This window comes from Meriones unguiculatus, chromosome 16 (assembly GCF_030254825.1).
Source record: "Meriones unguiculatus strain TT.TT164.6M chromosome 16, Bangor_MerUng_6.1, whole genome shotgun sequence".
In the NCBI taxonomy this organism is placed as follows: domain Eukaryota; kingdom Metazoa; phylum Chordata; class Mammalia; order Rodentia; family Muridae; genus Meriones; species Meriones unguiculatus.
This window is the reverse complement of record NC_083363.1, coordinates 27085256-27373613: the sequence shown is the minus strand read 5'-3', so window position 1 is coordinate 27373613 and position 288358 is coordinate 27085256. Positions and strand designations below refer to the sequence as shown.

Below are 288358 nucleotides of genomic sequence, written 5' to 3'. Positions count from 1 at the left end.
TTGGCTACAACTCTGGACCACATGCCTAAAGTTAGCATCCATAACAGATAGCATTTGGATATGCCAAAACTAACCCTGAATCATAAAGTAACCCAATGACAGTCTGTGTGATGTGATATAAGGGAGAATGGTTGTAGCATGAAAATCCCAGGATGAATACTTGGCATCAGGCTGAATGAGCAGAGAGCTACACAATTGAAACAACTGATTCTTTTACACAGTGCCTTTAGATTGACATTCTTTTCTAAAAGCACCACTATTGGTTACTATATTTGACCTTAGTCTCTTTTATTAAATAAACTACAAAAACAGAAGAAGTCGGCAATGTAATAAAACCCTGCAAAGATGAACCAAGTTTCATAATTTTAGAACACAGTTCAGAATAAAAATTTTTTGAGCGGGGTGTCTCACAATGTTTTCCAGGCTGACCTGAAATTAACTAAGTATACCAGGATGACCTCAAACTCACCTCCAACCTTACCATTCCCAGTGTTGGGGGTTGTAGGCATGTACCGTCACACCCAGCACGGAATAACATGGAATAACTCTTTGTTGTTGTTGTTTGTTCTGAAGTTTGTTTGAGACGAAGTCTCACTACACACTCAGACTGGTCTTGAACTTAAAAACATTCTGCCTCAGCCTCCCGAGTGATATGATGACAGGCATCACTCCTGGCTTGGACTGATATCAGTCCCTTTCTCTCGAATACACTAATTTCTACAATAGTTGTCAACCTATAGGTCTTGACCCTTTTGGAGGGCAGATTCACAAGGGTCACCACAGACCATCAGAAAACATAGATATTTACATGATGTTCCATAACACTGGTAGAGTTTCACTTATGAAGAAGCAAGGAAAATAATGTTATTGTTGGGGGTGGGGCTCACCACAACATGAGGAACTGTATTAAGGGTCGCAGCATTAGGAAGGTTGAGAACCACTATACAAGGAATGAGCTCATATGGAGGGTAGGTTGAGTGTTGTGAAAGGAAGGAGACCTGAAGTTCCAATATTTTCTTAGAAGACTTCCTAGTTGTATGTTACTATGAGATGCTCAATTCTTTCGGCTCCTTTTAAAATTTGCAGGAAAAGTTAATTTAAAAAATCAAAGTAAGGATATCTATATGTAGAAAAAAGAAAATAGATTCATATTTATCACCCTGCACAAAACTAAAGTCCAAGTGGATCAAAGACCTCAGCATAAAACCAGACACATTAAATCGATTAGAAGAAAAAGTAGGGAAGACCCTAGAACTCATAGGCACAGGAGACAACTTCCTGAACAGAACACCAACAGCACAGGCTCTAAGATCAACAATAAATAAATGGGACCTCATGAAACCGAAAAGCTTCTGTAAAGCAAAAGACACTGTCATCAAAACAAAACGACTGCCTAGAGATTGGGAAAGGATCTTCACCAACCCTACACCTGACAGAGGGCTAATATTCAGTATATATAAAGAACTCAAGAAGTTAAAAAGCAACAAATCAAGTAATCCAGTTAAAAAATGGGGCACGGAGTTAAACATAGAACTCTCTGTAGAGGATTGTAGAATGGCAGAGAAACACTTAAAGAAATGCTCAACGTCCTTAGCCATCAGTGAGATGCAAATCAAAACGACCCTGAGATTTCACCTTACAACCATCAAAATGGCTAAGATAAAAAACTCAAGTGACAACACATGCTGGAGAAGTTGTGGAGAAAGGGGAACCATCCTCCACTGCTGGTGGAAATGCAAATCAATCTGGCGCTTTCTTAGAAAATTAGGAATAGCGCTACCTCAAGATCCAGCTATACCACTTCTAGGCATATATCCAACAGATGCTCAAGTACACAACAAGGACATTTGCTCAACCATGTTTGCAGCAGCTTTATTCGTAATAGCCAGAACCTGGAAACAACCAGATATCCCTCAGTTGAGGAATGGATACAGAAATTGTGGTACTTTTACACAATGGAATACTACTCAGCAATGTAAAATGAGGAAATCATGAAATTTGCAGGCAAATGGCGGGACCTAGAAACAATCATCCTGAGTGAGATATCCCAAAAACAAAAAGACACACATGGTATATACTCACTTATATAGACCTATAAGATAGGATAAATATACTGAAATCTATACACCTAAAGAAGATAAACAAGAAAGAGGACCCGGGGTAAGATGATCAATCCTCACTTAGAAAGACAAATGGAATGGACATTGGATGTAGGAGAAAACAAGTAACAGGACAGGAGCCTACCACAGAGGGCCTCTGAAAGACTCTACCTAGCAGTGTATCAAAGCAGATATTAAGACTCATAACCAAACCTTTGGCAGATTGCAGGGAATCATATGAAAGAAGGGGGAGTTAGTAAGGCCTGAAGAGGACAGGAGCTCCACAAGGACCTAATATATCAGGGCACAGGGGTCTTTCATGAGACTGTTTCTCCAACCAAGGACCATGTATGTATATAACCTAGAACCCATGCTCTTTATAGCCCATGGTAGCTCAGTATCCAAGTGGGTTCTCTAGTAAGGGGAACAGGGACTATTCCTGACATGAACTCAATGGCGAGCTCTTCAACAACCCCTCCACCCCCAGGGAGGAGCAGCCTTGCTAGGCCACAGAAGAGGACATTGCAGCCAGTCCTGAAGAGACCTGATAAGCTAGGGTCAGATGGAAGGGGAGGAGGTCCTCCCCTATCAGTGGACTTGGAAAGGGGCAGGGAGGAGATGAGGGAGGAAGGGTGGGAATGGGAGGGAACAAAGGAGGGGGCTATGGCTGGGATACAAAATAAATAACCTGTGATTAATATAAAATATAAAAAAATCAAGTAAACATTGTTTATATAATTTTACACGAAGTTAAAAAATGTATTACTTGTTCTAATAATAGTCTTTAAAGTTTGACTAAAATTGCTTTCTTGGCCAAACAATGGAGTAAATATTCTGGGTCAATTCTTAGGCCCTAGCCCAGAACAGTTAGATGATTGACTTCTCCAAGTGAAACTCAAAAGAGCTTTATTTCCTAACAAGTGGAAACCTGGAACAGAGGAATTGTGCTCAATCCAACAGCTGTGTGCTACAACCCCCCCCCATTAGGAATTCACGGCATTGCTGGAACAACTTCATTCACAATCACCTCTTGCCCATCTATATTTATCCCAACAGTTTTTCATGTATTTATCCATGCTGCACACTTCCCCTTCTCTCTCACTCCTCTGTGCCCTTTTACTCCATTCACCATGAATTTTAGCTTTTTGGGTCTTTCTTTCTTTCTCTCTCTCTCTTTCTCTCTCTCTCTCTCTCTCTCTCTCTCTTTCTCTTTCTTTCTTTCTTTCTTTCCTTTCTTTCAACTTTGCCAAACCTGGGAATGGGCCAAAAGTGTTCTTTCTCTTTCTCTCTTTTACACTTTGGTAAATCTTACTGGAATTGCCTTTCCTCTGTTTTCCCACAGATGGAAATTAAATGTTTATCCTGCAATACTGAGATTTAGTCCTGGGCATTTAAAAAAAAAAAAAAGAACCAGATTAGGTCAGGCAACACACAGCTGGAATCAGATATCTAGGGAAGCTGGGGGCAGGAAGACTACTGTGAACATCAGGCTGCATTGCTAGATGTTTGGAGGAAAGACAAAAAAATGGGGGAAAAAAGACACACTTTAAAAAAATGTGCAAATTGGAAATTAGAGACACTGCTAAAAGTTTCAAACCTGTATTCCAAAATACATCCTCTCATATCTATGAAAATTAAATCACCGATGCCCCTAAGTTAGGCTACATAATTGGAGGAGCTACCAACTAAACCAGGTTCTTATCATGTAGTTCCTGCTCTAAACAATTGTCAGTTATTTTCTCCCAGGATAAAAAGCACAATAAAACCTTCCCACAGAGGCAAAAGATAACAGAAATTGGTTGGTCAAGTTTACTAAGATCAGAGTGCAGGAGCTCATCGGAAAGGAATCCTCGAACCTAAGAAAGATTCGTAGTCATTCACATACCAGGGGACACGCCGATCATTGTACAGCAGCGCTTCTCAACCTTCCTAGTACTGCCACCCTTCAATACAGTTCCTCAAGTTTTGGTGGCCCCAACCATAAAATCACTTTCTTCTTCTTCTTTTTTTTAATTTATTTATTTATTATGTATACAATATCTGCATGCACACCTTCACATCAGAAGAGAGCACCAGATCCCATTATAGATGGTTGTGAGCCACCATGTGATTGCTGGGAATTGAACTCAGGACCTCTGGGAGAGCAGCCAGTGCTCTTAACCTCTGAGCCATCTCTCCAGCCCCCATAAAATCACCTTCATTGATACTTTATAACTGTAATTTTGCTACTGTTATAAATCATAATGAATATTTTTGAAGATAGAGGTTTGTCAAAAAGGATGGATGCAAAGCACAGGATGAAAACTGCTGTTCCAGGAAGTAATATATTTATATAGAAGAACACACATACTTTGTAAAAAGTTGAAGTTAACCTCAGTGTCTTCCAATAAAGACTCAGTCAAGTAAATTAGACATTAATTTATCAACAAAATAGTATTCAACCACTTACAAAAGCAACTATCCATTAGTCAGGCATGGAAGCACACACCTGTATTCCAGCGCTTGGGAGACTAAGGCAGAAGGACCACAAGCTTAGGACCAGACTGGTCCTAATTAGTGAAAAAAATTATCTCAAAAAATAAATAAGTATGTTGCCATGTTTCTATAATCCAGCATTGGGAAAGCTCAGGCAAGAGGAGTGCCAAGATTAAAACCAACCTGAGCTACATTGACAAGACCCTATTTCCCCTAATTCAAAGGGAAAAAAAAATAACAACAGTGAAATAAATTATCCTATGAATACTTTCACACTTTAATATATTTAGTCTTTATCAAAAGTGAGCTGGGCAGCTGGGTACAGTGGCACACACCTGTAATACCAACACTCTTGGAGGCAGAGGCAGGCGGATCTCTATGAGTTAGAGACCAGTCTGGTCTACAAAGTTAATCCAGAACAGCCAGGGCTACACAGAGAAACCCTGTCTCAAAATAAATAAATAAATAAATAAACAAGCTGGGCATAGTGCCACATACCTATAATCTCAGTGCTTGTGAATTAGAAACACAATAATCTGGAGTTCAAGATTATCCTCAGGTACCCAAAGTTCAGGGCCAGCCTAGGCTGTATGTGACCCTGTCTCAGAAAAAAAGAAAAAAGAAAAAATAAAAATGTAGTACTTCTCAGCCTTTTGCTTGGCTGAAGTCATGTATAGGATATAAATAACATCTACAATATGGAAGCCAGTGAGTTGGCTCAGCAGACAGGAGGGACTTGCTATGCCAGCCTGACAACCTGAGTTTGGTCTGGAACCCAGAAAAGGTGGAAAGAGAACAAAGTCTCAAAAGTTATAGTGTAACCTCCAACCATGCCCTGTGCCATGCACACATGCACACACAAATAATAATAACAATGAATATGCAAAAACAAATTTAACAACATATAGGGATGAGCATGGTGGCACATGCCTTTAATCCCAGGACTTGAGAAGCAGAAGGATCTCTGTGAGTTCAAGGCCAGCCTGGTCTACAAAGTAAGTCCAGGACAGCCAAGGCTACACAGAGAAATCCTGTCTTGAAAAAAAAAAAAAAGAAAAGAAAAGAAAAAAGAAAAAAATTATATCTAATATACATTATAACATGTATATCATATTATATAATTTAGGCAGTGATGGTAAAGGAATAAACCTGAAAGCACATTGCCTTGGGGAAGTTTTAAGGGACACCTGCTCTTTTGAGTAATTTAAATGGAGGGACACCTGCATATTAATTTTATAATTTAAAACTATGGCCATTAAACATCCACAGTTGCACAACTGTTTCTTTGCCAATCCTTAAAAATAAATTGTCTTTTTTTTTTAAGCTAAAACCGATCAAAGCATTTTTTTTTTTTTTTTTTTTGAGCATGAAACGTTAAGCGGTTTCCCTACTAGAAATGTATGCTGAAGTCAGCTCCCAGCTATGACTCAACTCAATGGAATATTTGCCTAAGGGTTCCAGAACTGGTAGGGTGGACAGGTGCACACACACTAACTAGAGAAAAGCACGAAAGGAATCTCCTCAGACGTTTGGGGGCTGTGTTTCCTGGTTCTCTGATAATGTGAGTTATTATTCGAGTGGTATGAGCAATTCTGAGTGAACAGGAAAGAGCACACGAAAAAGAACAAAAGGAAAAGGTGTGGCCTTCAGATATTAGTGGGAAGCCACAGCCCAGCCCTATTCTCTCTCTCTCTCTTGCTTCATTCTCTCAGAACATCATCATTCCCATTTAGTTCTCTCACCTACCCCCATTAGAAGTAAATTCTCCATCGCTGTAACCAAGTTCCTACAACTTCCTCCTTCACGTGCTCGTTGTTCTTTCTCTGGCACACAGTCTGCACAGTAAATATTTCTCATCAGTGTAGTTGAAGAGGCTTAACTACTCTTAAATCCTTTTTCTGTATATGCATATGTATCTTTTCCTCTATATATCAATTTTCACTTCATTATACACATAAACATACTCATGTTCTCTTTGTTTTTTCTCTCTTTCCTTCAATACTCCCACTTGTCCCAACTCTTAACACAGACCCACACCAAGTCAGAAATATATCTACATATCCCTTCAAAAATGTTTGTTAGCAGGAGGCTCATGTCTTGATTTCCAAAGGATGTCTGACTCCATACCTTATAGCTCAATGACACTGTGGTCTAATCTTAGTTTCTGTCAGGAACATGCACTCTACAGTCTTTTCTCTCATGCACAGAACCCCAAGAAAACCCGGAGCTGAGAAGGGCAGTACTTGATCAGGTAGGACTGTCTTTGTTCATGTTTCTCTTGATCCGAGAGGCAGGCAGCGAATTTTAAAGCTGTCTTTTTGTGTTGTGTTGGCTCATGGCCTCTTGCAGTCTTTGATACTTACTAGAGCTAGGAAGCCTTTTGTCTCTCTCTAGAGTGATCAAAGTTATTAATTTTGTACTCAAATATAGCACGCCTCCTAAGTACATAGGAATTCAGCTCACACGATTATGAAACCTGGCACCAGCCAGAGTAATAAAAGGCCCAGCTGACATGTAGTGGAATTTCAGACAGAGAAGTGGCTCCTTGCTTAGTCCCTTCCCCACAGATCTGTTTCCCATGCCTGAACTCCTCAAAACTACCATCCCCAGCTTTTTGCTTCTGCTGTTCCCAAAGCCATCTGGGTTTCGGGGGGGGAGGGAATTGAATATAATTTTAAGTACACCCCTCTCTCTCAGTAAAAATCTAGGTAAAACTTAAGTCTTCTCGCAAGCTCCTATAATTTGCTGGTGACTTTGCTTCCCAGTTGCTTGGTACCAGATCTGAGACAGTGTCTGAGACGTGGTCTAAAGTAGCTCAGGATAACCACACATTTGCTAGCATTACTGACAGGAGCTGGTATACCCAATTCTCATTAGAGCTCTTTGCCTCAGTCAGTGTCTCCTCACAATTCTAAGTGTATCCTGTAACAGAATTCCTTATGTCACTGCCTTTGTCCTACAGTACTCTTCCAGGTTAGGAGCTGCCAATCTGGCAAGTTAACTAAAGCTAAATCTAGACAATGTCAGTTGTTCCTTCAGTTGTCTGTTCTTTACAACACTGGAATTCATAGGCATCTCCAATAGCAATACCTAAAAGAATTCACAAGACAGAAAACAGTCTAAAGGAGCCTTCTTGGGCTGGCTCCTGGCCACAGGAATCTGCCTACTTCAAGGTGAGATGCAGCTTTAATATTATGATGAGTGTGGCCCAAATTTCACCTTCTTCGAATCTAAACTAAGTAACTATCAAAACTACTGTATTTTTTCTTGGTTTTAATAGAATGTATATGATCATTATCAATACTGACGACCAAGGGGAAGCGTGAAGGTTCTGGGCCATGGGCTGCAGTTGGTGGGAAGCAGGGGGTGGAGGAAGCTCTGTGTGGGAGCCTGGGCATTGCCAATTAACAACAGGTGCAAGGGCTGCTCTTTAAATTTAGCTACTGCACTTGGTATCTTGTCTCCCAGCCGTCACTTACGGCAACCACCGCTGATTTGGAAAGGATCAAAGGACAGATAACAGAAGGGATCGTCTTTATTAAATGACAAAAGGGAGGAAATAACTTAAAAAAAAAAAAAGAACTAGCCTAAGGAATGAAAACATTGACCTTTGGAAAATATATACAGTTAAAAGGAAGAAAAAGGGAAGGAAGTTATTTAAAGGGATAATAATCATTAACAAATCGTTCTTAATTAAGCACTTTAAAAGTCATTCTTAGCTGCCAGAATTTGGGAGGACAATCACCTAAAATTTGGATGTTGTCTCAGAAAATAATTTCCAGTAATTCAGAGTTTAGATGAGAGATGGGGAAATGACTTGGATAGGTGCAATGGATTCCTCATTCCCTAAGCCAGTCAATCGATTGAGGATTCACAGATAGGAGAGATAGGCAAGACACAATACACAAAAATTCCCAAAATTCTCCTTCCTTATCCTACGTGTTTCTTTTTCTGAGATATTCATTTAACTCTCCTAACCTTGACCTTGAGATGGAATTAGTTTTCCACCTAACATTTACCCATCATTGAAAAGAATGAAAAATCTCACTCTTTTCTTCCTTGGCAGCTTGGGGACCACAGCCACCTTGAGCAACATAGTAATGATCCATACCGGGAAGTTCATGACTGACCATCTGTTTCAGAGGAAATGAATGGTTCTTGATGTCCTTCACCGTGGGAAGGCAACAGTACAAAAGACAGAAATTCGAGAAAGGCTAGCCAAAATGTATAAAACCACACCAGATGTCACCTTTGTTTTCAGATTCAGAAACCTCTTTGGAGTGGCAACACAACTGGCTTCAGCATGATCTATGATTTTTCGTATTATGCAAAACAGAATGAGCTTAAACATGGGCTTGCAAGACATGGCCTTTATAGAATGAAAATGAGGATGTGAGTGTTAAAAGTTTCTGTTGAGGAGAAGGCTTTTATTGTAGATATGAAGGGGGAGTTCAGCCAGAAGCATCTGGAATGGTCCGGACTGAACAGGGCCTTGGGGGGAAGGGAGGAGAGAAGAGGTGAGAAGACAAAAGAGGGTCCAGAAGCCAAGAGCAGAGGTCCAAAGAGAGAAGAACAAGAGGCCAGAAAAGGCTGGATTATATAGGAATGAGAAACTGAGGGAGGGGAAACCCAGTTCCTGGGCTGGAGAGGTTTAGGGTAGGGGTAAGGTGAGAAGTGCTGGGAGGAGCCACAGGTACTGTGTGAGACTTGCCCTAGGTTTCTTTGGGACTTGACATTTATGTGAAGACAGATCTCCAGAAAATAGAAAGGAATGCAAGGACAAAATGAAGAAGATCCAGGGAACTGCAAAGGATAGCATTTGTGCTGGCAAAAAAGTGAGTGGGGATTGGCTGCAGCAAAAGGAGGGAAGATTCAAGGAATGACTTGATCTGCTTCGATGGTGCCAATTTCTAAGGGTGAGGCTAATAAACTAAAAGTTTGCATGTGTCAAAAAATAAAAGACTGGAAAACTTCTAGAATTATCTTTGAGCACTAACACAGTATAAATTTAAAACATACTACTAATGTAGTAATCACCCAGCAAACATTACTCAAGACATTAAGACATTAAAGGGTTGTTTTCTTTGCTGGGCCCCATTACTGTTGTTTTGTTTTGCTGTTAGTTTTGTGCTGCAGAGTATAATATATTTAAACAACTTTAACTATTTTACCATTCAAAGGACAAACTAAACTCCAGACTCAGAAGATGATAAGAAGATATAATGGCTGGATGTGATAGCACCTACCTAGAGTCCCTGCATTTGAGAGTTCAGAACCTGCCTGGCTCCTGGTAATTTTCAGGCCAGCCTGAACTATAGAGAGAGACTCGGTCCCACAAACTTACAAACCTCAATGAAAGGCACCATGTTACTTTCTTCATGCCTTTCTTTCTTAAAATGTCTTCCTTAAGTTGAACCAGGGGCCTTTGGTGAATCCAGGGTCTGAGTTAGATAGCTCTGTGGGTAGAGAGCACTTTACAGGCAAGCATTAGGGACTCAGTTTGATATCCAGAACCCACAGTTTTAGAAATATGAGCATGGAGGTGCACAGTTATAATTCCAGCTCTGAGGGGTAGGGTGGAGAGACGCAGAGATGAGAGCACTCTAGGGCTGGCTGGTTAGCCTAACTGAATCATCAAATTCAAAACTCTTATCTCGAAAACTAAGGTGAATGGTGTCCTGAGGAGCAACACCCGAGGTTGACCTCTGGCCTAGACACACACACACACACACACACACACACACTCCCAAGCTCTCACAAAAGGGAAAACAGGAATATAATAAACTGGTTTTTTGTTTGTTGAGGCATTGCAATGAGTTCAACATGATAATTCTGTTCCTGGGGCCATTTACTCAAAAGAAGTACATTTTGAACAATCAAGGATGCTTCAGCATCATCAAGAACACTGGGATGATGGATTCTAAAGTGCTGCTGGCCAAAATACACTAAGAATTCTTGCAAACCAGGAAAAAAAATGAGCAAGAGACTTTTCAAAAGAGGACTTCTAAACACCCAGAAACAGTAAGAGTGGGGCTTAATTTCATTACCAACCAATTAGATATAAATAAAAGCCACGGTGCAATAACACTTCAAGGCCACCAAAATGGTTAAAATGAGAGAGATGCAGAAGATGCTAAGTTTTCACAAGAATCCGGAACAATCTGATGCTCAGGTACTAACAGGAGTATGCACTGGTACAGCCACTGTCACCAGAAAACAGAACATGGTAATCAGTTGAACAGAATGACAAGATATAAGGAATTAATGAAGGCCCCTTTTCTAAGTTTTAATAATTCCAACAAATACCCTTTGTTTGCTCAGCCTTAGGGTTCATAACTGTTTCTAGCAGTTGTTATGTCACTATTCCTAAGTTTTCTTTCTATATTTTCAATGACTTTAGATATTTCTAGCCAGGCTGGGGTGTAGCTCAGCTGGTAGGGGCTTGCTTAGCATGTTTGAGGCCTTGGGTACAATGCCCAGTGCTGTATAAACTGACTGGGGATGCCAGGCTCATGTTACTGAAAGTGGACAGTACTGAGTGTGGCAGTAAGGATTTTGAGATTAAAGCTATACAACTGTTTTCATGTTTTTGTTAATATTTTGAAAATTTCATATACTATATTTTAATCTACTTTCCCTCCCCCAACTCCGAGTTCTTCCACCACCTTCCAAAGTCAGGCTCTTTTTCTTGCTGCATGCCTTTAATCCTAGCCCTTGGGAGGAAAAGAGGTAGGAAGTAACAGGAATGGACTGTGGCAGTGAGGATTTTGAGATTAAAACTATACAACTTTTTCAAATGTTTTTATTCATTTTGAAATTTTTATACAATATATTTTGATAATATTCTCTTCTCCAAACTCCTCTGTCACCTCCCTATCCACCCACCTTGTTCTTTCTCTTAAAAAACAAATAAATACACATACACACACAGAACAAGAAAAAAGAACCAAAAACATAAAGTCTGATTTGTGTACACAAAATACTCTTGAACATGACCTGTACAACTTCACATCTTGTCTTTTTTTTTAATTCTTTATTAATTACACTTTATTCACTTTGTATCCCCCCCTGTGGTTCCCTCCCTCTTCCTCTTCCAATTCCTGCCTTCCTCCACCCTCTGCATGCATGCCCCTCCCCAAGTCCACTGATACGGGAGGTTTTCTTTTCCTTCCTTCTGATCCTAGTCAATTAGGTCTCATTAGGAGTGGCTGCATTGTCTTCTTCTGTGGCCTGGTAAGGCTGCTTCCCCCGCAGGGGGAGGTAATTAAAGAGCAGGCCAATCAGTTCATGTCAGAGACAGTCCCTGTTCCTATTACAATGAAACCCACTTGGATATTAAACTGCCATGGGCTACAGCTATGCAGGGGTCTTAGGTTATCTCCATGCATAGTCCTTGGTTGGAGTATCAGTCTCAGGAAAGACCCCTGTGCTCAGATTTTTTGGTTCTGTTGCTTTCTTTGTGGAGTGCCTGTCCTCTCCAGATCTTACTGTTCTACACAATGGAATATTACTCAGCAATAAAAAACAAGGAAATCGTGAAATCATTGCAGGTAAATGGTGGGATCTGGAAAAGATCATCCTGAGTGAGCTATCCCAGAAGCAGAAAGACACCCACGGTATGTACTCACTCATATAGATATATAATATAGGATAAACCTACTAAAATCTGTACATCTAAAGAAACTAATCAAGAGGGAGGACTCTTGCTAAAATGCTCAATTCCTATCCAGAAAGGCAAAGAGGCTGGACATCAGAAGAAGGGGAAAAGAAGGAACAAGTCAGGAGCCTGACACAGAGGACCTCTGAAAGGCTCTGCCCTGCAAACTATCAATGCAGATGCTGAGGTTTATGGGCAACCTTTGGGCAGAGTGCAGAGAATCTTAGGAAAGAAGTGGGAAACACATCTTGTCTTTTAAAAACAAATACGATTAAAAAGTTCCTTGTAAACAATGTAATACTGTTATTTGATTGGCTCTCCTCAACTGCCAAAATTAAAGATACCCTCTGACACCAATGTTTTCTCCAGAAACAAGCATTGACTTAGTAGGAAAACTAGACTTGCTGGACTCGGGCCCTGCTTGTGGTGTTTTTATACAGCTTGGCTCATTCATGCTCTGATCAGCATTTTATACAGGTGTTCCTCTTTCCATATGGTGAAATTGATATTAAGTCATTTGTCCAAATCCAGTACTCAAACTCAAGGGCCCTAGCTTCTACATCAGCAACACAGTCTGTATGTGCCGAAACCACACTCCAGGAAACAGTCCAATGTAATTCTCTTAATACTACAGTGCAGCGCAGTCTTTTCTTTTCAGTGCCTGGGATTGGACCAAGTGCTTTACATGCTAAGCACACACTCCACCACTGAACTACATCCACAGCCCTGGCAAGGCCTGTTTTCTCTTCAGGACATTCAGTTTACAGTGGAGGGAAAGTCAACACAGAAGATTTGAGATGAAAAATAACTCAGTTTCTCTAATTCAGGCTCTCTGGCCACAGAGAACTCATTGAAGTCTAAGCATGTAACTTCCTTTCTGTGGGCCACAAGGCTACTTAATGGAAGAGGGCAGGACTGAAAGCCAAGGTTCCTGACTGAGGGCACTTCTCTTTCCCTGCCCTTCTCACACCCTCACCTTTGAGGTTAGTACTTGCTAGTATAGGGTCCAAAGTTCTTGTTGACTCTAAACAGAGTGGCCCGGGTGATAAGTAAAGGAGGCGTCATTTGGGCAATAAATGCTTACAGCTTCCTCTTCCTGATCTGGTCCAATTGCACACAGTCAAGTGCTATGCACTGGGCTGGAAAGTCTCCTCTGTTTTCAACCCTCTTCTCCATCATCTGTGTCCTCACACCACAAACCCTAACATAGTTTGCTCCTTTAGGCTGGAACACTGTAAAAATGTTAGCAACTGCCTGTTTAAATGAAATCCTGTCAATATTTTGCTGGTTTTTCTTTATGGAATCAGCATTTGTCTGGTGGAAAAGTCCCTAAGGAGTGTCTCTATTGAGACGGTATTGGGATCAAAGGGTGTGGGACAGCGAGGTGGATAAAGAAGGAACTGCAGTGAAGGATCATGGTTATATGAAGTCATGGAATACCTGGGGAAGGTAGAAAAGAATAGACAGGAAAAAGAGTGGGAAACAGGTACACTTTGCAGAATGGAACATAAATAAAATTTCTACTTCTTCTGTCTCCTGTGCCAGAGGACCATATTGATGGACTGCCACTTTGCTACTTTTTTTTTTTTTCACTTGTGTCAGAGTCTCACTATGTAGCTCTGGCTGGCCTCAAACTCACAGAGATCTACCTGCCTCTGCCTACTGAGAGCTGGAATTAAAGGTATGCTTCAGTGACAGAGAGTTAGCTCAGTGATTAAGAGCACTTGTTTTTCTTGTAGAGGACCCAGGTTCCATTCCCAGCACCCACATGGTGGTTCACAACTATCTGTAACTGATATTGTCTTTTGACCTTGGTAGGCACCAGGCACATATGTGGTATACAAACATACATGAGGCAAAATACTCATACACATAAAATAATAAAACTTTAAAAATAAAATAAAGGCCTAAGCCTTACCCAGGGTCGCTCTTCTTTTCCCAGGACAGTCAAAGAGGAAGAGAAGGGATTAAATGCTCCGTCCTCAGCTGTAGCCTGCAGCTTATCGATACCCACTCTGTGCAGTTTCTGTTATCACAGAATCTCAGTACATGAGAGATCACCATTCCAATGGTACAAGTGAGAAAAATCAGGGCCAAAGAGCTTCAATTCTTTCCCTGGTGCACATGCCTAAGAGCTCACTCCAAAGGCTAAGTGCTGAGTGAGTACAGACCAAATCAGACAAGGTCTTCTGACCCATGTTTGCACATTCTAACATACCTGTTTCATGGAAAAAGTGTTTCCTAGAATCTGTGTTCTCTCTCTCTCTCTCTCTCTCTCTCTCTCTCTCTTTTCTCCTTCCCTCTCTCTTTGTAGTTCCATGTTCTTATTTATGGCAACCCCTGTTCTTTACTATGTGATGTTGACCATCAGTGGTCGTCTAATTTATCATAGGTAAGGTTGGTATTTCATTTGTAAGTGGGCCATCTGGCAGCAGCATATGAAAATAGATCCTTTGACAAGGTCATAAGAACATTAAGTCTGTAATTTAAAGACGTTTTCTAAGCTGAGGAAGTACATGTAGTAGAGCACTAACTCAGTATGTGTAAGGCCCTGGGTTTGATCTCCAACATCACAAATTAGCAAGTGGTTTTCCTGAAATCTGAAAGAAATGCTGTCAATGACACTATTGAGGGCCAGCGGTTAGCTGCCATGTGAATATTACAGTATATCTTGCTTAATTCTCACAATTTCCCTGCGAGAAAAAACACTCTACTAGACTCCATATTTTTACTGATAAGAAAAATAAAACATGGGGGAGTAATTTGCTAGAGGCTGGCTGGCTGTTGAGTAACAAAGCCAATTTGTGAATGCGGATGGACACCAGAGCACACATGGCAAACCTAGAGTTCATCCTGTACACGCTACAGTGTAGAGCCTTATACCATTAGCTCAGAAGTAATCACCATGAACCCACACAAGGCTCTAGAGAAATGAACAAGTAAAAATTATTTCTTTGGGGTTTGAGTGTTGGCTGATGGCTTAAGAATGAGTACTGTACTTACAGAGGACCCAAGTTTGGTTCTCAGAACCCACACTGGAATGACTGACCTCCACGTATGCATTGTGGCATATGTGTACACTAATAATAATCATCATCATCATGTAGTGAAAGCAATAGGTTGTGCTGACATAAAAAGTTGTTGCTTGGAGCTGGAGAGATGGCTCAGCAGTTAGGAATACTTACTGTTCTTGCAAAAGACCTGGTTTGGGTTCCCAGCACCCTCTTCATTTTGAAGGAAGCCAGTGCCCTTTTCTAGCCTCTGAGAGCACCAGACACAGCTGTGGTGCATATACATACATGTAGGTAAGCACTCATACACATTAAAAATTAAAAAATACTAAATAAATCTTTTTAAAATTGTAGTTCAATGTATTCACATGCAACTTGTTGGGAAGTATAGGATTTTACTTATTTAAAGCATGGTAGGCTCACAGTGCTAATGTTAGGGTTTTGCTGACAACCATTATGTGCAACTTATTGTTGAACTGCAAACAAAGAAGAATACAGTATCCAGACACTTGAAGAGATGTGCCTGAACTTTACTGCCATCAGAAAACTAATAACCTCCTAATAACCTATATATTGCTGAAGAAATATGTGAGGAAAATAGATATGCAAAAAAGCATTCTTTTCTTTAAAAGGCATTAAGAGGAGAGATGGCTCAGAGGTTAAGAGCACTGGCTGTTCTCCCAAAGGTCCTGAGTTCAATTCCCAGCAACCGCATGGTGGCTCACAACCATCTATAATGAGAACTTGTGTCCTCTTCTGGCCTGCAGGTGTACGTACAGACAGAGCATTGTATTCATAACACATAAAAAATAAATAAATCTTTAAAAAATAAGAAATCTAAGCCCAATGTGGTAGCTCCTGCCTGTGATTTAAGAGGCTGAGGCAGACGGATTGCTATAAATTCAATTAGCTTTAGCTAATTGGGAGTTCCAGGCCAGCCCCACTATAGAATGAAACTTTTGTCCTGAACAAACAAGCAAACAAATAAAGAAAAAGCAACAACAAAAAGAATTCTAAAGTGTATCTAGAAACTTCTCTCAAAGTAAAAAATCAGGCCAGGCTTGGTGGCACAAACCTCTAATCCCGGCATTCAGGAAGCAGAGGTGGGAGGATCTCTGTGAGTTTGAGGCCAGACTGCTCTACAAAGAGAGTCCAGGACAGACAAGGCTCTGTTACACAGAGGGACTCTGCCTTGAAGAATCAACCAACCAACCAACCAAACAAACAAACAAATAAATAAATGACTTAAAAAGGAAAAAAAAAAAAAAAAACAATAGCACCGCAGCCTCCTGTGTTATTTCACAAAGCATGTTGGAAGTGGTTTTAGAGACCCAGAACCTGAGCCTAGATACAGGCTATGCAGTCTATGAGATCTCAGCTTCACAATCAGTGAAAAAAAAATCTTAGGTCACTCAATATATAAAAGAGAAATTCAAACCTCGAGGTATCACTTTACTACAGTTCCTCATGTTGTGGTGACTACAGCCATAAACTTATTTTCATTGCTACTTCATAACTGTAATTTTGCTGTTATGAATTGTAATATAAATATCTAATATGTAGGATATCTGATTTGTGAACCCTGTCACAAATGTCATGACTCACAGGGTGGAAACCACTGTTGTAAAGGAAGAGAACAAAGAGGGAGAGGAAGAACATAAAACTATGTGGCATCCTAAAATATATTAGTTTAATTAAAAACAAGGATGTTATATTAAAACGTTTCTTTTGTTGGTGAATGTGTTGTCAGTAAAAAAAAAATACATAGAAATGATTTCCTTCTTCTTTTTTTTTTTTTTTTTTTTTTTGTTGTTGTTGTTTTTTTGAGACAGGGTTTCTGTGTGTAGCCTTGGCTGTCTTGGACTCACTTTGTAGACCAGGTTGGCTTCAAACTCACAAAGATCCTCCTGCCTCTGCCTCCCAGAGTGCTGGGATTACAGGTGTGTGCCATTGCACCTGGCTTAGAAATTAAGTCTTTATTCATTTGGGGCCTAATTTTTTGAGGCAGGATCTCATTTTTTAGCCCAGGCTAACCTGGAACTCACTATGCAGCTTAGGAAGGTCTCAAACTCATTGTAATCCTCCTGCCTCTGTTTATCAGATGCTGGGATTACAAGTTTGAGGTACCATGATTTTTATGATTAAGAAATTTTTATGATTATAAATTTTTATAATTTTTTAATGATTTTTATGATTAAGAAAGTCTAAATGAGCCTATGTCCCTTCTAGGCAGGGCAAAATGCTCACACCTTTGAAGCTGCATGCATGCGGATAGGGGACCATGCATTAACACACAGAGTGAGAACTTCTGTCTGCGTTGCATCTGTTAGGATTTTTCTCTTGCTGAAAAGCCCCTTGGAGTCTGAATTTTGACTGGTCTCATACATTGACACTTGCAGGGTTGGCCACAGGTGTCTTAATGTAAAACAATAAATGTCCACACCCCATTCTCTTCTATTTTTTCCTCTTCCCCTGGCCTATTTTAAGAACTTGGAATAGACCGTATTACCTCTGAGACTAGCAATGGGGCTAGTCAGCCCACTGAAGCACTGAGCTTTCCAGCTTGCTGATTCACACCCTCTAGGCAGAAAGGTGACTGCTGCTAACTTTCCATGTCCTTTCTTCCTTTAACTTCTAATGAGCTTCAGCTAACCAAGATCCTTTTTGTATTACATACATATATATTGAATTGGACAAAATGACAATGTTAAAAAAAATTCAATTTGAGATTTTTTTTTTAAGAAAGCCAAAAACCTGAATTATTCTGCCTGCCTGTAAGGAATCATTAATGTTGAGTATATTACTATAGTATAGCATTAGGCTGACAATGTCTTTATGAAGTTCAGTAATTTCACCCTGCAGCCCAGATCAATAGGCAAGGGGAGGCTTGGACTCTGCCTTCAGGTCTAACTCTGTCTGGCTCATGGTCTCCAGCATCTTGCCTCATCATCTTCCGTTACTTCACAGACTCTCAGTTTTGCTAGTAATACAGAATGATTCCATAAAAACAGTGAGCCAATAAATAAGAGGATAAAGTGGTTATTGTGGCAATTAATATACCCTGTTGTCTCTAATGTAACATTGACTAATAATGGGGCATTCCAAGAGAGATATAGCTATAAAGAAAACATGGTAGAGTCTTTGCATGAGAGGGAAGTGTAGCAGCATGTGTGAGACCTGAGTTTCATCCCCAGTACCGTAAAACAAGTATTTGATTCTGTTTCCCCTCAATTGCCTCACAGCTACAAAGTGATGATCAGAGATATTGTATCCACTCTATAATAGAGTTTAAAAATCCCTCTAAAATGTTGTTATTATTATCTCTACTGGCATTTTTAGATACATAGTGGCCTCCAAGTTTTGGATAAATAAATTCTATTTGGAAACTGAAAATTCTTCTCATTACATCATCGTTCCTAATCAAGAGGCAGCTTATTACAGTGTTGTTTAGATAGCAAATACCTCCGTTAACAGCTGAGGATACTACTCAGTTGATCCTAGCTATGCCAAGATTTCTGCAAAGTGCTAAAGAAAGATGTGTAGGTAGCCAGGGATCTTGTTACCTAACAACAGCTGACAGACAGCCTCTAATCTGTTTAATCTTGTGTGTGTGTGTCAAACCTGAATTTTGTAGAGATTTTCATTTATCTTATATAGATAACAGAAGGCTTGACAGCTAATTCATTCCCCATCCAATCACTGAAAGAACTGTATCCTTAAACAATTCCAACTAAAAAATAAAAAAAAAAAAGAAGTACCTCATTATGTTATCCAGGCTGACCTCAAACTGGACTTGAGCATTCTTCCTGCATTGGCCTCCCAAGTAGCTTTGACTACAGGCTTACCCCATCACATATATTAAGTTTTGGGTTGTTTATCTTGAGACTGGATCTTACTGGGGTAGCCTAGACTAACCTTGAACTTGCTATGTAGCACAGGCTAACCTTGAATTTGTGATTCATCTGCCTCTGCCTGCCAAGTGCTAGAATTAAAAGCCACATATGTATTTTTATCACACTTGGCTTTCATTTTAATTTTTTGAGATGGTAATGGCAATGTATTTTGTTATATAATCTATTACAATAGAGTATTATATCTATAGCTCAAGCTCAGGGATATTGCTCAGTGATAGAACTTAACATGTATAAGGGGCCCTGGAGTTTTCCTAATATCAACAAATTAATTAAAGTAGAATAAAAAAAGAAGCCAGTTGGTGGTTCATACCTGTAATTCTAGCACTTGGAAAGCTGATGCAAGGGAATCATGACCAGAAGGCCTGCCTAGTCTATATAACAATATTCTTATCTCTCTCTCTCTCTCTCTCTCTCTCTCTCTCTCTCTCTCTCAAAAGTAAAAGGATTCAAATCTCAGTTGCAGACACAAAATGATGTTCCTGAAAAGTAACCTAAGCAACAAAAAAGCCAGCCAAGTAAGACCCAAGATCCACGGCTGGGCTGGGAACTGACAGGGTCTTTGTAAGCATGTCAGAACTGTGGGTGCCTGGCAACAATGTTAGGGGTTAGTAACCAGAAGACCAGAGTCCAAAACCAGGAAATGTAGTTACGTTGGTTACAAATGTACCATGATCAACCTTCGAACTCTTTGATGACATATTTTTATTTCTTCATTTAAAAGATATATTAAGCACCTAATATACCAGAGAGTATCCTACACACTGAAGTATATATACACTGAGTATCTTATACACTTATATGTCAGGCCCCTGAACCACTTGGAGGGTTCTGGCTCTCACTTGAGTGAGGTACGAGACTCAGAAAATACTGAGCAGAAAGAAAGCACAAATTACGTCTTGAATAGTACGAAGGCTTTATGTAGTTTATATTCTAGCTGGAGTGGGGGTGGGAGGAGACAATAAACAGGTAAAACACACACAGTACATTAATAGAAATAAGTATGTAGAAAACTCAAGTGGAGAATTCTGTGGGTAATAAGTGGAAGAGCAATTTTTATTTAGTTAGTTTGTTTATTTGTTTTGAGATAGGGTCTCACTGTGTAGCCCTGGCTGTCTTGGACTTATTCTGTAGACCTAGCTGGCCTCAAACTCAGAGATTTGCCTGCCTCTGCCTCCTGAGTGCTGAAGTTAAAGGTGCATGCCACCACTGCCCGGCCACTTTTAAACAATGTACTGAGGAAAATCTTCTCTGGGAGGATGATAACGAAGAGACGGGGAGAGCTGGCTGACTCGGTGGTAGGATGCTGGAGAGCAGGTGAAATGCCTTACATTCCATCCTTAAAGTTGCAGAAAACAAGAAAATAAATGCAAGCCAAGCATGAGGGATATAGTCATGACGTTCTTGGAAGACTTGCTAGACTACAGCGGCTCAGACTTTGCGGAAGTACCCCCGATCACAGAAGAATGCACATGGTTGAGTGGCATGAGCATCAGGTAATGATAGAAAAGTAAGGTGACTTGTCAGCTATGTCAGGCCCCTGAACCACTTGGAGGGTTCTGGCTCTCACTTGAGTGAGGTACGAGACTTAGAAAATACTGAGCAGAAAGAAAGCACAAATTACGTCTTGAAAGGACCCTACTGCCTTTTGAGTTGTATGCTCAGGGTGCAAGGGTGAAACCTAGATCATGTTGACTGCAGTGTTCTCGGGAGGAGAGCATAATAGTGAGCACAGGCTGGTCATGATGAAGGAACAGAGATGATGGGAACCTGGATGTGGTTGGAAACGTCCAGGATATGCCAACAGTCTCAAAACATCAAATGACATGAGAGGGTGAGTTAGCTAAATATGGCACAAAAGTTCTGGCTTGAAAACCTAGGCGAAAAAAAAGATGCTTTTTATTTAAATGGGGAAGAAAGTGGGAAGATGCTTAATTTGCTTGTGGCATAATAGTCTGGCACAGTATCAGACACATTGCAGTCTTCGTGTTTGCTGATAACCTAATCCAAATCAGTGTCTGTGTATTTGGGTCAAGAGTTGCTTTAGATAAAAGAATGACTACTTAGCTTCCAAACTAAGGTTTTGTTCCAGACTCTGCAGTAAATTTAAAACGAGAAGTGTGCTACAGATGGCTGCTCAAGAGCCAGGATAGTGGAAGTTATTAAACACACTAAATATTCCTTGGAATTAAGTCATATGGATTTACAGGTGGGAGAGTGTATTAAAAACAGAGGTGGACATACTTAAAACTCACTATTTCCTACAATTCACTATTGTCTGGGCTTTTGAAGCAACGTTCATGTATGTGCCCGTATGGTAGATTACTCACTACAATAACGGGTTCTTCTCCCTCCAACAATGTGTTGACTTCTAAAACAATAAAAATAATGCTTAGCTGGGCATGGTGGTGCCTGCCTGTAACCCAGCATTCAGGGAGGCTGAGGGAGGCAGATCTCTGTGAGTTTGAGGCTAGTCTGGTCTACAAAGCTAGTCCAGGACACCCAAGGCTACACAGAGAAACCCTGTCTTGAAAAAACCAAAAAGTAAAACATAATGTTTAAACAAAATAATTATGCGCACTGTGAAGTTTGACTTAACTAAAAGAAGACTGAAGCTTTAAAACTGAAAGCCAATGAAAAATGATAGAAGATGTCAGGACCTTTAAGTTAGCAGGGAGGTAAGTACTTATGACATAGAAATCGACAAAAGCTAAAAAACACATGTATAACCTACAAGCATGGTAATTAAAACAAAGAAAAGTTGAAAATGACAAAAGAGGCAATGAAAAATACATTGATATCCATTTTTCTCAAACTTTTTCCATTTTAATGTTTCTAAAAACTATACCTTTCCCATCTCACTTGAATATATTCATTCTCTGTCTTCCATCCTTGCTCACTGGCTTTTGGTTTTGAAGCTTCAATGTTTTTCACTTTTCCTGTGACTAAAGATGCAAAGCTCTCAGTTGCCCCTCCAGCACCAGGCATGGCACCATGCTCTCCTTCGTGATGATAATGGACTAAACATCTGAAACGGTAAGCAAGCCCCTACTTGAATGTTTTCAGCTAGAACAGTGACTAAGACATGTCCAAAGGCATTTCTTTTTGCCATATTTATGATACAAGTTGAGTATGTACAAAGTGTTCCTGTCCATTATATTTACCTTTGGAACAAATATTCATGACCTAGAGCACAGCGTGACAAGAAATAATTTCTCCTTCAACTCTAACCTTAATTGAGACCATTCAGGATTATGCTTGCCTCTAAAGTAAGGTTGTTTAGGTTCCCAACATTTGTTTGAGGGGAGCATTGCTTTAGAAATGTCTTCTTTGCTCTCCTTATCTGCTGCAGGCACCACATCTTCCTCTACACCTTTATTTGATGACCATGCTTGATTTTGACTTTGTATTCACCAAGATTTCATGAATCTATTGTGATCACTCATAGTTGCATATTGATTTGATCTTATTACAAAAAATTTCTTTTGTTTTCCTTTGAAGTTTTTTGCTTTATTTTATTTGCTTCTAAGTATAAAAAAATAATCACTTTCAAGAGGCTTATTGTGAATTCAATTCTATTTTCTTTTTATTTTTTCTGTTATTTAATACCTATTTTTTAATTCAGCCAAGATCTATAGTAAGAAGAGATGATTTAAGATATATATTTTATTATATATATTATTAATTTATATTAATATATTTTTATTATTTTTTATTTTTACAAATGAAAAACATTTTGCTTTGCTTTGCTTTTGAGATAGGGTGCTATACCCTAGTCTGGTATGGAACTTCCTGTGTAGCCCAGGTTATCCTTGAACTCAGCATCCTTCTACTTCAGCCTCCTGAGAACTGGAGTTGTGCATATACCTGGCCTACACTGATAAGATTTTTGGAATGGTTTTTCCTTTCCTTATTGTACTATGCATGGCATTTGTATATATAATAGTACTATTTCTGCTCTAGGCTAGTTTTTCAATTGTACTTTTGTTGTAATAGTTTTAGTAGACTATTAAATTCAGTTAGTTTAGTTCTTCTTTGTAATTAAAAAGATCTTTTGAGCCAGTGAGTGGTTTTTCAGGTAAAGATATTTACTGCTAAGCCTGATGACCTGAGTTCAATCCCCAGATCCCACATGGTGAAAAGAAAGAAGCAACTGCTAAAAATTGTCCTGTGACCTTTGCAAGTACCTGCGGCATAGACAAGCACCACATGCAATAAAGAAAGAAATGGAAAACAGTTTCTTCCATTATTTGTGTCTTATTCTCACATATCGATTTTTAGAATTATTGCACTTAATTCACAGATCTTGACACTAATCACAGTCCTTTTTCTTTGACAGAACCAAGCCTAATCTGCCAGTGTTGCCACTTACAGTAACAATTACTAATAGGTTAACAATAAGGGAAAGGTACATAAGGTTGATTCATGCCCCTGAATTCTGCAGTGTTGTCTGAAACACTGTCAGCATTTCTGAGTCCAATGGAGAAGGATTTGTTTTTTTTTTAAGACTTAAAGTAACAAAACATCCATATAAAGTTCTCCCTGGGAAGCTGTTTGATGATTTGGAAGAAAAAAGATTTCTCTTTGAAGCAAATAAATACAAAGAATGTGAAACCAAAGTGATTGAAAATATAAATTTAATGTGCCCTTGAGTGTGTTATATATCTTGCAATAAGCCTGTCAGAATGTTCTCAAAATGTAAGACATGCACTGTCGACAGTGTGACAATCTAGTCCCTTGTGCTTTTTGTCCCTCTGAAGTAATCTTTCCACATACACTAATTTGCCTAAGAATCACCTTGAAGGAAAAGAAGAAAACAAGGACAAGATTTATTTCTTTAAAAATCATTTTAAAAATTGAAAACTTCTCTATTGAAATTGAAAACTCAGAAGTTTTTTTTACCAGAGTAATATTTTTTTGTAGAAAGCAAAACTCTCTGTTTTGTAGCATACACAAAAACTCAGAAGCTTTCACACTTTCGGGGGAGGGTGTGCACACCGCTACTGTCCTCTCTAGCACACGAGCATGTCTCAGATGAAAAGTAGACATTTTCCTTTCCTTGTTATATTTTGTCAGTTCTAGGCATGCAAAAAATGGAAAATTTTGATTTCAAGTATTTTTCAAGGATCCAATGGCAAAGGTGTGGAATCTCACTCATAATTGTGCTTGACAGTGTTGAAGGCTCTTTATTATGGAGCAGAGGCTCTAGTGGGCCACACTAAGGTCACCCAGCTACAACAGGGCAATGATCTATACATGGAAGCACAGGGGGTGAGTGGAAACTTAAATGTCACTTTCAGATACTCGCTTTAGCTCACGGCCGTAGAGGTCCCAGCCGTGAACTTTCCTCAGGCTAGCATGCAACTCACTATGTAGTCTGAGAGACTCTCCAATTCACAGCAATCATTCTGCCTCAGCCTCCCAAGGCCCAAGACTGCAAGCATGAGTCACCAAGCTAGGATTCCCACATTTATTTTCAAAATTATTGTGATGGCTAGTTTTATGTAAAGCTGACACAAGTTAGAGTTATCTGGAAGGAGGGAACTTCAATTGAGAAAATGCCTCCTTATGAGCTGGCTGCAGGACATTTTCTTAATTAATGATTGATGTGGGAGGGCCCCCTGCCCATTGTGGGTGGTGCTATTCCTAGGGTGTTGGTCCTGGGTTCTACAAGAAAGCAGACTGAGCAAGCTATGATAGCAAGCTAGTAAGCAGCATCTCTCCCCTCCGTGGCTTCATGGCCCCTGCATCATTTCCTGCCTCCAGGCTCCTGCCCTCATTGTTTTTGATTACAAACTGTTTGTTATATGAAACTGTGAGTGAAATAAACCTTTTCCTCCCCACATTCCATTTGGTCATGGTGTTTCATCACAGCAATGGTAACCCTAAGACAATGACATTTCATTCCTAAGACAAAGATATTTCATCACAGAATCTTCAAGTCTTCTGAGATATGAATTCCATTTTTCTCTCTTGCTTTTTATAATCACTCTCTTGCTGGTAAAGCATTATATTCCACTTTTAGATTGTCGTGTTTGCTCAAGCTGAATACATTTCTAGATCTCTTTATAACTTGATTTCCTGTTGCTTTGCCTTGTTGTCTTAGTGGAGCATCAGTGGTGACTTGGGTGGAAGTGTGTTTACTTGTGTGACTGGGTAGCCACACCCAGTAATTAGAGACTTGGTTGCTGTTCAAATCTAGTACAGTCATAACTAAAACATTACAGTATGGATTATTAAGCTGCACTGATCTTAGTGAGTTTGGAAATTACTGTAAAACTTCACCAAACATGAAGAGTCTGTGAAATTATTCTATAATTTCAAAATTTTATAAGAAAAAAAAATCACAGTTCTGAGTTTTCTCTTCTTTCATTAGCTTATAAAAGCCTTCCTTCTCTTTCCTCAGTCCAACTGATGACCTGCAAAGGTTTAAAGGCTCAAAAATGTGCCAGGAAGATTTGGAGTTAGTAATTCTTGGAGGAAAGTGTTAAGAAGTCAGTCAATGCTAAGATTTACTGACTTGTCAGAAAACAATCAAGAGCATTTAAGAGCCGTTGGGAACACTGGGGTTGTAAATGAGTGTACACACACTGTATTCTCTGATCACTGACACGTGTTTGTAGACGATCAACTCACAAGGAGATATTCACCTTGTCAGTCCCCAGGTCCCAGTGGTTTGTGGCCTGTAGTAAACGGCATAGATGGAGCACGTGGGAGAGCAGAACCAGCCACTTTCTTGTTGCCTAGTGACAGACAAGTAGCTTTGAGGGCACACACTGTATGTCCTCCAGCTCTCCTCAGAGGCCCCACATACAGGCTCCATGACACCCCAGCAGTGCCACAGGAAGCACTATCCAAACATAGCTGCATGGAAAGATATTTTAAAAGGGGAGGAGAACTACAAAAAGGATTCTTACTTTTTTTTGAAGTAAAGGAGAATAAATAGATAAACAATATGCACTGTGTGTGCATTGGTGAGTATTCGAAATGATAGTGTCTGGGTGCTGAGTTCAAGACAACCTTTGTATGTTCTGACATTTTTTTTAAATGAATGCTTATTACTTTCACAATCATACAAAAGAAGAATGGCATTTCTAATAAAAAATAATAAATGAGGTATCAGCAAAATGGCAGAACAGGTAAAAGCATTTACTATTGAGCTTGGCAACCTGAGTTTGAGCGTTAGAACAAAGTAAAAAGAACTGACTCCTGAGAGCTGTCCTCTAACCTCCAGGCACTGCCACAGTGTTTGCCTAGTCACACATATCCACCGAGATACCCTCCCCAGAAACAATACATGTAAAATTGTTTAAAAAAATAAATGAGTTGGATGAGAAATTTTCTCTCTCCTTCTCCTTCTCTCTCTCCCTCCCTGTCCCTCTCCTCCCCCTTTCTCTCCTTTTCTCTCTCTCCCTGTCCCTCTTCCCCCCTCTTTTTCTCCTTCTCCATCTCCCTCTTACAAAAAGTAAGAATCCTTTTTGTAGTTTTAAATTCTGCTTCCTTCTAATAGTCTTGTTACTAAATACAGATTCTAGCCTCGATATAGAAAAATTGACAACACCTGGCTCCAGACTCTAATAAAACCATACTCTAGCACATAGAGGCAATCTTCTTTATTAGTGCCAGCAGGAAAGCCACAGAGTAGATTGTCTTCAATCAGGAATCCATAATGCTGTTAGAAGTGAGTAGGGTCCAGCAGAGAATGGAATTTTCTGCTGGGACAGGTCTTGGTCACTGTGACATTGAGAAGAAAGAATCTAATGAATTGGTTCCTGCTATAGTTTAGACCTTGAATGTTACCCAAAGGCCCATGTGTTCCAGGCTTGGTCCACAGAATGGGGTAGCACTGAGAGACAGTGAAACCTGTAGTTGGGATTTGTGGAGATCTTAATCTTGGGCATGCCCTTAAAGGAAACTGAGAGAGTCTGCTCTCTCTCTCTCTCTCTCTCTCTCTCTCTCTCTCTCTCTCTTTCTCTCAAGCAATTTTGCCCAACTACCTGCTCCAGCCACAATGTGTGACTAGGTCACATGATCATTATTAGAATAAACATTGAACAACTCTGCCAGACCCTGATCAATGCCCTATGCTGAAACTCCAGCCCCTTCCCTGTCACTGCTGAGCTACACACTATCACCCTTTTCCTGATAGCTGGGGCAAGGCAGTTTCTAAAGATAAAATGACCTTGGACAAACAACTCTAGGAGAGAGAAATTGTGGGCTTGCACATAGCTCCCTGAAGTTGCATTATCTTCCCCTTATCCAAACTCCCTATATAAACTCCAGGTACCCCCTTTTCCCTTTTGGCAGACCCTTTCCTGCTGTGTCTGCCTCTTGTTATTTGAAATATAAACAATCTGTCTGCTAAACTCAACCTGGTCTCTATCTGCCCTTTGTGTCTTTCAACTGCCCTGGAAATCTAATATTACACCACTTCAGAAATCTAACAATCATACGCCTGGAATCTCCAAACTGTGAGTCCAAATAAACCTTTCTAACACATGATTTCATTCTATCAGGTATTTTGCTATAATGAAAAAAAATGCTAATGCATTATCATGTGATGAAGAGAGAAAGTGATGCCAAAACCACTGAAATAACAGGTAAACAATATTCACTATGGTGTCTCAGAGGAAGGTTAATAAATTTTAAAAGGTATTCACACTGGGTCTTTCAATATTTTGGAACTAGAAGCCACCATTCAATTTCTAAAGTACAAAACGTGTTCATTCAACAAATATTTCCCAGGTGTCTCTTATGAGTCTACATCCTGTTGCGTTCAGAAGCAAACACAATAACCTCATGCTTGTGAATCTCACATGTCCGAACATCAGAAACAGATCTGCGAGATGAATCTAAAATTGTCCTCAGACTAGAAATTTTGTCCAAGGGTTAGGGACATGGCTCAGTGTGTAAAGTACTTGCTGAGTATGCTTGGGACCCTGAGATAGGATCCCCAGCACCCATATAAAAAGCAGCATGAAGTCCAGCGCCTGTCACCCAAGCTTTAGACAGGCCAATCCAGGGCCTTTGCCAAAATGGGTGAGCTACAGAGTCAGGAAGAGACCCTATTTTAAAAACTAAGGTAGAGAAAAGTCAAGGTCAAGATGTCTGAGCCCATCTATGGCCTCTGTGGTCACATGCGCAGGTGCGCATACCATCCCCCCCACACACACACACTGTGAAAGAAATACAAGAGGAGACATCTGGAGATGAAATTCAACAGCTTGAGTTTGACCCCTGGAACCCACATAAAGCTGGACCAGATGGAAGGAGAGAGCTGGCTTCATAGAGCTGGCTCAAACCTGTGCAAGCCTCCACTCCCCACACGCAATAATAGTAACAAATAGGTTTTTTTTTAATGCAACTTAGTGTTTATGTTATTGGTCTCACTTGCCTGTGAGCACACTATTAAGACACTATTCATGAAGAGAACGAATGAGTCATACACTTAACAGGCATGGAAAGAGCACAAGCTTGTGTTCTGTGGAAAGCTGCATTATCAAGACACACCCCAAGGCATTCTGCAGCATCCTTGAGCTCTAACCTGTGTTCTTTAACCTGCCCTTTCAGTGACAGAAGGAAATCTAATCTTCTGGTATATATTTAATTTCAAGGGAAGGGGGGATATGTGCTGACTCAGCACTAAATAAGCCTTTCACGCTGGTGGGTGAAGCTCTGTAGAGCAGACCAAGACTCTCACTTGCATCTTGGTGGTGTTTATACTTGGCATAGCAAACAGTTAATGTGGAGATTAAAATCTTAGAAAGAAGCTCAAAAGCATACATTGGTTAATGGATCTTTATGCTATTTTTAATCACTAAGAGCATAAGGCTGAGAAGATTTAGGATGTAGTTCAATAAAAAGCTTGCCTGCCATGTGCAAGGCAGCATGGGGTGGGGTTTGGGGAAGGAAACTACACATGGTGGAGTAGCCTATAATATAAACATTTGGGAGTCTGAGACAGGAGGACCACAAACTTGATACCAGCCTGAGCTCAAAAAACATAGCAAGCTGTTGGAGAGAAGGCTGGGTGGTTAAGAATAGAAGACCCAAGGGCAGTTCTCAATTCCCAGGCTAATGGTTCACAACTGCCAGTGCCAGGAGATCCAATTTTCTCTTCTGGACTCTGTATGCACACACTTATGTGTGCACATACACACATTTAATGAAAAACAAAATACATCTTTTAAAGACCATATATGGTGATTCTCCGTTGGCTACAGAGAAGAATTACAGTAAAACAAAGCTAAATGCCTGGGATGGGAGTACAGGATGTTGTGTTTTGAATGAAAACCAGGCTATAGACTCATATGTTTGAATACTTGATCATGGTTGGTGGAATTGTTTGGGAAGGATTAGGTGATGTGGTCTTGCTGAAGGTGTGTCACTGAGGGCAGGTTTGAGGTTTCAAAAGACTCAGGCCATTTCCAGTGACTGATTCTTTCTGTCTCTGTTCTCTCTCTCTCTCTCTCTCTCTCTCTCTCTCTCTCTCTCTCTCTCTCTGTCTCCCTCTAACTTGTGGATCAAGATGTGAGCTCTCAGGTGTTCCTGCCATCATGCCTTTGCTCTGCCATCATGAACTCTAACTATCTGAAGATGTAATCCCTAAACCAAATGCTTCCTTTTCTAAGTTACCTTGTTTGTGGCGTCTTGTCACAGCAATAGAAAAATAATTGAGAGATGGGGATTGGTCATTGCTATAATTTTAAAAAGCATTGTACAGCATCTGCTTTGATACTCTGCTGGATAGAATCTTTCAGAGGCCCTCTGTGGTAGGATCCTGTCTTGTTACTTGTTTTCTCCTACTTCCAATGTCCATCCCATTTGTCTTTCTAAGTGAGGATTGATCATCTTATCCCAGGTCCTCTTTCTTTTTTATCTTCTTTAGGTGTATGAATTTTAGTATGTTTATCCTATCTTACAGGTCTAGTACCCACTTATAAGTGAGTATAGACTATGTATGTCTTTCTGCTTCTGGGATACCTCATTCAGGATGATCTTTTCTAGTTCCCACCATTTGCATGCAAATTTCATGATTTCTTTGTTTTTAATTGCTGAGTAGTGTTCCATTGTGTAAATGTACCACAATTTCTGTATCAATCCCTCCGTTGAGGGGCATCTGGGTTGTTTCCAGGTTCTGGCTATTACGAATAAAGCTGCTGCAAACATGGTTGAGCAAATGTCCTTGTGTACTTGAGCAGCTTTTGGATAAATGCCTAGGAGTGGTATAGCTGGATCTTGAGGAAACGCTATTCCTAATTGTCTGAGAAAGCACCAGATTGATTTCCAAAGTGGTTGTACAAGTTTACATTCCTACCAGCAATGGAAGAGGGTTCCCCTTTCTCGACATCCTCTCCAGCATCTATTGTCACAGAGTGCAGAAAATCTTATGAAAGAAAGGGGAGATAATAAGACCTGGAGAGGACAGGAGCTCCACAAGGAGAGCAACAGAACCAAAATATCTGGGCAAAGGGGTCTCTCTTGAGACTGATATTCCAACCAAGGACCATTCATGGATATAACCTAGAACCCCTGCTCAGATGTAGCCCATGGCAGCTCAGTATCCAAGTGGGTTCCCTAGTAATGGGAACAGGGACTGTCTCTGACATGGACTCAGTGGCTGGCCCTTTGATCACCTCCCCCTGAGGGGGGGGGGGAGCAGCCTTGCCAGGCCACAGAGGAGGATAACACAGCCAGGCCTGATGAGACCTGATAGGCTAGGGTCAGATGGAAGGGGAGGAGGACCTTCCCTAAAAGTGGACTTGGAGAGGGGCATGGGAGGAGATGAGGAAGGGAGAGTGGGATAGGGAGGGAATGAGGGAGGGGGCTACAGCTGGAATAAAAAGTGAATAGACTGTAATTAATATAAAAATAAAAATTTAATAAAAGAAAAAGAGAGCATTGTACAGAGGATGGGTGCAACTCAGGGTACCTGCTTAGCATGCACTCACCACAGGTCAATGCCTCAGCTCACATACAATAAATACTTAGTGTGGTGATTTTAACTCGTGGCTAGATTTAATAACTGCTTTAAAAAATACAAGCAGCCTTTTCCACGCTGCCGGGGAAGGGTCCATACGGCATTGTTCTTGATTCCCTGCGTAACTTAAAGGGGAAACTTACACAATGTCCGGAGCCCTTGATGTCCTGTAGATGAAGGAGAAGGATGTCCTCAAATTCCTCGCTGCAGGAACCCACATAGGCAGCACCAACCTTGACTTTCAGATGGAGCAATACATCTATAAAAGAGTGATGGTATCTACAACATAAATCTGAAGAGGACCTGGGAGAAGCTGTTGCTTGCTGCGCAGGCTATTGTTACCATTGAGAACCCTGCTGATGTCAGCATCATCTCCTCCAGGAACACTGGCCAGTGAGCTGTGTTGATGTTTGCCCATGCCACTGGAGCCACTCCAATTGCTGGCCGCTTTACACCTGGGACCTTCACTAACCAGATCCAAGCTGCCTTTAGGGAGCCACGGCTTTTGGTGGTGACTGACCCTAGGGCTGACCACCAGACCCTCAGGGAGGACTCTTACATCAACCTGTCCACCATCGCTCAGTGCAACACAGATCCCCCTCTGTTCTATGTGGACATTGCAACAACAAGGGTGCTCACTCAGTGGGTCTGATGTGGTGGAGGCAGGCTCCTGAAGTATGCTCCATGCATGGCACTATCTCCCGTGAGCACCCCTGGGAGGTTATGCCTGATCTTTACTTCTACAGAAGACCCAGAGGAGATTGAGAAGGAGGAGCAGGCTGCTGCTAGAAGGCCTCGACCAAGGAGGAATTCCAGGGCAAATGGACTGCGTCAGCTCCTGAGTTCATGGTCGCTCAGCCTGAGATGGCAGAGTGGTCTGAGGGTATGCAGGTGCCCTCTGTACCCATCCAGCAATTCTCTACTGAAGACTGGAGTGCCCAGGCAGCCACTGAGGACTAGTCAGCAGCTCCCAAGGCGCAGGCTACCAAGTGGATTGGAGCAATCACTGAGTGGCCCTGAGCTCTGCAGACACCTGAGCAAAGGGAAAAAAGGTCGAAGGAAAATAAAGTTCCTAAAAACTAAAACAAACAAAAAACACACAACAACAACAACAATAACAAAACACAAGCAGGGTTGGAGAAAGTGGGAGACTTTGAGTCTGGAGGTCATTCTACATTGACCTGAAATTCTTTAGCAAATCACTTTAACTCTTATCATTTATCTGTTTTTAAAAGAGAAGTAGATTTTAGTTTGTTTACCCTAATCAGGAAGGAGGACTCTGGCTAAGATGCTCAATCTCCATTTAGAAAGGTAAAGAGGATGGACATCAGAGGAGGGAGAAAACAGGGAACAAGACCGATGTTGAGACTCATAGGCAAACTTTGGGCAGAGTACAGGGAATCTTATGAAAGAAGTGGAGATAGTAAGACCTGGAGAGGACAGGAGCTCCACAAGGACAGTGAGAGATCCTAAAAGTCTGGGCACAGGGGTCTTTTCTGAAACTGATACTCCAGCCAAGGACCACTCATAGAGATGGCCTGGAACCCCTGCACAGAGGTAGCCTATGGAAGTTCAGTATCCAAGTGGCCTCCATAGTAATGGGGACAGGGGCTGTCTCTGACAGAGACTGATTGGCCTGCTCTTGGATCACCTCCCCCTGAGGGGGGAGCAGCCTTACCAGGCCACAGAAGAAGACAAAGCAGCCACTCCTGATGAGACCTGATAGACTAGGGTCAGAGGGAAGGGGAGGAGGACCTCACTTATCAATGGACTGGGAAAGGGACACAGGTGGGGAAGAGGGAGGGAAGGATTGGGAGGGGAGAAGGAAAGGAGGTACAGGGGGGATACAAAGTGAATAAACTGTAATTAATAAGAATAAAAATAATTAAATAAAAAATAAATAAAAGAGAAGTAGAGTTGGGCATGGTGCTATGTGCCTGTATTCTCAGTACTCAGGAAGCTGACTTCAAGGCCAGCCTCAGCTACATACTGAGTTTTAGACAGGTGGGCTACAGGAGACCCCCATCTCAAAACAAACAATTAAACACATCTATTTTCTTTCTATAATTTTCTCTTTTTCATCCATTAATTCAATCATTATTTCATTAACTTATTTGATGAGAATATCATGCTAAATTGATACTTTGAGCATTACAGTTTTAGGAAGATAACATATCTAATAGCACATATAAATTTGCCATCCTGAGATTCCCAAGTAAAGTTGAATTAATAAAATTCTTTTGAAACTCTACAAAAAGTACACAGTCACCCTGTATTGGACTTACTGTATAAAAAGTTGTGTTGAAGCTTGAGTTGTTTCAAGCAACAACGTTCCTGACCTCACTTGCTTTTATGAGTCACACTGTAGGCTATAGAGTCTGTTACTATGCAATTGTCTATCTCATGTTGAATGAAAAAAACATAAATTCCCACAATTCATCAGGTCCCACATAAGAAAAGACTCTGAAATACCATTAACTTTAGGAGCTGTCCTAGTTTAAGGCTCTCCGGTTGTCTTTGGAGAACATTATGATGTTCTATCACTTTGAATTTATCAAATCTTTCCCAAAGAGTGCAGCAATGTAGCTTGATATAGATTCTGTCTGATCCCCACATCAGGTTATTGTCTAGGCAAAGGAAGAAGCCTGCTTTATTTAATGGTAAACACTTTCCTCTGGTTCACGGCTGAGAATCAACTCAGCGCAGACTAAGCCTAGGTGAGGCCTTGGGTAACCCCGCATACGCACCACAGTGACTTTAAATCCACTTCATGGGCAGGGGATGTTGCCCAGCGATCGAGGTCACACTTAGCTTGTGTGGGGCCCTGGATTCAATCCTTGACACCACAAACAAATAAACAAACAACAGCAACAAAACCCTCAAACACTTGTATTTGAGGACTGTAGCTTCCTCCTGGAGACCTAGACAACATCATACTAAAGAATCAGTCACAAACATGTCCATTGTGGTGACATACACATTAAGTGCCAGTACTTAGGAGCCAAAGGCAGGTTTGTGAGTTCAAAGCAGCCAGGACTACACAGCAAATTCCAGGACAGCCTGAACTGCATGGCTAGGCCCTATCTTACAATGACTAAACAAGTGGGCTAAAGAGACAACAGTTCAGTGCTTAAGAGTATGCACTGCTCTTGAACAGGACCTGAGTTTGGTTCCCAGAACCCCACCAAGCAACTCACTCCAGATAATAGGACTCTTTCTTCTGGACTCTGTAGGTACCTGGATTCACATACACACACTCCACCACACATGCATATAGCTTTTAAAAACACTAAAAGATCCAAGAACAAGTGAAGACTTTCTTGTTTTTGCCACACAGGCATCACAGTGGTATAGTGACATACTCACTTCAAACAGAGAGCAAGAGAAATACTTTAAAACCAACCTCAGAAGGAAACAGTAGACAGGTATAGAAAGAGACACATCTTTTTGCAAAGAACAAAACATAAAGTTCCCTGTAACCAAGCATTTTTATTGTAAGTATCATATAATTATTATAAAGTGTGTTTGCTCACAAAAACCAAAATACAACCAAGGATGATGAAAGAGAGCCAATATGTAGAGAACCAAGTAAGTTGAAGGTTGAAGTTTGGGGGTGCTATGTCTGAATCTTTTATCTCCCTTGAAAAGTCATATGGGCTGGGAGCAGAAGAGAGAAGCAAAGGGAAACCAAGCATAATGACACAAATGCCTAAAGATGCCATAGTGGAGTCTGTTTGTGTATGAACTTTAGAAAACTAAGAGTGGAGATTCTTTATTATACGGAAAAAGGAACTTCAGATATTGAAAAGTATCTTCTGGTGTGCTACTATTTGAAAGAAATTAAGAATAGATGGGTGTCAAGGCTCTGAATGGGGTTAGTATCATAAGAATCAGGGCTGACCTAGTATGCAGATATTCTTGAATCCAAGAATATCTAGAATACACAAAACCTGAAATATGGCAAAACTGTAATCCCAACACTCCGAAGGCTGAGGCAGGAGGATTGCTGTGAGTTAGTCCAGCTTGAGCTACACAGTGAGTTCCAGTCTAGCCAAGGCTACAAAATTATACATACTCTCTCTCAAAGATCAAACCTAGGGATTAAAGTCCTCTAGTTGAGTACTGAAAGTAAAATTTATTCACATGGACTGTGGTAACTAAGAAAAACTATTGTCAAGACTAGTCATTCCTCTTTACAAATGAAAAAAAAAAAACAAGTCATGACTTATAAAAAGCCATTCTTTCAGGGCTGAAGAATTGACTCAGTGGTTAAGAGGTTGCTCTTCCAAAGGTGCTGAGTTCAATTCTCAGCAACCCCACGGTGGCTCACAACCATCTGTAGTGGAATCTGATGCCGTCTTCTGTCATGCAGGTGTACATGCAAGTAGAACAGTCATATTCATAAAATATACAAATAGCCAGGTAGTCGTGGCACACGCCTTTAACCTCAGCACTTAGGAAGCAGGGGCAGGAGGATCTGTGTGAGTTTGAGGCCAGGCACCCTTTTTCTTTATAAAATGAAAAGCAACACATATCCACATGCAGGCTGTCTTGGACTTTGTTAATATGAAGAGGACAGTCTGTGTGGTGCTCTGAAATAGCCTGCACTGGGGGAGGTTATATTAGTCATGTGACAGGCAAGTCACTGAGTTTCAGGAAACTTAAAAACTGGTTTTGGTTTGTGTGTGTGTGTGTGTGTGTGTGTGTGTGTGTGTGCGTGTGTGTGTGTGCGCGTACACACGTGCATGTGTGGGGTATGCATGCAGATGTAAAAATTTGTGTGTGCCTTGAGTTTTAGGGAATTTTTTAGAAATGAAGTTTCTTTGGTAATAGCCACTAATTTATGTTACACCAAACAGGATGAGTTAATATACATATATACATACATAAAACATACACATCTTACACATATAATATATTAAAATATGTATGTATTAGGTCTCTCCATCCAACCTCTGAATTTTTAAAACCTTTTCCTAGTTTAAATTTCACCAGTCATAATCTTAGCTTGAACATCTTTACTTCTACAATGCATTATTTCCTCACACATGCTACAAAGTTTCGTTTTGTTTTTAATCATTAAATCTTCAGGGAAAGTTGGGACTTAAGCTTCAGAAGAAGAAAATATACAGCTGTGCAACTTGTGGTAGTTTCTGGAAGGAGACATAGAGGCATTCCTAATGCATACGGGTAGTTTTGTTTTATTTTGGCTTTGGTTGTATTTGTTTGTTGTTTTGTTTTTCAAAACAGGGGTTCTCTGTGTAGCCCTGGCTCTGTAGACCATGCTGGCCTTAAACTCACAAAAATCTGCCTGCCTCTGCCTCCCGAGGGCTGGGATTAAAGGTGTGCGCTATGAAGGCTGGGTAACTATGGGAGTTCCATCCTGAATGGGATGTATTTCCTGTGGTAATCATGGTTTTGGGTAACCCAGAGCTACACCTCCAGAGATGATTCTATTGCTAGATACCCCAGCATGTAGTGGGCCATGGTGTGTGAAGCCAACTTCGCAGTTTAACAGCCCCTGGTAACAGCAAGTGACCCCAAATGGAGTGTCTGAGCCTTCGTAACAGTTTAAGAACCACTGGGAGAGATTGTCAGGGCACATTCCCCTCACAGACGCACATTACAGTGATGTTTGGAAACATAAGTTTCTGACTAGCTCTTAAGTGAGACGGAAACTGCAACTCGAGGACCACATTCTGAGGTAAGATGGTCTAAAAATTCAAGGTTCACGGTTAGTTTTTAATCACATTACTGTTTGTGTATATCCCGTAGCTGTTGAAGGTACACTCTGGAAAAAGTAAAAATTATCAAAAGGAGTATAGCCATTGGCTGAATTCTTAGAGGGAGGCAAACTCCTCCTTTATAAGCATGGCATTGCCATGAGGAACCCACTGCTGTGATAAGAAGACTGTTAAAAGTCTGACTTTTGATGGGTGTTACAGTGAGGCATATAAATTCTGCAGAACCCATTTAGGCCATATAAGGTGATGCATACTGAAATTGAATGGCATAGTTGCTAGACTTATGGGTTTAGACATAAATAAGAAAAGTACTGGGAGGCAGAGGCAGGTGGATCTTTATGAGTTCAAGGCCGGCATGGTCTATAGAGCAAGTCTAGGACAGCCAAGGCTACACAGAGAAACCCTGTCTCAAAAAACAAAACAAAATAAAAGGAAAGAAAGAAAAGCAATTCTTCTTGAAGCAAGTACTTGACTCCAGTCACAGCATGGATGTAATGAGATGTCACTAGACCAACATCAACTTCACCAGGGAAGTAACAGGAACTGAAACCCTTGGGTACCTATACTGCATTAAAATTCTAGATATAAGCTTTCCAGTCTATTGTAATGCATGATAACTTCTGAAATAACTGACAGTCCACAGTGCTCAGGACCACCACAGCCTGGTAGCATTTGTTTGCAAGACAAATACCTGTCTCTCAGTGTCAGCCTAAGTTTTCAGTGTTTAGGGAAATTCCAATGTGAGCAACATTTTAAGAAATACTGTTCTAGGCCAGAAGCTTTCAAAAATTTAGACCTGGATTCATATGTTACATCATGGCTGACAAAATAAAAGCATATTTATAGCTAATACAAGGGTTTCACAATGCGCTTATTCTTACACATGCAATGAATTCTGATGCTCTCTGTTCTTTGGTATTTAAATACAGCTGTACCACTACACTGCTCTCACGACCCAGGCTAATGGGTTGCAACTCCTATGCGTTTGCAGAATCTAATTCAGTGAGACAGAGTAAGATGGGGCCTGAGGGTCTGTAGTTCTAATAAGGCTCCAAGTGCTGCTGCTGCTGATGCTGGTGGTGGTTACCCATTCATTGCCCTTCTAAGGAGTGCAAGGATAAAAGCAAACTTGATGCCAGTTTACCACAGGAGTTTGCCTCTGTTTGTGGCATTAAGCTTTAAAAGAACTTGAAACCTAGCCAGCAGGTGGGGATGAGGAGACACACACCTCTGACCCTAGCACTTGGGAGGCAGAGACAGGCAAAGCTCTGTGGCTTAGAGACCAGTGTGGTCTATATTATATAGAGTCCCAGGCTATTTGGGGCTACACAGTGAAATGCTGTCGAAGAAGAAGAGGAGGAAAAGAGATGAAAGAAAGAACGAAAGAAACAAACAAACAAAGGAAAAGAAGAACAAATTACAAGTAGCAACTAGACCAGTAGACCAGTGGTATTATATTATTACACTCTGATATAGCGAACAGTGCCACTAAACCGGCATAATAGCACATGCCTTAAATCCCACCACTCCACCCAGAGGCAAGTGGATCACTGTGAGTTCAAGGCCAGCCTGATCAACAAAGTGAGTCCCAGGATGGCCAAAGCTATACAGTAAGACCCTGTCTCTAAAAGCCCAAACCAAAAAATAGTGGATACCTTAAGGTATCCATAAATCTCACAATTATATGGGTACAAGCAGTGGTTTTAGCAGGTGTCAAGCTAGCGCGTTTATGAAAACTTCATCAACTGTCTGAATTAATCCTACAGATTTTTGCCTGTTCTTGCTTATATACCAGAATTGGAACAACTTTCAAAAATCAGACCAGGACCTGAGAGAGGGCTCAGCATTTAAAGGCGTTTGTTGCTCTTGCAGAGGACCCACATTTGGTTCCCACTATCCACATGGTGGTTTGCCATCATCTCTACCTCCAGTTCCAAAAGGTCCAAAAAGTTCCAAAAGTCTTCTAACCTCTACAAGCACCAGACTACATGTGGTACACATATATACATACAGACAAAACACTCATAGAAAATTTAAAAAAAAATACACCTAATTTTTTTTAAGTCATTTCAATTTGTTCTAGAGCAGTGACGTATGTCTTGCATTACAATTACAATATCTCTTCACAAATGAAGAAATTCAAGCAGTGGTCTAGAGAGAGAGATCAGGCACTGGCAAATGACAGATGACTGACTTCTCCAGGTATGCCCACCTTAAGGAAGTCAGGCAGCCTTTCCTTCCTGCAGACTCAGAAGCCTGAAATGTCAGTCGTAAAGTGGTGCCTAGACTCTCAAGAGTGTCAGCTGACATTAACCTATATTACAGACACTGCTAACATAAAAATAAGAATACTGGCTAGGGATGTGGCCTACGATCCTAGTATTCAGGCAAGAAGATCAGGGCCGTTTAAAAGAAAAACAAACAAACAAAAGGAAATAAGATTTCTGGGTTGTTTGGCAATGGAAAATATACAGCTGCCAGGAGGATCTACACTCATACCCTGTATTTGTCCCTTACCTTCTTGTGAGAATTATAGAGGGGAAGGCAAGTTAAAATGATGAGGTGGCTGATGAGTATAGGATCAGTTTAATGGAATTGGTAAGTATCTTAAAGATTATTGGTCATCTTTCTAATATGGAATTTTTCTGCTAGACCACACCTTTCCAGCCTGCTGTGGTAACACATGCCGGTAATCCCTGTACTCCAGAGGTAGAAGCTGGAGGAGTGCCACAACTTCAAGACCAGCCTGCACTTCCTAGTGAGTAACAGGCCATCTAGTGCTGCATAGCAAGATCTTATCTTCTTGTCTTAAAATGAACAAACAGCAGACTATGCTAGGTGTGGTGGGACCCTCCTGCCGTCCCAGAACCCAGGAGATGGGAGGAGACATGAGGACCAGTTCAAGAACAGCCCAGGATGCATAGGGACTCTGACTCAAAGCAAGAAGACAGACAGAAAGGTGGACAGACAGTCGTATGGATGTACTGGTAAAAATAAATAAGTACAAGGTAATGTTTTTCTTGGTCAGCCTTGAGCTAGGCCTCAGCAGTCAGACTCAGCGCCTCTGCCTTTAGCAGATCTCTAGACCCACCATCCCCAGTGACTCTTCTAACTCATGAATACATTTAATCAGCACATTGTTTTCAGCTTGTATTTTAACACATCTCAGCTCTACCCTGTATTATGTATGATTTGTGGAGTCCCTTGGAAAGGAACACAATTTCTATACTTTTAAGAGACATTTTGTTAATTGCTGTAGTGATTAAGGAAATAGTCTCCCTCTACTTTAGTTTAGTTATTTTATTTTATTTTTTAATTTTTATTTTATTTTTATTAAGTACAGTTTCTTCACTTTGTATCCCAGCTGTAGCCCCCTTCCTCACCCCTCCCAATCCCACTCTCCCTTCCTCTTCTTCTCCTATGCCCCTCTCCTAGTCCAATGTTAGGGAAGGTCCTCCTCCCCTTCATCTGACCCTGTCTATCAGGTCTCATCAGGACTGGCTTCTTTGTCTTCCTCTGTGGCCTGGTAAGGTTGCTCCCCACTCAGGTAGAGGTGATCAAAGAGTCAGTCCATGAGTTCATGTCAGAGATGGTCCCTGTTGCTATTATTGGGGAACCCTCTTGGACACTACCCAGCAGGGTAGAGCCTTTCAGAGGCCCTCTGTGATAGGCTCTTGTCCTGTTCCCTGTTTTCTCCCTCTTCTGATGTCCATCTTGTTTGTCTTTCTGAATGAAGACCCAGATATCCCTCAGTTGAGGAATGGATACAGAAAGTGTGGTACATTTACACAATGGAATAGTACTCAGCAATTAAAAACAAAGAAATCATGAAATTTGCAGGCAAATGGTGGGATCTAGAAATGATCATCCTGAGTGAGGTATCCCAGAAGCAGAAAGACACACGTGGTATATACTCACTTATAAGTGATATTAGACATATAATATAAGATAAACATACTAAAATCTGTACACCTAAGGAAGCTAACAAGAAGGAGGACCCTGGTCAGATGCTCAATCAGCTTAGTTATTTTAATCAAAGTACTACACCATTCTTTCTTTCTTTCTTTCTTTCTTTCTTTCTTTCTTTCTTTCTTTCCTTCCTTCTTTCCTTCTTTCTTTCTTTCCTTCCTTCTTTCCTTCTTTCTTTCTTTCTTTCTTTCTTTCTTTTTTTTGAGAAAGAATCTCCTTGGGTAACCCTTGGGTAAGCACATGACCTTCCTTCTGTCTTAGTATGTGAGTGCTGGTATTATAAGTGTGAGCCACCAGCGCTGGTTTTACACAAATCTTTAAACACTAGACATGAAAAAAAAATATTCTGTAACAAAACCAGCACAACTGTCCTTCCACTCTCAACCCTTGCCCCAAAAGCAGCCACTCAGATGTATACATGTACAACACTGTGGGGTAGGGAGAGGTGTCTGTGCAAGCTCATGTGCATGTGTGTGAAAGTATGTGTGTGTCTGTGTATGAGGTAGCATTGGGGTGCATGCACCCATGACAGCAGGAGCGAGCCAGAGGGATGCTTTGAGAGCTCTTCCTTCGCTATGCTCTGCCTTATCCCTTGAGACAGGGTCTATCACTGAACCAGAAGTTCACCGTTTCTGTCAGGCTTTTTATACAGGTTCTGGGGATTTGAATCCAAGTCCTTGTGTTTGAACAGTAAGTATTCTTACCCACTGAGCCATTTTCCAGGCCCCATGATTAACTTTTTATTTATTTGCTCACTTATTTATCATGGTGGTAAGGAGAACATGTCATTGAACTTGTGCTGAGGGATGAGAACAACTTGCAGTAGTCATTTTGAGCCCTGGGCCGAACAGAGTTCTCTGTAACTCTATTCCCTGAAAGAACTTAGTTCTTTCCCTGGGTAGAGTGTATCCTTCCAGAGGCCCTGCAGGAAAAATACTAGGAGGTCATTTTTATATCTATCATCTTATCATTCTATTATAACAGTATTCTGTTATACCTGATTGATAATTTTAACAAGTTTGTTATAATATTTAATAAATTCTTCCCAGTGTTCTCATGGTCCCTCTTCAAAAAAAAAAAAAATCAGTAAAAGCCTTTTTATGTTCTGTGGTGATTGTTTATGAGCAACTGGACCTGTTCATCTTCTTCCTGTCTGTGTGTCAGCCTCCCCCTGCCTCCTGATGGGATATAAAATGGTGTTCAGAACAGAGCAACAGGCACCTGACACATATTCAGCCCCTATGTACGTTTTTCCTTGTAAAATATTTTGTTATATTAGGTTATATAATGCCATGTTAACACAAGTATAAAATATACTTAGAAAACATTCCCACCTGGTTACCTTTCCCCTTATCCCTCTTCCTCTCTCCGACTAGTCTTTTTGTTTTCCAGAGATTCATTCCTATTTTCATGTTCTCTCTGTGTGTGTCTGTGTGTATGTAGTTTTATATATCTATAAAGTCTATCATCCACAAATGAGAGAAAACATGCATTATTTGTCTTTCTGATGCTGACTTAATTAACTTAATATATTACATCTAGTTTTATTTCTTTTCTTACAAATGATATAACTTTATCCTTTATTGATGAAAATATCAATGTGTACACCACACTTTCTTCGTCCATCCTCTGCTGTTGGACACAGAGGCTAGTTCCAGAACTCAGCTATTGTGAACTGTGCTGTGATAAACATTGCTGTGCCAGTATATTTAGGTTCTTAATGAAAATTTGCCAAAGAATGAAGGTGAGGAATGAGAAAGCTGGAGCATCTAAAATGCTTCATGCTCCAAGAATTTCTTCAAGTTCTAATTACAGCAGTGTAGACAGACACATCTGCAGCCACACACGCCACATGTGTTCCTTTATTGTAACTGATGACCAGAAAGAGACACACTCAGACAGTTTGACAGGCCTGACCCCAAGATAACTGAAACTAGATAAAATGTGGTCCCCAGAAAGCAGGAATTGTGTCCTTGCTGACTGGGCTCAGCACTCGGACATAGTGGCTGCTTGTATTAGTCAGGGTTGCTGACGGGAAACAGATGGCACACTCAAAATAGGATAGCTTGAGGAGAGACCATTAGAAGCTGTAGGGGAACCACAAATGAAGTGAAGCGAGTCAGGGCTTAACACATGAAAAGCTGTTGCTGCTGCCCAGGACTAAAAGGAGAGGTTACATACATGATAGCCAGCCTTGAGAAGAACAATGACCACTTCTCACAGCCTCCTGACCATCGGCAGGGCTACCCCAGTGACAGCAGCCTCGGTGCAAATCATAGTGTTCAGTTTGAAATGGCTGTACTAGCGTGGGATCTAGTGTGGGGCTCAAGCATGGGACTCTCTGTGACAAGGCTGGCACACTCCCAAATCTAACCTCCACGGCATGCCTTTCTAAAAAAGCAGATTTATTTTTTCCTACTTTACCAGAAAAAAAAAATGCACAATGTGCTAAGGACTGACTGACTACTAACAAACAGCAGGGGGTTTGTTTATGTTTTGTTTTACAATTATTTAGTGTGTGTGTGTGTATGTGAGCATGTGCACATGTAGGTGTATGCATGTGTGTTACAAGCATGTGCGTGCCATACTGCACACGTGTTCATATGTGTGTATATGTGCATGCACCTATGTGTGTTTGCATGTATGCCACAGTGAGCACGTGTGTGCACATGCACATGTGCTACAGTATGCAATGTGCATGTGAATTTGTCCTTCTGATGCTGACTTAATTAACTGAATATATTACATCTAGTTTTATTTCTTTTCTTACAAATGATATAACTTTATCCTTTATTGATGAAAATATCAATGTGTACACCACACTTATATGCACACCACCATGTGCATATATGTTTATGTGTACGTGAACATGTGTGCCACAATATATGTAAGAGCATGTATGTGTGTGGACATACATGTATGCCCAGTGAGCATGTAGAGGTCAGAAAACAATTGTGGGCATCTGTTCCTTCCACCACACAGATTCTGGGATCAAACTCAAGCTGGCAGGCTTGGCGGCAGCGCCCTTCGTACCTGCTGAGCCATCATTGGCCTCCCACTTTTTTGGCTTTGTTTTGTTTTGTTTTTTTCAGTCTGGCCTGGAACTTGCTATGTAGTACAGCCTGGCCTTGAATTCTAAATCCTCCTGCTTTCACCTCCGAGGGTTGGCCTTCCTTTTAAAGATGTGCTTCCTTTTAAAGTTCTGTTACCTCACAGAAGACCTGTTTGTCAAACTGAGTCTATTAAATAAGAATAGTAGGAGTTTTCCAGGTTGTTTTGATTTAGTATGTTTGTTTCATTTTATGAGACAAGTTCTTGCCATTGTAGCTCAGCCCTCAAATTTCTAATTCTCCTGTCTCAGCCTCTTGAATGCTGAGATTACAGGCATGCATGACCACACCAGATTTTTGTTGTTTTGAAATTTTTTGAGATAGAGTTTCACTATCTCTATATTTGAGGCTGGCCTCAAACCTACACTCCTCCTGCCTTAACCTTCTGAGGCAAGTAAAGTCTGGTTTAGGTCCTGTTAAGAGGAAGTAAACCTCAACCATCTCTTGGGATTACAAAGATTGGATCATTTCCCAGGGAGAAAGGACTACTTGACTAAACAGTCTCTCCTTCCCCCAGACCCCAGGCTTGGGTTCAACCTAGGATCTGATCCTTAGGAAGGAGATGAGAATGCAAACCAGCAGTTAAGGTGAAATTTACAAGCTGGTCAACCAGTGAGAGTCAGGGGAGAGCACCTCATGAGCACACAGGATCTGTTTGCCAAAGAGACTGATCTTAGATGGGTGCTGATGAAAGAACATTTCTAGCATGCTATTGAAATAGCCCATGGTGTGGGTTGAACAAAGTATTTGGTGCTAGTTAGAGGATTGTAGCTACCTGCAGCTTAGCAGAGCAAGCCAGAGCAAGAAATAATAAGGTGCTTTTTTTTTTTTTCTTACTTTTCCATTACCTGTTTTCGTTTTGTTTTTTTGGCATTTATTTATTTATTTATTTATTTGACTTTTTTGTTTTTGTCTTTTTTTTTTTTTTTTTTTTTTTTTTTTTTTTGTTCAAGACAGCCTTGTAGCTGTGTAGCTCTGTATAGCTTTGGCAATAGAAGTTGTTCTGTAAACCAGGCTGAACTTGAATTCATAAAGAGCTGCTTCCCAAGTACTGGAATTAAAGGCGTGCTCCCCCACTGCTCGGCTTCTATTAACTTTTAAAATTAAACTATGCTAAAGCTTTTTGTTGTGTTTTTTTGAGGCAGACTCTCACTATGTAGTCAAGCCTGGCTTAAAACTCACTCCCTGTTCCAGCATCCCAAGTGCTGCAATTACACACAAGTGCTACCATGTTCAGCTAACTGTAAAGCTTTTACTCTAAGTACTTAACTAAAATAAGAAAGACACGGATCATAGTATCTTCCCTGTTTTCTTCAGCACCTCCTCTCTTATGCCTTAGGTATTTCTCCCATTATTCTACATAACAACTTTGTAAGTAGATGTAATTGAAGTTTAGTGTAACAAAGAAAACAGCATACAACTTTAGGATTTGATGCAGACTTTCTGAGACCTGCATTATTTCCGTTTGATACACCAGCTGGTTGAGGCTACTTGACAATGGTTTTAACCCACCTCAAGTGTTAACTTTCCTAGGGTCATCATAAATGATGAGGACAAGCAAGCTTAATATGTTAAGGTCATGAAAGGATGCATAGTCTCATAATTTATTTGTTTGGCTAAAAAGAGCAGGCTATTTTATTCATATTTACATTTTGTCAGTTGCTGGTTTTGCCACAGTTAAGTACTTTCTCTGAGAAGTCATTTTGCTCATGGCAGGGCAATCTATGCATTATACAGTGCAATTTCCCTCTCTCAGAATGCCCTGGTGCAGACATATAACCCAGGGACAAGCACCTGAAGTTGGTAACTTCCCCCAAAGCCTTGCATGACAAAAAAAATGGAAGCAACTGCCCCAGCTTTTTCACTCTAATGTTGAAACCAGCCAACAGAGATTTCAGACAGCAGAGTAGACATGAAACCAGGCTGAGTCAATGTTGGATCTGAAGCTTAAAGGAAATAAAGAGCCAGCACCTGGCATACCCTCCAGTGGGAAAATGCATTCGCAGCATGTGTGAGGCCCTGGGTTCATGCCTGGCACTACCTAAACAAATAATGAAACTACTTGGATTGATTCATTTTACTTCCTCATGGTACAAAAGGCACCATACAAGCATTGTAATTTTTATTTTCACTGTAATGTTCAATAAGTTACATGGACTATTCAATATTTTACTATAAAATAGGCTTTGTGGTAGATATTTCCATTTGAGGCTAGTGTGATTCTGAGTACATTTAAGGTAGACTAAGCTGTGATACTTGGCTCATTAGCAATGATAAAGCCATCTTTTAAATTTATGATACTTTCAAGTTACAATAGATTTATTAAGTTGGAAGCATCATCTAATGCAAGATCCTAAGAAAAAAACATAACGTGGAAATTGAGATAAATAGAATGGAATTAGTTACAAATATGTGGCTGAGTGTAGGAAGGAAATGAGGGTATGCAGAAAGCCTCCCTGGGCAGAAAGGAGACCACAACCACCAGACACATGAGGGGCTGAGGGAGTCTTCGCAAGGAAAGTTGTATGAGTGAGCCATCTTGAGAAGCCTTGCTTGAGGGACACAGCTACCTAAAGCGACCTTCTGGGGAGAGGGCTGAGGAGAATAAATACATTAACCTCAGTCTGCTGATAAGCTCCACACAGGCTGAGCTTCTAGGAAGAGGGAGCACCATGGAGAAGGGTGAAAAGTGCATCTGGTGGGGCATGCTGAAGATATTCTGGGCACAGCAAGATTTAAAAATAACTAAAACAGTCAGAAAAGGGGACAGAGCAGTTAAGGTGCAGAAAATGAAGGTCCTCTGTAGAGCATCTGCCTAAAAAAGATGGAAGGAAAGGTCTTCCTGGAGGTGCCTCCATATGGCTTTGAGGCTCTAGCCGGTTTCAGACTGGTATAACTTTATAACAGACTCTTCCTTTAAAGAACTCTGTTTAAGTAATCCTCTGCTTTCTTTTCATAAATCCAAATGCCTAGGAAAATGTAGGGGACGATGAGAAGAGTTTATTCCTCTTAGGAATTCTGCAGACAAAGGTGTCAGCCACTTACTGAAAGTGAATTATAACACTCACCTCAGCTTTGTATAAATTGTCCAAATTTAAAAATAAAAGTGCCAGAGTCATGAAAACCACTTACTGTCAAAATAGAGAAATCATAAAACTGACCTAATTAAGTGGGTTCTCAGGTTATAGAAAACATGGCCAGTTTTAAATTTTCTAAAGGAAATTAAGACCGTTGTACTTTTTTTTCTTTAATTGCATTCCCCCCTGAGCCATCTTTTCTCTCTCTTCCCCTTCTAGCCCTACCCTTCCTTTCTCTTTCTATGATGATAAGGATTAAAGCTTATTAAAGCCTTGTGCCTGCTAGCCCACCAAGCGCTCTAACATTAAGTATATCCCCAGCCTTTTAAATTGAGTTATTGATGCATCAGACTGCATATATTTAAAGTCTGTAAGCAAGTCAGGTTCCATGGTGCATGCCTATAATCCCAGGATTTAAGAAGAAGTGGCAGGCAGATCTCTGCAAGTTTGAGGCCAGCCTGGTCTAAAGAATCCAGGACAGCCAAGGCGATGCAAAGAAACCCTGTCTCAGAAACAAACAAACAGACACACACACACACACAAACACACACACACACACACACACACACAAAACAAAGACAAAACCAAAAACCCACCCAAAAAAAAAGTCTGTAAACTGATCACTTTTGATACAAGTATCCATGACTATAATTAGTCCCATCTATTCCAAAGGTTTCTTTGTACCACCCTTCATCACATCCGGAGCCAAGCAGTGTTCTCTTTTCAGTCCTTACAGATCAGGTTGCATTTTCTAGGTTTGTATGTAAATAGGCCAAATGGGATAGAGTATTTTCTTGCACTTTTGTTTTGTTTTGTTTTTGGAAACAAGGTCTCAGACTGCCGACCTTGAACTATATAGCTCAAGCAAGCTACAAAAAATAGTGTTAATTTTGAACTTGATAGAATCTAGAATCACCTAAAAGATGGGGTTCAAGGCATGCCTATGAGGAATTTTCTGATTTAGGTTAGTTGAGTTGGGAAGAGCCACCCACAGTGGGTGGTGTCATTTCCTAGCTGGGATCCTGAACTATGCAAATGAGAAAGAGGGCGGAGCTGTAAGGAAGCATTTATCACTCTGATTCTGATGGTGGTTGCAATGTACCAGCTGCTTCAAGCTCCTGTCTGACTTCCTGCTGTGACAGACTGTGAGCTGAAATAAACGCTTTGACCATTAAGTTGCTTTTTAAAGAGTATTTTATCATGAAAACTGGAAAAAAACCCAAGACATTGGCTTTTAACTCCTGACAGTCCACTTCTGCCTTGTTCTCTAGGATGCTTAGATACAGGTATGAGCTGCCATGCCTAATTCTCCTTGCCTGTTTTTGTTTTGTTTCCCACTCAGTATTATAATTTCTGAGATTATACTATACTGTTGCATATTTTATTGCTGAGTAACAATCTTTATACAAATTTGCCTTAATTTATTTGTTCATTCACATATGAACAGACTTTGTTTCCAGCTTGGGCTTCTACTCAGCTGTCAATTTTAAGATGCAGACAGGAATGATATATATATATATGTTTACTTTTTATTTATTATTATTATTATCATCATTATTATTATCATTTATTACAATTTAATCAATTTGTATCCTGGCTGTGGCCCCCCCTCCCTTGTCTCCTCCCAATCCCACCCTCCCTCCCTCCCTCTTCTCCCCCTATGCTCCTCCCCTAGACCACTAATAGGGAAGGACCTCCTCCCCTGCTATTTGACCCTAACCTATCAGATCTCATCAGGATTGGCTGCATTGTCTTCCTCTGTGGCCTGGCAAGGCTGCACCCCAAATGGGGAGGTGATCAGAGAGCCTGATATTGAAGCAGAGGCTGAGACTCATAGCCAAACTTTGGGCAGAGTGAAGGGAATCTTATGAAAGAAGGGAGAGATAGAAAGATCTGGAGGGGACAGGAACTCCAAAAGACCAACAGAGCCATAAAAACTGAGCCCTGGGGACCCTTAAGAGAATGATAGCCAACCAAAGACAATGCATGGAAAGGACCTAAAACCACAGCTCACACGTAGCCCATAGACTCCGTCTCTAAGTCCCTAGTAAAGGGAGAAGGGACTTTCTCTGGCAGGAATGATATTTTTATGGATGCCTAGATGTTAATAGTGATTGTTTCAGTAAAATGAAAGTAAAAGAGTCTGATTTTCCAAGATCTGAGTTGGCCATTGTGTTAGTTTGAATAAGAATGTCAGCCAGTCTTGATGAGACCTGATAGGCTAGGGTCAGATAGAAGAGGAGGACCTCCCCTATCAGTGGACTAGGGGAGGGGCATAGGGGGAGAAGAGGGAGGGAGGATGGGATGGGGAGGAGACAAAAGAGGGGGCCACAGCCAGGATACAAAGTGAATAAATTGCAATGAATAACAATAATAATAAAAAGTTAAAAAAAAAAAAAAAGAATGTCTCCCACAGGCTCAGATAGTTGACTATTTCACTTGGTCCCCATTTGGTGACACTGTTTGGATAGACTTAGGAGGTGTGGCCTGGCTGAAGTAACTATGTCACTGGTGGCAGTCTTTGAGGTTTTCAAAAGCACAAAGCTTTCCTAGTTCACTCTCTCTGCTTCCTGGTTGCAATTTAAGGTGTGAGCTCTCAGCTTGATGCTCCAGGTACCATGCCTGCCTGTTGGTATGCTTTCCCACCATAATTCCTCTGGAACCATAAGCCCAAATAAACCTTTGGTCAAGGTATTTTATCACTATAAAGAAAGGTAATTAATACGGTCATTTACTGGCTCTGGTACTCAAAGCCAATACACCAAACTTTCTGAACTTTGGTTCCTTCAACTATAAAAGAATATTAATGATATCTGCTTTTACATATTGCAGCACCATTTATAATAGTTAAGATATAAAACCAAGCAACCCTGAGTATAGTGAATGTAGTAATAGAGAATAAAGTAAAAGCATAAAAAATGAACTCTTGTCATTTTCATTCATTATTTAATTGTTTTATTACAGTGTGTTTCTCTCCTCTCTCTCTCTCTTTCTCTCTCTCTTTCTCTCTCTCTTTCTCTCTCTCTCTCTCTCTCTCTCTCTCTGTGTGTGTGTGTGTGTGTGTTTGGGGTGTTGGGGTGTTTATACATGCACTGAGTTTTAGGTCCTAGAGAATGAACTTATGTCATCAGTCTGTCTTAATGGCAAGTGCCTTTATCCACTGTGACATCTCACTGGCCAAACTTCCTGTAATTTTTAACAAAATGGACGGTACTAGAAGACATCACTTTAAGTCTTTAAGTGAACAAGTGGGCACAGAAAGCACATACTACAAATTCTCATCCATGGTGGAAGCTAGAAAACAAATCAACCTTATAGAAGAAGATAGTGAATAATGGCCATTGTAGACCAGGATATGTAATGCAATGTGGGGACAGAGAGAGATGAGTTAATGGGTATTGAAATACAGTAAGAGAAAGACGGCATAGTGGGGCACACCTGCAGTTCTCTCCCTTGGGTGAAGGCAGCATGATCAGAAGGAATTCAAGGTCATCCTCAGCTAAATAGCAAGCTTGACAGTAACTTGAATTATGAAACTTGGTCTCAAAATATAAGATAAAATAAATATTACAGTAAAAATACAGTAAGGTGGGCCTGAAGAGATGCTCAGGGGTTCAATTCCTAGCACTCATATGGCAGCTTACAGCTGTCTGTAACTCCAAGATCTGTCAACCTCACACAGACAAGCATGCAGGCCTAACATCAATACATATAAAAAAATGAAATACAGTAAGAGAAGTGGAATTAACTCTCATGTTCTAAAGCACAGCAGACTACAATCCATTACAATTTATGCTATAATAACTCTTTAACACAACTAGAAGAGTCTAAAGCTCACATAGGAATGATAAATACCTGAGGAGATGAAAATGCTAATTGCCCTGACTTGATGATCACACATTATAAACATGCATTAAATTATACTGTATCTCTTAAATTTTCATAAATATTTTGTTTCAGTTTAAAATGATAAAATACAGTTCCCAGGATGAATTATGAAGATTAAATACAAAACTCACACATTTAACTTTTCATTCAAATATGAACAAGCTTTTACAACTATGGAAGTAGAGTTAGTCTGCATTAGTTAGCTTAGATTACCGTATCAAATACTGTTGACTAGCTGGCTTTACCAACAGAATAATTTTTTCGTAGTTTTGGAAGCTTAGAAGTCCAGGAAATAGGTGTCAGCATTGTCAAGTTCTGGCAAGGACTTTCTTCCAGGCTTACAGATTGAAATTGTCTATGTCTTTATGGGGTAAGGAAAGGGAAAGCATGCTTGTTCTGTGATGACTCATTTTGTGAGGGTGTCAATCATGCCAGACCACCACCCTCTAGACCTCATTTAAATGGAATCACCTCCCAAAGGCTCCATCCCTGAATTCCTCCATATCGGATATTAAGAGTTTAACATGTAAGTTTAGTGGTGCTGGTTGGGGACAGCACCAGTAGCCTCTTTATTTTTATATGCCCGCTTTATATCACAGCCTAAATGATGCTGTCAAGTATGTCTTTGAGCAACAAGAGATTCTAGGTTGGGCTGGGTAGGTGGATCAGTGGTAGAGGACTTGTCTAACGTGTGAAGTTCTGGATTCCATCCTCAGCACCATTTTGTTTCCTTCTGCAACTAGCCAAGATTGCCACCCTGTGTGTCTGTTTTAAACTTTGGATCATATTTCTTACTTTCAAAACTATTGAGACCAAGGTGCCTTTAAAATAGAAAAGTTTATTGAGTTACCTCTCTTTGATTTGTTGGTTAGTATCTTATAGAACCTTAAAAATTATAGGATATTGCCAATACCCTTAGTTACTCTACAGAACATGGCAATAACACCATTTTGCTAAAACACCCCATACCTAAGTCACAGACCATGGAGAAAGAAATCTGGTACTCACTGGGAAATTTCATCCTTACTGGATGGCTTTCATAGTACTGGAAGATGCTATGCACTCTACCCAAAGAGAAAAGTGATAATCAGTCTCACCCTTAGATATGATCCCTAAAACATACAATAATGAAGATAGATACATAGATAGTAACCAACAACTTTTTAATTGGATCTAAGGCAAGCTCCATGAGATAAAAACCATATCTGGCACTGTTAATGGGGTCAAAAGCCTTTATCCTAGGTCCTTGGGGAGAAACTAATATTATTCTGTTAAATGGTCATGATGTTAAAATGACTCCTAATGACTGACTGCCATACTCATAGATAGGAGCATCTCTCAACCCTCATCAATAGCATTGGTCAATGTGTCATTTTACCATGGAAATGAAATGATAATGCAGCTTGAAGTCTATTAAAGGTCATTTGAACAGCTTTCTTATTATAGTGGTGCAATATGAAGAACTTCCAGGCAAACTGTATTTAGTTGTTTATTTAAGCTTTTAAAACAAGGTCTTGCACTATAAGCCAGCTGGCTTTGAACTCTTTCTGAGATAAATCTACCTCAGTCTCTTGTGTATGAGCTCCCATGCCCAGTTTCTCTTGTCTTTAAAGTTAGGTTAGGATAGAGCAGAGAATACAAAGAGAAGTAAGTAAGGCAGTCTCTTTAAAAATTGTATTGGGTGAGATACATCAAGGAAGGGCTCATGTTTTTGACAGATGGGTTGGAATCCAGAGGCTCAGCCAACTGGGATCTTGAGTTTATTTTAACATATCAGGAATGTGACTAGAATTCTGTTGGCTTAACTCTCCTTATTTTTCCTCTCCTTCATCCTCTGGCTCTTAAAACTAAACTTGGGAAATCTCAGAACTATTCTCTTATGACTATGATTTACATATACACACATACCTCACTACCATCACCACCGGTAGAAAGTTCTATTTGTTCTCTAGACATGGATTGTATTTGGGAGAAGAGAAACAGCTGATATGCCATATCTGTGTTTGTAAATGAGGTAATTTTCTCTTATATTTGTATCTGAAATTCTCTTTAATATTTGGCTCCCTCAAGCTACTTTCTTTAACTGCCTGGGTTACAGTTTCTTAGCTATAAAACTATTTTAGCACTTGCTATTACATCATGCAAACTATTTATTATAACAGCTTTTAAAAATCTGTAAGGACTACTTGCTAATGTCAGTCAAAAGCTTGTTGGTTCACATGACAATATTCAAATAGCCTTCTTTGAAAGGAGCTTACTAATTAGCCTTTCAAAAATATAGTTTGGAGCAGTCTACATACATGGCTCAAATTACTTAAAAGTAGACTATGTATACAACAAAAATCAGTTGTATTTACTGTGCAGGCATGAGGACCGGAGTTCAGATCTCCAGCATCTACATGTGTGTGGGTGACAGTTCATTGTGACTCCAGCAATGGAGGAGTAGAGACAGTCTGATCTTGGCATCCCGTGGCCAGCCAACCTAGCTACTCTGGGAGTTCTGAGTTTAAAGAGAGACACTGTCTCAAAACTAATGTGGAAGAGTGATTAAGGAAGACAACCTGATGTCAACCTCTGGGCTCTACATAGGTCAGATGCACCCATATCATGAATAATAACACACACACACACACACACACACACACACACACACAGTGAGTTTCTCTTATATTGCTCTCTTAATAGCCCAATCAAAAGATATGTAGTTTTACCGCCACACTAAGCAATTTTTGCAAGACAAAAAGTTAAATGTTGTGGTAGTTTGAATGAAAATTGCCCCATGGGCTCACAGGGACTGGCACTGTTGGGAAGTGTGGCTTTGTTGGAGTAGGTATGGCTTGTTGGAGGAAGTGCATCACTAGGAGGTGGGCTTTGAGGTCTCACATGCTCAAGCCATACGTAATCTTTTCCTGCTGCACCTGGATCAAGATATAGAACTCTGAGCTCCTCTCCTAGTACCATGCCTCTGTGGTATGATGATAATGGACTAAACCTTTGAACTATAAGCCAGCCTAGTTAAATATTTTCCTTTATAAGAGTTGTCATGGTCATGGTGTTCCTTCATAGCAATATAACCCTAAAGCAGAAGTTGGTACTAGGGACTGGGGTTATTGCTGTGATAGGCTGGACTGTTTCTCATTTGGAGGAATGTGGACTTTCGGTTAGTAAAGCAGTGGAATACTTCAAGTGGGGCTTTTTGGGCCATTCTAGTAGGAACATGGAAGACAATGATCCTGAGAGTGATTTAAACTGTGGGGGCCTGGCTCAAGAGGCTTCAGAGGAGAAGAATGTTAGTATGTGGCCTAGAAACTGATTCTGTGATATTTTGAAGAATGGGGCTACTTTGCCCTTGTCAAAAAAATATGCCTGAGGTTAAATTGAAGAGTTTTGAATTGGTTGCATTGGCAGAGAAGTTTTAAAACAGCCTAGTATTGACTGTTGTGTGGCTATTAGTACTCATTCTTATAAAGATCTTTAATGAAAAGGAGTAAACTGAGCAAGGAAAATATTAACTATATAGTTCAAGAAAGGGGACACCAGGAAGTGGGATGAAGCTAAATCCTGTATTCAAGAGATAAACAGATTAAAGAAAAGCCTGATGTTAAATAGAGTGGTGAACTCTGGGCAAGATCCCACCCAGCTAACATTCCAATGTGTGAAAAGGAATTAAAGGAAAGATCAGAGCTGGGTGTGGTGGCACATGCCTTTGATCTCAGCACTCCAGAAACAGAAGCAGGAAGATCTCTGAGTTCAGTCTCAAGGCCAGTCTAGTCTACAGAGTTTTAAGACAGCCGAGCTTTAGAAAGTGAAGCAAACCATCAAAAACAGAAAGCTAATGAAAATGTAATTAAATGAGGAGGTCATGTTCCTGTCCCAGCAAGCAGCAGAATTTGGCAACTTTGGCTACATAGTTCAGGCTTTAGAGTCAAGGATAGAAGAAAGGGGTTATGGAATCTCCTCCCATGACTAAAGAAGGCCTCTAAGACCAGGCATGTCTCAGGGATGTCCCTGCATGGAGGCCCAGAGAAGCCATTGTGTGGAGCTGTGAAAGTGAAGCTTGGACTGCCTTGGAGACTGCAAGATGTTAGAGATGCCAGAGCCACGGGCTACCTGCCAAGGAGAGCTGATAGCAGGAAATGGAACCAGCCCAAGAGAAAGAAATGTGTTGCAGTCAACAAAGCTGAAAAGAGTTGGAGATCTGAAGAATATTTTGACATAGAGATGCAGTTTGGTGATTGCCAAGCTAGTTTTTGGTCTCCAGTATTTCTTCATTGTGCTCTCTTTTGGAATGGTAATGCATAATGTACCATTATATGCTGAAAATATGTGATCTGCTTCTTTTCACTTTGATTTTACAAGGAAGTACAGTTAAGAGATTGCATGAGTCTTAGAAGAGACTTTGGACTTTGAAACAATGTTGAGACTAGTATAGACTATAAGGAATTTTTGAAAAATGTATTTTGTATCATGATATAGCTATAAGCCTATGGGGGGTCAGGGAGTATAATGTGGTAGTTTGAATGAAAATTGCTCAATGGACTCACAGGCATCGGCACTTTTGGAGGTGTGGTTTTGTTGGAGTAGGTGTGGCTTGTTGGAGGAAGTGTGTCATTAGGGGCAAGCTTTGAGGTCTCAGAGGCTCAAGCCACAACCAGTGTGGCAGTCTTTTCTTACTGCCTGCAGATCAAGATGTAGAACTCTCAGCTACTTCTCCAGCACCATGTCTGTTCATACACTGCCATGCTTCCCACCATGACAATGATAATGATGAGCCTGTGAACTGTAAGCCAGCCCCAACCAAATGTTTTCCATTACAAGTGTTGTTGTGGTCATGGTGTCTTTTCACAGCGATAAAACCCTAGCTAAGATACAAGTCCTCTAATTAATTCAGTCCAGATACTACCTGCTTAGAAATAGCAACGGATCCCACAGGTAAAAGGGCTCAATTCACCTTCACAAGCCACGTACAAGCCTTGAGCTGTTTTGTGTATGCATGTTTTTTAAGACATGGTCTCAACATCTGCTTTGATACCTTGCTGGGTAGAGTCTTTCAGAGGCCCTCTGTGGTAGACTCCTGTCTTGCTCCCTGTTTTCTCCCGCTTCCTATGTCTATCCCATGTACCTTTCTGAATGAGGATGAGCAACTTCCTTAGGGTCCTCCTTGTTGCTTAGCTTCTTTAGGTATATAGACTTTAGTATGTTTATCCTGTATTATATATCTAATATCCACTTATAAGTGAGTATATACTATGTTGCCTTTCTTCTTCTGGGTTCCCTCACTCAGGATAATCTTTTCTAGTTTTATCCATTTGCTTGCAAATTTTATGATTTCCTTGCTTTTAATTGCTGAGTAGAATAGCCAAACTTTGGGCAGAGTGCAAGGAATCTTACAAAAGAAGGGGAAGATAGAAAGACCTGGGGGGGACAGGAACTCCACAGGAGACCAACAGAACCAAAAATCTAGGACCAGGGGTCTTTGCAGAGAGTGATACTCCAACCAAGGACCATTCATGGAGATAACCTAGACCCCCTGCTCAGATGTAGCCCATGGCAGGTCAGTCTCCAAGTGGGTTCCCTAGTAAGGAGAGCAAAGGGTGTCTCTGACATGAACTCAGTAGCTGGCTGTTTATGCACCTCCCCTGTGGCTCTTACCAGGCCACAGAGGAAGACAATGCAGACAGTCCTGATGAGACCTGATAAGCTAGGGTCAGATGGAAGGGGAAGAGGATCTCCCCTATCAGTGGACTTGGAGAGGAGCATGGGAGGAGATGAGGGAGGAAGGGTGAGGTTGGGAGGGGATATGGGAGGGGGCTACACCTGGAATACAAACTGAAGAAATTATAATAAATAAAAAATATATTTAAAAAAAGACATGGTCTCATTTAGTTTGTTCCCGGCTTAAACTCTTAATATAGCTAAAGATGACTTTGAACTCCTTCCTAATCTTCCTGTCTTCACCTACCAAGTGCTGGGACTACAGACATCCACAACTATACCTGGCTTCTTACCTATGCTTTTGACTAATTAGGTGTAAATTAAGGCTCTCACACTACCTCCTTGGGCTTGTTTAAATTCTTGAGCATCTCACGGGACTCTGTAAGTCCTGAATTACATTTCTTGATTTCTCATAAAGAGTCTTTCAAATGATATAGAAGAGAGATTTATAGAGTGAGGTTAGAGTGGAGGGCAGGGAGCTTCCTGGATGTATCACCTTCAAGGAGCTGTTCCTTGAAGCTCTCCAAGCTTTCCTTTCAAGAGTCCATGGAAGCTTTACTATATAAACATGACGACTTAAATAATTAATGATTGGCAATCAATCTAGCCTTTAACCCTTCTCCTCTTTCTGGATTTTAACAGGGTGTGGTTAAAAGTCCCAACATTCTAATCAAGACAACGGCTTTCCTGTAACCAGAGTCCATCCTGAAATTGCCTAGGGCTTTCAGCTGTCTGACATCATAATAGCGGAAATACCTCAGTTGCCCTGGAGAGTCCAAGGGTTTTTAGCAACAATAAATCAGAAAAATGGAGCAAAAATCAAATCTTCATTGCACAATATCACAGATAAAGACTCATATTTTGACTGCCAATACAAGACATTATGTTTCTACTACTGTGAAAATAATTTAAAGTATAAACAAACAGGAATTTCTTATATTAGGATCATTAACACTGAGAACCATTAAAATCTATGCAAGATAACTTATATAAATATTTCAAACTAAGCAAAAAACAGAAAAATGGAAATTCTGTGTAGGATAATTCTAGTTAATAATTGCAGAAGAAATAAGAGTTATTAAAAGCATGATTTTCTAACTTCTCATGAAGTAATGGCCATAGGCAGTGACTACCAATAAATAGATGCTAAAAACCACTAGGAGAGATTTTGATGTAGAGCTTTATAATAGCCCATCTGCCTGAAAATACTTGAACCCGCTTGTTAAAATTAACACCATGCAAAGTGAGACAGTTGTAGTATTTTGGTGGGTACCTTGGAACAGAAAAAGACATTTGGCAAAATCAAAGAAAATCTGAAGAAAACATAAACTTTAATGAAAAATAATGTATCGGTTTTTAATTGTAACAAATATTCCACAGTAGTACTACATGTTAGTCATAGACCAGGGAAGTCCCGGTAATTCAGGAATTCTGTACTTTCTGCTCAATTTTTCTGAAAATCTAAAAAATAAAGTGTATTACTTTGGGTGTGCATGCTGGGGTAAACAGAGAGCCTTGTACACTTGCTACTTTCCCAGCTAAAATCAGTTGATAAGAGATGCTGCCAGATACTATTATATCCCCAAAGAAACCAAGTTGGAGTCACTTAAAAGGCATTCACAACGAAAGGGCTAAACTAGTTTATAGTTCAGTGTGCACAGTGTTCTATTCTTAGGACATGCAACCAAACCTGAATGTGGGAGTTTCACAAAAGACTTGGCTTCTTAAATACGAGACAGAGATGGGAAAGGAGGAATAATAGACAGACATCTACCAACCAACTAGACATATTGCTCTTATCCGAGAAATGATCGGATGTAAAAAGATATCTGGGGAAAATTTAACCTGGGTGAGTGATTAAGTAACAAAAAGAATGAGTGTTAATGTATTAAGTGTGAAAATGGCATTATGGTCTTAAAAAGTCTAACCTTCTACACAAACATCTCCCTGGAATATCTCAATTTAATGGGAAAAATATGGAATTTTTTTCTGTTTTTTTCCACATGTAAAAAAAAAAGATAAATCAGATCCCTAGTCAGAATATATAAAAATAAATCACAACTAGATTACAACTGCTTAAAAACTTCTGTCCTATATTGTTGTTGGAAATAAAAGGTGTTGGGCTAATAATGTTTATTATTTGCCCTATAATTATTAATGGCAGTATTATTTAACCTATCACAATTAATAAGACACAGACACCTGTTAAATTTTATATTTTACCTTGGGTTGGGCAGATATTTCTACGCTATCTCAGTAACCTCACCACCCACCTCCTCCCCATTCAATGACATCTGCCATAACCATTCTTATCTGGGCTACCTTCCATCCATAATCTTATAAATACTTGCTCATGTTCTTCATCTGGTCCTTTCCACGCCATTATTAGAGTCCTTCCTCCTTGACCACATGGTTTCTTCTCCATGCTAATCCATCCTGGTGTCCTTCTTCCTCCTCTCTTCCCATCTATCTTGTCTGCTTCCCAAGATTCTCCTGTTCCCAAAGCCTGGGACCCTTTGCCACGCCTACCCCATTCTGTCCTGCCTAGGCCTTTTAATCAACCAATCAGGAATAATGTCTTAGACAGGTTTACAAAAGGATATGGCAGTAACCAGTTCGTGAGGGCCAGTAATTAGCATCAAAATATAAGCATCAGACTAAACCCCAACACTATATAAAAAGATAAACTGCTTTTATTTTGCTATTCTAGAGAAAAGTGGGAATTGCATCATTTTTAAACATTAGAAACACCGACCTGTACCTGCTAAAAGAAAGCAGTCACTACCATTCATTTCATACAATAGAAATCTGTACAGCTCCAAATGTAATAAAGATTATCTATTTGTCTGTCTATCTACCTACCTACCTGTCTGTCTGTCTGTCTGTCTGTCTATCTATCTATTTTGCAATACTGATGACTGAAACCAGGGTTTCACTCATGTTAGGCAAGCATTCTACCCCTGAGCTATCAGCCCTTTGTTGTTGTTTTGAGACAGTTTAACCATGTAGCCCTAGCTGGCCTGGGATTTACTACTTACAGAAGACAGGCCTTGAACTTGTGGTAAGCTTCCTGACTCTTCCTCCCTAGCGCTGGGGTGATGGGCATGCACCACTACACCTGGCAAAATAAGTCTTTATAATGCCTGATTTTTTTTTTTTCAATGCAGTTTATTCAGGAATCTTGAACAATCCTCGGACCCCGGGGAAAGCCAGCCCACAGCTTAAATAGCCTCTGGGTAGCCAACCCAGGCGTGCCACGTGGGCAATGCAGATAGGTCCACATACATAGAAGCAAGCCAGATCCTCAGCCTTAGCCAAATGTGGAGTTGTTCGTGACAAAGAGCACTCACCATCGGGAAGGTGGAAGGCGGAAACCAGCTCCATCTTTAAGGCACGGCATTCCGCAGCTCTCTACAGTTCCCCCTTTTAGTTTTAGACGCATCAGGCAAGAGTAGAGGTCTGATCTCTGATATTAGAAATAAATTGGGACTTTGTACCGATGTTCGTTTAGGTGTCATCCACCCAAAGAGCATCAGACCCTTCTGATACCTTTTTCTCAGAGGCGGGACCTGGGGCATCAACCCGCATGCAACCAGACGTGCTCTTCTCTGGGTCCAAAGCGGCTGACCCTGAGTGCAGTGCTTAGCCTCGCATGCTGAGCGTAACATTTTAGCTTTTTATGGTATCCAACCATATAATGCCTGATTTTTAAAGTAAAAATTTAAATATGCAAATGCTTGGTGTTGGCAGTGGGGCAGGGATAGCTTAGTTAGTAAAGCCCTTGTCTTCCAAGCATGAAGACCTGAGTGTGAGCTCTGGAACCTCCATGAATTCCCTGAGGTGGATGGCATGCATCTGTAAGCCTGGAGCTAAGGAAGCAGAAGAAGGATCCCAGAGGCTTGCTGGTCAGCGTGGGAATCCAGGTCAATATGAGACTGTCTCAAAAAAGGTGGATGATACCTGAGGCTGTCCTCCAGCTTACGCACATGCACACACATGTGTACAGGCACCTGTGCATACACACATACACATATACACAAACATAAAAATGTACATTAGTATACTAGGTAAACACAGCTTAAAAACAAAAATACTGTGTTCTCAACTAATGTACCTGAATTAGAAGTTTAGAAATAAACAAGATAGAACATATATTATCTTTTTTTTTTTTAACATATACTATCTTTAAAAGGACAGCAATCACCAGGGGAGAAAGAGAAAAAAGATGGAGAATTAGGGTTTTCACTTATTGAGAACATTTTGTTTAGTATTTTAAAAAACAAATATGGTAAAGCCTGGGTGTTGAAATTACAAGATGTCAGTGATACCATTTTCTATATGTTTGCTGTATTTTATAGTGTAAAAAGATATTACAAAAATGTGAACTAAAAATTCAAAACACACTTCAAATAGTTTTATAAATATGTGATTGACAGAGTAGGATAAACCTAAAACTGCGGGGAACCATGCAGGAGGAATAGCAGAACAGCTCTAGAACTCATGGAATGTGGCTCACCAGTTAGCACAACCACGAGGAGTTTGTCTCAGGAAGCCATAACCCCGAAGACTCTGCATCCTGAGGACTTCCTGCTGCTACGGAGCAAAGCTCTGCTTATTGTCCTATGCTCACCACATCCCTCACATATATGAGCTATATGAAAACCTAACGGGGCTTCTAGTACCTCGCTGCATCACTGGAGCCTTCAATTTACAATGCTTGATCTCTTTCAGGCATGGTTGCTGGAGCAGATTCATGATTCAGCCACCACCCTTGAAATGAACCTACAGATGTAGATGTTAGCAATGACCACTACCCTTAGAAAGAATCTGGAAAAATAGATTATTTTTTTAACAAGGCTAGGTGAAGATGTTTTTGCTAGTGGCTCTGATGTGAAAAATCTTAGGGAAAAACAGCTTGTTTAGAAACATTAGATAAAGGTGTTTTTGCTACTGTCTCTGATGCAGAAAATCTTAGAGAACAATTTGAAATTAAAAAAAGTACAGCCTTAGTAGTTAAGCTAGGGACCTTTTAAGGCTGGAGAACAGGAACAGTAGCCCAGAGTAACTCTGGTTGATATGACACTCGCAAGCTGGTGACTGACATGAAAATTAATTTCCTTATACTTGGTTTTGTCCTCAGCTTCTCTATATGATTTAACAAAAAATATTAATGAGTATATGCACACCCTAAAGATTTAAAGTAGAGATGACTGTTTTTTTATAGAAACGTTTAGATTTGTGATCCTAAGATTTTTTTATGAGATTACTTTTTAAGGTAATTGAGTCTTTCTTTGTAACCACAAATTGCAGCCTTCAAGAAAAGAAAAGGCTGGTTGAAAAATGACCGTGTTTGCTCACACTTTGTTAACATATAAACCAGTTGCTTAGTTACAAATGTATATGGGTTCTTGGGAATAACTTGTTTTTCATATTTGTTTTTCACCCGTAATACATAAAACATTTTGTTTTTCTTATGTATTCTCATTGTAATTGTTTACTGAAAGAAAAATAGAATGTAACCACATTGTGATTTTTGTACTGCTTGAAATATTTTGCTGGAATATATAATCTGTGAGAAAAAGAATAAAAATGTGGTTTGGACGTGTTAGCTTGACCCAAGCAAGCACCTCCTGGGATACCATGGCCCTGAGTGGACAGAAGCCTCCCAATGCCATGAAGGTAGATCAGGTCAGACTAAGGTGGCAGAAGATGCGATAGTCGGTACATGTAAGAGCACAGAGGCTTGAGAAGAGAATGGGAGACCTTTTCCATATACTAAGGACGTTCTATACCCCAATCTAAAACGTTGTGTATTCAACATTTGTGGCTTTTATTCTGTATATGCATACTTTACCTCAAAACAATCGATGTAGCAGAAAATAAAGACAAACATCAATGGCAAAAAAAAAAAAATGTGGTTTGGAATTTGCTCTTCAGAGTTTGTTCCATCCACTAAGATGTGTGTGCATGTATATATGTATGTGTATAAGGTTGTTGGAATATTTTTTCATCCATCAGGGTGCATGTATGTGTATGTGTATATGTATGTGTGAAAGGTTAGATTGGAGCTCCATCTAATATGTGAACATGTATGTACGTATGTATGTATATGTTTATGTGCAAAGTAGAAGCCTGTAAGAGAAGCTAAATGAAGAGAGGTTAAAATAAAGAGTGGAAGCTTGTTGGGATCCACACTTCATCAAGTGTAAGTGTGTGTGTGTGTGTGTGTGTGTGTGTGTGTGTGTGGTCTTTTTCTCTCCCCAGTTTCTTTCTTTTTTAGACGCTTTGCCACTACCACTGGAAAGCCCCCACTAGAGCCAAAGCTGTAGTCCCGGCTTACTGAAATAGGTGTAAGCCCACATCAGGAGGATACAGCACTAACCCACCACCAGCAATTTAGTTCTGTTCCTTCAGTTTGCCTATCAGTAGAAGCCATGATCAGTGACTATCAGTTCCGGCCTGGAGAATTACCCTCAGAAAATGTCTGTTGGGTCACCAGCCAGCTATCTGCACCAAGCCTCAGTTTTCCCTTGTAAATATTAAAGTTCATCTTCAATATAAAACTGAGAATAGAGGTTCTAGAATAGAAACAACTATCACATGTAGTTAGTTGGTGAGGCTGAATCTTCACTCTCTCAATTTGGGTGCACAAAAAACCAATACATTCATTTTAAAATCAAATTAAATGTATAACTTCTTCTGAAGGCTGGTAAGCACTTTGGTCTTGTCTACAGATGTCCCTACCACATCTCCACACCTTTTAAAGTTGTCTTCCTTCCTTCTCTTATTCTCCATTTTCCTACTCGACCGCATTAGCTGTTGGCTTCTTGTCTGTATCAGAATTTGATAATCAGAGAATGCCCAAGGAGGACAGTTACGTGCTAGAGCATCCTCACTTCAGCTCAGCACAATTATTAAAAAATATAAGAGATGCTAAATCTGTGAGTTACACAAAATGCATAAAGAGCACATGCTGTTGCAGTGAAAACTCTTGATCACAGGGGGCCTGTACTGTGATATACCTTATGGATATGTCATACTTCGCTAAGCTTAAATTCCCACCCAGATGTTTGGAAAATCTGTTTACAGGATGCCCAAGATGCTAGCCAGACTACATCAAAGGGAAATTTTACACAAATAAAACAAACAGCACCTTAAATGTTAAAACACTCTTTTCTTCCACATAGCAAATGTCACAGTGTCTCCTCTAAACCCCACAACCTCATTTTTAAGGTTTTTTGTTTTTTATTTTTGCTTTTTTGAGACAGGGTCTTACTATGTAGTCCTGGCTGGCCTGGAACTCACTTTGTAGATCAGGTTGGCCTCAAACTTACAGAGATCTGCTGGCCTCTGCCCCTTGAGTACTGAGATTAAAGTATGACATATCCATAAGGTATATCACTCCACGGACCCCCGTGATCACTGCAAAAGCATGAGCATTCAGGCATGGGCCACCACGTCTAGCTAGGCTCCTTTCTTTTTAGGATTTATGTATTTCCTTGATGTGTGAGTGTTTTGCTTGCATGTCTGTAAGTGCACGTTCATGCCTGGTGCCCTCAGAGGCCAGAAGAGGGTGTCAGATCCTTTGGAAGTGAAGTCATAGATGATTGTGAGCCACCATGTGTGTGCTGGGAACTGAACCCAGGTCCTCTGCAAAAGCAGCCAGCAGCTGAGCCATAAATATCACTTTTCCAAGGGATGAATATTACTTGATAAAGTGCTGTCAAACCATCTCTATTATCTCTGTTACCATGCCAGAGGAAGAGTCCACTTATTTCAGCTTCATGGTGAAGAGTAACGAAGAGAGCTCCTCAGTCTAGCAAAGGCTTTCTTCTCAGTAGCGATTAAGGGGCAGCTATGTCCTCTGGAAAGTTGCGTTCCTTGAATAATTTAGGAATGGAGAATGGAAGCTCAAACTACATGCTTTAGCTAAGTCACATTAAACAAAACGAGGTTCAGGTCCAGTGAACCTTTTCTCAGTAGTTAAAAGTGCCAGCTTCGAAGTCTGATGAGTTGAGTTTGCTCCCTGGAACTCACATGGTAGGAGAGTGCCAACTAAAGAAATCCCCTAACCTTCACATCTGCACCATAGTGTGCACACACCACACACACACGCTCATTCGTCACTTAAATACTTCATTTGTTGGTTTTCAATAGAGCACAAGGATTGCCTATTACACAAAAGAAAACTTGGCACTTTTATGTTATTTCTTACTTTTCACACGTTAAGAAGTTTGGTACTCTGAAATTATTTCCCACTTTTTCTTATCTCCATTTACTCCAGGTTTTGCTGTTTTGTTCATCTTAAGGTCTCAATGATAGTTCAATACATTTTAAATGTTTCAAGGCTAAAGTACTATGGGATCATTATCAAATTCTAGAATAAGATGTATCTCATGCCTTTAAAAACACCACTGGGCTGAGGGTGTAAAGCAATGTTGGAATGCTTGCCTATTATGCATAAGGTCTTGGGTTTGACCACTAAAATTGAAAAACCAATAGATAAACAATAGGTAAATACTACAAGTAATTATTATGGAGTTAAACACTATTAATATTCTTTAATTAATAGAGCTTTTAGTTTTAAATTAAGTAAAGAATTAATGTTTGCTTTATAACATTTCTGGATTTTTTTAAAACCTAGTGTATTGCAAATCTTAACAAGGTCATACTCTGCAAGAAATATAAATTTCATCTATATGAAAAAGATTTAAAATACCAAAGTCCATATAATTTTTATAGCTATTTATTCATTTTATGCTTGCAGCACTGGGCATTCAATCTAGGGCCTTGTAGATGCTATACACAAACTCTTCCACTGAGCTATATCCATGTTTTGCTGTTTTTAACAATTCACATTGACCTGGGAAGGAGCCATTACAATCTAACTTTTTTTACATCCTTTAAACACAAGAAGTTTTTCTTACGTTTCCAAAACCAGAGTTCAATAGAAATAAGATCAACAGCTTTAACTATGAAGCACATAGTATAGCTGATCCCAAATCAGGGTTGAATGAAAGAAAGAAATAAGAAAGAAAGGACACGGCTGCTGCTAGGTATGAGCACATTTGCTGAGCCTCTGCCATATACTCATCTTAAAAAGGACAACTTAGATCTTACGAGATAACACCTAATTTAAGACCAAGCAATAGTAATAGGAATGGTTGAGAAGAATCGCCAATCATTTCTGTACTTTTATTTATAAGTAAGTTTTTTTTTCTCTCTCTCCGCAGAGAGAATCAAGGAAGGGAAAATTATTATAAATGAAAAATTTAAACCTAAATTTTCTACATAGATAAAAATACAAAACAGATGTTTTGTATGTTGCCAAATACCACACATTTGCTCAGGGTTTAAACTATTCTGAGTAAGACCAGAAAAGAGGGGAAAAAAGTGAGAACCAATCCTCAGACAATAGTCAGCACATTGTGGAAATCAGCAATACATGAGAAAAAAATTACTTGTTACTGACATGGAGTGTATATATTGTTTGAATTCGTTGCTAGAATTGACGTTAGAAACAAGGTTGTAATAGTTAGATGGATTCCAAATTTTGAAGATAAAGTGCTAATACTGTACCCTGAATACTTCAAATCCCCTGCGACTTTCTATAACGGCGTATATTGCAGTATAAACAGAAAAATGACACCGACTGTTTTAGTTCCCATAGAACTAGAGTTTGGCCTGTCATCCTGTGGAGATACCGTGTATTATTACCAACTGGGGGCTAAAGCAGACACCTGGATCCTGTCAGAGATAGTCGTAAGCCATGTGAATGGTGCCACCCACAGTGGGCAGGTCTTTCTACCTCATTAACCTAATCAAGATAAGACTGCTTACCTTTTTAGGTATGTCCTGAATACTAATCTATCCAGTATACACAACTGTTACCATTATATAGAGCTATCATAAAAGCATTTCGTTGAAAGGGCATCTAGAAAGTAAAAAGAAAATCTGGCTCCAGTGAGTTCTTTTAAATATGAGTTTTTAGGTGTGTCAGTATTGTAGACATCAAATCCCCACCATCTCAATCAAACTTCAGAATGATGCTGGGTTCTCACCTAATTAAGTTTAGTACCATCAATATTTTCTACCCATACAAAAAAGTTAACCAAGAACAAATATTAGGGGCTCAGATGCTGAAGGTTTGGTCCACAGCTGGTAGAGTCCATATCTTAAAAGTGAATGAATCATGAAAGGTCTGCCTTCATCAGTGGTTTAATCTCTCTCTTTTTAAAAAGACTTATTTATTAATTATTTATACAGCATTCTTCCTGCCCACCAGAACGGGGCATCAGATCTCACTATAGATGGTTGTAGGCCACCATGTGGTTGCTGGGAATTGAACTCAGGACCTTTGGAAGAGCAGCCAGTGCTGAGCCCTCTCTCCAACTTCTGGTTTAATCTCTTGATGGACTTATGTGAAGGGAGGTGGTGGAAGGTATGAGGTAGGGCCTAATTGAGAAAGTATGTCAATGGGGTGTGGCTCTAGAAATATATCCTTTGTTCCCAGCCCCTCCCCCCAGGTAACAGGAAGTGACCTGCTTTGTTCTGCTACAAACTCTCTACAGTGCTTTTCAATGTAGTTTTAGGCCCAAAGCAACAGAGCCAGCTGGGCATTGACAGAAACCACCCAATGTAAGTCCTTTCTCCTTTACACTTGGTCTGTCATGTAATTGTCACAGTGACAAATAACTGACATGGAGAATGACAGTTTCCAATGTTTATTCCCAGTGTCAAATCAGTTTGCCACAGGTGTTAGTTGAACAATTCAATTTGAAATGAGAAGAATGCCAAATTTGTTCATAAAGCTATTTTTTTTTCAAGCTGGTCAATCAAGCATGCACAGAGGCTGATTCTAAGCTATCTATCTATCTATCTATCTATCAATCATCTATCTATGTTTCATCTATCTATCTATCTATCTATCTATCTATCTATTTATCTATTTAGAGTTTTGTTATTTAAAACTTTGATACAGTGTCTAAATGTGTAGCTTTGACTGGCCCAGAACTTGATATGTAGAGTAGGCTGGCCTTAAACTCTGAGATCTGCTTCACTCTGCCTCTCAGCATGTGCCACCACACCAGACTTATTTTAATTTTTAAAACAACATTTTATATATACCAGGATGGCCTCAAACTATCCACTAGCCATTCTTGGCTAGTGACAATTACATCAAGAACCAATTAATGTTTTCCGAAAGATGTAGATCCTATTGATAAAAAACTAAGAAAAATATTTTAGGCTACGAAGTACTGTATCCTGTATCCTCAGTTTTTTGTTTTTTATTTTTATTTTTCATTTTATTTTTAAAATTCCTGTGGTCCTTCCTTCCTTTCCAGAAGATTAGAAGTGACATGGGGGTCAAATGATAACTTTTGAGAGTTGGTTCTCTTCTATCATGGGTGTTAGAAATTGAACTCAGGTCTTTGGGTTTGTAAAGCAAGTGATTTCAGCTGCTGAGCCATCTCAAAAAATCTAGAGAGTATTTTTATGCATTGGAGAATTTCCAGTTAAAATTAAACAATTGAAGGACATACTGCACTGGATAAAATCATAAAATAAAAAAGATCATCCAGTTGCATCATTACCGTTGTGCCTATCATACTGCATCCAAAATCAGAAAGGAATGAACGCATACTCATCTCACTTTTCCCTTTTTATACAGTCCAGGATCCCAACCCAGGGAATGGTGCCACCCACAGTGGGCAGGTCTTTCCACCTCATTAACCTTATCAAGCTATCATCCAAAGGCATTAGCAGAGACTGACCTACATAAACCTCACATGTATGCTCCTTGGTGATTCTAGATCCTGTCAAGTTAAAATGTAACACTCACCATCAAGGTGACTGTAGGCATTCCTGGCAAGAGACCACTGGGGCTCACAGCCTACAGCGACTTCTGCTGGCTGATTGCAGAAGTAGTTGGCAGAGGGTGCATGGCCTGGCATTGGAGAGCCTGCCCGGAGACCAACAACCAATGGCAGGCTCAGAGATGGTGTAGAGGGACCCATTTGGTCGCCCAGAGCTATATAACGTGCTCTCTCTTCCGGGAACAAACCACTCTGCATCTGCTCGCCCTCAGATTGCGTTCACCTGACTCGCGGTGGCTGTGTAGTGACTCTGGCCCTCAGCTTGGACCCCCTGTCCTCTCCATGGGCTGAACCCTTAGGAGGAGGACAAACAGGTGACCAAAACGTGATTGCTTTACTCATAAACAGAAAAATAGCATCAGGATTGTTGGGTTATCCTGGTGTACGAGATTTAAACACTCATTTAAGGAAATTCCTCCTCATGTTTTGTTTTGTAAGAAAGGAATTCCTGAGTGCTATATTCCTGAGTGCTATATAGTCTTCTCTGCTTAAAGAGGAGAATTAAAAAAAAAAAAAAAAAAAAAAAAAAAAGGATCTAAGACCTACAATATCCTGGTAATCCAAGAAATCAGAATCATCTTGGTTATAACTCTAGGGCAATCTTGGATAATATTTAATCATTCCAAAGACAGAGTTCCTTTTGTAGTAGACAATGCATGATATAAGTAATTGTAGTGCCTCTTGTAAATGTTCAAGGTTATCCTGAGAGCCCAAGTGTCTTTAAACTAGTTCTTGTAACATGTTTCAAGTTGGTTTCTGAATCTTTTTTTAGATGAAGAGCAAAGAAATAAATTGTCTACATACTGATCTAGGTAAACTCTTGTGAAAACTGGTTTTTAAATCTCTATGTATAATTTGTGAAAAAAATGAATGAGAGGGTTTCCCTGTGGTATTTTTATCTTTACACTGTTATTTTTTTTAAATAAAAGTAAACAAATACTGACACTGTTAACTACAAGAATTTTAAACATGATAGAACATGAAACCTACTAATGTCAATCCTTCAGATTCAGCTGGTACCCCTATACTGTCAAACAGTTTGGGTTTAATATACTTGGGATATTCATCTATATAAATGCTTATCTCTGGACATTGGTTTTGACAGGAAAGATACCATTATAAGAACTAATGCATGGAATATTAGTCCTTAGTCTGTTGGGTCTTATATTATTGAAGTGATTTCTTGGTTACTTTAGGGTCTTAAGAATGAGGACATTTAGAAAATGAGAAGGATCAAATTTAACTTAAACAGACTCTGTATTTTAATTTTTTTCTTACACATGTGAAAGAAGGTGCCTGGAAGATTTCAGAAATTTAGAGCAATCCATTTGGGCATGGAAGAGACAGATCTGCACTTTGCCTAAAGTTACTTCCTCAGAAGAGAACTGATGTCAGTCTCAATAGTAGACAGCAGATCCTCACCTGGTAGCTTTATAGGGCAGAATTGCATGACAAGAAGTGATGACTTTGAGGAGAAGTTATGAGCTCCAAAAAAGGAACTCTTTTAGCTTGTTTTGAAACTCCCACCATCAGAAAGTTACTATTCTTATGCTTTTAAGTTGATTTAAAGAAGCTGTGGAAGCTTAGCAGGCAATTCTTTGGAGCCCTGTCAGCACTGACAGCCGCTGAAGATTCCCAGCCTGCTCAGATTTCCTTGTATCACAAAGGGACAGGCTCCTATCCAGTGCCCTTCACATTTTCTTTCTTTTTAAAATTACATTGTATTAGGGGAGTGACACATGCATGCCATGGTGTGTGTGTGTGTGTATGTATGTATGTGTGTGTATGTATGTATGCATACATGCATGTGTGTGTATGTATATATGATGTATGAAAACAAGTTGTGGGAGTTGGTCATCCTTTCTGCTATGTGAGTCCAGTGATCCAACTCAGGTTGCCAAACGACAGCAGGAACCTTTACCCACTAAGCCATCTCTCTCACTCTTATTTTTATGGTAACAATAGGCATCTCTATCAACAGGGGCAAAATTGGAAGAAATGGTGTGTGTGTCTGTATGTCTGTCTGTGTGCATGTGTGTGTGGTGTGTCCTTGGGATTGAACTCAGCCATGTGAGTGCTATACCCCTTAGCTATAACCCTGTCTCCAGATTTCAAGTTGATGTCCCTGAAACTATTGCAATTAAAAGGCAATTAATTTGCTTGATGCATCTCTTTTTGGCCTAATGTCCTTTCAAAGTATTCTAATAGATGCTCTTATTCTGTTAGAAGAATTATCACCCATTCTTTCTTTAGTATTTCTGTATGCAGAGCTTTAACAAAATGGACCAATGAACCCACTCCATCATCTTCACTCTTAAGACAAGAGTGTAGTATGAAATCTTCTAGGCTGTCCACAGCAGATTTTTCCCTTTTGCGTTTAAGATTAGACTACTCCCAGATTGTTTGTGGGGACTATTTAAAAGGCTATACTGTGAGGCTGCCCATTCGTCTACTGATTAACAGTTCCTTTTTGGAGGCATGTTAAGTATGATCTTCAAGGTCTTGGAGTATCCCAGTATATTTGTTCAGCCATTTCCCCCTTCCCTTCACTATCATTAGAAGAAACAAAATGGTTTATAATGCAGAAAGCTGTAAGTTATAGGGCCTTACAGTACCCTGAGATTTTCTGCAACATGCTTAGTTCTTTGTAAAACTTCTTGGCAATAACTCAGAGTTATGAATAAGACACAGGTGTAGCAACACTGCACTTGAGGGCCCACTTTTTAGGACAAACTGTTATTGACGAGGCTCAGGCAAGAGGGGTAAGAGATCAGAAGCACTAGTAGGTTTAGAATAATTACAGCCCAGAGAGGAGAGAAAAAAGTCAGCCAAAAGGCTGTAGTAGAGTCAGAATTTTAGCCTTTCCTTTTTCATGAATGTTCTATAGAGTCCTTAAGAGAGGTTCCTACATTCCAGAAACTATATCATATTGTTTTTTAGATTTTCAAGATATTATAATTTTATTATTGCTCACCCTGGTCACCGCAACTCCAGGTTATCCTTTGTAAAGTTTGTCCAGGGAGTTAGACGTGGTGGCACACTCCTGTGATCCCAGTGGCAAGTGCATCTCTGTGAGTTTGAGGCCAGCCTGATCTATAGAGCAAGTCCAGGACAGCCGAGGCTACACAGAGAAACCCTGTCTCAAAAAAGCAAAAAACAAAAAATTTTCCCAAGGGCTGGGGCAGGAGATGAGTGGGGAATGTACTTGCCTAGTATATGTGAAGCTGGGGGCTTTGATTTTCAGCACAGGAAAAAGTGGAAGGAGGACTGGGACAGCCTTACAACAAGCAAAAAGACACAGCATTAGTCCATTTAATGTAAAAAACTACCCAGGTTTTCAAAGTGCCAGCAGACCCTTTGTAGTGAGAAATATATGTAAGAAGCACTTTTTTTTTTTTTTTAGTTTTTTATTTTTATTTTATGTGTGTGTATTGCCTAGATGTATGTCTGTGCCCCATGTGAGTGCTTGGTACCCATAGAACCAGAAGAGGACATTGAATCCCTGGAACTATTGTTATAGATGGTTATTAGCTGCCTTCTGGGTGAGCACTGAGCCATCTCTCTAGCCCCAGGAGTGTGAGTTTTGAGGAGGGGTGGAGAAAAGCTCTCAGAGCAGGTAGAACCCATCTTTGTGTTAGGTTCTCTATTTATAAAAGACCTGTAACTCCACTAACAGACCTGGGAGGCACAGATTTCCTCTTCATAGAAGAGGAAATAGAAGATGGCTTATGGAGAACACCAACACATAAGCATTCACAATAAAGTCAGAAAGCTTGAATCAAACAGATTGGGGCTTGGGTCCAAGGAAGGCATGCCTGGAACTCTGGTTCAGGACAAAGCAACTAGTCTAGGATTGGTGGGTGGGTAGCAGCCTCTGGATATTATTCAATGGCTTCAGGGCACAGGAAGAGTCTTGTGGGGTTCTTGATTCCAACACCATAACTGTCAACCAAATAGGTCCTATTTTAAAGAATTAAATGTCACTCTGCATTAAAAGAACAGTTTGTGACCTGGGAGAGTTCAAACTATGCTATGAGTTTGTCTCACAGTCACTGTGCAATTTCTAAAACATAAATGGGATTGTGGAGTGGTGGTGGTGCACACCTTTTAACCTAGCACTCAGGAAGCAGAGGGAGGCAGATTTGAGTTCAAGACCAGCCTGGTCTACAAAGTTACTTCCAGGACAGGCAGGGCTACACAGAGAAACCCTGTCTCAAGAAACCAAACCAACCAAACAAACAAAAATCAACAACAAAAATCCCACATAAGTGTAGAATTATATAAATCTCCCCTATGATAAGTTATTAAAGTTATTATAAATGTATATTCCTTTTTAAGGCAACTAGAGCTATGTAAGCTTATTAAGCTACAGCTGATTGGTTAAATCTTATCTAATTATGATGACAAAAATGAAAAGATAAAGTCCATTTATATTTAGAGCTGTTAGCTGTTATAGAAATAAGCATAGCTTAAGGGTCTGTTATCAGGAGAGAAAAAAACTGCACTTTTATCGTTGGTGCCACATACTCAGGCTGCTGAGACAGGATTGTGAACTCAGGGCAGCCTACATAGTGAGACCCTATTTCAAAATAAAACCAAACCAAAATATTGTTGATAGCATCAGAATGGTCCCAGGTTTCTTTGAGACCTAACAAAAACAACAATAAAATGTCTCTTGATAAAGATTGTTGTATGCTAGTAAATGTTGGAACATGTTGTGTTCCTTTTCTCTCTCTCTCTCTTTCTGATAATGGAGACTGAACCAAATCTCATAGGCCTCATGTATACTAGACAAGTGCTCATATATGTGAGTTAGGGTTCCTATTGCTGTAATAAAACACCATGACCAAAGAAACTTGGGAGGAAAAGGTTTATTCAGCTTATACTTCCACATCACCATTCATCATCAAAGGAAGTCAGGACAGGCACTCAAACAGGGCAGGGGCCTGGAGGCAGGAGCAGATTCCCAAGCCATGGTGTAGTGCTGCTTACTGGCTTGATTCCCATAGTTTGCTCCCAGGACCACCAGCCCAGGGATGGCACCACCTACTATGGGCTGGGTCCTCCCTCATCAATCACCAGCTTACCTATTTGTAGAGGCATTTTCTCAAATGAGGCTCCTTCCTCTGATGACTCTATCTTGTGTCAAGTTGACATAAAACTAGCCAGTACAGATACCATGCTGCTGAAAGCTTTTTTTTCTTTCAAAGAAATGCTACATTGAAGAAATTCTACAAAGAGAACAGAGGAAAGACAAGAAAAAATTACCAAAGAAATAAAGTTGTCTGTTGAAGGGTTAAAGGAAGACAGTTATGGAGAAAATAACCAAATAAAAGTGAGTCAAGAAGTAATTATTAACAGAAGAAAACAGAAAGTAGGATAAGGCAACTCCAGCTGTCTATCTGCTTCAGATGTGAATAACAGAGACAGAAAATATTAACAAAGCATTAGCTTGTACTGTATTTGAAGGAGTGTGGTAAAAGTATGCCTAACAGTAAGAGTTCCTACCATAGCACTTTTAAAATACTCAACACAAGGGGAGAATGCACTAAGGATAATAATCAGAGCATTCAGTGAAAAGAAAGACAAGTGGGCCTTAAGAATATATATATAAATATATATATATTTATATATATATATTTTAACTTTTTGAAGGAAGTTGAGCTTTATATATAAAGCTCAACTTCCTTCAAAAAGTTAAAAAAAAAAGTAAACTGCAATAAGACATTATATTTCACCTAATCAGACTGAAAAATACAGAAGTCTGATAACCCAGTATGTTGGGGAGGAATATGGGCAAACACACTTACTTGTTTGTGGAGTATAAGTTGGTGTGGTGATTTTCTATCAAACAAAAACAAGAACAAAAACCTTCAGATTTTTCTTTCAGAAAGATCTCATTGCCCCGGCTTTCGAGGAGTTTTGTTAGCATGCAGCCTTCAACTGTCAGCCTTTTCAAGTATGCCTCAGCTGCAGAGTGTGGCCTCTCTCAAGGACAAGTTTTTCTGGGGCAGCCCACAGCCTATGATTGACAAGAAGGACTTTTTATTTCCACCCAATGCATGAAGACTGATGAGTCATTTGAACTCCACAGCTTCCCTGTGGGGTTTTCTAAGGTCTATGGGTGCAGCAGGGGTCAGCCAACTTCTCCTTCTGCATAATCACTCTTCCTTTTTCTCCCTTTTGTAGTTTCAAAGGCACTTCAAAAAACACATTTCAAACTCTGACATTCGCACCTAAAAATCTGCTTCCCAGAGAAACCACTGTGTGTAAATTTTGACCCCAAAATTATAGTTCTGGGAGTTTATCATCCCATTGAGTCACACAGAAGTAAAATTAAGTATTCCCAGAACTATTTGCAGCAGATTATTTGTAAAAGCAAAAGTTGGTAACAACTTAAATGCCTGACCACCCAAATCAGGTGACTAAATAAATAAAGGTGGGAGGCAGAGCCTGGCTGACCCCAGAGCTCCAGGCCAGCCTGGGCTACACAGAGAAACCCTGTCTCAAAAATCAAACAAATAAACAAAAAAGGAGGAAGTCTTCAAAGTGCGTGTGTGCCTGTATATTTCATTTTTTATTTTCATTATTTGCCCTACTTTGCTCTCAGTTACTGAGATGAAACAATTTGGGAAGAAGAGGTTTATTTGGCTTACGTGTTCCCAATCATGTCATCATGAGAGGAGTCAGGGCAGGACCATGAAGGCAAGGACTGAAGCAGAGGATGTAGAGGAATGCTGCTTTCTGGGTTGTTCCTGTGGTTGCTCAGCTTGCTTTCTTACACCACGCAGGACCATGCTGGGATGACACCACCCACACTGGGCTAGAAAATGCACCACAGACTTGCCTCATAGGCCAGTGTTACAGAGGTATTGCCTTAGTTGAGGTTCCCTCTTTCTAGATGACTGTAGCTACATCAAACGCTACCCAGGACATTATTTGAAAACATTTTTTGTTTGTTTGGTGTTTATTATAATTATTGTGTGTGTGTGCACGCACATGATACTGTACAAATGTAGAAATCTGAACACAACTTTGAGTAGTTGGATCCCTCCTTTCACTTTTACAAGGGTCCAGGGATTAAATTCAGGTTGCCAGACCTTCCACACAAGGGCCGTCCATCCAGCTGAGCCATCCCATTGGTCCCATGTTGCTTTTTGTTTTAGATTTCTTTTTTCTGTTTTCTTTTCTTTTCTTCTTTTCTTTTTTATACAGGGTCTCATACAGCCCAGGCTAGCTTTGAATTATGTTGTCAAGAATGATCTTGAGTTTTGATCCTCCTGCCTCCACTTCCCTAAAGCTGGGATTACTAATCGTATATCACGACACCTGGCTTTTACATGTAATTTTATAAGAAAGAAAGATTCAAGAGTAGGAGGGAGAAAGGGGGGTATAGGAGTATATATGACCAAAGTAAATTGATATACATATATAGAAATGTCATAGTGAAACTTGTTATTTTGTATGCTTAAAAAATAATAAAACTTCAGAAAACTAATGGCATTTAAATTAAAGTCATTTATTTAAATTAAAATAAACCAAGTACATTTAAATGTCTTGGTTACAGAGATACAAGGGAAGTTTTTATACATCTTTTTATATTTTACAAGTTTAAATCCTATCCAGGCATAGTGGCACAGACCTTCAATCCCATCACTTCAGGGGCAGAGACAGGTGATTTCTGTTCAAGGCTAGCCTGGTGTACACAGTGAGTTCCAGGACCGAATAGCAAGACCTTGTCTCAAAAATAAATATGTAAATAAATAAACGTTTAAACCATGAATGGGGCTAGAGAAATAGCTCAGTAACTAAAAACATTGGCTGTTCTTCCAAATGATCTGGGTTCTTACATGGAGGGTCACAATCACACATAACTCTAGTTCCAGGGATGTGACACCCTCTTCTGGATTCCACAGACATCAGACACATGCTTAATGCACAGACATGCATATAGACACATGAAAATAAAATTAAAAAATAAATGATGCAAATGCATACTTTTGAATTGAAATCTCTGTGTCTGTGGGGCTGGAAAGATGGCTCAGTGTTTAAGAGCACTTGCTGTTCTTTCAGAGGACTCAGGTCCAGTTTTCAGCACCCAGGCTAGGTAGGCTCACAACCACCTATAACTCCAGCTCCAGTACATACTGTACCTCTCCATACACAGACACACATAAGCATACACATAAATAAACTATAAAACGAATCTTCTAAAAGAAAAAAAATCTTACTATGGGCGCCTGCAATATATTCAATATTGAAACTGAGTTCAGTTGAAGCACCTCAGCTTCCATTCCGCAAGCCTCTTCTGACTCTGCAGAAGTCCACTGAGTTGTAGGTCTTGGGTCTGTTTTGATATTGATGTGTGGTATTTCTATTGATTTGAAAGCTTTTTGTAATAAACTTTATAAAACTAAAAAAATGAACATAAATGAACAAAAAAATGTTATGTAACTATTAGAAAGAAATGTGGCCTTTGAAAATATGAAAACATATACCCATAGCTTTGACAAAATAAGATTAACAAATACATCTTAAATAATAAATGAAAACCCATATTGTATATAAGTGTTCGTACATTAAAATCTATGCATATATACAGATGTATATATATATACACATACACACACATACTGACAAGCATAGAAGAGTGTAAATATTGACTCATGTTATCATTATGGGTGCTTTATAATGGAAAGGAAGAATTTTCTTCTTTTTTTTTTCCCCCCTTTTTCTTTTTTACATGGGATCTCACTATGTAGCTCTGGCTGACCTGGAACTATATAGACCAGTCTGGCCTCGAAATTACAAAGATTCACTTCACTTGCTTCTGCCTCCTGAGAGCTGGGATTAAAGACCAGCACCACTATATCCAGTTCCAAACAATTCTTTTTAAAATTTTTTAAAAATTTTATTACAATTTATTCACATTGTATCCCAACTGTAGCCCCCTCCCTCATCCCCTCCCAACCCTACCCTCCTTTCCTCTTCTTCTCCCATGCCCCTCCCCCAGTCCACTGATAGGGGAGGTCCTCCTCCCCTTCCATCTGACTCTAGCCTATCAGGTTTCATCAGGATTATCTGCATTGTCTTCCTCTGTGGCCTGGTAAGGCTGCCTCCCCATCAGAGGGAGGTGATCAAAGAGCCAGCCACTGGGTTCATGTCAGAGACAGCCCCTGCTCCCCTTACTAGGGAACACACTTGGACACTGAGTTGTCATGGACTACATCTGTGCAGGGGTTCTAGGTTATCTCCATGAATGGTCCTTGGTTGGAGTATCAGTCTCAGAAAAGGTCCCTTTGCTCAGATTTTTTGGTTTTGTTGCTCTCTTGTGGAGCTCCTGTCCTCTCCAGGTCTTTCTATCTTCCCCTTCTTTCATAAGATTCCCTGCACTTTGCCCAAAGTTTAGCTATGACTCTCAGCATCTGCTTTAATACCCTACTGGGTGGAGTCTTTCAGAGGCCCTCTGTGGTAGTCTTGTTCCCTGATTTCTCCCTCTTCCGATGTCTCTTCCATTTGCCTTTCTGAATGAGGATTGAGCATCTTACCCTGGGTTTTTCTTCTTGCTCAGCTTCTTTAGTCTTACAAATTTTATTATGATTATCCTATATTATATTCTAGTATCCCTTTATAAGTGTGTATATACCATGTGTGCTTTTCAAACAATTATTAATAATTTGAATTTAAATATAAGTATTTTTTCTGATTTAAAATGTTTTCAAAATTATGAGATGATAAAATTTTAAGACAGGAGAAAACAAATAGTAGCAATTATTTTATAGAAAAAAATCAGATTCTTATAAAAAGGTTGAAAATCTAATCATTAGGGGTAAAACATACTGACCACCTTTGTTCTCTTGTTTAACCTTGATTCCAGAGGCACCAGGCTCAACTGTTAAATTTCTTAACACTGAATGAAAATGAGGACATTCACAGTATAGCCGTAACTCGGAATGAAAATGAGGATGTGGCCACTCACAGGTATGGTTGAGGAGGTTTTTATTGCAGATAGGAGAGTTCAGCCACAGGCATCTGGAAGGGTCTAGACTGAACTGGGCCATGATGGGAGGAAAAGGTATGAAGAACCAGAGAGGAATAGGAGAGAGAGAGAGAGAGAGAGAGAGAGAGAGAGAGAGAGAGAGAGAGAGAGAGAAGAGGAAAGAGGACAAGAGGATTGAGCAAGAGGACCAAGAGAGCGTGTGGTCAAAATGGCAGGTTCACAAATAGGAATGAGAAGCTGTGGGAGGGAAGTCCAGCCCATGGGCTGGAGAGGTTTTAGGTAGGGCTGGGGTGAGAAGTGCTGCAAGGAGCCACAGGTACTTAGCAAGACTTGTCCAAGGTTTCTCTGAGACCTGACAAACACATTAGAAGCAAATGTGAAAAGTTCTTGGAACTGGAATTAGAAGTATTTGGACACTGCAAGTAATTGGCAGTATATAATGGACTAAAACAACAAAAATAACAACAGAATATCCTATCACCCAACTGTAATAAAAAAACCAATCAAAGCAAAGCTGAGGAAGGAGACTCTGCAGTTAGAGGCTAGCCTGGGCTATGTAGTAAGACTGTTAATAAATAAACAAACAAACAAATGCTGATGATAAAGTTCTAGATAATTCTAGAACAAAATAAATAAATGAAGAAAATTAAGTTTTAAAAATATAATATAATAAGATAAAACAAAACTAACACATTAGAACTGTACAAAACAAATAAACAGGAGGAAAAGAGCTAAAGATAAGGCACAAGAAACAGAGACTCACTTGTTCCTACACCCAGGAATCCCTTAAAGACACTAAAATGAAAGCCATAATATATATTCAGAGGACCTGTTGGGTAAAAAGAGAAAATAAATTATATTTATGAAATAAAATTAAAAAGTCAAAAGTAAGATAAAAATTCTAAAGTGTGTGTGTGTGTGTGTGTGTCTACCAGATGTACCTTTCTTCTCCCACCCTGAATTCAGCCATTTCTCCATGAAGTCTTGGTTCCTTTTATTGGAAAAATGTATTTAGAAATCAAAGTAGAAGAAGTGATTCTTTAATTTTGTAGTTACTTTTAACCACAAAATAAAAAAAACATATTTAACTTTTTATTTATAGTTGATTTAGCTGGTCTTCTTTGCTTCCTTTGTGATAAAAGAAAGGAACATTTAAGGGTTTGAAAAGTTTTATTTATTTGATTATGATTATTTTTGGCCATAATTATTAGGAAAGAACACACACATACACTACAAAAGCAACTAAGAACTTACTGAAGATGATACTGAAATATAATAGCTCCTCAAAAAGAATTTGATTAATCCCCAGCACTACAGCAGAGAGGAAAGCTTTGGGGGTCTGCACGGATTGAAAAAGACTATAATTTATAAAACCCTGAAGATAAATTTTATAAAGGATGGGGAGTCTCTTTCAAAATCATTTGGAAGAAATTAAACCAAAGATTTGTGGAATTGCATTTCATCTACTCAGATGCCTGTTATAGGACATATTTTACTTTTCACAGCAGTGTAATAAATTGAGCCTGCTGTGGTAACACCTGGAATTGTTACCTTTATGTATGTGATAAAAATAGATACCTAGGAAATGCTTTAAAGTATGTCAATTTATCTGTTAGCTGAATGAAATAAAACATTCTGTCTCTTGATAACATGGAACTTTCAATGTAACGTAATTTTGCTATACTGAAGGCAGAATAGAGAGATGTTTTATGCTATGGCATGAAGGGAAAAACCAAATCCATTTCTTTTCCCATAAAATATTTGCATAGAAATCACATGGGACTATGAAAAACCAGATTTATGAGCACCATTCTAGTCCAATGAGTGTATCTTATGATCCAGGAATTTGTGTTATTTTAACATGAGCCAGGCATAGTGGTGCATATCTATAATCCCTGCACTTTGGAGGTGGAGATAGGAGATACCATGAGTATGAGAACACGGTAGGCACTGTGGCCTATATAGAAAGACCTTGTCTCAAAAAAAAAAAAAAAAAAAAAAAAAAAAAAGAAAAAAAGAAATCTCCCCAGATAACTGAGAGGCATTTGATCATCAAAGTGACTTTGTAAGTAACTAATGGCTTGGGAAGAAAAAAAACTGTCTTGGTGGAAGTCTATTTCTTCTCACATTTATTTACATATTATTATGTATGTGGGGGTGGCACATGTGTTATGGTGTGCATATAGATGGAGGTTAGAGAACGACTTGCTATGATCCTTCTGCCTCGTCTCGCCAGTGGTTATAGTCATATGCCATTGTGCCTAACTTAATCATTGCCTTGCTTATCTTGATGAATTTTTATGTGTTTGGTTTGGCTTTTCAGACATGGTCTTATATAGCCCAGACTGCCCTCAAACTAAGTAACTAAGTATAGCTTTGAACTCCTGATCCTCCTGCCTCCATCGCTCAGATGCTGCAATTTCACTTATATGTCACCACATCCGGCTAAATGTTTTTATTTAACACTTATATATTGATTTTTTCCTTGTTCAAATAAAGAGTTAATTTAGCTATACTTATGTCCTGTGAGCCTCCAGAGTGTTCTATGGCATTTATGACACAACTTGAAATTTCCAATTATCAGAGCTACAGACATGCTTCTAAAAGAAGGGCAACATACACCAAGCACCTATTAATATATAGGGAAGACTTTTCCTCCCTATCTGCCTCCCTTTTTTTTACAGTTCTCCTTTCACCATGTGTCCTGGGACTCAAATATGGGTTATCAGGCTTGTCCCCAAGAGCCCTTACCTGCTGAGTCCCTCTTTTTCATAATTTGAGAAGTTTTAAGTAACCCACACTGGACTCTAAGTTTCACCTGCTGGGAGACCAGTTGGGAAGTGTCTGGAAGGAGTGAGAAGGGAGAACTGAAGGTGGATAGGATTATATACTTACATGAAATTGTCAAAGAATAAATAAAGATGTTTTTTTAAAAAGTGTGAGCTTCTGGGCTCCTGGGAAGAATCTCGTTATCACTTTCTCACTTACCAGAGAGCAGGGTTTACGTAGAGGCATAGAGGAGGTGCGTTTTGACAACAAAGAAACAAAATCAGTAAGAAGAATACATGAAGGGTTCTGCAAATCCGCTGGCTTTCCCGCCTAAACAGCGAGGGGGTGGGGCTGACACGTAGGCGGAACCGGAGGGCAGGGCGGGCCCCAGGCAAGGGCGGAGTCTTGAGTTGGGGCAGGACCCAAAGCGTAGGTGGGTCCTAGGGCAGGGCGGGGTTGCTTCTCCGCCCCGCCCCATTCTTTTTTCCCTTCCTCGGTTCCCCCCCCCCCGCTATGTTTCGCCAAGATCCCGACAGTCCCAGCGGCTAAGGGAGTCACGTGAGAGTGGGCGGTGGACGCAGGAACGAGGCTTCTGCGTCTCTATGGTTGTCAGAGGCGGCTGGCATTTCCCGAGTTGCTGCTGAAGCTGGAGCGTGGACGGGTGAGTGCGAGGACTCTGATGGCTGTGCGGAGACAGCGGTTTAGGGGAGGGGAAACGGGTAGGGGAAAGGGACGAGCCTTTCACTGGCTCCGAGAACCGGACACTTTTCAGGTCCGCCGGGGAAAGCTGCCTTGGTGATGCTGGCGGTGGTTCGTTGAGGGGACTCGGTCCTCTGCTCCCTTCAGCCCATCCTTATCCCTGGCCGGAGAAATTGTAGTGCCGGGCTTCCAGCCTCAGAGTGCATCCTCTTCACCTGTGACCAGGACACAGACGTAGTCCTCACTGGAATTCATGGATGCGGTCCGAAGTGGATGGAGCAGTTTACAGCTGCTTTAGAAAGATAGATATATTTAGCACAGACTAGAGAAAAGGGGGAAATGTTTGGCTCCTTAAAGAAGCAAAACAAACCGCAGACTTCTGGGACTGTTTCGTTTTTAAACTCACCAGCGACTTTGCGTTCTCCTTCTCTGTCTTTGCGTCCGGTCCCATTCCGGGCTACCCACACAACGATTCGAGAATTATCCAGGTAGTACTGATTATACGTGAATGTTGGAAGACGAGTTTAAGACGGACTGTTTTATAATAATAAGTTGTCACCTTTATAAATCTTAGCGTTTGTCTTTTTATTTCATTTTTTACTGTCCCTTTCAGGTGCTTGAAGTGCAAATATTTGTACATGTAAAATAGAGTAAACATTTTATAACTAAGACTAAATAATTTTCTTCCAGCTATGCTTCGGAAAGACTTTTTTTTTAATGTTTGTTTATAAATAGATGTTTTGATCTCACCTTTGGAGTGGCTCCCTTGATAAACCTCTTTTTACCTTGAAGCAGCCAGCAAGGCCAGGTGTGGTGGTGATGTAGCAGCATTAGAAAGGAGTTTGTGCATGAGATCAAACAAGTCCAGAGTTGACAGCTGTTGGGGAGTTTGGGTTTACTGATTGTCAGCATCTTGAGACACGAACAAACAAACAAACAGCTTACATGACTATCTTGATTGTTTTCTGGTGTGGACAACGTGGGGCTTGTTTAGACATCCTAGAGTCTGGAATGCCACTTATCAGGGAAGGTGTTCTGGCCTCCAGCTTTGTTTTATTGGGTTGCTTTTGATTTTTCGAGACAGGGTTTTTCTATGTAGCTTTGGCTGTCCTACTCACGTTGTAGACCAGGCTATCCTCAAACTCACAAAGATCCTCCTGCTTCTGCCTCTGTGAGTGCTGGGAGTACAGGTGCACCCCCCCCCCCCCACCTGGTTTGTTTTTCTGAGACAGGATTTTTCTTCCCCTGTCACTCAGTTTGGCCTTAAAGTCTGAATTCTGCCTCAGCCTACTCAATAGTGAGTGCAGTTACAAGCCTGACCACCTTGCATGCCTTAATAGCTTCTGTTTCCACTTCTCAGAAATCTCTGATTCTCTGTTCCAAGATGTCATCCTAGCCGCCTACCAGGAAAGTGTCATCAACGCCTCAGTCTCTATATAGGAGGTCATAAAATTCAAAATAATAGCAGAAAATGAAGATTCAGGAATGGTTTATATGCCTGGAGAGAGCGATAGAAACTAATAAAGGCTGGCAAAAGCAAGAGAATCACTGACTTTATTGTTGTCTTCCTATAGTCTCGTGGAATAGTTACTATATTCAATCAGTCAGTCAGTCTCTCTGTCTGTCTGTCTGTCGAGACAGTGTTTCACTGTGTTGCCCAAGCTGGCCTTAAATCCCTGGACACAACCGACCCTGTCTCAGGCTCCTTCACAGTTGAAACAGCAGGTATGTGCCATGGTATTCAGCTTCATTCATTACGCTTTTTAGGCTTTTATATTCTCAAAAAGTCTATTCTAAGACTTGCTTTCTAATAATTAAGAACTAATTAAAAAAAGCGAATATACAGTTTCTCCCATAATTGAATAGCACATGAAATAATTATAGCTGTTATATTTAACTGAATTACTTCAGACCTTTTTTTATCATTTAAAAGACAAAAGTAATTAATGAAGCTCTGCTTTCCACCCTCACAGCCTGAAATGTAGTGGTAGTCTTCTGCCTTAGCCTCCTGAGTGCTGGGATTATACGCATGTGCCCCAAGCTGGCTAGTAAAGCCTTTCTTAGATGTAACTTTTTCACTTTTAAATATTGAAGTTTTAGCTCTTGAACAGTTTTTACAGTGTTGAAGGCGCAGGCTAAATATTATCCATTTTCCCTGAAAGAGTTATGTGATATACCTCCTTCTTTTATGTAAAAATCTTTCTTTTAAAGGATTACCACAGCATTCCCCCATCTCAGAGTAGGAATAGCTTCCTTCAGTGCAAAAAAAAAAAGAGGTGATTCTTTTCAGACAGATATTCAGTCTACTTTAGTAAATCATGAGAAAAATGTTAATTTTTATAAAAAAAAACACTAAATGTTACTATCTGGACATGTTTGAGAAGCCAAAGCATTATCTTTAAATGTTTTGTTTCTTATAAAAAATGTATTCTGTTAAAAAATGGAAATATTACGAAAAATGTAGCCTTGGGCTGAGTGTGGTAGTGCACGCCTTTTCTCTGAATACTCAAGAGGCAGAGACAAGCAGATGCCCTTTGAGTTTCACACCATTGTGGTCCACATAGTGAGTGCCTACATAGTGATACCAAGTCTCAAAGATGAAAGGAAGAAAAAGAAAAAAAATTGTTCACACACACACATATTCATAGTTATAATCAATCTGTTTCCTTGCCCACAGGTAATCATTTTCCTTTTGGGATGTAGTTGGGAATACTAATAGGAAAATAATTGAAACTTGGCCTCATGCTTCCTCGGAAAGCCTACCAGCAGGTTTCCACCCTGCAACCAACTTAGAAACCCCAGAAGAGATCTTTCTGTCCTCTCTATGCCCAGCACATTTCTGTACAGCGTCTCATTGGCCAGCAATGCCAGCTTGTGCCTTTGTCTGTCCTGGAGGCTCTCCCTGCTGCCAGGGTGATCGAAAGCTTCCTGTAGCCAGGCTCGGGCTTCTTTCTTACCATAGGCTAGGGGAAAGAAAAATGTGGTCTCACAACACAGAACGTAATGGTGGGGAATATTTAGTTCCTAAAGGAAAAATGATTGCAGTATTATGTCCTGCTAAAGGGAGAATGATTGTATGAAGGTAAAAGCAATAGCAAAATCCAAGTGTTTGTATTTTAACCTAAGAGGTCTTGTTTTCCTTTGAGGTATAAATTACTTGTATTTGTAGTTTGTGTGTTGATTTTTGCTTTTTAAAATATCTGTTATTAACTTGAAAATTTGAAGTTTGAGCCCTTCCTTTGCATATATGTGTAATGTTATTACATGCATAGTGTCTTTGTTCTGGAGTATTTGTTTCTTTTTTAATTTTATGTGTATGGGTATTTTGCCTCTATGTATTTCTGTGCACCATATATGTGCCTGGTGCCTGTAGAGGTCAAAAGAGGACATCAGATTCTCTGGAATTCAAGTTACGTATATCTGTGAGCCACCACATGGGTGCTGGGAACTGAACCCAGGTCCTTAACAAGAGCAATAAGTGCTCTTAACTAATGAGCCATCTTTCCAACCACCAAGTATTTGAGCCTTGTAACCTGTAATATATTGTAAACTTGGCTATTTGTCTGATATTTTTCTTCAGTACATGCTCTATTATTGAGCTCTAACTTATAGGCTGAGCTCAATAATTGTTGGTACATTTTGTATCGTAGGTTAACTTGAACTTTACTACAATTTATAAGTAGTGAATAAAGATGTTTTAAATGCTTGAAATCCATGATCAATAAGATTAAATTCTAGGTTCTCTTCATTATTCTGCTTAAAAGTCACTTGGTGTGAAGACTACTTCGAGTTGAGCATTGCATGAAAAATAAGCACTATAATTCACTATTTGCTGTCAACTTGATATTAACTTTAAAACTACTTAACAGTGTCTTGTTTTCTATCTTTTTATGTTTTTTTGTAATGATTCATTATATTTTAAGAGGGACTATAATTAAAACCATGTACTGTTTACTGTATTGTTTTCAGTTGAGAGAAATGTCAGCAGCTCAGTTCAGTGGGTGCTAGCTGCGTACTAGCTGCTGACACTGGTGGCAGATGTTCAGATGAGGTCCGGGCTAATGCCCGACTCCATCACCTCTTAATGGGGAGCTGGGTAATTCCTGTGAACCTGAGTTTGTCCTATTGCACATGGAAGTGATGATGCTCTTCCCTTGCATGGACAAGGTTAATTAGTACATAGCAAGTGCATGTGATGTGTAAAGTTCTAATCACATGTAAGTGTTAATAATAGCAGAAATAATGTCTTATGTGGTTTTATTTTTCTAATTCTAGAATTTTTGTCTCAATTGTGAGTCTGTTTAAAATATGTAGATGCCTAAGCAAATGAGATTGCCCTTTAGATTGTCTTCATTTTAAGGTGCTTGAATTTCATGTTACGTACATGTCAGCAAGCTGGAAGATTTGTTAAACCATACTTATGAAGGAAGTGCTCTGGTATATTTGAGGAATCCAAGAGTGATAACTGGTGTCCTAGTTTAAAGAGGGCTTTATGTTTTTAATTTATATTTATCTATATACGTGTGTATTTGTGGGCGTGCCCACCCATGCTCCTGTAAAGAAGTGATGCTTTCAGAACAGGATATCCTGGAAACTTTCAGGTAAAAGGGATAACAGTGTAAAACATAGCTTAAAAAACAAAAGTCAACAGTGGAATTGGAATTGGAGAACTATGAGATATGACTAACTTTAAATATAAATAGTCACCAGGCATTGGGAAGTTAAATCTTGTTACATATAGATGTATGCTAGTTCACTTTTTTTTTTTTTTTAACAAATTTAAGTATTTCCTGATCTAAAACTAGCAAGTTCAAAGTGAATTTTGCTATTTGAAATTGAAACTTGTAGGGCTCATGGGTTAAGAGTACTGGCTGCTCTTCCAGAGAACCCAGGTTCAGTTCCCATCACCTACATGGAGGTTTGCAGCTGACTCTATTTCCGGGGTCCAACATCTTCTGGCCTCCCTGGGTACCAGGCATACACAGACAGACATGCAGGGAAGACATCTGGTGCCCTCTTCTGGCATTCAGGTGTACATGCAGGCAGAACATTGTATACATAATAAATAAATAATAAAAAAAAGAAAATTCCCACAATTTTGTATTCTTACCAGTAGTGCCTCTGAGTTTTTTCTACATATATTTTGTTTGTCATTTTCTGATAGTCAAGTGGATATAGTATCTCATTGTAGTTCTGAGGTACATTTTCCTGACTCATGGTGAATATTTGTCTGTTCAAGTCTCTTGCCCATTTTTAACTGGATTGTTTGTTGCTGGACCAGACCCACACTCACACTACAAAAACATTTCTGTTGTAGCCCAGGCTAGCCTTAAACTCTGCATGTAAATGAGGATGGTATGAAACTCTGGATTCTCCTTTCTCTCCCTTCTAAGTGCAGGGATTACAGATGAGCACCACCACACATAGAAAGGAGACAGTCTGTAAGTCAAAACATACAGTTTCTTAGAGATGGAGTGATTCTCTGGGTTTACAGTGGAATTCATATTAGAAGAAAATCAACAAAGCAAAACCCTTTTATTTCCTGGATTCAACAGTATAAAGGAAAACTAAAGCTGTGACAAGAACTGTTTTCCTTTTCTGTGTCTCACATCTAGTTCACATCAGATACTTGATATGGATTTCTCCCCCAATACTGAACAAATCTCCAACAGTACCTATGTGTCTTACGATTTGGTTCAAGTCTGACACTGACTGGAGTAGGTGCAGAGGTCAAGGCTTTAGTCCCACTAAACTGGCCCCTTCAAAAGCAGTGAGCTCCCATGTTCCCCACGGCTTCCGTGTGGCGTGAGAATCTTATACCTCCTACTCAGATTTGATCATTTGCTTCAGGAATGTAGGAGGTTCTGGGAATATTCTACTTACTTACTATTTCATTATGTGTGTGCGTGCTCATGCGTGTGTGCGTATTCGCATGTGAGTGTGCACACATGCGTGTACACAGGTATTGTAGAACTCAGAGGACACCTTGAAAGAGTTTGTTCTCTTCTTCTACCATGTGGGTCCAGGGATTGAACTCAGGTCATTAGGCGTGGTAGGCAAAGTTCCTTAACTGGCTGAGCCATCTTGCCTTGGCCCTTGCTCTTTTATGTAAAGGACACAGCTTGGGAGCCGGCCAGGCAGAGGAGCTGCCTTAGAAAGGGCGCATTGCTCCCATGCTGCCTTAGCGTTTGTCCTTCTCTCAGCATCTCAGGTGTTCAGCAGCCCAGTGTCTTTGGGGGTTTCACTGAGGCATGGCTGATGAAATAGTTGGCAGTGATCAGCTCAGCCATCAGGGCATTTCCCTTCCCTGGGGATAGGAAGTAGGGCTGAAAGTGCCAACCTTCTGCCAAGCAGCTCCCATCTTGACGCTGCCCAGGATCATCGTTATGCCCCTAGTAGTCATCTCCTATGTTCATGTATTTACCTCCAAAGAATATGCTCTGAGAGTCCAACAGTTTAGGGGGCCATGTGTCAGAAATCAGCAAGGAGACCAAATAATCATACTCATTATGAGTTGCAGCATAGCAACGGTAGATAATAAATGTTTTTTAAAATCTAGTTTTACTCGAGGCCAGGACTGCCAGGGCTCTGTTATACAGAGAAACTCTGTCTTGAACACTCCTCCCCCCAAATCTTATCTTACTTTGCATTCTGGTTAAATTATTTGCAATATAAAGATAATATTTATTTAGGTTTATATATTTATGTCATATTTTTTGCATAAAACACAGATTTTTAATTAGCATCCTCAGCAGGTTTTTCTTCTTTTTGTTTGCTTGCTTGTTTGAGGTCAAGCCTTGATATGTAACCCAGATTGGAGCTGGAATTCACTATGTAGTTGAGGCTGTTCTTATATTCTCCATCCTCTTGCCTTTCTCATCTCTGGATTGTGGGGCTGTGTACCATGCCAGGCTAGCAGCATTGACCTAGGTTGCTTTACAAATAAACATTTATTTGTGATTTAGGTTGCTTTCCAAACAAACATTTATTTATAATTTATTTCATGTTACACATTGTGCTTGTGTGTATGTGTATGTGTGTGGGTGCATGTACGTGTATGAAGAAACCAGCATCCTGCTGGACCACTCTCTGTATTGGTCCCTTGAGACAGGGTATGTCACTGAACCTGGAGCTAGGCTGGCAGTCAGCAAGCTGTTGTGATTCTCCTGTCTGGTTTCCACCATTTGTCTGTGTTTTGGGGGGAGGTACACACAGGCACACACACTAGTAGCCATGCCAGGCTTCTTATGTGAGTGTTAAGGAAGGATTTGAACTCAGGTCCTCTGCTTTTGTAGGAGGTACTCTTACCTGCTCCACCATCTCTGTAGCCCTGGACATTTGTGGTAATCTATTATCCACATTTTCCTTTGTAAGCATATAATTGCCATCACTAATGAAACATAGTTGACTTACTGAAAAATTGTTGTCCATTAAGAGGTCAAGATGGTTAAGTCAGATATATAGAACTAAAGAATTATGTACAGTAGGCTATTTTAGGCCTCTGCTTATTAAAGCAAGATAGGATGAAACAAAGCATACAACAGTAACTCTGCTTTGTGTGTTCAGTTTCCCATTGTCTCATTCGCACTTAACTAAGTTTCAGAGTTTAGAATAGCACTTTAAATGAGGAGGAGAAATTCTTTGTAAGAAGTGCTTGGTCACGAGTTGTGTGGCCAGGAGTGCAGTGTGGCTGGAGCTGTGACCCCAGTGACTTAGGAGGCAGAAGTGGGTCAGTTGAACCCAACATTTTAGGAACAGCTTTTTTACACAGTAAGCCTCGCTGAACACCCTCCTCCTTTTTAAAAAAGAAAAAGTGCCCGAGAAACTAGATGTTGGAGTAATAGTTAAAGGATGGCGGGGTTGGGGGTAGGAGCAGGGTGAGTGGGTAGGAGTCTGTCCTGTGATCCCGAGGATTGTCAGTCTGGCGTGTTTTTAGAGAGGGACCATAAATATAGACAAATTATTGTAAGGGATCGTGTATAACGATCTTTACTTCTGTGAATACTAGAAAAAAGACACTGAAATGGTTATTTATATAGGTGAAGGCTTCATTTGGCAGACCTGCATACCTGATATACGCTTGTGACTGTCTATGAACACATTATCCTTACAGATTGGCCTGTACTACAAATACTTCTTCACTGCTGAATGCAACCATAAGTTATATGTCATTGATGCACACATTTATTCTGGCAAAATTGTTACTGTGTTTCCTGGATGTGTACCCTTTCCCCTTTCTGGAAATTGAGCCTACTACAAATGGCAGATGAGAACATATTCAGAGGAGCACGTAACAAGTTCAGTTCTCAGCATACGGAAGGAGACATTTTTAATTGGTACTGATCCCTTCATTCTGGGCCATTTCTATCCCATAGACGGAGTCTGAGCTTTTCATCTCAGGGGAAACTCATTCAGTGTTCTGACTCTGTGCTCCATAATGCATGTAGTTTGTCACTGTTGATCAGGGTTTTGCATTTTTCTTTTACTAAAAATTTACTGTGCCTGGGTCAATCTCAGCTTTATTTAAGTTTAGCTCTAGTCACCCAGTGATATTGCCATCTTTATTGACAAAACACATCGTATCCTCAACAGGTTGTCTCAGTGAGTGAATGAATTAGCACAAATGAAGATATGGCTGTAGGTTTACATGAACCATGTATGTAGTTAGATGTCATTAAAGTGCATGCATATATGTGTGTACATGTGTGTGCACACATGAGTGTATGTGTTTGTGCTTTGAGGCAGTGTTACTTTATAGCCCTCAGACTCACACAAATCCATCTGCCTGCCTCTCTACTGCTGGAATTAAAGGCATGTACCACCATGCTTGGTTTAAACATTTTTATATGACATATGTCATTGTGTAATTATTTGTGTACAAGGCTGTCCACCTTTCATCAGACTTAAGAAAAAACACGGACAGATTTATCTCTGTCTTCAAGTTTTCACTTCCTTTTAGTGCAGTGGTTCTCTACCTGTGGGCTGTGACCCCTTTGGGGATCGAATGACCCTTTCACAGGGGTTGCCTAAAACCATCCTGTATATCAGATATTTTTATTACAATTCATAACAGCAGCAAAATTATAGTTAGGAAGTAGCAACAAAAATAATTTTATAGTTGGGGTCAGCACAACTTGAGGGGCTATATTAAAGGCTGCAGCGTAAGGAAGGTTGAAAACCGCTGCTGTGGTGGCTCCTGTGTACATGAAAGTTATATTATGTCTCAGAATGGCTCAGTGATTAAAGCACTTGCCATACAAGCCTGCTGATCTGAGTTCTATCCTTGGAACTCGTGTAAAGGTGGAAGGAAAGAACTAGCTCCACAAACCTCTCTTCTGGCTTCCAGACATGCATACCCACATATATATTGTACTGGCTGATTTTGTGTGTCAGTTTGACTCAAGCTAGAGTCATCAGAGAGGAAGGGGCCTCAGTTGACGAAATGCCTCCATGGGATCCAGCTATAAGGCATTTTCTGTATTAATGATTGATGGAGGAAGACCCAGCCCGTTGTGGGTGGTTCCATCCCTGGGCTGGTGGTCCTGAGTTCTATAGGAAAGCAGGCTGAGCTAACCATGAGAAGCAAGCCAGTAAGCAGCACCCCTCCATGGCCTCTCCATCAGCTCCTGCCTCCAGGTTCCTGCCCAGCTTGAATTCCTGTCCTGACTTCTTCCAATGATGGACTGTGATCTGTAAGTATAGGCTAAATAAACCCTTTCCTTCCCAACTTGCTTTTTTGGTCCTGGTGTTTCCTCACAGCAATAGAAACCCTAACTAAGACACATCATACAAATAGTAATAATAATTTTCAAATTTAAATACATTTGTATACTATTTTAATAAACATGTCCTCTGTTATAGAGGTATTAATCATGAACCTAGGCTGAAAGAGAAGGTACTTTTCTTCACATACATATATACCATATAGAAATCCTTCAGCCAGATATGGTGGTTTTAGTTCAGCTACCTGGGAGGCAGAAACAGAAAGATATCTTGAATTCGGAGTAGTCTGGATAAAATTTCCTAAATGCTTTCTTTTAGAAAAAGAATCTCACTCTGTAGCTCAGCCTATCCTCAGACTCATTACTATCTTCTGCCTGAGACACACACACAGATTCTTTAAAAAATAATTGTAAATATACCTCATGTGCAACTGTCATCTAGGTTTGGGCTCAAAAACAAAATAAAACTGAACTAAACAAAAAGCCCTTGGGGGCTGGAGAGATGGTTAAGAAGAGCCCTTGCTGCTCTTCCAGAGTACCCAGCTTGGATTCTTGTGACACACATGTTGGCTTACAATGACTTAGGACTCCATTTCCAGGGATTCAGAGCTCCCTTTATCCATGGGCATCCACACACATTATGCACACATATGCATGCAGGGAAACACACATACAATAAAAATAAATAAATCTTTAAAAAATTTAAATTACTATATTCTTGACCCCAGAAGTATAATTTTCTTGTTAAGATTGCCCCTGTCTTTGTATATTTGGGATTTGACAACTGTAGTCATGTAATCAATACAGTAATAAATAATACAATAGCTTCCTTACCTTGGGAGAGTCACTTGTGTCCCTTTGAGGTCACCCTTTTCCCTCACTCTCTGACCCTTGATACCCATTGGTCTCTTTTCTGTTGCGTTTTCTAGAATGTAATATCAGTGAGCCCATACAGTATACACTGTGGCTTTTAAAAGCCTTCAGAGTTATTATACAGCAAAATGGATTTTTTTTCTCTTGTACAATTCTACATAATTTGTTACATGACTTTTAATAGTTCAGAATCATTTCATTGCCACCACAGGGTATACAAGACTTGTGTGCTCTCTATGTGTGATTAGAGCTTCTGTACCTCTGTTCCATGCCGTCACTGATATGTTCTCCAGCCCTGTAGTCCACTTTGTCTACATTTAAATATAGAGCATGAACCATTTGAGATTGGCTGCTGTCATTCAGTGTAATGCTTTTGAAATTCATCTAAATTGTTGCATGTATCACAATCTGTTCTTTTTTATTTTTACAAAATTTTTCTTTTTTATTGTTTTATGTGTATGGGTGTTTTTACCTGCATGTATGTCTGTGTACTAAATGCATGCCTGGTGCCTATGGAGGCTAGGAAAAAGCATTGGATGCCCTAGAACTGGAGGTACAGTTGGTTTTGTACTGTCATGTGGGTGCTGCAAATCAAACTCAGATTCTCTGGAAGAATAACACAAACTCTTAGCCACTGAGCCATCTCTCCAGCCCTTAGGAATTTATTCTTGATAATAGTTGTGTTCATTCTGTAGCTGTGCCACAGTTTATTCATTCAGTTGTTGAAAGACATGTGAAGTTTTAGTTTGGGCAACTTTAAAGGGAGCTTCTGCAAACATGCATGTTTTTACTGTAAACATGCTTCTTTTTACTATAAAGTCTTATTATGCCTTCAGCTGGATTGCTGAATCTTGTGGTAAGAGCATGTTTAACTGCAGAAAATATCAAATGTCTTCCAGAGTGGCTGTACATTTTACATCCCAGCAGGATGAACAAGAGCTCTATTTTGCATCCTCTCTGTACTGTTAGTTGTTTTTCTGTTAGGCATTCAGATAAGTGTACTAAGGTGTCTCATTGTGTTTTTAACATTTCACTAAAAAACCAGTGGTGCCGAATACTTTCTTATGTAGCTGTGTATGACTGGAACTGCTATCAACATTCATTTCTAGGTTTTCCTGTGGACATTTCTTTCTAGTAGAAATACCTAAAATTTAGATAAACTTTTCATTAATTGTGAAAAAGAATTAGGTAGAAATAGAGGAACCCTGAGTATAAGGAGAGTTGACGTAAGACTCTTGTCAGGGATCTCAGCCCGGGAACTCAACAGCAAGGTTTGGGGTATCACTGCAGACTGTGTAAGCATGCTGGAATATCATGTTGTACCCTGTAGAGGAAAGTGCTCAAAGAAACAGTGGGAGACCAAGAATGCTGTTCCTATTGAAAACTGAGGCTGTTCCAGGACTGCAGGAGCCCACCCACCCTCTCTCTACTAAATTAGTACACATTAAATAACAACCACACAGAGAAAAATGACTCAGTATCTATAGAAAAATGATGGGGTTCAGGACAGTGTGCCAACACATGACTAAATGTGTCAGGTCAAATGTGCCTTGGGACAGAAGGATTATTTCAAGCTGATTATTTTGAGAGACTATAGCTACAAAAGAAGGTCTGAATTTTGTAAGACATTTATATTTACAAAGGAAATCTCCATATAATGAGGTGTCTCTGGGAAGAGGGGCCTGGCTAAATTACTAGAGATTTATCAGTGGCGATAAATCTGCACTCATGATGGTACCTTTAACACTTTTTGTTTGCTTGGTAGTGGAGTTTGAACCCAAAGTATTTTAAGGTCTTGTATAAGTATATATTGCGTGTTGAACACATCCCATGCGTAATTCTGTCTTTCCTTCCTCCTCTCTACCCCTTTTCATTGTCTCCTGTATTCCTCTACCAAGAATGGCCAACCTATAGGCTTTGTACACCTCAGGATACCTATAAATCGGCCTAACGCAAAATCATTAGCTTTATACATTATGTAATTTGTTGGTGTGATTTGTTTTTGTAATTTAGTTTTTGATCAAAACTTTGTAGATGGCAGCATTTTTCCAGGTCAAAGGGGACAGTTTGGGGTCAGTTATGGTGGTGCATGCCTTTAATTTCAGCACCAGCACTCTGGAGGCAGAGGCAGGTGGATCTCTGTGAGTTGAGGAGAGCATGGTCTACAGAGTGAGTTCCAGGACAACCAGGGCTAAAGTGAAACCCTGTCTCAAAAGGTGGAGGCAAGGAGTTGCTTTTGCTTTTATATCATAGATACATATATAATTTTTGCATCTGCATAAGTCATAAAACTTGCAAATTACAGAAAGCATGTAGTACTTGTCTTTCTGAGGTTGGCTTAATTCACTTACTGTGATCATCTCCAGGTGCATTCATCTTCCTGCAAACAACAAAACTTTGTTCTTCTTTATGGCTGGGAAAATTCCATTGTATTTGTTGATCATATTTTCTTCATCCATTCTTCTGCAGTTGAACACATAGGTTATGAGCATAGGGGTTCACGATACACATGTCTTGACTGCTATGCTGTACTGCCAGCTCTGGACCTCTCCTTAAAGGGGCCACTTTGTTCCAGAGATGAAAGGGATTTTTGTCTGTCTGCAGTTTGAAACAAATATTTGAGATGTGTGATAGGAATCTTCTTGTTCTGTGTGTACATGGTATATGTGCTTTTGTGTTTTGTTTTGTCCCAGCCAAGAACTCATGAAGGGTGGAGGTGATAAGGATAAGAATTACATCAGTCTGGTCACGTTACTAGAGTTCCCAACCATAAAGCCTGGTTCTGGTCTGCTCACTCACATTAAGAGAAAACAACATAATATATACAGGCATGGAAAAGTGAATTTATTTACACTTTTGGCCTAAAAATAGAGGAAAACTCTCAATCTGTCATCTTGCCCACAGCAGAATTCTATTATAGAAAAGATAAAGCAAAGGCATGTGCAGATTTAAGTGTGTGTCCCAGTTACCAGGACTGGATAGTCCTCCTCCCGGGAGATGTGCCAGATCTCTTGGGATGGGCCAGTTTCGTTCCCAGCATGATAATTTCCTGCACTGATCACACCTGGGGCCCCTGATGCAGTCAGACATGATGAAAATCTATTTCTGTTGTTCTCTTCTTCCTGAATTTCCCTGTTTTCCACTTCTTTGGTTCTTCCATTTGAATAACGTCAATAGGTTGTGTATTGTGTTTTATTTTAAGAGCATGCCCATGGATAGATGATTCTAAATTACCATGCTTTCACATTGTAGGTATTACAACTATCATTTGAATAATAGGAAAAACGGTGAGCGTGTGTGTGTCAGTCTGTCTATCTGTGTGCACATGCTTTTAGAAAGCAGCTGACCTAGTTAGGTTCAGGCTGCAGATTTGTCTTTACCTTTTTTTTTTTTTAACATTTTTAAAATTCATTTATTTTTATTTCATGTGCATTGACGTTTAGTCTGCATGTTTGTGTGAGGGTGTTAGATCTTGGAGTTACAGACAGTTGTGAGCTGCCATGTGGGTGCTGGGAATTGAACCCTTGTGAGCTGCCACGTGGGTGCTGTGACTTGAACCCAGGTCCTCTGGAGAAGCAGTTAGTGCTCTTAACCTCTGAGCCATCTCTCCAGCCCTTTCCTTTACCTTTTAAGAGTTGTCAATCTGATATTTGGCATGGGGGTGAATTTTGTGGATTTATGTATTTTTTTAGAAAGCAGGGTTAAAGCATTTTCTGGTGGAGTCTGCCTGATAATTTAAGAAGGAAGAAACCAACAGTAGCTTTCTTTTGCTTCTGGGCTTGAATGACACAATGCTTGATTTTTAGAAATAAACAGAGTAAGGTGATGAAATTGGGATTTCTGTTTGAAACTAAACTAAGTTGGAGATGCCTGTCAAGTAGGGCCTTAAATCTGCTGTGTCGTTATGGAAAGTGTAGGCTAGAGGTGACTTTTTGAGAAGAATTTACATTTAAATGCAACTTAAAGATGGCTAGGATGAGAGGGTAGAAAAGGAAGGTTCTTCCTGGGAAAGTCTTTGACAGTTTTGATAAATACATGTGTCTTAATTAGGGTTTATATTGCTGTGATGAAACACCATGACCAAAAAGCAAGTTGGAGAGGAAAGGGTTTATTTTGCTTACATTTCCAAATCAGTTCATCATCAGAGTCAGTCAGGATAGGAACTCAAATAGGGCAGGAACCTGGAGGCAACAGCTGATGCAGAAGCCATGGAGGGGTGCTCAGCTTGCTTTTCTATAAAATTCAGGACCATCAGCTCAGGGATGGAACCACCCATGTTGGGCTGAGGCTTCCCCCATCAATCACCAGTTAAGAAAATGCCCTACAGCCTGATCTTATGGAGGCATATTCTCACTTGAGGCTTCCTCCTCTCAGATGACACTGTCTTCTGTCAAGTTGACATAAAACTAGCTAGCAGAGGAGTTATTAAGCAAAGAAAACCAGATGTAGTAAAGTGGAATACAGTAGAAAAAAGCAATTGTTAGACTTACTTAAAGCACTTATGCTTCCTATTGCCAAGCATGACTTCACTTGCTGCCTGGAGAGAATGACCTGGAGAAATAGCTAAAACAATGAGCCATAGCATTTAACAGCCTGACCACAAAAGCTTACACCTGTCAGCCATCACATAGCTTTAAAAGACTAAAGCTGACTGCCATGTATGCTTCTGTAAACTCTTGCTTGCTTGCTCACCCTACTGTGCTTTAGAGTGTAAAGATTGCAGTTGCTCCTGATCAAAGCCTTTCAGGAACTGTCATGGCTTTGGTCCACTGGTGACATCCCTTTTCCACCCTCATTGTTATCGGAGTTCTTGTTCTAGAAAGATTCCAATAATATTTTAAGTAGAATTAAGAAAATATGATATCATTCATCACATCCATGAGGATACATTCTGAAAAATGGGTCATTAGAAGACTCTGCTGATCCATGAGCACTATAGAGTTGTATTTACATAATCAAAGGCATCATTAGACCATATATATGCCTGTTTTGAGAGAGAGAGACAGGAGCAGAGAGATGGTCTCATTATGTAGCCCTGACTGGTCTGGAACTCACTCTGTAGACCAGGCTTACCTTGAACTCAGAGATCCACCTGCCTCTCCCTCCTAAGTGTTGGGATTAAACAGTCTGTGCAGCTGTTCATATATGCCATCAGACCATGCATGACTGTATTTGGAGGGTGAAGGAGTGATTATCTTTTCAAGTGCTACTTAAAATCAAGCAGGATCAGGACAGAAATTAGCAGAGTTTGGTAATATGAAAATTATTCTGCTAACAGTGTTAAAAGTGTAGTAAGAGCGTTACAATTTCTGTGGTAGCAATAAGAGTGGTCTTGGGTGGATCAGCAAGGCTGAAAACCTCATTGGAGTGTGCTAAACAGAGTATGGAATCCGGGGAGACCACTGCTACAAAACTCTTGAATGAGCTAGAGGGGTAGCAGCAGGGGAGAAGTGAGGCAGTAGCTGTAGGGGGAGATGGGGTCAGTCTTTTTAATTCTTTTTATTAAATCAGTTATGTGTGCAGACTAATGTTACATTGCACATACAGAGCTTAGATGACAACTTTTACGTGTTGGTTCTCTGTCCACCATGGGCTCTAAGGACTGGACTCAGGTTATCAGGTTTGCACAGCAGACACTTTACTTGATGTGCCATCTTGTCAGGCCAGGGAAGGATTTCTTATTTTTATGGCTGAAATATAACAGAATATTTTTAGATATCCACAAAAAAAGAAAGAAAGAAAGAAAGAAAATGTTTCTTTTCCCTTGCCTATAATTAATTCCTTTACAGTTTGCCTTTAGTAGCCATTCCGTGGAGGCATCTTCCTATTAACTAGGCTTTGCCTTCAAGCTGCTATGCTGGTCTGGTGACATAGGGACTACAGGTCCAGTTACTCAGGAAGCCTGGGCAACGAACGTAGTCAAGTCCCATCTCAGCACAGGACAGGCATTTTGTCAAACAAGGGTATTTCAACTCCTTTGGTAGACATGTGTACCTGGATTCAGATCAAGCTAAGTGGACTTGGATGCTTAATACTAAAAGTATAATGAGCTATAGATACATGCACCGTAATGTTTTCAGTTGACTACTTTTTAAGAAGTATGGGGAAGGAAAACTATTATTCCTTTACCTTCTCAGAGTTCTTAAATTGGATTCATTGGAAAATAAAATAGATTAATGGAACAATCAAATGGAAGGTTATTAACATGTATATCTCATATAAATGAGTGCATTTCAAAGAGGTAGCTTAGAATTTAAGGTTAAATGTGATCCTCTGCTGAAACCAAGGATTCTTCTGTCTGCATCTCCTGTCTTGAAGTAGTAGTGCTGGGATCACAGGAGCACGTCCCTGTATCTGACTTTCTTAATGTGGGTTCCGTCAGGCTTGCTTTGTAGGCTTCTACTTCTGAGCCATCTCACTGGCCCCCTTTTCATTCTTTATGGCTGTTTTTCTCAGGCTATGCTTTCTTATCACAAGAAGTTCTTTTGTTTGTTTGTTTTTAAAGAAAAAAGTATTTGTTTGACTGTGTGTTTGTGTGTGTCTTCAAGGTATGCTTTGGTCTTATAGCCCAGGCTAGTCTAGAACTTGCTAAGTGCCTGAGAATGACTATGAGCTCTTGATCCTGCTGCCTCTATCTCCCAAGTGCTGGAATTACAGCTGTGTTCCACACCTGGCTATATTTGTAATTTCAAATATGTGTATATTAGCACATTGCATTTCACACCTTGCTCTTTTAGATAACCTATCCTTGGAACCTTCTCTTCTATCCATACATAGGATTTTCTTCTTTTCCAGCAACAGCTACATAGTTTTGCCTATATGGATATGTCACAGTTTAACTAGTCCTCTGTAGCAATTTTTGAGGAATTCTTAGTCTTTTGTTACAAACCATGATACAGAGTTTTGTGTACACAGACTTTCACAGTGCATTATAGAGTATGTTATCAGAATTACTAGGTAGTTTGCAGTTTTTGTGGATGCTACCAAGTTGCCCTCCCTAGATTGTACCTACTTTTGGGGTGTTTTATTTTATTTTTGTTTTGTGACAGAGTTTCTCTGTGTAGCCCTGGCTGTCCTGGAATTCTCTCTGTAGACCATGCTGGCCTGAAAGTCAGAGCTCCACCTGCCTCTGCCTCAAGAGTGCTGGGATTAAAGTCATATGCCACCATCATTGGACTTGCACCTGCTTTTTATGACACAGTTTGTCTTTCTGTAGCTGGACTCTGATTTAGTTCTTTGTATGCTTATTTACTGAGGGCTGAACCTAGCACTTTATCACAGAGCTAGCAATACATCCCACTCCTCCCTCTGCTACCACAGTCGCCTCCCTGACTGACATAGCCTTGTCTCCAGCCCAGCTTGTTGGTTTGAGACATGGTGCTTCCCATGTTTTGTGATTACATTTCTAATATTTACATATATCACATCATTGTTTATCTTTCTGTAGTTGGACAATTTATTTACTTATACATGTGCATATTTACTGTGGTGCTGAGGACTGCATCTAGAACTTCTTGCATGCTAGGCAAGTACCCTGTCTCAGCTATACCTGCATGTGCTGATTCCTTTTAGAATGTGGCTCTTTAATATGCTGAGAACAGTTATCACAAAGCACATTCCTATTTAGAGTATTTTTCTGATAGTAAAAACAAACCCTGACATCTATTTAAGTAGCTCTGAGCAAGCTTGCCTCACCTTAGCTGAGGGAGGATTGCTCTAAGATTTTGTGTTTCTGTGACCTTTAGGGGTTTCTCCAAAGCAAAGCAGATTAGGCTCCACCCCAACCCCCCACTCCCTCCACCCCGTCTGAAAAGGAGCAGAGACACACCTTCGCTAGTTTCTAACAATCTTGTTGGACTCCATATTTCTTCTTGGAGAAGTGATGCTTTCTTTGGTTACAAATTTGCTTTTCTATTTCTATCCTGCACACTTTTTAGTCAGAAATGTTTTTAGTGTTTTGTTTCATTTTGTTTCAGGGGAAAGTTTGGAGGGAGAGGAACATAGGGAACTGGGTATTAAGAAAGAAAATGCTCTTGCTTTAATTTGGTTTAAACCTCATCAGTAAATCAAGTCCATCTTTTTTGCTGACTGAATGCCTCTGTTGGCCTTTTGAATTTCCCAGACTGCATGGGAAATATTTCTCCTCAAAACTAGGCACATATTCTTCCACCAGAGAGCTAAGGACTAAATTATAATGGGGCTGTTCTTTGTGGGGTTTCATTACTTGGCATCTAACCTATGTTGTCTCATGTAACCCAGCAGTAAAATGAGGCGTAGACACTAGCATTTATAATGTGTGTGTGTGGTAAAAATTCTCAGTTTGGCACTCAAAGATCTTCTCAATATTGTATGTGGCTTACTTTATTATTATCCCAATCCTATCAGATCAACTCTCCCAGCTCGTTCCAGACTGTGTTGGTTGTGTTCCTTTTTCTTCTTCTTCTTCTTCTTCTTCTTCTTCTTCTTCTTCTTCTTCTTCTTCTTCTTCTTCTTCTTCTTCTTCTTCTCCTCCTCCTCCTCCTCCTCCTCCTCCTCCTCCTCCTCCTCCTCCTCCTCCTCCCCCCCCCATTGAAAATCCCCCAGGGTCCTTTTTTCTGGTTGTTAGTGATGACCATAGTCTCTCCAGATGTATGTTATTTGTGCTCATATTTGCTGTTGCCAAAAGCAGTGCTATTTATATCTACACATGTATACATTTGGGAAATGTTAATTTAAAAATGAATCAGAAAAAAAAATGATTCAGAAGTTATCGGGTAGGAAGACAATATAAGGGGCAGCCTCTCTGTGTTGGATTTTGTTAGCACATATGCAGTGATGAGAGATACTTCTGGGGTTGGGGAGTGATGTTGGAATTGTATTGCTGACACTTAAGTCACAGAAAATAAATGTTTTCTCACTTTGTCCATAAAGATAGCAGTGTTAAAAAAAAAAAAAAAAGAAAAAAGATAGCAGTGTTGAGAGTAGACCTGGCTTGGATGAAGGCTGCTAGAGGCAAGATTTATTTCAGCCCCTGGATGTGTCAGTGATTGAACCTGATGTGAGCCCTAATAGCGAAATATGATTATTTTACTAAAATGGAGGTTGTTAATATATATAAATATTAGGAGCAAGGAATTGTATAATTCATACTGTACAGATTTTTTTCATGTGAAAATAAAATAGTTAAGTATTATTGGCCCTGTCTGTACCTCACTGTGTATTTACAAAGGGGGAAAACAAACAAACAAACAAAAACAGTTGAAGAAAATTTAGAACCAGGTACAGAAGTAGATGTATGAGTGAATATGTTGTCCTGGCTATTGCATGCCGAGTACAAGGTAATTTAAGTTATGAAGCAGTATGCTGTGCGTTGGGAAATGGGAACATGCAGGGGGGAGGGGGGAGAGACGGATGAAGTGCCTTACAAAGAGGTTAGCACTCTGTGTTCTACATCTGCATAAATGAGACACCAGCTGTGTCCTTGAGGCCATTGTTTACCAGGGACATCATTTTGCATTAATCCTCCTGATGGAAATGTCTAAAATGACCCAGGTTTGGGGGATGCCCCTGACATACCTGCTTTTTCATCAGAATTTTATAGTGATCTGGGGCTGAAAATGAAATAAAAGCAGACTTGCCTGCCTCCATCATTTATAATCTTTGTTGGTACGTTAGTGTTTATGCTTGTGGGGCCCAGAGGCCAACCTCAACCTTGGCCATGTTTTCAGGCATCATCTACCTTTTGGCTGTGGGGTGGTTGTTGTTGTTAGGGGTTTTGTTTGTTTGTTTGTTTGGTTGGTTGGTTGGTTTTTGGAGACAGGATCTCCCTGGCCTGGAGTTTGGCAAAGCTGCCCACTGATCTCCACCTGTTCTGGTCTCCTTAGGAGATTTGCTTTGGTTTTCTTAGGTTTTAGTTGTCGTTGTTTTGAGATAGGGCTTCACTGTGTATAGCCCTGAGTGGCCTGGAGCTCACTATCTAAACCAGGCTGACGTGGAACTCACAGAGTGCTAGGATTAAAAGTGTGCATCACTATGCTAGGGCTTAAAAATTATTAACATAGACTCTGGGAATGGACAAGATCCTTGTGTTTGCAAAGTACCGTGGAGGCCACCATTCCCATTTACAGTTTATTTGTACTTCTTTAGATGCCACTTTAGAACTATCATTTTTAGATGTTTCAGGGAGCCGGAGAGGAGGCTTCCCTGCTAACAGCCCCTGCCACCTAACAACTGGAGTTCAATTTCTGAGGTGGAAGAAGACTGATTGCTGCCAGTTGTCCTCTGGCCTCCACACATGCCATGGCATTTGTGCATTTATATGTACACATGCATGTATGCACATACACACACAGAAATAGACAAACACAAAACTTAAAAGAAAATTTCAAGTATGTCTTGCTTTCTTAGAATCTAAAGTAGATGGTGATCTTAGATCACAGACATGGCTGGGCATGCAGTATGAATTTAATAAGTTTGTTTGAATGTTGAGTTATTTCTTGCTGGGGCAATGAAGAACCCCAAACCTTTGTGGCTTTCACTCTCAAACATCATTTCTCAGCAGCATCTGTAGGTCTGCTGTGCTCAGCCAGTTCAGCCAGAGCTGACAGTGGTTTGCCTAAGCTGAGATCTTTTTCTTAATGAACCCAGGTAGAAGGGCAGTGTCTACTTTCAGAATGCTGTCTGGGTGAAGCAGAGGAAGACTAAAAGCAACATGTCCTAAAAGGACTTTGTAGAACTCATCCACATTCCATTGGTGGGATGAAGATCATGGTGAGATCCATACCCTAAATTAAAAAAGGAAAGTGGGATGCAGTGTGTGTGAATGGCTGTTGAGCAGAGTAATATGAGCAAATACAGATGTCTCTTATGATTAAAAAATAATCTATTTAGAATTAGTCAGTCGGACTCAGTTGGAAGCGTAGTCAGGAGCCAGTTGGACACTGGCCTCCTCTCCATCAGAACTCATCAGGGTGACATTAGCCATAGCATTGTCACAAGAGCTTCTTTACAGCTGTGTCAGGAGTTCTTGACATCTGTAGACACATGTGTGCTGTCTTTTGTGTTCCTTACTTAGGGGAAACTTGATGGTACGCCGTGCCCAGGCTTATGTCTCTTGAGGGCACCCTTCTGACAGCTGAATGGGCTGTTTTTGGTATCCTGGCTGCCTGAAAGGTGGGTGCCACTCATATCTGGTGTGCTCTGTGGCTTCCAGCACAGCTTTCTCAGACTTTAAAATCTTTGTTTTGGTGATAGATTTGGGAAGGGGAGGAACTTCACTTTTGGTACCATCTTGGTGAGGTCCCAGATGTCTCTGATGCAAAACAACACATTAAAGCAGTAGTTCTCAACCTGTGTGTAGAATCACATGTCAGATATCCTGCATATCACATATTTACATTTTGATTCATAACAGTAGCAAATTTATAGCTAAGGAGTAACAACAGAATGATTTTATGCTTGGGAGTCACCACAACACTAGGAACTGTATTAAATGTTGCAGCATTAGGAAAGTTGAGAACCACTGCATTAAAGGAATTTTTTTTTCTTTAGTGATCTTTTAAATATGACATAAAAAGAATCTGGTGGAGAAGAAAGTTTCCAAGGGCTGGGAGTGAGAAGACTTTAACATTCATGGAAGCATCTCTTAGCATTAATGCAGGAAATAGCAGCATCTTCCACCTTTAAGCTCTGGCTCTGCCTGCTTTCTAGCGTGGACTCTGCAGTGGGTCACATGTACACTTGTGAAATGAGTGCTTCAGTCGCCTGTGGCTTTTCATCACCAGCTCTGCTTTGCACCATCCTGGAACTTACTCCTTTACAGTCGCTGTTTCTGGTCAGGATAGGGGCACTGCAGGAGAAAGAATTCTTCTTCTGTGTGCGCTTTGTTTGTTGCTTCCGTGGCATCCCTTAGTAGCTTCCCCTGATCTGCAAAGGGGAAGATTCTGCCACCATGAGTTCACCATGGCTTTTCCTAGCTTCCCCTAAAATGGCTTTAGTACACTTTGCTGATATGATATGTTAGTAAAGTTCCCAAGCTTCCATAGCTTTGTTTTTTTCATAAGATCTAGGAGTCATTCCTGGTTGGGCTAGGCCTTGGTGCTCTCTGTCAGACCTGGGAGTCGTCGTGGCGGCTTCCTAGAACTACCATCTCTTTATATCTGAGTCATTACTCTTTTGTTAAAATTCATATTATTTTATATCAGGATTTCTCTGTTTAAGTTAGTGTGTGATTTCTGTCTTCTAATTTAACTTTGACTTATAAGTAGTAGTTTTGTTCTCATAAGTGGTTCTGAGGCCAATAGATACATGTAAAGTACTTAGTATGGGGTTTGATAGAGTATTTCATCATTGTTGGGTGATGTTGCTACTGTCATCATTATCAATCATTGCCACCAGCAGCATCTAAAAGTGATATTTCTATTGTTTGTCCACAGGATGTTTCGTCTTAACACCCTTTCTGCATTGGCAGAACTAGCTTTGGGCTCTCGATGGTACCATGGAGCATCACAGCCCACACAGAGCAAACGAAGACTCATGATGGTGGCTTTCCTGGGAGCATCTGCAGTGACTGCAAGTACTGGTCTCTTATGGAAAAAGTGAGTGTTGTTTCTGGCTTGATTTACGTCAGAATTTCTTTGCTGAATCATTTGTTATTGATGATGTTGATCTATGAAAGATTTTTCAAATTGTCGTGCTACCCTGTGGGTAGCTTCAAGCTCTGCCTCTCTTTCCCTGCAGCATTTTTTTCATAGTGATGGTGGGATGTCTTTAGAAAATGGATGTTTTCAGCTCGACCTGGTGGTGCATGCCTTTAATCCCAGCACTCAGGGAGGCAGAGTCAGGCAGTGAGTTTGAGGACAGCCTGGTCTAAAAGGACAGCCAAGGCTATACAGAGAAAACAAAACAATAACAACCAAAATGGAGAAAATGATACTTTGTGTCACCTGATTATTTTCTTACTAGTTATTGAACCTTCCCTAGGGAAGAAAGAAAATGTAGTGAGCCTGCAGGCTTTAGTTTTTTGACTCTGCCATCCTTTGTGTTTATCTTCCATCTCACTCACCCTGCCTTCAGGTTGCCATCATTATTCTTGTCTCTCCCAAATAGTAGATTTTAAAAATTTATTCTATTGAATAAGTATATAATAAAGTGAACCCATTTTAAACATACAGTCCCATGCTTATTAACAGTAATAATATAGTTGTGTAACCACCCCCAAATCAAGAAATAAAACATTTCTACCAACATGTAATGTCCCCCCCCATGCTTCTTCTATGTCAGCCTGACATTACCCACAATTCCAAGCAACTGCTATGCTGATTGATCTTACTATGGCTTTGTATTTTTGAAATTTGATGTAAGTGGAATCATAAAGAATTTATTTCTTAGAAGCAGGTGTGGTGGCATAGCCTCAAATCACAGCCCTGGGGACTCCAAAGACAGGAGTATTGACAGTTTGAGGGCAGCCTATCTTTAAAACAAATGTGGCAAAGTACTAACAGGATGCATATTTGGATGTGTCTTTACTTGGCCTAGAGTTTTTGAACTGTATCCATAGACATCAGAAGCTGGAGTTGTTTTGCAATCCAATTGTACTCTTTCACATGGCTGTCAACAGTTCATGCATTTAGCAATTGCTTGTATCTAGTTGTTTGTCCTCATTAATTTAAAAAATAATAACAACTTAAAATTCATATGTAAGTCTTCATTTCCTTTGGTTAAATACCTAGGAATGTGTTTGCTAGGAAAATGTAAACTTGATTCAAAACTACCAAACCAGGGCAGTGAAGTGGCTCAGAGGGTAAGGGCTTCTGCCACCAAACAAGGTGACCAAAATTGATCCCTGGGACCCACTTGGTGGGAGAAAGAAGTGGCTCTCGGGTCATCGTCTGACCTCCACACTCATGGTGTGCACCTCACCACACATAAATAAGGGTAATAAAATAAAAATTATTTGAAACAAAATAAAAGCTAAACTGTTTTCCACTGGGTCCTCGACAGTAAGCCTCTGTGGCTGAGCAGCGAAACTTTTCCTGCTCATTTTGTACTAACTGTCCTGGTCAGAGCGCACGGCATTTCACTGTTCTTTGCTTTGGTTTATGTTTCCGTAACAGCTGATGACATGAAGTTTCTTCCCCAAATCAGTAGTCATTTGGCCTTGTTTGTGAATTATCTATTCAGATTGCACAAAAATAAAATTATTTTAAAAAGATTTGTATTCATGTGTACATCTGTGTATGGGAATGTGCGCATGTGTGAGGGTGCCTGCAGAGACCAGAAGAGGGCATTGAATACCCTGGCACTGGAGTTACTTACGGATGCTTGTGAGCCCCACACATGAGTGCTGTTAACTGAATCTGGGAGCTTTACAAGGGCAGTGCATACTCTTAACCCCACCCCTCTCTCCAACTCCAAATTATATTTTGTTTTTTATTGAATCCTAAAAGCTCTTCCTGGACACAGACTTGGGCAGCCATATACTTAGTGTAAATATTGTCTCCTGGTGAGTGGTGCACATTCTACCTTTTTCATGGTGTGTCTTTTGAAGGAAAAAAACTTAATTTTGAGGAAGTCCAGTTTGTTTATGTTGTCTTATAGCTTAATGGGCTTTGATTTTGTTTTTTCCTTTGGTTTTTTGAGACAGGGTTTCTCTGTGTAGTCTTGGCTGTCCTGGACTCACTTTATATACAAGGTCAGGATCTGCCTGACTCTGCTTCCCCGAGTGCTGGACTGACAGTCATACTGCAGTTTTAGCTTTAGGGCCGCCTGTGGGTTAGTTTTTGTGATTGGGGGGACATAGATTTGGTTTGGTTTTATTGTGATGCTAGGGCTTGAACCTCGACTTTGTGCATGCTAGGCAAGCACTGGGTTGTCCTGTCAGTCCCTGTGCTTAGTTACGGCAACAGCTGTACTGTAGAAGCTCACCGCTTTCACTGCTTGACTTCTTTAGTCAGTGTCAGTTGTCAGGATGCGAATGCCTTTGCTTCCTTAACTGTTGGCTTTAAGTAGTCTGTGCCTTATCTTTTAGCTTTATTTATATCTCTATTTATTTTTATTCTGCATGAATGAGTGTTTACCTCATATGTATGCACCACATGTGTGTGATGCCCTTGGACTCCAGAAGAGAGGTTGAAACTCAAGCTTGATAGTAATGGTATATCATTAATTTGATTTTTTTAAAATCCTATATTCTAATACAGGAATTTAATACTGTCTTCCACACAGTATTTTAGCTGTGTCTCACATATTTTAATATCTTGTTTTCACTCAGTTCATACTATTTCTTAGTTCTTATTATTTAGTCCTTATTTCACTAATTAGTCATTTGGAAGTCTGTTGTTAACACTTAAAAATATTTAGTGATTTTTTTTTATGCTTTTATTTGTTTTGGGTTTGTCTATAGCTTAATCCACTGTGCTCCAGGAAATAATTGATAGGGTTTTATTTCAGTTTTGAAACAATCTTTCTATAGAGTAGAACTCGTAACCCAGACTGCCCTCCAGTTCAATTCCACCTACCTTAGCTTCCCCCTGATAGTCTGATTATAGGCATATACCTCTATGACCACACCCAGCCCCTCTTTCACTTCTTTTTATGGTTGATTTTTATCTCTGGCAACCACTTATAAGATACAGCTCTTTTTTTTCTCTCTCTCTCTCATTTCTTTCTCCCTTTCCCCTTTTTTCTCCTTCTCTCTCCCTCTCTCCCTCTTTCCCTCCTCTCTCTTTCCTCCTTTTTTTCTTTTTTCTTTCTTTCTTTTCTTTTCTTTTTTTTTTTTTTTTTTTGAGACAGGGCTTCTCCACGTAGCCCTGGCCATCCAGGAACTGGCTCTGTAGACCAGGCTGGCCTTGATCTCAGAGATCCTCTTGCCCCTGCCTCCCATCACCACCCAGCTATTTTCTCAGTTTTTTGTAACTGTAAGTATTCATGGTGTCCGTTATGGTATTTCCCTATATGCATACACTGTGTTTTGGTCTCTCCTTTAGGGGATGGTTCCAGACTTCAGGCCCAAGTCCACCTACATGCTAGGCAGATACCCTCTTCTGCCCTTTCTCTGTTTCTTCCTTTCTCCTTTTTCCTCCCCTCTTTGTGATTTTTCCAGAAGTAGGACTGAGAAGCGTTTTCCTAAGGGGTGGCTGGCTATGTAGCTGGAAGAGGTAATAAGCCTCATCTGCCATTGTAGCACACAAGCAGCAGTGGGCCACAGCTGAGTCTCTGTAAAACCTGGTGGCTATGGACATTTGAATTGCATAGTATTTTTGTATATCACAGATTATTATTGCTTTGCTTTCTTTCAACCATTTAAAAAATGTAGAAACCATTCTTAGGTCAAGGGCTTTACAAAAACAAATGGAAGGCTAGATTTGATTTATGGGTTCTAGTTTGCCAATCTCTCCTCTGGACCTTATGGCATGCATTTTGTGTTTGTCATAACCTACCTGTTACTTATATATGTGAGAACATATAACATATATGTTATATATGTGAGAAATCTACATACTTTTATTTCCCTTCACTATGAACTGTTGAAAGTGTTAAAGAAAGGGGCAGGACCAGGCATGGTGGCACATACCTTTAATCTCAGTACTTGGGAGGCAGAAGCAAGTGGATCTCTGTGAGTTTGAGGCCAGCCTGGTCTATGCGAATGAGTTCCAGGACAGCCAGCCAAGATATGTAGAGAGACCCTGTCAATAATAATAATAATAATAATAATAATAATGGCAGCCATTGTCTTCAGTTGTATACTTGGCTCTAAGTCCAAGACCATGCAGATGTCCCTGGTTAAACTCAGTAAGGCCCCAAAACAAAAAGATATGAATGTAGGAAAGGAACTTCCAGTAGGGAGTTGACAGTAGTGTGATGGGCATAAGAATTGATATATGTGTAGTGAAAATGCATGAAATGTATGAAACTGTCAGAGAACAGTGTGTGCATGCATGTGTACGTGTGTGTGTGTGTGTGTGTTGATCAGAAGACAGCTAACTAGAGCTGGTTCTTTTCTCCCAATTGCCAGGGATTGGACTGAAGTCATCAGGATTGGTGACATGTGCTGAGCCATGTTGCCAGCTTATGGAATTCTAAAGGAGAAAGATTTTTGCGCTTACCTACACAATTCCCATTTCTGGTGCTCTTCTTTCCTTTGTGTTGGCTACAGTTCTTTTTTTTTCTACTTAAATTTTTCTTTATTTGCAACTTAACTTTTTTGTGCAATGCCAACAATGCAAAAGTGATGGCTGGTGCTTTTATGTCTTCACTTGAACATGACTTTATTTAAAAGGAAAAAAAAAAGCTTGGAACTGGCAGAAGATTCACTGTGTTACAGGGATAGATATTCTCTGGTTTGTGCTTTAAATCAAGAGAAAACCACGGGATCACAAATAAGTCAAATTCTATAGTACAGTTAATAAAATAATATTATAGTAATATAATATAGTTAATAAAATAACATAATAATGTTTTAAAATATGCTTGTAGGAAACCAATTGAAACAAATCACACCTCTGCTCAGCCTGTGGGTCTCCCCTTGAGGCAGAGTCCCTGTCTCAAAAAACTAACCCAGAAGCTATCTCCAGTTGACAGCTGTCACAAAGGAGGAGCCCCCTCTCAGAGGGAGTCTCATTGAGAATACAAATCCCACTTAAGAGCAGACCCCATGCCTAGCAGTAGATGGCCAATACAAAATGAACTCAAAGCTATTTTTTTAATTTTTTTGGAGGGGGGGTATCATTGCTTTGTTTGGGCATTTTTTACCTTGCTGGTCTTTGCTTATATGATTTCTACTTTTGTGTTTTTATGGGTTATGTATATGTGTATATTTCTCTGCTTTTTCTTTGTTTTTTGCTTTGTTTTATTCTTGTATTATTTTTTCTATTTGCCTGTTTGTTTCCTAAAGAGAGAGATAGAAGGTGTAGAATTGGAAAGGTGGGGAGATGGAGGACCTGGGAGGAGACGAAGGAGGGAACCAATGTCAGAACAGTTTTGTTGACTTGGGTGTGGTGGTGTACACCTTTAGTCCCAGCACCTGGGTGGCAAAGGTAGGCTGATCTTTATGAGTTGGAGGCCATCTGGTCTAATGTAAGTTCTATGATAGCAGGAATCCTGCTATCATAGACAAACAAACAAAACAAACAAAAAAGGATATATAGTGTTTGGAGAAAATTATTTTCAATAAAGAAAATCTGAAAAACATACTCTTCATTACTCTAGCATACTAATAGCAGCACATTTTTCCTCTCCCTCCACCCATTGTGACACAGATGAGGACTAATAGCAGCACATTTCCTCTCCCTCCTCCCTCTGGGACATAGATGAGGACTCCTTGTTGTAGCAAATAAAAATGAGTGTCAGACTATAATGTTTATTATTGGACCTATAATTATTGTGACTGTATTATTTAACCAGCTATCACAAATAATAAGACACAGACAACTGTTCGATTTTATAATTGCCATATTACTTTGTGCCAGGCTACCTATGTTGTCTCAGTAACCTCACCATTCACCTCCCAGCCCCCATACAAATGCCACCTGGGCTACCTTCCATCCATAATCTTACAAATACTGCTTCTATTTTGATCTTGGTGTTTTCTCCATCCATGCCATCCTCAGAGTTCTTCCTCCTCACCCACATGGTTCCTTCTCCACGCTAATCCATCATGGTGTCCTTCCTTCTCTCTTCCCATCTATCTGTCTCCCATGATTCTCCTGTCCTCTAAAGCCTGGGAACCTTAGCCATGTCTACCTCCATTCTGCCATCCAGGTATAGGCCATTTAATCAGCCAATCAGGGTTTACATGACAAGGATAGTTGTACCCAGGCACTTACTAGATCTTGAGGGTCAGCCACTAGCATCAATATATAAGCATCAGACTGATCCCCAACAACTCCTGGTGGTGTTCCTTTATCAGTCACACACATTCTGTTTCTCATTATTAAAGGTACTGACAAACTTAAAAGACTACAAATACGGTGTTAGGGGGAAGTGTCTTTGAGGTGTTCTGATTTGGTTTTTTGAGACAGCATCTCACGGTGTAGCTCTGATTGCTCTGGAACTTGTCTTGCCACGTGGATCAGGCTGCTCTGAGAATTCTTGAGATCCTCCTTCCCCAGTGTTCCTGTGTATATGCCACCACATCTGGCAGATTTGACAGTGTGGGGTTTAAGAAAACAAGTATAAAATACATATCACTAACTAAAAGTATTCTTTATAGGCAAGTGGTTCTAGGGAGCTAGTCATGCCAGTGTAAAGACCGAGGTCTGAGTCCCAGAACTTACATAAAGCCAAAAGTGGAAGCACATTTACAATCCTGGAGCATCTATGGCAAAGTGAGAGACAGTCCAGAGACTCCTCAGAAGCACCAGCTAGCCGGGAGTGTGTTCAGAGCCACAAACAACAGAGAGCCCTTTTTAAACAGGTAGAAAGTGAAAATCATGCCTGAGGTCCTGCGTGCTTGCACTTCCACATTTACATGCACCTATCACACACACACACACACACACACACACACACACACACACACACACAGAGGGAGAGATTTTATTATTTGTTTTTAATGTTTTTATTCTACTCCTATTTTTATTGCTGTAAACGTACGTAACATTTCTCATACTCACCATTTAAAAACATATTTTAGTTATATTAAGTATATTCTCATTGTGAAATAGGGCTTCAGAACTTCATCTTGTAAGAATGAAGTGGTATACTTATTAAAAAGAATGAAATGGTATATCCACTGAAAAGTAAATGAAATGACTTCTCATTGAAAAGTAAAAATGAAATGGTGTACTCATAGAAAGCTAAAAATGAAATGATATAACCGCTGAAAAGTAAAAATGAAGTGCTATTCTCATTGGAGAGTAAAAATGAAATGATGTACTCATTAAAAGGTAAAAATAAAGTGATATATCCATTGAAAAGTAAGAAGGAAATAATATTCCTGGAGCTGGAGTGAAGGTGCAGAGTGTAAGAACACCACTGAAAAGTAAGAATGAAATTATATACCCTTTGAAAAGCAACTTTCTGTGCCCTCCACTGTCCATCTTCAGAACTTTGCTCACCGTTACAACCTGAAACTCCTGCCCATTAAATAATAATGTCACATTCCTCATCCTGTTCTATAACTAATTTTGGTAACTCATGGCAATGCAGTTATATAGTATTTGCCTTTTTGTTCCTAACTTACTTAAGCTGCTGCTTTTGCTTCAAGTGCATGTATGTAATATGTAACACAGTGGGTGTTGAAGGGTGTGCCGGGTATTTTTTTTAGGAAGTTCTTCATGTAGGAATCTTGACAAATGTGATTGCTGTTCTGCTAAGCTGTATATCTGAGTGTTTGTTAATGTGACAAAGCTTTGTGTTGGCTTTTCTTTTGCATCACCAGGGCTCATGCAGAATCTCCACCTTGTGTCAATGGCAAAAAGACTGACACTGATGATAAAGGGAAGAATAAAGATGAAGGGGAAGTCTGCAACCATGAAGGAAGGTCTGCAGATGCTGAGGCCGAGCTTAATCCAGAAGAGAAGAAGAAGAAGCGCTCTGGATTTAGAGACAGAAAAGTATGGAACAGAGTTTTGCTAGTGAATCAGAACCATGTCTCCTGGTCTGCCTTTCAGATAGGTCACAGTCACTCCTGAGTTCAACTCTTTACTAAGATTGTAAGCCAAAGGTACACTGGTAGTGTGAAATGTTATGTGACAGAGTTTTCCTGGGATTCGCAACATACACAAATACATACACACACATACCTACTCGGAGATGTGTCTCTACTCAGAGACAGAGAGCCCACAACAGACCAAAATACAGACATCCGCAAAAGCTCACTTAATGAACTAGTGTGTTTTATTAGGGTTATTTATAGGACCATGAGTGAGACGTTGCATACAAGAGTAAAAATGACTCAAACACAGATACATCACCGCAGCCCACCCAGCACAGGTGACCTTTCACACAGCTGGGAACCTGGAGCACATTGCATAGCCTACAGGCAACTCAGTCGTTTCCAGGTGCCTCAGATGGCCTAAACCTCTGCCAGGCAGCTCACCTAGGTTCTTTTTCTAACAGGCTGGTTTGCTGGTCTCTGCTTCTTTGTAGCTTCAGTGGCTGGTCTGAGAGTAACTCTCAGAAGTCTTTACTGAAGTCTTTACTATGTACTCTTGGGGTGGAGGGGCCTAGTGAACCTGGTCAGTTTCTGGAACTTCCTAGAGCTATTTTGAGTTTCTTACCTTCTGTCTTCAGGAGCTTCTTGCAGGGTAGAGTGTTTTTCCATCTCAACTACTATACAAGGTGAAGCCAGAGCAGTGTCTGGGGTTGGTCTTCAAGATGAATATGCTCTTTTTTCTTTCTGGGTCTTCCTTTTTTTTTTTTTTTTTTTGGCTTTTTGAGACAGGGATTCTCTATGTAACCTTGGCTGTCCTGGAACTCACTCTGTAGTTCAGTCTGGTCTCGAACTAATAGAGATACACCTAACTGCCTCCCAAGTGCTGGGATTAAAGGCATATGCCGCCACCACCGGACTCTGGGTCTTCTTGTGCTTCACCTTATCATAGCTAAACTGAGTTTGTGATATTTCTGGTTTGCTATGTCAAATTATGAAGGGAGAATAATATTTTAAGGGGAGCGTACAATTCCCAGAAATCCAAGTGGTTGTTGACAGTGTGATCTGTGACAACAGTCTCGTGTACTGCATCTTTACCTTAGAAAAGTTTCAATTCCGCTGTGATAATGCCTGTGCCTTCAAAAACCTGAGTTCCTCAGGCATGAGCAATAAACACTCTGAAGGGTTATTTCTCTAGGCAGCTTGCTTGTTCAGATTAAAATTCTCACTTTCAGCTGCAAAAATACAAATGCTACAGCAGGTCAAGTTATTTCCCATGTGCTGTCATGTGTGTCTGTAAGAATCACTGCTTTGAGAAGTACTACGACTTTTAGATGAAATTATACACATATCTTGTCAACTTCTAAACCCAACTGTGACTGGGGTGAATTTGAACAAAAGTTGTGTATCACAGTTCCTCAGGTATCCACTGAGTTCTGCAAATTCACAGTTCAGTGCTGCCTCATGCTGCCAGTTTCATTTACACACTTCCCCTTTAGAAACAGTCAAAAGGCTCAAGTCAACATTTATTAACCTGCTTCCATGATAGCCTTCCACTTCTTCCCTAGCAGATGACCGGGCCTCCTGCTTTGCAGTGACACTAAGGCTATCAGTGCAGTTTATGAATGTTAACTCCTGGAGCTATAAAACCTAAGTGATCTAAGTCAGGGACAATTCTTGCTTCTTCCCTAGGCTCAGAGAAGAGCGGTCTCCTCACCTCTGCTGAAGGGTAGCCGCTGTGCATGTCATTTCCCAGCATTCCTTCCCATCACTAACTCATGGCTCTGTTTTTTTTAGATTTTTCTCAGTCACTATTTATTATTTTAAATAGCATGAAGACATGGTGAGAATTCTTCTGTCTGTAATTTAGCACTCATAACCACATTTTATCAATACCAAATTTATTTTTAAACAAAATACACAGTTTATAAAAGCAAAAGTTACAAAGTGTAAACAAATACATCTAATAAAACAAATGAGATCTTTTAAATAAAACCAAAAATTTTACTGAAACACTTCTTTAAGAAAAAACAAAAACAAAAACTAGAGCTGTGGAGATATCTCAGTGAGTAAAGGCACTTGCTGCCAAGCCTGGTGACCTAAGTTTGATCTCTGGAACCCGAACCTAAGTGGTGAAAGGGGAGAACAGATTCCTACTAGTCATCCTCAGACCGCCACATGTACATTGTGGCGCACACACACACACACACACAAGCCCGAGGACACATACCCATAAAAATAGAGAACTTTGTACAATGATTATTAATATTTTCTATTGAGTCACATGATTATTAAGGTGACAGTTACTTCTTAACCCGGTGTATATATAAATAACAGACACAGAAACATGTTAGATTTTTAATACTCTTAAATTACTGTTGCAGGGTAAATATTAACCCCCTAAACTCTCTCGTCTACTTCCCAGCTAAAACCCCCATGCTACTTGCTTTAGTCACTCCTATCTGGGGTGCTTCTCATCCAAAATCTTCATAAATACTTGCACATGTTTTCCATTTGAGCTTCTTCTGCTCCATCAGGCCATTCCTCACAGGAAGCTGCTCTCAGCCATGTGCTTTTTGTTCACACTAACCCATGGCAAAGTGCTCCTTTCTCTCCTTCCCCTCTCCTTATGCTTCTTCTCTGACCCCCAAGCCCAGAAACCTTGGCTCTGCCTGCCTCTCTTTTGCCCAGTCCAGGCTGTAGCCAATTATTAGAAATAATGGGGGAGGCGAAGTTACACTCGTGAGAATGTGCTCATCTGGGATTTAAACAGATCTTGGGGCACCAGTAATTAACAATTAAATACATAGCACCAGACCAACCCCCGAGAGAACTTGGTGAAATATTGTGTGATACACTATATATTTTTTTAAGTTGTAAGCTTACTAAAAGCCATCTCTACTACTATTCTTAGTGCTGGAGTTTGCATCATTTTAAAAGTACTGTATCTCTCTGGAGTTCTTGTTTGCCTGCCATGTTTGAGACAAAGCATCCTTATTTCCTAAGCAGTTGCTGTTTTACCATAAAGAAGTTCTCTCTTACTTGGCCAGAATCTCATGTATAGCTTTTAGCCACACTTTACTTTTGCTTTTCATATATGATGTCTGGATTTTGCTTAAACTGCTTTTCTACAAAACAAAATATATATGTGGGGTGCCACAAATTGAATTTTGTGTGTATGTTTTGTTTCCGTCTTTTTTTTTTTCAATGATTCTTCTGCCTCACCTCCTGAATGCTAAGATTGTTTGTATGACACCATGCCCCAATACAAAGTAGATTTTTATAATAATTGCTTCCTTTTGTTTTTTTGGAATATATAGAAAACTCAGCAATGTACTTTAATCCAATTTAGCAGAAAATTGTTAGACGTTGCATTTTCAGATTGGCAACGAAAGCCATGCATTTTGGACCTGGGACATTGCCTCCCCAGGGACAGTGTAGCTTGGTCATTATGTGTCACTGTAATTGGTCCTGATCAAGCACAAGCCTTGTGTGGACCAGTTGTACCAGCCTGGCCTTTCTTTTGAGGAAGCCTCAGGGAAACCCTAGTTTATGCCATCTGGCAGGCAGAAACTAATGAGCTCAGTGGCATCTGAATTGTGTGTAGTTGAACAGTGTTTTTTCCACTGAGGCAGAAGCAATTTTCACCCTACTCAGGACAGCAGCCTCTTAGTGGGGACATCCCTTTACTGGCAGCTTTCTTCTCAGTCTAGGCCAACAGTTGATCTGCTTCTCTTGCTGTGTTTCTGGTCTGTGCTTATCAGCCATGCTTAAATAGGAGCAGTCCAGGTGCTGCAGCTGGTGGAGTGGAGTGGAGGTGTTTGAAAGGTGTTAAGTCAATAAAAACTCAGGGACTTATGGGTTTTTTGGCCTTTTGATCCTCTACCAGCAGGGCAAGAGCTTCTTTCCTTCCCTTGGCCATCTTTCACAGTTGTGGGCAGTGGGAGAGTGAGCTCGTTCACTTTTGTCACCGGAATCAAGTGTTCATCTGGAGATGTATATCGTTTTAGCTTGCTCTTCTACTGTTAGCTCTTCCAGCCCACATCCTTGATACTAAGGATTGAACTTAGGACCAAGCATGAACTCTGTAATCAAACTGTTTTCCCCAAACCTAATGATACATATTTTAATTCCTCATATACAGGGGACAGGCTCCAGGCTATTTAACTTTTAAAGTTTGGTATGGTTGGAGTTTATTGACACTTATTTTAGGTGTCATTCAGTTCCTCCCATGTCTGTATTACTGAAGTGTTGGCAGTTGGACTCAGACTTGTATGTGGTCCCTGTAGCCACATTAGTGGTGATATTTCCTGTTATCAGTAAACATGTAATATTTGACTCTTTTTTTTCTTCTCCTTCTCCTTTTTAGACAATTTATTTATGTGTATTTAAATTTATTTCTATGTGTATGAGTGTTTGCTTGCATGTATGTATGTGCATATGGATATGTATATGCATGTGTGCAGTGCCTGTGCAGTGTACCAGTACAAGAGAGTGCCAGGTCCCTGGAACTACGTTACAAACAGTTGTGAGCTAGCATGTAGTTGGTGGGAATGGAACCCAGGTTCCCTGAAAGTGCCCTTAACCACTGAGCCATCTCTCCAAACTCTTATTTTCCTTTTAGCACCTATTGATAGTCAATATCTTGTTCTTTCTATTCATTGTGATCTCAAAAATAATACTCTAATTTATTTTCCTCCCCCTCCTCCTTTTTCCCCTTTTCGATAAGGTGTCTATCCTGGCTCCCTCTAGCTCCCTGTGCAGCTGGGGGAAACCTTGAGCTTCCAATTGATCCTCCTGCCTCCACCTCCAGGTGCTGGGACTAGAGGCAGGCTCCACCATGCCTGGCAACTCTTTTTCATTTGTTAACGTGAGTATTTTATAAAGAGAAACCATCCCTCATCTGTTTGGTTTTAAGTCCTACCCATTGGTGTAGGCCACATAAGAAAATTAACTCCTGAATTTGATCCATTTGCACTCAGCAGTTTTATGGAAGATACATCTTAACATAATGACGCTTAAGAAAGATTGATAAGGGTAGGAGCAATGGCTCAGTGGTTAAGAGCACTGGCTGCTCTTCCTAAGGTCCTGAGTTCAATTTCTAGCACCCACATGGTGGCTCAGAACCATCTATGATGAGATTTGGTGCCCTCTTCTAGCATGCAGAAGAACATGGAGGCACAACATTGTATACATAATAAATAACTAAATCTTAAAAAAAAGCAAGAGTGATAAATGACAGAATGAATTATTATAATTTTGTTAGTAAACCTATGAGCATCCCTAGCTCCTTATTAGTAAGTAGCCTCTCACTGCTTCCAAACTGTTCTCTTGGATTCTGTGTTCTGAATTCCTTCTGTAGTAATTTGGTGAAATCACCAAGTCACTAGAAGGAAGCAGCAGTTGGTGTGAAACAGGCTCCAGAATATGATGCTAAGCTAGTGTGTGTGTGTGTGTGTGTGTGTGTGTGTGTGTGTATGTGTGTATGAGTTTATGTGTACATGTATGCATGCATGTGTCCACATGTGTGACTGTGTGTTCATGTGTGTGCTTGTGCATGTGTGTTTGTATGTATTAAGTGCTACCAACATGTTCATACTGAATGTGTTACTTTTCTGAACCTATTGCTTCAGAATAAAAGTTTATAGCCACACAGAGCCACTGGTTTATATATTGATCCTCTACCAGCAGGGCAAGAGCTTCTTTTACAGCAGCTGAATAGTGCTGAATAGCACCAGGCCCTTATCCTGGTGCTCAGACAGGCAGAATAGCCTGAATAGCACCAGGCCCTTATCCTGGTGCTCAGACAGGCAGATCTCTGAGATCAAGGCTGACCAGGGATAGACTGTGACCCTGCCTCAGAGAAACAAACAAACCAAGAAATACTGTACAGAATGTACGTACTCAAATTAATAGCTTTCTGTAACATGATTGAATGAATCTGCAACAATCTGGAAAGCTGATCTTCAAGCTTGAAACCCTTAACCTTGATCTTATCCTCCTACCTTGAATATGACTGATAATAGTTCATAAAAGCTGCCTGCCCTAAACGTTCCTAACTCCTCTCTCTCTCTGCTCTCTCCTCCTCTCCTCATCCCCTACTCTTGTCTTTAGAAAAACTAGAAGAAATACAAATGGGCCACAGGAATGTTATTTCTTCTCTAGCCAGTGTCACCAGCAAATAGGTGTCAGCTAAGGTGCAATGCCTTTGCTCTAAGTCCTGTTCAAGCCTCAAGGCTGCGCAGAGATTGGATAACTTTTGCTGTGTTTGCCACACGCTCAGTCTTTTAGTCTTCTATGAAATCTTAGATTTGAGGGTTTTTTTAAATGTATTTTATATATTTGAGTGTTTGCTTGTATACCGTGTTCACGCACTAATCCCAGAGGCCTGAAGAGGGCATCAGATCCCCTGGAACTGGAATTGTCGAGAATGAAAGCCACCTTGTGGGTGCTGGGAATTGAGCCTTAGTAGTCTGGAAGAGCACCAAACCTCAGAGCCATCTTTTCAGCTCCCTAAAATCTCAGATTTTAATGCAAGTTATTGTTGAATTCCTGTCATGTGGAGTCATAAGTTGGCAGATTGTTCTCAGTTGCAAAACCACATTTGGTTGTACAACTAAGACCGTTGTTAAACAGCTGCTGCTAGTGACCTGAAAGTATCTATTAAGGGTTGACACATACAATAATTGCTGTGTTAATTGAAAAAAGTTAACATATCGATAATTTTGAAAATATTGCCTGCTTTATAGACAAAGAACTAATGAGTTTTTAGCTTTTATTGCATTGACACATTTTTATAAGATACAATTTAGTATTGGCTACTTCAGCTTCCAAAACTCAGGGATGAAGGCCTGGGATGTAACTTGCTTGGTAGGGTACTTGCCTAGAGTTTATGAAGCAGTGGGTTTACTACCTAGAGCTTTATAAAGTACTGGGTGTGGTGGTATTCACTGTAATGCCTGCATTTGGGAACTGAAGGCAAAGGATTGGAAGCTCAAGGTCTTTCTCATCTACTGAATCAGTCTGAGGCTGGCTGACATACTTGAGGCCCTGTCTCAGAATAGTGATGATGATGATGATGAAAAATATCATTCAAGTATTAGAGACTTTTTCCCACAGAAACACTGTAATTGGTATAGTATTTTGTATGTTTTATGGGTGAGTGAGCTGACATACTTTTAGTTAATTGTAGCCGTGCTTGATTGTCACTTGTCCTCAGACATTTGTACTCTGCCCTCTGTTCCTTTTAGATACACTGCATGCACAGGCTTGCTGGGAATTTGCCTAATAATGAAGTGCTCCTGGCCTACTAACAATTGAGCTTCCATGATATACAATTTTATTTTTCTATGCTATGATTTCATGGCGTGATATACACAGTCCTTATGAGGGCTGCTAACCATCCAAACCTATGAAGTTTCAAGTCTGTTTTCTCTTAGTTAGTATTCAGGAAATTCCACAGAAAGTTCATCCCATTTGGAAAGTTAGTATTTATGAGCCTGCAGCAATTCCCTGTTACTAAGGCTTTTTAATTCTTTTTAAATTTTACTAGCTTTCAGTAACTAGAAAAAAATTTTTGAGAGCTCTAAAAAAAAGTTCTACTAGGGTATGAATGATATATTGTAAGAAAAAAATTTAAATTTTTTTGAAATTGAGCTTATTTATTAGAAAGTTCCAACTACAGAGAGATAATCAACTTATTTAAAAAATAAGTTGAGCGATATGAGAGAATTGCTGAACTTGAGCACAGCTTCCCATAGTAACATTCTGTGATTTTCTCATTTTAGGTGATGGAATATGAGAATAGGATCCGAGCCTACTCCACACCAGACAAAATTTTCCGCTATTTTGCCACCTTGAAAATAATCAGTGAGCCTGGTGAAGCGGAAGTGTTTATGACTCCACAGGACTTTGTGCGCTCCATCACACCCAATGAAAAGCAGCCAGAGCGTAAGTTGCTAGCATGGGAAGCAGGCTTGGGGTAACTGTTTCTTATGGCTAAATTACCTCCTTCTTTGGACTTAGTAACATTCATGGGTCCAGCAATAATTTAAAATCACTGTTTGACTATTGATGCTTGGAATTGTGCTCAGCTTCTACAGTCCAGTGTGTGTGTCTTCTTTAGGGGAACTAGCTGAGATAAACTGTGTGTGGAAAGAAACTGCATTAAAGTAAACAACTAATTTAGGACATACTGTAAGGAAAATTATTGGGTAGGGTGCTCCAAACTTCAGACCCTCTCTTAGAAGAGCGAAACTCAATGTTTTTGTGATCTGCAGTCTCATCAGTGTACAACCAGGCGAGTGCTTACTACACAGTGAGGCTGCTGGATTTGGGTGACGGTGACAGCACTGTGCTCTTTGTGCCTCCCACACTGTTTGCCAGCTCGGAGGTGGCCACAGGACAGCAGTCCTGATCCTGGGGTGGCTGATTGCCTGGGAGGGAGGGAAGGAGGTGGCCAGCGCAGACCTTGTTCTCCAGATGTTTGCATTGTACGTTTTGAGTTACTCAGCAGTTTTCCATCCTTACTGGCTCCAGCATTTAAAAACAGAAACTGTAGGAGGACATGACAAAGCATGTAATTTTTTTTACAAATGCTATGGGAAAGTCCCTGAAGGACTAGTGAATGCAATCTAACAGCAGCTGAACCCCAGGGAAGAGAGCATCTGATTTTTTCCTCAGTAAAATAAAAACACCCAACTTTAACAAGAAATTACACAGCCATACTAAAGAACAAGAAAGCTTAATCAATTAACAGGAACCAAAGAGCTTGACAGTAATTATCCCTGGGTATACCCAGGTAGGACACCTGTGGTGGACTGCATGTGGGCAGTCAGAGGTCACCGAAGAGCAGTTAAGACTTTTCCAGATAACTGAAGCTTTTTGGTGATAGAACTGTCCTACACAAAGAGTCAAAGAATATACTTTATATTGGCATGAAAGGACACAACACAGCAACTCAAAGCCATACAAAGAAGAAAACAGCATTATAAGCCAAGCATACTTTTAAACCAAAAATGGTTGGACCCCTTGAATCTATGATCTATAATCCAAATGTTCCAAAATCTGAAGTGTTTGGAATGTCAGTGTGACACTGTGAGTGGATAATTCCCTATTTGACCACTTGTGAATTACAGTCAAAACACCAGTGCACAAAAAAATGTCATCTAAGATATTAGTGGGCTGTGTATAGAGCGCATGTGAAACAGAAGTGTATGATGCTAAGTTGTACCTTCTTCTCCACTCAGTTCAGTGCCCAGTTCTGCTACACAAACTGTGGGTTTTTTTGGATGGACTACTGATGACTGCAATCTAAGAGCAGATGAACCCCAGGGAGGAAAGACACTCTATACATGTATAGCTTGGAGAGCTGAATGAATAACTCACCTTCATTTTGGGTTTTTTTTTTTTTTTTTCCCTCTGTTTCACCTCCATTTTTCTACACTAATCCCCCATGCCTTTTAGCAAGCCTGAACAAGGCATCATTTCCCTATGGAAGAATGCTGGTCACTTGTATTACAGAATTTCTTTCCTCTGCATTTTACTGGTTGTTTCCCTACAATGTTTGTTGTGTTTCTTGGTCCTCTGTGTTTTATCTATCTAAAAAATACATAGAAAGTTCCAGAAAAGGACACTACCAAAATAACTATAAATGTTGAAATCAGAAGGACATATTCTATTCTTTTTCAAATGTTCCTATATTTTCTAATAAGCTTCTTATATATTCATTCAAGAAGTATTGAATTGCTTTCTGCTCCCAAAGAGTTTTATAATAAGATATACTGTTTTATTAACTGCATTGAACTTTAGACATAGAGTATTTTTAAATATCTGTATTTATTTATTTAATGTGGATATACATATCAAAGAATAACTTCAGGGAGTGGTTTTCTCATTTCGCCATGTGAGTCCTGGGGATCAAACTCACGTGGTCAAGTTTAATGGCTGGCACCTTTAGTCACTGAACCATCCAATCCAAGATTTAGATTTTTTTTCTTTTTTTTTTTTTTAAATTTTTTTCATCAATTACACTTTATTCATTCTGCATCTTTTTAAGCTGGCTTCAGTGGCTTGTTTTGTGACATATGAGGGAAAAAGCCAAGAAGGCTTGTATGCAGAAAGAAAGGGGCTTGCAAATATAAACAGTTTCATGCCTGCATCCAGATAAAAATATCATTTCTGCATCCAGATAAAAATCTCATTTCTATCAGTAACTTTAAAGAATGTAATTTTCTTCCAGTGTGACAATGAAAATGAACCAATACTTTAAGACAGGCCACCAAAGACTGTTTCCTCACTTAAGGAATATTATTTTTATTCCTTTTAAAACAATTATATTTTCTGGTTGCCTTCCATACCCTGCCATTTAACTTTGCAGCACTTTGCTGTTTGCTTATTTGTTTTTGCTTTGGTGGGAATTGAATGCAAGGCTCTCTGCATGCAATGTAAGCACTCTACCCCTGAACTACATCCCCAGCCAACTCCCCTTTAATTACTGAAAGATGTACTATATAAACCGAGTAGTTACTGAGAGTACAGTACACCAAGCACTGTCCTCATTTTCATGGGAAGCTAGAATAATGAATAAGTGCTTTTCTTATAGATGAGAGTCATGAGGGAAAATTCTGATACATGAAAATGAGATCTATCATTTACTCGTTAGCAAGAATGTTGATAACAGCAAAATAAAATAGGCTGCTCCTGTGTGAGGTAAAATAAAGAAGAGTAAGGCAGTAGATTTCTATAGTTTAAATTTCTGTCTTCACTTGGTCTCCAGTCAGCTGTTCCTGTTTCAACTTTGTTTTGTTATGACTTCACATATACTATATCCCAGGATACCCAGCTGATCTAAATCTGTGAGTTTTAATTTTAGAACTATTGAAAATAATCATGAAGCACAGACTACATAAGGCCCCCTAATTAAACAATTTGAAATGAGCTGATGAATTTCAGAATGAAAAGGTGAATAAGAATACTTCTGTATTAAATACAAAAATGTATATATAGAGGAAAGCCATAGTTAAATGTGAAGCACATTAAAAGGGGAAAAAGAATATCATATGTTCCTTGAACACATCTCAGTTCCTCTATGGAGTCGATGTTGTCACCACCATCCCTGGACTCAGGTGGCTGCTTCAAGCTGTGGGTGTGAATGGCTCTCACTGTAAAAAACAGTTTTCACAGGCATGTTTGCTCACACCTTTAATCCCATCACTCTGCAGGCAGAGTCAGGTGGATCTCTGAGTTCCAGGACAACCAGGGCTACACAGACAAACCCTGTCTCCAAAAACCAATACCAAAATCAAAGACATTTCTCACAATCATTCTATGATGTAGGTAACCAGAAGCATGAGATGGGATAAAAGTTCCATGAAATAGGAGTTTTGTGCAGAACACAGCATACACTATGGCAGAGAGGGTCTCTGTTTCCTTTCTGTTATATCAGCCCAACTGACTTCTTATCTTGTGAATGGAGAAGCAGGTCTCACTGTATCATTCAGGTATCCTGGACTCCATGTTCTCTTTAGGATCACCCTTCACCATTTAAGAATATAACCTAGAACCCCTGCACAGATGTAGCCCATGGCAGCTCAGTCTCAATATGGGTGCCCTAGTAAAGGGAACAGGGACTGTCTCTGACATGAACTCAGTGGCTGGCTCTTTGATCACCTCCCCCAAAGGGGAGCAGCCTTGCCAGGCCACAGAGGAGGACAATGCAGCCAGTCCTGATGAGACCTGATAAGTTAGGGTCAGATGGAAGGGGAGGAGGACCTCCCCTATCAGTGGACTTGGAGAGGGGAATGGGAGGAGATGAAGGAGGGGCCTACAGCTGGGATACAATGTGAATAAACTGTAATTAATATAAAAAATAAAAATTTAATTAGAAGAATAATCTTGCCTATAAAGAACACTTTTAGTTAGTGATATGTATTTTATACTTGATCCTTACAGTACTGTTTTCCATAGAGTAGAACAACTGCAGCCAACTTCCTTATTCCTTTTTTCTTTTTTTCCTTTATTAATTATACTTTATTCACTTTGTATCCCCCCTGTAGTTCTCTCCCTCCTCCCATCCCAATCCCTCCCTTCCTCCACCCTCTGCATGCATGCCCCTCCCCAAGTCTACTGATAGGGGAGGACTTCTTTTCCTTCCTTCTGATCCTAGTCAATTAGGTCTCATCAGGAGTGGCTGCGTTGTCTTCTTCTGTGGCCTGGTAATGCTGCTTCCCCCTCAGGGGGAGGTAATTAAAGAACAGGCCAATCAGTTCATGTCAGAGACAGTCCCTGTTCCTATCACAATGGAACCCACTTGGATACTGAACTGCTATGGGCTACATCTGTGCAGGGGTCTTAGGTTATCTCCATGCATAGTCCTTGGTTGGAATAGCAGTCTCAGGAAAGACCCCTGTGCTCAGATTTTTTGGTTCTTTTGCTCTCCTTGTGGAGTCCCTGTCCTCTCCAGATCTTACTATTTCCCACTTCTTTCCTAAGATTCCCTGAACTCTGCCCGTGGAACCTTCTCCAAAATAGACCATATAGTTAGTCACAAAGTAAGCCTCAACAGATACAAGAAGATTGAAATAATCCCTTGCATCCTGTCTGATCACCATGGAATAAAGCTGGACCTCAACAACAGAAATAACAAAAAGCCTACACACACATGGAAACTGAACATTTTGTTACTAAATGACAGCTGGGTCAGATAAGAAATAAAGAAAAAAATTAAAGACTTCCTAGAATTCAATGAAAATGAAGGCACAACATACCCAAACTTATGGGACACCTTGAAAACAGTGCTAAGAGGAAAGTTCATAGCACTAAGTGCCTTCAAAAAGAAATTCGAAACATCTCATGCAAGCAACTTAATGGCTCACTTAAAAGCCCTAAAAAAAAAAGAAGCAGACACAACAAAGAGGAGTAGACAGCCAGAAATAATCAAACTCAGGTCTGAAATCAATAAATTAGAAACAAATAAAACAATTCAAAGAATCAATAAAACCAAGAGCTGGTTCTTTGAGAAAATCAACAAGATAGACAAACCCTTAGCCAAACTAACTAAAAGGCAGAGAGAAACTATCCAAATCAACAAAATCCAAAAGGAAAAGGGGGACATAACCACAGACACTGAAGAAATTCAAACAATAATTAGATCTTACTTCCAAAGTCTATATGCCACAAAATTTGAAAATCTAAATGAAATGGACAATTTTCTTGACTGATTCTACATGCCAAAGCTGAATCAAGACCAGGTAAACCAATTAAATAGTCCTATATCCCCTAAGGAAATAGAAGCTGTCATCAAAAGTCTACCATGCAAAAAAAGCCCAGGGCCAGATGGTGTCAGCGCTGAATTCTACCAGACCTTCAAAGAAGAGCTAACACCAATACTCCCCAAACTTCCTCATTCTTTATGGCAATTTGTATAATTCGTACGTTTTAAAGGGGAGGAGGAACACAATAATATTTGACAACAATTAAAAATTATAAGCAATTCAGATTTCATTGTTCATAAGAAATTTTACAGCATAGCACTCATTTCTGTGTGGAAGTCTTGGAGCCAGAAGAGCAGAGTGGAGTAGTTGTGATGGAGACTATAAGCATTGGGCCTATAAACCTGAGTATTCATTTTATGTTCTTTCAAAAAGGAACTTGGTATAGAGCATTGCAATGGGAGTTAAACATGGGCTGCCTGAGTATGTGTGTCTTCACAAAATTAATGTGTCATATAATAGTTTGGAAAACTAGTACAAGGGTTTAGAAATCTAAGCACTTTCAAAACAGTACTAGCTTTTGGAGACACTTAGAACCATGATATGCTTTTGTATAGGAGATAGCTACAGGTAGGCACAGGGTCTCACTCTGTAGGCCAGGTTGGACTTAGAGCAAAGTTGGTTTTGTTTTAAATACCAAATAGTAAATATTTAAGGTTTAACAGACCGAAAGGCAGATAGTAAATCCTACTCTTACTTCTAAGGAAAAAGACACAGTGAGGAGGGCTGTCGCTTCCCACACCCTCCCTCCTGTGAATTCTTTAGGCTTGAGTGATGTCATAGCATGCAGTGAGGACAGTATCTAAGGAACTGTTGAAACTGCTGAGCTAGTACTGGAGCTTTCTTAGTATTGTGATTAGCCCAATCCACAGAAATGAAGGACCTCACAGCCTTTGGTGAACATGGTTTAAGGAGAAAAGTGGTATAAGTTGAAGTTAATTTAGAAGGTCTGTTGAGGTTGTAGATATAACTGATGAGTCATAATTACTAAAGGATGCCACTACTGGACTTACCAAAGCAGATGGGGAAAAGCCCACAAGGCCTCAACCCTACAAATAGAAGTATAGGCAACTGGGGAGAGCTGGGAGCAGGAGAGGTGATCCTCCTCAGGGAAGGGCACACTAATTGGTTGTCCAGTGCCAAAAGGTCATCCCTGAGAACATACATATAAGTAACATGGTCTGAAGAGGTTGTATTTAGGAATATATATGTATATACATATATGCATGCAATAACAATTAATGAAAAAACGTAGCCATAAATATGGAGGGGAATGGGGAACATTATATGGGAGGGTTTGGAGGAAAGAAAGAAAAGGGGAAAATGTGGCAATTAAATTATAATCTCAAAAAACTTTAATTTTTAAAAGCATTGAGTTTAGATATGTGACCATTGTGGCCAAGATTTATTAAGGATTATCATTTTTTCTTTTTGTGTGTATTTATGTGTTTATATGCACATATGTGAGCATATTTGTGTGCACATGTTTATACGCATGTAGATACCAAAGTCAACTTTGCTCCATCCACCTTACTTTTTGAGATAGGTTCTTGTATTAATCTAGAGCTGAAGAGTTCTGCCAACTGCCTCTACTTCCCCAACTCTGGGATTACAATCCTGTGCCACCACGCCTATCTTGAGCATCACAAATCTCATGAATTCTGCATACCAGTTCAAAGTATCAGACTCACACCCGAGGTTAAATATGTATGAGATATTGCAGAAATCTGAAACTTGATTATAAAAAGATTAGCACTTAAATTAAAAGCCAAGAAGTAGATGATTAAAGAATGTGAAAACTCACAGAAGATAAGATAATCATTCAAACTCTGACTGAAAGGTAGACAAGCTGTGACATTTAAGATTATGCTAAGACCTTTAGTGTTCCACATGCTTTATAAAAATTTGGAATATTGAAATTTTATATTCTACAATTAAGATATCTTGTGTGAACCCAGAAAATTGACTTTGTCTTATTGTGAAAGACCTTGAAGTTTGTTACAGTTTACACATTCTGACTTTATTAAATGGCTGCTTATGATAATCCACTTAACAGTCTGGCCTTTGAATAAACTAAAATTTGGAAACTGCTGAACTTGGGTGTAAACGTGCTGCCCTGTCGCTCTCCAGATCACACATCCCAATAGAGATGGTGTGGTCCCTGGCCGGCCCTGGAGACTTTCATTCTGGGGTTGTATGTCCTCCTAGTTAGTTGTCTAAGGAGGTGACAGAGGAGAGACTTGAACTGAGGATGGCAGGGTGCTTTGGAAGAGGCATGGACCTCATCCTTGGGCCTTTGATTGTGTCCTGTTTAAGAGCTTGCCATTAGCTTAGGTTTAGAGCTACCATCCTCTTCCCCCTATTCTTAGGTTTTCCTGGCTGCTTTGTGGATTATTTAAACATTTTTACTGTATTTTATTTTGAGTGATCTTTTTGTGTCTTGACTTTATTTCTTTGAATATATTTAGTGATTGTCATGGGGATTATCCACACTTCTTACAGTGTTCTGTGAGAATTTGCTTTTACCACTTCAGGTAGACTAGATGGCCCACTAACAGTAAGGCCTTCTCCACTTTATGTTGTGTATATCCTCTGTATGTAAATATTGAAAACTCCACCCCAAACCGCTTATGTGAAGAATTTAAGAGAAGACAGTTCTCTCTTTTCTCTCTCTCTTTCTCTCTCTCTCTCTCACACATATGTACACAGAGTGAGAGAGAGTGTGTTGACTGATGAACCATTTCCGTTGCTCTTTTGTTCTCTAGTTCCTGGTTTTTCTCCACTGTCATTTCCTGTCTCTGAGGAGATGGTCTCTTGCACACGGAGTCACCATTTTCCTTCATCTTAGAATGCTTTATTTTGTCTTTATTCTTTAAGGATATTGTCACTAATAAAAGGAATGCAGGATTGGAGTTCTTTACTTTCAGCACTTGAACCAGTTGCCTCAAAGTTTTTTTCTTTGTCTTTTTTTTTTAATAGTTAGATGTTTTTTGCCTTTTTAAAAGATTCAGTGTGTGTGTGTTGTTGTTGTCATTGTTGTCTTCTCTTGCTTTGTAGGAAATTGAAAATTAAGGGGGAGATAAACAAAGCTTTAGTTTTCTTTGTAGCTTTCTATTCTGTTTGTTTATAGGTTGGTTAGCTGGTTGGCTGGCTAGCTAGCTGGCTGGCTCTTAGGCTGGTTGGTTAGTTGTTTGTTTGGGTAGTTGGTTGGATGGATGGATGGATGGATCTTTGACTGGTTGGTTAGTTTGTTGATTAGTTTTTGAGCTGGGGTATCATGTAGTCCAGGCTAGTCTTGAAGCACATGGGGATCTGCAGAGGGCCATGAGCTCTGGGAGTAGACGCAGTGCCCATTTCAGATGTGCACCACAGGCCTGACATCAGCTTATATTGTTGAAGTTTGTTCTGTCTTTTTATTTGTTTATTTTTCTTTTTTTTATTTTATTTTATTAATTACACTTTATTCATTTTGTATCCCCCCATAAGCCCCTCCTTCCTCCCCTCCCGATCCCACCCTCCCTCCCCTTTCTGCATGCATGCTACTCCCCATGTCCACTGATAGGGGAGGTTCTCCTCTCCTTTCTGATCTTAGTCCATCAGTTCACATCAAAAGTGGCTGCATTTGTCCTCTACTATGGCCTGGTAAGGCTGCTCCCCCCTCAGGGGGAGGTGATCAAAGAGCAGGCCAGTCAGATTATGTCAGAGGCAGTCCCTCTTCTCATTACTATGTAACCCACTTGGACACTGAACTGCCCTGGGCTACATCTGTGCAGGGGTTCTAGGTTATCTCCATCAATAGTCCTTGGTTGGAGTATGAGTCTCTGGGAAGTTCCCTGTGTTCAAATTTTCTTGTTCTATGCTCTCCTTGTGGAGACCCTGTCCTTTCCAGCTCTTACCTATTTCCCACTTCTTACATAAAATTCTATTCACTCTGCCCAACAGTTGACCATCAGGCTCAGCATCTGCTTTGATAGTCTGTAGGGCAGAGGCTTTCAGAGGCCCTCTGTGGTAGGTTCCTAGTTTGTTTCCTGTTTTCTTCTTCTGGCTTTCAGAAGCCCTCTGTAGAAGGTTCCTAGGTTGTTTCCTGTTTTCTTCTTCTTCTGATGTCCATCCTCTTTGCCTTTCAGGATGGGGATTGACCGTTTTAGTTAGGGTCCTCTCTTGCTTAGTTTCTTTAGATGCACAGATTTTAGTGGGTTTGTCCCATGTTGTATGTCTATATGAGTGAGTATATACCGTGTGTGTCTTTTTGCTTCTGGGACAACTCACTCAGGATGATCCTGTCCAGGTCCCACCATTTACCTGCAAATTTCATGATTTCCTTATTTCTCATTGCTGAGTAATACTCCATTGTATAGATGTACCACAATTTCTGCATCCATTCTTCAGTTGAGGGGCATTTGGGCTGTTTCCAGCTTCTGGCTGTTACAAATAAAGCTGCTACAAACATGGCTGAGCAAATGTCCTTTTTGTGTACTTGAGCCTCTTTTGGATATATGCCCAGGAGTGGTATGGTTGGATCTTGGGGAAGCGCTATTCCTAGTTGTCTGAGAAAGCGCCAGATTGCTTTCCAGAGTGGTTGTACAAGTTTAACATTCCCACCAACAGTGGAGAAGGGTTCCCCTTTCTCCACAACCTCTCCAACATGTGTTGTCACTTGAGTTTTTGATCTTGGCCATTCTCATGGGTGTAAGGTGAAATCTCAGGGTTGTTTTGATATGCATTTCCCTAATGGCTAATGAGGTTGAGCATTTCTTTAAGTGCTTCTCTGCCATTCAGTATTCCTCTCCAGAGAATTCTCTGTTTAGCTCTGTTCCCCATTTTTTAATTGGATTACTTGGTTTGCTGCTTTTCAGCTTCTTTAGTTCTTTATATATACTGGATATGAGTCTTCTATCAGATAAAGGGTTGGTGAAGATTCTTTCCCAATCTGTAGGCAGTCGCTTTGTTTTGATGACGGTGTCCTTTTCTTTGCAGAAGCTTTTCAGTTTCATGAGGTCCCATTTATTGATTGTTGTTCTTAGAGCCTGTGCTGTTGGAGTTCTGTTCAGGAAGTTTTCCCCTGTACCAATGAGTTGTAGGGTATTCCCCACTTTTTTTTCTAGCCGATTTAATGTGTCTGGTTTTATGTTGAGGTCTTTGATTCACTTGGACTTCAGTTTTGTGCAGGGTGATAAGTGTGGATCTATTTTCATTTTTCTACATGTAGACATCCAGTTGGACCAGCACCATTTGTTGAAGATGCTATCTTTTTTCCATTGTATGGTTTTGGCATCTTTGTCAAAAATCAGGTGTCCATAAGTGTGTGGGTTTATTTCTGGGTCTTCTGTTCAGTTCCATTGATCCACCATTCTGTTTCTATGCCAGTACCATGCAGTTTTTAAAACTGTTGCTCTATAGTACAACTTAAGATCAGGGATGGAGATACCTCCAGAAGATCTTTTATTGTAGAGGATTGTTTTAGCAATTCTGGGTTTCTTGTTATTCCATATGAAATTGAGAATTTTTCTTTCCAGGTCTGTAAAGAATTGTGTTGATAATTTGATGGGAATTGCATTGAATCTGTAGATTGCTTTTGGTAAGGTGGCCATTTTTACTATGTTAATCCTGCCAAGCCATGAGCATGGGAGATCTTTCCATCTTCTGATATCTTCTTCTAATTCTTTCTTCAGAGACTTGAAATTTTTTTCATACAAGTCTTTGACTTCCTTGGTTAGGGTTACTCCAAGGTACCTTATGTCATTTGTGGCTATTGTGAAGGATGTTGTTTCCCTAATTTCTTTCTCAGCCCTTTTGTCTTTTGTATACAGGAGGGCTACTGATTTTTTTTTTTTTTGAGTTAATTTTGTATCCGGCCACTTTGCTGAAGGTGTTTATCAGCTGTAGGAGTTCCCTGATAGAGTTTTTGGGGTCACTCACATATACTATCATATCATATCATATCATATCATATCATATCATATCATATCCTCACAACAGTAACCAAATTATTAGAAGCAGAGATGCAAAACAAAGCTTCTGATGTTCATCAACTAGTGTGAAGACATGAGACTAGAGTGCAGAGTGATGCATGCACCTTTCATACAAGCACTGTGCTGTTCTGATACGTAAGCAAAGAGCTGGTGTCTGTCTGCCAACATTTGTTCTTTGAGTCTGAAAATGGGGCAAAATAATCATTCCTTTGTGGCTTTGGATGAATATTGTAGCTAAGTCATCTAGTATCCTTAACTGAATAATTTAAAACAAAACTGAATGCCACCATGTATTTCTGGTGAGTTATAATCAAAGACTAATTATTTTTTCCTCTATTTTGCAGACTTGGGCCTGGATCAGTATATAATAAAGCGCTTTGATGGCAAGGTGAGCAAACTGGTGCACAGATGTCCTAAGATGTTTTACTAACAAGGTTTTTGGGTTTCTCTAAAATCATGCGTGACAGACCTGTGAATATTGTTTAGCTGCTGAGGAAAGTGTGTTTAGGTTTGGAGACCTGGGTCTTCAGGAGATCCTGCACAGGAAATCAAGTGGAGATTGGGGGCTTGTGGGTTTGTTTGTTTGTTGTTGTTTTTTAATGTTTTTCTATGTAAGGTAACTCATGGTTTGCTTACTCCATATATTAAGGCTGAATTCAGTGTTTGCTGACTTTTGAATATTAACACAAAAGTCGTCATGAACACTCCAGTATTACAGTCACATTTCACGTTGAACCTTCTGACAGTTTATGGCAATAATCCTAACTATAAAACCACAAGGATTTCTATAGTGCTTTTATTACAGTTATGAAGATTCTCCCAATTTGCATGTGTTTGGATTGTACTTTCAATACTTTGTACCTGATGAAGAAATCATGTAATACTACATTCTTAGGCACTAAAAAGAAAACTTTCAATTTTATTATCTCATAAAGGTGTCAGCTCAACATGGTTTTGTTTTGTTTTTTCTTTCAGGATAAGTTGTTCAAAAGGAAAAAGGAAAATGTACATAGGGTCAGAATGAAAGTAATGGTCAGTTTTTAAAATATTTTTAATTAAAATAAAATTATCTCATTTTCTCTTTTCTTCCTTTCTTCCAACCCCTCCCATGTACCAGGCCTTTCTCTTTGTTATTGTGCTATGTGTGTATAAATTCGTACACATGTAAATACAGTCTGCTGAATCCATTGAGAGTTGCTTGTATGTAGATGATTTCAGGGCTGACCACTAGGAATTGGATAACCAGTTACCAGGCTCATCTCTGAGGGATGACTGAATCTCCTCTCAGCAGTTGTTTGTATGGATAGAACCCCTTGAGATTTCTCTCTGTGAGATGTCTCCCTGTGAAAGCACGCCTCTTGGTGCGGTCAGTGTTCAGGTCTTGTTTAAGCAGCTATAGTGTTAAGATACAGTAAGTGTAACTTCCTTGTCATTTCTAGGAGACACAGCCTTACCATGGACTTCCTGCTCCTCTGGCTCTTGACAGTCTTTCTGTACTCTCTTCCATATTATAACCTGAGCTTTTTGTGGGAGTTGTAGATGCAGCCCCTGGGTCCAGGCAGGCTACAGTCAGTTGTTCTCTGCATTTGACCAGTTGTTTTCTGTCGATCTCTGTCTGCTGCAGAGAAAAACTTCTTTGACATGGAGAGAGAGCTATGCTTATCTATGGGTGTGAAAATAAGTATGGAAGCTGATTTTATGGTTTCAAGGAACAGGCTCTGAATGAGAAAGCATTCTATAGGAATTTGCTTTGCTTTTTAAATAGGCAGTTCTTTCTCAACATCTGTGTATGTCGTTGTTTCTGTCTCAACATCTTTTGGAAGACATTCTGCTATGAAGTGTGTAAAGGATCCCATCTTAGTTTCCCTTAAAGAAACAAAAGCCAAAACCATGTTTTATAACATGTGTATAACAAAGCCCATTTTCTGATTGAATTGTATGTTAAGGTTTATGTCAGGAAAAGCCAGAACAAATATAAAATAACATTTTCTTGGGAGTGTTTTTTTATTTTTATATAAATTTCATAGACCTTTTACATGTGAATCAGAAAACAGTGGCTCATTTGATACTGACAAATATCTGTTGGTTTTACTCTTCTGTTTAATTAACTAGACATTACTGTTAAGTAAATGTTTCAGCTGGCCATCAATGAAACTGAATTTGATCAAGCAGATTTTGCATTTTGATGGGAGCCTTTCTCCAGAGCCCTTTACTATCTTGTTAGTGGGCTCTTGCTTTTTTTTTTTTTTAAGATTTGTTTATTTATTTATTTATTTAATGTAGGTGAATGCTCTGTCTTCATGCACAACTGCATGCCAGAAGAGGGTATCAGACCCAGGATAGATGGTTGTGAGCCACCATATGGTTGCTGGGAATTGAACTCAGGACCTCTGGAAGAGCAGCCAGTGCTCTTAACCATTGAGCCATCTCTCCAGCCGGGGCACTTGGTTTTTTTTTTTTGTTTTTTTTTTTTAATTTGTATGAGACTTTAATCTTGCATATACACCACAGGCAAACCAAGGAGACCAACACCAGAAGGCCTGCTAATGCTCCCATGCCCGCCCATTCCTTCAGATGATTCATGGCTGCAGCAATCCATGATGATAAACCTGTGGCTAGTCCTGCGTCCACTCTGGTAGAATTTACCGTGACAATGGCCACTCTCAGCTGCTCCATCGTAGTATCGAATTCTCCAGTCCAATTATCTAAAATATAGCTCGACAATTGTTTAGACAGATTTGCGGCACAGGAAAAATTCGGCACTTGGTTTTTAAGAATGCTAGTTCTTGTCTTTCGATAAAAGTTACAGAGCACACCAGCCTCTTTTATTACCTATTGCATTTCAAAGCTGTCTACTCAGAGGTCTTGAGTAAAGAATGCTGACATCTATTGCTAATGTTGCTTAAAGAGTATGTTTCATAAATGAGTGATATTTTCACTAGTCAGACTAAGACTAAAAGTTTCAAGGCTTCAAGTCTTGGATGGCTTCAGAATTTTTCTGATGCTCTCTTTTAAAAAACAAAACAAAACAAAACAAAACAAAACAAAACAAAACAAAACCCCTTTTGCAGTGTTGGATATCTAACACAAGTGCACCAGCAACCGCGATGTGCCTTCTCAAATCATTGTATAAATAGCTTGTCTCAGTGGGTATGGGTGCTTGGCAACAAGCTGAGTGACCTGAGTTCTCTTCCCAGAATCCACTTGATGGAAAGAGGACCAACTCCTACAGGTTGTCCTCTGACCTCGACGTGTATACCATCCAAAATATGAATTACACACATAAAAAAATAATAAATAAATATAAAAATTTCATTTAAAAATTAAGTACCTAATCAATAATTTGTCAATGCTATTAGAAATATGACAATATAGCATATGGAATACGTCATAGGTTTATTTTAGCACTCCCCTCCTAATATGCATGCATTCCCCTAAGATTTGTTAATGTAACTATTTCATCACTATACATTATTTTTTATTAAAAACCATATAATTTTTATTTGATGCTTTTAGCATCTAGTGATTGGCCTGTAAAGTGAAGTATTTATTTGCAAGTGGAGTCTTATTTGACAGTAGTGTTTTCCTTGGTATGACTTAATTCATGTGGTGTGTAGTCCTTGTTTCCCATTTTGTTCTACTCCTTTTTCTTGGCAATCTAAATACAGAAGTTGTACCCTGCATTTTCTATTCCTGTGACATGTTGTAGGCAGTGCTCTTGGAGTCCCGTGTTTCCTTCAGACATCAAAGTGGAGAACTGCATGCTGTAGATGAGATTATTCCCTGAGCAGGAGTGCAGGGATGCTGATGCTGAGCTTTGATGTCACCCTGGGCTTCTCTCCCAAAGATGATTAAGTTCTTACCCTGTTTCCAAACACAGCATCAGCAGGTTCCCATTGAAACAGACTGTCCACTATCACCCCACGTCTCATTCCTCTCCCCTCCCATTTTTTCAACCTTCCCTTTCTTCCCCATCTCATTCTTACCTGTCAGTCTGCCTGTTCTTGTTTGTGATGGGGATTGTACCCCTCCTGCGTATAAATTGGATGTTCTACCACTAAACTGCAATCTCAGCCCCAAAAAGCTCTTTAAACGTTATTGTCTGTCACTGGATTCCCTCTCACTCTGTGGGCGTCTTCTTCACTCAGTTGATTGTTTCCTCAGCTGTATAGAGGCATTTTAGTTTTAGGAGGTCCCACCTGTCAATTGTTGGCCTTAATATTTTCATCTTCCCACTTTTGAGAGACTAAAATCAGTCAAGTCCAAAATCTGTTAAATTAATTTATGTATTCAGGTCTTACAGATGCTAAATACAGACAAAAATAGTCAGAATTTTAATATTTTTGCTTCTGATTTATATTTTTGCTTACCCACCAATGCCATCTATAATAATAGGATCTATTACTTATGTTCATGGGAAATTTTTGAAAAAGGAAGGAAAGAAGGAAGGAAAAGAAAGAAAGAAAGAAAGAAAGAAAGAAAGAAAGAAAGAAAGAAAAGCCAGCTTCCAAAACAATGAATGAGATTGTTCAGTTTCTTGAAGGCTCAAGGTCTCATAGATATTTCAGTTAGATATTATTAGTATGAATGAAAAATGAAGACATACTCTTCCTAGGTATGGTGGAAGAGAAGGTTTATTGTAGATATGAGGGATAGCACAGCCAGAGGCATCTGGAAGGGTCCAGACTGTCATGGCAATGAGAGGAGGGGTGGTGGGAATAAGAGAGTAAGAAAGGAAAAAGAGGAAGAAAGAAAGAGGGCACCTGGTAACAAGGGGTACCAAGCAGCCAAGATGCCAAGAGTGAGCCAAGAGGATGTGTAACCCAAATGGCTGGGCCTTATAGGAAATGAGAAGCAGAAAGGGGGGGGAAGTGGAACTCAGGGGCTGGAAAGGCTTAAGGTAGGGGACAGGGTATGCCAACCAGGATGGTCTATAACAGGTATTTGTAAGTAGGGACTGAGGGAGACTGGCAGCCAGAGTCCACTCTTGAAAGTGTGTTTGAGCTGTCCTACCTCTGCCTTCCAGATAAAGCACAGTTAGAAACCAATAATAAGTGAAAACAATAATAATATTTTCTTTGAGGAAAGAAAGTACGAGGTATACAAGCTTAATAGCTGGATTTAAAACACCAGAATCAAGTTCACCTTGTCATCATATGATCAATTGGCATTTTGTGAAGTATTGTCTGTCTTTTTATTGATGCTGTCACTCTTAAAGTGATCCATGTGGTGTGTATTTGAGAAACTGGATCTCTGCTGATTGCAATCTCGCTTTTTGAGTAAAATGCTGTTTCTGCTATGAACAAAACCAGGTATTTTTCTTTCCAGTAATGATTTTCTGTATTTTGGATGGAGCATCATTTGAATAGGACTGGTTATGATAACCTTTTCTCATGAGCCAAAAGTTCAGAGTGTAATTGAACGACTGCAGTGGACTTAGGTGCTCCATCAGCATTTCCGGAAATCCTTTGGGCTGGTGGTGTAGCTGTGTGGTAGAGCATGTGCTTGAGCATGGGCATTGCTCTGAGTTCAACCCCTGAAACAAAAAGGAAAAAATGTTACTTCTACTTGCTAAAATTTACATTTTGTTTTTCAGAGATTTCCCCATCTTCTTTTCTACTATTTTAAAAATCACTTTCAAAATCCTTTCCTGTTTTTTTTTTTTTCTTAAAAATTAACTTTACTTATTTTTCCATACAGTATCACTAAATAATTAATAATAATAATGAAATCTAGCTTTGGTATATGGACTCTTTATTTTCCAAGGCATTTATTTCCATGATGTTTGTTTTGCATCTGATAGCCATATGTTCAAGTAAATGTTATAAAGAATGCTCAATTATGATGAAAAATATAGCCCTGTTAATTGTTCTGTGTCACAGTGTAACATGGAATGTAACAGAGCAAAAGTGTCAATTTCAAGTCATGTAGCCATCCAGATATGGGCTCTTCTGCACACTTGATGGGTAAAAACACTGTTAACCTTGCGTCTCTTGCCTTATCAGAGAACTGGAGCAGTAAGTGGAGCCTCTGGCTCTGCTTATAGCTATTTTGCATGATTATGAGGCCGTGTTCATTTTGTGGAAGAACTCCCTGCTAATGTCTACATTATCTTTCTTGGTTTATAGTGGCACCATAGCATGTGCTTAATTGTTCTCTTCTCAGTTCGGTCGTCTGGAAGTCTCCCTGAGCTATCCTTGGCTGGTTATTTTGTCTAGGTTCTCTACTTACCCAAGGGAGTCCCTCATTCTGTGTTCTAGGAATTTATTCCACCCATTTGCTGTAGAATCCTTTGGGCCTCTGCATCATCAGTCCCCACGGCAGACTTGTAAATTACCAGTACCACCTATTTTTCACTAAAAACTTTTGTAATGATATTGAACTTGGTTTGAAAATGATGGTAAGTTTAGGTCAAATTTTATTTCACAGCCAATGAAATTTACATATGAAAAGAACTATCTTAAACTACTTGATATTTGTAGTGGAGCCCAACAAGATTAACTAACCTGAACTGTGCCTTCAGACGGCAGCCAACATGGTGACAGTCTTCATTACACAAGGACAGCCCTGGTTAGTGAACAGAGTAGGGGAGCATGTTGCATGTTCAGTGCTCTTCTGAGTGTCCTCTGAGCTATTCTGGCTTTGGTTGTTTGTGTCTCAGTGAACAGCAAAGCAGGCAATTTGCCATAAAGTTGAAAAATTCATATCGCTAAGACTGTGAGGCATCCTAATAGGAAATTTTCATTCCAGCAATGCTGTGACTGCCCCGGGGAAAGACATTTTTGCATCTCTTCTTTAAAAACATAGTGATTCGTTGAAGTGTTCTCTCTGTAGAGTGTGGCGCTGCCCTGCTGCCGTGTGGCATATTGTGTTGGGAGATTGTGTTGTACATCTTTGTTTTATTGTGCCTAGTGGAGAATGTCTAGAATGTTTGTGTGTGTTCTTTTTTTAATTTCCAGGTTTTCAATGATAACTTTTACCAGTTTTAATTGTTCCTTCATGTGTTGTGTTTTGTGATATATATGTTTGATTTAGGGAGGTTTGTTCATATAATCAATGTCAATTTGTTTTTTTCTTTTTCTCTTCTTCTGATCAGGATTTCTGGCAGGTACTGACTTGGAAGCATGTGCTTTTAGTTAATCTCTGCTCTGGAATCCCCATTAATGCTTCAGAGGCAAAGGGTCTGTGCATGCCGTTTGTACCCCACTCCCTGCAGAATGGCTCCTGTCACTTTAAATCACTCACCTTAACTCTAATATGACAATTCAAACACTACACAGTCCTTGAGAACATAAAACCCAGCATAATTCAAAAGGAAGTTTTATCAGTAGCTGTTAACAGAGAAGGACAAGAAACTTTGTTGTAGTCATTGCACTACATCAGATTTTAATTAATTGGTCACTTAAATGTTAGTATTATTAGGGTTGTTTTGTTCCTAAACTATCATAGGAATGGAAGACAGTTTAAACTAATAGGCTTATTTTTTCTTTTGAAATTACTTAATAAAAGTAAGCAGGTAAGCAGTTGCTTGGTTACTCTTTGCTCAATAAAATAGCTCAAGAAGAAATTGGTGGCACATTTAAACTTAATTATTTTGTCCTTTTGAGCCGTGCAATGACTGTCACTTGGAAAAATAAATGAACACCTGGCTTTAATATCCAGTATAGCTGGCTGGGAGATTTCCAAGGACACTCAGAACAAGTGCTTTTTAAATTGATCTTCAGATACTGGGACTATAGATTATAAATTTTTAAATTTTATTCATTTATAATTACCCTTGCATTTTTGATGATTAGCTATAATAAATTAAAATATAAATTCAACATAAATAGTAGCATCATCTGACTTGAAATAATTGGTACTATAATGAAGATCATAGGATACTCTTTCTTTTTATAGTGCTCCTGTTTTAAAATGCTCCTGTTTTAAAATGGAATGCATTTTAGTAATTTTCCAAACCATTCACCTTGTTATTGATGAAATATCCTACCTTTCATAGATAAGCTGTATTCTGAAATAAACAAATACTTTAAAAATTGCATCAAAACAATTCATCGATAAGCCCATTTCAGTGCTTCAAATTCTGGAGATTTTATTTTAGAATAGCTAAGGTACAAACAGGTGCTAGGCAGATGAAAACAGGGCTACGTTCTTGGTAGAGCATTTGCCTACCATGAACAAGCCCTGCATTTGGGCTTTAGCACTCCAAAACTTAAGAGGGATAGTCGAGGGTCAGTCACATGAGAATGCCCTTCCCTTGGCTCTCAATGCTGTAGGACAAATGGTAGGAGGCAGCTCAGAATCCCTCACTCTTCAGTAATAACCATGTGCTTTAGATTTGTAAAACCTTGCCTTCCAAAGAAATGTGTATCACAAGGAGTGGGAAGAAGAGATGGAAATTAAGTGCTAGGAAATCTCTGAAACTTACAGCCTTGAGTGCTCAGTCTCTAGAGGGTAATAAGTGCTAGTCATTTAGGCTTTCAGTACTCAAAGTACTTTTCTTTGGTTGATTGGAGATTGGGAATCAACCATGATGCCACTTGCTTTAGTAGCACATATACTGAAATTGGGATGAAACACAGATTATTACAATGGCCTCTGTGCAAAGAGGGCACATACATTTTGAAGCAGTCTGTATATTTCTATCATTCATATTTTCCTAAACCTATTATGGATTTCTAGAACCAATAATTGAGTGCAGTATGAAGAAACTGTTTCACTAAAATTAAAATTTGAGATGTTAAATATTTTTAAGTCAGCTTTTATTGTATCCTTCAAAATACCTTGTAACTTTATATTAAACATAGGCTTTTCTTTTAATACATGGTGAGGAAATTGTTCATATTAGTTTCTAGGAACCGCGCTTGTTTTGGTGACACCAGTATGTATCTTTTAAGCTCCCCAAGCAAGCAGCAGCCACTTTATTAGAGGAGATGGACCCTTGCTTATCTTTTTGCAGCATCTGTTCTTGGCATGCTGTTCCTACTGCCTGTAGAAGGGCCAGCACCAGGGCCTGCTAGCACAGTGCGCTGTTCTTTAGACCAGCTAATTAATGACATCAGACACTCAGTGTATTACAGTGAGGAATATCTGCTGTCTCTTTCCAGTCTCTCGAGTTCCACCATTCAAAGTATGCAGATTTAACACATGTTTTGGTTATTCAGGTTGACAAAAGAAATTATAATATAATCATTAATGCCCCAAAAGGATGTCATTTACTTACTTGCCTCAGATATTAAGACTCCTATTAATACATCTTTAGATACATTTTTATTTTAGGTTATGTTGTGTTTGAACTTGGGATCAGCTGAACCCATTTGATATTCCATTGTGTTTTTTTTTTGTTTTTTTTTTTGAAGCATAAACATAACTGGCCATTACATTTCTGACAACACCTCATTCTTGGCTTTTTCATCACAGAACAATGTTTGGAGTTCACTTTGAATAAGAGGACTTTGTTCTAGACTAACTTCCATTTTCATATTACTTAAACACAAGCATGTTTTAAGGCCACAATTACATGATTCTAAAGAAGCTATTTCAAACAAGCATCTTCCATTCTGTGGACGCAGGTTCTCAACTTGTTCTAAATCTCTGCTGATGCTCTGGAGAGAATGTGTGAAACTAGTTCTTTGAGACTAGTAAGAGTATAAAAGAACATTTTATTTTTGAAGTGATGCACATTTTGAAAATGAATGGAGTGCACCCTTGACTAAGTAAAGGCATATTTAATCATTGGCTCAGATTTTCTTCCAATTAGCTAAGACAAGTGAACCCCCAAACTTAATGCTCCACAATAGTGAACTAAGTTTTCCTTCACGTTTCCAGCCCTCAGTAACATTTTCAGAAGTTACAAACGTGGATACCTGTGTACTCCTGTGCTGGTCAAAGCACGTGAAGTACAGTGGTTTGTGATACGGGCTCTGGAGTCAGAGCACAGTAGATCCTTGGGCTTACTTCTCTAAACCCAAGTCATCTTATATGGGATCCCGGGTCTGAAATTACACGTGTGGCCTGCTATGCCCAGGGCCAGGGATTGAACCCGGCACTTTTCCAACTGAGCTACATCTCCAGCCCCATATATGTATATGTATATATATATATATATGTAAAAACATATTTTTTTTACAAATTCTTGGCATACCTTTAATGGTCAGTAGTGTCCCATGAATAGCTCTTAATGTTTGGTCTCAAATTTGATATTAAAATTTTTTCTCACAGGGCTTCCTGAGAGATTGTAGCCATGTCAGTCAAGGATATGAGCAGTGATTCTTGCAATGAAATATTTGTTTTTCCTTATGATACATATTTTTCTTCCTGTATTTTTTCCAAACGGGAGAGGATGAAATTACTATGTTGACTTGTTCTTTCAAAATGTGTGCATAAGATTGTTTTACCATGAGTGATAAGGAGGCCATTTATGATACCCAAGTGACTGCAACCAAGATGGCTGCCAAGCTCAGGACTTTTGGGAACAGGGACTGTTTTCTAGGGAGTTTGTTTGTATTTAGCACTAATCTATTTGTGTGACCAAAGTTCTGAATCAAATTCTTAGATTTAGGTAGCAGGTTACCGATAATGATCACATAGAGTTTGTCCCACCCAGAGCTGGTATGAAGCAAAAGTCAGAAATGCTGTGCCAGAATATATGATTTCTTTTCCTCTGAGAGTTTTGATGATACTTCAGCAGATACTAAGAATTCAAATAAGTCACTTCACTAAAAGTTCTGTCCTTGGTTTGAAGTTAATTCCATTCCAGCAGATTTATTTGAATTGTTATTGCTGCTTTTAATCACATCATCTGCCACTGTTATATTTTAAGCATCTTCATGGTAACATTGTCTCAGAGGCTAACTAATGAAATAAGGAGAACATTTCATTTTGGGCATTGGGTTGATCCCAGAACTCAGGTGGTTAGGATTGGGACTGAAAAGAGAATTGCTTTCTGCAGATGGCATGTACATCATCTTAAGCACCCCCCTGCCTCAGCTTTGTTGCACAGTAATTTATGTTGCCTCCAATGTAGTGGTCCTTTGAGAAGCTTGGAAGAGAATCTGAGTCAAAGGGAGGGGGGAATTATAAACTACACCAAATTGGAAACATTTAAACTTAATTTTTATTTGGCATGCACCAGATTCTACCTTTCTGCACAATTGGCTATGAACCAAATCGAGAGTGACATATTTTAGCCGTGCAACAACTTATTTGATTAAGTACAATGTGACTGTTTTAGATTAACGTTTTTTTCCAAGGCTTTGGCTACTGTCTGTGCTTCAAGAAGATGATGAAGTGTGAGAGACTTACTGCATGGGAAAGCAATGGATTTTCTCTTACACTCCCCTCTTTCCACTGTAACTCCAGGGAGTGATGCTGTTGGCCATTTGGAAACAATAGGCCCAAATCAAGCTTTTTGAAAAAAGTATATTTCTGTCATTAATTTTTAAAGTACAACTTCAAATATTACTAGAGGGATTTGAAATCCTTTTCAGCAATATAGAGACATATTGATTCTTTTTTTTTTTTTTTCCTCAGCACTGGTGATTGTACCCAGGGCTTATCTTTCAAGACAGGGTCTCACTATATAGCTCTGGTGTCCTGGAACTTACTGTGTAGCCCATACTGGCCTGGAACTCACAGAGGTCCACCTCTCTCTGTCTTCCAAGTGCTGGGATTAAGATAGGGTCTTGCTAAATTCTCTAGATGGGTAACTCATATTCTGTCTCAGCCTCCAGGTAGCTGAGATTAGAGGCCTGCACCACCTCACCTGGCAAGATCACTGATAATAAAATAATTTTTAGTAAGTGTCAGTATTAATCTAAAAACTTGAGGTTCATGAAGTATGACATCTTAATTTATGTAGTAGTGCTATGCTTTTTTTTTCCCCCATATACCACAAATATTTTTAGTTTTTAGTTGATACATGAGCATTTACTTTGTGGAGTCTGTTGGTAGCCAGGAGCTACTTTTGTTTTAAACTTTAGAACTTGAAAACTGGATGTTAAGTAGAAAGAATGATCCATTTAATTAATTGAGTTCAGGAAGGAAAAATCACCTGCTCTATTTTGATCAACGCTGTAACTGACTGGTTGGGATTCCACACACACTAAGTGCTAGCACATTAGAATTTTGGTGGAAAGCCAGCCTCAGGGTTGTCCATGGTTCATGCAACTTTAACCAGCAGAATTGTTAAGTTTATGAGACTAGTCAGAATCTAAGGGTGGGCACTTGAATAAAAAGCCATCCAACCCAGTAAAACTATTGGCGTCTTTTAATTCATGGGAAGTGCAGCAATCACATGTGTAGAGAACAAAGTGTTATATAGTAAGTTTACTTACAAGTTTTTTGACCAACTTAAAAAGTTGATGGAGGCCTGTAATCTCTGCTACCCAGGAGGCTGAGGCAGGAGGATCACAAGTTGGAGGCCTGCCTGCCTGCACCATAGGGTGAGACCAAGGCCAGCCTGGCAATTTAGTGGGATCCTGTCCTAAAACAAAAAGCAAAAGAAAGTTTGGGGAGTCTTCTCAGTAGTGGAGTGCTTGCCTCCCACATACAAAGCTTTGAGTTCACACCTCAGTAACCACACAGAGCTATATAAATCAGAGTCCACAGATGCAGCTCAGTGGCAGAAATCTCACCTTGTAAGCCTGAAGCCCTTTAAAAAAAAAAAATCAGAGTATGGTAGTACAAGTGAAATCAAAGCAGCCCCTTTGTGGTGCTATTTCTTCATTACTTAAGGTCTATAACTTCAGTGTCTTAGTGATTGCAGGTCTGTAGCTGTGTCCTACATTTTGAAATAAAGCTAGGTTCTAAATTATATTTTGTTCATGTATGTCAGTGATCTCATTGCTTCTCAGTGTTCTGCAAAATTCTGCCATCCAAAAAGGAACATTTGTCACGAAGTTGAATAGAGATGATGCTATAAGTTGAGCTGAATCCTGCCTCACACTTTAAATTTCAGTAATTGAAGTGATTGGCATAGAATTTGATAGGTAACATCTGAGCTGGATACTGTGGTCTGATACTTTATAAGGAGCCTGCAATTGCAATTTTCATATTAAAATATGCTCAGTAATTTTCACCGAACACTAAAGTAGCTGGAGCCCTCCTTTGGGAATCTTAAGATGAAAGACATTTCTCCCAGATGCTCCCTGAGTTCATCCTGATCTACACCTATATAGCATTTGCCCTTAGAAGACTGGTGAAACAGCTTCAAAATCTTTCTTTGCTCTCTTAAATACAGCTTTACTTTCTTTCTTACAGTTTGACTATTATCTCTGCTATTTATATTGATTTCTTATATTGAATTAATGCATATTCTTTGGATTTTCTTAGAAAAAAATACATTTCAAAGAGAAAAATGATAAGGAACATTGTGTTTTCCTTAGAAAATGTTCTTCCCTTTAGCTCTTTGAGCAAACAGATGATGTTTGCTCAGGGCCACAAAAAAAGAAGACTTAGAATTTAGTCCAGCATTAAACATTACCCAAAAGATTAAGCAAGGGAACATTTTGCTTGCATTTTCCATTTGCGAAATTGAACATTAATGAGACCTTTGGAGTCAGAGATGCTAACCAAACCCTCTCTGTGCTGCCAGCCTTTCATCAATTTTTGTTTTCCATTTTACCACACTTTGGGCTTTTAAATTTTCATTTTCAAACTCGTATCTCTGTTTTCATCACTTCCCCATATATCATGGTCAATAGATTTGAGGATATCATCTATATTAGAATTAGGTCTGGTTTAAAAAGCCAGCTAAAAAGATCCATAGGCACAAAATCGGCTAATAATTGATTTCCTGGTAACTCTCATTCCGTTTTTTGTTTTTTATTTCTTTATTTTTTTTAGGCATCATCTCACCATGTATACCAGGCTGACCTCATACTTGCAGAGATCCACCTCAGACTCCCTTCAAATTTTTGACACAACCCTTTGATGCTCTCCTCACTTTAATTTGAGAGATCAAATTTGATGGCTTTCTGATAACTTTGGTGTCTATGAGTAAAATGTTGCAGCTTTTGTAACATTTTGTACAGATCTTCTGTAGAGTTTTGGGCATTTGCAGACTCAGGCTGATCTACCAGTGCAGTCCTCTGTGTGATGGTACACTGTGATGGCACACTGTGAATGTGCCATCCTACTTGTACGCAAGCTGCTCTTTACCAAATGAATACTCAGAAAATACCCAGATGACCTCGATTTCCTCCTTTTCCCACCCAGCTCCGGAAGTGCTGGTGAAGTGTGGCCTTTGAGGAGTGAAGAGATTCTATTACACCATGAGTACCACAAGACAGGAGCTGTTTGCAAATCCTCTTTTAGCATCCCTCATTCTTTTCACCTTCAAGGAGCTGCTGTGAGGCTCACACATTCTCTGCTTGCTCCCTTTGCAGTATCCATGCATGCCTGTGCAATATGCCCTTGTTCCCTCCACTTATCCATTCTTGGAAATTTTCTACCCACCCTGGACATACCCTTCTGTTGTGAGTCCTTGTTTCTTACATTTCTATCGGGTGTCTTTAGTTTTTTCTTACATAACAGCAGTTTGGCCTTGCTCTGGGCCCTCCTGCTCCTTCTCACAATACTCAGTATAGCAGACGTCTTACATGCAGCTACTCTGACAAAAATTCTTTCCTAAGGAGCAGAAGCTTCTAAATCCAAACCTGCACTGTTGAGTGAGCTAGCTAGAGTTGCATTACAGATGTAGTGATGAGGCCCTGTGGAGGCTAAGAGCACTCAGTGAGGTAGTCTCTTCCGCAAATAGAATGGGGTTCACTGGATAGCTATACACAAAATAGTAAAGGGATGGCAAGATGGCTCAGTGTGTAAGGGTGCTTGCTGCCAAGCCTTGTGACCCAAAGTCAATCTCCAGAATCTGCGAAAAAGAAGAGAAGTTCTGACTCTCTAATGTACACCATGGCACATGCACATACCTCTACACATACACATTAAATAAATGAATGTAAGAAATGAAGCTGGGCTGACCATTTCACTTTATATAGAAACACTCAGAATGGATAAGTAAATATTTAAAGAGAATTAATGCTTTTGAACTAGAAAGTAGAGATAGCTTCGTGACCTTGGTTTCCGTGATAGAGTATTAACTACAATATGAGATTTTAAAAATAGGTGAATTGAACTTTACCAGCAAATCATCAGGTGACTCATAGAACTTATCAGGATAGTGAAAAGCCAACAGGAAGAAGGAGTGAAGGCCACAGCCTCCAGGACATATCATCAGAGCAAAGCCAGTTGAAAAGTGGCACAGGCCTTGAATAGACCGTTCACATGGCAACAAGATCGTGACGAAGATAACACTGGGCACAAGGAAGATACTCATCAGAGCCACAGTGAAGCCACATGTGGGGTCCTGTAATCCCAGCACTTGGGAGGCAGAGACAGGAGGTTTACCTCAAGCTTGAGGAGTTCCAAAGCATACAGGGCTAAATAGTGAAACCCTGTCTGGAAGAGAAAAGCAAAACCCTACACTGAGGTACCATTTTACATCCATGAGGATAGCTGCACGGATATGTAGAAATCAGAGCCTCTTACATAGCTGGGGGAAAGGGGTGCCAAAGCCACTGAAGGAAATAGTTTGGCTGTCCCTCAAGACTTAACTATATAATTACCATGTAATAGGGCAGTTCTGCATCTAAGTACATGTGGAGAAAAGTCAAACTGCTCTGACAGTTGTTAGTAAGTGATTGCATGCAGCAGCCAAAGGCAGCAGTCATCTGAGTGCCCTGCCTTTGGATGGGTGAACCAGTCCTTCTGATACACAGAGTGCAGTGGTTTTGGTAATAGAAAGTATTTAGGCACTGATTTGCACTACAGCATGGATGAACCTAGAGAATGTTTAATTCTAGGAGCCAAACACAAAATATTCATTTGTTGTACAGTAAAAAATGATTAAAATGATGACATCTATGGAAATGCTATCACAATAATATGTAATAAACCTTCAAAGGAAAATAAGGAAAGAACTGTTACAGATAAAGGACTCTAAAGAGACCTGGCAAATGGGTGCATTTTTATTCTGATATATCTGCACTGAGGAAGAAGGGACATAGGTGCAAAGGAAATCATTGGGATAGTTGGCTAAATGTGAAACTGGACAGGATGCCGGTCGACAAGATGGCCTGAGTTTGATCCTTGGAGCTCACATGGTAGAAGAAAGAACAGACCTTTTCAGGTTGTCATCTGACTGCCACACTCTCACAGTGGCTCACACACAAAACAATCTTCTAAGATTTTTTTTTATTAATGAGTTGTATTAGATAATACTGTGTGTACTAATATTAAAATTTCTGCTTCTATTGCATTTATTCCACAGTGCTTAAGAGAATGTCTTTGTTCACAGGAAATATATTCTGATATGTTTAAAATAATGTAAAATAGCACCATGTCTCCAGCTGACTGAGCGACGTGAAGGCTATTTCTGTAAAAAAAAAAAAAAAAAAAAAATACAGAGTTGGTAGAGTCATGTGCTAGTAAACTTATATAAAAAGTGTATGCTTGCTCTCTATATAGGAGGTTTTCACTTTTCCTGTTGCTTTGAAATTGAATGAAAATCTAAAGTTGCCAGCCAGGTTTGGCTTCTGTCTTTATTCTTCCCAAGCAGCACCGTGGAAGTGATGCTACCTCTGGCCAACAGCCTTCTTTCACTTGTAAACTCTCATCTGCTCCTTGACTTTTGGCTCCCGATATTTTATTTATTTTAGTGCACAGTGCAACATCTCCATGAAATTATTATGATATTTATTCTTCAGCTTCTATATACACTTACTGCTTTGGCTAGCAATCATCTGCCTTTGGAAATGTATTTTCATTTTCTTCCTTTTCACATTGTTTTGCAACATGTCAGATAATATAATAATGTATGTGAGGAATTTACATGTTAACTTCCAGAGAGTGGCCTTGCTATTCTTGCTCTCCTCCAATTAGCTCTCCTCCTGAAATGTGTGTTTAACCTCTGGGTAGAGAAACAAACATTGTGGAAGATCCAGCCTTGCTAAAAGCATCCTGAGCTATGTGTTCATCTTAGTTGTCAACTCTGAGATATAATCACTAAATAAATACTGTCCTGGGGGATGGTATATCAATCAGCCACAAAAGTCAGAGAATCTCTTGCTTTCTGTCTTCTGTTTGGTTTTTGCATTGCTAGGGATGGGGAGTGCTCCGTTAATAGGGTGCACTAGGTAGCAGCTCTAGCATGGAGCAGCAGCCTAGCCCCAGGAAGTCCTTTCTCAGACAGCATCTGCCATGTAGACCCTGGGCCTGGGTCTGGGCCTGTGGGTTTGTACCTGTGTATGGGCCAGCAGAGTCCGTTAAGGTCATGCAGGGTAATGTCATGCGGGCTCATGGTGCTTGTGCTGTCAGTTGCTTAACTATCTCTCTTTCCTTTGTGATGTTGATGGGATCTCCACTAGACAGAGGTAACCCATGGTGGCCTGTGCCTGGATGCTGGTGTGATGGTGCCTGTCAGTTTTCATGAGGCTCCCGCCTACAGTGCTGCCTTTGCTTTCTGCTTGCATGAGATTTTCTTTGGTTATGCTTTCTTGATTTGATATCTTAAAACCTCTTTCTTTGTGTCCCCCCCCCCCCCCCCGCTTGGTGCACAGAATAAATATTTCCTGTGGTTGGTCCAGAACTTATGGACTTTGTTTCAAGTGCAACTCTCTGGTGGATCCATTGCAGTTTTTGAAACTATCTTCACCACTGATGCTTTGCTACAGTGAGGAGCTCAGAGAACAGGAACTGTTTGGCCAGACGTGAAAGAGTCCACACGTCAGGAAGGCTGATACAGAAGCTAAGAACTGATTACAGAGGAAAGGAAGGGAGTGTGTATTTGGAAGAGCTGAGTCAGAAATCTGTTCCCACCAACTAGCTGAAATTCAGTAGCATCCACTAACATAATAACTATGGTTAAGTTAGTTGTATCTAAATCTTGGAGTAAATGTCTGATTTGGCATTACCCTTTAGAATATTCTTTATCCTAAATATGCTTCTATATTTCAGACTGAGATTAAGAATCCAAAAGGAAATATTAAAATTAGTATTTCAGAAGCATTTGTATGGGCTTGAAAACAGCTTCTTTTCCTCCATTTCAGCCTACTAACAGTATGATTGTTTGGTCAGTTGGAACCAATTTTCTTTTAGCTCTTTCATTTGTTTGTTTGATTTTGTTTTTCTTTGTGCTACTGAATTATTAGTCTTCAATGTAAGGTCAGCAGTTTTAAAATTAAGACAGTTCTGAAGTAGGGCTGTGTGTTCAGTGGCAGGAAATAACTGAAATAATTTTCTAATTTCATACTAACCCAGTGTTTAAGTGAAAACCAAATCATCTTTTGACTTGGAATTTTCATTAGCTTAAAAACTGTAAAGGATCCATAGATTTTGAATGGCTGTCCTAGAAATGCTTACGTGTGAGTGAACTGGGAGGTAAATGCCATCGTTCTTACAGTCTGTGTTCTGATTCAGTCCTATCTCCTTTATTTCCTGCTGGGACCTGTGCACTTACCAGAAAATTGCCCAGGAGCGGGAGAAGTTTGCTGATGAAGGCAGTATCTTCTATACCCTTGGAGAATGTGGCCTTATCTCCTTCTCTGACTACATTTTCCTTACAACTGTTCTTTCCAGTAAGTATGAACTTCCCATCTTATTTACATGTATTTATTTATATAAATACAGAAACAGCTAAGCTGATTGGCTGGAAAACAACACCTGTTTATAATTAGTGAATTATAAATCCTACATGATTTCATTTGTTTTTTTCTGTAACTTGTGTATAAACTCACTTGAAAGGGAAAGAGAACCTGGGCTGTCAGGGTAAAACTTTTTAAGCACACAGCCTGCCAGGTTACCCCTGCTGGAACTGGGGCTCTGTGTTCTGTGAGGACCAATGGCACAATGTGATTGCCACGCACACTGTGACCGCCGTGCACACTGAGACTGCAAGCACACTGTGATTGCCATGCATACTGTAATGTGACTGCTGCAGCATTGTGCTCCATGCACACCATTTTCATGTGACATTCCTTGCACTAAGGAAAACTGACTCAGTTGTCTTGTTTGTGTTGACTACTCACTTTTTTTAAATTTTTAATTACACTTTATTTACTTTGTATCCCCCCTCTAGTTCCCTCCCTCCTCCCCTCCCAGTCCCTTCCTTCCTCCCTCTGCTCCACGCATGCCCCTCCCCATGTCCAATGGTAGGGGAGGGGTTCTTTTCCTTCCTTCTGATCCTAGTCTGTTAGGTCTCATCAGGAGTGGCTGCATTGTCTTCCTCTGTGGCCTGGTAAGGCTGCTCTCCCTTCAGGGGGAGGTGATCAAAGAGCAGGCCAATCAGTTCATGTCAGAAGCAGTCCCTGTTCCCATTACTATGGAACCCCCTTGGATACTGAACTACCATGGGCTACATCTGTGCAGGGGTCTTAGGTTATCTCCATGCATGGTACTTGGTTGGAGTATGATCGTGGGAACTGCAATGGATCATCCTAAGTGAGCTTTCCCAGAAGCAGAAAGACACACACAGTATATACTCACTCATATAGTCATGTAATATAGAATAAACCTACTAAAATCTGTACACCTAAAGAAACTAATCTAGAGGGAGGACTCTGGCTAAAATGCTCAATCCCCATCCTGAAAGGCAAAGAGTATGGACATCAGAAGAAGAAGAAAACAGGAAACAAGTTAGGAGCCTCCCACAGAGGGCCTCTGAAAGGCTCTGCCCTGCAGACTATCAAAGCAGATAGTGAGACTTATGGCCAAACTTTGGGCAGAATGCAGGGAATCTTATGAAAGAAGTGAGAAATAGTAAAATCTGGAGAGGACAGGAGGTCCACAAGGAGAGCAACAGAACCAAAAATTTGACTGCTCACTTTTTAATTGTGGAAGAATATTTCTGGAAACTCAAAACTCAGTATTCACTTATGTAGAACACTGGTAAGTATCTGGGTTCTTAAGAGTTAATTTAGGATATATAACTGTGGCACTTTCTCTTAGTATGAATTTTAATCATTCATAGCTCTCTCTGTACAGTTTGTTAAACCATCACTCAGGTGAGAGCTGAATGCTACTCTGTGGTGAAGTACTTGTCTAGCTGTGCGTGGTCCTGGATTCAGCCCTAACTCTGCAAAAGAAAGTACCTGAAATGAACCAGAATTCAGACTCCATGTTGACTAAGTAAATGTTCTTCCAGCTAGGAAAGAGACTGCCATCTCCCCTCACCTCATCCTCCTTGCCACATCTCCTCTCCATCTGTAACTGAGCTTCTGTAAAGATAAAGCCCTGAATCAGGTGGTACTTTTGGGATAGAGTCTCTCTGTAGCCTAGGCTGCCCCTCAAACTTGTGATCCTCCTGTCTCAGCCTACAAATACTAGGATTACAAGTATGCACTATTATACACCACTGTGACCACCTTATGGGTTTCAACAGATGGAAGACATGATTTTGCCATGACCAACTAGTTTCAGCCTTATATTTCTTCCGTGTAACTGCTGACAAAGGAAAGAAGAAACAGACTTCTGCTTATCACAGCTGGCTGTGAGTGCCTGCCAGTGTGTCAGAATGAATGTATGTGGCAGACTAGTGCTCCAATGAGTACGTCCATTAACACAGTTATGAAAACCCCAAATTAAAGCATACCTTGACTTTGTTTTGAGACAGGGTTTCTCTGTGTAGTCCTGGCTGTTGTAGAGCCCTCTCTCTGTTGACCAGGCTAGCCTTGAACTCACAGAGATATGCCTGCCTCTGCCTCTCCAGCATTGGAACTAACGGTGTGTACAAGCACACCCAGCCCATATCTTGACTTGTTTTTAACAAATAAAAATTATTTTTTGTATATGTTGTGCAAATGCTACAGAGCTACTCATTGTGGGTGCTGAGAACTGAACCCTGATCCTCTGCAAAAGCAGCAAGTGCTTTTAACCACAGAGCCATCTTTCCACCTCTTATTGAGATTTTGTTGTTGTTAGTTCAAATTTAAAAGTTTTGAAGCTATTGAAAGTCTTTGTGATCTTCATATGCTCTGATGACATACATGTCCTCATGCTTCAGCCTGTAGCATGTACTGTTGTTATCTTCATTTTACAGATAAAGAAACTCAGGCATACAGACCCTCACTGTGAAGAAGTAGACATGTTCAGATAAGAGCCTGAACTGAGCAGCCTCTGTGCCCAGCTCTCAGTGTCAGCCGTGTGCGGGAACGCACTCACTGACTCTCTTTCTCCAACTATGGAAAGGCTATGACAACAGTGTGCTGCACACTGCATTTCTACTTTATCTAACAAGCTGCCAAGGAAAATACCCCATAGATTGTTCAATGAGGTACGGTTTGCGGGGCAACAAGGGACCTTTACAGTCAAGTTCAGAAAATGGTTTCCAAATCATCCTGGGAGAGGGCAGACAACTCCCTAAGCCTTGAAAGTGTTGGTACTGTGCCCTTGATATGATTCAGTGGAAAGGTACTTGCCACCAAGACTCACAACCTGAGTTCAATCTCCCAAACTCACAAGAAGGAAAGGAGAACCAACTCCTAAGTTGTCCTCTGACACCCTTCTTCCCCACACATAGAGAGAGTAAATAAACACACAAGTAAGCATTTCTAGTTGATTGGCATAGGACTGGCACATACAATGTGTACTGTATTCTGATAAGCATCAAGTAACAGGATCATAGAAAACCAGGAGGACAGTGGGAAGGAGTTGCCGCTGAGGCAGGACTACCCATCTGATGAGTTGTTTGCACAGTGAGTGGGCTCCTGACGTCTTCATCTCCTGAGTGCTGCCAACACTGCCCTAGTGCACTAAGCATGAGACTCCAGAGGACCTGAGGAGGTCTATTCTGTTGTCAGAAATAAAATCTAAGAACTATATGTAGCAAATAGTTCTTTTCCAGTTTGCCACTCCTAAAATTAAGCTAGGGAAGATGCTTTTCTGAAGAATTGTGTTGTACAGCCTGATTTCCTGTTAAATAGTGTTCATTCTCATTGAAACTTTTTGGAAATTTGATAAATGCCTTGTGTGGGCTGGCAAGATGGCTCATCGGATAAGAGCACTGTCTACTCCTCCAGAGGTCCTGAATTCAATTCCCAGCAACCACATGGTGGCTCACAACCATCTGTACTGGGATCTGATGCTCTCTACTGGCAGGCATGCACACATGCAATGAACACTCATACATAAAAAAAAATAGATAGATAGATAGATAGATAGATAGATAGATAGATAGATAGAATCTTTTTTTAAAAAAAGAAATGTCTTGTGCATAAAATAAGTGGCATTGGTTTCTTACTCTTCTCTATACGAGACTTGGATAAGGGCATTCTGTAGCTAGCTAAACACTGAACAGCTGTTTTCCCATCTCATATACATTCTTACATAGCTTAGAAATGTTTTTCTTGCTTTTTTTTTCCTCCTTGGCCCTTATCACCACTTCAGAGTCTGTGTAATTTATTGTTTATCTCATTTATTGTACATTCTCCAACCTAAATTGTTGAGTGACAAAACACCAGTCACAGGTTTATATTGATATTTACTACAGATACTTGCTGTACATGAAGCGTTACAGCAAAGACACAAAACAAGAATATAAAATATATTGGGTTGGTATGTTTGTTTAGCCCCAAAACAGCCTTGCTGTTGGTATCCTAGGGCAGGAATAGTCTTTGTAGCTGTTAATGTCTTCAGTCTGCAGCTATGCTGGCTGAGTGAGAGAAACATAGTTATTAAATTAAAATACTTCAAAACACGCTGGATTCCTTAGCAATACAGAATCTGTGTATTATATCCTTCCCTAGGCCGAATGCACAAATTCTGCTGTTTACATCTCATTTCTCTGATCTGCTTTGATGAAGTCACTTAAATGTTTTAGCAAGAGCATTTGTATTAAGTATAATATCTAGTAAATATAGTTATTCATCAATAAAATAAGTTGAGATTCTTACTAGGCAAGATGATTAATAATTGTTAAATCATTTCAAAAGAGCCTCTGATCCTTAAAGTAGGTTAATAAGAATTGAGTGAAGAGTGCCTAGTGTGGATATTAATGACTCGTTATCTGTAGTATCCAACTGCAGCAATTGCTCCTGGTCTTAAGATGGAAGGAGCGGATTTTTCTTCATAACTAAGTACAGAGAAGTGCTATCATGGTTTATCTTGAATGCTGAATATTTTTAATCTGGGTCATTTTTACTAATGTTAAGATTCGCCATATATTGACAATATAACTTAACACCTGGCTCTTGCCTATGTTGATAGATTTTATTTTGACAAATGACTGTTTATTTTGTATTCTTATCTCCATATGTGTCCTAATTGCAATGATTATTCCTGTGAGCTAATGACATGGAACAGTCTTAGCTGGTGAAGCAATAGTACTGATTCATTTATAAAAGCTCGTAAATAAAAGAAGCATCTTCTTCACTGTTTGTTATTAAGCTTCAAAAGGCCACCAAAGAAATCCTGTGGCATGTGTAGCACCCAGGGCTTAAAAGTGTGTGTAGAGCTAATAACTGTGGCATAATTCAGGGTGTCCTGATTTTGACTCTTTTAGATTTAAGGCAGCTAGTAAAGAAACTGAATTTTGTTTTCACAGCAGCTGAATTTGTGAGTGATAATTCGACTATGTGTTGATTGTTTAGCATATTTCTTACAAATAAGCGTGCTGGAAAATTACAATAATGTTGAAGATTTGAAAAACACTTTTAAATATGCAGTATTTTAGATTTTTTTTTTTGAGCAAGTTTGTATGAGAACAGTATATCATTTCAATAGCCCCAGCCATTCCATAAAGTTGACACATTTACATCTTTGTAGCAGGAACTACCCAAGATGTTTAGTTCAGATAAACAAGATAGAATTTTTCTGACTCTGTGTTCTTGATGACAGTGTTACATGGACTTCAGTGTCATGTCCTGTCTCTCTTTTGTTAGCCGTGGGCAGGCTTTGGAAGCTGCCCCTCCCTGAGTCTTAAGTGGCATATAACTCTTCTAACTACTATCCCCTTCCTCCAGGCCTCCCCTGTCCTGTTTGCCTTCCACTGGTAGCGGGACCAGTTCTGTGGGAACTTAATTTTCAGCAATTACTAATATTTAAAGGCCTTTGCTCATGAGCTACAAGCCCTGCTTTTCACATTGTTTGCTTTTTAGAACTGGACCGAAATGTACCTGTTCACATGCCTGTCTCTATACCTAGCCTTTTACCTTAAACTTGCAGCTTACAGTGTTTGTGGATGCTCAGGCTTCATTGTTTGCTGCTTCCTTGTTCCTGAAACAAGTTTTAAAGTGCTGTTGCATGCTGGGTGTGGTGGCACATGCCTATAACTTAGGAGCCTAAGGCAGGAGGATTGTTGCAAGTTCAAGATCAGCCAGGATACATAGTGGATTCAAGGCCACCTTGGAAAACATAGCAAAACTTGTCTCAAAAGGATCAAGACAAAGAATATTTCATTGAATGTTTTCCCCAAATTATCATCTATTCTAGAGAAGCTGTCCAGCACAATTTGTGGTACACAGAAGTACTCCATGTATATTTGTTGGCTAAAAAAATCTATTATTTCATATCTATTAAAATTTTATATTTCTGAACATACTTTTAGCTTATTCTACATTAATTTTCTCTATTATATATAAACAAAGCCAGAAAATTAATTGTAACAGCCAGATTTTTTTCTATTGAGACACTTAATTGAAAATCAAATAGCTTTTGGATGAATACCAAACTGAGTTACATGTAAAGAGGGTCCTTCAGATTGACATAGGTTAAGTAACAAACTCCAGTTCTTTTACTAAAGCAGCTAAGCAGCTAGGTGACAAATTCCATCTCAGCATAAACTGTTGCCTTGGTTATTGAACTTCTGTTTTTAAAATGAAGTCATACAAAATGAAAAGAAGGTCAAGTAGGTGAACATTTTTCTTTTAGCTCTCTAAATAAGAGGATAGAATTCTGTCACATTGAGAGAGTAATTCGGGCATAAAACAGTAATGAACTTGAAGAGAGTATATTTATACTGTAGAACATGACCTTATCCGGGTACAACACAGGATTGCTTCATAGAATCCTTCTTCCAGGCACTCTGGAGAGATCTAAGCTCTGTGACATTTCTGGCATTGAACACTGTTGACAGCATAAAGTCAGTGTCAGGAAGGCCAAGGTATGCAAAGGAAAACTGGCAGCTCTCTGGGATGAAGCTCAAAGATAGGTCATGGACTGTCAACCTGAAACATCAGTCACATGCTTTTCTTCACCTAAAAAGTTTTTGTTGTTGTAAGGATTAAGGCTAGAATATATTCTTTACAGAAAATGGCAAGGGAGGAAGTTGTAGGGAGACTGAGTGTCTCTATACATCTGGAAACTGAAAAAAAAATGCAATAGTCATAATCTTTTTAAGAGGTCTTAAGCTCAGAATCTCTCAACATGTTGCTTCACAATATTAGTATTTAGAAAACAGCAGCAATCGATCAATTAACCACACTGAATTTCAATGAGGACTAAAGGTCTCTTCCTCTTAGGATTTTCAAATACCAGCAAAACTTGATCAATATCAATTTTAAGTCTGTTCTGAGAATACATTAAATTTATAGTTTAATGTTTAGAACATAATAGACCAGAAACATGGTTGTTCCTACTGAAACCTTCCAAAAAGTGCTGCCAGAAATAACAGCTTGACACCCTCTTATTTTAAGGGTGTTTTGGATTGTCTGTAAATCTGAACATGGATTTGTCTAGGCAGTATGCCTAATGTTGGCATCATAACCATTTGGGACAGCTTCCCTCAGCTGAGGTCTGTGACAAGGTTTAACTGTCTGGAGTTGGACTCTATCCTCCAAGCTTTATAAGGGAAAGTCTTTTGTAACTTCCCAGAGGTCTGAAGGACTGCAGGAAGTGGCGATGAGCTACTGTGCTTCTCCCTATATTGCATCCCCAGCACACACACAGAAACACCTAGTATTGATTTCCTCTGTGAGAGGCCATTTGTTATCTCCTCATTTGACTACAAATTCTTAGAGTGGTCCCCACCCATGTGTGCAACAGATGAACTGTTTTAATTGACCTTTCCATTTGATTGATGGCTGCCTCATTAGAGTCTGGACAGTCTGCCTCAAGCACTTTCATAAAGTTCCTACTCTTCAGTCCAGCAGTCCTTTGCCATGAGTTTAGACTAATGAAATAATCACATTTATAATGGTGTTGATGTTAAAAATAAACTAGAAAAGAACTCTTGGTAGCCAAGTTTTTGGTTGAGCCATAAAACAGTGGACTGACCCAGTTACTATAAATCTACGCAATGAGGCTCAGTACCATTCTCAATACAATGTATGTAATACAGAGATGTTATCAGCAATGAAAATGTTCATAATATATTGATGAGTCAAAGTTTACCCATTATATGAATCCAGATTGAGAAAACCTATGTTTTTACTTGTTGTGAACTTAGGTATTTCAGATAGACTTTTAGTCTTATTTCTCCACCAAGGAAATTTCTAAATACTGTTTCTCAAAGTTAGAAACAAAAATTTTTAAATTTATCATCAAATTATAAAACATATAAAAAATTGTTGGGGGGATGCACATGTGGCAGGCGCCATACCAACTAAACCATCTATCTCCCAGCCCAGAAATGAGATGATTTTTAATGGCATGCTGCTGTATCACATTATGTGGTCTGCTTCCCCTTGAGTATAGTTAATGGGGATAAACAGTTGTAGAGCCACAACAAAAATATTCAAAAAAATAATTGAATTTATTCTTGTTGGGCATATTAAATTACTAAACTGCAAGAAACTAAAACCTGTGGTATAGTCAAAAAGATGGGGAAGTGTTTTTAATTATCATTCCAACACAACCCGAAGAAAGAACTTTAAAAATTTTATTTCATAACAGTATTTTCTATAACAAACTATAGACTGGATATTTATTTTTTATTGAGTTTTACATTTTTTTTCTTACTCTCTTGTGTCTTGGAGGTATCAGCCAGCATACACAGAGGCTGCATGCTGAGAGAAGCTAGCAATGACTTTTAGATAGCATGCTATGAGTAACCAATATAGAAAAATCCATTTAACTCCTCATGCTGCCTTATGGACTTGAGTGGGAATTTGCAGGTTTCTTTTTAAATCTAAACTGGATAGGCTCTCAAGCAGTGGTTCTCAACCTTCCTAACGTTGTGACCTTTTAATACAGTTCCTTGGGTTATGCTACAGTTCCTCGGGTTGTCCTAACCGCCACCCATAAAATCACTTTGTTGCTACTTCATAACTGTAATCTTGCCACTCTTATGAATTGTAATATAAATATCTGATATGCAGCCCCCAAAGGGGTCATGACCCCCAGGTTGAGAACCACTGCATCAAGAAAGTATCTTGACAGCAAAGGATTGCCTCAGAAGGAACAAATCTTGGATAATAGCACAATCCAAACTCCTGCCATAGACTTGGGGGCATGAAGCTCGTGCCATGTCCTGTGCTCCATCCTTGTCCACACACCCACAGGCCCACAGCTCTCAGATCCAGAGTGACCAGATGGGGAAAGTGAGCAGACAAGCTGGAGGAGCTAGGGCAACTCCTGAGTCATGCACTGGTTTCTCCTCCAGGTGGGTCTGCAGCACCATGAGCTCCTCCTTCCAGGAGCAGACACCTGATGAAGGCCACCACCACTGTCCATACTGTGGAAGCTGCTTCACCTTTTAAATATGTAGGTCAACCCTAGTGCCACCATCTTCGTGGACAGTAATGGTGCTGCGAATGACTGTGTGCAGAACCATCTGAGGTGTTCAGGCTTTGAAGGTGAAGGGGGCTGAGCTGGAAAGACCAGCTAGGAAGGAAAAATGAGGACGCATTGGCATACATGACTAATGGGAGTTTACACCTCTGATGGAAGCCTTATCTAAGGATGCATTGGGTGGGTCCTTTCTAGACTTTCCAGCAAAACTCCAAAGAAGCTGCACATCTCCTTGCTCCCACTCTGGGTTCAGTGTGGAGACCACGCCTGGTTCTCTTTCCTTATTTCTTCAGCCTCAGTTCCCTTGAAAGCCTCAAGATAAACAGGGCATCCCAGATCCTGGTAGGACTTGCCTGGGGTCCTGAGCATGCTGAACTTTCTGTGTTGTTCAGATAGCGGGGTCAAGTGTAATGAAGTGTGCCTGTGATCTCAGCACTAGTAGGCACAGGCAGGAGGACTGTGAGTTTGAGTCCAATCTGGGATACACAGAAGGACCCTGCCTCAAGACTCTCAGTCTTCATATATAAGAACAAGGGAGTGTGCAGATGCATGGCCATTTAAAAGATTTTAAACAGGCTGGCTTTTGTTTTGTTGTTTAGCAGTTAGCCTGCTTCAACTCCATGCATGACTTGGCTCACTGCAGTTCAGGAGCAACTGAAATTGTTTCTGGAGAAAGGATTCTTCCTCTGGCAGAAATGAGGGCCTGTAAGCTGCTTAAGTCACTGACTGGACAGAGAGCTTTAGCCCTTATCTTGTTTATATCTGGTGTCTGAGAAAGATGCTCAGCAGTAGATGGTGGGCCTTGTGAGGATCTGACAGCTTAGTGCATTTACAATAGGTGACCTCATCACTGTGCTTAGTGCAGAAGTCAGTCTCCAGGACTGGGACAGCTCAGCTGGACCACTCAGTTTCTCTATACTGGCCACCTTTGCCTGAATGTGACCCTGCAGCTAACAACCTTACACTCGGAACCTGGGAAAGGGGACTGCTGTGTCTATTTGCCTCTGGGGCTCTTGAGCCATCCTTCCATGGCCACTTCCTTCTCTCACTTAAGCTGCTTCCTTACTGTCTAAGAGATGCTGGGATAGCACAGTCCCAGATAATAATCTGGATGGTGTGCCTGGAGGGCAGCTGGCCTTTGAGATGACATATTCTTACCCATTGTGGCACTGAAACCCGGGCATCCTCCCGGCCCCACTAGTAATATAGGTTAGACGACTAGGAAGCAGCCCATCAAGAGCGGACACCTGGCTCTTCTACAGGTTGCTGAGGCCTTAACGGAATCCAGCTGAGTTCTCTAAAAGTTGGAAAAGGACAGGGTGACTCCCCCAGGTGGCTGTCCTCCAGGTGGATGTCCTCTTTCTGTTTTACTTCAGGATAAGGGAAGAAAGAGGCCCCAAACTGTGTCCTGGATCTAGGGAAATCTGAGGTGTTATTCAGCGAAGTCACTTTGAAGCTCAGCAGGCATTTGCAGCACAACAGCAGCAGCCCTGTTGGTCCCCTCACCACAAGCTGCAGACACAACACACACTCACACACACATCCTCACACCCTCCAGGCCCTTTCCTGCAGAGTCGCTGCTTCTAAGGGGAAAAAAAAAAGATGGGTTTTTAGTGTACCTATGAAGCACTCAGAAATAAAACGAGCCTGAAACAACCAGCCTAGGCCAATGAGAAGAAAAGCCATCTGCTGCTGCTTAATTGCTTTTGAAATGATTCTGAGGATATTTGCATTCTGGATAGCATTCTTTAGAAGCCACATTTCCTGAGGCAATGTTGTGACACACTTGAGGGAGGAATGCTCCTTACTCCATAAAGAACAGAAATCATTCCCGCCAGATATCCTCTGGCCAATACCTGAAGCATTCAGAAAAATCTCTTCTTAAAGCCAAGCGTGATGGTGCTTGTTTGTAATCCCAGCACTCCAGAGGCAGACCTGGGGGGTCCTGAAGTTCAAGGCCATTCTGGCATGACAGCAAGTTCCAAGCCAGCTGATGTCAGAAAAAGATGCTGCCTCAAAACGACTGAAAAGAAAATCTAATCCTAGCAGAACTTTTGAAAGTTAGTTATTTATTTTTGAGATGAGGTTTTGCTCAATAGTCTTTGCTGGTCTGTTCTGCTATGTAGATTACTGTCCTTGACCTCACCGAGATCTGCTTGCCTCTGCCTCCCAGCTGCTGGGACTCTAAATGTGCGCCACCACATCCACTCTTTTTATTTGTGTGTGCGTGTGTGCACATACATGCCACATGTATCTGAGTGCCTGTGGAGGCCAGAAGATGTCAGATCCCCTTGGAGTTACAGGCGTTGGTAAGCTGCCTGATGTAGGAACCAAACTCAGGCCCTCCAGTCCCTCTTACAGAGTTCTCCCCTTCCCCCAACCCTATAGAAAGCAAGACACGAAGGCACCTTGTAATAATCTATGTAGCCTTTCTCCTTCTGGGATATTTCACTCAGAATGATCTTTTCTAGATCCCACCATTTGCCTGCAAATTTCATGATTTCCTCCTTTTTGATTGCTGAGTAGTATTCCATTGTATAAAAATACCACAATTTCTGTACCCATTCCACCGTTGATGGACATCTGGGTTGTTTCCAGGTTCTGGCTATTACAAATAGAGCTGCTATAAACATGGTTGAGCAAGTGTCCTTTTTGTGTACTTGAACAAACTTTGGGTATATACCTAGCAGTGGTATAGCTGGGTCTGGAGGAAGCACTATTCCTATTTGTCTTAGAAAGCGCCAGATAGCTTTCCAGAGTGGTTGTACCAGTTTACATTCCCACCAGCAGTGGAGGAGGGTTCCCCTTTCTCCACAACCTCTCCAGCATGTGTTATCACTTGAGTTTTTCATCTTGGCCATTCTGATGGGTGTAAGGGTCGTTTTGATTTGCATTTCCCTGATGGCTAATGAGGATGAGCATTTCTTTAAGTGTTTTTCTGCCATTCGATATTCCTCTGTAGAGAATTCTCTGTTTAGCTCTGTTCCCCATTTTTTAATTGGATTACTTGGATTGCTGCTCACTTATATAGACCTATAAGATATGATAAACATAATGAAATCTATACACCTAAAAAAGATAATCAATTGAGCGGACATGGGGTAAGATGATCAATCCTCGTTTAGAAAGACAGATGCATTGAACGTATGACAGGAGTCTACTGAGCGCATCTGAAAGACTCTAACTAGCAGTGTTTTCAAAGCAAAGACTCATGACCAAACCTTTGGCAGAGTACAGGGAATCATAAGAAAGAAGGGGAGTTAGTCTGATGGGGAAAGGATAGGAGCTCCACAAGGACCAAATATATCTGGGCACAGGGTCTTTTCTGAGACTGACATTCAACCAAGGACCATGTATGGATATAACCTGGAACCTCCACTCAGATGTAGCCTGTGGTAGCTCAGTAACCAATTGGTTTCCCAAAGTGAGGGGAACAAGGACTATTTCTAACAGGAACTCAATGACTGGCTCTTTGGTCTCCCCACCCCAGAAGGGAGGAGCAGTCCTGTTAGGCCACAGAGGAGGGCTTTGCAGCCAGTCCTGAAGATACCTGATAAAACAGGATCAGATGAATGCGGAGGAGGTCCCCCCTATCAGTGGACTTGGAAAGGGGCACGGTGGAGATGAGGGAGGGAGGGAGGGAGGGACTGGGAGGGAATGAGGGATCGGGACACAGCTGGGATACAGAGTTAATAAAATGTAACTGATAAAAAAAATAATAAAAAAATGTTTAAATGCTAAAAAAAATAATAATCTATGTAGCCCATTATTTTGAAAAATAAGTAATCTTGTCTGGCATCATGTGATAACCTAGCCCATTGTTTTAAAAAAAGAAAAGAAAATGTAGTCTTGTTCCAGAAGGCACATGAGCTTCAGAAGTAGCTGCATTGAGTGTGTTGCACTACGTGAGGCATTGGCTGCTTACAGTGCTTCCCAGATAGACCTTTGTGATGCTTTAGAGCCTGAAGCAAGTCTGAGAATCCTGTTGGAGATAGGGTAATGGTTCTGGGGGTTGCATTTCTTCATATGAGGAAGCAAGTGTGTTTTTCTTATTTCTCTAGCAAATTGTGTTAGAGTGTAAGAGCTACATGGTAGAGTTGGGCTCTTATGAAATTTAGGTGTTAATGCAGAGGGTCTCAGAAGTGGCAACTTCCATCTCAGATAATCAGAGACTATCTGATCAGCTATACAAGTAAAGCAGAGAGACTGATCACTGAATGGTCTAAGGGTTTCCCTGTCTCAGAATTCTCTGCTACTGCACATCAGCAGTGTCAGTTATCAACATGAATGATATATGTGGGTAGTAGCTCTTTAATGAGAACCAAATTAACCGAAAGTCAAAATGCTTAGAGGACAACTTGTTTCTTTGTTCATCAATTCCATCAGTAACCAAACAGCAGCCTGAGCCAGCCCGGGATGCTGCTGTGGGAAGAGGCAGAATTAGAGGTCCCCCCTTGTGTATAAGCACAGTAAGCAAAGTGGCCCCAGAGGTGTGGCTACTTTTGTTGCCATCTGAATGTTTCACTTGGTGCATGCAGACAAAAGATGCTGTCATTTTTTTTATTGCTGAATCAGAATATTTAAGATGTGCTCTGGAATAGTATAGGGTTGTTTTTATTGCTGTCATTAGTGTTATGATACAAAAATGGATTTGTAACCAGAATGGACCTGATACAGCTCCACAGCCAAGTAGTGAAAGATGGTCATGTCCATTTTAATCCATTCCAACATATGGCTAGGCCATAGAAATCATGGAGGCATAGGTGCTGCTGCTTTGGAAAGGGAACACTGTAGTATTCATTCTGTGAGTAGCCTCAAGTTCAAAAGAATAGCTCTCAAAGCCTTCCTGTGGAAGCAGATTGTGAGGTACCATGAACCTAGGCCACTAGAAACTTGCCAGACAGCTAGGATTTAAAATCACTGTGAAGTCTACAATTAAAGGGAAGCAGGGAGGCTCACCAGGGAATTCCCTGACAGCACATATTGAAGGCATGCTGGCTTGAGGCTTGTTTGTCTTGCATGTTTTGATGTGGTCTGTGGAGGACTGAATGGATTAAGGGAATTCCTGATGGGAGGCCCTACGCTGATGGGCTGCTGAGGGTCAAACAATAATGTACAGTACAGTGGCTATCCAACTTACCTCTGTAGGGGTCAGCAGTGCAGCCTTGGTATGTCCTTGCATGTGCCTTAATAAGCCCTCAGAGTAGATCCCCTATGGTTCAGGGGACCCAAGCAGAACAGAAACTTATATATATAGGCTGCTCTCTTGTTGATAAAATGGATTTAACCTTAGCTGTAGGAAGAAATATTAACCATTATTTGACGAAAAACTCATTTAGTCATTTAAATAATTTCCTCGTTTAAATAATTGTGCCTTCATGAAACTAAAAGGACGGTAAGAATCAAAGATTATAGGACCATCAAGATGGCTCAGCATGTAAGGGTACTTGCCAGCAGGCCTCATGACCCGAGTTGAATCCCTGGGACCCTCATGGTGGAGGAAGAGAACTGAGTCCTACAGCATTGCCCCCTGATTCCACATGTGTACTGTAGCACACACACGCACTTGCACAGACATTCCTAATCAATATAAAATTTAGGATGCGGCTGACAGGATGGCTCAGCAAGTAAAGCTGCTTGCTGTCAAGGCTGCCAACCATGTTCAGTCCTAAGAACTCACATAATGGAAAGAAAGAACCAATTCCTGAAAGTTGACCTCTGCCCCGACACACACACACACACACACACACACACACACACACACACACACCATGTAAAATAAATAAATGTAATGGGAAAAAAGGATAAAATACTATAATAAAACCATATTGCCTGCTGTCATTAAGCCCTCAGGCTAGGCAACTGGCATAGGTGAATGCAGTGAGCTGAGCGCGAGACAACAGGGAGAGTATGGTTCAGAACTTTGAAGGACATGGCACGCCTCTCTGAGAGTCTCCCATTGCCTTTGGGTCTGAGGTCAATAGAGCTAAGTCTAAGCTGCCGAGCAGCATGTCTGCAGGGTTTCTGTGAGACTGTCTCACTGAGGTGAGCAACTTGAGCTCACAGCTTTTTAGAGACTGACACAGCACCAGCTTGTGTTCTGTTATTTTCAGGTCAGAACATCTCAGCATAAAAAGACTGTTGTTCTGATGAGTGTGCCTCTGTTCTGACTGGACCACAGGGTGCTACCAGGAAGCCTGGAATCAGGGTTGGTCTAAGTCCAGTTCTAGGTCTGCCATGTACTCACTGTGGCATTTTCACAGAGATATTTAACTGCTTTGAGCCTCAGGTCATTCCTCTGGGTGTTTGTTTTAACTCAACATTTTACTGACTTTATTACATTTCAGTCAGTAAGATGGCTGTATCTTTGATAAAATCTGTTTTTATCATTTTGTTTTAATGCCAAAAGGAGCTTCCTGTGTGGCTCTTGCTTGTTTGTTTGTTTGTTTGTTTGTTTGTTTTTGAGACAGGGTTTTTCTGTGTAACAGAGCTTTGTAGACCAAGCTGGCCTCAAACTCACAGAGATCCATCTGCCTCAGCCTCCCAGGTAACTGGGATTAAAGGTGTGTGTCACCACATCCAGCTTTTTTTTTTTTTTCAATGCAGTTTATTCAGGAACATTGAACAATCCTCGGACCCCGGGGAAAGCCAGCCCACAGCTTAAATAGCCTCTGGGTAGCCAACCCAGGCGTGCCACGGGGGCAATGCAGATAGGTCCACATACATGGAAGCAAGCCAGATCCTCGGCCTTAGCCAAATGTGGAGTTGTTCGTGACAGAGAGCACTCACCATCGGGAAGGTAGAAGGCGGAAACCAGCTCCATCTTTAAGGCATAGCATTCCGCAGCTCTCTACAGTTCCCCCTTTTTGTTTTAGATGCATCAGGCAAGAGTAGAGGTCTGATCTCTGATATTAGAAATAAATTGGGACTTTGTACAGATGTTCATTTAGGTGTCATCCACCCAAAGAGCATCAGACCCTTCTGATACCTTTTTCTCAGAGGCGGGACCTGGGGCATCAACCCGCATGCAATCAGACATGCTCTTCTCTGGGTCCAAAGCGGCTGACCCTGAGTGCAGTGCTTAGCCTCGCATCCTGAGCATATCATTTTAGCTTTTTATGGTATCCAACCATGCTTGGGGAGAATGTCCTGCTTCAATGGCTGTAAAGGCCTGAATGATCATGGCTGCATCACACTGTTGTGAGACTCTAATCTTGCATATATACCACAGGCAAACCAAGGAGACCAACACCAGAAGGCCTGCTAACACTCCCATGCCCGCCCATTCCTTCAGATGATTCATGGCTGCAGCAATCCATGTTGATAATCCTGTGGCTAGTCCTGCGTCCACTCTGGTAGAATTTACTGTGACAATGGCCACTCTCAGCTGCTCCATCGTAGTATCGAATTCTCCATTCCAATTACCTAAAATATAGCTCGACAATTGTTTAGACAGATTTGCAGCACAGGAAAAATTCTCATGTTGTATGCTAGTGACACAAAGTCCAGCATACTTTCATTGACAGCCAGGTTGAGCGATTTGCCATAGGGTATCAATTTGCTCCTGCAAGAGGTCAATCCTCTGATTGAACACCATCAAGCTTCCTTTTAGTTGAGCATTAATTCCTTTATGTACAACTAAGGCATGAGCTACATTGGCTAAATGATTATTCAGGGTCTGAGCAGTCTGCCCAGTATGACTCATGGCTAATGCCCTGGTGGTAGCTCCAACAGCCATCAATGAGATGGTAGTAACAATGGTGGCTGTAGTTCCAAGATCCCTTTTCTGTCTGAAGAGAGTCATAGCGTGAGGGGCATCAATGGGCACAGGCACCCAGTGAGGCATGCGAGTAACCAGGGCATACCTAAATTTACTAGCATTCCAGCATTGGGCAAAAAAACAAGTATCATTACCACAATTACTTGGCTCTATCTGGCTAATAATGAATAAAAATGGGGGATATAGACAAACAGGTGTGGGCTTATAGGAAATATTATGAGAAGCCTTAACCCCTCGTTGGAACATCCTGCGTCAGTTCTAGAACTAGCAGTGGTGGTGTCCGAGGTCTGAGTAGGTTCAGGAGACCATTGCCCCCAGGGGCGAGACTTGCTCCATGCCCATTGACTAACTCCATGTTTTCCTCCAATTTTGAAAGTCATTTAAGGTTCTTAAATTATTTTTTCCCTTTTTTCTTAAATTTTTCATCAATTACACTTTATTCATTCTGCATCCCCCCATAAGCCCCTCCCTCCTCTCCTCCCAATCCCACCCTCCCTCCTCCCTCTGCTTGCATGCCACTCCCCAAGTCCACTAATAGGGGAGGTTCTCCTCTCCTTTCTGATCTTAGTCTGTCAGTTCACATCAAAAGTGGCTGTATTGTCCTCTACTGTGGCCTGGTAAGGCTGCTCCCCCCCAGGGGGAGGTGATCAAAGAGCAGGCCAATCAGATTATGTCAGAGGCAGTCCCTCTTTACATTACTATGTAACCCAATTGGACTCTGAACTGCCCTGGGCTACATCTGTGCAGGGGTTCTAGGTTATCTCCATAAATAGTCCTTGGTTGGAGTATGAGTCTCTGGGAAGTTCCCTATGTTCAAATTTTCTTGTTCTGTTGCTCTCCTTGTGGAGACCCTGTCCTCTCCAGCTCTTACTATTTCCCAGTTCTTACCTAAAATTCCGTTCTCCTGCCCAACAGTTGCCCATCTGGATCAGCATCTGCTTTGATAGTCTGAAGGGCAGAGGCTTTCAGAGGCCCTCTGTGGTAGGTTCCTAGGTTGTTTCCTGTTTTCTTCTTCTTCTAATGTCCATCCTCTTTGCCTTTCTGGATGGGGATTGGACGTTTTAGTTAGGGTCCTCTCTCTTGCTTAGTTTCTTTAGATGCACAGGTTTTAATCCCAGGTAACTGGGGTTAAAGGTGTGTGTCACCACATCCAGCTTATTTTTTTAAAAAAAAAAAAACAAAACATTTATTCATTTATGAGGGACATGCTACAGTGTCACTGTGGAGGTCAGAAGACAGCTTGCAGGAGTCAGCTTTCTTTCTACCATGTGGGGCCCAAGGGATCACTTGGCAGCAAGTGCCTTTACCCACTGAGCAATCTTGCTGGCCTATATGTGACTATTTTAAGAGTTAGAAAGGGTTTTACTTATCTGACTCATAGAAATTAACCATTTTTTTCAACTTCTCTCATGAACCAGAAGCCAGCAGATGACCTAGTACAAGTCATTCAGAGTTTTTCTGGATATCATTGAAACATGAATGAGTAATGCTTTGCTATAAATTTAATGCCAGTGACATAGGATCATGAAGATAAGCTGTTCAGCCAGGCATGGTAGCACATGCCTTTAATCCCAGCATGTAGGAGGCAGAGGCAGGCGAATATCTAAGTTCAAGGCCATCCTAGTCTACAGAGTGTGTTTCCAGGACAGCCAGGGCTACACAGAGAAACCCTGTCTCAGAAAACCATAGAGAGTGAGAGAGAGAAGCTACTCATAGCCAGTCATTCTACAGAGATGATTTTAAAGGCCAGGCTCACTGCTGGCCCCACTACTGAGAAAAACAAAATGCTCTTAAAGAGAAGAAATAGTGCATGTGATCCAAACACCGAAACTTTCCTCCTGGATTGACTTGGGGCAGCTGCTTGAGTGCTGCTCAGATTCTGACAGCAAAATGTGGGTGCAAGAAACCGAACTCAGGTCCACTACAGGAGCGGCCAGTGTGCCTAACCATTGCACCATCTCTCCAGTCCCCTCTGTTTTGTTTTGTTCTTTAAACCTTCAAGATTGCAAGTACAGCATCCACCATTTAGTGGATGAAATTATCCATCTTAACCCTCAACTCAAGCTGCACATGGTGGCTCTTGCCTTTAATCCCAGCATGGACAGATGCATCTATATAAGTTTGAGGACATCTTGGTCTACATATACCAAGTTCCAGGCCAGCCAAAAAAAAAAAAAAAAACAAAACAAAACAAAATAAAGAACTAAAGTTTGACACATGCTAAATCATAGTAGAAGATTAGCCAGAAAACTTTTGAAAACTGCCAATAGTGATAGCATGTGTCTTTAATCCCAGCATCTGGGAGACAGAGGCAGGAGGATCTCTGTGAGTTTGAGGCTAGCCTGTTCTACAGAGCAAGTTAAAGGACAGCCAAATCTACATAAACCCTGCCTTAAGAGAGGAAAAAAAAAAAAACAAAGACGGAAGGAAGGGAGAGAGAGAGGAGAAGAGAAAGGATGGTGCAACAAGCATATAAAAATTGAGTTCTCCAAGTGGTATCCTTCCCAGAAGTTTTAGCTGTGGCTTGAACAGGCGTGGAGCAGGAATGGTGGTGCACTGGGGAGGCTGAGACAAGAGGACTAAGAAACAGAAAAGGAACAAATCTGTTGGATGCCAGCATCAGGTGAAACAGATAGCTGGAAGCCGACAGGCACATTCACCACAGCAGCCTAAAGCCGGGAACTTTGTAGCCAGCTGGCTAGCTTTCTGAAATGAGAATTGGCTCCAGGAAATACTGCTGTTGATGAATCACAGCGAGGGTTGTACTCTTTGATTATGCATGGTATACAAGGCTCACCAAACATATCTCTTTTATCTATTCATAATTCTTGTGTATATGGGCTTGGTTTGTTTTTTTAGTAAGAATTTACAGTGTAAAACATATTTAGTGGTACTGGGACAGACAGGACACTTACTTTGGTTCATTCTCTAAAACTCTGTAAGTTGGGAGCACAAAAGAAAAGAAGGGGATAAATATTTTGGTTTTCTTTACCAGAACACTTAATAGCGTGAAGGAGAGCAGCTTTTAATTTATGTTTCATTATAACACATGAAATGTATTAATTGCATTTTGATTGCTTCTGAAACACTAAAGCCTGATGGAGGAGCTTTGATCATTCACTTAAGGGAATGAATATTGCTAGCTTTGTGTATCTTGTTTTTTTTTTTTTTTAGTTTTTTTTTTTTTAAGCTTCAACTTAATTTTTATCTTTAAAAATGCTCTGCTTGGTGATTTGTGTATGCAGCTGGCATGTTGAAGTGGGAGCTGTTGGATTACACTGTGCCTTTCTGTCCTACCAGAGAGTAGTGATAATGAGTATAGTTGTAGACGGGAACAGCTTTTAAACCCTGCAGCAAGGTGATGTACAGGGAACACTGCAAACCCTTAGACAAGCAGAGTGAAAAGCCAGCTTGTTTAAAGTCAAAAGAAAAGGCCAAGACTTTGACCTCTTTGTATTGTAGCTGCTTGTCTCATTTCAGATAAGCTTCCTTGACTCTATAAATAATAAGTGTATTCTAAAGAACATGGTGTGCATGCTTAGCATGTATAAACAGTAACAACAAAAAATGGAAGAGTATCATATAGCTGATACTGTGGCAGATTAAAAGGCAAAGCTAAACTATTTAAGAAAAAGGGGGTGGGGGCAGGAGGGATGGCTCAGCAATTAAGAGCACTGGCTGCTCTTGCAGAGGACCGGATTTGATTCCCAGCACCCACATGGCAGCTCACAACTGGCTGTAGCTCCAGCCCCAGGGGGTCCAATGTCTCTTCTGGGCTTTATGAGCACTACACAAACATGTTGTATAAACACACTTGCATACAAAATACCCATACACATAAAATGATCATCTAAAAAATTATAAAAGTACAACAATGTTGAAATACAAGAACAGAAAATGCTTTTTTTCTTTTCTTTCTTTCTTTTTTATGTATGAGTGCTCTATCTGCATGTACTCCTGCATGCCAGAAGAGGGCATCAAATCATATTATAGATGGTTGTGAGCCACCTTGTGGTTCCTGGGAATTGAACCTTTGGAAGAGCAATAAGTGTTCTTAACCTCTGAGCCATCTCTCCAGCCCCAACAACTGCTGTCTTTAATTGTCACAAAATTGTCTTGGGGTTTTAAGGAATTAATACTTAATGTAGACTTTGTCAGTTGATGGCTTGGGCATTATTTTATGTCTTGACTGACATGCTCTTTCTGCTTTCCGCTCTTCCTCCCTCTCTTCCTCCTCCCCTCCCGCTCCCTCATCGTTCTTTCTCAACTCCTTTCCCACTTCCCTTCTGCCTCCCTTTCTCCATACAGCTCCTCAGAGGAATTTTGAAATTGCTTTCAAGATGTTTGACTTGAATGGAGATGGAGAAGTGGACATGGAGGAGTTCGAGCAGGCAAGTTGTACTGACTCCCTTTCTTAGTATTTATTAGCCAGCTGCAAGTGAGCCATGAGTGCAGGCCCTATTGAGAGCTTTGGCAACCACAGACTTGCCTAAGAAAGCTCACTTGCATATGGCAGCCATTCTTGCTAGTCCCCAAAATGAAACTTTCTCAAAGATTGAACGAATATCTTGCATTTTCATATTTTGTACCAACTTTGTACATCATAAATCATTCTAATATGTTTAGATGTCAATAATTTGCATATAGGGCTGCAGAGATGGCTCAGTGGTTAAGCAGAGCACTTAATGTTCTTCCGGAAGACCTGATAATTCCTAGCACCCCTGTGGTGGCTCATCGTGTCTGTAACTCCAGTCCTAGGGGATCCAAGGCTGTCTTCTGTCCTTCCTGGGCACCAGTCAGACATGAACTGCAGAGTCATAAAAGCAGGCAAAACACCCATACGTAGAAAGTAGTTTAAAACAATTTTTGTACAGCTATGCTATGTCTTGCCACATCTAGAGAGTAGATTGAGAAGTGTGGAGTGTTCAAACCTACTGAGATGCAGACAATGTGGCTGTGAGGATGACTGCCCTGCTTGTAGGAGAGGTTTTACACCATTCTTCCCACACATACCCCAACCCCAAAAGATTCTCTTTTTCTGAAGACAAGTTCTCCAGGGGGCTGCCAGTCACAAAAGCACCAGGCCTCCACAGTCAGAATCCTAATTCTCCCCTTTCTGCCACTACTCAACTGTTTGTGCCTTAGTCTCTTTATCTATAAAATGGGGATAATAAGATATAGCTCCCAAGATTGTTCTGTTGTACAGTGTACATACAGAGTCTGCAGGGGCAGCCTTCTGAGGGGTTCACTGTCACAAGTCTAAAGGTGGGGATATGGTTCTCTTTTAGGTTCAGAGCATCATTCGCTCACAAACGAGCATGGGCATGCGTCACAGAGATCGTCCCACTACTGGGAACACCCTCAAGTCTGGCTTGTGTTCAGCCCTCACAACCTACTTTTTTGGAGCTGATCTCAAAGGAAAACTGACCATCAAAAACTTCCTGGAATTTCAGCGTAAACTTCAGCATGACGTTCTGAAGCTGGAGGTAGGTGTTTACCTGGAGTAGATAGCCAAGCCTCCATGTGCACTGGTGGAGGGCTCAGAGGCCTGTCCTCTAGGCTTCCTTGCAGTCTTTCTCCAGCCATGAGAACTGATGGGTCTTTAATCCAGGACCAGATGGGAAATGACATATTCTGCAGAAATTGTCTTGGAGTGATACAATTCTAGGACTGAAACAAAAATGAAAAAATTGTAAATCTTAGTTGTCTTTGGATCCAAAATAATTTGGGAGTGAGAGCAGTCCTACCCTTCAACATGTTTCCTAGTTTTAGGCACCAGAATAGAGAGAGAAGGGATAATAAATAATTCTTTCTGTGAAAGTTTGCAAAGATGCTAACAGCTGGAGGCACAGAACATCAGAGTGAAAATCTCTGTGCTCAGAGTTGCGGAGGCGTCTCACTGTGCTTGGAGATTTACAAGCTCACTTTTTCACTCAGAATGTTAAGAGTCATACTGAGGCTTCAAACACGCCACCATAGGAGTGTTAATGTTTTCACAGTGTGTCTTAACCAAGTAGGCTCAGGGGTTTTGGCTAATGATTCTATTCAGAGAATTCGTCTAACACCTACCTATGCTTTTTGTCTAGAGATAAAAACATCCTAATTTTCAGAAATTTTAAAAAATTTCTCTACAACCTCCTCTTTCCAACATGAGCCCTACTTTAATGTTATTTAATATTTCAGAACATTAGATAATGTCATTAAAGGCACATGAGGGAAAAAAGGTACTGCTTCTTTTAAAGTCTGTGTGTTTCTTCTCTGCACTCTGGTTTTCTCCTGTTATTCTGCTTTTCCATCCCTACCTGACTGAGTTTTGACAGTTTAGTAAACCACAGCCTAGTTCCAGTTATCTGCAAGAATGCTCTTTAATGCACATGATCTAGGGGGAAATAGAAGGATATGTAAATGTTAAATGAAGCTTTAAAATTTGCTTTTGTTTAATTTTAAGTGATCGAAGGAACATTTACTCCTGGCCATGCTGCACATCTATAATCCTAGCACTTAGGAAGGTGAGGCAGAAAGAAAACTGCCATGAGTTTGAGGCCAGCCTAGACTACATAATGAATTCCAGGCCTGCTTGGCTTATACTGTGAGACCCTGTCTCAAAAACAAAACAAAACACCAATCTGGATTTTGTAAGGTGCACCTGTGATGCTAACACTTGGAGATAAGGACAGGAGGATCAGAAACTGCAGGGCATATTCAGCTACAGAGAAAGTTCAGGGTCATCCTGGGCTACATGGGACCTTGGAATCAATTCCTGCTGTTAACCAGAACTTCTTCTTTTAAAAATTCTTTATTAATTACACTTTATTAACTTTGTATCCCCCCTGTGGTTCCCTCCCTCCTCCCCTCCCAACCCCTCCCTTCCTCCCTCTTTTGCACACATGCCCCTCCCCAAGTCCACTGATAGGGGAGGTCCCCCTCTCCTTCCTTCTGATCCTAGTCTATCAGGTCTCATTAGGAGTGGCTGCATTGTCTTCTTCTGTGGCCTGGTATGGCTGCTTCCCCCTCAAGGGGAGGTGATCAAAGAGCAGGCCAATCAGTTCATGTCAGAGACAGTCCCTCTTCCCGTTACTATGGAACCCACTTGGACACTGAACTGCCATGGGCTACATCTGTGCAGGGGTTATCTCCACGCATGGTCCTTGGTTGGAGTGTCAGTCTCAGGAAAGACCCCTGTGCTCAGATTTCCGAGAAGCAGAAAGACACACATGGTATGTACTCACTCATATAGACATATAATATAGGATAAACCTACTAAAATCTGTACACCTAAAGAAACTAATCAAGAAGGAGGACTCTTGCTAAAATGTTCAATCCCTATCCAGAAAGGCAAAGAGGATGGACATCAGAAGAACAAGAAAACAGGGAACAAGTCAGGAGCCTGACACAGAGGGCCTCTGAAAAGCTCTGCCCTGCAGACTATCAAAGCAGATGCTGAGATTTATGGCCAACCTTTGGGCAGAGTGCAGGGAATCTTATGAAAGAATCTTATGGAGGCCTGCAATAACTGACAAGCACCACACCTGCATTTTAAAGGTCAACAGAGCGCCTGCAGAGTTGTCCTGACTCACTCTAACTTCCTTGCACTGCCAAAGAGCAACCACATGTTAGGAGAGGCAGCTGAGGGTTAGCTTTCAGGGTTCCTCTCCACTACATACAGGGAAGACAGCACTCTATTAAATCACTGAAAAGATTTTAGCAATAATTGAAGCAATTATATAGCCAGTTCTCATTTAACCCGAAAATTAGTCATAATACCTCAGTTTTTAAATTTTTATATTATAAAATGTATTTTTTATTCTATATCTTTATATTCTATATAAAGCTTATAGGAGTCAATTTTTTTCTTTGTGCAGTGTATGTCTCAGGGCTCTAACTTGGGTCATCAGGCTTCGAAGCCAGCACCTTTATCTTTTGAGTCATATCTCTAGTCCATAATATTCTAGTTAGGTGTCATTTTGCTTTAAAAAAATTTTTTTTGAGACAAGATCTCACCGTGTAATTCTGACTGATCTGGAACTCACTGTGTAGCCCAGGCTAGCCTCAATCACAAAGATCCACCTGCCTCTGCTTCCCAGTGCTTCCATTAAAGGTGTGCGTCACCATGCCTGCCGACATTTTGCTTTCTTTAGTCGTATATGGTCATACATAGAGGACTGTGTTCAGAAAAACCTTGGACTCTGGTTTTTGCCACTTAGCTTCACAGTAAACTTGCAGACAGTTTAAAATGGAACTTCTCAGAATAGAGAAAATTAGTCAGTTAAGCCTTAGGAGTCTAGAACTTGATGTGTAAATGCTCATGTCAAGACAACCCAAGCATCTCTTATCCTTGTGTTCGGCAAAAATTTTTTTTGAACTTTTAATTTCGTTTTCTTTTGGGATTTTTGGATATTTATATATGTATAAAAAGATATCTTAGGGCAGAAATTTACATTGAACTGTGTATTTTTATGTCTAAATATATATGTGCTTGAATATATATTAAAGATGCTACAACTATATATATGTATATGCCTGTGTGTATGTATATAGTTGTATATGTGTACATAATGCATCATTCTGTGTCTCTATGAAATTTATATTCTAACTGGACTATTTTGGTCCAACAATTTTTGTAAATGAGTTTATATATTCTAGACTTTACATCCTATATCTAGATCCCTGAATGCATACCAGACTTGTTTACAAACATCATTACATCTGGGAATGTAAATAGTTTAATTTCTTGCCTTTATAATTATAATTTAACACAGACTATAGGTCCATCAAACACAGTTACAGGCTAAAACTCAGGGTACCATGGTACTTTAAGCAAAGTTGAAAGAACAATACAGAGTCAAGGCAGAGGGCAGAGCAGGTGGGGTGGCTATGACCACAGTCCACCTGAACACTCCTAGAAACACAAGTGGGAGTCTGATGAGACATCACAGGACTCGGGGCTGTTGTCCTGGGGCTCAGTAGAGCGGAAGTCTACTGATGTGATGTCAGTTAGCAGTGGGTAAAACACACAGAAAAGATGCAAGATTTCATACATGTGTTCCTGTATAAAGACATGGTGGAAATACTATGACACTTATTTTCAAGAACTCTATTGTGTTTGATACTGATTTAAGATTATTTGTAGGCTTTGGGTCAGGAAATGCCAAGACAGTTTTTATTTTATAGTTAGAAGTTTCTCGTCTGAGAGAACCAATAGATGACTTTTTTTTTTATTGGGGGTAGGGAGTCCCAGTCTAAGATTTAGTAAATGTTGTATGAACAGTTACTCACCCTGAATCCATTCTCTCCGTGTAATAACAGAGCTCAGTAACTAAAGCCTTTGTATTCATACTTCTTGGTTTCAAACTTTCATCCATCAGTGCTGTGCCTTCCCAACTACATATATCTCCCTTTGAGGAAGTGTTACTAGCAGACAGATCTTTGGCTTTGGCACTAATGAGGCAATGAATTAGTAATTCTCCTGGAGCCTGGCTACCCATTCATAAAATGGTTAAATGAGTCAGTGTTTTGTCATGTCCCTCCAAAAGTCACTTGCTGTAGTTTCTTACAGCTGGAACTTGAGATGTCTCTGTGGTTTAATGTTTGGGCTGCTGATCCCCAGCTGTGGCACTCTTGTGAGCCCCTGGAGCCTGCCTGGCAAGCATAGGTTCGCAGGACCAAGCCTTTGGAGGTTACACCCACCTCTGGTTCCACCCTAACTGTCTCTGCTTCCTGGCCTGACCATGTGAGTGGACCTCACCTCATGCTTCTGTTGACACTAGTGGTAGCTGACACTGGCTCCCCCAACTGTGCCTCCCCATGATGGGCGGAAATGTCTCTGAAACCATGGACCAAAAGCTGTTCTCTCTCATGTTTTTTTCTGTCAGGTTATTTAGCCACCGTGATGTGAAAGCAACACCAATGTCTCAGAACATGCTGTATTCAGATAGGGCTGGAACTAGTGACTATGTTCAAAACAAGGCCATTAGATGTAGTCCAGAGCCATCTAACTTGGACCTTTAAGAGATAAGAAAGTATAGATACACCAAGAGACACCAGGGCACATATGCACAGAGAGGCTACAATGGATGGAGAAGAACTCTGGGCAGCCACCTGCAAACTGAGTAGAGTGCTCCACTTCAACTTTCCAGAACTGTGAGAAAATGAGTTTCTGCTATTTATGGAATGGAATCTTGTTATGGAATCTTGTCAAGGCAGCCCTGTTGCACTAGTACAGGGCTATATGCTTGACAGCACATTTAGTGTCTTTGCCATGGTGTCTCCTGTTTTGTTTTGTTTTGTTTTGTTGGCACACTTCTTTTGCCAGTGCCTGTGTACAAGCCATCCCAGCTATAAGACCAAAAGGCTTTTTTTGGTTTTGAAATCATTTTCTGAGAAGATATCTGGAAATGGCAGCAAATTTTGTTTTTATGAAACACTTTTATTTCACTTTTTCAAGTTTGAGTGATTTCTCCCTTCACTAAGCATGAAATGAAATCTCATCATCACTGTTAAGAGGCAAATGGAAATGATTAATAAATCTCAATACCTTTGGTGTGGGCTTTATAATTTCATCATTCTTCCTGTCTCTTAATAGTTTATTTCATGGCTTATCTCCTTTAAAACTTGAGATCAAGGAGATTTATGATTCCATTTAGCTGGTCTTTTCTGCCTTTTTCTCAGAACAGCAGTTTTGGGAATAAAGGAAGTTTGATCCATCACTCTGCCTTTCCGGAAAGGTGAGGGAAGGGGAATTGAGCATTATCTGAGTGTCTGCTCTGGTCAAGGCACTTTACATGTATTAACTTTTTTTTTTTTTTTTGAGACAGGCTCTCTTGGCTAACGTTGAACTCCCAGAGATGAGCCTGCTGCTGTCTCCTGAGTGCTGGAATTAAAACCATGCACCACTATGCCCTGCTGACCCTTTTTTCATTTTCATCAACTCTACCAGAGGCAATAGCTATACCCATATAATAGCTGTAGAAAGGAGCCAAAGTCACAGGTGCTTATTGGTAGGGTAGAGGTCCAAGCCAGTTATGGTCCACGCTTACTTTTTGCTCATTACTTGACTGGGTTGTTTGGTTTTTTCTTTTAGCCTATGCTAAGGTTTTTATGGGACAGAACAGTTTGGATTTTAGAAGCTGAAAAGATCGAAGGTCTATCATTTGTCTTCTCCAGTAGTCCATTTCCCGACTTCTTTGCTACCCAAGGTGCCACTCTAAGGACCAAGAAGAAATGCCCTGTTGTCTACTGTTTGTAAGCTGTTACCCAAGCTAGTTATGTTGTCATGAGAATAATTAGCCTGTTCAACTCTCTACTGTCTGCACACTCATAAATTCTGACAGCATTTATTTCACTCTGCCCACCTCTCTCTATTTGAGAACAATAGCAACAAGAACATGGTTTTATAGGTGTAATGGAAGAATACAAAGTTACTTTTCTGAAACTCTTTTATATGTTAAGAATTCCATCTAAGGGGGTTGGGAATTTAGCTCAGTAGAAGAGTATTTGCCTAGCAAGCACAAGGCCCTGGGTTCAGTCCTCAGCTCTGGAAATAATAATAATAATAATAATTCCATCTAAGGCTCACCAGAAACTAGTGAGTTGAGCTCCTTGGAGACAGATGCTAAGTCTAATTCCACTTAATATATTCATTGATTTCTTGAAGACTATAGCAAGAAAGATGTCAATCAAAAGGAAAGATATTAGAAAATTTTTTGAAAGATTATGACTAATTTTAATTTTAGGGTAGGAGGGGAAAAGGAGCTGTCATGTCAAAGAAAAGTAAAAACTAATTTATGCAAGAATAGAGACTGAAACAACAGAGAAACTGGCAAATAAGTTGGAATCTGTATGGATATTGTGTAAGCAGCCAATGACTGTGATGCTTCAGGAAAGATGAGCACCAGCTGGATATAAATGAGGTACAAGTCAAAGAATAATGACTATTTTATGTTTCTGGGCTTCAAAAAAAATTGACATTGACTACATTTGTTTAATAAGGAAAAAATAAAAGTAGGGCATAAAGAAATATGCTAATTATTCACAACTGTCAATAAAAATAGAGAGGGCCAGCAAAATGGCTTTGAGAGTAAAGATGCTTTTGAGTGAGTTCAGCTCCCAGAACCACATAAAGGTAGGAGGGAACTGACTACAACATTGTTCCCTGATCGCATGTGCACCACAGCACATGGGCCTCCACACACACATTTTAAGCACACACAGACACATACATACACAGCACACAAACACACACATACAATCATAATAAATGAATTAAAGTAAGATTAGAGAAAATGAGAGTTAATTAGAAGTTCTAAAATTTATTTACTCTCCTTCTGCAATATATGATCTGGGGATTAAACTCAGGTTCTCAGGCTTCGTGGCTAAAGTGTTTACATACCAAGTGTCTTGCTGGCCTGTTGCTGTTGTTATTTGTTTTCAGGGCTGGGATCTAACCCTAAGTCTGGCCCAGGCCATGTGAGTGCTATACCAGCTCTCCTGCTGTGCTATATATATGCTAGCCCGAAGGGGTTAATTTCAGGTAAGGAGCATTTTTAAAACTTCGGGGTGCCTGAGGAGACCCTAGAATCACGCTTAAATCCATCAAAGCATACCTCTGTGTACCCATCTCTTGCTCTAACCATACAGCCCATGGCCTGTGAGAGACAGACTTATTCAGAGGCTAAGTGGATACAGAAAAGGAGGCCAAAGCAAGAAGGGCTTTCAGTCAGGTGCTTCCTGGAACTAGAATATTCTCAGTCTAGAATTTTCTTCACAGTCTAGTTTTATTTATTTATTTATTTATTTATTGTCCCATTGTTTCTCTGGAGGAAATTACTTTATATCTGAACTTTATGATGAGAGATGCCTCCTTATTTGTTTTAATTTTGGCTTTTGAGACAGGATTTCTGATAATAGACCTGGCTGGCCTCAAACTTGTTCTCCTGGCTCTGCCTTCAAGTGCTGGTTTATAAGATGTGCCACCAGTCCTGCACCATAGCACCAGGTCCAGGGGTTACTGGCTTTTTTTTCCTGTTTGTTTGTTTTGTTTGATTATTATTTAATGTGCTTTGGTATTTTACCTGCATGTGTGAGAGTACCAGATCCCTTGGAAGTAAAGTTACAGACAGTTGTGAGCTGCCATGTGAGTGCTGAGAATTTAACCTGGGCTCTCTGGAAAGAACAGCCAGTGCTCCTAACTGCTGAGCCACCTCTCCAGGCCCCCAGAGTTGACTTTTAATTACATACAAGAAAACAATATGGATTTTCGTTGGGACTGCTTTCTCTTTTACTCTTTTGCTACTGCAAAGCAGAATGTAGATAATAATAAATTTATAGTTTCTTATTCCATCTTTGATTTTAGCTTAAATTATTCAATAAAAGGTACTTTACTTTAAGTATTTATAACTTTAACAAGCAAAGTATATATTTAAAGGGGTTTCTGTTTGTTTCTTTTTTAAGAAAAAAAAAAAAGACCTATTAAGATAATAGTAGCAGTCTCCTTTCTTGTAAAATACAACTTTTATATTTGTTTATAAAAATGAAAGTATTTTACTAACATATTTTCCTTTGGGGGGAAAACCCAGTTATTCAACGTGGACTGCTCTATTCTTACCAAAGTGTTGAGAGAAGAGCAGAGCAAGCATTTTTTTCAAGTGTGAAAGGGGGCTGTTTCACCAGGAACTGCAATAGTAACATGGCTTTACAGACTGTACACAAGGGCTGGAGAACTGACTTGGGGATAAGAGCACAGGCTGCTCTTCCCAAGGATCTGGGTTCAATTCCCAGGACCCATTTGGTGGCTCACAACCATCCTAACTCTACTCCTGGAGATCTGATGCACTCTTCTGGCCTCCGTGGATGCCAGGCTCATACATGCTGCATAGACATCCATGTAAGCAAAATACCTATACACATAAAATTAAAATGGAAAAGCACATTGTGGGGAAATAGGAAAATCAAAATTCCAGTATGTCTTTGCCCTGGGAAACTCTTCTTGCCCCTTAAACAATGTCTTTATTCCAAACCAGCATATGTACATATGTACAAACATACATATATGTTCATGCATACTTACATATATATACATTTGCTCATATTTGTGTATAGCTTTTTTTTGTCTCTTTCAAGCTCTTTATTTTGCTGACTTCGTCCTTAAATCTAGAGCTTTATCCATTAAAAACAACGACAACAACAAATTGGATAAGTAGCATGATACCTAGACTCCAGCACTTGACTCTGAGCTGGAAGACTTTGTAGTGTGTTTGTGTGTTTTGGGGGGCGGGTGTCATTGTTGGGTTAGTTTTTGTTTTTTAATACAGCATCTCACTATGTCGCTTTGGGAGTCCTGGAACTCATTGTATATACCAGGCTGGCCTCAAATTCACAGAGACCCACCTTCCTCTGGCTCCCTAGTGCTGGGATTGAAGGCATGTGCCACCACATTTGGCTCTGGAGGATTTTAAAGAACTGATCAGTAGATCATTGGATTTGATGGTGCACACCTGTAATCCCAGCACTTGGGAGGTAGAGGATCAGGAACTCAAAGTCATCCCTAAGCTGTATAGTAAATTTAGGCCAGCCTGGGCTGCATGAGAGCCTGTCTCAAAGAAAAGGAGTCAAAAATAGATTATAGAATAATAAAGTTTTCCTAACAAATTTGTTGTTGTTGTTTTGAGGGGGACATCTCAGAGTAGCAGAGTCCAAGCTAACATAAACTTATGGACTCAAGTCATCCTCCTGTGTGGCCCTTTGAGTAGATACAGATTCCAAAATGTCTCAGCATTTCTAAGTCAGATTAATGATTGAAGTACCAAGAAGTGTTAAAGGCTTCTTCTGATTGGCAGGTAACTTTGCAATTCCAAAGTCAATGGTATGGCAGTGGTACCTTTAGAATATCTGGCAGTTTCCAGGATTTTTCTGTCATCCGGTATCCTCAGTGCTACATTCCAAATTCATTTTAAACTGGCCACAAAAAAAAAAAAAAAAAAAAAAAATGAACTCATAAATAAATCATGAAGATTTGATCTTCCTCCTGGGAAACTTCTCTTGAGTGTCATTCAAAGTCTTAGTAGGCTTTTTCAGTAGAATACAAGTCCTTCTCAACTTAGGAGCCTGGTAACCAGTTTTTAAAGTTCATAGGTCATTCATTTGGAACTCACAGTGCAAGGTAGTTAGATTTTTGCTCTCGATTACAAATGAATTTTAACATAGTAGAGTTGAGGTGCAGCACAGAAAATGGAGGGCAGTATGAGAGAGAATGACAACAGATTCACAGTTCATTGTTTAACCTATGGAAACTCCTAGCTGCAGGAGCCTGTGGCTGTAGATCTCAGCACTGTCTTGCATATTAACAACAGAGTGGACATAAACCACCTGATGAAAGTACTAGTCAGCATTTCTTGAGCCTTTTTGCCTTGAGCCAGGCACTATAAATGCTTCCTGCTCCTTGTTTCATTTTATCTTCACAGCGCTTCTCATTGTAATCCCCCACATTTAAGAAGTGAGAAGACTGAGGGAAAAAAAGATTAAATAACTTGCCCCAGATTCACACATATCAGACATGGGCCAGAGATTTGATTCCTGGCCATCCAGCTCTTCCAATTTGAACTAGCTTCCTGGGATCTGTGCGGAACGTTAAAGACACAAAAATGAACAAGCTTTTGAAGACAAGATAAATGAACCAGAATTTTCTTTTGTTTATTTTGAGTCAAGGGCCCACTGTGTAGCCCTGCTTAGTTTGAATTTGGTAATCTGCTAGCCACAGACTCCCAAGTGCTGAGATTCTTTATCAGTGTGCACCACCCACCAGACAGTGCTCAACCACCAGTGCTCAACTCCAGACATTTGCTCATGGTGTCACATGAAATCCCTAATGACAGAGATAAGTATCTGGTACAAGTATGCACCAGGAAGTATAAATCCATCTATGAGGTAAGAGGGCTCAGGGCTGTTTATTGTGTCACCCTTAGCTCTAAGGTGCAGTCTGTCTGAAGAACAGGCTGGCTTGTTGGCATTTGTTCTTTATCCTGGCATGGAAATGATGAGAAGAGGCAAGGGAGTGCAGGCGAGCGCTGGGACTGCAGCCAGCAAAGAGTGATGGACAGAAAATCAAGTTTGTCCCAAGCCAGTCTTGAACTGATGACTCTCCTAGGTATTCTCCTATACCCTCAAGGCTGGTTCTGCAGAAGTACAAAGGGGTATGCAGACATACAGACAGACGTAAAAATTGTGGGAAAGATCAAGGCAGAGAAACCTGTAAGTTTCCCTAAGACCTAGCTGGGCCTAGAGACTAAATTTGGCCATCCTGATCAGCCTTCAAGTGAGGAATCTTGATAGACGTGGTGACACAGTCCTGTAATACCAGCAGTCAGGACACTAAGGGAGGCAGCCACTAGCCTGAGGCCAGCATGAGCTATACATCCTTTCTCCAGTAAAACAAAATAACAAAGCATGAGGAAGCTTAAACAAAATCATGTCTAAGGTATCTGATTTACTCTCTTTTTTCTTTCTTTCTCTCTCTCATAGTAGTGTTTAGCTGCAGATGCCTTTCAAAATTGGAGATTCTTTAGATTTCAATAGGAAATGCTTAGAAGAAAAAAGCAAGCTTTAACCTCTAGTCTATTTGGAGGAGTCTCTGGAGTCTAGACAGTGTCTTAGGAGTCAGAGCCAGCTTAGCTGTAACTCATGAATAAATAATACATTCTGCACCGCCTGTTGACTTGATGCTCTGAGCAAATGCCATGCTAGAGGATCATATCACTCTCTGAGTTTATCTAACAGCCCAGAAATGGATGTTTCTCAAGTCCCTCTCCTCATTACATTTCTTATGTCTTCTCTCCCTCTATGCCTACACTTCTCCACGTGCTTCTTGTCTGTCTACCCAACAGGGGCATGAGTGATTTTTCTTATTAAAGCTTAAGCTAATGAATGAAATATAAACTACTTCAGCCATTTCTTAGAGAGGAAAAAAGTTTTGTCAAAATAGAAGAAACAAAAATACATCATAGGGAAATAGAGCAGCTTCAAAGATGGGAGGAAGAGAAAAATGGTGCATCTTAGAGAATAAAGCAGAAGACAGCAGCCAGCCATTAAGTACTCTGTGGGCTCAGTGAGGGCATGGACAACTCAACACTGTGCTGTGTGGGTCAGAAATCTACTAAGATTTAAAAAGGAAGTAGTTTGATGATATCTGGATCCCTAGAAAGATCATCTACCAGAACTGTGTAGATTAGCAAAGGGGGAAGAGCCTGTTAAATGGTTATAATGTGTATCCAAGGAGAAATTAGTAAGGTAATCTTAGGAAAGAGAGGAGAAGGAAAAGAATTTGAGAAGTCATAAATAAAAGGTATTTCTAGTTTTGACATCTGGTACAGGAGAGAAGGGGTCCAGGTGATGCCATTTGGTGACCCAGGGAAGAGGAAACAGCTGGGCTCTTCAAAAAGTGTTGAGTTCTGTTTGGGACATTTTGGAGTGGGCATGAGAAAGGATCTCCCTAAGTAGCTCAACTGGCCTCAAACTCATAGCTGTTGAGTTCTTAGCTGCTAGGGATATGCCAAAGTGCTTGGTTTAGGCTGAAGGCCTGATAGGACATCTCAGGTTGCTTGGATACATGGGCTTGGCTACAGAGTAGTGCTACAGTTGGCATCTATGGGTGCAGGGAGCCCACACAAGGATGGTAAAGTTATCTGAAGAACAAAAAGAGCCAGGGAGAGAATTTCTGTTGTGCAGAATGGAGAAAAGGATCATGAGAAAGATGGGTATCCATGAGAACACCCTTGTTTCCACCATCCATGCATTTTTCTCCTCATTTGTAGGTAGGCTACTGTTATTTGATTGTTTTTACAAGTTCACATGTGCACTTTACCATGCTGACCCCCTCTCACCTCCCACCTCCCTTCTACCCCTGTATCCACCGTCTCCACAAATCCTTGTTAAACATTCATATTTTCTCACTTTGTTTTGTGACCCACCAAGATTAACCAGGGACATCTGTGTGACCATGGGTTTGGTGCCTTCTGTTGGAACCTGGTGAACTCAGCACAGGGTACACAACTAAAAACAGCTTTTTTTTTTTTTTTCCTCTCCCAGAACCCATCAATACTCAGTAGCTCAGAGGTAATGGGTAGGGTCCCATATTTGTAGGGGTTGTTTTATTTTATCTTATTGTATATATGAGTGTTTTGCCTGTATCTATGTCTGTGTATAATATACATGCCTTGTGCCTTTGGAGGCCAGAAAAAGACATCACATCCCCTGGAGCTGGAGGTACAGACATTTGTGAACCTAGCCTGTAGGTGCTCAGAATTGAATCTAGGTCTCCAGGAAGAAGTGCTCTTAAACACTGAGCCAATTCTGTAGCCCTAATATTTTGGGTTTTGAGACAAGGTGTCACTATGTAGCCCAAACTCATCTTAAACTTGTCGTGTTCATGCCTTTGTCTCCCAAGAGCCTAAGACAGACACTTGCCACCTATTTAATTTTCCCCAATCCCTGTTCACTGTTTCATGAGTGGACTCCCTAACTTGTTCACCTTTTTATCCCCTATACCATGTCTAACACGGAATAGGCACAAGATAAGTGTTTGCATTTAAATGGAATGATTTGTTAGACTAGTGCATACAATAGGAATATTTGTATCTTTTGATGGGTTTAATTTTACATGTGGAACCTTGGAAGCTGTGCTAGCTAATTTTATGTAAACTTGACCCAGGTAGACTAATTTGGGAAGAAATTAATGGAGAAAATGCCTCCAGCAGATTTACCTGCAATGCATTTTCTTGATTAATGATTGATGTGGGAGGTCCCAGCTCACTATAGATGATGCTACCCATGGGCTTGTAGTCCTGGGAGCGATAAGAAAGCAGGCTGAGTAGGCCAGTAAGCAGCACCTTTCCATGGCCTCTGCTTCAGTACCTGTTACTGGTTCCTGCCCTGACTTCCCCAATGGTAGATTGTGATATCAACTATAAAGTAAAGTAAACCTTTCTTCCCTGAGTTGTTTTAGTCATGGTGTTTTATCACACACTGATTAAGACAAAAGCCTTAATTGGTTGTACAAAATAGAAGTAATGCTGGCCTTCCAGAAAGGTATGGCAGCACTTCACATGGTATCCAGCCTCCATCCTGCGTCCTCCAAAGTCTGCCTGTTTCTTCAACCTCTCGTGGCCATTTACTTATTATTCTGATGCTGACACTCTGCTCTACACAGTGCCCTGCCACAGCCTGCTAGTGTCTCTTTCTTTCATTATTAAAAGAGGAGATGAGAGAAGAATCTGTGGCTGGACTTCCTAGCATTCCTGTGCATTATTAGTCATTGCAGCTTTGTAGCTCTTTTTGGAAGACAACCAGAAAATTGCCCACTTTGTAGCCATTGTGTTGACATTTTTTTCAATGTCCTAAATGGTTTCTAAGATTTTTTTTTCACTCTGAAATTCTATGGTTCTGGGTAGAAATTGGCCCTTTAGCATGGGATATAGTGTCAAAATCTTGAGCCTCTTTTCCTTGTTCTGACTTCTGTTTTTGACTGCTCTTGGTTCCAGCTCCTCTTCACATTTGCAGAAATGCTGGAAACAAAATTCAACGTAATATGTTGTCATTGATTTTCAGTATATTCAACTAAAAGAGTAAATGAGATGTATTAAATTCATTACTATGGGGGTTACCAGTCTGTTTTGATAATATTTTCAAATTTGCATGCAGATATATTATAATGCATGATACTGGAAATTAAGGAGTGGTGTGTGGCCTTGTGGTCTAGCCACTCAGGAGATTAAGTCAGAATTGTGTGAGCCCAGGAGTTCAAGGCAGCCTGAGTAACACAGTGAGATCCTATCTCTAAAATAAAGGAATAGGGGTTGGAAAGATAGTAATGGCTTTTCTTCGAGAGGACCCAGGTTCAATTCCCAGCACCCACGCGGTGGCTCACAATCATCTATAACTCCAGTCTCAGAGGTTCTGTTCCTGGCCTCCATAGATATGTACATGATACACGGACATATATGCAGACAAAACACCCATAGACTTAAATAAAAATATCTTAAATACAGTAGAAAGGTATATTTCCTTAAATAAAAGATTAGAATGGCCACTTCCTCTTTACTGGACATCATATAGAATTATCAATACAAAATTGTTGCTATCAATGAGCAGGATACTAATATATCCTGTTCTATTTTCAGCGTAGAAGTTGAAATTGTTTTAATAGATTTTCTGTGCTGTTAACACTGTCAAAGAGAAGATTGAGAATGTAGTCAGCGGTAGAGCACTTGCCTACCATTCATGAGATTTTGAGTAGAACTCCAGCACCACCAGTGGGGGAATGGAAATGGCAAAGAGCTAGCTATTCTTGAAGTGTCCCACTTGTATAGTAAAATTTCCTTAACCTGTCGGGAGGTGGCAGTGGTTTTTGTGCTCTGTCTGTCTCTGTCTGTCTCTCTCTTTCTCAAACACACACATTATCAAAATGCTAGTTATGAGATTGTTATGAATTAGTTATTGTAGGGCTAGGGAGATGAGTCAGTCATGAAAGTGCTTGCTTCATAACCCTGAGGACCTAAGTTTGAAACCTGCCACAACCCAAGTAAAGAAGTCAGGCATGGTGAGCACATGCTTGAAATCCCAGCAGTAGAGACGGGAAGACAAGCAGATCCTTGGAGAACACTGGCCAGCCAGCCTAGTCTACTTAGCAAGCTCCAGGCCAATAAGAGACCATGTCTCAAAAAGCAAAGTAGATGGCACCTCCTGAAGAAAGACAACCACGGTTGTCCCCTGGCCTCCATCTGCTCATGCACACATGTATAGCTGCACACACACACACAAATGACAAAGTGAATAACTGTTATTGTCCAGGGCAGTGTCAGTGATGATGGGGCCCCACCTCTGCCTGTGGCATCACCAAGAGTAGACGGTGCTACTTAGACTCATGTCCCACCTCAGAAAGAAAGTGGCTTCTAAACACCTTACCTCAAGAGTCCAAGCACTTCGGGTCCATGTTAGTTAACTGTTTTTTGTTTTGTTTTGCTTTAGTTAACTTATTGTATGAGACATTACCCTAATTAATCCAAAGTCAGTGGCTTGCAGCATATATCAGCTAGAAAATTAATGAGGTATATTGAATTCATAGTGCTGGAAGATAAGAATCAATTGTTTTGCCTGCCTAAAACAGCAAATATATCACAGAATTTTCAAGGGATGGCAATCCAGAGGCAGTCTAGCTGAGGGTTTGACTGAGCCCGAGGCTCCTCTCCCAAGCTCACTCACACAGCTGTAGGCAAAAAGCTTTGGTTCCCTGCCCTGTGGACCCTCTTTATAGATTCTCAGGATATGGCAACGGCCTCTCACAGGACTCAGACTGTTCCTGGTCCATCCCATGAGAGGACTACACACACTCAGGAGTGTTAGAGGGAGGGCAAGCTGGAGGCCGTCTTTAGATCTTTTATCACCTTCCCCAGGGTATAAGGTCACTGTTAGGAAGGTTGAGCCAAGACCAGACAGTTGCAGTGGCTCACTGCTCTGCTGACGCCAGGGCTGGTCTATGTTCTTAGCCCATCCCTCCAAATTCTCCTAGTAGCTTCCCTTTCTTCCTGGTGATTTTCTTTTAGATGGTTCATGGCTGTCTGATAGCCAGCACTGCTCAGGGCCACCACAGTCCTCCCCCATATCTCATCAGCTCTGACTCTAGTGAATAGAGACGTGCACTCCTGGAAGACAGATGCCACTCTGTGGGAGTTAAGCATTGTACATTACTCACTTCTCCCTACAGCAGGAGAAGCCCAGCTTGTGTGCTTATGATCCAGCCTGCCCACGTTGTACTTCAGGCCCAGCCCCTTCCTTCTTCAAGAAGGTCTCCCTTGGCAGCTTTCGCATCTACAGGGAAACTGCCTCTAAAGCTCTGTATTGAGTCCCCACTGCCAGCCCCTATTAGGCTACACACCATGGTTTGTGGCTGCAATTTACAGCACAAGTTTTGGGCATTGTAAACAAATGTCATTTCACAACCAAAGTAATATATAGTGGGTGAAATTTTTCTTGCTTGTAATTTGTTCATTTAAGTTGAAGAATCTAGCAAGATTACTTTGCAATTAAAGGGGTTTTTTTTCTTCAATATTTTGTAGCCAGTTTGGAAAATTCCTATTGTGACACCTTAAACCCCAATAGATTCCTCTTTAACTCCATGCTTGAGGAATTACACTCCTTTAATATATGCAATATGATACAAAAAGTTGTAAAATGTGATTTTGAAAAACATAGTATATTATTTAGTGACATCTCTAAATGGCTGAATTCTTTCGTTAGCCTAGTGAACCCCAAATTTTTAAGTTAGAAGTTGACTATTTGGTTATACTCTTGTATAATTTCTAGTTATTTTTCTCACGGAAACCCTTACCTATCTAGGATATTAACCCAAGAAATTAGAACAAAGTGTGTTGCCCATCAGGAATTCCAGGTAGAACATACTGATACAGATTTTTATCATAGGATACTTAGCATCGAGGCTATATTTTAAAATTTGAGTCTAGAGTAATATTGAGACTTTTCTTGTCAATTACTAGTCTTCATCTTCCACTTACTTCAACGATCACTTGAGTGGCTTCTTTTTTCTCTACCAAGAAAGTTAGTGGAATTTCACCTAGATTATGTCCAAGTTTTTCTTAGAGAATCCTGTGGTAAATATGTGGATCTGAATTCAACTCTGTAGTTCACTTTTAATAAGAAGCTTTACAGGCTGACAGTTAGCGTACCTGAGGGAGCAATCTCTTTGATTTTCCTCCTTCTATGTATAACCACAGGTGTGGTGTGCATGTGGTTTTACATTTAGTTTCTGCCAAAGAGACAATAAACTGTGGAATTGCTTGATGAGGTGAGTGTGTAAGTCCATTTATCTAAACATGCAATCATTAACTGGCCAGAGCTAACCAGATTTTATATATGCAGTGTCAGCTGTACCCAGGAGCTTGCTCTGCCTAGTAAAACTTAAGTTCAGTCTGGAATAAATAGGACATAGCCTTCCAGTCCTCACTAAACCAAACTTTAGAGGCCATCCAAAGAGGCTCACCTTGCAACCCTGGCTTTTCAGTGGTCCCCAGGCCTGTCTGTTAGAGGACTCAGGGACAGATGTTGAAAGCAGTGTACATGATTACTGCTGAGCTGTGATAAGTATGTGTTTAACCCCAGGTACTGAGAGCTTTAAACACTTGAACTGCCTGCCACTGTGTGCCATCATTAGCTGGTAAATAGATGACAGAAGACCGAGCAGCTTGTTCTTTTGTTGCCACGGTGACATAATTTTAGTGTATTTAATCAGCTGCCCCTGATGGAATGTACTCATTAACATCCTTTCTGCCTCCAAACTAAAGACAGTGCCGTCCCCTCCGATAGTGCAGGCCATGGAGGTGACAAGCCTGTTACTGCTTCCCAGCTGTGTGATGGCCAGAGTGGAAAGGCAGGAATTAGAATTGTAGTAAAGGTGTGCAATGACCAACGATTATCTTCATCTTTTGTGTATCAGCTAGCTCTTCAGATCAGATCAGATCCCTGGAGGGCCAAGAGTGCTAGGAGATGGGGGAGCGGCTTCAATAGTCATCACTGCCCTAGTTACCTTGTACTGGCCATTCACAGCAGCAGCTGCTAATCTAATATGACCCCAAGAAGACATTGAAAGGACCTTAGGCTCAGAGGAAGTGTTATTTCATACATGAAAGCATTCTTCTAGAGCCAGAAAAAGAAAAAATCTTTGAGAAAAAAAAATTCAGAATTACCTGATGTCCCTTTAGGAAAGGCTTAGGGTTAGCAGTGCAAATATGAAATAGTCATATCTCTCAGATTATCAGTCATACTCTATGCATGAAGCAAAAAGGAACTAGTATCTTCAGTCCACCTATTCCCAGTCAGGATCTGGAGTGACACGCCCAGCTCTGTCAGGTCTCAGCTTTAACTCTTCCTCATGGACCACTTCAGCTGCCTCCTGCCTTGTCTCACCATAGCCACTTTTGCCCCTCCACTGCTCTTACCCAGTTGAACCCATGCCCATAGCACTGTGTAATTTAACCTTGGCCTCTTTCTCCTGATTCATCGCATACCCATCAGTCTGTCACCTAAAGACCTTTGTATTGAATGTCTTGACTGCCCTTCCTTCCTCCCTCTCTCCTACTTTCCTCTTTTCCTCTTCACCTTATTCCTTCCTTTAGTTTAAGTTCAACTTCACTTCCTTATAGAGGCCTGTCCTGCTTCACCGCCCTTCCACTCAAGATGGATCACACATTTGTTACACATTTCCAAAGCACCATGTCTGTTTTCTTCATGTCACTCAGGTATATAACCATGTAATTGTTTAAAGCCTGTCTACAACACTCCATAGGAACCTTTGAGAGAGTGTTAGACTCACCATTGTTGCCTAGGTATCTGGCACAGCTGACATTAACCATATGCTGGGGAAACAGCGTTAAGTAAAGAGATCTCATCAGATTCGGACAAGCCTAATGCACATAGACACACACCTACAGACACATTCCATTGGAGCTCATCGGCAGCCCATGAGGCACCTTTGGGGGTATCACTCAGCTTTTGACAAGGATTTGTCTACAGGTGTGGACTTGTGGAAGCCCTGTTGGCAGTTTTTGAGACCCCCCACCCCGCCTCTTCTGACCTTCATTATGATGAACCCCAGTTTGGACCAGTTTGGATTCATTTTCTACAGGAAGCTTGACATTGGGAAAAGAAACAACTGGCCCCTTCTGGTAATTGTGCTATAGCACATAAAAGCCGTAGCTTTGGGGTTGCTCCCTGCTGTCCTGCCATGAGTCTCTTGTACAGACCCAAGAGGCACATGGGGAAACTACCAACAGAAAACCAGGACTGAATGGTGCATAGAAATGGGAGCCCAGCTTCTCCCTTTTCCCAACTTCCTACCCTTTCCCATCTTGGAGCCACCTTCATCTCCCAAGGTTCTGAATTCCTTTTTTTGCTGAGGCCAGCTTGTTTTGTTTTTTTATCATGTATTCCCCAAAAGTAGCTTTAAAGCAACTAGAAAAACTAAAAAATAAGAACCTCAAAACATTCAAAGTTTTTATGGGATGAGGCCCCAGTGATCACAAACCTCTGTGGACCTCAAACAAACTTCAAAGAGTTTCAAGTGCCCAGCAAACAAAAATAATAGGTAAGAGAATCTTAATTAGCTGGCAACTTGTCCCTGACATACCTTATCAGCTTTCCCTTGGTCATGTGAAGAGCTTGATTGGCCAATCAATCAGAGGACAATTGAACTGGGTCGAACTGGCGGACTTAAACAAACAAAACTCTTCAGTGTTCTTTTTTTCTTCGTTTTGTTGTTGTTGTTTTGTTTTGTTTTCTGGATACTTTTCATAGTTGTCACCATAAAGGACTCAGTGGGAACCAAGGATGTAGTTCTGTTGGTAGCCCTTTTCTAACATTCAGGAAACCCCATTTCATTGGCCCAGCAGCATGTAAACCAAAGGTGGGGCAGAAGTGATTTAGAGACCACCCTGAGCTACAGAAGGCCCTTTGTCAAAAATAAAGGTAAATAAAACGATTAGATTTCTTTTTGGAGGGAGGGGGTCAAGGAGGAAATTGTGAGATGTGCTCAGCACAGGATCCTCCTGCCTCAGCTTCTTCTATACTGGGATTTCAGGCCTGTACCACCACAGCTTTCTTACTGAAAGCCAGTGATACTGATGACATTCTAGTCTACCAGATACTATGCCATTCACCCGCCAGTCGTGTTTACTCTCTTCTCACATTATGCATTGAATGAATACACATTTCCAAGTCTCACACTCCCTATCTTCCTTGCATTTGGCAGTCTGCTCCTCAGCCAAATCAATCTGAATTCTAGTTTCTGTATACTGTGCTTTGCTTTCTAACTGTCCATTCCTGTTCTAAACGTTGGCACTTTCCAATAAAACAATGACTATACCAAAAACATTTTTCTATAAAAACTAAAGAAAATGAATGCACTGCCTATGTAATGGCTTTCTGGATGGCCAGAATTAAGAATGATAGGGTTAGCTAATTGTGCTGGCACATTGTCTTTGATCCCATCACACAGAAGGCAGAGAGACAGGCAGATCTCTGAATTTGAGGCCAGCCTGGTCTACATCGTGAGAACCTTTTGCGGGGGTGGAGGAGAGAATGATAGGATTAAGCCAGCCAATCTAGGCTGAGCATAGCTCAGTGGCAGAACATGAAACTGCACAGGGTTTGATTGTTACTGCCACCAAAACAAGAAACAAAGATCAAGCCAATTTTTTAAAGGTATCCGGTAGAGGTGGGGGAGTTGGAGCAATGGCTCATGGTTAAGATTGCCTATTGCTGTTACAGAGTTCCCCAGCTCGGTGCCCACTAACTTCACTGGGCACCTTAAAACCACCTGTCACTCCAGCTACAAGGAAATCTGTCTCCTTTGGCCTTCATGGGCACAACTTTCACATACCCACACATGGGCCCATTCCAGTAATTAAAAATAAATGGTTTTCTACAAATGGGGGAGAGATATCAGTCATTCCAAGAAGTAAATCAACTGAGATTTGTGCTCTGAAAACCAAAGAACAAATTATGTTATAAATTTAACTAGTGTTTTCAAAGTTAGGTACTGTTTTAAGGTAGGAAGAAACTTCAGAGTACACAAGTTAATATTTAGCTCTGCTTGCATGTGTAAAATCAGACAGCCTAAACCGTTTCTTGTACAGCTTCCCCTGCTATCCTTCTTCTGTGGAGCCCAGGAAGCTGTCATGATAGATTCCTTGAATACCACCATTTCTCTGTCTCCACAACAATTGATCTTATTCACATGAGATTGATTCTGTGAAATTATCCCTGTAGAAAGCTTTAGTCAAGAGCTGTTTTTCATAACGTTGCCTCCTCCTAGGTATAAACAAGCAGCCTAACACACAATTATCCAAGGAGAATTCCCATTCTTCTTTTCCTCCCTTGTTATTAGGAGCATGTATACTCAGCATCATTTATGGACTTAATAAATCTTTGCAACTTTTGTCATGGCTGTAATCAATCCAGTAATATACACCCATGTAAACTTTAATAATTTAGAATATCACCAAAAATTCGTGTGAGCTGTGTCTTAGTAAGTGTGCAGCCAGCAGGGTCCTCTGTGTAAGTGGAAGTACTGGCTATTGTGCTGTTGTGCCTTTGTCAGAGAGTGAAGCACAGATGAGAGCAAAAGGAAAGAGTATACTCACTGTCATACATACCACTAATGTGGACCCTACTTGGAGTAAATGAGGGGGTTATGGTTTATTCATATAGCTCCGGTTTCCATATCAAAGCCTAGTTTTTAGAAAGTGAGTTTACAATTCAGCCTTTAATCCCAAACATAGTTCATGCTTCCACATCTCTTCTTCCTGTCTCTTACATGCAAGGAATTTGTGTGGGCAGTGGAAAGGGGGATATTAAAAGAATTACTTAGGTTTTTTTCTTTTCTTTTCTCAATTGGCTTTTCTGTGTTCCCTTTTTAAATTTATTCTTTGATAATTTCACACATATGTATAACCTATTTTGATCATATTCATACATACTCTTTCCATCCTTTATTCCCCTTGGACCCTTTCTTCTCAGCATGCCCTATCTTACACTCATGTCTTTTTTTTTGGGGGGGGGGTGACTTTCCTTCTCATTGAGAAAGTGTGTCTCTTTGGTTTCAATTGTTGATTACTGTAGGCAGAAAGCTAAGTGCTGGCAGGATTTTGGTATTGTCATTTCTATGGTCCATCACTGAGTTCTCTGTTTGCAAATGCTTGTCCTTCCATACCTGCCCAAAAGATGAAGATCAGGCAGCCTTTAAGCAACCAAACAGATGGATTAGGTGATTGTCTTATTATTGATTGGTTATAATAAATATCTGACAGCCAATACTGGAGCAGGGAGTATGGGGGTGGAACTTCAGGAAGGCAGCGCAGGAGGGATGCAAGCAGAGGCAGGAGACAAAGGGAGCAGAAGTGAGACACAAAAGGAGCAGGGAGGTAAAGAGTTAGCCATTTGGCAGAGACATAGTGCTGAAAGTCAGGTTAAGTTAGAAGCTAGCTGAGAGTCTGCCCCAGCAAAAGGCCTAAAGCTTTAAACTATATGGAAATCTCTGCATCTTCATTATTAACCACAAGTAGGGTTGCAAAAACCCCCAATATTTTGTGACCCACTAAGTTTTACTAGGATAGCCTATATGAGTATGAGGTTATTTACTGAAGCATGGCCAACTTAGCAGCAGCTACTGAAGAAAAACGACTCCTCCACCAGCAGCCAGTAGTCATTAACTGCCAATAGCTCCTCAGCTAAGGGTGGGGCCTCGTGAGCCCCTCATCTGTTATATGTTATCTTCATAGGAGACATATTTCTCTTTAATTGTAGCCGAAGGGAAGCTAGAGAGATGGCTCAATGGTTCAGAATGTATACTGCTCTTCTAGCAGACCTGGGCTCAGTTCTCAGCACCCACATCAGATGACTCACAACCACCTGTAACTCTAGCTCTATGCAATCCACTGCCCACTTCTTGCCTCCAAGGGCACGTGTAAGTACACATATGGCGTACAGTCCCACAGATAGATGTAGATAAGCAAAAAGAGTGATCCTTTAAATGTATCTGAAGGCAACAGAACCAAGTCTAATCCCAGACCTGTTGCTAATACCATTCTACATGGCAGCTAATATTTACTGAGCTCCATGTGTGCTAGGCTGATTACTACCACACTTTATTGAAAAATAATGCACAGACATTAGAAGAATACACCATTATCACATAGAAAGAAAAGAAAATGCTGTTGAGCTCACCAAGACAAAAATATTTTCTGTGTAGTAAGAATATTTAGTTACTATCTAAAGCTTTTGGGGCCACATCAGAGTTTTTTTTCCCCTGTCAATAAATATCAAGGTTATAATACTCCTCTAAGCTTCGACTTTTAATATAAGGCATTTTTATGCAGATATGAAAGGAAAATACAAATAAATAAACAAATAAATTAGTCTAAACTTAGCCTCCATACAGATTCTAGCACCTCTGGATGCTTTATTCTGAATCACGCCTGTCTGCTTTCACGTGTACTGTTGTCCTTTGAGCCATCACAGCATTGGTGATACAGCATTTTCAAAAGAAAAATCTGCTGTTATCTGGGATTTTCTTTTAAGCTATTGACAAACATTCTGCAAACTTTGACCTGTTTCTACAGGCAGTGAAAACAATGGCACAATTGCTATCTGGCCAATAGCAATTTAAGAAGTCTACTGACTTCAGTGATACTAAAATGTAGGGCTTGGAAATGGCCAGCAGTTAAGAGCCTGATATACCCACCTCACATGTCAGGCAGCCTACAACCACCTGGAACCTAGCTCTGAAGGCTCTGACACCTTCTGGCCTGGCCAAGCACTCACATGTACAGACACACACACAGACACACAGAGTTTGATAAAATTAATAATAATACCACTCCATTTGGAGGCGTGAGCCTGGGGAGCAGGTTCAAATGTGCTGACTAAAGACTTACATAAGAACCAGCTTTACTCAGAGCATCAGACAGCTCATACTCTAAGAACTAGGAAGAGTCACCTGAATAAAGTGTACAGTCACAAGGATAAGCCACACATGGCAAAAACTTGTTTTTCTACAGAGGTACATGAATAACAACAGCTAAAATAAACTTACTGCTCTCTGCTACACCTAAGATAAGCAGGAAAACACAGTCTAAGAACAATTCCGTGTTTTGAAAAAACTGAGGTCACAAAACTCTTGTCTGTTTTCTTGGGAGTTTTCTCAAAAGCACTCAGAATTCTTACACAGCTCCATTCTTGGGCTATGTTCCAGTAGTGGCTCAACAGTTAAGAGCATGTACTGCTCTTTCAGAGGACCTGAGTTCCCTGAGCACACACATTAGGTGACTTAAAACCACCTATAACTTCAGCTCCAGGGTATCAAGTGCCGTCTTCTGGATGGATGGACACACACACACACACACTTTCAAAACAATACTAATTCTTAAAATGTAAAAAACTATCTCAGAGGAGCTGAAGACACAGCTCAGTGCTAGAATGCCTGCCACAGGATACCTATGGTCTGGGTTCAGTTCCCAGCAATGTAAAACAAAAAGAGTCAGACCATCCAGGGCTGTCTAATGAGATGCACTCCCAAAGAAATGCTAATTGAGTAAATGTATCTGAGAAAAGATTAATCGAGGTAATTTCACATGTATTATTTAACTTAACCATCGCAGCAATCCCAAGAGATACGGTGATTGTATCCATGTTATAAATGAGGTAACTGAGGCTTGAAAGAGTTGCCTAAAGATACAGTTTGTATTTGTCCAGGGGAGAAAAAAAGTCCCTCTGACTGCCAGTGCTATTTTCTTGCTGCCATGTTACATGGATTCCTTTCTAGGCCCCAGACAAGCAGCATCTTTGAAATAGATGCCGGGGGATGTCCTGTTTCTTCCACACAGGCAAAAGAGAATATGAAGCTGCATGACGTATTTTCCAGAGGTTACTGGTTTCAGCGGCTAAATGAAAGGACTTCCACAAATGTCTTCAGTTGATTGTAGATGCTGTGATTCAGATTTATAACTTAGATGACTGGGTCTTTCTCTGTTTTCATCAAAATATTCTTACTTCCCTGATAGGCTACAATGTTGTGCTAATAATTTACAGACATCTATCCCTGCGTGAATTTTATAAAAATTGATGATGTGGTAGAGTTTTCTAATAGCAAGTGACAGAAAACAAAACAAAACAAAAAGACAGAACTTTGCTGATAGATTCTTTTGGTTCTTACTTTAATGAATAAATGTACCTGGCAGTTTCACCTAATTTATCACTCCAGCCTGCTTTCAGATCTGAGTACAAATTGCTTTGGCTTGCATAGCACTGCTATTCTGCCCACACCCTCCCGGAAGCTTATTGATGAATTTGGCTGTTTGTATTGTTTCTTCTGGTCTTGTTGTATGTGAACTGACCCAGCAAAACAAATAGACCTTTTAAACCAGCAGAGCCCATACCTGGGCATCTCTGTGAAGCTTTAGGAACTACTTCAAGGTCCTCACCCCATCCCCCGACCCTCAGGAATAAATACCAATTCTAAAGAAGCCATACCATCTCTCTTTAGGCCTACCACGGTCTCTACTGCAAAGTGTGTCTTAGGTGCCTGTTTGATGATAAATTGGTAGGCAAGTCTCTACCTCAGGCAGAGACTTATTCAGCTAAAATTATTTAACAAGCACCTGCAAAACCCAGCACTGTGTATGGCAGAGCAAATAATATAAATCACAGACTCTTCCTTCAAGAAGTACAAGTATCAGGCTGAGAGATGGCTTAGTAGATAAAGTGCTTGCTATGCAAGCACAAGGACCAGAGTTCAGGTCCTGGAGCCTACATACAGCCAGTCATAGAATGCTGATGCAACCCCAACTCTCCAATAGGGAGGTGGAAGTGAAGTCAATCCAGTCTGCAAGAGCTCTGGGGCCAGCTAGCTTGGCATATGCAGCAGGGAACCTATGGAAAAAAAAAGACAAGGACCAACACCAAGATTATCATTGACCCCTACATCTGCATCCATACACAAACACACACCACCACCACCACCACCACACCACCACAAACATAAAAGAATTTTTTTAAGCAGTGTATAGTGTTATAAGAGTGATTTCCAAGACAGCCAGAGCTACACAGGGAGATCCTGTCTCAAAGCAAGCAAGCAAACAAACAAACAAATCCCCAGATATTCTTAGTAAAGACTCAGAGACTGAAAAATTTAAAACAAATGCTGGTAACCTGCTGTTTTACGTTACTGTTTTTTATTTAAGATGGTATCTCATGTAGCTCAGAATGACCTACGCTGTGTAGCCAAGGAAAATCTTTTAACTTCTTACCCTCTTGTCTGTTCCTCCCTGAGTGCTGGGATAACAGGTACCACATATGCTCTCATATCCAACATATGATGTACTAGGGACTGAGCCCAGGGCTTCATGCATGCTAGGCAAGCACTCTTATCAGTTGAGCCACATCACCAGCCTTTCTTACCCCTACCTTGTTTTTGTGCTTGGAATTTTTTGTTTTGTTTTGTTTTTTCTTTAGGACAGAGTCTTTTTATGTAGCTCAGGCTGCCCTGGAACTTACTTCATAGCCAAAGTTATCTGAAAAATCTAAGTCTAAAACCCCTTGTCTCAGGTTCCAAATTCGACATCAGAGCCTTGTCTGCTCTTTAGTTCCAGGGAGCTAATCATTGTCATTAAGCACCACTGTTAAGTATCTTTTATAATATTTAGATGAATATTTAATTTCTTATTTTACCAGGAAAGAGTTCTTAGGCATAGCCAGTTTTTTTTAATCTATATATCTAGCTACACTAAAGATTTCCATACATAAAATGCACCTAAACAAAAGATAGTTTGTCAGGTGGTAGTGGTGAATGCCTTTAATCCCAGCACTCAGGAGGCAGAAGCAGGCAGATTTCTGTGAGTTCAAGACCAGCCTGGTCTATAGAACAAGTACCAAGACAGCCAAGGCTGCAGAGAGAAACCCTGTCTTAAAACAAACAAACAAAACGATGTTAAACTGGAGAAAAAAAGAAAAAGAAAAAAGAAAAAAGAAGTACCATCCATTAACAAAGGGCAAACATTTTTATCTTATAATAATGATATTTCATTCTCCCCATTTTCATATGTATGAGTGTTTTGCGTGCCTGTATGACTGACTGTACACCACATGGGGCTGACCACCCCTTTCCTGATCTGGCTATATGACTGGGACTCAAGATTTGGTCAGCTCGTTTGATCACAGCCCCAACTTTCTTTTGATCCACTGGAGCAGATCTTAAACTCATGTGCTCAATGACCTTCCCACCTCAGCCTCCCAAGTAGCTAGAGTTATAGGTACATAGCACCTTTCCCAGGCAAAACAATAACAAAAAGCAAGGTTTTACCCTGGAACACTATGTGGACCACGCTGGCTTCAAACTCACAGAAATCTGCCTGCCTCTGCCTCCTGAGTGCTGGGCCTAAAAGTGCCTGCCATCATGCCTAGTCCCACATCTTGAGTGTTGGAATTAAAGGTCTTTGCCACCACTCCTAGCTCCAACTGAACCAGTAAGTCTTTTAAAATGTAAGATGTCTTAAGATTTGGAATTGAAAAATACAGTAGTTTACATTGGGCATGTCACTCAGAGATAAGAATTATTTCCCAGGATGCACAACGACCCAGCTCCCCAAAAAGACAAAATGTCTAGCAGTTTAGCTTATTCACTGTGATCTCATGGTCTGAATCTAATGATTGTGCTAGCCCTTGCTAAGAACTGAGCCATGTTACCTGCATTCCAGATTGTAGGCCTTCTTCAACTTGCCAGAAGATAACCATGAGTGAAGCAGTGATGATTCCTCTTCTGTTTAGAGATGCCCATCCAATTACAGAAACAGATTTCAACTCAAACTTTAAAATACATCATGATTACTAGAAGAGGAGGGTTCCCATAGAGAATGGGACCTGTAATCTTCTTTCCTTTTCATGAACCTAATAGGATGAAACTCCTGACAGTAATAACAGTGACACAGAGGCTCCATTCTGTTCCACTGAAAGCCTTAGATCACCATGTAGTCTTTGCTGTACAGTTCAGAAGCTAGCAAAGGCCTATCAGAATGTTCTGAAATGTTTGTGTAAGGGAAGAATTCACTGGGGTCTGCACAAGTCCCAGTGGTTGTAACTGTATGGAAGAACACGATTGGGCTTTACTCATCCCAGAGTGTAGTGACTCCCCAAAACCTTTGCTAAATGATGGCCCACTTTCAGATACTGATTTCTTTCTCTACCTACTATTTTTCAACCTTATTTTTTAGCCCTTGTAAGAAAGCATATTCTTTCACTAACCTTTTATCTTCCTCAGATCATTTCATATAGCTAAATGTAGACCAACTGTCCTCCCGAAAGGCTTTCCTGGAGCAGGGGCCGGAACAATAGGTGCACTGTTTAGAAAGCCAGGAAAAATCTTCCAGCATTTGCTACCTTTTCTTTTCTGGCCCTCCCTTAGCTGCTCTGGAGCCAGCACCCTGGGGATCAACAGGGAGACTGCTTGCATACATTTGAGGATGTAGCAGTGGCTGCAGAGGGAAAGGGCTAGGCTGTTCATCTGCCTTTGAAACACAGAAAAGCAGCACAGATGGTGAGTGATGTGCTAGGCCACACAAGTTCTTTTCCACAGGACTAAAGAGAATGGATTTCCTTAATTGTCACTGAAGTAGAACTTATAGGCCCCAATCTCAAGGGAGCAACTTTTTGCTAAGTTGTGCAAGCCATTGATTCAGACCGATTCCAGACACACAGAGGCTTTTCTGCATTGTGGTAATCTTGTAATAACCTGTGTCTCTCCTTTGAGGCCCTTCCTTGACCTTGAGGATTGATTACATTCCTACAGCACTCCAAGGGCACACCTGCAGGATTGTCAAGACTTAATGTATGTTGTGGTTTGAATAGATAGGGCCCTGTGTTTGACTGCTTGGTCCATAGGGAGTGGCACTATTAGGAAGTATGGCCTTGTTAGAGTATATATGGCATTGTTAGAGAAAGTATGTCACTGTAGAAGTGGGCTTTGAGATCATATATGCTTAATCGGATCAAGATGTAGAACTCTCAGCTCCTTGTCCAGCATTATGTCTGCCTGCATGCTGCCATGCTTCCCACCATGATGATAATGAACTAAACCTCTGAAACTATAAGCCAGCTCCAATTAAATGTTTTTCTTTGTAAGAGGTGCCATGGTCATGGTGTCTCTTCACAGCAATAAAACCCTAACTAAGACAATATACACGATGAGGGTCAGGCATCTCAAAACATAATTGCACACATGATTCCTGCAGCCATGTAACATCTGTCCTTGGCCCTTGACATTTTAAGTTAGTGAAAATCCCTGAAATACGATCCTCAAAACTCATAAACCTTCACTTAGTAGGTCTTCAACTTTAAAATGTTAAACCAGTATGTTTGTGTCTGTTAGCAATTGTATGTGTGTGAAATACCCACCACCCACCTACCCCTCTCCATCACTGCCATTTTTAAGACTCCAGAAATGAACAGGCTGGATCTATAGCTCAATGTAAAGCACTTGCTGGCATGCATAAGGAGCTGGTCCTCTGAAACATGAAAAAACTCAGTTGGGCAGTTTTGACTCAGAAGACCCAGTAGGCTAAACAGAGATGCTGCCAAAAGTCAAATCACAGAGCTAAAGCAATAAATTTTAAAGTGGGCCAAACTATGCAGAAAGGGCAAATATTAGCATTTAAGCCTTTTCAGTTCTAATTGCTTAAAAATAATAGAACATATTATCAAAAGCCAAGTTTTAGGTCTTCAAACACTAGTAAAACAAAACAAAAACAAACAACAACAAAACTCTAATTTGAGCATTAAAATTGCTACTTGAGGATCTTCCCTGGAAACTGCCTTAGAAACACAGCAGAGGTATGTTTGTGCCTCTGGAGGGTGAAAACTGAAGGCCTTTCATGAGCCTTGAGCAAGCCAGCTGCTGTCAGGTTTACAAACAAGAAATAGTTCAACCTCAAGTCTGTCTTGCTCCACTAGGATGGGGGATCCAGAAAGGGGAGCATGAATGTCCAGATCCTTAAAGGCAGGCTAGCCTGGAGAGCAGGGACCACAGCTTTTAGAGTCTGCCTGTAAATGAATTCTGTACCATCTGAGCCCATCTGGAAACCTGCTTTAAACAGTGCAGAAAACTGCCCACTTGCAGAATTTTTATTAGTCCTCTATTTTGTTTCAGGATGGTAAATTGAGCCATAAATCAAACTTAAATCGAATCCCAAAATGAGACTCTCAGCCCCCCCTCTGTACTCCCCCTTTCTAGCTGTTCTAGCTTATTCAAAACAGCAGGGTGCTGTCCTGAAGGTTGCTGAAAAATAGGAAATGCTGTGAACCCAAATGGGCTACATTTGCAAACCCAGCTTGGTCACATGCAATTGCATGTTGCCTGTTTTCTTATCTGCAAAGTGGACCTAATAAGTGCCATGGACCTGACAAAGATTAAATGAAAGAACGTATAGGTGAGCCTCCTAGGTATAGCACATGCCCAGTAAAGAGTTGCTATTGCAGTGTAGCTCTTGTGGCTTATACATTCCTACAGCTCATAAGTGAAAACATAAGATGTTTCAACTGGCCATGCCAACTGAAGAGATGAGAATGGAAAGAATCCACTCTTGGTATTTTAATTTTTATTGCATGTCTCACATGTCTTATCTCCCCACTAGATGTCCGTAAACACTCCAACAGAATTCTGTCCTTCCTTTCCATACTACACAATGATTAACATAAGTGCTGAACAACTGGAAGACACTCAGAAATGATTGTTGATGTGAACTTAATCAGTGATATCTGACATCTGTGTTTACCTTCTCAGGAGAACAGACTAACCCTGCCATATGGAAATGTGAACATCTCCTTGTATTTGTGATATCCCAATAAAACCACAGAGAGGAGGGCTGGAGAGATGGCTCAGCAGTTAAGAGTAGTAGGCTGCTCTTCCAGGGCCCTGAGTTCAATTCCCAGCACCCACATGGTGGCTCACAACCAGTTATACTGGGATCTGCTGCCATCTTCCGGCATGCAAGTATACATGCAGATAGATATATAAAATAAAGATTTTTAAAAAGCTAAAAAACAAAACATGGAGAAATCTACCATCTTCATGTCATTTTGCTCCCTACTTGGCCACTATGCCTATAGCCACTGTGTTGTACATAGAATCACCATTGCAGCTGGGACTAAGAGAGCTTCCTTGTCTCTGTTTTTAAGTGAAATCTTAATTTTCTGATAACCCTTAGATTAGCTAGAGGTTCTTTACACTTAGCCTTTTCATCTGCAGATTTAAATATTTTTAATGGTTTTTTCAGTAGCTTTGTAGTTAACAAGTTAACAAGTCTACTGCTGTATTCATCTTTTTTTTCTTTTTTTTTTCATCTTTTTTTAATGCATATTTTTCTTAAGCTCTATTGATATCCTAACATCCAATTACCATTTTTGAGAAAACTTATAAATACATTGTTCTTGTTTGAAATCCTTGGAGATCTAGTACATAAAATACTTGATTGTGTATATGCATATTTGATTATGCATATTTTATATGCATAATTGATAAAATGTGTAATCATCCTTAAGTCTTCACTGGGAAGTAAGGGCATGGGTGATCTTAGAGAGTGGTTATAACTATTAATGTATGAAATCCCAGAACCTAGGAAGCAGAGGCAGGCAGACCTTTGTGAGTTTGAGGCCAGCTTGGTGTACATACTGAGTTCTACTACTGAGAGCCTATCTAAAAAGAAAAGAGAAAATTTTGAAAATTTTTGTAAAGTTTTAAAATTGGCCTTCTTTCAAGGATGTGTTTGACCTGTGGAGGGTATGGGGAGCTTTGTCTGTTCTGGGTTTTACTGTTTGTTTTTTTATTATTATTATTATTATTATTATTATTATTAATAATAATGCATATTAATAACTCAGACTAATGAGTTTCATCATGATAATTTTATACACACATATAAGCAGTTCTGGTTTGTCTGTGAGAAACTGAGACCAAAATTCATTTCTCCCATCAAACACAGTTGATCAGTCCTCATCAAAATCCCTTCCATGTAACTCTAAGAACACTCTGTCTGTTTCCTACCCAGTTTGAACGCCATGACCCTGTAGATGGGAGAATCACCGAGAGGCAGTTTGGTGGCATGTTGCTGGCCTACAGTGGAGTGCAGTCCAAGAAGCTGACCGCCATGCAGAGACAGCTGAAGAAGCACTTCAAAGAGGGGAAGGTAGGTTGCCTTGGATACAGAAAGAAATGAAACCATGGGAGCGTCTGGTTATTGCAAAGATACCAATAATAATGAAAATGTGTCATGAACTAGTCAACAGTGAATACATCTCAAAGGACAGGAGAACCCCAGGCTTCTTGTTCAAACAAAGGTGGGGAAGGAGCAGCCTGAAGGAGAGAACAGACCTTTAACTGTTCAGGCACACAGACCCACCACAGAGCCTGAACTAGAGCTGTCTACACAGAGAGCCTCACTGTAGGCTCCAAATCAATAAACAGCACTAGTCACGTGGCCATGATCACCACCAGCGTGGCAGTGAAAATGTCCTGTGAGTGATGGCCAGAGTAGTGTGATGTGATCAAGACAAAGCTTCTCTGAAGATGGATTCAGCTGCTTCTGTAGCAGTTCCCATGATTATTGTAGGTAAATCCCTGACCTCACTGGCCCTGGGAATTGAACTTTTCCTATCTGCTTGGCATGAGACCATCATAGCTTTTAAAAGCCAATAACTGGAAAAGAAATAAGATGGCAGCATGTGTCCCAGTTCAGTTTCCTTATTGTTTGAGTAAGAAATCTTTCATGAACACCACTGCTTTCTAACTGCTTCTCAGCTGGACATTTTCTGCCTCATGTTGGATGTTGGAAAGCTGAAAGGCCTCTGGGCCAGGCTAGGTTCTTCTGAAACTTATCCAGCCTGTTTCCACAGCAGATGTTCTCTTGGCTGAAGGGTAGACCTGTCATTCCTGGAGTAAGAAATATCTCTTCCCCTGGAGAGTATACTATCCAGTACCCAGCTCGTATCTGTAGAAATTTATAAGACATCAGTTGCATGTCTTTAGGTGGTTTTTCGCTGGTCACATGCTGTTTGCATACAGGAAGCCTGCTTTTCTCTAGACAGACTTTTCATCTTTGTTTTGTGAGATATTCTTCTTGTTTGTTGTTTGTTAGGTTTTTGGAGTGCTAAGGATACAGCCTGGGGCCTCGTGCATGCTAGGCAGATGTGCTACACTGACCTACATACCAAGCCTGAACAGACCTATTTTTAAAGGTTGCTGCAGACCTTAAGTTAGCTATCAATCATGATAGGCTAATTCATATTTTATCCTGAATTTATATTTGAAGGTTATGATGTCTTCCTTGAAGTCATAGAATGTTTTAGCTTGAACAAGAGTTAATTTAGGACCGAAGACCTTGGGGAAAAAAAAAAAAAAGCTCTGGTGTGAAAGGACAAACTTTTTCAAATTGGAAATTGGGTGCAAAATTACTTTTGGCCAGAATTTCTAGCCTGTTTTAGCTAGGAGATTAAAATTGATTGCCTTCTTGTGTTGATTAAATAGTTGTGAACATAGTAATTAGCCAAAATGAGAGTTAATAATGGCCTTTACCCCTAATGTTAGCAGTCCATTTCTCCAGAGCCATTTTCTATTAAGAAGAAATTTCCATCTGTTTTTAACGGCTTTCTTTATTCCACTTTGGGTCTGTTAGTATGAAAATGTAAGGGCTGGAGAACCAGTTCAGCTGTTAAGGGCATTGGCTGCTCTTGTGAAGACCTAGGGTCAGATCCCAGCACCCACATGGTGGCTTGCAGCTGTCTGGAACTCCAGTTCCGGGGTATCTAATGCCCTGTACTGGCTTCCACAGGGACTAGACATGCACATGGTACACATACGTATGCACAAACACTCATGCCCATAAAATATGAATGAATAAACCTTCAAAAATATAAAATGACACTTCTTCAAACCAATTAAGTCAGAGTTCAGAAGGAAGTTAGGTGTGTGTGTGTCTCTTAAACTGGCTTCATTTATTCCAGCCTTTACTCCTTTTACTTCCCTCAAGATGCTACACAAAGAAGAAAGAATCCCTTTTAGAGTTTAAGAAAATAAAACTAGGGCTGGAAAGATGATTCAGAGGTTAAGAGCACTGCTTGCTCTCCCAGAGGTCCTGAGTTCAATTCCCAGCAACTGTATGGTGGCCCATGACCATCTATAATAAGATCTGGTACCCTCTTCTGGTATGCAAGTGTACATGCAGATAGAACACTGCATACAAAATAAATAAATAAATAAATGGATAAATAAATAAATCTTTAAAAAAAAAGACAAAAGAAGGAAAATAAATCTAGTTCCATAGAGATGAGCCTAGTAGCTTACAAGTGACTACTCATCAGTTACTGACTGCTCTTTATCTTATTAATACAGTATTCATTTGTCTTCTCTTTATCAAAGTCTGGGCCAATCACTTACCCAGAGTTCCTGGGAAAGTCCAGGAAAAAACACATAAGGAGCAGATGAGACCTGAGAGAAAGAACTGTGGGGGATTAGAAGTGGAGACAGCTTGTTCACATGGTGAGGAGGGTGAGAACAGCCACCACTGGACAAGAGATCCCATGGTAGCTGAGAGGGTGAAGCCCAGAATTGAAATTGCCCAAGAAAAGGGCTGTTCTTCAGAGAAGGGTTCCTGGAATCACCAGTGCAGAGGCTCCCCAGGTGGTCCCAATGACAGCCCAGCCTGGAGCCAGCCACCCCAACCATGATAGCCCAGCCCAGAGCCAACAAGCAAGGCTGTGTTGTGGATGTCCTGTGAAATGTGCAGATTTGGAGGCTACAGCTCAGTGCAGATGGGGCTTGGACTGAGGCTCTCATCTGTTAGTGTTTCTGCTCCGTCTACACCACTTTGGGTGACTCGGTAGCTGTGAAGTACCCCTGACCAAGGAGCAAGTAGAGATGAACTTTAAACAGACCTACATTTCAGGAGGGGTTGAGTCAGAAAAAGCTGGTCCAAGGGGTAGAAGACAGCAAGGGAAGCACATGATACTGACAATTTTCTCTGTGCTAGATTTAATACTCTTGCACCCAGTTGTTTTGCTTGGTAGACAGAATCATTGCTCACATGAAACAGTATTTCTTTTCTTTTTTTTTTTAATTTTTTTAAAGACAGTATTTCTTTTCTTTTTTTTTCTTTTTTTTTAAAAACAGTATTTCTTTTCTTTTTTTTAATTTTTTAAAGACAAATTTAAAGAAAAATTTTTTCTCTGTGTAGTGCAGACTGTCCTGGAACTCACTCTGTAGATCAGACTGGCCCTGAACACAGAGATCTGCCTGCCTCTGCCTCCCAGAATGCTGGCATTAAAGATGTGTGCCACCATGCTGGGCTTGGAAAAGGTTTTGGTTTTGGTTTTGGTTTTGGTTTTTAGAGGCAGGGTTTCTCTGTGTATTGTAGCCTTGGATGTCCTGGACTTGCTTTGTAGACCAGGCTGGCCTTGAACTCACAGAGAGCCACCTGCCTGTGCCTCCCCAAGTGCTGGGATTACAGGCGTGCTGGAAAAGTATTCTTAAGAGCCTTAGCTTTTGGCCAGAACTCACACACTGTCTTTGAGGCAACACCGATATCCAAAGCCAACAAGATTCCGTAACCGTTAAAAATTTTAAACTTTACTTTTTAAATTTATTTATTGGGGAAAAAAGAGCACATATTCTACAGCATGTGTGTGGAGGTCAGAGGACAACTGAAGGAGCCTGTGGTCTGTTTCCACTGTGTGCAATCTGCTGAATGAACTCAGTTCATCAGGCTTGCCAGCAATTCACTGAGCCCTCTCACCAGTCTTGCATTTTATTTTTTTAAACAACCTTATTGAGGTGTATTTTATAAGCCATGAAAGTCACCATTTTAAGTGTACAGTTCAGTGGTTATTAGTAAATGTACAGTTATGCAACATAATTGCCATCCAGTATGCAGACATTCCCATCACCCCAAAAGATCCCTCATGCTAGTCTTCAGTTAATGTGCATCTCTGCCTTACTCCTATAAATCAATCCTCTCTCTCCAGATGATTTGCCTGTTCTGAGCATTTCATAACAAATGCAATGTCATAGTGTAGTCTTACTCCTCTGCCTTCTTTTTCTTAGCATAATGCTTTGAAGATTTATCTCTGCTAATGCACATATTAATCCTTTTTTTTTTTCTTGCTTTTTATTGCTGAGTAGTAAATAGTGTTTCATCATCCATGTTTTCTTCACCAGTCACCATCAAATGCACAACCAAATTGCTTCTGTTTTAGGCTGTTAGGAATACTGCTCTTGTCAGTGTTTACATGCAAGTTTCTACATGGGCTTATGTTCTGTTGTTGTTGTCGTATCGTTCGTTGTCCTTTAATATAATGATGTTGTCATTATATTTGTGGTCGTTATGCTTGCATGTATGTTTGTAAACCATGAGTGTACCTGAGTGTGTGCAGGGGCCAGAGGAGTGTATCAGACCCCCTAGAGCTGGAGTTATAAATGGTTGTGAGCTGCCATATGGATGCTAAGAATTGAACTGGGTCCTCTGGAAGAACACCTAGTGCTCTTAACCACTAAGCCATCTCTCCAGCCCCTGGACCTATGATTATTATTATTATTATTATTATTATTATTATTATGACTCCTAAGAAGGAGATTGCTAGGTCATATTAGATAGTTATGTTTAACTTTTTAAGAGACATCCAAACTAAGCCAGTCATGGTGATACACAGCTTTAACCCTGGCACCTAGAAGGGAAAGGCAGGCAGATCTCTATGAATCTCAGGTTAGCTTGTTGTACAGTGTGAGTTCCAGGCCATCCAGAAGCCATGTTGAGAGACCCTGTCTCAAAAAAGCAAAACTAAAAATTAAAAAGACGTCATTTTAGTAGATAGCATTATGGTTTTAATTTGTATTTTTCTAATGTGTTTATTGTTCATGTATCTTGTTTTAGTAAAATGTCTGTTGACTATTCATTTGGTTGGTTATAGTGATGAGATCAAACCTAGGGCCTGTGTACAGAGAACAAGTGCTATCTATGCTCTGAGCTACATATGCACTAGCAAATCTTTCATTGTTAGCCTTCTCACTACTGAGTTGTATGAGTTCTCTATACAATCTGAGTATAAGTCCTTTATCAAAAGAGCAATTTTCAGGTTCCTGCTGTCACCATGCTCGCTGACATCAGCCGGGCCACTGAGCCTGCAGGGGGTGAAGTGGCCCCAGCATGTGCCGTGTATCAACTACGCTGAGGTGGAGGTAGACAAGCTGGGCAAAGTGAGCCCACCGGGTTAAGGATAGGCCCAGCAGCCTTTCATGGGATGGCCTCGATCCAGGGAATCTCTACACCATGGACCCAGATGGTCCTAACAGGAAGAACCCCAAATTCAGGGACCTTTTCTGGTAGTCAACATGAAGGGTAATGACATCAGCAGTTGCATGGTCCTCATATCTGGCTGGTGTAAAAGCAGGACAGACCACTGGACTGTGAACAGCCAATCCTGGATGGAGACCACTGCAGCAAGCTCAAGGTGGTGGCCTTCTGCAAGAAGTACTGCCTGGGCGTGGGCACATTACCAGGCAGAGCGGGATGACTTACGTGCCCACGCTCTACGAGCAGCTGTGTGGGAAGTAGGGGTGATGCAGAGGCCAGCAGTCCCAGGGAACCCCACATTTTATCAAGTTGTGTAAAGCATGTTTCTCCCGCTTCCTTCCCAGCCCTCCCAGGGAGTCCTGAGCCTGCTAGGATAGAGGTTTAAGGTGAGTCTTCTTGCTGCCCATGCTTAGATTCTAGATAGTCACATCCCAGCCTATGTTCTGTTAGGCTCCATCTGGGGGTGTTTGGTATTCTAATGGAGTCATTATAGTGTTGATTGAAGAAGAGCAACTCTGAAAAAGAAGGAACACAGGGAGAGGGCCAGGGCTAGTGTTGTCTGTAAGTGAGACTCAGTCCAGAACCAGGCACAGTGGCATCTTTTGATGTGTCTTTCAGGGTCCTGTCCCCCGAGTGAGACAACCCAAACCTCCTGTCTCAGCTAAGTCCTGACAATTCTGCTTGGTCTGGTGGCTGCACAGGTCCTGATGTCCTATAGCTCTAAAGAACAGGGTTACCATGATGAGGTGTGGCCATGGAGAGGGACCTTGCTAAGCTTGTTGTTTCTCAGTGCTATGAGCAAAAGTAACTGGAGTTGCTGGGTGTGTTAATGCTGGGTGTGTTCATCGTCAAATAAAAATAAAGGTACTGGATTCAGACCAAAAAAAGTGATTTTTTTTTTCCAAATGTTTTCTTTTAGCCTCTCATTTGCAGTTTTCTCTTGGTTTTGATGAGCTTTGACTTACCAGTTACTTTGATTTGGTTTGGTTTTTGGTTTTGGTATAGATTGTGCTTTGCCACATTATGTAAGAATTCATGCCTCATTTGGCCATATAACTATTCACTGTTAGCCTGGCAAGATGGCGCATTCCTGTAATCCCAGCATTCAGGGAAGTAGAGGCAGGCAGATTTCTGTGAGTTTGAGGCCAGCCTAATCTACAGAGCAAGTCCAGGACAGCCAAGGCTACACAGAGAGACCTTGTCACACACAAGTCCAGGACAGCCAAGTCTACACAGAGAAATCCTGTCTTTCTCTTTCTCTTTCTCTTTCTCTTTCTCTTTCTCTTTCTCTTTCTCTTTCTCATACGTGCACGCGCGCACACACACACACACACATACAACAACACTCTTTTCTTCTAAAATTTTACTGATTGCTTTTACTTTCAAAAGACTATTCACTTCATTAACAAGCCTCTGTTGTTAGATGCATTTTTACGGTGCCTAGAAAATCTCCTCTACTTCTACAAGCTACTTTTAGTCTTCCCTTCTTTTCTGAGCAGCCTCGCCTTTGTTTAAGTCCATCTTCCCTACACTTAACCAATTAACTAGTTTACAGAGCAGTTTCCTGTAAGTTTCTATTTTCTACCTTCTCATAGAATATCAAGACTCTACTGTCACCAAGCTCAGGGGGAGGGGACACTCCCTCCTGGCTGCTGTGATACCAGTTCCCTTTACATCCAATAGATCACACAGGAGCTTTAGTCTTCCTGTCTGAACAGCTCAGCTCATGATAAGCATAGCCCTTCAGCTTCTACTTTACATCCACAAACCTCATGGTATAGTATGTATATGTATGTCATATATGTATGACAGGAATGCATGACCATCACTCTCCACATATTTTTGAAACAAAAACTCTCACTTCACCTGGAATCCACTGATCTGTGCCTGCATGCATGTGTGGGTAAAGCCATTGCTGGGAAATAAGAATTTTGTAGCTGGTTTCATTATTTTTTTCTTTAAGGAGGCCTATGTAAATTATAAGCCCATAACATCAAGGCCTATGTCCAATGTAGTTTTATTTTTCTTGCTGTTCTTGGCAGAGTGCTGAGTAGCAAGTAAGCACTCGATAAATATTCTTTATTGTATCTATATAATAAAGACAGAGCGCTATATATTAGATTTAATGGTGTCAGTGGATTTGTACCCCACTGTTTGTCCAAATCATGATGAATAGGCACTTCATGCTGGTTATCCTCCCTCCCTCTCTTTGTCCTCTAGTAAGCTCAGCATGAGAAGTCTGGTCTTGCTCTGTAGTAGCTGATGTTTCACACACACAAAAGTAGTTAGTAAACATTAGTGCTTTTCTTTTCAGTCAAACTAGAAAGTATATTCTGTACAATGCCCTCTCTGTTTTAGGAATTTTAAATCAGCCTTTAATCTTCAAAACCTTTTCCAGTGTGAGGCTGACCATGCTCTTAACCTCTGAGCCATCTCTCCAGCCCTGTAAAGTTTTCTTGAAAAGGAAGAAGAGGGCTGGAGAGATGGCTCTGTGGTTAAGAGCACTGTCTACTCTTCCAAAGGACTCTGGTTTAATTCCCAGCACCCACATGGCAGCTCATAACTGTCTGTAACTCCAGTTCCACAGATTCTGACACCTTCATACAAATGCACAAAATGAATAAAGTTAAATAAATTATTTTAAAAAAAAGAAAAGGAAGAAGAGTGGGAATCTGTCCACTTTCCCCCACTCCCAGAGAAATTCATTTCTTAATTGTTATAAAGCTAAAAAGCTTTAATGCATTTTGTTATGTGTCCCAATATACACAGAAGTTGGCATTTTAACCATTTTTTAATTGTGTAATTAAAGTCGTTTTAAGTGCATTCCCATTTGGGCAACCATCGCCACTATCTCCAGAACTTTGTTCACCTTCCCAAATTGGAACTCTTTACTAATTAAACAGTAACTCCCAATTCCTTGTGGCAGTCGCCATCCTGCATTCTGTCTATAAGTTTAACTAACCCAAGTATCTCATATAAATGTGATTAAACAAAAAAATCTTTCCCCCAAGCCCTTTGTTGTTGTTGCTTTGGTTTTCAAAACAGGGTCTCACCATGTATCCCAGGCAAACATCAAACTCAAAAAAAAAAAAAAAAAATCCTTCCTCAGCCTGCAGAGTATAGGGACTACAAATATGCACCACTGTGGCCTGGAGAAAGAGGGTGAGGCAGACATGGTTTCTTTGTTAACTGGCTCACCCCTCAATGGACATTTGCATTTCTTTCACCCTCACTGTTCTTTTGGTGAAAGAAGGAAGATGATGTCAGTGTCTATCTAATGTAGATACAGTGATACTATAGAACCTGTGCTTCTAATCTAATGATACACTCATCTACAAGGCAGATGCAAAGCAAATGCTTACATCACCCAGAACACTAAGTAGGGGTAAGCCCCAACTCTGGTCAAGAAAATGTCCTGAAATTAGGGTCTGCAAAAATTATGCCACTTGATGCATAAAGATAGGTGAGCGTTTGACTGAACAACTCAATACAAGTATACTTTTGTTCATAACTCTCCAAAGCTGGAGATCACCCCTTTTTGTAACAGGTAAGCAGTTTGTGAGGGCCAGAGAGATGGCTCAGTGAGTAAAAGCACTTATTACCTGGTGACCTGAGTTTGATCCCAGGAATCCATGCAAAGGTGGAAGAAAACTGATTCCTTAGGTTGTCCTCTGGCCTCCATACACGCCCTCAAACACATACTCACTCTAATAAATTACATAGGGAGTTCTTTTAAGAAGAATAACAAATGTGATATAGTTAAATGATATAATACTTTATACAATAAGAATAAACTATAGATAAATATCATGGAACAAATCTTAAGGAGAAGCCATATATAGCAAAATGTATACTATTTAATTCTGCTACTTAATACTACTTAATACTCTAACGGAAACTGTTTCTGTTTTTGTTGTTGTTTGTTTGTTTGTTTTGTTTCTGTTTTAATAAAAAGGAATTCCCTAAGAATCCATGTAGTGATTTTTACTGGAAATATGGGTGGTAGAAACTCACAACTAGAAAATGGCATGCAGTTTTTTGAAACAGGGTTTCTTTGTGTAGCTTTGGCTATCCTGGTCTCACTTTGTAGACCAGGCTAGCTTCGAACTCACAGATTTTCCTGCCTCTGCCTCCCTAGTTCTGGGATTACAGACATGTACCCCAGCATGGCTAATAACAGCTTCTTAATTTTGGGTGTTTGTATTTTATGCACCCTTAGAGTCATCATACTGTGTAGTAAAATAGTTTTTAAATTCCTTGATTCTCCAAAAGAAAAATTACAGAAAGTCATGTGACATAATCATACACCCAGAGATCTAGCTCTCTGTTTGATTCAATAAAATTCTTTTCACTGGACTCATTGGAGCACACCTTTAAGAAAAAGAAAGGAAGGAAGAAGGAAAGGAAGGAAGGAAAGAAAAAAGAAAGGAAGGAGGGAGGGAGGGTAGGAGGAAGGAAGGAAGGAAGGAAGGAAGGAAGGAAGGAAGGAAGGAAGGAAGGAAGGAAGGAAGGAAGGACCCAGTTGGCCCAGTGTGGAGAGTGCCCAGAAAGAGCTGCAGGTGATCTCTGTCCTAGCTTCCTTCTTACTGTGCTCCCGGGTTCTGTAGTTTAGGGACAGACCTGAAGCACCAGTTCTCAGAGACGCTGCCAACATGTACTGTCCCCTGGGGCACGGTGGCTGCTTTTACAACACACAGGACATTCCCTGTGTTCCACTTCTGCTTTGATTGTGGTCACACTGATGTGTGAGAACTGGGGAGCTCCAGGTGGCCCTGATGCAGATAGCTGCTTTGCTTGAGTTGTCATAGAGAGTTAAGATGAGCACAGCTTTGACCAGCTTCTGGAAAGAATTTCTTCATTCAGAGCATGTCATTAGGTTTCCATGGTGCATCATTTGGAGACAGGGTTTCGCTGTTTTACCTCTGGCTTTCCTGGAACTCCTTCTGTAGACCAGGCTGGCCTTGAACTCACAGAGATCCACCTGCCTCTGCTGGGACTAAAGTCATACACCACCACCACCCAGCATCTTCTGGAGCTTTTAAATGGAGATCATGAACGGCTTTCCCTGTCAGTGCTGGGCTTTCAATAAGTATTGAACCCATTCCTCATCTGTCCCTGCCTTTCAGGATTCTGTGAGCAGACTGTGATATGGAAATCCTGACTCAGATTTTACTTCTTAAGATGTCTTACAGGTCAAGTGGCCACAACCCACTTAGGAAGTGTAATAGACATTGTGGCTAATTGGGAAACATGGTTAAACATTTTCATCAAGGGTGCCTGGCCATCACTGCAAGCAGCTTTATGTCAGACTCTACAGTTAGCCAGTTCACTGTCCTTAGAGAATACTCTAGAGCAGGGGTTCTCAGTCTATGGAATCAGCGGTTCTCAGCCTATGGAATGGAACCACCTTTTCACAGGGGTCACCTAAGACCATCAAGGAGCAGATATTTACATTACAATTCATAAAAGTAACAAAGTTACAGTGATGAGTTAGCAATGAAAATAATCTTAAGGCTGGGGGTCACCACAACATGAACTGTATTAAAGGGTCACAGCATTAAGAAGGTTGAGGACCACTGCTCTAGAGTTTTGTCCTGTGCTGTTCGCAGTTGCCGTCCCTTGACCAGTTGGTTCAGCATCTGTAAGATCTGCTGGGTTTCCACGCTGGCTTTGCTCTGTTTGCTACAGGCTCTCCTTCATCTTGCTGTTGCTCCTCTTTCAGGGCCTGACTTTCCAGGAGGTAGAGAACTTCTTCACTTTCCTGAAGAACATTAATGACGTGGACACTGCATTGAGCTTTTACCACATGGCTGGAGCATCTCTCGATAAAGGTAATGAACCTGAAAGTTTCCTTAAAAGCTATAAACATTAATCTGCATCTCCTAGGTGAATGCTTCACCCTAAAAATCAGATGTTCTTGGCATTGTCCTTTGTTGTTGATTAATAATGTTTAATATTGATTTATCTTTTAGTTAAACAGTGGTTATTCCTAAACCAGCTATTTACCCAAATCATCACACAAAGACTAGGATTTATATATACCCAAATCACCACACAAAGACTAGGATTTATTTAATTAACACACAATGCTGGGCAATAGTTACTCCCCATCCTAAACCTCCAAGCCCGCATTGTTTTCTTGCAGTCAGATTATAATTGCTTTTAGTCATATCTTTGGTCCAGGTCATCGCTCTTGATGGTTCCAAGTCCTGTCCTCTCTCTATCTCTCCTCTCCGACTCCTCCCACTCACTTCTTTCTCCTCCCCTCCGGACCAAGATGTTCCACCGCATTCTCTCCATTGTTCAGCATTGGCTGGTTGTTTTATTGACAATACAGAGAACAAATGGTGGCATGTTTACACAAACTTGAGACAGATGATGCTTAGAATAAACATCACAATGCAATGTCCGGATTGAAACTAAATAGTAGGGTAGAGAAGTCAGCATTTGAATGAACAATGGTAAATTGTATATATTCCACAAGAACATTATACCAACAGTCCTTTGGTTTATTTTTTGTTTGTTTGTTTTGTTTTGTTTCAAGATGTGCTTTCTCTGTGTAGCCCTGACTATCCTGAACTCATTCTGTAGACCAGGCTGGCCTTGAACAGAGATCTGCTTGCCTCTGCATTGCAAGTGCTACGACTGAAGGTGTGTGTGCCACCAGCGGGTGGTTTGTTCTCTTGTATTGGCCTTAAATGAGTCTTGTACTTCACCCAGAGATGCCAAGCTCAGCACATGCATTTGACTATGCTGCAGACAGGGCAGGCTGTCACTGTGATTAGCCTGGAAGCAGACATATAACAAGGTAGAGCTTCAGAACCTCACTCCTTTAAGCCAGAGTCACTTGGTGGTTATGGTCTTTGATGGAGTGAGCTGGTTAATATCTTTGCTTTCAACAGATATATATATATATATATTTTAAGAATTGAGAAGGAGCTGGATGTGGTGGTGCATGCCTTTAATTCCAGCACTCAGGAGGCAGAGGCAGGGGTATCTCTGTGAGTTCGAGGCCAGCCTGGTCTACAAAGAGAGTTCTAAGACAGCCAGGCTATACAGAGAAACCCTGTCTAAAAAAAAGAGAGAGAGAGAGAGAGAGAAGGAAAATAAAGTCTGCTCACATATTTGTCATGTTAGGTGCTTTTCATCTACTTTTGAATATCCAGATATTCATCTGGGCGCAGGAAGTTTTTTATCACTGTTCGTAGTGTGATAAACTCTCTTTACATTTTGACTGAACATAAGCTGCTGGGTGCTGCTCAAAGTACCAGCTGCAGTTTTAGAAACAGTCTTGCTTATTCAGCACTTTTCAGTAGATTCCTTCACATTTTATATATATATATATTTGATTTTTTATATATATATATATATAAAATCATGCCTCTAACTTATATGTGAAATCTAAAAACTAATGAAACTCATAGAAATAAAGTAGAATGTAGAATGGTGGTTGCTATAGGGCCAAGGAGAGGCGTAAATAGAATGAAAGGTCAAAGGGTTAGGGTGACTGTAGTCGCAAATACTGTATCCTGTGCTTGGATTTGCTAAGAGAGATGCTAGATCTCACACACACACACACACACACAACTGTGTAAAGAGATAGACATGTTGACTTGGAAGGTGGGCATGGTGGCCCACACCTGTAGTACGCTGAGGCAGAGGATCATGAATTCAAGACTAGCCTGAGCTGCATAGCAAGCCCCTGTATAAAAAAGGATACACATTAACTAGCCTAATTGTAGTAATACTTCATGTTGTATTATGTATCAGAACATGGTGTTGAACCCCTTAAATATACAATTCTTTGTCAGCTATATGTCAGTAAAGTTAGAAAAACAAAAGGAGTTCACTTACTTACAGCCAGAACTCATTTTACTTTTCCATTTCTGATTTGGATGCCTTTTATTTTAATCTATCCATAGAGCTTTTAAGATAGCATTTGTTTGCTTACAATGAGTCTCATCTTTATAGACTCTTTTTGGGGAAACATGATGTGGATGTCAAGGGGAGATATTACTAAGCCCTTATTCCAGAATAGCTTTGGATGTGTGGCCATCTCATAAGGCAGGAGTAGATAGCATGTGCAAACCTAGAAGCATAAGATTTAAAGTCAGAAGCTGCAAAAATAGAATTAATAAGTGCCTCTAGGTTTTTCCCCCTCAATTAAAGCCAACAGAAACACTTAAAGAAAACTATACAGAAAAATCACTGTCTCTATGTTTAAATTATAGGGTGTACAAAATAGAATGATTCGGGGTAGTGATAACGAAGAGAAATGCAACCTAGTGATTAAAAGGTGTGTGGGGGGATAGTTTCTTTCAAATGACTTTGGGCCATTTCCTGAGTAAGATGGCAAGCCTCTGGTACTCACACTCTTAAAGCTAGAGGCCATGACTGACATGTAGAATATACTTAGTTTTTAGGCCTGCGGTGCTGTGCCATTGACTTCTTGGTTTGCTTTATATGTTGTACATTGGATCCCTTGAGCATCTATGAATGATATCAAATGGATAAGACCTTAGCTTCATGCTAAGTACCAGAATGAACCACCTGCATTTATTTCCTAGGACTGCTATTTAAAAAAAAAAAAAAAAAAAAAAAAAAAAAATTGAGAGTTCCAGGACAGCCAGAGCTACCCAGGGAAATTGGTCAGGGTGGGGATTGCCACAAACTTGATTTAAAGCAACAGAAGTTTGTTCTCTCACAGTTGAGTGTTAAAGTCATGAAATTAAGCTATCAACAGGGTCATGCTCCCTCCAAGGGCTCTAGAGGATTATCCTTCCTTGCCTCGTCTAGGGTCTGGTGGCTATAGGTGCTTCTCAGCCTGTGGAAGCATCGCTTCCATCTCTGTCCTGTCTCTATGTGGCCTTCCCCACTGAATCCCTAAATGTATCTTTTCCTTCTTGGTCTTATGAGGTCATAGAGCCCAGCTGATAATCCAGGATGTTATCTCAGTGTCCTCCACTACAACTACGAAGACTGTACCCATCCTCAGCTTGCCCCACACACGTCACACCATCAAATTGTCTATTGTAGCATCTCTCACTGAGTTTATGTGTGAGTTTACACATTGCTGGGCTGACTATCTGCCACCCCAGCTAAATTCTTGTCTTTCTCTTGTATTCTCTATCTCTAGAGCAAGAAGTCAACATAAATTACAGGCTTTTCCTACTCTCTCCACAGAACTGTGTAAATTTTAGTACTGAGATGAACCACACACACACACACACAAAAAAAAAAAAACAAAAAAAAAAACAGGATGATGTGGGGCTTAAGAACACACCTCTAGCCAGGCAGTGGTGGCACATGCCTTTAATCCCAGCACTCAGGGAGGCAGATCTGTGTGAGTTTGAGGCCAGCCTGGTCTACAAAGTGAGTCCAGGGCAGACAGGGCTACACATAGAAACCCTGTTTCAAAAAAAAAAAAAAATGCACACACACACCTCTAGGCTGGGGATGTCTTGCATGTGATGCATGAAGCCCTGAGTTTGGTCCCCAGAACAACATGGTAGGCGATGAGTGACATCCCAGCATTTGGGAGTACAGGCAGGATCAGAATTTCAAAGTCAACCTTGACTACATAATTAGTTTGAAGACAACCTAGGCTGAAGGAGACCCTAGCTCCCAAGAACACAGGCACTGATATCATACTGCCTGAGTTTGTGTTGGGTGCTGACATTTACTAGCTGGGTAACATTGGGCTTTTCCTATGTGTTGAAAGTAAGGATAAAGATACATAACTCATAGGGTGTCATAGGACATATCTACAGAAAACACTGTCACCTTGCGTGGTTACTGAAGGTCATGTCATGAAGTTGATAACATGAACACAGTTTGATGCTGCTCATTTACTTATTCCGCCAGCAGCACAGACACTGGGCTAGGCATGGAGGTTCCAGCCTCAAGAAGCTCACAGGAATTGGGGCAAGATAATGCTAATAAGCATAAGATGTGGAGCTATAAGATGTGCTGTCGGGGAAGGCAGGGTCAAAGGTGAGCTCTCTGCCAAGCCTTTTCTCATTCCTACTTGCTTTTCATCTCAGCTGTCATCTTCTTTTTCTAGAAAGGTCAAGACCTTCAGAAAATGGCATCTTTCCAACGTACTGGTATCATTTCTTCCTGGCCTAGTTTAGAGTTCACAAGCCAACCCTGAAACATAATTGAGTGAAGTTTCCCAAGCAGCGCTGGGATCGATGTGGTAATGAATCCTCCCTAGGTTTGCACAGAAAAGTGCTCCATGGTCTAAAGAAGTTTGGGAAATGCCAGCATTGCACAGAACTTCTCCCTAAGCACTGCCTGCTGGCTTTTAATATGCTAATGTTTGTTACCAATCCCCAAAGGAGAGTTCAGTTCCCACACTTGGTTGGCTCCAGAATATCCTCTACCTCACAGATTAAAGCTCCCCTGAACACTTCCAGAGGTCTAGACAGGCAGCAGGTACAGATGGATGGATGCATCATCAGAGAACATGATCTAGTCCTAATGCTGGAAGTTCTGTAGAGGTTATTGTTGTTGTTGTAATTATTATTATTTGTGTAGGCCATGTGGTAACAACTCAGATAAGAACAGGGTGTACCTGGTGAACTCTGGCTTTCTGAACACAAGGTCTCCAGGAAAGACTGGATTTCCTCTGTAGGTCCTCTCTCATTTAGCATCTGGGTACAGCCAACTCTATTGTTCATTCATACACATAAAGTTAAGTGCATTGCCTCTGACTGGCTGTCTGAATTATGTAAGTAATCTGCTGAGGAAGGTAATGGGAAATTGAACATCACTCCTTCCCCCTTGCCTTCCAGTGATGAAATAGTTGAATTTGAGCTGGAGCTTAAGAATGAGCTATGGCCTCTAAATCTCAAAGCATGTCTGTTTCTGCCGGCAGAATAAAAGGTTTCCAGGTACAGGAGCACTACTGGAAAGCACCTCAGGATATTAAATGTGATAATCATGTGGGTCCAGTGTCCCCCCCCCCACCATGTACTCTGAGCCACAATACATGAAAATAATCACAAATAATGTCTGCTGCCATTGTTACTCACACTCCTTAGATTGAATGTTCTCATTTAAAAGTTATCCTTCATTTATTTTTCATCTATTTTGGGGCAGGGTTTCATTGTATAGCCTTGGCTGGCCTAGAACTTGCTCTGTAGACCAGGCTGTCCTTGAACTCTAGAGCTCCACCTGCCTCTGCCTCCTGAGTGCTGGGATTAAAGGTGTGTGCTACCACTGCTCCAAGCCTTTCTCCATCGCTGTGTAGAACAAAAGAATAAATACCAAGACCATGATGTACTTATGGCAAGATGCTCTTGGCAGCCCTAAGATGACCTTTGAAATACCATTCTTATATCAAATGGTTGCAGTTTCTTTTGTCTCTGATGTGACTTTGACCACAAAATAACCTCTAAGAACCCTTGTGGCTTCAAATGCTCTGAATCTAATTTGTTTGTTTTTTTGGTTGGTTGGTTGGTTAGTTGGTTGATTTTATTGAGACAGGGTTTCTTTGTGTAGCCTTGGCTGTCCTGGACTCACTCTATGGACCAGGCTAGCCTTGAACTCACAAAGACCCCTGGCCTCAGCCTCCCAGAGTGCTGGTACTACAGGTGTGCGCCATCACACCAAGCTTCTGAATCTAATATTAAAACCTCAATTTTTTTTTCCATTTAGATGATCCATATTAAGGTATTAAGTTGTTGGGGAGTCAGAAATTACCAGTGGAGTAAACAGTTTCTAATTCACAACCAGCCCTCACATTCTGAGCAGACATGTTAAGACAGACATGCTGGACCAAGCATGCTGTAGTGTTGCCCTTTCACATATCGGGAGCTCTGAGAGCAGCTGTCGTTTACAGCAGCTTCCATGACAGCTGTAGTGCTCAGTGCTTTGTACATACTCTATCCAATCCTTAAAACCTAGACTGTATTATCCCCATTTGGTGGTTTATGGGAATAAAAAAGGAAGCTTCTTGCTCTTGGCTGCCCAGCTAAACATTGATAGAGACTTAAATTCACATTGCCTTAATCCCCAAGTCTACATATTTTCCCCCCATCATCTTGCCTCTCAGTATATGTCAAGATGCAGTTAGGGTCTACAACCTTTGCTAATTTATAACCTAGAGCACAGTGCAGGTACACTGTTGGGAGCTGTGCTTCGCAGCAGCCTCCAGAAGACAAGCTCTCGGCTATTTCTCCCTAGTTGCCTTGGCTGGGCAAACATAGTGGGGGCAAGGGTATTACTAGGTCTTATTCTCCAATCCAGACCAGCCTCACATTCATGACAGTTCTTGTGCCTGAGCCTTCCAAATAAGTCAGCCACCTTTAGGGTAAGAATTAAGCCTTTCTGCTGTGGCTTTTGGGAAGTGGTGTCCTTCTCCCAAGCCTGGAGTTTGGCTCCCCCTCTAGGTCCCCTGTTCAGGAGCAGGCACCCCTACTCTCCCATCTTTAGTGCTCACCTCACATTGGTAGAGTCATAGAGTAGTCTAATCTAGCTTCATCTCTCATGGAGGAATACCTTAATTGACACATCTATGTTCCTCATCACAACCAAAGCATAAAGCCTACAGTTGTGTCCCAGAAAAAGTTGGTAGCCCCTGGGAGAGCTGGCAGATTACAACCAAAAGCACATACATGCTAAGCTAATACTGTCAACATCTAACACAGGCCACAGAAGTGGGTTTAATTCAGAGTCTCACATAGCACAGGCTGACCTCAAACATGTTTTGTAGCCAAGAAGAATGAGCTTGAATTTCTGATCTTTCCTGGACCGGCCAACCGCTGGGGTTACGTGTGTGTGCCACCACACCTAGTTTTATGCAGTGTGGGGGATAGAACTCATGGTTCCCTGTGTGCTAGGTAAGCACTCTATCAACTGAGCCACATCCCAGCCCACACACAGATTCCCTCATTCCCTGTGATCTAAGTGGTCTGCACCACCACTCACTGGCATGGCACCTCATTGCATTTGTGGGTGCTGCTCTGACATCTAACATGCTGAAAGATAAATGTATCTAGTAAATCATGCTAAGCATAAACTCTGCTTGCTGCTCAAACCTGACACTGAGTGTTTGCTCCTCATTAGTGGAAATAGGGACTTAGCTCAGTAGTTAGCATTTCACTAGTTCCTGGGTTTAGTTCCCATCATCACTGACCTTCTAGTAATGTTGAACAAGTCATCTAAGTTCTTAAAACCTTAGGCTTCTGGTCTTGGAATGGTGATGTTACAGAGCTTTGTTCCAGGGTTCTTAGTAAATGGCAAGAGATGATGCTTCATGGGCATGCTAGACTCAGTTATATCTTCACCTGTCCCTGTGCTCATCCTCACATTTATCAAGGGGCCAGTGACCAGAAAGAACCCACCCTACTGTGGCAGCTCCATAAAGATACTAGTCCTTAAAGAAATGCCACTGGAGACAGGAGAGATGGCTCAGTTTTTAAAAGAAATGCCACTGGTAAACCACCACCAACATAGAAGAAACCCAGAATTTGGTCCTCAACACCACAAAAATGAAAATAACTTTTAAAAATCTTAAAAGACCATCTTAGAATCAGATGTAGCCTGGTTTTTTGTTTGAGGAAATAATTACTTTATAGTTACTTTTTAAAATTTTTGTTCGTTTTGGTTTTATGGGTGTTTTGCTTGTGTGTGTGTCTGTGCACCATGTGCATGCAGTACCCAGAGAGGCCAGAAGGGGGTGTTACAGATGATTGTGAGCTGTGGGTGCTGGGAGGCAAACCCTGGTAATCTAGAAGAGCAACAACTGTTTTGTTGTTGTTGTTTTAGATGTATTCATTTATCATGTATACAGTGTTCTATCTGCATATACACCTGCATGCCAGAAGAGGGCACCAGATCTCTTTATAGATGGTTGTGAGCCACCATGTGGTTGCTGGGAACTGAACTCAGGACCTCTGGAAGAGCAGCCAGTGCTCTTAACTTTTGAGCCATCTCTCTAGGCTGCCATAGTTAACTTTTTACATTATTATTAGCCTAGATGTTCTAAAATTGTAATTATTAAGTACAGAAGCTTTTTCTCAGTTTCATCATTATACAAACATTTCACACTTCTTTATGACCTGGCCAAGGCCTAGTCAAGTCCTTGCACACACTAGATGTTCAGTTACAATAGATGTAACAGATGCAAGAATTTATTCTGGATGTGGGCAGGCCCTAGAGAGACAGTAGAATGTTCCAGGGCATGTCCTGCTATGACAGCAGTCTGACAAGAGCAGCTGAAGGAAAGATTATTTCAACTTACAGTTCAAAGGTGCAGCTCACCATGGCGGGGCATTGTGTGACAGCAGGTAAAGCAGCTGCTCCAATCAAGCCTGCAAGAGAGCAGTCATGGCTGTGATATGGCCATACTAGTTACTTTCTCTTTGCTGTAACAAAATATCTGACAATAGCAACTTAAGGAAATAAGGGATCATGGGGGGGGAGTCGTTTATTTTCAGCTCAAAGTTTGAGGACACAGTGCATCACAATGGGGTCTCCACCTATGGCTGTGGGAGGGGGTCACATGGTGTCCACCATCAAAAAGCAGGAAGAGATGAGCAAGCTGCTCAATCACTTCCTCCTTCTAATGGCTTATTCTGGCCCAACCTATTGAATGATGGCACTCATGTTCAGAACAGGTCTTGTCCTCAGTTAAACCTTCTCACAGACACAGAGCTGTGTGTCCTAGCTGATTGTAAATCCAGTGGGGATGACAGTGAAGACTAACCATCGTGTTATAGCCCAGAGCTGTATGTGAATCCATGTGAAAACAGACTAACTTCTAATTATTGGGTACATTTAAAGTCAAAGGAAAGCTGTTGGATTCCCAAAAGAAAAAGTGGCAGCTTTTATTTTCTTGTTAGAAAATTTAAAACTTAATTAGACCTTGGCTAGTGCCTCTACTAATCTCATTTCAGCAGCTTGGTTCTATGATTGCATAAAAGAATAAAACACCTAAAAATTGAGGGCAGCCATATATAAAGTGTGATTTGAGGAGCCTGCAACATTCCCAGTCATAAATACTGTACCCACGGGCCAGCTCTGCTTGCTTCCTACTTCTGAGTAATAAAGGAGAGGCAGCAGGATTAGTAGCTAGTGGTTGAGGCAGTCGAGAGGCTGGGCACAGCCTTCTGGGGCCTCTGCTCAGATCTTTTGTGTTGTTTTGCTTTGTTTCTTAGATTTAATTTTATTTAACATTATTTGAGTATTTTGCTTCCATGTATGTCCTGTATGAATGTCTGCTCACCACATGCATGCCTGGTGCACATAGAGGTCAGAAGAGGCTGTGAATTCCCTAGAACTAGTTACAGACAGTTGTGATCTGTGTTCTGCTGTGTGGGTTTCTGGGATTCGAACCTGGGTCCTAAAACTGGATCCTCTGGAAGAATAGCCAGTACTCTCAACCACCGAGCCCTCTGCTCAGATCTTAACAGAGCTTGTAATCAAAGTTCTTAGTTGTTGCCAAATTCAGTTCATTTCCATTGTGGGACTGAATCCTTTTTTTCCTCCTGGCTGTTGATTCTTCATGGGCCATAGCAAGTCTTGCCGTGCACCTACACATAGCAAGGCCATTCCCTTCCTATGAAGTTGCTTTGGTAGATTCTTAAAGAAAGTGGTCAGCTCATGAGAGTGACTGTTTCTAAATAGTTACTGTCATCACCATTACCATGTAAAGTAACAGGAATGCTGTCGTATTCAAAGGCCTGCCTATACTTACAAGATGGGAATGTTGGGACCACCTCAGTGTTTTGGGTGCCATACCAACCAACGATTGCAGAAATTCCTCCCCCAGCCCCATTTAGTTTCATTCTTTTTCTTTAAATTATGGGGCGGGAAGACATAAGGTATGTGCCTGTGAGTAGGTGCCCAAAGAGGTCTGCTAAAATCTGTACATCTAAAGAAACCAATCAAGAGGGAGGACTCTGGCTAAAATGCTCAATCCCCATCCAGAAAAGCAAAGAGGATGGACATCAGAAGAAGAAGAAAACAGGAAACAAGTTAGGAACCTGCCACAGAGGGCCTCTGAAAGGCTCTGCCCTGAGACTTATGGCCAACTGTTGGGCAGAATGCATGGAATCTTATGAAGGAAGTGAGAAATAGTAAGATCTGGAGAGGAGAGGAACTCTACAAGGAGAGCAACAGAACCAGAAAATTTGAACACAGGGGTCTTTCCAGAGACTCATACTCCAACCAAGTACCATGCATGGAGATAACCTAGAACCCCTGCACAGATGTAGCCCATGGCAGTTTAGTGTCCAAGTAGGTTCCATAGTAATGGGAAGAGGGACTGCCTCTGACATAAACTGATTGGCCTGCTCTTTGATCACCTCCCCCTGTAGGGGGAGCAGCCTTACCAGGCCACAGAAGATGACAATGCAGCCACTTCTGATGAGATTTGATAGACTAAGATCAGAAGGAAGGAGAGGGGGACCTCCCCTATCAGTGGACTTGGGGATGGGCATGTGTGAAGAAGGGGAAAGGAAGGTGGGGTTATGAGGGGAGGAGGGAGGGGTTTATGGGGGGATACAAAGTGAATAAAGTGTAACTAATAAAAGTTAATTTAAAATGCTAAATAAAAAAAAAAAAGAGGGCACTGGATCCCTTAGAATTGAACTTGTGTCCTCTGGAAGAACAGTACACATTAAAACTGCTGAGCCATCTCTACAGCCCCTAGTTTTTTCTTTCAAGGCTTTCTGAGATATGGACATTGTAACTGACTAAAGCTATTACATTATTAAAAAGGGAAAGAAAGCAACATGGCAGTCATAAAGTTTTAGGACTGGAAGGGAGCTTAGAAACCGTTTTGTTTAAACTCTTACTTTATAGCTCTTAACCTACAATAAAATCATTCGCTATGAAGGAGGATGACTTGCCTGAATCACAGCTAATATGGTACAAAATAGCAGAAACTGGGGTTCAGACCTCCACACCAGCATGCTCATTAGTAAATGGAAGTCACAAGGACTGGGGATATTAGAAAAGAGACTCCAGGATGGGCGGTGGTGACATACGACTTTAGTCCCAGCACTCAGAGGCAGAGACAGGTGAATCTCTGAGGCCAGCCTGGTCTGCAGAAAGAGTTCCAGAACAGCCAGGACTACACAGAGGAAACCCTGTCTTAAAAAAGAAAGAAAAAAGAAAAGAAAGAAACTCCAGGCTAGAGTTCCTCTTCCATAGGAAATTTCTAAAATACCATTTGCGAGGAAAAAACTGTGAACTCCTACTGGTGGTGCTGGAAGAAGTGGAAGCCCATCAGAGCTGGAGGGCAGATGTGTGACAGTTCTGCCAGACCTACTCTTCACCTCAACCCTCCAGCCCTCTTTGATGTGCTGTGGCCTCTACAGTCCACTTCCCCAAACATCTCATTGGGTTTTCCCTTCAGATTTGCCAGTGCAATAGGACAGATGTGTGGACTGTCACAGGGTCTTCCAGGGGACCTGGATTCCCAGCACCCATGTTGTAATTCACAACCATCTATAACTCCAGTTTGAAGGAAACTGACACCTTCTTCTGGTCTCGTTAGGCACCAGGCAAGCACATAGTGCACACACATGCAGGCAAAACACCCATACATGTATAATAATACAATATTTTAAATTAAAAGAAAAGAAGTTCATCACTTTCACATGACAACAGAAAGAGAAGCGAATTCAAAGCAAGGATCTCCCAGATGACCTAGATGGATCATGGAGGTAGGAATGTCACAGACATGCATGGGGAAGTGAGTATGAACTTATAAGAGCTTCTGTTGATGAATTCTGGCAGTGTGTGGAAGGCAGTCCCCTGCACTCAATTCATCATTGTATCCTATAAAAGCACATTATTATGTGGCGGGGAATGTTGGCCAGGATTCTACTGTCTATGACAAAGTCATCAATTTTTAAAGTAAAAGTATTCACAGTGTAAGCAGGGAAGCTCAAAATCCAAAACAAATGTTTGTTTTAGGAGGCATTTCCCATGCAAAGACCTGGTTTATTGTCCCAAATTTAAAGTCCCTTAGCATTCTGGAGCATGATTCGGCCTTAACTACATGACCGTGCATGTATGATGGTTTTGCAAGATGCGATAGGAGAGATGCCGTAGGGATGGAACAGGAATGCAGATGGCCAGCATTCAAAGAGGTGAGGGCTAAGTCAGCTGACATCAGAGTCCACTGAGGAACAGACCTGAAAAGAAGGGGGACAAGAAGCGTGGGTCAATAAGAAGACACAGCAGATGAAGGGAATATGCTGCTAAGCCTGATGACATGAGTTCAATCCCCAGGACCCACATGGGAGAAAGAGAGAATCAATTCCTGCAGGTTGTCCTTCAACCTCTGTAATAAACTAAGGCATGCACACACACATACACACAATAGCTAAATGTTTGTTTTTTTTTTTTTTAATGTTTTAGGGGGCTGGAGAGATGGCTTAGTGTTTAAGAACATTGACTGCTCTTTCAGAGGACCCAGGTTTAATCTCTAGCACCCACATGGCAACTCACAACTGTTTATAACTCCTGTTCCAGGGGATCTGACACCCACACAGACATACATGCAGGCAAAACACGAATGTACATAAAATAAAAATAAATGAATTATTTTTTCAAATGTTTTAGGGGCTGGAGAGATGGCTCAGTGACTAAGAGTACTTAGAGATCTTGCTGGGTTTGAATCCCAGAGTCCAAATACAGAGGCTCACCATTACCTGTAACTCCAGCTCCAAAGGGATCTGATGCCTTGGGCCTTTGAAGGCATGTGCACTCCTGCACACACACACACACACACACACACACACACATACATTTATGGAGATTAGGCGCTATCACTGCTTCCTGGAGACTTCAAGGTTTACTACCATGAGCAGTCTATGAAGTTAAGGGCATTTGCACACAGTGAGTTATAATGTGTCTGTTCAGCTGTTGGAGCTGGACCTCACTGAAACAGGAATCAGTCTTTCAGGGATACAATTTTAAGAAGGAGCCTTCTGCAGATAGAATAAGGGAGGAACTCATTCAGCAAATCACAGCCATCTTGTCAGTGGAATGCTCACTCTACAACCATTACAGGATGCTGTTTGCCTTCTGGGATGGAATTATTTCTCAGTCATGGTGCTGAGTGAGCCAAGCACAGTACCTTTTGCTATGTTGCCCTTTCATGGAAAGGGGGAAAGAGGAAGAGCAAATCTTTTATGCACATATGTCTAAGAGAGGTGCTTCTGGTTGCCTCTCAGCATTAAAGAGATTCACAGAGCTGAGAGGGAGACTCCACTCCCCCACCATTTGAATTCTAAAATAGATGAATGTATTACCTAATCGGAAATAACTTTCTAACCAGGCATAGTGGCTCACACCTCTAATCCCAGGACTCAGAAGGCTGAGGCAAACCAGGCCCAGCACTCAGCCAGTGAGTTTCTGTGATTTCAAGGCCAGCCTAGTCTACAGAGCTAATTCCAGGACAGTCAAGACTACACAACACAGAGAAACTGTCTTGAAAAAGAGGAAAAAGAAGGTGGAGGAGGAGGCTGAGGCGAGAGGATCCAGGAATTTGAGGTTAGCCTGGCTAGATCTCTTCTCAGTGTGTGTTGGGGGTTAGAGGACTATGTTGGTCTCAGACTAAGACCACTTGAGTGGCCACTATTGAAATCCCACCTAGTATGTCTGCCCCCTCTGCACCGTAAGTCCCAGCTTCTGAGTCAGGCCTTTGTCCCCTCCTGTTTTCCACACTTCAGTCACACTGAGGTCTCCATCCCAGCCCTGCATCACCCTCGATCCCATACTGCCTCAGCACTCATTGAGAGTTCAGATACCTCCTCCTAAACATAGCATTAATTATGTTCCATGTGGGTTAGCACGCCAGTTACTCTCTCCTTAGCAGTGCATGTGCTGCCCCTTCTAAACTGGGACTGTCTTCTAGTGTGTCTGTCCTCTAGTGTATCTGTCCTCTAGTGTTTTAGCTAAACACATTGACTGCCTAATGGTGCTCCTTAGGAGCCAGGCAGGGTGGAACATTCCTATAGTCACAGGACTCGGAAGGCTCACAGGACTCGGAAGGCTAAGGTAGGCAGCTCATGGGCCCAGCAGTTTGAGACCACCCAACAACACATCTTTAAACAAACAAACAAACAAACAAAAAATTTTGCCATTTTTAGACAAGCTGCGATAGGATTTTCAGTGAAGCTAAACACAGTACTGGACAATGCAATAAACCTTACAACTTAGTAAGAGACAGTTTAAGCAAGGAGCCCATTGAGGCAGTTACCTGAACTGGGGTTGTTCTTGGTAGCACACTACTGTTAGGTAGTGGCCAGGACCAACTGTGCCCCCTCTAACAGGCAGGCAGCCCGATCACACTGAGATGTCAGCAGTCTGTGCTAAAAGTACCATGCAGAGCAAGGAGCTGTCCTCTTATTGCTAAGATGCTGCATTGGTCTGTGTTCTTTCCATTGTTAGCACTTCTAAAATGCTGTCCTTTCCCCACAGCTCACCCCAAAATTGTGTTGGAATGTGGGTATTACAGCTGCCAGAGTGCCTTGGAAGAAGTTACCAAAAAGAAAACCAAAAAGGGGCACATAATTCTCTCTGTAGAAGCAAGCCTTCCCAGGGCTGAAGCAGCATTCCCCTCCCCCCACTTAACCTTGGCAACCACAAGTCAGTTTTTTAATTTTATCCCCTGCAGTCTAGTAGGGCATGACTAATCACATAACAGAATAGCTTGGGACATCATCATAACCTGTGGGGTCACCTTTCCACACACTGTTGCAAGAGGAAGAGACAAGAAAGCAGCTCTAACTGGTCTCACACTGAAAGGCCACCATAGAGAACAGCATCTACCTGACCTGGGCCACCATTGTGACTTGTGCTTTCCATGAGGTTATTGTTTCATACACCTTTTCATTGTCCCTTCAGTTGTCAACATATTCCAAGGGCATGACTAGTGACCCTTACTCCACAGCAGTCAGGTTTGTGGTTTGGTTGAAACACTACCTCCTCCCAGTCCTGGCTGTCACTCATCCCTGACAAAAGCACTGAGGATGACCAAACTTGGCTTTTCTTTTATCTGAACTCTGTCTCTTTAGGATGACAGAGTTGGGAAGGAACTGGTACTGTCCATATAAAAGGTCAGGTGTGTATAGGGAAAGAGCAGGTATATGTAAGGATATTGCAAACCCAGCAGCCACTAGCTTTGTGACACTGGCAAGTCACTGGGTCTCTCATCACTTCTATCTCTGTCTCTTCTGGCTCCAAGAATCTCTGGCTCTATGTGGACATGTGAGTTTCATCACTCCCGAGCTCTCCTGCGTGGCCGTTGTGTGATTAGTTAAATGTTCTTGTTGTGTACTTGTGCATCTTTTGGATATATGCCTAAGAGTGGTATAGCTGGATCTTGAGGAAGCACTATTCCTAATTGTCTGAGAAAGCACCAGATTGATTTCCAAAGTGGTTGTACAAGTTTACATTCCCACCAGCAATGGAGGAGGGTTCCCCTTTCTCCACATCCTTTCCAGCATGCATTGTCACTTGAGTTTTTGATCTTAGCCAGTCTGATGGGTGTAAGGTGAAATCTCAGGGTCGTTTTGATATGCATTTTTTGATGACTAAGGACGTTGAACATTTCTTTAAATGTTTCTCTGCCATTCTATGTTCCTCTACAGAGAATTCTCTGTTTAGCTCCATACCCCATTTTTTAATTGGATTACTTGACTTCTTGCTTTTTAACTTCTTTAGTTCTTTATGTATTCTGGATATTAGACCTCTGTCAGGTATAGGGTTGGTGAAGATCCTTTCCCAGTCTTTAGGCTGTCGTTTTGTTCTGACAACAGTGTCCTTTGCTTTACAGAAGCTTTTCAATTTCATGAAGTCCCATTTATTGATTGTTGCTCTTAGAGCCTATGCTGTTGGTGTTCTATTCAGGAAGTTGTCTCCTGTGCCAATGAGTTCTAGGCTCTTCCCCCCTTTTTCTTCTAACCAGTTTAGTGTGTCTGGTTCTATGTTAAGGTCTTTGATCCACTTGGACTTTAGTTTTGCATAGGGTGATAAATATGGTTCTATTTGCATTTTTCTACATGTAGACATCCAGTTGGACTAGCACTATTTGTTGAAGATGCTGTCTTTCTTCCTTTGTATGGTTTTGGCTTCTTTGTCAAAAATCAAGTATCCGTAGGTGTGTGAGTTTATTTCTGGGTCTTCTATTTGATTCCATTGATCCACCATTCTGTTTACCATGCAGTTTTTATTACTATTGCTTTGTAGTACAGCTTGAGATCAGGGATGGAGATACCTGCCAGATGATTTGTTGTTGTACAGGATTGTTTTGGCAATTCTGGGTTGTTGTTGTTGTTGTTGTTGTTGTTTCCATATGAAGTTGAGAATTTTTTCCTTCAAGTTCTGTAAAGAATTGTGTTGGCATTTTGATGGGAATTGCCTTGAATCTATAGATTGCTTTTGGCAGGATGGCCATTTTTACTATGTTAATCCTACCGATCCATGAGCATGGGAGATCTTTCCATCTTCTGATATCTTTTTCAATTTCTTTCTTCAAAGACTTGAAGGTTTTTTTTTTGTTTTGTTTTGTTTTGTTTTCGAACAGGTCTTTCACTTGCTTGATTAGAGTCACACCAAGGTACTTTATTATTAGTGGCTATTGTGAAGGGTGTTGTTTCCCTAAATTTCTTTCTCAGTCCTTTTGTCTTTGGTATATAGAAGGGCTTCTGATTTTTTTGAGTTAATTTTTTATCCAGCCACTTTGCTGAAGATTTTTATCAGCTGAAGGAGTTCTCTGGTTGAATTTTTGTGGTGACTAATATATACTATCATATCATCTGCAAACAGTGATACTTTGACTTCTTCCTTTCTGATTTGTATCCCCTTGATCTCCTTTAGTTGTTTTATTGCTCTAGCTAGGACTTCAAGTATTATGTTGAAGAGATATGGAGAGAGTGGGCAGCCTTGCCTTGTCCCTGATTTCAGTGGGATTGATTTAAGTTTCTCTCCATTTAGTTTGATGTTGACTATAGGCTTGCTGTATATTGTCTTTACTATACTTAGGTGTGTGCCTTGTATCCCTGATATCTCCAAGACTTTAAACATGAATGGGTGTTGGATTTTGTCAAATGCTTTTTCAGTATCTAAGGAGATGATCATGTGGTTTTTCTCCTTCAGTTTGTTTATATGGTGGTTACATTGATGGATTTCCATGTATTGAACCACCCCTGTTTGCCTGGGATGAAGTCTACTTGGTCATGGTGGATGGTATCTTTATGTGTTCTTGGATTTGAAAGTATTTTATTGAGTATTTTTACATCAATGTTCATAAGAGAGATAGGTCTGAAGTTCTCTTTTTATATTGGGTCTTTGTGTGGTTTAGGTAGCATGGTGACTGTGGCTTCATAAAATGAGTTTGGTAATGTTCCTTCTGTTTCTATTTTGTAGAATAGTTTGAAGAGAAATGGAGTTAGCTCTTCTTTGAAGGTCTGGTAGAATTCTGGGCTGAAACCATCTGACCCTGGGTTTTTGTTTTGTTTTGTTTTGTTTTTTTGGGGGGGAAGGGAAACTTTTGATGACTGCTTCTATTTCCTTGGGGGATATAGGACTATCCATTCTATTTACCTGATCTTGATTTAATTTTGGTTAATGGAATCTATCAAGAAAATTGTCCATTTCATTTAGATTTTCAAATTCTGTGGCATATAGGCTTTCGAAATAATGATTGTTTGGAGTTCCTCAGTGTCTGTTGTTTATGTTCCCCTTTTCATTTCTGATTTTGTTGATTTGGATGGTATCTCTCTGTCTTTTAGTTAGTTTGGCTAAGGGTTTGTCTATCTTATTGATTTTCTCAAAGAACCAGCTCTTGGTTGCATTGATTCTTTGAATTGTTTTATTTGTTTCTAATTTATCGATTTCAGCCCTGGTTATGCCCAGTTTGTGAGACCCCCCCAAAGATTATCAGGAATCCGACTCCACTGTAAATACATGAGGGTTCATTGTACGTGTTTGAACATGGGTCACAAATTTCCTGTGGAAGCAGGAGAAGAATGTAGCCCCGAGATCTAGGAGAACAATGTTTTTAAAGGGAAAAACCCCAAGCTGGGGGGTTCCATGCCTTGGCATTAAAGGATTGGGTAAAAGTCATAGGGGCATGGTAACCCTTTAGCTGAAGCTTAACTACAATTGCTATTCTTCTGAACTACATCTAGAACGTTGGGGAGAATTTTTCTACCCGATTCTAATTGGCTGTTGCCAGGGGGATTATCTCTATTTTCTACCAAGTGTTTATTCTGTGATGTTTTCTGGAAGCTGTTGCTAAGAGAATTAACTCTGGTTTCTGCCAAGTCTATACTTTGTGGTTTTTCCTGGAACCTGAGTTCAGTTCTTGGTCACAGGTGTGCACAAGATGGCTTCTCATCTCAAAATAGAGTCACCTAAGCTCACTTAAGCTCTTCACCCTAAGTTTGATTATTTCCAGCCGTCTACTCCTCTTGGGTGTGTCTGCTTCCTTTTTTTCTAGGGCTTTCAGGTGAGTCATTAAGTTGCTTGTATGAGATGTTTCAAATTTCTTCTTGAAGGCATTTTGTGCTATGAATTTTCCTCTTAGCACTTTCATTGTGTCCCATCAGTTTGGGTATGTTGTGCCTTCATTTTCATTGGCTTCTAGGAAGTCTTTAATTTCTTTTGTTTCTTCCCTGACCCAGCTGTCATTGAGTAGCAAGTTGTTTGGTTTCCATGTGTGTGTAGGCTTTTTGCTATTTCTGTTTTTGTTGAGGTCCAGCTTTAGTCCATGGTGGTCAGATAGAATACAAGGGATTATTTCAATCTTCTTGTATCTGTTGAGGCTTGCTTTGTCTATAGTCTGTTTTGGAGACAGTTCCATGAGGTACTGAATTTGGTTGAAAAGTTCTGTAGACATCTATTAGGTCCATTTGATTTAGGACCTCTGAAAGTGCTTTTATTTCTCTATTTAGCTTCTGGCCAGATGATCTGTCCCTTGGTGAGAGTGGAGTGGTGAAGTGTCCCACTATTAAGGTGTTGGGATCGATGTGTGGTTTCAGGTTTAATAATGTTTCATTTACAAATGTAGGCACTCTTGTATTTGGGGCATAGGTGTTCAGAATTGTGATGTCCTGGTGGATTTTTCCTTTGATGAGAATGAAGTGCCCCTCCTCATCTTTTTTGATTAATTTTGGTTGCAAGTCTATTTTATTAGATATTAGGATAGCTACTCCAGCTTGTTTTCTGGGTCCATTTGCTTGAAAAACATTTTTCCAGCCCTTTACTCTGAGGTAGTGTTTATCTTTGTTGCAGAGGTGTGTTTCTTGGATGAAGTAGAATGTTGGATCCTGTTTCCACAACCATTCTGTTAGTCTGTGTCTTTTTATTGGAGAGTTGAGTCCATTGATGTTGGTAGATAATAGTGTCCAATGTATGTTAGTTTCTTTTATTGTGGAGTTGGTGGTGTTACTGTGTTTCATTGCCTGTTTTCTTTTAATTTTTTTGTTGTGAAGTTATCTATATCCTTTGTTTTCTTGGGTGTAGTTGTTTTCATTGGATTGGAGTTTTTTCTAGTATCTTCTGTAGGGCTGGGTTGCTTTGTAGATATTGTTTAAGTTTAGTTTTGTCATAGAATATTTTGTTTTCTCCATCTATGTTAATTGAGAGCTTTGCTTGAGTATAGTAGTCTGGGTTGGCATCTGTGGTCCCTTAAAGTCTGCCTGACATCTTCCCAGGCCCTTCTGACTTTCATAGTTTCTGTTCTTACACTAACCATCTGGTCATCCACTTATCCGTAATCTTCTCTGTTCCTGGAGTCTGTACTTAAGACTGGGTCTGTCTTTCTCTGGTGTCTGGAGTATTCTTCAGGAAGATGAGAGAGGTTCACTGGTTTGAAAGTGTGCGTTGGTGTTTCTGCTGTACCAATTTTGGAGTTTCAGATCCTTTGCCCCTCAGACACAGTGCATGCTGGTCACTGCCATCTTGGATTCCCCCCTCCCTGCCGCCGCCACCCAGGTACCAGATTGTTGAGTGGCAGAATTCTACTGATTCTACCCCAGCCCAATCTTAAGTGGACACCGGCCCCTGGGAAGATTAGTAGAAATGTCATCATTGGGAACCTAAGCCTTCGTTTTCCTGGAGCCTTCATTTCCACGTAGATATATTTCAGTTGAAAATCTGAAATCCCAGCCACCTCAGCAATATCCCATATCTGTGACCTGAAAAGATGTAGGGACCTAGCCTAGTGACACACGCCTTTAATCCCAGCACTCAGGAGGAATAGGCAGAAGGATCTCTGTGAGTTCTGGCTAGCCTGGTCTATAGAGCAAGTTTCTGGCCACTATGTAGCCAGGGTTACACAGTGAAACCCTAACTGGAAAAACAAATGAATAAAACTTAAAAGGTGTAGGATTTCTCCAGCAGCATGTAAGCAATCAGTTCTACCTGGACACCCAGTCTGATCTTTCTCCTTCATTTTGATGTGTCTCCCTGGAGCTAGTGTCAGGTCCCACTGGTTGAGGTCTCCATCCTCTAAGACTGACACTGGCCCTCAGACTCTAGTCACAGCCCCAGGTTGTCTTATCTGTGATTCTGCTCAGCCAGCCCCTAATGTGATTGGTTTATTTCAAAGGCTACAGATGCATGGGGAGAAATTGGGAAGGAACACAGAAGTTCTGTACCCTTCCAGGGTACACCATTACCAGAACCTCCAGGTGCCAGCAGTCTGGAAGTGCTCCAAGCCTTGTGCTCTGAGGATCTTAGGGTGCTTCATTACACAGCCATGACTGAGTGACTCATTGGCCATTTGTAACCAACTCAATGGGTTAGAGGGAAGAGCTAGAAAATCCCGACAAGACTTGGCTTTTCCTGTGATCATAGTCTGTCTGGAAACTACCTGTGCTATTGGCACCAGTCATTGCACGTGTAACACAGAAAGATACGCCTCCTTGGCAATTGCAAGGATAGTAGGACTTTTATGTCAAAAAAAAAACAAAAACAAAAACTTGAAAGACTGTATTATTGTCTCATCTGTGACAAATCCATCAAGAGAGACATAAGAGGCTGCGGAGATGGCCAATGAGTAATGTCACCTGCTGTGCAAGCACAAGGATTTGAATTTTAATTTGGTTGGGCATGGCCGGGTATATGCCTGCAGCCCTAGGACTGTGAGGCCAGAGACAGGGTTGCTGGGGTTTGCTGTCTACCAGCCAAGCTCCAGGCTCAGTGAGAGACTTTGCATCAAGAGAGTAAGAACAGAGCAGAAGGGCCAGCAGCATAGCACCATCCTCTGTGCCATCTCAAAAGACCAAGTATGTGTTTCAGAATCACAGTCACTGTTAGGATTTATTAAAAAAAAAAAATTGCCACACACTCAGCAGATCTAATAAGAAGAGATTTATTTGGGGGAAGGAAAAGGGAGAAGAGTTAGGGCCTGAGTGGGCCATGAGGGTAAAGAGAGAAAGTGTCAGAAAGAGACAGAGACAGTGGGAGAGCGTAGGAAAAGAGAAAGAACATGGTGCAGGGGGAGGGCTGAGAAAGAGAGAACAGAGAAGGGGAGAGAAACTGAGGCAGAGAGAGAAAATGGGTGGGAGTGGCAGATGGGTTATATCTGGAGCCCCTGGCCCAGGTGATGACATAGGATGCAGGTGGTGACCTAGCAGTTTTCAGGACCCCAAAGTCCCCTGGGGGCAGGCCAGTTGTATTGCTTGCACAGCACCATAATAGTCAGCAAATAGGGGAGGTCAAAATTGCAGGACCAACAACAGGTCTACACAGAAAAGTTGAGGTCAGGGAGGGTAGGTTAGGGGAGTTCTCTTCGCTGTGGTCTAACTACAGCTTAGCGATTCAGACCATGTGAATGAGCGGACTCTCAGGAGCATCTGTCAAGCCCTTGGTTTGTAATCTCCTGTTACTCCACTCATCCCAAAAGTTCCCGACTTGACAGCCCAGCAGCTTGTTGATCTGTTCTGTCCTGTTCTTATTCATACCCTGGGGGCCTCTCCAAACACCTTGTGCTGTGAAAAGGCTACCCCAGCCAGACTGTTCCCATCCCAGGAGGCAGTGACTTAGCAGCCCTGGTGGTACACAGGCCACCAGCGCCCCCTTCAGGTGGAATAGAGCACTCTCCCTGTCCTGTGAGGGGTGGCATTTGTAATGAATGTTCTTGCTACAGACTCCAGGAATTCCCATTCTACAAGCACTTAATACCAGCCTAATGAGCTTCTCAGTGGAAATTGCCAAGAGCTCTCACTGACATGCTTGGATATTGCTTATTGGTTTATTGGAGTAGAGTGCTGTCTGCACAGGGAGAAAGATGAATCTGAGAATAGAAAGAAGATTGGCCAGGCATTCTACCCTGAGAGAATGGGAGACTCGGGAGAGAACAGGAAGGCAGTTGTTAGAGCAGTTAAAACATGAGATTGATGTGATCTGCAGAAAATGGTATGGTCAGCAGAAAGTACACTCTAGCACACACACACAGTTCCTTCCTGGGACTCCTCTATAGCAGTGGAAGGAAGCTCAGAGGTTAGCAGTGTTTGAGAACACCCACTTCTCTCCACTCATTCTGTTCTGTCCGAGCAATCTCTCAAAGTCAGCTGCTTATGACCGTCCCCCTACAAAGCGTAAAGGGCAGCTTTTGTCATTGGAGCTCCCCTGGCAGTCTGTTCTCCCTGTGCCATCCTTGTCCTCCACAGAGTGGAGTTAGCAGCAGTTACTTCCTCCTGTGATACTCAGTTTATCAAGCTTGGTGCCCGAGCTTTGTCCATCTTCAGTACATGGCACATGAAAACTTACCACAGTTCATTATGCCTAAATATTTTTGTTCCAAAACCCATTGGTCTCTCCTTTACTATAAGTTGTAGGCTGGGAATGAGGGGATCTGAACAGTGGCAAAGACTGCAAGGAGAAACTGGCTCTTCCCACCTTCCTCAGCAGCCTTGTCCGAGTCAAGCTAGAGGCTTTGATTACCAAGACACAACCATACAAGAGCCTCAGCTATTTCCAGATACTTCACCTTATCAATACCCTCACACTCTAAAATAAACACCATGAACTCCTTGGTGTGCCAAGCAACCTCAACAGCCGCAGTGTGGCATCCTGATTTGAGTATGAGAACAGTTACTTAAGCCATCAAGCAGCTGTCAGGTTGGAATCCCAGGGGCTCCACAGTTCTGCCTCAGAGACAGTGTGCTGACTATATGTATGGAGGCAACAGATGCAAAGTGAGAAAAGACACACAGAAGCAAATGACAAGACAAACTGGCAAGAGGAGCTGATGTTAAAGAATGAACTAGCAGAGGCACACTGATGCCACTGCTGGTCCACAGCGCTTCTGTGGCGTCCAAGCTAACGGTTGCACAAGCTAGTCCATAAACAGAACTCACTCCTTTTTCTCTTATATTTATTTTATGCATATGAATGCTTTACCTGCAAATGTGTGTGTATGCCATGTGTGTGTCTGGTGCCGGAGAAAGTCAGAAGAGGACTTCAGATCCCCTGGGACTAGAGTTATGATGGTTGTGAACCATCATGTGGGTGCTGAGACTCAAACCCCGGGGCCTCTGTAAGAGCACTAAGTGCTCTAACCACTGAGATATCTCCCTAGCTCCTTTTCCTTCCTGTACATTTTTCTTCACTTTGGGGATGATCTATAGGCAGTAACATAATTTATAGGCATAGGTATAAATATATCCTCAATGCCAGGCGTGAGGATAAATGAGAGACAAGACAGCGGAAGTTGCCTAGTTCTTCCAGGCTTGTCTTTCACAGAAAACCAATTCCACATCATTGCTAGTATTTCATACTGAATGTCAGGGGAAGAAAATGCTAAGAGAGGAGAGCTTTTCTACTGAGGCCAGAGAAAAATTAAAATAAATAAAAGCTATGTGGCGGTCTAGTGAGACAGGGTACCCTGCTTTTCCAGGAGTACAGGTAAAAGAAGTGGCTGGAGCAGATCCTGGGGAAGGAGGTGGCTAAAGCAGCAGATTGCACCTTGCAGAGCCCAGACTGTGGCGGGGACACCACTAAGGCACTCAAGCCTTCTGTCAAGTGCCCCCACTCCTCCTGCCACCTGATTGCTTCCTTGATATTCACCACCCTGCTGCAGTAACAAGGAAAGCACTGAGACCTCAGCTATTGGTTTTGTTTTGAAGGAAGTGTTCTGATAGAAATGTATTAATGAAGTTGCCTGGTGCTGGCAAGATGGTAAAGTGCCTGCTGTACAAGCCTGAGTTCAGATCCCGGAACCTAAGTTCTGATCCCATTTAAAGTAGGATACGTGGGGCATGGTGGCATACATCTTTAACCTCAGTTCTCAGGAGGCAAGCAGATCTCTGTGAGTTTGAGGTTAGCCTGGTCTACATAGCAAGTTGCAGGTCAGCCTGGTCTCTCCATAGCAAGTTCCGACCAGCCAGGGCTACACAGTGACTGTTACAAAAAATTAGAAAAAAATAAAAATAAAAAACAAGACATAGCAGTGCCCATCTGTAACTTTAGCATAGGGGATAGAAGCGGGATCCCAGAAGCTTACTGGCAGTGAGGCCGGCCTAGTCAGTGAGCTCCAGGTTCAGAGAGAGGGCTTGACTCAAAAATTAGGGTGGTGAGCAATGACTTCTGGCCTTCCACATGTAAATAGAAAAATCTATGCCCATTAAACTCTAATACCCCAAACTGTATAGGTCATCTACTTTCTGTCTCTATGCATTTCATACCAGACATTCCTTTTTATTTTTATTTTTTGAGACTGTCCTTGCATAGCTTCATTAGCCTTGAATTCTTGTTTCCTCTGCCTCAGCTCCTGAGGGCTGGGATTATGTGCCATTATGCTCTACTCAGTGTCAGGCGTCCTTCATTTACTTCATGCCTCTTAATGGATAGCAGCAATAGAGAAGAACAGACCCTGAAGACCAGGTGGTGGCAGCACATGCCTTTAATCCCAGCAGGTGGATCTCTGTGAGTTCTGAGGCCAGCCTGGAAAAAAGTGAATCTAGGACAGATAGACAGGGCTACACAGAGAAACCCTGTCTCAAAAAAAATAAAAAACAAACAAAAATAGAAAAGACTATGAGGTATAAGGAGAGGGAATCATAGATTAAAAATTAAAATCTAGTTTTCTTTCTTCCTTTGGTTTTTTTGTTGTTGTTGTTGTTGTTTTGTTTTGTTTTTTTAAATCCTTCATTGTTGGCCTGGTGCAGGCCTGGTGCTTTATCACTGACTGCATGCACAGCCCCTTTTGATTGTTGGAGACTGTCTCAGTCCCCCCACTGTGGCCTTGAACTGTGATTTTAGCTTTTTTTCTCACCATGTGGCCCCTGCTGCCCTTGAGTTTTTTATTCTTCTCCCTCACTGAAGTGTGCCATTTCCTGTACAGTTTTGAGTGGTTTATGTCCCATTCAGAGAAAGGAGACTGGAGGTCGCAACACTGATCCTGCATTTCCTTCTTTCAGTGACCATGCAGCAAGTGGCCAGGACGGTGGCGAAAGTAGAACTCTCAGATCATGTGTGTGACGTGGTGTTTGCACTCTTTGACTGTGATGGTGAGTGGGGTCCTGTGGAGCATAGAGGGAACGGTGGGCCTCCCTGTATTTCTAGACCCTATTTATAGTGGGGTGGTTGTTTTGGTTTGGGTTGGGTTTTTTAAAGACAGGTTTTCTCTGTGTAGCTTTGGCTGCCCTGGGCTCTCTTTGTAGACCAGGCTAGCCTCAAACTCACAGGGATCCACCTGCCTCTGCCTCCCCGAGTGCTGAGATTACAGGAGTGCTGTACCACACCTGGGGTTATAGTGAGGCAGTTTTACATGGTGACATCCACCAGCAGCCTGGCCCTCAAAAGATTGTAAACTTGAGTTACCACCCTGGGCCCCAGTTTGTGTTTTCCACTTCCATTTGTGTGTGTGTGCGTATGTGTGTTTTAATTGTGTTTTGTTGAGTTGGTAGGTGTCACTATGTAATCCTACAACTCACTATATAGACCAGGCTGGTCTCAAACTCATAGTGATCCATCTGCTTCTGCCTCCCTCCCGAGTGCTGGCATTAAAGGAGTGCACTGCCATACCCAGTACGCTTTTCTCATTTCCTGTAATTCCACCGTGCCTGTGGGTTTAAATTAGTGACCACAAGAGTTTCAAAATGACAACAGGATGATTCCTGTTGTAAGATGATTCCATTTGTAAGATGGCTTGAAGCTGTGTTTTCCCAAATTGCAATTCTGATGATCCCCAAAGAAATGTAATTTTCTCTGGAAAAAAGAAAAAAAAATATATTAGCAGCCCTCCCCATATACACACATACACAATCTACTGCTAGGAGATGAGAGGCACAGTGTCAACATCTCTAGAAAGAAGATGGCACAACTCTGCCCTTACAGAACATGAGGACTGCCAGGGCCTATATCAAGCAGTAGAGAGAGAGAGAGAGAGGGGCTAGTCTCAGCATGGAGGAGGGTTCAGTTCCCAGCTCCCCTACAGCAGCTCCAACCATCTGTAGCTCCAGTTCCAGGAGATCCATGCCCTTCTGACCTCCTCAGACATCAGGCACGCTTGCAATGTGTATATATGCAGGCAAGCACTCATGTGCACAGTTTTGAAAGTTAAAAGGAAAGGAGAGATAGAGTCCCATCCAGCTTGGCTGAGTATGTGCTTGTCTACAGAGAGGGTATGAGGAGTGGTATTTTCTCAGTAGCTTTGTCCCAGAGTTTCTCCTTACACTTCTGTTTCTTCATTCTCCAGGCAATGGGGAGCTGAGCAATAAAGAGTTTGTTTCCATCATGAAGCAGCGGCTGATGAGAGGCCTGGAGAAGCCCAAGGACATGGGCTTCACCCGTCTCATGCAGGCTATGTGGAAATGTGCCCAAGAAACTGCCTGGGACTTTGCTCTGCCCAAATAGTATCCCACCTCCTGCACCCTTAGCACCCTGGACCCCCTAGAATGGCCCTTCATGCTGCTGCTGCTTCTGGGAGTAGTAGCCCTGACCCCCATCTTTTTCTGGGAGTGACTTCTGGGCTAACCTGGCTTCCCTCTACACCCTTCTGCTAGGCTCTGAGTGCAGTCAGTTCAAAGGTTCTGAAAAACCTTGAACAAGTGGAGACCTTAGCTCCTTTAACAAGTGCCCTGTGGGGAAAGAATGAATGCATGGGCCCTTCCCAATACCTGCCAACCCTGAGAGGCATCTCACCCTCCAGCCTCTCTCGATGTGGATTTATGTTAATGAGAACAATACCTGCTCTTCCTCCTCCTCCTCCTTTTTTTTTTTTTTTTTTTTTTTTTTTTTGAGCTGCAAGTTTGAAAATACTCTGGCAGGAATACTCTGGCAGGCAAAAGGAAATCTGTGATGAATGATACTGAAGATGACCCTATCACCCTGTGCTGGCAGGAAGCCTGGCCAGAAGACTATCTATACATGGTGACTCCAGGAAGCCTTGTGTTCCCAGCAGAATTCCAGATTCAAAGTAGCTGTTTCATGGTTCTCTATGCTCTCAGGCCCTGGGATGTCTCTGGGACCCTGCCTCACCTGACCTCCTTGTATCACCTTCCCTCTCTACGGAGCCCAGACCCAGCTCAGAGTCTATTTGCCCCATGTCTAAAATATCACTTTAACTATAAGAGTTTGCAGTAAATATCTCCAAGGGCTCTTGTGTCCTTTCTTTTTAGGCCTTTTCTCTGGGCCCATTTCATTTTGTGTTTGTAGCAATAGACCATGTTTTTCTAGCCAGAAGCTGCAACTTTCTCATCACAAGTAACTTGAGGCAGGGACAAAAAGTAAAGGTGCTTGGACATTAGGGTGACCATGTCCCATCTCAGTTGGAGTGAAATTTTCTTAAGGATTATAGTACATGGTCCCTGACAAGAAATTTACTTGTGGATAGACTATAAGCATCCGGCATGGTGGACCTGCATTTTCAAATCCACAGCGACAGTGTCTGGTGGGCTCAGCCACTCAGTGTGCTGCTGAGCTAGTCATCTGTTCCCCATCTGTTCCCTCAGCTAGTAAGTGGCAAGTTGAGCTAAAGGCACCCTAAGTTCCTTCCCATGAGCCTCTCTTTCAGCTCTCCAGAACCTCTGGATTCTGCCTCAGCTTAGCGTTCCACCCTAACCCAGAACACAGCCAGGTTTTACTAGGCAGCAAGAGCTGCGACCTCTGCCCATACATGCACAGGAAGGCAAAGGCCAGCACTTCCTCCAGGACCTCCTCCCTTCCACTTCTGAGAACGCTTGCCTCTCACTGCTTCCTGCTCCTTAGACTCACTGTCTTCTCCACTCTGCCTGGCCTCTAAGTGCAAGCTTGGCTTGCTGGCTGCTCTAAACCTAAGGCATCAGCGCAGTATAAGTGGTTCCAAATTTGTCCTAGAACCCATGCATGCTCTCTCCCCTGTTCCCCCTCTCCAGAAGTCCATCCATGGCCTGGGTGGGACATTCACTTCTCTCCACAAGCAGAGTTCTTCAGGGAGCAGCTGGGCTTTCTTAGCCTGAGGTTCAGTGTGATCCAAGGAGACAAGAGGAGGAATCCTAGAGACTGTTGCTAAGCAAAGGGAACTTAAGAATGTGCCATAGGTTCTGTTTTGTTTTCAATAATTTCAGTTGCTTCCCCCGACCTAGCTATGGCACTCTAGAAGCTAAAGGAGAGACATGGACAGTGGCTGCTGCCACACAGTGAAGAAGGGACATTATGGGCCGGGGACCCTGTTGCTGTGGCTGTGCACCCTCTGCAAGGCTTGCACAGACAGACCAAACCCACAGGGGCCATGAGAAGCCTCAGAAAGTCAGCCTGAGGCTGGCTCAGCTGTGGGCTTCCATCGCCACCTGCTGGCAGAACAGCTCAGTTCAGAGAGAGTAGCTGTCATGCTGGGTGGCTTGCAGCATGGCAGAAGGAACTATGAAGAAAGGATCTAACTGCAGTTGAAAGAGGGGGATAATATTAATGTACTGGCTTCTGGCTTTAGAGTACCAGTGTTAAATTAGTAAACATGTGTTCTTCATGCTATTCTAGCTGCCAGCTGCTGTGGACCAGACTTTAACCAAGGAGCATGCATCCTAGAGAGGAAAACAGGGAGAATTCCTCAGTATAGAGAACCATCCTGCCATCTGATCCCCACCTGCTTGTTCACAGCAGGCCTGAAGAAGTGGGATTTGAGGTGTTTGGGGTCTGTTTGTTGTATTAAATAGACCTGTGAGTTGAGTAGGAGCTCCAAAGACAGAGAGGAAGGAGGGCCATGCAGAAGCTGAGCATGCAAAGGTCCAAAAGCCAAGTCCATCTTGGAAATGAATGCAGAATTGCTAACATGGATTAGGGAGTGTTTTTTAATTATGATAGCCAAGTGTGGCAAGTATGGTAGCACATGTCTGTAATCCAAGAAATGGGGGGTAGGGGGTGGCATAGGCATTTTGAGATCAGAGCCAACCTGGAATAGATAGTGAAACTGTCTCAAGCAAAGGGGGGAAATGAAGATAATGGTCATAAAAAGTAAGTCAGGAACAATCATGGTGAACATTTGAGACTGAGGGTATAGCTCAGTGGCAGAGTTTGTGTCAGCACGCCAGAGGCCCTGAGTGCAACCACGAGTATTACCCATTGCTCAGAACTGGACATAATAATGGGTGTGCCATTTATGGAGGCAGTGAGAAGCTCACTGACAACATGAACTCAGTATGCACGGTGTCCTGGGTTTGGATCCTAGTACCATAAAAAAAGGACATAAAGGGAAATTAAGTAATTTCTAGTGGGGCAGTGGTAGTACACACCTTTAATCCCAGCACTCAGGAGGCACATGCCTTGTATCCAGAGGCAGAAGCAGGAGGATTTCTGTGAGTTCAAGGCCAACCTGTCTACAGAGTAAGTTTTAGAACAGCCAGGGCTATTTAGAGACCCTGTCTTAAATAAATGGATGGGTGGATAAATAACTATTATCTTTGATTCTTACTTACAAAAGATAGTCTCACAATATGCTAAGTACCTGCCTCAACAGGCTGTAAGGAGATGGAGAGTTACAGGACTAGGGAGATGTCTTAGCGAGTAAGCACTTGCCACACAGGCCTGACAACGTGAATTTAGGTTTGGATCCTCCAAACTCAGTAACAGAAGAGACTCTAATTTGAGCTGAGCCTCTCCTGTGGGCTGGAAGGCGAAGACAGAAGAATGCTGCAAAGCTCAGGGACTAGTTCTCTTAGCATATGCAGCAGTGAACCCTATCTCAAGATGGCAGGTAAGGGCTGGCACCCAAAATTATCTTTTGACCTCCACATACATGCACTGGAGTATGTGTGCCTGAACACATATGGTAACAACGAGAAAGTAACACAAGTGTAAATAAACTTGGGGTTACAGGCATGTGCCACCATAGTCAGCTGTGAATAGTGCTGGGGACTGAACCCATAGCTTCCTGCATGCTAGGCCAGCTCTCTACCAGCTGAGCTACATGTCCAACGTTAGGAATTTTTAAATGCATAAAATTACCAATAATAGCATAAAAAGTATTGGGAGGTGGGGGAAAGATTGGGTGATGGTGGCACATGCCTTTAATCCCAGCACCTGGGAGGCAGAGGCAGATACATCTTTGAATTCCAGGACAGCCTGGTCTACAGAGTGAGTTCCAGGACAGCCAGGGCTACACAGAGAAACCCTGTCTTGGAAAAAATACTGTGAGCAACTCTGTGCCAATAAATTTGAAATTACTGTTTCCTAGAAGATATCTTTACGAGATAGACATAAAGGGAAAAATCCAAGTAGCTTAATCACAATAAATGTAATCCATAAAAAATTACCACAAAAAGTGCCAAACACAGGGAGAAATGCAACTATGGGACCCTGTAATCCCCAGTAAAAAGTTGGGATAGCCATATTAACTAGGAGCCACTGAGGGCTCTCAAGTGGGAGAATGCTGTAATACACTTAGATTTTCTAGTGCTGAGGCTGGAACCTATCACCTTGTGCATACACCAGCCAAGCACTGTACACTCGGCTGCACTCCCAAGACCAGTCCTGCATTTTTGAAGTCCGTTTTCTTGAGATGCATTAGGGTTTCAGTGAAATCCACTATGAGTCTTAAGCCCCACTAGAACAGTGATTCCCAACCCTCCTAGTGCTGTGACCCTTTAATACAGTTCCTCAGGGTGTGGTGATACCCAACCATAAAATTACTTCTATTGCTACTTCATAACTAATTTTACTGCTGTTCTGAATCGTGATTGAGATGTCTGTTTTCTGATGGTGTTATGAAGGGTTGTTTGACCCCCCAAAAGGAATTGTGACTCACAGGTTTGGAACCACTGCCCTAGAAACTTCTATCAGGCTGCAGAGCTGAAGGAAGTGAACAGGTTTAGGAGCAGCTGAGGTCACAGGTTATGTGACTGGAGAAGGGGCAAGCATAAGGTGTGAGACATGGAGGCTAGCCAGGTTGTCAGTCATTTGTGATAAAAGCAGACTTGTGATTGGGTAACAGTGTTATATGGTTGCTCTTTGCGGCCCTGCAAAGCTGAGAGAAGAGCTGGATCTACCAGAAAATGAGCCATTCTTCGGAATGCGCAGGTTGGAGCTTCAGAGGTGGCTGAGCAGTTAAGAACATTTGTTCTTGAAGAGAATCCAGATTCAGTTCACAGCAACTACATGGCAGCTGTCTAGGACTACAGTTCTAGGGCATCTGAAGCCCTCCCTCTTTTAATAGCCAAGGATACCAGGCGTGCCTGTGGTACACACATAAATGCAGGCAAAACATGCACACAAAATAAATATTTAAAAAAGAATGTAGAGGTGCCTGCAAGGCATCGAGAGAAGTATCCTGTAGGTAGGCCATTGTAAGGGTCCAAACCCAGGAAAGATGATCAACAATGGAAGTCTCCCCAAGTTATACTCCCGATTTCAAGGCCAGCCACCAACCCATTAGCACATGAGCTCTCTGGGGTTGGTTTCCAACGGTAAAGTACTGATAGCTGCTCCACATCTCTCTCAAGGGAAACTGGGATAAAGGTTGAAACAAAAGGACTTTAAATTTAAAAATAATTCCTTATGATGAACCAGCCAGGAGACAGGCCAACTTTGGTGGACGTGTGACTGCCATGTGCCTGTCTCTCCAGCATCCAGAGACCAGTGTGGAGATCAAGATGTGCCAGAGGATATATTCGTGAGTCTACAAAGAACTGATTTGCCTGTGAGGTAGTCCATGCCTATAATCTCAGCACCCTGCCAGAGTAAGGCAGGAGGATCACCACAAATTTGAGGCCAGCCTAGACTTCATAGCCTCTAAAAATAAAGTTTTTCTGTTTTTCCAGTGTGTGTGTCTATCTATATACATAAAAGCCAGAGGCAGCAGGTGTCTTCTTTGGCATTCCACCATAATTTAGAATTGTGTTACATGTGTCCCTGTGTGGTGATATGTACATGTGACTGCAGATGCCCACAGAGGCTAGAAAAGGACAATGGATCTCTTGCAGCTAAAGTTATAGGTAATTGTGAGCCACCTAACAGGGGTACTGGAAACTGAACTCTGGTCAGTGTGCATGCTTTGCTGCTGAGCTGCCTCTCCAGCCCCACATTCCACCTTTTTTTTTTTTTTGGATACAGGGTCTCTCTCACCAGATTTGTGGCTTATCATCATTTGACTAGGCTCACTGGCCAGCACAGTTCAGAGATCCCGACTCTACCTCTCCACTGCTGAGATCACAGGTATGTGCCACCGTGCCAAACTTATTATGTAGGTGCTGAAGACAAGACTTTGGTACTCATGCTTTCATTGCAAGCACATTCTAAGCCATCTCTCCAGCTATGCCCCAAGCCCATTATGTTTATTTTAATACTTTACTGGAGCCGTAGAAACAGCTCAGCGAGTAAAAGCACTCCAAACTGAGGACATCAGTTTGATCCCTGGGGCCCACATGGGAAAATTGAATTTCAAAAACTGTTCTCTGACTTTCACACATGCTCTGTGGCATGAGTGTCACCCCACTCTCATGTATACACACACACACACAAAAAAAAAAAAGAAATGAAAACTTAATCCCAGCAGAGGTAGAAGTAGACAGATCTCCAAGTTTGAGGCTAGCCTTATGTACTCACTCTACATAGTGAGTACCAGAACAACAAGGGCTGCATAGAGAGACCCTGTATTTTACGGGGCCAGCGAGGGAAGCCCATGGTGGTGGCACAAACCTTTAAGTCAGTTCTAGCACTTGGAAGGCAGGAGCCAGCCTGGTCTACAGAGTAAGTTCAAAGATAGCCAGGGCTACACAAGGAAACCCTGTCTCAAGAAACAAAGAGAAAAAAGAAAACAAAAGCAAATGTGTTGAAGCCCAAAGTGAAAATCCAATTACCTATCAGCCATTCTTGCTCTTGGATGAATTACATTCATCCTCTGCAATGTGAAGTTTAGGTTTGCTTTCTTTTTCTTCTTTAATGATGTGAGGGATTGACCTTGAGGTCTCACACTAGGCTATGGTTTGTCCTCTGACCCATACTGCCACTCTGTATCAGGCCCAGGAATCACTGTTGGCAGGGCAGAGTTAGACTGAACATCAGGTAGGTGTGGAACTCAGATCTATGTATCCATTATCAGTCTCCTTCCTTACCTTGCCTGCCTTTCCGCTGATACACATTATAGTTTAGGCAGAATGTTGAAAGCAAGATTTTGAGCCTCAAAGCTTTATGAAAGGAAATGTGTGAATACAGTGTCCTCTAACAGACCTGGTCACCAGGTGGTGTCACTGAGCATCATGACAGAAAAAGGAATGAGTACCACCACTGATAAGTTCCTCCTGAATGAGCTATTAGGAAGTGGGTACTATTTGAAAAAAGCAGATCACTGAGGGCAGTCTGTCTTTCCATCCCTCTTTCCCTCCCTCTTCTTCCTGGACGTCATGAAGTGAAGTGTTCACTATACCGCTGTCATGATGGCCTTCCTCACCACAGGCCCACAACAAAGGAGCAAGCCAACTGTGGACAGAAGCCAGGAGCCAAAACAAATCTGGTAGGCCCTGTGCTCAGGCCAGGGTTAAATGAGATTAAGTTCTTGGCCTTGCTTTGGCTAAATGCAGGATATAAAGACTCACAAACTGAGAAGGCCACTGTGCAAGGTGAGAAGAAGGTGACAGCTCTATGGGATCCAAGCTTAAATGATTCAAAGCAGAGAGGGTTCTAGGAGGAAGAAGGCACTTTCTCAGCTTCAGACCCTGGCTCAGGTGTCAGTCTCTGAGGAGACCCCTTCCAGCCCTAACAGCATTGGAGCTGCTGATGGTTCCAGCATCTGGAGCCTACAGGGTGCCACAGCATTCCCTTCCTCCTCTCTCCAGCCTGGGCTTCCTGAGGTCAGCTTCTGTCCTTCTTCAAGGTGCATCTCAGGATCCCTAAAGCTCTGACTTCCAGAACAGACACATGACTACTAAATTAATTTGTCAGTTCACAGAAATGATGAGCTTCCCAACAAGACCCAAAGAATGAGTGATATAATTGGACAGATTGGAAAGATAATTGAAAAATGTGCAGGTAGATAGAAGTATTAGATGTGGGAAGAGAATAGGGGGAGACAGTCAAATGTGGTGCTGAAGACACTCAAGGGTGGGTGGGCTCAGGTACAGTGGCAGAGCCAGGTGAGGCTTTTGCATTGACCTCTGGGTATTCAAAGGAGACCACCAGAGAGCTTTGTGTTTAAACTCTAGCAGTCCAGCTGGTCAGGAAAGAAATTTTCAGGTTTTCTCTCAACAAAACTGTGACATTCTCACCCTGGTATACAGGCCTTAACTCCAGCACTGGGGAAGTTGAAGCAGGAGGGTCACAGCAAGCTAAGGCTTCCCTGCTCTACAGGGAGAGCACATTCAAAGGAGAAAGAAGTGTAACTGCAGTTCATTCCTGGCACAGGACTGTTCTGTCCTGGAGACAGGATTTCACTCTGTAGCCTAGGCTGGCCTGTAACTTACTGTGTAGATCCGGCTAGCCTTAACTTACAGCAGTCCTCCTGCCTCAGCCTCCCAAGTAATAGGATTACAAGTATAAATCGGGGTGGTGGTAGCACATGCCTTTAATCCCAGTGCTCAGTAGGCAGAGACAGGACTCAAGATTGGCCTGATATAGGACCGCCAAAGCTGCATAAAGTTAAGAATCATGTCCCATAAAACAAACAAACAAAAACACATACGAGTGGCCTGGAGTGATACTCAGTGGATAAAAGCACTATCTGTTCTTCCAGACATCCTGAGTTCAATTCCCAGCAACCACATTGTAGCTCACAACCATCTCTACTGGAATCTGATGCCCTCTTCTAGCATGCAGGCATACATGCAGATAGAACAATACATAAAATAAATATAATCTTAAAAAAAAAAACTACAAAAAAAAAGTATGAGTCTCCATACCCAGCCCTACATTTAAAACCTAGATCTAAAAACCAAGATGCTTAGCATGAACTAGGGAATGTGACTATCTTTGTGGGCTTCTGAGAATTTAAAGTAGGGATGACAACACAGAGGCCATTTCGACTACTCCTCAGGCTCAGGTCATTTTTCCGCTATTCAGGCCAGAAGCAGTTCTGCCTGCTCTGTGCCCTACACACGATGCCCCTGGTTCCCAGAACCACAAAAGGGAGGGAGCGAGGGAGTTAAAGAAAGAGGAAGGAAGGGGATGAAGGGGAAAGGGGAGGAGAGGTAGGAGGAGGAAGGGAGGCCAGCCCAGCAGCAGAGGGAAAGATAGGAAACAGAGGCACAAACAGTTCCCACATCTACCACAGGAATGCTCAGCCACCTCTCCACATCCTTACTGATAAGGACCTGCTGTGGTTTGATAAGAATAGTCCCCACTGGCTCAAATATGTGTGAATGCTTAGTAATCAGAGAGTAGCACTATTTGAGAAAGCTTAGGAGGTGTGGACTTATTGGGGGCAGTGTGTTACTGGAGGTGGGCTTTGAGACTCTAAAAACCTATGCCAGCCCCACACCCTTTCTTTCTCCTTAAGGGTCAGGATGTAGTTCTCAACTACCTCCAGCACACAATCTGCCTTGACTGTCACCATGCCATGATCCCTGCATGATGATAATTGACTCAGCCCCTGAAACTGTAAGCAAGCCCCAATTAAACTTTCTTTGTTTCTTTATTTCTTTGTTTTTTGATTTGTTTTTAAGACAGGGTTTTTCGGTGGGCTCTCTTTGTAGACCAGGATGACCTCAAACTCAAAGAGTTCAAGGCCTGCCTCTGCCTCCCAGAATGCTAGGATTATAGGCATACGCCACCACACCTGACTTCCTTTCTAAGGTTTTTTTGAAACAGGATTTCTCTGTGTAGTCTTGGTTGTCCTGGACTCGCTCTATAGACTGCCTGGCCTCGATCTCACAGAGATCTGCCTGTCCCTGCCTTCCTGAGTGCTGGGATTACAGGCTTGTGCCACTGTGTCTCTTCAGAACAATGCGACAATGACTAAGACACCTGCCAACCTCTCAAGGAGCCAGACAGACTCTTAAATAAATTTTAAATAAGACTTTGCCAAGCTGGGTACAGTGGCACACAACTTTAATCCCGGCACTCAGGGAGGTAGAGCAAGCAGATCTCTATGAGTTCCAGGTCAGCGTGGTCTACAAAGCAAGTTCAAGACAGCCAAGACTACACAGAGAAACCCTATCTTGAAAAACCAAAAGAAAGAGCAAGAGAGAGACTTTGCCATTTTATATGCAGGAGAAGTGGGAGGGCTTGCCAGGTGCTAACAGAACAACCACAATCCAGGTCGTTAGCACACTGATAAAACAGCCCCAACCCCATTAAGTACCCTTTTCATGGAAGCACCCATGGTCACCAAAAGAGGGGACTCCTGACTCTCAGAAAATGAAAGAGAACTCAGACACTTAGAAGGAGATGAAAGATGGGCATTATAGTTCTAGGTCAACAATCCTCAGGGAGGGCCTTTTGAAAGCTCTCTTGTCCAATATTGTTATAAAGAATGAAAATCCCAAATCATTCAATTTTATTTTATCATTCAATGAAGACTCAGGAGCCAGATATTAGGGTGGAAACTTGTTAGCTCAGAGAGGCATAGAAAGCACTCAACTGACCTTCCTACGCAGCTCACCAGGAGGAAAAGACCTGCTAGCCCAGGAGGAGAATGCCGAATCTTAAAGCCAAAGAGCTAAAGAACCAAAAAGTCCCTTGTTCTTCTCCACACTCTCTTAAATACCCTTAACTCAAAGTCCCCCTTTTCTGTTAGTCCCTGTCAGCTGGTTAACTTGCTCTGCCTCTTGACCTAGGGTTAACTTTATTAAATCCTGTGTACAGAAAAGCTCTTGGATTAAAGATGTATGCTGAGCCACACCATAATCACTTGTTTACAATAAACAGAAAGTTCTTGGCTTAAAGCTGTGTTTTATGGCTGAACCACACCAAACAAAAGACAGGTTTTTACAGTTCACAATCTCAGGATTCACAATGGGATCAAATATCTTGCAACACAACATTTAACCATTAACACATTAGGAATTTACTAATCTAGTCAAACAGAGGGATGTCTTGTGAAAGAGACATGATTTCTTCATTACTGAGAGTGTGCATGCAGAGGAGGAGCACAGGGACACAGGGACACGCAGCCTTGCTCTTTAGAGAAATGAGAAAATAACTGAAGGTTCCCAGTGCCTCTGCCTCCATACATGCTAGGCTGCCTCTCCTAAAAGTAATGAGTCCATGTGCCTGTCCAAGGCCAACTGTCCCTGTGTCCCCAGATCCCACATCTTATGTCTAATTGTTCCCTCTCTTATTTAAATCATAAAAATTTCTATTACAAAATGCTATTTATATCCCCATCTTAAGACCACAGAGGCAAGCAGATCTCTATAAGTTCGAGACCAGCCTGCGCTACAAGAGTGGGTTCCAGGACAACCAAGACTACACAGAGAAACCCTGTCTCGAAAAACAAAAAAGACCACACAGAACCTTTTGGGAACACACTTGAAACAATTGCATCACAGTGATCATAGCCTTCCATAAGGCCATCATTTCTCAACATAAAGTCTCAAAGTTTAAACCCTTTCTTCCTCCCTTAGAAACATCCACTTCACTTGGCCCCCAACTAACTCATTTTCTTACCTTACAACACACTTCAGAGTCTCCTTTTCCTGCAGCCTTCTAAATACGGGGCAATGGAGGGCTCTGTAATCCAGTCCTCTCTGCTTGGCACTTACATTTGCTGTAGCTAGTCCCATAGCTTGCTTTAAAAAACATTCACATCACAAAAGCCCGAGCCTTTGATCCCAACAGAGGTAGGCGAATCTCTGTGAGTTCAAGGCCAGCCTGATCTATAGAGTGAGCTCCAGGACAGTAGGGCTACACACAGAGAATCCCTGTCTTGAAAAAAAAAAAAAAAAAAGCAAAGCAAAAAGCACTCATGTCCATTAATAATTTCCAAAATTAGGTTTCCAGCTCCAGCTTTTGGGGCTTGTTTTAGTTTGGGTTTGGTTTTGGTTTTTTGAGATAGGGTTTCTCTGTGTAACGGAGCCCTGGCTGTCCTGGACTCCATTTGTAGACCAAGCTGGCCTTGAGCTCACAGAGAACCCCTCTCTGCCTCCCAAGTGCTGGGATCAAAAGTGTGTTCCCACCTGCCCAGACAGTTTCTTGGTTTTAGTGTTTCTTTGTTTGCTTTTGTCTTGTTTTGGTGGAGGAGTTTCTTTTTTTAAAAAAGGTCTCATTCTGCAACCCTGGCTGTCCTGAAACTCACTCTGCAGACCAGGCTGACCTCGAACTCACAGAGATCTGTCTGCCTCTGCCTCTGCCTCTGCCTCTGCCTCTGCCTCCCAAGTTCTCAGATTAAGGGTGTGTGCCACCACCGCATAGCGTTCTTTAACTTTCATTTGGGCTTACTGTTGTAGTTTCTTGTGAAAGACCATAAGGCAAGAGCGGAAAAAAAAATAGCCGGTGGATTTGGCCAAGTGGAAGTCATTGGGGACTTTCACGAAGTTGCTGTCACTGAAGTGGGAGGTGCAGCCCCAAGCTGCATCCTGATTGGCCTCACTCTGCTGTGACTCTTAACTCTCCCTAAATCCCCCAATAACTCCCCACGAAAATCACCATTTCGAGCCTTTATACTGTTTGTTCCACTTGAACCACTCTTCCTCCAGAGAGTCCCATGTTCTTGTTTCTCCAGAATTCAGATGCTTCTGATATAGTAAGCTAACTTAAATAGTAACCCTTCCCCTCCATCCCCTACTTTTCGCTTTTTGCCTTAACTTACCTGAATGTTTCCGTTTACTGGACTTCTCCCCACCCAGAAAAGCTCTGTAAGGACAGGGTTTTGTTTTGACACCACTGCCACATCAAACAGCAGCGTCTGACCAAAGTGCGTATTCGGTAAACATCTGTACAATTAATAGTCTGACTGGAACGCAAAAGCTACCTCCAAGAACGTGCACGCACTCTCAACTACAGTATTTGCGCTCTAGAGTTCCCGCGCGTTCTAGCGCCTCCTTACCGAACGTCCCCCTTTTAGGAGACATACGGTAGGGCTTCCGCCGGGTTCAACCCTCACTCAAATCGGGAAGGAGGGGCTGAGAGTTATGTCATCCTTCCGCGCCGGTCTGCCCCGCGACGCGACGCCGGCTGGCGCAGCCTTTCGCTCGCCCGGCCTCCCCCTCCTTGGTTCCGCGCTCGGGTTCCGCCATGGAATCCAACAAGGATGAAGCCGAGCGCTGTATCAGCATCGCTCTCAAGGCCATCCAAAGCAACCAGCCCGAGCGGGCGCTACGCTTTCTGGAGAAGGCGCAGCGGCTGTACCCGACGCCACGAGTCAGCGGTGAGTGGAGGCACCAAGGGGGCATTAGCACGGATGGGGGGAACACGGGAACGGACCGACGGGAGCAGTTGGCGGAGGGGGAGGGGTGGCGAGGCGCGGCTACGCCTGCGCACTGGTGCGCCCGGGCGCTGCTGGGATACGTAGTCCCGGTGTCTCGCACTTTGTGGGTTGCTGGACCCCTGAAGACTCCCGAAGGCCTGGCTCTCAACCCTTTCCAGTGCTTGTGGAACCTTCTAAAATATGAGGTTTCTGGGAAGGAGACGCGCTGGGAGACCAGGCGAAGAGAAATCAAGTGAAAGCAAAAGCGAACTACGTTTCCCAAAGGGCTGTTCGGTGGCCCAGGGCCAGGGGCCGGCCTGGGAAATATTATAGTTCAGGAAAATAAACATAACTATTCTAAGAGAGAATGGGTTCTAGAGAGGGAAGGAATACCTAGAAAGGCACCTCAGATCTTCATTTGCTCGAATCAGAGAACCCTTTGAGACATAAGCCACTCCAACTCACAGTCCTTCCTGCAGTCTCTTGAACGCCGAGTTTCGAGGTGGATATGATTGTTGCAGAACTCAGTCTCGGCCACCTTATCCCACCTTCGCCCCCAAGCAGGCCTGGGTGGCGGGTGTTATGGCCTGGTACGGTTGCTGAGTACCAGGTAGCTGAGTAGACTAGAGCTAAGATCTCCCATGACTTGTCTCTGCTACCCGTCACCGCGATTTACCCTTCATTTTGCGTTTGTAACCTAAGTTCCCAAAGAAAATTTCGTTACCATCCGGAAAGGAGAAAGACACAGGATTTGTGCCTGTGGGCTTAGTAAACTTTGTTCCGCGTAACAGACTTTGAGACTTAAGAGACCCACGTCTCATCATAACTGTTCCCTTGTGACATTTCCTCGTCTGGAAGTTTAAGGAGTTGGAGCAGATAAGGTATATAACAAGAAGACTCATAGAGCTTTTCAGTGTAGAAAGTACTTTCTCATCGGTTTTGTTACCTGATCCTGTACTGTCAGGAAGACAGCACCACCATTATATCTTCTGTAGATGAGACAGTAAGGGACTTATCCTGACATAGCTAGAAATTGGAAAGCCCTGGGACTCCATAAATACTTATTGAAATGAAATGAAGAGCAGCCACTTGCTGCTCACCTTCCCTGCCCACATCTGGAAATGGAGAAAGAGGAGTGCTGACCTAAGAGGCAGCTGGATTCCTGAACTTTCTTCTCTGCTGACTCTGCCAGTTGATCTTTGACCTGTTTGCCTCCTCTAGGAGAGAGTTGCACTCTGTATTTACCAGGACTACTCTGGTAACTTGCTCAAGGTGCCTCCCCTCCATGAGATAATTCCCTTTATAAATAAGGAGCATGGTGGGGTGCAGACTGTCAGAATTCCATCTAATTACTACTGTTTGCTGATGAGCTGCTAAGAAATCTGATGAAATAAGGGCCTGTAGGGCATTGCAGAAGTCACCTGTGCTAGTTCAGGAACTTGGACAGGGTGTCCTTCCAGGGATTGGTGTGTGTGTGTGTGTGTGTGTGTGTGTGTGTGTGTGTGTGCATGCTCTTCATATGGCAGTCAAAGAATAACTTGGCAGAGTCAGTTTTGTCCTTCCATCTTGTGGGTCCCAGGGATCAAACTCTCAGGCTCAGCAGTAAGCACCCTCACTGTCTAAGCCATCTCAAAGGCCTACCTGTTGGATATTTGTTAGGTCCTTGCTGGATAGAATATGTGCCTCGTGCATAAGCAGTAGCCTGAACAGACAAAATTGTAAGGAAAAGGTGATAGGGAAATCTTGGTTTAAAAGTAGTAGGTGGCTGTCTACACTGAATGTTTGGATAAGCATTCATCCCAGTACAACACATTGCTGCAGGTATGGTGGCCTATGCCTGTGATCTCTGAGCTCAGGAGGTAAGAAAAGAGGGTTGCCTCAAGTTTGAGGTCAATTGGACTTCATAACTTTATTTACCAAAAAAAAAAAAAAAAAAAAGAAGAAGAAGCTGATGTTGAGAATCTGTTTTGTTTTGCCTGCAAAGTTTACTGGTTGATGCCAAGTGGTATAGCAGGATTGGCAAGATCTGCAAGGAAACAGACTTACAAAGAAGAAGATTGCAAGGCAGGTGATAACAGTAAACTAACAAAAAAAAAAAAATAGGCACAGTTGTTTAGATACTGAGGTCTTAAGGGTAGTTATATAAAAAAAAAAATCTAGTCCTTAGCACCTGTGAGTTCACAATCTTGAGAGATGGGAGGGAGTGGAGGATAATCTCCTGGGATATTATAAGCTGTTGGGAAGCACTGTAATGAGGGCACACAAATAATGTTATCTCACAGAGGGAAGAGCTTCAGGCTCTAAGAAATGAGGCAACAGTCAAACATCACTTTGGAAGAGATGGGAAAGGCATGCTGGGAGAAGACATGGAAACCGGAAGTTTAAAAGGGTTTGGGTAGGGATTATGTAGAAGGAGATTTAGATGCAAGTGAAGTAGGATATAGAAAGGGTTCGAGTTAGAAAGTGAAATGGGGCCAGATTGTAGAACTCCTTTCCTGTTAGACAAGATGGTTTCACTTTGTTCTGCATAAAAGAAACTAGAGAGGTTTGGTTTATTGGGAGTTGAGGTTGTCTTTCAGACCTGCCAAGTCCACTTAGAAGTTAGAGAACTCAGCATAATGAAGCCATGTAGCCAGTTTGAGTTCAAAGCCTGGGCTGGAAGAGACCAAGAAGGGGTAAGGGATACATTTTCTTAGAAGAAAACAGCACAAGGCCAGGTATGATGATGCATGCCAATAATACCAGCAGTGAGGAGGCCAAGGCAGTAGATTGTTTGATGCCAGCCTGGACCATATCATAGTGAGACTGAGAGAGAGAGAGAGAGAGAGAGAGAGAGAGAGAGAGAGAGAGAGAGAGAGACAGGCCTGAAAAGGTTGATGAGAGGGACAATGGCCCAAATAGGTTAGGGCATGATGGCATAAGGAGGGATGCAAAGGTAAAGAACCATTGTGTAATGATGATGTGACTTAGATGGGTACTGGGGAATTGGGGTCAACCTTTCTGACCTAAAAAGGCCAAAGCTGAGAAACTAAACGGGCAGAGGTGGACAGGATGGAAAGTGCCAATGGGACATTCCTAGAGAGTCACCTGCCTAGAACACATGAGGAAGCAGCAGGTTCCAGATGAGAGACTGTTGTCACCAGCTTGTTGACACTCTTTGGAAATGGTTACAGCTGAGGTCACTGGGAAAGTGGGAAGCATGGAGAAGCTGGTGGACAGCCATGCATCATGCCTGCCCTTAGCCAGTGGGAGTAAGACAGCAGCAACAGGAGCATAGTCCTGAGAGAGGACAGAGGCGGTAGCCATGGAGATGACAAGTGTGCAGAGGCCAGGAGGGGAAGGGAAAGGATGGAAAGCCAGAATTAGAGCCGTTGTTGGTCTTTGAGAAGTAAAGGAGGGTGGGGGAGGTGTCAGGAAAGTGGCTCAAACAGGAACTGAAGACCATAGCTTTCTCCATGAAAAGAAAAGGAGGGGTCCTTGAAAGGGGGAACAGGACAGAGGAACACCACAACTGGGCAACTGCATTGTGGGACAGGAATAAGGCTGCTGGGAGGACACAGCAGAAGTGATACTGTCCATGTCCTTTTCTGGGACCTTTTTTTTAAAGAACTCATTCTGCAACCCTGGCTGGCCTGGATCTCACTTTTTAGACCAGCTGGAACTCAAAGAGGTCTGGTTGCCTCTGCCTCCCAAGTGCTGAGATTACAGGCATGCACCACTATGTCTGACATTTTTCTGGAATGTTCTATCCGCATCTGTTGGTTACTGGCTTCACCTGATATTTAGTGAAGTGATTGAAAGGATGGGACATGGAGCCAGATGTGGTGGCACATGCCTGTAATCCTAGTACTCTGGGAAGCAAAGGCAGGTGGATCTCTGTGAATTCAAGGCCAACCTGGTCTACACCAGGATACCCAAGGCTACACACACAGAGAATCCCTTTCTGGAAAAACAAACCAAAAAAGAAAAGAACTGGATATGGTAGGGACATGGTAATCACGTGGGGGCCAGACAGGAGACAAGAATGTCTTACCATTCCAGGGCAGTTTGGACTATATAGTGGGAATCTGTCTCAAAGAAAATAGAAGATAGCAGTTTTGCACTCAGGCCCTGAGAATACAAGTAGGCCTCCGTTTCCCTCACAAAGAGAGAGTTGCCTGGATGAGGTACCTGCAGTTCATGTTACCCAAGCATCTATAAAGTGGCTCACTGTTCAGTCTGGGCAAAGTCAGACAAGGCCTTGGGAGAGAAGGAGAATGGATTTGGGCCTTCTGGGTCAGTGAAAAAGAGAATTGTAGGACCAACAAGGTACAGCACAGAGTTGTCCACTTAGCTCCTTCTAGTCTTTATTTTCTCATTTTATCTTAATTACTTCTCCAAGCAGCCAGGGGCAGGGTCAAGCCTACACTGAGGAATTAGCTATGGTGGCAAGTACACACCGCTGAAAGGTCCCAGTCTTGTCTGTCTCTGACCTAGGCTCTTTCCTCACTCTGAGGCTAAGAACAAAAGTGTCAGGAACAGGTCATTCAAGACAATTGCTACCCATGTGCTAAGCTCTGTATATACCTGCATACCTTCTCATACTGCCCTTAGGAGGGAAATGCTCAGAGACACTAGGTTAATTTATCCAGTAAGACCCTGTTAGCAAGTGGCCTTGGCTGAGCCTGGGGTAGTTCAGGTCTGGCTCCACATGGCATGAGGAAGGCCAGGAGGTCTTGGAGCTATCAATCCTCCTTAACTCCTCAGCTACCTTGTGGCCTTCTCCTACGGATTTCCCACCTTTTTGTTTGTTTTGGTTTGTTTTGAGACAGGATCTATGTAGCCCTGGCTATCCTAGAACTTGCTAGGCTGTTCTAAAACTCAGAAAGATATGCCTGCCTCTGCCTCCCAAGTGCTAAGATTAAAGGTGTGAGCCACCATTACCAGGCTCTATGATTGGTTTTGAACCATTTTCTTTCTTTAAATAAATTAGTGTTGAGGCTGGAAAGGTGGCTCAGTGGGTATGAGCACTGGCTGTTCTTCCAGAGGTCCTGAGTTCAATTCCTAGCAACCACATGGTGGCCCATATTCATCTGTAATGGAATCTGATTCCGTCTTCTGGTGTGCATGAAAACAGAACACTCACATATACAGATAAATAAATCTTTAAAAAAATTTTAGTGAAACAACAGCATCTCACTGTGGTGCCCAGGCTGGCCTCAAAGCCCTGGACTTCAGCAGTCTTCATGCCGCACATCCTAAGTAGAAGAGACCATGGTTTGCACCTCCTTGGTCCACTGGTCTATCTGCTTGGCACAGCCAACACCGAGGTTAACATTAAGCCTGCCTGTTACCTAACTCTTTTGTGTCACTGCACATTGTCTGTCAGCCACTGTGTCACAGGGAATGTCATGATGAGTCAGGATGATACCATCACATGCTATAGGCCTGTTAGGACATCCAGACTGGTGGGGAGACTTGCTTGCCAGCAACCAGAAGTCTCCTGTTTTCAACTCAACCCAAACTATCATATATCCACTCTTCTTTTAATTCTGCAGCACATGGAAGTTAGAATGACTGACCAGTGGAACTGCCTTAAAAGCTGCCAGAATCTTTGCAGAGGAGTACATGTGTAGGCCTCTGCCCTCTGACCTATGCAGCTGTGTTGATTGGATCACTGGTGATGTTGCCCTTGGGACATGCACTGTAGACAGGGCCAGGAACACAGACCACTTCCAAAAAGATCAAAAACAGGCGGCTTGGTTCAAAAACCACAGGAACCCAGTCCTTCCTCTGTTTTCAGTACCAGCCCCTCTTCATCTGTTGGTTTCCTTCTTTGCCTCCACTGCTGCCTGGTATCTCGTGGCATTGCTCAGGGCTGAGATCTGGCTACATCTGCATTGGCCTGAACCACTGTAGGCACCCCTCACCCCAACCCATAGCTTCTCTCCCCTCCACAACTAGCTGCTCCTCTGTCTCGTTGGTCACCCAGGTTATTCTATTTTGAACCTGATGCCTTGCCAGTCTCCAGACCACCTGCATGTGTTATCTTATTTCATCCTCATGCCAGCATTCTGAGGAAACTGAGGTGCAACAAGTGTCATACATCAGCCAGAGTCATACTGCTATGCTAGTAAGTGGCAGAGTTGCAATGGGGATCTGGCCTCTGTGAACATAACATCTGGAGTTCCCCTTTGCCACAGCAGTGCTACCACAGTGCCTTCTCCCTGAGGGGCAGGCCAGTGGGTGATGCCACTTCCCTTCTAAGGTTGTTGTGATGATTGAGCTAATTTTTACAAAGCATTGTGATGGTGACTGCCTGACACACATTGAATGCTCAGTAACAGAAATGGCCATTACAAGTTAGCCAAATTGGCACACCCCTGTGATCTCAGCACTTGAGAGGATCATAATTTGGAGGCCAGCCTTGACCCCATAGTAAAACAAGAAAGAAAAAAAGTTGATTGCTACTAATCTTTTTTGTTTAAGATAGTGTCATGTCCTGTGGCCCAAGCTCTCTTTGTAGCCCAGGCTGGCCTCCAGTTCAAAATCCCCCTGCCTCAGCATCCCAAAATCCAGGATCATGGCCAGGCAGTGATAGTGCTTAGCACTCCTCCCAGTACTCAGGAGGCAGAGGCAGGTGGATTCTGCGTTCAAGGACAGCCTGGTCTACAGAGCGAGTTCCAGGACAGTCAGGGCTACACAGAAAAACTGGAGGGGTGGGGGAGTTGGGAGGAAGTTCTAGGATCACAGGTGTGCACTTCTGTGCCAACTACTAATGCTTCTCCAAGTACTCCTTCCACAAATCAACGCCTCCACTCCCTGTCTGCCTCAAACTGCTGTCAGCTCCTCTGTCTGAGTTGTCCAATGCCAGGAAGATGGTACAAGTTTTCTACACTGCAGTGGTCCCTAGCTATGGCACAGGTATATGGTGGTAGAAGGTGTCTGGAGCTCCATACAGTGCTGTGACAATTGAGAAAGAAGCTGGATCTGGTTTGAGTGGTGCCAATATTTGTCCTTGGCCCACAGTTATCCTGGGTCCCAACAAGGACCTGTCAACAGCTTTGGAATTTACCAGCCAGGACCCTGCAGACTCGCATGACTGCATTTGCTAGAGTTTGTGGATGCTGAATCAGGAAGAGCCAAAAGCTTGGATTTAAATCACCATAATCCCATTTTAGGGTGACAGTAAACCTCTCATATATACCCCAATAACATAGATCATTTGACATGGCCAGCTGTTTAAAAAAAAAAAAAATAGAACAATAGGATTGGAAAGATGGCTCAGCAGAGGACCCAAGTTCAATTTCCAGCACCCAAATGGCAGTTCACAATCGTATGTAACTCCATTCCCAGCGTATCTGTGGACACTAGGAATCCACATGGTGCACAGACATATGTACAGATAAAACACCTGTACACATGAAATAAAATAAATATGTATAAGCAATAATAATTGGGATTTGGTGGTACATACCTGTAATCCCAGCACTCAGGAAGTGGAAGCAGGAAGTTTATCCTGAGCTATGTAGAGAATTGGAGGCTAGCCTGGCCTACATTAGACCCTGTCTAAATAAATAAAATGTAACAGTAGAGCTGAGGGACTAGCTCCATGGTAGAGCACTTGCCTTGCGTGGTCAAGGTCCTGTGTTCAATTTCTAGTACCACAAAGAAAAAACAAGCTGTAGAAATGAGCACCCAGAGATCTTTTTGGGTCTTCTGGGACAGACTTACTTCCCCAATTCCTCATCACTGCTAAGCAAAGGCTCCAGGAATCAGCCTTCCACCAATCCCCCTGAATCAGACCAGCTGCTAGTGGCTCCACCATAGAGGATTGTGCCCTCTCTACCAGCAGAGGATGTGGGCCAAGGCCTTGTTTTATGGTAGGGTACTTGCTCAGCATGCGTGAGGCCCATGTTGGTCCCCAGTATTGCAAAGAATAAAATTTAAGATGGATCCTGGTGAGGTAGCTTGTGCTTGCAGTCTTGGCACTTTGTAGGCAGAAGCAGAAAGATCAGGGTGTTCAAGGCTATATAGGAAGGTCAAGGCTAGCCGGAGCTGCATGAGAATGTTCAAAAAATAAAATCACCAGTTGCCTAGAATTACACATTTAAAGGTTAAGATTGGAAGCTGGGGTATAACTGCTAAGTCTGGAAAGTGCTGACCACAAGAATGAGGACCTGGCCACTTGTGGTAGCACACGTGAATAAACTTTGCTCAAGGAGGCTGAACAGTGGTGGCACATGCATTTAATCCCAGCACTGGGGAGGCAGAGGCAGGTGGATCTCTGAGCTTGAGGCCAGCCTAGTCTACAGAGTTCCAGACAGTCAGGGCTACACAGAGAAACTCACGGGGGGGGGGGGGGGGGGGGGCTTGCTCAAGAAGGCAGAGGCAGGGTCACAAGTTCAAGGTCAGATTGGGCTACACATGTAAAGAATGAAGACCTGAATTCAGACCCCCAGCAGCCAGCAAAGTCCAGTGTATACAAACATTGGACAGAGACAGGAAGATGGTTTTTGGCCAGCCAGTTAGCCAAATCAGTAAGCCCCACGGTTAAGTGAGATACCTAGTATGGGGAGAAACTGAGGAAGGCACCCCTCGTCAGCCTCTGGCATACACACAAAAAAGGGTTAAGATGGCAAGTTTTATGTTGTTACCACAGTGAGGAAAGAACTATTGTGTTTTCAAGTAAAAGGATATAATACTATTAAATCTAAACTAGGAACATTGAACAGTTTATAATTCTGATGTACTGTATTAATAAGCAAATATTTAAACTAGGAAACATTAAAATTAACGTTACCTTTTACTTAGTTTTACACTAATAATATTTATTTAATAATAAAGCATTTTAAAGAACCAGCATAAAAATAGAAAGCACAACAGGAAGCAGTGCTGAGGACCTAAGTGTTCCAGATAGTGTGCTGCAGTACTGAGAGAAGATCTGAGTTGGGCCAGTAGACAAAAATGATTCATAAAAGAGCAAAGACCCTAGTAAGCAAGCAAGCACACTGAAAGAAATACCAAGGTAACATTAAGCCTGGCATGGTGGTACACACCTATAATCCAGCACTTGGGAAGCTGAAGCAGGAGGATGGTGATTTTGAGACCAGCCTGGGCTGCATAAGCAAGATCCTGTTCAAAAAACAATAACAATAAAAACAACAAAAGAGGGAGGAGGACCTCCCCCTATCAGTGGACTGGGAAAGGGGCATGGGAAAAGAGGGAAGACATGACTGGGAGGGTATGGGGGCCTACAGCTGGGATATAAAGTGAATAAATTGTAACAAATTAAATAATAACAAAAGTAAAAGTAACTGAATCTAGATCAGATACTGCTAGGTTCATTAGCCAAACTCAAGCCTCAGTTTGTTTGTTTGTGGCATGGTCTTACTGTGTATCCCTGGCTGATCTGAAGCTCCTAGAGTACGGGGATTAAAGCATGTGCCACCGTGCCCTGCTGTGTGTACTTGCTCTCCTCCCTTTCCCTTTCCTTCTCTTCTTCCTTCCTTTCGCTTCTACCATTTAGAGTCTGGGGATCAAACTCTGGTCCTTAGGCATGGCTACAAACTCATTTCTGGAAAGCTGAACCAATCTCACCAGGCTTCTTCTGTTGTTTTCAGTGGGGGTCCGGGAGGCTGTTAAATGTATTCTCACACCTGTAGGCCTGTCTGTTCTAGAACTTACCATGCTCACCAGGCTGGCCTGAAACTCTTCCTTTGCCTCCCAGGCGCTTGAATTAAAGGTATATACCAGCACACCCAGCTCCTCTTTTGTTGTTGTTTGTTTGTTGAGGCAGGAACTCTCACACACCTAGGCTGGCCTTAGACTCCCAGTGTAGTAGAGGGCACCTGAGAATGGAGATTTTAAGACCAGAGGTTAACGTGTGTGTCACTGTGACAGTTTTATGTAGTAGTGCTGGTCTTTGAGCATGTTAGCAAACACTACCCCAACCGACAAGTGTTTGTATAACTTATTAAAGAAAATGAATGCATAAATAAACAATACCTGAAAATAAGGAAGGCGGTTACTTTATATGAATCATATGGATTTGGTAATAAAATTAATATTGCTAATATTTTAAAAGCTATAATCTTCTTACTCCTGAGATCTGGGGCTCCTAAAAGAACAGGTCCAAGTTAGGAGAGCAGTGGTCTTGCTGGAAGTGACCTGCCAAGTGACCCCTCAGTGGCTTCTTTTTTCTCACAGCTCTGATCGAGTCCCTCAACCAGAAACCACAGTCTGCCGGTGATCAACCCCAACCCACAGACACAAGCCATACCACCCACAGGAAGGCAGGTGGGACCGAAAGCCCCTCAGCCAACGGCGAGGCAGGAGGAGGAGAGAGCACCAAGGGCTATACCTCAGAGCAGGTGGCAGCTGTGAAAAGGTAGAGGCCATGGGGTGGTGGGAACTGAAGAGGGCCAGGGAAGCCTCTCTTACTTCATCCAGTGGCCTGGGAGGGTCTTGGAAGATGGAGGAAGTCCAGCTTTGTTTCCCACAGGGTGGGAGCCAGGGCCTCACTGCCCACCCCCTACTGTTGACAGACCAGAGACATTGCCAACCCATGCCTTCCTCTGCCCTTGGCCAGCAGCCCTAAGCCTCCCACAGCTCTGTTTGTCACACAAAGACACCACAATCTTGCCCCTACCCCCAACACCAACAAAGACCTTTTCAGACCAGAGCCTGTGGGCAAGAGACAGAGCTATGCTACCTAGGTGGAACAGCCCTGCAGAGTGAAGCTCTCCCAGGCCTGATACCACTAGCCAGGATCACTCAGGACTAAACTCTCCCAGCCATCTTTTCTTCCACCATTTAGCCTCAGAATCCTTCTGAGGCCAAGCTAACACCTCCTGGCAAGCAAGATGACTATGACCAAATGTGACCAAGTAGTTTGTCATAACCAGGCACAGTTTCAACCATACACACCTAATAGCTACGGTGATAGAAGCAGACTTGAAGGGCAGAGAAGTCCCAGAGAACCCCCACGAATGTGAGTCCTCCAAGGCCCAGAAAGGGAGGTCAGTTACAACAGAAACAGCCTTTTTTTAGGGTCCTATGGTTTGAGTGAGCAGACGCCAGCCATTGCCATCAGCAGGACACCTCTTCTCCAGTTAAAAGACACTCACAGTACTTCCAAGTCAGCTTCTAGTGAAGGAGGCGGTAGAGAGGAGTGGATGCTAGCGAAAGACAGCAGCCACCGCTATCAAGTCCTAAGTATGTTCATGGTGTTTCCAGCAGGCCCTGCCCAGCTCTCCAAGCCAAGGAGCGCCCTGTGGTTCCCTTGCCCCTCAAGTCAGGCAGCTGACCCAAGTCTGGTCCCCACATCTGCCATGAGCTGAGCGCCTCATACTGCTTGTTCCCTCACCTCACCTTAGACACCCTGTTACACTCTTCTCTCTGTTCCAGGGTCAAGCAGTGTAAAGATTACTATGAGATCCTGGGGGTAAGCAGAAGTGCCTCCGATGAGGACCTGAAGAAGGCCTACCGCAAACTGGCTCTCAGGTTCCATCCAGACAAGAACCACGCGCCTGGTGCCACCGAAGCTTTCAAAGGCAGGCCAGCACTGGGGTGTTTGGGGTTTTGTGTGTTAGTTTGCTTGCTTGTTACCTGTGTAGATTGGGCTTGACTAGAACTCAAGAAGGTGCCTCTACCCTCTGGCCTCTGCCTCTGCCTCTGCCTCTGTCAAGCTGAGATTAAAGGTATGAACCACCAAGCCCAGTCATTTTGGTGCATTTATCTCCTGTCTTAGAATACAGGGCCAAGGTGGCTTTCCCAGGAAGTTGGGACAGAAGAATGTGGTCTCAACTGTAATTGTACAGGAACTGTTCCCAGTAGCCACCTCTAGCCATATAGACTGGCAATGCCCACGCTGCCTCCTCTTCATTTTCAGGGTTACAGTAGAGGTGCCAGAGGATTCTAGTGGCTTCTGCAGGGTCAACCTGTCACAGGAGCAGACTCCTACCTCGACCATCTGGCAATAGTCCCTGTACTGCGGGGCAGGGAACCCCTTACTCGAAGGGCTTCTTCAGCGGCCAGCTTCCAGCTTCCCACAACCTGTCCCAGCCCTCCGCTGGGGACAAAGCATCTTCTGATCTCACAGCCTATTGATTTGTGGAGTGGGTGTGTCAACCTCTGGCTAAAATCATAAGCATTTAGATTTTCATCTTTCCTCTATTTGGCACTGATGTGTACTGCTTTCATGCCAGCCCTGTGTTCCTAAGCCTTGCATTTTCTTAGTCCCTAGGTATTGTTCCCTTTGGGGGATTCTGTGGGTGACTGGGTGCCTTGTTATGCAGTACTGGATTGAGTAGGGACCTTGTGACAGAATGGTACAGCCTTGTCAGATGTGAAAGGAGGGTTTCATCCTCCCTCCCAGGGGCTACCAGTGCTAAAAAAAAAAAGCCTATAGCCCACTGCTGTGAGTGAGGGGTAAAAAGTGAGGCAGGCCCTGGGAGACACTGGCTTTCTGCCCTGGGCACTCTGGTGAGGAGGCCCCAGTGCCAGATAGAAAACAGCAGCTGGAGGCTGGGCCCTGGGGACAGCAGACTCTTCCAAGCCACACACCAGAGCCAGGAGTTGCCACCGGAAGCAGTGTCTGCTGCTGTCCCGTTTACAAGGGTCTCGTGTGTCTGTTATTTTTGGTTGCACTATGACTTCAGGATTATATTACCCTGTTTCCCCACGAGATGAAAGTGTGCAAGGGGCATTTCTGTAATATCAGTGAAAGAACTGCAACAGAACACATCTGAAGCAAGTATGTAGGATCATGCCTACAACCCTACCTTAGAGACAGAAAGATTAAAAATTGGAGGGCAACCTGGGCTACTTATCAAGTTCCTGTACCATTCTGGCAGTTTAGGTGATATAACAGGGACCCTCACCAAAAATTAAGTTAAATTAAATTTTAAAAAGCCTCTTCTTACAGCCCAGACTGAGGCCTTGCCTAGGGGCCTTGCTCTTGATTACCTGCTCTCTGGCACTTGCCCAACAGGTGATTGCCTTTGCCCTTAAGTCCCCCTTCCCCTGAGACCTGAAAGAAGCAAACTCGTTCTTAAGGCCTGATCTTTTCTCCCCTTCCAGCCATTGGCACAGCGTATGCGGTACTGAGCAACCCAGAGAAAAGGAAGCAGTACGATCAGTTTGGTGATGACAAGAGCCAAGCTACCCGGCATGGCCACAGCCATGGGGACTTCCACAGAGGCTTTGAAGCAGACATCTCCCCTGAAGACCTTTTTAACATGTTCTTTGGTGGTGGTTTCCCTTCCAGTAAGTCCACAATCATCTCTCTCTGGTGGTGATGGTGAGGTTTGAACGCTACAGCCCCTAACTCAGTGCTTCCATATTTCAGGTAACGTCCACGTCTACAGTAATGGCCGAATGCGATACACCTACCAGCAAAGGCAGGACCGCAGGGAAAATCAGGGTGACGTGAGTTACAAGGGCTGAGCAGCACACTAGGTCCTCCAGGGGATGAACCCTGAAGGAGGAAGTCTTGATCCACGTATATCCTCAACATTCTTAAGCCTAGGAGCCATCTTTGTTCCTTCCCAGTGCCATTCTGCCTAGGGACGCCAGAGGGAGCCACACTCCAGGTTGCATAATACTTTTGCTTCAGTTGGGGACTGTACAACACAAACTTCTCCAGCTCCCAGCAGCTCTAGTGCAATAGCTTTTATGGAGCCCATTTGTTCTTAACACTGAAGTAACGTTTTCTGAACAATGGAGAATTAAAACATCGTGAGAGATTTTAAAAGGCCTGCATGGGTATTCAGTTTTCTAGAACAGTGAGTAAAAGTTTTATTACCAAGCAGTCCTTCAGACACATTTGGGACACATGGATCAACACAGCCATATGGCTAGGACCTGAACACTGCCAACAGCTAGGGCAGAGCATTTAACAGAGGGATACACACTTGAGCTTGCTCTCCCTCCCCCTCTCTCCTGTTGTTTTACTCCCTTCATTTCTCTCTCCTCCTGTCCCTCTCTCCATTTCTTCCCTCCTTCCTCTCTCTCCTTGGACTTACCATGCCGTTGAAAAAAACCTTGAGCTCCTGCTGTCCCTGCTTCCACCTTCCAAATACTGGGGTTAAACTTGAGTCACCATGCCATCCATTTCATTGGAGTGGTCTTGGTTTTGGCTTGGTTTTGGTTTTGGTTTTTGAGACAGAGTCTCACTGTGTGTAGCTCTAGAATTTGCTCTGTAGACTAGCTGGTCTGGAACTTGGGAATCTGCTTGCTCCTGAGTACTAGAACTAAAGGTGTGTGTCACCATACCCAGCACTGGTTTTTTTGTTGAGATAGTATAACCCTGGCTGGTCTGGAACGCCAACTGTCAACCCATTCTCCTGCCCCTGCCTCCCATCTATTTACATCTGACATACAGAAGAGTTATTGCCACAGACAGCATACAGAAGAGTTTTAAATCACAGATTATTGGATAATGAATTTATTTCTGGTTGTCTTCTTTTTGTTCTAATAATCACACCCAAGGTTTTGTGGGTACTAGGAAAGCTCCATACCACAGACTACATCCCAACCCTTTAATTAAATGCTTTTCTTATCAACAATATATTTGTGTGACTCAGAATTCTAAAAGCAGTGTATTGTGGAAGCCCGTCACCCAGGCCTGCCTCTGTTCTCCTGGAGACTCCACCTCTACTCCTTCCTTGCTGCTCTCTTGAAGATCTGCATGCTACATGTGCTCCCAATGGTTGCTTTGTCATTTTTCAGGAAAAGCTGTCAAATGGAGGAGCTTCTGCCCTAGGGGAGACCTTTGGGAGGAAAGGGAGGCCACCTAAGTGCCATTATGCTAGGAAACTCTGATCATTGGCTCTCTTCCCTTCAGGGTGGCCTAGGAGTATTTGTCCAGCTGATGCCCATCCTCATCCTCATCCTTGTGTCAGCACTCAGCCAGCTCATGGTGTCCAGTCCACCGTACAGTCTGAGCCTGAGACCGTGAGTACAACCCCCCTGGACCAGGCCCCACCAGAGCTCTGCCTTCCCATCCTGATCTAGCAGATGCTCAACCATAGTACAGAAAGCTGACTTAGGTAGAAAAAGCATACTGTCCCTGAGCCAAGCACCTTAGATGTTTGAGGATTGGAGGCCCCTCAGAAGATAAGAAGCTCCGGGTATTTTGTTGAGGCAGCAACACATATACAGTGTCCTGCGTGATTTCAGAAATGTGACTCCCCAGCATCATCCCGCCTTGAGATGTCCTCAAAATCTGTTTGATGCCCTGAGAAAGAACAGAGTTTAGTCAGTCAGAAGAAGGTGGCTTTGCATCCTAGCTTCTGCATTGAAAGCTGTGGTTCCAGATGTGTTATGTAACCTTGATTCCTCCTTTGTAAAATGGGAACAATAGCATCTACCTCCTTATTAGAATTGAGTGACGTGTGTAAGATGTCCAGCTCATTGGAAATTCTCAGAAGTGTTTGTTGAGTAGATACCTTCTCAGCTACCAGTGGTTAGCAGGGTAAGGTAGTTGACCCTCTCAGTGCCTCTCTTTCCCAGTGCCTGGAACAGTGGGTTCTCAGCTTCTGTTTCATCCTGCCACAGCCTGCAGACCCAGCAGGCTTCCTCAGCCAGCAGGGGACAGAGTTGGCCTCTGCTCCTACAGCAACCCCACTTGTCTGGAGCCAGATGTGACTCCTCTCCAACAGCTAGAGAGATAAAGAAAGCAGTATGCTGGGGCTGCCCTCCCTGGAGCAGTGACTCCTGAGTGTTGGAGCTTCTGCTGCTGCCTGCAAGTCCCTGTGACTATACATTTTTCCTGACATTCTCTTCCTTTTGGTTCTTTTTTCCCTGTGTGGTTGGGAATGAACTCCTAACTCATGCTGACGTACCATTCTGTTAGAGACACAGCTCTGGCCTCTCATTTTGACCCAAGACTTGTGGCCCTAGGCATCTATTAGCGTAGAGGCATAGAAGGCAGAGACCAGCTTTCCAGACCAGGGTCTGGAATGTGCTTCTCTCCCCACATGCCCCGTTCTCAGTGGAACACCTAAAGAAGGGGTTGACGTAGGCTGGGCACTTGTGTGGCAGGATGCTCTGCCTTTGCCACAGACCTTCATTTTGGGGAGCCAGTCCTGTTGTGGTGTGGGGGTTTGCTGTTCCTATGGCCTGTGTGGTACCTCACACCACTGGGCCATCACCCTTCCAGCTGCCCACTTTGAACCTGGTGTATTTTTGGTCAGGTCAGTGGGCCATGTCCACAAGCGAGTCACTGACCACCTGAGTGTCGTGTACTATGTGTCAGACACCTTCTCTGAAGAGTACACGGGCTCCAGCCTCAAAACAGTTGAACGCAATGTGGAAGATGATTATATCGCCAACCTCCGAAACAACTGCTGGAAAGAAAAGCAACAGAGTGAGTGCATGTGTGTCTGTACATTTACTTGTTCGAGTGTATGCTTATGTGTGCAGTAATAATGTGTGTGTGCCTGTGGATACACATATGTGTTCATGAGCATGAGAGGGTACAGCCAGTAGTAGTATTTGAAGTGGGGTAACCAGAAACCATGTTTGAGAATAGAAAAACCCTTCTCTAGTGTTTTGTGGACCCAACAGCTGGCACTGCCCTGTGCTAGCCACCTCCCTACCAAGACCTGAACTCCATTCCTGGATTCCTCTGGGGCTACAAACCCAGGGCCATCTGATGATTTTATTAAGATCCTCATGAGTCACTGGTGCCTATCATTGTAGTTGTTAGAGGTGAATATATAAGAAACAGATTGGAAACCCCTGGCTACCCACTGATCATGTATCTAGTCTATCTGTGAGACCCTGATCCTGTCGTTCTGTCCCCTCCTGGGAAGTCAACTCTGCAATAACCCCTGGTCCTGTCTTCCTGTTCCCTCCTGGGAAGCCAGTTTGTCCCCAACCCCTGGTCCTGTCTTCCTGTTCCTTTCTAGGAAGCCAGTTCTTCCCCTGCTCCTACTCCTGCTCCTGTCCTGCCTTCCTATTTCCCCATGGACTTAGGCAGATAAACTCCATGCAGTTCTGGGGCCCTGACCTTGCCCTGTTTCTTTGCAGAGGAAGGCTTGCTGTACCGGGCCCGATACTTTGGTGACACAGACATGTACCACAGAGCACAGAAGATGGGCACCCCAAGCTGCAATCGTCTGTCAGAGGTGCAGGCTTCCCTGCATGGATAGTTCTGGGCCAGCCACACCACCCAGGTCCAAGTATGAGCCAGGACTGCAACTCCTGGCAGCCTTGGCCTTGGTCTTAAGCAGAGGAGGGAGGAAGCGAAGGAAGGAGAATGGGAAGGTGGGAGGGTGTGATGGAGGAAGGAAGAAAGCCTGGTAATGATGGCAGAAACGCCCTTCACCGTCCTGACACTTCCAACATCCTCCAGAGATGAGGCATCTCTGGGCACCTTGGAAAACTGAGGCCGATGGCAGCCCTCCAGTCACCCTGCCCTAGTGACCCTGTTCTTCCTTTCCCTCTCTAGGGCCAGGGGAGGGAAGGGTTGTACCCAAAAGCCAGACTGAATAGGGACCTGTGGTTCCTTGACCCACTCCAATAAACAAGCCACCTCAGCCCTTTCCCAAGCTTGGCTTTTGTTGCCTGTGTATTTACATATTACTGGATCCAAATAGCCCCTTATATACAATACCCCACTGGAGTCAGGAAAATTCATGGGGAATAAGTGGGCAGGAGTCCATCCCCCTCAGTCCTTCCAGGCAGGAGGAAATGGAGCAAGATGAACCAGTGGGCAGGAGAGGTCTTTGGGCCTGACCACTCCCTCTGGTGGGCTGTGAGGCCCACGATCCAGTGCTCTGCACCTGGGAGTCTGGAAGCCACAGGCATCCGGCCCCACGCAGGCGTCTCTCCTGTGGTCTTGAGGAGGGGAACAAAAGGTCACAAGTTCAGGGTCAAAAACAGCCACTGAGCACAGGAGGGGTGAGGGAAAGTGAAAGTGCTAGTCACAGGCACCCCATCCCGCCCCTTCCCCAGCATGTGGGTCACGGGCTCAGTTCCCAGTGCTTAGTGCTGGTAGCCTGGCTCAAGCCCAAAGGAGTGTGGGCAGGGCAGAAGCTCTTTGCATTGGTACCCTACCCACCCCCTCCTTTGCCTGTCCCCTGTCACAGAGCCAGCCACAGACTGTTCCAAGGCCACTCGTTAGCGCTAGCTAGTGTCAGCACTGGGGCACTGTAGAGGGGTTGGCAGGGCCAGGGCTGTGGGGCTGAGCCAGAGGTACCTGCTACAACTGCCACCTAACTGTGTCCCTCTCCTCTCCAGACTATGAAATCCCTGGAGAATTTTTGGTGACACCCACTGAGCCAACCATGGTGATGGACTGTATATTTAAGGAAAGGCATACACAGAAAAAATTAAAATGGAACTGGAGGCCGAATACTGCACAACCGCCCTCTCAGCCAGTGAATGCAGAAAGCTCTTAGGACAGACAGAAAGCCTGCCACGGAGCTGCTTCCTCCCCTCCCAGGGCTGGCAAGAAGCTCCACATCACCGGCTCCTAGGATACCGAAACCATGGCAACGAAAGTAGAATGTAAAACTTCCAGCAAATGTCTGTGGGGAAGAACTGGGGGAGGGGACACCACACTGTCTCTCCTCCCCCCATCCCAGGAGCCCACCAGTCACTTCACTGGAGAAGCCAGGCAGAGGCATGGGCCCAGGAACAGAAAGGAGAGAATTCCAGAGAACATAATTTAGAAATTCATACGTATGTATATATATCTATTTATATGTAAATAGACATATATGAAGATATATATATATATATATAAAGTCTTTTTAAGCTATGCAGGGATTGGGTTGAGATATTCAACTGATTTCTTCTATATTTTAGAAAATGACGCTTGTTTGGGAAGGCAACCTGATTTTCAAAACCTAGATAGTAGCCGTTTCAGAAAGTCAAGTTGGATGCTCTTAGTGTCATCCTTAGCCCCAGCCTGACTTTGATGACAGCAGTAATCATGGTGGTAAAAATCCATAGAAAACTTCCAAAGGTCTCCAGGCTTATGGTTAAGGTAGGGGCAGCAAGGTGTGGGTAGGGAAAGGTGCCCCTGAAGATAGCTGCTCAGTACTGAGCCATAGAGACCCCAGACAGAGCCTACTGGATGAGGCCAGCTCCTCATGCTGCCTCCTCCTTGGCCAGCCTCAGGTGGGCTCTCTGCCCTAACACCCAGGAGCCCTGCATCCAGTCCCTTGCCCATACCTCTTCCCCACCCAAGTCCCCAGGTGGGTTTGCCTTACAGGTGCCATCGGGCACAGCTCCACCATTGCCAGCAGGTTTTCTCTAAGTTGTCCACCAAGGACTCCAGAAGGCTCTTCCTCCAAAAGTTGACCCAGGACCTGAATGCAGCCCAGTTTGTGAAGAGGAACCAGTGGTTTGGGTGCCTGGCTTCATCTCTGCAGTGGACTCCACCAGGCCTCTGCTTATTGGATGAATAATCCACCACAACCAGAATGGCTTTCTCCTCCAGATGAGGATTTTTCTCAAAACAGGCCATTGCTGCCAGGGGAAGGAGGGAGGTTTAATCTCCTCCCACGTTTATAATGGGCCTTTGGGAATTGCCATTTCCCCTGGTTTTCCTATGGTGGCAGGTGTGTCATTGTACCTGCCAACTTCCAAAGCCTTACTTCCCCAAGCTGCCAGCCTAGAGGTGGTAACTACCTCCACGGTGTTTTGTTTTGTTTTGTTTTCTCTCTCTTTTTAAAAATACAACCCCCTGACAAATAGAATTCTTGCTGGGAAAAGAAATTTGGTTAGGAATTGTCAAATCTGGTTGTTTTTTGCTGGGTTTTTTGTTTGTTTGTTTGTTTTTTAACAAAGTTCCACCCTGCAATGAAGTGGCAACCTTGGCCTAAAGAAACAATAAGAACTGGACAAAATCCTGAGTACCCCACCCACAGTGGCCCTGGTGCTCTGCCTCCCACCACCCCAACTGCCTGGTCCTGGAAGCTGTCCCTAGAGGGGCTGAGCCATGTGCAATAAGAACATAGATCCTGAAGGATCCCCTGACAAGCTGTATTTCTTGAATTAGAATTCTGATATTGTACATCTATAAATATATATGTTTATTATGTGATTGGCAGTGGTGGGTCTACATTGAGCAGGGGATGGGGCAGGGAACACCCACCACTTGCTGTTGACACCATCTCCAAGCCTGTGTCTCAGGAGCTCTCAGGCCTGACCCTCTTGACAAAGGGTCAAATGGCTGGGCTGCAGAATGTGGTGTCCACCTGCCCACTGCCCCTTGACACATTCTGTTTTCCCTGTCACTGGACTGGGCTGGAGCCCACTCCTGAACTGGAACATTGGGAGAATTCCCAAATGGGTCTTGCCATCTCTGACCTACAACCTCCTCTCCCTGGGAGATGGAGAAAGCTAACACTGAGGCAGCCTGGGGCTCTGGGTAAGCAAGCACCAGATCTGCCTGGCCTCCCGGAGACAGGGCCAACAGCAAGAGTGGCAAGCCCAGTCCCCTCCCACCAGCAAGCCAGCCAAAGGCAGGCGCCTGGTGGTGCCACCGCAGCCCAGGAGCTCATTGGCTGTCCCCAGAAGGGTCACCGCAGCCTGCCCCCAGCCTGCAAGCTGCCACTTGTTAGCTGCACTTGGCAGAGGGGTAGCCAGCTTCCTGGCCCCCACCCTCCCTGACTAAACAGTTCTGTGGCCAGAAAGGGTGGGACACCATCCATCTGCAGCAAAAAAAGAAGCTTTGAGCAGTATGCTCCTCCCACTGTCAGGTGGCAAGAAAAGTCTGGGACCTGCTGCTACCTCCTTGACCCGCCCTGCTCTGGTCCAGAATAGGAGGGGCTCCATGGAACCAGGAACATACACCTGGCCGGATTTTTGTAGACAGTCACGCCACCTGGCTGCTGGGGCAAGTGTGCATAGTGCCGACATTTGATACCGGTTCAGATTCAGCTCAGAATTCCCTATCAGACCTCACGCCACATTGCCCATTTCCCAGAGCTGGGAACAAACTTGCCGAAAGTCCAGTGACCCAAGGGTCTTCCGGAAGCTGTGTGTTTGCATGTTTGGAGTCTAGCAAACAGTCTGCAGACAGTTACTGAAATCAAATTTACTGTGTTTGACATAATCATGTGGGTTTGGTTTGGGGTTTTTTGCTTTTTTTAAGATTTATATGAGTACGCTACAGATCACGTGCATGCCAGAAAAGGACATCAGATCCCAGGATAGATGGTTATGAGCCACCATGTGGTTGCTGGGAATTGAACTCGGAACCTCTGGAATAGTACACAGTGCTCTTAACCATTCTACAGCACCAATTGGTTTGGGGTTTTGTGGGATAGCCCCACTATATAACCCTGGCTTGGAGATCATTATGACCAAGTGGTCTTCAGTTTTCAGTAGTGAGCCTCCTGTTTCTGCCTCACAAGTGCCAGAAATTACAGGTAGAAACCACGTATCTGGCATCTTCTAAGGATTTTGAGTTTCTTCTTTCTTTTTGAGACAGGGTTTTATGGAGGCTGGGCTGGCTTCAAACTTGTTTATATACCAAAGGCTGGCCTTGAACTCCTGATCCTCCTGCCTGTACATCCAGAGTGCTAGGATTAGGCATAAACCACAACTCCAGGCCAAACCCAGCCTTTCAAGTGCAGTGTTGCTGGCATGTAAGTTTAGGACCATGAACAAGGTAAAAAAAAAAAAAAAAAAAAAAAGCCTTGCTGGGAGAATGGACATCAGTGGGATTAGCATTCAAGCAGTTCTCTCCTCAAAATGGCATGGTTGTCCACTTGCTCCACTTGTGTCCCTTAGTTGACATCAGCCCCAGAAGCAGCATTTTAAAAATGGTCATTAGTGTCAGTGTGGACTCAGGCTCAAGCTTCCTTGGCTTGGGCATGCTACACAACGAGAGGGGTCTGGACACCGTGCCTATGGGGCTGTTGTATGGAGTAAGTTGGCTCATGAGCAGCACTTCACACAGTGTCTGGTCACAGCAGGCTCCATCCAAGCACTATTTGTCTGTCAACAAAGATTACCTGACACTGATGTCAAGTCCTATTCTAGACACTGAAACTGCAGAGGTGACAGAGGAACACTGCTCTTGAGGAAATGAGGGAGGCAGAAGTGTGTCTGGCAGGGATACAAGGCCTCTGACTGGGGCCTCTGGTACTTTGGGACTTTCACAGTGGAGAGATCCCAGACAGAGGGAGCAATGTGACAGAGGCCTGAAGATGATCAGGGACTAAGCAAGAAGCATGACTAGGGAACAGTATGTAGACCAGAGCCCCAATCTGTAGTTCTGTAATTATCACACTGGCCATTCACAGTAGTCTTGGACAGACAGGGGGAAAAGACTTCAATAAATAAAAGTCCCTAAGCATTCTTGCTCATTCTTGGTACCCTTCCGAGCCAGAGTCTGGGGGTGATTCTGTAAGGCAAAAGAGAAACCTATGGAAGCGGGGGTGGGACTAGGATACTGCTTCCCCTGAATGCAGTAATAGGATGTCCCCCAAGGACAGGGCCCAGATCTCCTTTCACTTCCACAGCCAGTTGAGCAGGAAACAAAGCCCAGCACACAGGCCAGTCAGAGGCAGAAGACAGCTGTGTAGACTCAGCCAGGAAACCCTGCCAAGGGCCCAAAGTTAAGGTTTTGTTTATGGAAAGGGGTGTCTGGTGCCACACCCTGCCCACCCTGTCCTTCCCTCTAATCTGAGTTGGTCTAAACGAGGTTCCAAAGAAAGACAGGACTGGCTGTGGTAGTTAAGACACTGGGTAGGCTTTCCTTGGGAGAGGTGCCCCAGTGGAGTTGTCACTGAGAGGGACAAGAGACAGGCTTTGGGCCTTTGGGTACTCAAGGTTGTCAGCACCAGTATCTTATATAATTGTTCACCTTTCTGTTGAGCATAGATGAAAAAACACAAGAGACAGGTACCTGAACCAACAGGGATGCTTGCACCAACAGGGAACCAACAGCCAGGCCTTATTCCCCCCATTACTGACATCACCTAATTGCCCTGACCATGTCACTCCTTGTGATATTCTCCCAAGCTCCACATAGCCTGCCTGCCTTGGCTTGCACACTGAAGCCTCTGCAGCCTTCCCGTCCTCTTGCCCACCTCCCTCTGTGTGCACCTTGGTGCTGCCCCTTCACCTGCAGCTCATGCTGAATACCCAGATGCTTCTCTCATTCTTCAGTGCTTAGGCCCCAGCCATCAGCTTGAGGGATTGATCCAGGAGTGTCTGCATAGTTCCACAGCAGCATCTTCCTCACCTAGAATGGCAGATTGTGCATCAGCCCTTCTGTTACTACACCATCAGCTGTGTGACTACACAGTGGGGTCCCAGGAAGAAGGCTGAGGAAGGAACAAGGCTGGAGGAAAAGGTACCCTGGGCACAGAGACAGCTGTCTGCCTAGTACTTGTGCTTCCCCATCTTCTTTGCCAAGAGCAACTGTGGGCCACTTTGCAGCCACAGACTCAGACCAAGGTGTGTCTCTCTAAGGCAAATGGCCCACTGGATGGTAAACCTCATACCGAGCACAGAGATTTTCTCCCTTGCCTCACCTGCTGAGGGAGCAGGATCCTACTGAAAGTGCCCCAAATTTCCTCTCCCTGAGAGGTCTTCAGGACCAGGAGCCAACCTTGGAACAGCAATAACCAGGGAGTGGCCACTGGCACCTGCACTGAGCCTATGCCAGTCACCTTTGTCTGGAATAAAAAATAGTTGTGTTCTTGGCTTCCCCAATGCTAGCCTGGACACCTGTCTCCTGGTCATCTCTGGCATCATTACTACCTGCTGGCTACCATGCCCATGTCCCGTGCTCTAATGCTGACACTCTGGACCTCAGTGTTTGTTACTAGCCACAACAGAGGGCTACCACCAGCACTGCAAGTACCACACAGGAGGCAGTTATGTTCTATAAGGGGGGCTGTCTCCAAAGTACAGTGGACCTGTCTCTGCCAGGCACATTTTCAGATCTGAAGCAATGTGTAAAAGTCCACATGGATGTCAAGGTCCAGTACCAGCAGGATCAGAAAGCACCTGTCACTGGTAGTGTTTGTAAAATTTCGTCATAATTACCCTCACCCTCCCATGGGCCTCCCCGTTTATCGTCTAGACTATCACCCTCTGTCAGCCACCAAGTCTGCAGGTGTTCAAGTTCCTGGGCGCAAAGTCTGACTTGGGTCCTCAGGGTCATCAGTCCAGGATCCCAAAGCCCAGAAGTCAGTTTTCAGGACCCTGAACCCAGCTTGCACCACCTCACTCACTCACTGCTGAAGCCAGCTAAGATCACAGCCCAAAGGATCAAATTGCATGACCTACATCTGCCGTTATGAATAGCACCAGAGCCTGGCAGCCTGGGCCAAAGCAGCCAACGCTGAAACAATTCGAGGAACTGTGGCCTTGGCTTTGCTTCTAGCCAGGCTGCTGGGGGGAGGGCGGGGGGGGCATGGGAAAGGTTCGGGCAGTGGGGTTGGGGTAGGGGTAATAGGTGAGAGGGAGGGGACCCTTTGGCCTCTTACAGCTTCTCATTCTGTGTCCTGAGCACCCAGGAGGATGGCCTGAAGATCAGATGTTACTCCAGGGTGCTGTTGGGTATTCCTGGGTACAGTGCATGTACCCAGGCCTCTGGGACCCTGGGTGACCTGTGCAGTGTGTCTGATCTGATACCAGGCCGCCCCTACTGCTCCAGCTCTGCTACTTGGCATGTGTCAGGCTGTGATAAGCTTAAGTGATAAGCCTCCTCATCACTAGGAGTACAGTGTCCCTCCTTTCTTTCCCTGCCATCCTTTCCTATCCTGACTTTGTATGATAGGTACTTGCAAGTGCCATCACCCCAGAGACAAACAAGGAAAACCTGAGCTGGGCCAGGTGCCCCAGACTGTTGCCCGCCAGAGGGTACCAGGGACAAGTTTCCCAGCTCAGCACCTAGGGGGCAGAACCCTGGAGTCCTTCTCTTGAGCTGCCAGATGTGGCTCTTGAAGATGCCACAGATTTTTGTTGCCTTATTGATAGTTTTGGTCCTGGAGATTCACTGAGGAACACAGGAGGTTGATGGGACATCTGCTTAGTAAGAGCTGAAGTTTTAGAACCGGAAGATCTCATCCCTGGGTAGAAGGTTCCAGAAACCCTGGAACCTTCACGAAATGGAGAGAAAGACCATACGTATCCTTACTTTTCAGGCATATGCAACAGAGTGCTAAAAGCAGCAGATTCTGTGGAGAGGGGTTCTCTGTTCCTCTCAAGGGCTTTGTGGAATGGGACAACCTGGAGCTTCAGGCTTGGTGACACTCCTCTTCCCTGCCTGTCCTTGGTGCAATTAGAGCTCTGTATAAAAGAGTCCACTGATTAAAATAAACATTTAAACCAGCACTTGGGAGGCAGAGGCAGGTGGATCTCTGAGTTTGAGATCAGCTTGGTCTACAGAGCAAGTTTCAAAACTTCCAGGATTACCTAGAGAAACTCTGTCTCAAAAACAAACAAAAACAAAAACAAAAAAACAAAACAACAACAACAACAAAAAAACAGAACAACCCCAGCACTTGAGAGGCTGAGAGAGGAGAATTGACACAAGTTCAAAGCCAGCCTGGCTACTGAGCGCATCTGAAAGACTCTAACTAGCAGTGTTTTCAAAACAAAGACTCATGACCAAACCTTTGGCAGAGTACAGGGAATCATAAGAAAGAAGGGGAGTTAGTCTGATGGGGAAAGGATAGGAGCTCCACAAGGACCAAATATATCTGGGCACAGGGTCTTTTCTGAGACTGACATTCAACCAAGGACCATGTATGGATATAACCTAGAACCTCCACTCAGATGTAGCCTGTGGTAGCTCAGTAACCAATTGGTTTCCCAAAGTGAGGGGAACAGGGACTATTTCTAACAGGAACTCGATGACTGGCTCTTTGGTCTCCCCACCCCCGAAGGGAGGAGCAGTCCTGTTAGGCCACAGAGGAGGGCTTTGCAGCCAGTCCTGAAGATACCTGATAAAACAGGATCAGATGAATGGGGAGGAGGTCCCCCCCATCAGTGGACTTGGAAAGGGGCACGGTGGAGATGAGGGAGGGAGGGAGGGAGGGACTGGGAGGGAATGAGGGATCGGGACACGGCTGGGATACAGAGTTAATAAAATGTAACTGATAAAAAATAAATAAATAAATAAATAATAAAAAAAAAGAAAATATCTACTGACACAGAAACCTTTGCAAAATATTTGTATCATGTAATTTATACATAATTTTAAAAGGTGTGCATGAATCTATTTTCAACAAACACATAAGAAATAAAATTATGGATACATGTGAAACATAAATATTATCTCTACTAGGGGTAAAGAAACATGATTAGGAAAAATCAAAAATTTGAGCCATATCAATAAGTTTAAGTTTGTATAAGAAGAATGCACTGATCGGTGAAATAATTAATATGTAATTTTTTTCTCTTCAAAATTAAATGTGTTATAAAAGCTAAAAAAAAAAAAAAAAAAAAAAACAAAGCCAGCCTGGTCTACCTATATAAAAAGCTTCAAGCCAGGCAGTGGTGGCACATGCCTTTGATCTTAGCACTCAGGAAGGCAGAAGCAGGTGGATCTCTGTGAGTTCAAGGCCAGCCTGGTCTACAAAGGGAGTCCAGGACAGCCAGGACTACACAGAGAAACCATGTCCCCAAAACAAAACAAAAGTTTCAGGCCAGCAACAGATAATGAGACTCTAGCTCAAAAATAAAACAGCAAAGACCTGACCACACTCCACATTTGCCAGTGAGGAAACAAACCCTGAGAAGGGAGTTGCCAGGATCACCTGGCTCAGGTGTGCCAGAGTCACTGTCTGGGTCACCCAGCTCTGAACTAAGGAGAAAGAGCTTTGTCACCTACAAGGTGACAAAGACAAAGAGGTGAGTTATTCCCATAAAGGCCCACACCAGAGCCACAAGTCCCCAGCAGAGGGATTCCAGAGAGCCTCCTGAGTCAGGAGCCTTGGGGTCCAAAGAGAGAAGTTCAATCCTGGATACTCCTCTCCCCAATTCATAGCACAGCACTGAGACACCAGGAAGCAGTCCCCCTAGGATCCAGCTAGCCTGGCACAAGCTTGTCATCAGGTCTTGCTATCCCTTGCCCCTCCCCCCACCGACAAAGACCCTCTACACCCCCAGCTGAAGCTTCTGGAACCCTTCCATCCAGCCCTGCAGACAGGCCCACCCTGCCCTTCACTGGTTTAAACCAGTCCTGTCCTAGGTCCTGGAAAATAAATGGCAAAGGGAGCCCAGAAAAGGGCCTGTTTGGTCCCTGGCCTCCATCACGGTACAACTTTGCTTTCTGGGTGAGATGCTGGGCAGGGCACCCTATGGCTGCAGCAGCCAGAGCCTGCTGGGGGCCCATGAGGGTTGCAGCTACCTGTCTGGGTTTGAGGTGAGTCATTTCCTCCCTCAGCTGGCAGAGGAAGGAGGGGAGGGGTGAGAGGGAAGACATTTAAAAATAGCCAGGCCCCAGACTAAGAGGAAGATGGCCAAAGAGTTTCCTGGGCAAGTTCCAGCTTCTGGTGGCACTGACACCAGCTGTGTCCACCCACCCGCCCAGACCCCTATCCTTCTGGCTTCATGTGGGCTGGGCATGAGGCCTTGAGAAGAAGACACAGGATGGAAAAGAGAGGAGCTTGAAGCAGGCAGAACTTCGAAGCTGGAGGTGTGCTTTCTAGCGCTCCGCCCCACTAAGGCTGCCAGAAAGGGGCTTCCATCCGGAAGCTCCTTGGCAGCACCTCTTCCCCTCCCACCCACCCACCCACCCACATGGACACACAGACTCAGTCCTCATCTCATCGCCTGCTTGAGTCATTGTCCCTCCTCAGAAGACCCGTCCTCCTTTAAGTGGACCTCCATTTCCCAGTCAGGACCGAGACCGAGATCAGCAGTGGGCTCCCTATCCCTACTTGAGCCACACTCTGGAAGCCATGGAAGTTATCCTTAGGACCATTTGCACAGGAGAGAAGCAAAGGCTCCCAGAGCCTGTGGGGTAAACCATCTGACTCAGGATCTGGGTTCAAATCCTGTCCGTGTGACCTTGGACAAATTGTTCCCTCTCTCCCTGCCTCCATTTGCCACCCACAGCAGGTCACTCATATACACTGACTCTCCGAATGCTGCAATTCCCAGAAAGCTCATGTGAGGAGCTGGAAACCTTGGCATCAGATATAAAGTCCTGAAGATGTGAGGGCTCACTGACCTCTTCAGGACCTATGACAAGAGCTTGTCTGAGGACAGGGTAAGGGAGTGAAGGGTGCTGAAGGAGCTGTTTTACAATAGCAACTGCTGTATAGTTCAGGCAGGCCTTCAACTCATGATCTTCTTTCTCAGTTTTCACTCAGCAATCACTGGGATTGTGGGTGCACCCTCCCTCCCTCCCTCACTTCTGCCTTCTCAATAGGTGTTGCTGTTTTTACTCTATATGTGGAACCCAAGATATGAACTGGTAACAGGATTCAGACTTGGGTCACATCTGAGAACAGCTCCCTCTGCATTACAGGGTCCAGGAAGGGGTCTGTTATGTCAAAAGTCGTCTGAGGGGGCACTAGTCTCTGACTCTTTCTGCATTTGTTCCACCGACCTCAATGCCTGAGGACTGTGGAATAGGCCCTCTGTTTAGGAGGCTGCCCTTTTTCTGACCACCTCCCTCCTTCACTGCACCAGCTCTGGGAAGCACCCAGGACCAAGATCCACCACCTCATTTTTCAGGCAACATCCCAACCTGGGAAACCATGGCCCCTCCCAACAGAGGTGGGCAGAACTAAGTAGTCATGGGCATACTTCAGTCACAGAACTAAGGGCAGCAGCCCGAGTGAGCCCTGGCAATCACAGTCCTTGCCGCAGGAAGCCTGTTGGGAATAGGGATTCTGGCATCTGCTGGGAACCAGCCCTGTTTGCACGCACTAGGTTCCATGGAAAAACCCAAACCTTCCATCAGCTAGCCAGTCTGCTCTGCTAGAAGCCTCTTTCTGCTTCTCTGGCTTTCCCCTCCCGTTATCTGACTCATCCCCAACAGTCCCAGGAGACAGGAGAGAGCAGACTTCCGGTCCCTGTTGCATAGATGCAGAGACAGGCAGGAAGGGGCTTACTGCAATGAGTCAGGGGCCAGAGTTGGCCGCCACCCAGGCAGACAGGTCACAGGTACAACCAAGGGAACTGGGGGATAATCCCCAGGCTGCCACTGCAGCTGAGCAGTCTTAATGCCTCACAGGAAATCTATAAGGAAAGAAGGATGAAAGAAAAGAAGGAAGGCACCCATGCAGGCTAGCCAGTTAGCTTCAAGCCCTGGATCTGCAGATTGGGGAGATGCAGAAAATGTCAGGTCCGAAACAAAGGGGGAACAAGTCTCACCTATGGCTGCTCTCACACTTCTCACCCTGCTCTCTACCCTAAACCTCTCCAGACCAGAGACTGAGCTGGCTTCTGTTCCGCCAAGCTTTCTGTTCCCATTGACCAGGCATTCTTTTGGTTCTCTTTTGACCTCTTTGTCCTTGGCTCCTCTCTTGGTCTGCTTCCCCTCCCTTCCCCTCCTCTCTTCTCTGTCTCTCTCTCCCTCTCCCCTTCTCTTTCTCACCTACCTCATGACCCAGTTTAGTCTGGATTCTTCCGAATGCCTCTGTACTCTCTCAACCATACCTAGGAGCAATAGTGTCCTCATTTTCATTCAGAAAGCATGAGTATAAATCCAAAAGAAAAAATTGAGATGCCTAGCCTTGCCTCAGTGACAAAATGGGCCGCCGGGATCCTCACAGTTCACAGATGCTATCCCATCATGTATCGGGTGAGTCTTAGTGACTAATGAGCTTGATGCTTTTTAAAATTTTGATTATTTATGATTGTGTATTTTGTCTTCATGGATTGATGGCTGCAGAGGCCAGAAGAGGGCGTCAGACCCCTGGAACTAGAGTTACAGGCCATTGTGGGCTGCCATGTGGGTGCTGGGAATTGAACTGTGGGTCTCCCGAAGATCATCCAGTGTTCTTAACTGCTGAGCCATCTCTCCAGCCCTATTTAAATCCCTACAACAACCCAGTAATGCTTCCATCATCCCTACTCAGCATATTTAGTCATCTGAGGCTCAGAAATGTTAAGTAACTTATGTAAGGACACACAGCCTAGTCTTTGTTCCAACAGGCTTGAGACAACAAGAAAATCAAGAAGGGGCTTAGAACTGCTCTCCAAACAAGTGCCCTAGCACGTGCGCACCCACGTGGGGCTACCCAGGTGTGTCTGTGGCTTGGCACCCAGTCCCGTTGTGTCTGTCAGTGCTTGTGGGGGTGGAGGGACAGGAGTTGAACAGAACAAAGGTTGCCTGGGGAACCGTCAGAAGGCCTGAACTCCGCGGAAGGGGGGCGGGGGGGCTTCAAACATGTGTGAGCACGTATCCCCCAAACTCACCCAGTGTGCTAAAGGTTCTGGACATTCCCTAGCAGACCTTGGAAACCCAGGGTAGGGGACTGACAGCCGCTGCGCCTACCCCCATCCATGCACCTACTCCATTCTCCCCCTCCCAGGAGCTTGCAGACACCGGGCAGCACGTTTGCTTGCGATTGCCCCATCAGCCAAGTCTGTTCCTAGCCCTTCTGCACGTTGCACACAGCGTGAGTTGTCGGGTTGTCCCGGGTCCCTCAGCGTCCTTCTCAGCCTGAGTCCCCAGCGGCCCATTAACCAGGCGGCCAGCGCCTTCTACCAGACGTCTCTGATAGCTGCTGCCCTTTGCTCCTGCTGCCCAGCAGACAAATGAGGAAAATGGAATAAGGCGGCAGCCAGGCAGGAAACAACGGCCCTTTGTGTTTTTCAGCAGCTTTGAGGGGCAAGGTGAAAGGGGACGTGACTCCTGCGGGGATTTCTAAAGCTAAGGAGATGGGGCACCCCACCTCATCTGGGTGTACCCTCCTGCCAGGTCTTCCTGCCTCCCAGGGCCAGGGCCAGGCAGGGGAGGACGGGGGTGGGGTGGGGGGAAGCGGGACATGAGCTGAGGAGCTCCACAAATTCTTGTTCGAATGGGTGTCCTCAAACTTCTGCAAATAGTAGCGGGCGGCTAGATTTAGGGCTCAGAGGCTAACATTTGGCTTAGGATATTACCTTTGCTGTAGGTTTGCTGTTTTGCTTGGGCAGATCTCTTGACCTCTCTGGGCAGCATTTCTGTAAGTTCACACTAGGGCCTGCCCCAAGGCTCCAAAGCACAGTGCTGGGGATTATTAAATCTAGGCCCTCTTACATGCTAGGCATGGGCTCTGGAATCTATGTCTTTAGCCTAGAGCTATGGACTGTGACAGGAGCACGTCTGCATCACTTATAGAATCCAATCCAAAGTATTCATCACTTCTTTTGTCTGCCTACCCTCACCACCACCTACACTCTTGCAGTTCTAAATAGTCTCAGGCTTCCTTATGCCTTCGCTCATGCCGTTCCCTTTGCCCAGAATGCTTTTCCCCACATGCCTCATGCAACTGGCTCCTCATAGAGACTGCTTTTATATATATATATATATATATATATACACACATATATATATAGTGTTCTGCTCATACCTGTGCCTATACACCAGAAGAGGGTACCAGATCCCATTATAGGTGATTGTAAGTCACCATGTAGGTGCTGGGAATTGAATTCAGGTGCTCTTAACCTCTGAGCCATCTTTCCAACCCAGAGATTTCCTTTTTAATGTCACCATTGCAAAGAGGACGTTTCAAAAAAACTGGATTCAAGCAGGGGTCCTGGTTCCCACTCAAAGCTTCCTGCTCTTTCCCTCCGGAACAGCCATCTTGCCACTGGAAAGTCAAGGTGGTTTTTTCTGTCTACTCTGTCCTCCTCAATGTGTCTGGGATGCAGTAAGAGCTCAGTGAACACCATGGAAAG

At 41.9% G+C, this 288358-nt stretch overlaps 2 protein-coding genes, 1 long non-coding RNA gene, 1 other non-coding gene and 3 pseudogenes across 11 annotated transcripts; 6 read left to right on the top strand and 1 right to left on the bottom strand.

Moving 5' to 3' along the window:
• The first annotated feature begins 8665 nt into the window (after nucleotides 1-8665).
• Nucleotides 8666-9457, top strand: LOC110557985 (small ribosomal subunit protein eS24-like; annotated as a pseudogene).
• A 21822-nt stretch (nucleotides 9458-31279) lies between these two features.
• LOC110557987 (small ribosomal subunit protein uS2-like) lies at nucleotides 31280-32093 on the top strand (annotated as a pseudogene).
• A 49699-nt stretch (nucleotides 32094-81792) lies between these two features.
• Micu1 (mitochondrial calcium uptake 1) lies at nucleotides 81793-244397 on the top strand. 6 transcript variants are annotated; one of them, XM_060369505.1, is made up of 13 exons: nucleotides 81793-81942; nucleotides 104989-105150; nucleotides 112935-113109; nucleotides 120935-121097; nucleotides 132735-132778; nucleotides 133366-133422; nucleotides 150908-151022; nucleotides 172196-172278; nucleotides 173176-173373; nucleotides 205537-205674; nucleotides 216551-216659; nucleotides 242226-242315; nucleotides 243506-244397. In XM_060369505.1, the coding sequence occupies exons 2-13, from the start codon at nucleotides 104990-104992 to the stop codon at nucleotides 243661-243663; spliced, it is 1491 nt and encodes a 496-aa protein (XP_060225488.1). In that variant the 5' UTR covers nucleotides 81793-81942; nucleotide 104989; the 3' UTR covers nucleotides 243664-244397. The 6 variants fall into 6 exon arrangements, with proteins under 6 accessions (XP_060225488.1, XP_060225490.1, XP_060225492.1 ...); XM_060369506.1 differs by lacking the exon at nucleotides 81793-81942 and adding an exon at nucleotides 103629-103726; XM_060369507.1 differs by lacking the exon at nucleotides 112935-113109.
• Nucleotides 140931-141032, top strand: LOC132648444 (U6 spliceosomal RNA). The gene has a single exon (XR_009586844.1). It is a non-coding gene; the product is annotated as a U6 spliceosomal RNA (small nuclear RNA).
• On the top strand, nucleotides 205969-211539 carry LOC132648405 (phosphatidylethanolamine-binding protein 1-like; annotated as a pseudogene).
• On the bottom strand, nucleotides 242839-256187 carry LOC132648370 (uncharacterized). Its single transcript, XR_009586767.1, has 2 exons — nucleotides 255959-256187; nucleotides 242839-243015 (listed from the first exon to the last, which is right to left on the bottom strand). It is a non-coding gene; the product is annotated as an uncharacterized LOC132648370 (long non-coding RNA).
• Nucleotides 256188-256279: 92 nt separating this feature from the next.
• On the top strand, nucleotides 256280-276596 carry Dnajb12 (DnaJ heat shock protein family (Hsp40) member B12). 3 transcript variants are annotated; one of them, XM_021626928.2, is made up of 9 exons: nucleotides 256280-256516; nucleotides 266744-266924; nucleotides 267944-268089; nucleotides 269618-269803; nucleotides 269886-269965; nucleotides 271383-271492; nucleotides 272734-272906; nucleotides 273572-273669; nucleotides 274784-276596. In XM_021626928.2, the coding sequence occupies exons 1-9, from the start codon at nucleotides 256384-256386 to the stop codon at nucleotides 274811-274813; spliced, it is 1137 nt and encodes a 378-aa protein (XP_021482603.1). In that variant the 5' UTR covers nucleotides 256280-256383; the 3' UTR covers nucleotides 274814-276596. The 3 variants fall into 3 exon arrangements, with proteins under 3 accessions (XP_021482603.1, XP_060225494.1, XP_060225493.1); XM_060369511.1 differs by having other exon boundaries at nucleotides 256306-256516; nucleotides 273572-273723; XM_060369510.1 differs by having other exon boundaries at nucleotides 256307-256516; nucleotides 273572-273717.
• Nucleotides 276597-288358: the final 11762 nt, after the last annotated feature.

What these genes read in the sequence shown, in the direction of transcription:
- Dnajb12 (XM_021626928.2), top strand. Translation starts at nt 256,384, where the DNA reads ATGGAATCCAACAAGGATGAAGCCGAGCGCTGTATCAGCATCGCTCTC. An exon ending in GCAGGGAAAATCAGGGTGAC is followed by an intron (nt 269,966 to 271,382) that starts GTGAGTTACAAG and finishes TCTTCCCTTCAG; the next exon opens with GGTGGCCTAGGAGTATTTGT. An exon ending in CTGGAAAGAAAAGCAACAGA is followed by an intron (nt 272,907 to 273,571) that starts GTGAGTGCATGT and finishes GTTTCTTTGCAG; the next exon opens with AGGAAGGCTTGCTGTACCGG.
- Micu1 (XM_060369505.1), top strand. Translation starts at nt 104,990, where the DNA reads ATGTTTCGTCTTAACACCCTTTCTGCATTGGCAGAACTAGCTTTGGGC. An exon ending in TAAAGCGCTTTGATGGCAAG is followed by an intron (nt 132,779 to 133,365) that starts GTGAGCAAACTG and finishes TTTTTCTTTCAG; the next exon opens with GATAAGTTGTTCAAAAGGAA. An exon ending in ATGACGTTCTGAAGCTGGAG is followed by an intron (nt 173,374 to 205,536) that starts GTAGGTGTTTAC and finishes TTTCCTACCCAG; the next exon opens with TTTGAACGCCATGACCCTGT.